Source organism: Brachyistius frenatus, unplaced genomic scaffold, assembly GCF_029030835.1.
Source record: "Brachyistius frenatus isolate BFR_SWC_R1_liver_20210118 unplaced genomic scaffold, ASM2903083v1 Contig_57, whole genome shotgun sequence".
NCBI lineage: Eukaryota > Metazoa > Chordata > Actinopteri > Embiotocidae > Brachyistius > Brachyistius frenatus.
Window position 1 is genome coordinate 457419 of NW_027210656.1, and position 288358 is coordinate 745776.

The following is a 288358-nucleotide window of genomic DNA, read 5'->3' on the forward strand; positions in this document are numbered from 1 at the left end:
AATATGCCAGAAAGTATAATGTTTACCATGTTCACAATCTAAGTTTATCTTCTAAGCAAGCTGACATTTGCTACTTAGCACTAAACACAAAGCGTAACTGAGGCTGATGGAAATCTCCATAGTTTTGCAGGTTATTGGTCATCAACCAAACTTGTAAAATTTTGACCAATGAAGGTAGTAGAAGAAAGGTTAGGGGATCACCAAAGTTTTTAATTTAATGTAATTTTTTTTAATTTGATGGCAATCCATCCAATAGCTGTTGACATATTTGACTCGGATGGTGCTAAAAGAAAACTCAGGATCAGTAAAGTCTTTCGGAGTAATCTTCCAGGCACCTTGAATGTTTGTCTGACTGACCAACAGAGCAACATTAGCATCCATGACTAAAATTTCTTTAAACTGTTGACATTTTTTTTCTGGAGATTAAGTTGTTATTTAATTGACTAACATGATCTTTTATCACATTACAAAAAAGTTTTTGCCGCTTTCTTTATTTCTTCCTCTCTCTTTAAGTTCGCTGGTTGTGTGAGGCATTTTATTGGATGGCTTCAGTTGTGAAAGAAGTTAATGGTCGGAGTAAAGGTTTCTAAGACTGAATCAAAGCCAAACCCTTCTGTTTGACACTTGCTCATCTTGTTTTTTTTTTAATCAGATGACCACCATTCTGTTAAACTGGTTTGGTTGTATTATTCTGTGTTCTGTTTGACAAAGAATCAGGTAAAGGACTGTCCTTACTCTGTGTCTCATTTACACCGGCATGGACGGAAGCACAACCCATTACAAAGCAATTAAAATGCTAATTTCAATTGTTATTATTACCTTATTTCCTGAATGAGGCACCTGCAGGCTTCATCCTAGTGCTGTACATTGTAACTAGTCAGTGATTAACTTCTGCATTAGCCCGCTGATAAAGAGCAACTGAAAAGTCAAGAGCATAAATTGAGCAACAGACTTCCAGCGCCAGTTTCTGAATGAAGTCATTAGGATTCTGATTAATTAGATCTATTCTGACCTTCCAATCTCGTTGCTTCTGCCAGAACCAATAGATGTTCCTCTCTCTGCTTTTGTTCATATGGAAATAAAAATAAAGTCGTGGTCCTAGATGGTAGCTGCGACATTGTAATTTAAGGAGATTATGCTTTGATGTGACACCGGAAAGTGTTATCATTGTAACAGTGAAACAGATAAGAGTTAATTAACTGATAATGGCCCTCTATTCACTGAGATGAAAGTCAGTGAATAGAAATGAAATGGTGGGACTCAAAGAGAAAAATGGTAAGTCTGTAGATCTCAGAAGAGCAGCTGACTTCATTCCTCCTGATGAAGCATCACATTGGTATGGCATGAATGCTGAGTAATCATTATCACAGCTGCCACAACAATGAACTAAACCAAGCAGTATGAATTTCATCACGTCTCTTTCTATATAAACTGCACTATAGGCTTCTTGGAGAAAAAACTACACCTGCCATATAAAAGCCTTTGATCACCTGATGATGACCTCTTTTGTTCCCTCCTACTCTTCTTCCAAAACCCATCCCAAGACATCAGAGCAAATCGATGGTAACATCACCGTGAAACAGAACACTATTTTTGAGGAAAGTAAATGTAACAAGAGGGCAAGAAAAAACACAAATCTGCCTTCCTGTATGCAAGGTCTTTGATCAGTATTCGGCAGGGCAAGTTCGTTTTTTTTTTTTTTTTATCAGCTCTATCCTCCTCCCTCACAGATGAGAAACAATGTGCTTTATTCCATTACACTGTAAATCCAATCTCATGCTTCACGCTCTGTAGAAGAGTAGCAGGAAGAGGGAATGAATGAAATGACATGGGGAAATGTTGACACAAATCCCGCAATCCCTAAGGTGACACTAGTAGGTCACTGGGGTACTGTAGAGGGATTCTGAGCAATTAACCAATCAATTAAGGGGTTGATGCTGCTCCATGTAGCTATTACGGTACACGTGTTGCTGGAGTGAGAAGTGCGCACTGGGCTTGACAAAGCACCAAAGTTGGGCTGTTTATTCATTCCGCTGCCTATTCCAACCAAGAGGTAACACTTGGGAAATCAGTGGCCCTCCAGGGGGAAAGCTTTCAAGTATACAATTAAGAAATAATTAGCATTTTACTGCTTAAAATGCAGACTTGCACACAAATTGTGTTACATTATCACCACTGAGGGTAACAGAACACACTCTGATCTTATAAAAGAGAATGAAAATGTCTGAAAATGATTGGCTTCAGAGTGTACATCTCTAGAAACCCTGCATTACTGCCGTTGACTCTCCCAGACATCTGATGAACGCCTAAATGAATAATAGATCGACAGAAAATAAATAATTAATTCTTTAAATCTGTTGCAAACAGCTTGTAATATTCACTGATCTATCTCCTGCATGATTCATATGGAAATACAATGCCTTTAAAAAGCTCATAAGCTTCAACCGCTCATGAAGACAAGAGAGGCATTCATCTCCTGGCATCAGTTAACAAAATGTCTCATGGAACCACTACTGTTAACCGTTGAACACCGTTGGGTGCTGAGGAAGCTGATGTATGATTCACTGCTGGTGAAGCTGCTGTTGCTACAAAAACTGCTTAAGATGTAATTTTGAATGTTTGCTACATAACATCAGGTGTCTTAACTGTAAGCTGCAAATATGATCATAATCGCGTCAATCATAACGGACGTGACTGGTGCCATTGCACTGCCTCTAGGGTTTCAACTTGTTGGGATTCTTAATAGCGTAGACTGCTGAAATGGTTAATCATATTCTGTGCTATAGCCACCTGGCAATGCCAGCGTTGTGGAGCCAAGGATGGATGTCAGTCTGCTGGTGCTCCAGATTGTTTTGGGCTGATTGTCATGAAATGTTATACGGACATTCCTGACTTTGCCTTTGGCACCACTATGAGGTTGACATTTTTGCTTTTAATTGGATATCTCAAATACAGCTAAGAAATGTGTTGCAGATGTCTATGGTCCCCAGAGGATGTATCCAACTTTGGTCATCACCCAACATTTCCTCCTATGGTTTTAAGTAAAATGTCTCAACAACATTTTTAATTGGTTGAAAGGAAATGTGGTTCAGATATTTTTGTCCCCCTCGGTGGTCCATTCATTTTTCAGCGCTAAGTAGCTAGCATGCTAACTAACTAAACTAAGCTGGGGAACATGGTAAACATTGTGGCCTACCTACTTAGCGACAGCATTTTAGTATTGTTACTTCTAGCATGTTATAATGCTGACAAAAGAATTTAACTCTGAAGAAACCCACCCTCAACCCGGCTGATGTAAACAACTACAGACCCGTCTCTCTTCTTCCCTTTCTTTCCAAAACTCTCGAACGAGCTATCTCCAATCAACTCTCCTCCTATCTGCACCATAGTAACCTTCTTGACCCTCACCAGTCTGATTTCAAGGCAGGCCACTCAACAGAGACGGCCCTCCTTGCTGTCTCTGAGCAGCTTCACACTGCTAGAGCAGCCTCTCTCTCCTCTGTCTTGATCCTTCTTGACCTTTCTGTTGCATTTGACACAGTGAACCACCAGATCCTTATTTCCTCCCTTCAGGACCTCGGTGTCTCAGGCTCTGCTCTCTCCCTGTTCTCATCCTCAACGACCGCACCTACCGGGTAACTTGGAGAAGATCTGTGTCTGAACCTTGTCCTCTCACTACTGATGTCCCTCAAGGCTACGTCCTGGGTCCCCTCCTCTTCTCTCTGTACACCAACTCTCTCGGCTCTGTCATTCACTCGCATGGCTTTTCCTACCACAGCTATGCTGATGACACCCAACTAATCCTCTCTTTTCCCCGATCTGAAACAGAGGTAGCCGCACGAATCTCTGCCTGTCTGACTGACATCTCTCAGTGGATGTCCTCACACCACCTGAAAATCAACCTCGACAAGACCGAACTGCTCTCCCTTCCGGGGAAAGACTCTCCCACCCTCGACCTGACTACTACTATGGACAACTCTGTGTTATCCCTGACTGCTAGGAACCTCAGCGTGACACTCGACAGTCAACTCTCTCTTTCTGCCAACATCGCTGCAATGACGCATTCCTGTAGATACATGCTGCACAACATCAGGAGAATACGTCCTCTTCTCACTCAGAAGGCGGCGCAGGTTCTGGTCCAGGCTCTGGTCCAGGTTATGGTCCAGGCTCTGGTCCAGGCTCCGGTCATCTCACGTCTAGACTACTGTAACTCCCTCCTGGCAGGTCTACCTGTTAGTGCCATCCGACCTCTGCAGCTCATCCAGAATGCCGCAGCTCGACTGGTCTTTAACCTCCCGAAATTCACTCCCACTACTCCGCTCCTCCTCCGCTCCCTTCACTGGTTACCGGTAGCTGCCCGCATCCGTTTCAAAACATTGGTACTTGGCGTACCGTGCTGTGAACAGATCAGGTCCAGTGTACATCCAGGTCATGGTCCAACCCTACATCCCAGCCCGCTCCCTCCGCTCTGCATCTACCAACTGGCTTGTTGCTCCCTCGCTGTGAGCTAAACACTCAAAATCACGACTGTTTGCTGTCCTGGCTCCTAAATGGTGGAATGAGCTCCCCACCGACATCAGGACAGCGGAAACTCTGTACATCTTCCGCCCCAAACTAAAAACACACCTCTTCCGACTTTACCTTGAACAGTAGAACTTTAGTAGCACTTAAAATGGCACTTACTTTTAGCACTTTGTAGTTTGGCTTTCTTGAAGAAATTGTATTTTCTTGATTCCTGTTGTTCTGGGTTTTGTACCCTCATGGTTGAAATGCACTTATTGTAAGTCGCTTTGGATAAAAGCATCAGCTAAATGAAATGTAATGTAATGTAACTCTGCTACCTACATGCAACTGGCTGAGCTTTACAGAATCGATGTGGCTGTTGACTCTAAGTTGAGTTTGTTTTTGAACAAGGTGTTCATCATGATTTTTTGTAACTCTGCAGTCTAACTTAATTCTTACTGTTTATAATTTAATATTGTATCAATTAGTTAAAAAAAAAACTGGTGGTCAAATTTTTAGACAGGATACTTACACTAGCTGATAAATATCCGGTTATGTCTTTGAAGTGTATTACTAATTACCAGGGCTGATTAATTAGGTGATATCATAATGAATGCTGCCCAGTTGCACCCCTCTGCTCACCAGTTTATATTGTTTTTTTAAAAATAATCTTCCAGCACATGGTGATGTTTCTTTTCAATTTAGTGTGAAAATATAGAGTCTGCCCAGAACCACTCAACCATTACAAACTGTCGGGAGTCTCTTTCTTGCTTTTAGAGGCATTTACTTCTCACGAGCTCTCCATATAGTTTATCTAGCGTAACCTCACTGAAGTCCTTAGACATTTACTTTCATCTTGTCCAAAGGCATGCCTCAAAGATGGGAAAAGGTGAAAGTGACTCCGGGGGGTTGGGCATGTTCAAAGCCCAAGCAAAGAGTTTCTTCCTTTTTGCTGCATGGCCCAAATTTTCTTAAAAACAAGCAGGTGCTTCCATCTTATAATGCCATTTTGACGGTTCCAGCTGGACTGTGTGAAGACAGCTTTCCTGAGCTCATTCTCTCCATCAGTAGGCAGAGCAGCTCTTAAGACAACTTCAGAGGGAAGAGTCTCTGAACACACTCACAGGTGAATCATCAGCTCAGTACAGTTGTGTCTTCTTTGATAAATGAAAAAATAAATAATAGACTCTACCCTCTTCCACACAGCCTGTCCCAGCTCTGATGTGTACCCTCCAACTGGAGACTTGCCAGTAATTGAAATTAATTAACTTGTCCAATGTGGGGCAAAAACAATTACCTAACCACCCCTTTGCCTATCAACAAACCTCATTTCTCATGAGAAACATGAGTAGCATGCTACGATCCTTTGCAGCTGGCCCCTACAAGAGCGGTGCAGAGATGATGGATTTCTGTATTTCCAATGGTGCCTCTATTCTAATGAGTTCCTCAGCCATAATGCAGGCTCATTATAAACAAAGAACTGGATCTGTATTACTGAGAATAATAAGAAATGATAATATCCCGGTAATTACTTTGATTATTATCAGTTTTGGTTGCAGCATTGTTGGTTCTTTTATTTTCTTTAATGGGGCAGTTTATGGAAGTCAGTGTTAGCTGAAGAATACCAAAATTAAGTCTGTAATATGCAAAGAAAGTAATGTGCTACATTCACCAAGAACCCATATTTTAATGCAAGTTAAATATTTTTTCCAAAGCTGCTCAGTTTCTTCAGTCTCTGGAAACCTGCTGGACTTGCAAACAGTGGAAAAGCCCCTTTGATTTCTGAGGTTTTTCGTTTCCTTGCAGACCTGATATGCACACATAAATCAAGGTTTCCAAAACTCTGGGGATAAAAATGCACCGTAGCGAGAAGACCAATTTTGGTTCCTTGTGCATGGCTCTCTTACTCTGAGACTGCATCACGGTTCAGGATTATACCATCTCCCTTGATGCTGGTCAGTCTGAGTGGTGTAGGTATTTTTTATGTTTGAAAAAGACAATGGCACAAAGCATATCAGGGACATCTGAAAATGTGTACATGCAGTGTTTATGTATGTAATATTCGAGTGTATGACGGTCGCGCCCTCAGCTGGTGAGGACACCGACTTGGATGAATGTGTGCATTGAGAGAACTGACAGTGTTGTGCACGGAGAGGCCAGTGAAGTCACACTGAAACACAAGATGGTGTTGAAAGAAACAGATTGCTGCTGCTGAGTTAGAAATTGGGGGATTTATTCTAGTTTCCTGAGACAGTTTGGTCAGCGTTGGTGAACAGTTTCTCTGGTCTCCTGTGGCTAGAAGGAGCAGAGTGCAGTTTATTTGTCTGATTAATCTGAGATGCTGCACTCTGGATGTGAACCTCCATTAAGAGTGCAGCGGATACGGTGAGGGAGGGATGATTTTCTGCAGATACAGGTACATTTTAAGCTGACAATATTGCCACGGAAATACAAGATCCACTTTAGAAATGCATTTCTATACTCAGATACATTCACACAAAAGGTGTCATATGATCATTCATACATAGACAGACTATATGAAGTGACTTTACTGCTTCAACCTTTAAAAATGAACCTGAATTCTTTAATTGAGTGGTATTCCCCTTCTCACTCAGAGTCTGCCTTCAGAAGATTACAATGCACAGGAGATGGTGGTAGTTTTCCCCACTGTGACTTTTCTGGATTATATGCACCTTGAGTACTTACATAAGTGGCTTTATTTTTCTATCCATTTAGCCATGGGCAGCTTTTGCCTACTCTATCTCCACTTAAATTGCTTTTGGCTTCTCAAAATTACTGACTGGGAATAAAATATCTTCTTAACACAGAGATGGAAATCAGCAGGCTGCACTCTTTACTGTGAATGGTGGACATCATGCCCAGCAGTCACATACATAATTGTTCTCTACAGCCTCACCCTCTCCATTTTGACATTAATTAATCTAAAGCAATCTCCAAACTGCCCATGGGGCCAAGACCTCACGCCTCCAAACCTTCAATTCCCATGATTGAATTTCACAGAGTTCATCTCTCCTGCCCTTAACTTTGCCATTTCGCTAATGGTGATCGGGGGAAAGAAAAAAAAGACACTAAAAAGTAGAGTAGAAAAAAAAACTTTTACCATCAGCTGTATTCTTTTTGCTATCCATCATGGGCCATAGAGGGGAGGACAAAGACAAATACAGCCAGCCAGAATCTCAGCAGAAAGCAAGAAAGATGAACCCTTGGACTCTGGTGCTGCATTTCATTATTTCACTCAGTCCATTCATTCACCACCTTTGGACATATCTTGCCCCAAAAACAGTCTATCATCCCCCTACACTGCATTGTAACAGACATATGAGGACTGGACAGACCCACAAGGATAAGATAAAGATGGAGTAAACTTTCATAATGATGTTATAAGTAAGAGCAGGGAGTATAAAGTTCAGTCAGTGGAGCGCTCTATTGTACCAGGATCTCAACTGGTTTTAAATCCTAAACAAAGACTATGAGTCCACAGCCATACTATCATCTCGGTGAGGTTGTACTTTGGCACGGCATCGCTTTGTGGGAAATACTAACCTCAGCATGCAAATATGCAAGATGATACAAGTTTATACTGTATGTGTGGCACATTTCAACAAAAGGAAATTCAAAGTGCCTTACAGAGGCCATGAAAGGCTTTAAGACAGGATACAAAAGGCAGCATACGGAGACACATTTAAAAGTAAGATACCCTAAACTAAAATCCTATTGGACAGATTAAAAATTAGTATGAAAATGACAGTGCAGTTGAAGAGATGAATTAATGTCCCAGGTTTTGCTTGATAAATGCAGTGGCAAAAGAATATTCTTAAAGTTCCCATATTTTACACTTTTCTAGTGTTTTATTTGCTGTAGATATTTCTGTGGTTTCAAGTACCAAAAAACTTCTCAATGTACATTTATATCTTCTGTTTTTAGTTTCTCTCTGACGCTCTACCAAGAACACATTGCTCTGTGTCCGTGTCTTTAAGGCGCACTGAGATCAGTGACCTTGTCTTCTGATTGGCTGACTCTTTTTGGACGGATGCATGCCTAGGCCACTGCTTTGTTTTCTTACAGATTAATGGTGGCACAGTGGGCTATGCTAAGGGCAGATATGATCGTGAGTTTATTTATAAAAAAAAAAAAAATGTACTGTGACATCACAATCAGACCAGTTCAAACACCCTGTCCAAATGGCACAGTTACTAAATATAGGTTGTGTGCATTTCTCAATGGACTCGGCATTGACACTTATTTCTTATTTTTTGCACATAAACCTGCTTAAAAGACAAGGAAATCTGAATTTATACGACGTGGGACTTTCAAACCCTAATTGGAAAAAAACCTGCTAGTGGCGATGGCAACATTCAGATTTTTTAGCACGTATAATATTTACAATGTCCACCATCCAACTTTAGCTTGTTAGTAAGTAAGCTAAGTGGCACTAAAGACAAAGGTAAAGCTACCACTACTACTACTGCTACTGCTTTTGTGAGTATTTGGTCTTAAACCAAAGTACTGGACAAAATGAACCTTTGACGTGATGATCGTACAATAGGCAAAGTGAAGCCATCGCCAAGAAGAATCTAAATGTTGCCAAATTTCATGACAATCCATCCAGACCTTGCTGTCACAGAATTCATTATCCGGAACCATGAATGTCTGTACCAAATTTGGGTGATTCTGAGATATTTTCTGGGAAAAGTGACAAGTTTGACCGGCTAAACCGAGTGGTGGGCTTATCGATGGATCAGTATTGGCATTCTAATACAGGCATGATGTTAGCATGAATTATCTCATATCCTCTGCTGATAAATTAGCAACCATTTTGAAACTTAAACCTCTCAGTAGTTTTGCTGAGTCTGACACCTACAGAAGAGCTCTCTCCCGTTGAAAACTGCACTTCCTCAGACACCCTGACAGTTACGGCATCATTGTCCAATCCTTCCTCCGGTGGAGCGTGGCAGGGGAAGTAGACTTTGTGGAGTCCTGGCACTACAAGGCCCTGGATGCTGCTGCTGCAGGGGCACAGTAAGGCTGAGTAAGCCTGAGAAATCACACGGCTTTGGCCCTGCTGCAGCGTGGGATGCCTCATTGAGTCTGCAGGTATGGAGCTCAGAGTGAGGAATGACTGCAGTCTTTCACAGCTGGCCAGCTTCTCTTGCTCTCTCTCTCACCCTTGCTATCTTTTCATAGCTATGTCACCCCTTTTTATTCCCCAGCTCCTCCTCTCCTGGGAAATGACCAAAACACCTTCTTTTTTGGTCTCGTTCACTTTCCTGTGTCACCTCTCCCAGTCCCAACCCGAGTCAGCCAAACGTACAGTCATTCATGTACAATTGTGCATGTGTGCAAGAATGTGTTCGTGTTTCATCCTCATCCTGGGGAAATATTTCAGTCATGTGTCAGGGACTGTGTGGTTTTTTTTGTAGCTGGCTGGCTGTGTTTGCAAGGTGTGAGCTGATCTGGGGAATGGCAGAGAACTTGCATGACAGATGGCCTGTTTGACAGAGGGGATTTTTGGGGTTCAGCTCCGGTTAGCTGAGGTTTGGCACCAAAGCAAGGGCTTGGCCTGCTGTGAGTATCTCCTTCAATCACTGTATACAGACACACAAAATATACAAATAATCCATTACAAATGCTCGTCTTAAAAAAAAAACACAACAAAGAAATAAATACACATGCCAGGGATTATCCTCAAATGACTACTTTGTCCACTGTAGTAAGCTTTTTTTTCATACAGATAAAAGTTGGCTTTCATTCTCTTTAATCATGACATTATTTTGAAATATTGTTTAGTCACTGCACTTAATAAACTAGATCCCTGTTTTTTTTTTCTCCAAAAGCTGCAGGATAAAACAATAGACAAACAAACACAAATTCACCCCAGTGAGATCTTATATGACCCGGTGAAATAGAGGAGGCTCCCTCTGAAACTGAATTTTTTTGTGGTTGCCTGGCAACTTGAGTGCATTTGCCTGACATCAAAACAGGAATGGTGAGCAACAAAGGTGGCCACACACAGTCACATCCACAAACACACTGGAGGAGACCTGAATGCCAGAGTAGCTTTGATTCAATCTGTCTCAGGCCACCTGTCATGGACTAATGTACTCACAATCATCCATCACCGAGTCAGATGGTCCATTCAAAGACACTGCATTGTTTTTAGCAATGGATTTTGCATGCTCTGTGCAGTTTAGACATCTGAAGCTTCACTCTGAAGTTTAGCTGCAGCTGTGCAGGTTACACTTTTGGCTGTGAGGCAGTAAAACATATATTGTACGGAAGAGCAGACCATGCTGAGTTAAAGGAGGTCTGAAATTCCTGAAGCGAGGAGAGAAAGTTTTGGAGGTCACAGCATTTTCAGTGGGTGAAACATTTGATTCTCTAACTAAGATATGATGTAGTGCAAAGTCAGTTTAGTGTCAGAATTAAATTTATTGTTTCTTTTAGTTTCTGCATTCTATTTGTTAAGCATCACCCCTGCCTGTGGCATGTCTTATCTTAATCTGCTTTGATATTTTAAGAAAGCAGATCTGATCCCTTTGCATCTCCCTGTGCATCTATAGAAACGAAAAGGTTACCCACGCATTTCCCACACTTGCACAGAGGCCACTTGAAATGTAAATCTCAACTCTCCTTCCCCCTATCGTGGGTAGCGACATTTTTATGAAAATTACCTGATTTGAATTTAGATGTGGGTACACGGGAGCAGAGGCATTCACGGAGGCACGTACTGGTTTAATGAAGAGGCGTATTAATAGGCTGTTGTTGACTCCGCTATATGTCTGTCAAAAAGACAGACTAGCTTTTTGTCACAGCCCTAAAGCTGTGTGCGACACTTTGGGCTTTCAGTGCTTGATAGAGGCTGCGTTCACACCAGGGGATAAATAGGTAATTGAGCTGGAGATGGTAGTATTAAAATACACAAAGGCACAGAAACACAGCAGTCACTCTGCCTCGTTTTCCTCTTCTCTATCTCTCTCACACACACTCATATCAGACACTGTGTGTGTATTTACTTTAAAAAAAAAAAAAGAAGAAGATATATTTGCTGTTGGATGAATGGAATAATGGCTTTTGTACAGCAGTTACTAAACACTTTATTCATAGCTGGGTCCCAGTGGGTACACATATGCATGACAGGGTTCAAACACCACTTTCAGTAAGCATCCTTTCTGCTGAAGTGTCCTTGAAACTGAATTCTCAACAGTTCTGCCACTGAAAACAGTTTGGGGGATTTATAGATACAAAGAACTGCAATCAGTTAAAAAAAAAATAAAGTATTGGGATCTCTCTATACATGGGTGCTGTCTAAATGAAGCCAAAGACTCCAATAATGACCCAAAAATAAACTTTGCTTCAAGGGTGAATGCTTATCAGAGACTGCAATAACTTCTGACCTCCCTGGAAGAGACAAGCCAAAGGAGTGTTTCGCTGCTGGGATCGATAGAGCACCATCAAGATGTCAAAATAGCTGAAAATGTCTAAATCCCACTCGTCCCACTTGTAGCTCCAGCGTTCAGTGGGCTGTATTCCTCTACTCCACCTGCAGGACAGCTGTGCGCCGCTGCCACGTCTCTCCGCGCTGCTGGAGTGGACGCGCAAAAAGTGGGGGCGCAGTCCTCATGCAATCAAAACCCTGCTCGTGTGCTGCGCAGCTGTGTCTGAGGGCAGAATTGGACACATCACCCTCCTCCACTCCTCTGGCCCTTTCTGCACCAGCACCGGCCGTTTTTAGTTGAAGGAAAGTTTTGTCTTTTTTTCAACGCGCCGCTGCTTTTTCGCACCACCCCACAAGAGCGGAGGCTTATTGTCTGTGGCGCAGCGCGACAGTGCGGTGTCCGATTACAAACCGTGCGCCGAGGAGCCACCACCGGCTCAGAGCGCTTCTCAGTGGGGCAGAAATAGCACACCGGGCTCCGGAGGGACGACGAAGAGCACAGAGGAGTCTCTGCAGAGAGAGGAGTTGTTTTTTTTTTTTTTTTTTTTACCGAGGTCGATTTCGGACAAAGAGACACAGCAGAACTGAGGATATTTCATCTTCAGCTCATCTTCATTTTCTGTGTTTCCTCAGTCTCTTCTCACCGGGACAAGACACGCAGCTTCGTTCCTACTAGATGAACGGGAGTTGGGCACCTCACTTGGTAAGAAGAGACAGATTTTTAGAATGAACTGTGCACCTGCTTTATTATTACTCCGAAATGTCACAGAGTTCTGCAGTCGTTTCTCTTCTTAACGCAACGCATTTGTTTTCTCTTGATCATAAACGGACGAGTTTCACTCACTATCAGATGCTCAATTTTGCGGTGATATCATTCGTGAACATTGATTGAAATATATTGCTGGAATATGTCAGTATCGAACAGTAAACAGACACTAATCCACAAACCCACAATATCGTAAATAATGTTTTAGAAGTTTTGCGTTGTGCTTTGCTGTGCCTGGCCGCTTGGTGGTGCTGGCAGAGTGCAGCCACCACCAGGTACCTCCGAGCTTTCATCAAATCTTTGTATCCAAAGACTTTCACAGCAGTACTCGGCCTTTCTAATGTCTTATTACAGTTGATTAGGGTCTGGCATAATCACCAAAAGCTTCAGTAACTGAAGTCTACAGAATTTAGTGCAACAGTTGCACTCATGTATTTACGGAGAAGCTTGGAAGGTGATCATGATGAAAGAGAATAGAGGAAAGGAAAGACAATAGTGTGGCAAACAGCAGTGCAGCAGCCCTGACAATATAAGTGGTTCCACAGATGGTGTGAAAGTTGGGACATTTTCATAGTAATGGTTTAAAAACATAATCACACTTTAATAATTCATACATTTTGTCCAGTTACGATTATCTAATGTAACTTTTAAGGCACCTGCACCCTGCATTATTGATAGAGTAAAGATGTGTTGGCCATTATCTCACTGGTTTGAATGCAAAAAGGATAGGGAAAAAATGGGTTCCCTTGACGAGACGCTGATTGTGTACAGTATAGTGCAAGTGTTTTATATTTTATCGCAGTAGCTACTGTAGATGTGCCAAGTTTATTTTATTTTGCTCTTCCCTTTGTTGAGGTATTCAGACCTCCCAGCCACACGTCTTAAACTACATGCCTCTCACTGAGTTGCAGAGCCAGAGCTGTCATTGAAGGCTTTCACTTATGGCTTTGTTGAACTATCAAAACGTTATTTCACTTGTAGAATAAAGGCTTCATTTGACTTTTGTCTTACACTTCAAATTCCAATTTACGCAAGCAGTGCCCTTCAACAAAAGCCAACACGTTTGTGTGCTTGTCAGAGTTGGTCAAAAAGACTCAGAAAAAAAAGGATAAGTTGAATGTATAATGGTAAAACATCTCTTGGTACTATAAGAAAAAAAGGTGATTGGTGTTGTGTGCAGTTATGAGGTTCAGGTGCTACACGGCTCTGTTCTGTCAGCAGGTTTAGATGAATGTTTATCTCCAGCTGTGATCATGCTGATGAGTGGTATGATTGAGTGGACATGATTGTTAACGAAATCATTTATTCACCATTGTTTTGTTTAGGTTTTTTTTAAGGCCTAAGGCAAACACCTTTTTAGAAAGCAAGCACATTTTTACTCAGATGCTGTTTCCCGAGTTTAAAGCCTTTAGCATATTCTTCTCTATTCCATTGGTATTCAAAGGGTCGACAGTTGTTTTGGTCGTGTGAGCTTACAGGACATGAAAGTCACATTTCTGATAAACGCAGTCAGCTTCCTCTGATCTGAAGGCCTCAGACACGTGAAGATGCTGTGGCTCGTCTGTCCTGTCACACTGTGCTTACCAGTGGCAATAAGTGACCCTCGTACAGATGGTAGAATTACTTCAGACTCACAGTTTCCAGGCCTGTATTAGACTTTAGATGCTAAAATCTCTCCAGAGGAAGAGGGAAAAAAAGTACAACACAAGAGAGTGACACTGAAGATGCAATAGTGCTGATTCAAGAAATCATGTGACATGATGCTTTTTGGCAGACGTTACCAGTTTTCTAAAGAGATACTGCATCATTAAAGTTGAAGTGATTAGTTCGTCCACAGAGAAGAGAGAAAAACTAAAAGATTACAGGAGCATGTATTTTGATACGTCATTAATTATTTAAGTAACTTTTAAGCCAGATGACTGGTTGTAGCTCCTCAGATGTGAATATTTGTTGGTTTTCTTGGTCTTTTTTAATAGTAAATTTTGGATCTTTGTGGTTTGGACTGTTGGTTGGATAGACAGGAAAACAGAATATATCAACAATAGGCTTTGGGAAATTGTGATGTGCATTTTCAGACTCTTTACAGACTAAAATAATGGTTAACTGAGAAAATAATCATCAGATTGATCAATAGATAATCATTAGTTGTAGCTCAAACAGCATTAACACTTGCACTTCTGCCTCTTTAGAGTCATAACAGTTGAGTAGCAGATTGCTGCAGTAGTATGGAAACCAGCCACACATTCCAGCACTAAGTGTAGAGCTGCATATGATTAGCGTGATTGATATTTGCGTTGTGTTGGGAATTTGCCCAAGCACTGACACAGAACAGCGGCGCACACACACAGCAATTAGTCCCAGCCAAGAGAATCCAGCGATGAAAATGACCCCGGCGGCCTCAGCGAGCTGTGTGGTCGCCATGGAAACCGATTGAATGACAAGCCCATTGTTGTCGACCTTTGTGATTCGATGTTCCCCCCGGGGTCGAGCTCTGTCGGGAGTGAAAGTGAAAGGCATTATCATGCACGTGTAAACTAAACAGTCATTACCCTCTGGCCCCTCGGTGCTCTTTAAGGCCTTTTGGTTACTTATTTATCTGACACCCGCAAGACGGGGCTTCAGGATAGTCTGTGTCTGTGTACATACAGCCTCACAAAAGATCTGGGTTTATTGGCCGACAGTTGCATGGAAGCCCCGATTTCACAAATTCTCCTCAGTGGATGATTTATTGCTCTTATGCGAGTAAACTTGGAGGTTCGCACAATAGTTGGAGTAGCTTGCTGTTCTTCCCTGCTGTGCTTTGTCCTCTCACCACCACAGGCTATTTATACATCAGAACCACTTTGCCATTATCTCATCCCTTCCCTTGTTCCTTCTGCTACTTCTGTTTTCAGGACTGTGGTGGAACCAGAGTTCTGTCACATATTAGGAGACACTAATTCAAAATATCTGTGTTCATTTTTAGTGATCTTTTTTTAAATTTTACAATAACAATGTATTTAGATTAATCTCTGACCTATCCATAATAGAGACAATTTTAAGGTTGTAAGTAAACATTTGTTTTTTTTTCTTTCCATTTTTGTCATTGCCAGTCATTTGGTAAGATGGTGCAAACCTTTGAGTAGCCATAGCAACTTATGGCAACTACAAGGTTTCCTACAGGAGATTTGAGAGGCCGTTGGTGTTTGAAAGTATGTGGGTCACAAAGGGAATGAAAATAAAACTTTATCATCCCTGCCACTTCTGTTCTTTAAAGGGCAAAGCATAACAACTGTTGCCATAGTGATCGTGAAGAAGACATCAAGTGGGATGCACAATGCAACCCTGTGTCGTCTGTTGTTTGTCCTCACAAAATTCTACACGACGGCTACGCTGCCGCTAAACACGTTGAGATCGGTTACCATCAAGGTCAGCAGTAAAAGGTTTGGTGCTTTAGGAAAACAGGCATGGTGCCATTATTTCAAAACACACATCGTGGCTTTATTTTCTATGAGGAATATTATATCATAATGCTTCACAGCTGGAGTAAAGTGAGCCAAAATGAAAACACAGCGCGAACAGAATTAAGATTGATATGTTAAAAGAGCTGGAAATGAAGTGATAAAAAGTGGATGTGCTTGTGTGTAAACAGGCACGCGCACGCACACGCACACGCACACGCACACGCACACACACACACACACACACACACACACACACACACACACACACACACACACACACACACACACACACACACACACACCAGTTCTCTGATGGGACAAATCCTTGTAAAACAGGCAGAGGAAGCTGTGGTAATTTCACACTGCATGCTAAACAGCAGAAACAGCACAAGGGCAGGTGTAGGAAATAATTTGAGTTCAGAATGCGGCAGGGAAGCGCAGGCGAGCGATATGTGATCCTGGATGCGCTATTATTTCTGCTGCTTGAATCCAAGAATGAATGTCTGCAGTTTGAGTAAAACATCCACTTTCATGTCCACACGTCAGAGGGAATTAGCGCTGCTAAACCAGCCTTCACTCGCCAGCACTGTTACACTACATTACCTCTGTCCTTCTCTCCACTACAACCTCAAAACCCCTCTCAAATAGCAGCTGAATCTGTCTTTTAACCATGATGCCAGCACAGGAAGTAGAGGGAGACTCTATTTGGGTCACGATTAAATAATCCCCAAAGCCTCTTTTTCACTATAAGGGATGAAGAAGATGTTTGAAAGGTTAAACAGAGATGGTTCCAAACTTCTGTGACAACAGGAGAAGCGATTATTGTAAAGTTATTTAAGTTTGGAGTTTGTTGTACTTTTCCTGTACTTGTATTGGTATGAGAGAGAGAGAGCAGCTGAGGGGAGAAGAAGACAGGAGTGGGGGAGAGTGTGTGACAAGGTGTAATGAGTCAGGGGAAAAGAGGTGAAAAGAGGATTTTAAAAAGAGAGATCGAGGAAGAAAAAGCGAAGAGGCTTTGCTGCTCTTTGTTTATTGACTGATTGAGTGCCACAGAGCCATTTGAAGGGTGAAATGAGTCATGAGTTGTCATCAAACACACATGCCGACACACACAGAGGGAAACATACTCCTTTTTTTTTTTTCCTCCCCTCTCCGGGCCGTCACCCAGCTGTATTTCTCTGGAAGATGAATGACTTTGAGGCATGAATGAGAGGTTCATTTGATAGCGGCGCTCAGCTCGTATATTTCTCTTTTGTGGGAGCTTCTTCTTTCAGGCTGCAGCTTTTACCTCTGAGGTGAGAGCAAAACTGGACTGCCTCCTGTGAGACTTTGACACTCTTTGCTATGTATAGTCGCAGCTAAATTAGCAGCCACCCATTAAAGCAGGTGCATGGTCGTGTGGCTTTCTGTGTATTTACCTTTGTTTGCTGTATGTTTACCATAGCAGCAGGAGGTGGTAATTTAGCTGGAACCTTTCTCGGATTAGAGGCGTTTTTACGCCTCATGGGACGTGCATGGTTGCGTCTTATCTTTATGGAGCATATCATTATACGATAAGAAGCTCTTTTGATGTGATGTGTTTAGAGCTATCTGAGTTTCATCTATTGCAGCGTCGCAAACAGCCAGAGTAGCTCTAATTTGATCAGTGAGGGGATATAAATAAAGAAAATCCTTTAATCTTCGGCAAATGAAAACATTTATCTCTACTTTGAAATCATTACGAAAGGCTAATCAGAGCAATATCCTAGAAAAAAAAAAAGATATTCAAGTTGCAAGAGGACACTTTTCCTCAGCAGATGAATGAGAAAATGAAATTACAGAGCGTGCTATATTCCTTTTATCCGACCTTATATGAAAGTTTGCGATAACATCTTAAAGATAAAGCAGCCCACTGCTTGTAGTTCGGCCGCGCAGAAAAAATGGGAACAGAAGAGAAATACGGAGGGAGATTGGAGGGGTGATATGAACAGTGAAAGGGAGATTGGACGAGGCTGATAAAGGTGAAAAGATAATTTTCCCAGACAAAGAGGGGAGACGCCTGGTTTGTGAATGGGAAAATAAAGGGTAGAAGAAAAAAACGAAGAGATGGAGATAGAAGGGGGATGATACAATGACTGATGAGCAAAAAGGCAGGACAAGCTGGTTTTGGGGGAAATTGTTAAATGTATAAGGAGGATTTTCCCTCAAGAGGCAGCAGTCTGGTCGGTCCCTGGATGCCTCTGTCTGCTGGATTCAGCTGTCAGTGCTACAGAAGTCCATTGAGAGAGACAGACAGAGAGCCAGCAGGCAGGACAGAATGGGACAAGAGAAAGGAACGCAAAGAGAAGGAAAGATGAGTCAAAGACAGGAGACCGATACAGAGGGAGAACAGTGCTGACAGAAAAAACAAGATAAAGGAAGAGAAAGTGAAGAAAAGGCGAAGGGGACATGTCTTCGTCACTTTTCAAAATCTTCAAAATCCCCTTCACTCTTAAAGTTTTAGTCTGACTTACTTAAAGATATCTCTCCAAACAATGTCCCCTCACTGTGAACCCGCAAACATTCAAATGTTGTCATCAAGTTCCAAAATGTGGTTTTGCTCACCTGAGTCGCTCTCAATTAAAAGCAGATATTTGGGAGACTGTTTTGCCCTGAATTTCACCTCTCAGGCTCGTAGAAAGTGAAATAGATTTCAACTTTGAAATTCAAAATTATTTTATTTGGCCATGTGTGTTGATACACTGGAAATGTTTTTATGATTTCCAGCTGCTCCCAACAGACATCTAAAAAAAAACACACACCATAAAGAACCCTCTTAACAGAAATAGAGTAAGACTGAAGTTACACTGTACAGTGTTAATAAAATGTATAAATAGAATAAACATGTACACACCCATACATTAGTGATATAAATTATGCATTATATATGTATATGAAGACACTGTTATGTTGCGAGTTCCCAATGATGTCCTTTTCATAATGGAGACAGTTTGTGGAGACAGTTTGTGTCTCTACCGGCAGGGAGGAGTTTAAGCAGGTTGTGTGCATGGTGTTCGGGGTCAGTCATGATTTTACCTGCACTCTTCCTGACCCGAGAGGTGTATACCTAAACAAAGTTTTTCATTTTAATACTCACTACTTCTACTCCCATATGTGTCAGCAAAAAAAAAAAAAAAAAAAAAAGACTTTTTACTCTGTCATAATTACTCGACAGCTTGTCAATAACTATTTTTCAAACTGAGATATTATATGAAAAAACATGATTAGCTTAAAAAATATACTGCTGCATGAATGATGAAACCAGAGGTTCCCAACATCTTTGGCTTTTGAAAAAGAAAAGTATCTCATTGAGGCTGTTGGCAGTTCAACTAAAGAGCCATTTACCCTCTAAACGTCTTCCATTAATAATCTCTGATGTCTCTTGTGACCCTCTGAAGGGGCCCGACTCCTTGGTCAGATACCAGGGGACTAAGATACAAAAAGCCTATGAATTAACTACCCAACACCTACAAGCAGTAAAATGCTATGTACACAGTGATGCATTCAATCTAATAATGTCCTATTTAATGATTAGCCACATATACTGTATACCCATGCTTCTGCATTATTTTTGTGCGTGTGTGTGTGTGTGTGTGTGTGTGTGTGTTAAACATGCAAAAACTGAACATAAATCAGAGGTTAGCAAAGGCAGAAAAACAACATTTGTTACCATAAAGTATCAGGTCTCTATCAAGGAAATTAAAAGGGATTTTAAAGTAGAGTCAGCGCATTAATAATGGAGCCATTTGCGTAATATTTTTTGCAGGACCTCTGACTTAATTGAGTATTTAAAATAAAAATCTAGTAAGAAAACATAGTGGTGTGGTAAAGAGCTCCTTCACATGCCACTATTGTTTTTCCAAAACCTTGCAAACACAACACACTCTCCAGACACGAGACTCTCATGAGTCATGCCCTTCACCGGTGTGCATTGAGCACTGATGTGAATGTGTAGTCTACACGATCGTAGACACAATGCTGCCTCAGTTCTGAAGGTGAAACGACACATGGAGGATGTGTGGTCTGATCTAAACCATCAGCAGCGAATAACAAACCACTTATTATTCCTTCTGAATAACATTTCATTCTGGCTCGAATAAACCATCAGGAAGAATGAGCTCTCAGTTAGACACTGCATGGCTGTATGCCAGCAGTCAGTACCTTATTTTGTACGCCGAGCTGACTTAGATTTTTTTTTTTAAGCTGTGTGCATGAGAACAAGTGGTAATTTTGGGTTGAATACTATTGTACGTAAAGTGGGAGTTTAGTTTCAAGAGATATTTTGTTGTGGGACATTAAGTCTCGCCATGGTACTGGGTTTTAGTGATAAGGATATCAGTTTCTGCAAAAGACAATGTAGTAATTCTAGAGGTATTGCTAGGAGTATCCTTTTTGCCATAGACAGTGTTGGTTGGCTAATACAGTGGTCTGATTATGCTGTTCATGAAACAAGAGAATGTTTCTATTCTCCTGCTCCAGCTCTATTGTGTTTCTGTGCTCCCCAGAGAAGTGAGATATGTTCAAGAGTTGTGCTGACTCTCTGCCTGTGCTTCTTCCACCGTGCTGCCCTGTTGGGACTGAAGTGGATTGTTTAAAGATTCTCTGGGAAGAGATGTGTCCCCCCCCCCCGTCCTTGCTCTTGCATAGAAAAGAGAAAACTAAAATACAAAGAAACAACAAAGTGCCTAAAAACCCACATCCCAATGTACACATATTTTAAGGTGTGCACTGTGTGCGTTTGTGTTGTACAGAGGAGATGAGCTTTAAACCCTGCAGCATCATACAATGTAGGCCGAGATTTGACTGCAGGAGAGAAACACAGGCTGTCAGATAGGCAGAAAAGTGAAATAATCAAATAAATCCCCAAGAATAAGCAAACCACATAGAGTCAAGGCAGTAACAACAATATCTGAGTGTACAAATATGATGAATATTAATAGTTCTGCTGTTTATTTCACATACAGCTCATGTGAATGTGTCAGGGCTCAGGAGGTCAGCGGGGTGCAGAGCCACTAAAAGGAAAGGTTCAAGTTACACTTTCTCAGAGATGAGTCTGTTCCTGTTTGTTGACCTCAGCTTGACCAGACCCAACCCTAACCCCGACTCTCCTGCTGCTCCTTCAAATAGATGTACACAGCGGTATGCAAGGAAGGTGCACATATGCATGAAACACACTCTTTTACTGCTAATCATGACAGCAAGGGGACTAAGAGAAGAGAAGAGAAGACTATTACCTGATTTTCCTTAACAAGGATAAGCCGAGAGCAGCTCTGGCAAATCATTTCAAATGGAATGAAACAGGTTTTTGTTGTAGGAAACCTTTGCATTTGTTTTTGACTTAAGCTTCTGCAGAACTCCTCAGACCGGCGCAGTGAGGGAGGGGAACTCCTACGCAGAGGGTACATTTCCTCTGGACTTGCCCTACCACAACACTTTGTTGCTGTGCTCTTGTTTTCATTAAAAATAGACCTCTGCCCTCATGGAGCAAGGGCACTGTAGCATCCTGATCTATTTTGTGCTCCACACTGTTCCCCAAAGGCTTTCTGGGTAGAAAAGTACTCCTTGCACTGCAACAGTTAAGGCCAGAAGGGGATTCTTTCCTGCAGGGTTGACGTCTTTTTTTTTATTGACTTTAGAAAAGCACACAAAAAGGAGTTGTATTGCACAATGTGAAGCGGAAACTATTGCTAGAGACCATCAGGCAGCTGATACTCGGGAGGTAATTGTGCAAGTAAAGGTTGTTTGGGTTTTCTGCTTTTTAATGCCTCTGCTGGTGTTACAGAAAACGAAAATTTGCAGCTGGAGATCAACGAAGCAGACTTTTCTTTTCCTTTTCCTCAACCCCGCTGCTACTCCCACCCTCTACCCCACTGTGCACTGAAAAACCTCATGTTAATACAATAGTATATTCATCCCCAGAGGGGAGCAATCTTTTTAACTCGCCTTCCTCTGATATGGGAAGGTCAGAGTGCAGGATCGGGATGCAGTAACTTACTCAAGGGCACTAACAACCCTCGGTTTCAGTTTTATTGCCAGTGCTGTGTGTTAATAGGCATGAAACAACAGCAGTCGCTGCCTCCTGGAGCCCTTTCTTTCCAGCCACCAACGGTGGCGGTGGCAGGTCTCCCTGCACACAATGAGGTCTATGTAACCTGTCATTGTCATCAGCAGAGCTCCACACACCCACCCTAACTCCCTCTCCACCTCCACCCTCGGGCCCTATATATCATAATTAACACTTTCTCATTCCAAATCTATGTGTCGTCTTGGCCTGTTTAAAAAAAAAAAAAAAACGTGTGTGTTGTTTTAGTACTTGCACATGTGCACAAGTGCACACTCCCAATGTGATTTTCTCACCATCTCAGATACCCAGGGTTCATCAGTTTTAGCTGAATCAATTATAGTAATTGGCAGATTACGGGCACTTTTCTCCATCTTTGATTCTCACTTTTTAGTGCTACTAAGTCGCCTTTTTTCTCTCTGACATTGTGAATCAATGACAGTCTGAGCGCTCACTGAACTCCTGAGCTTTTCGGAAGCTGCACAAGCCAATTAGGTGTTGGCAAATTATTAAAAATACCTTGAGCACAAAATGTTTCAAACATCAATTTCTGCCATATTTAGCCGCAGAGCATGATTACGGGGAAGGAGGTAAAGGATGTTAATTATAGTGTACAGCCACATGATTTACTGCTAATGTTGTAAAGCAGTGATCGCACAACGTACCCAAAGAAACAATTACGCAAATCACAGATTTCATTCTGCTTTAGCGGCTGGACTATAATTTAGCTGAATGTCTGATTTGGTGTCTGGTTCCACAATGTCTGTCACTCAAAATTACCTGCTTCTTTTCTCTCTTAACCCCTCACCCCACACACACACACACACACACACACACACACACACACACACACACACACACACACACACACACACACACACACACACACACACACACACAGAAGAATGTAGCTCAGCGGGATGATTAATGCAGATTATCCAGCTGTATCACTCGCTTGAAAACAAACAGCTTTTGCACTAGATACATATTTTGGCTTGCAACACGATGAACGCTGAGCTTAGTTTTGGGATATGCAGCAATAGTGGTGTAGTCACAGATGGTCAAAGTAAAAGTGGACGTAAACCTTGTGAGTTGAGAGGTTAAGACGTAACAGTGTTGGACTTAAGCACACCTGGAGGCCACATGTGGATCACCCCGCCTGCCTCCACCAGCGTCCCGGGTTGGAAAACTCCATTGTCATCATTATAGCTCAGGGTGGAGGGGATCATTAAGTCATTATTTATGTGCTTTCTGCTGTTTTATCACCTCCAGACAGTCTCACAATGCAGACACCCACACTCAGGGCCCCAGAAGAATAACATAATTGTATGAGGCAGCCAGGGGGTCCCGCCTAATAGAAAAAGTGCAGACATTAACAGTCTGGGCCAGCTGTAGTGACGACTCCCACCCACCCCCTCCTCTACATCCCCACCCCCTTTGTTAGACTCATTTACACCTCGTGTTGTTTATTTTTATTTATATGCTGCTCCCTGAATGAGCCCTCACTTCCAGATTTTGTCCAGATTGAGGGATGAGGGAGCAGAGGGAAAGTTTTTACAGGCAATTTCCCCCTTTTACAATAGTTGTAGTCTGCTGGTTGAGCTCAGTTAAAACTGCATCGCTGCCGGAGCACTTTAAGCTTCCTCTCACTCAATTTCAGCTTCTTGCCTCTCAATATTTTTCTAGCCTGTAAAAGTGGACAGGTTTTTTCAGGTATTTTTGGTTGAACTGCTTAATTTCAAGCTGTGCATCCTGTTTTTTGCCAGGCGGTGAGTTTGATTCACATAATATTATGCCATGATGGATGATTATAGTCATTTGAATGCAGCTTACATAAAACAAAACCTCCCAAAAACCTGAGTATGTTCATGAAAACAGAAACATGTGGGGTGGAAGTGGTCTAAAACATCCACAAGACACGGGACCTGGGTGTTAAACAGACCTGCTCTGTGTTGCACCTGGAGCCGTGGCTCCCGTGAAAGGCCAGCTCTCTGTACACCGCAGTCTCAGATACTCCGAATACCGCTATTTCCCCTGGTGTTTCCTTTCCCTTTAGTTTAAAAGACTGTTGTTTTTCCAGCTGTGCCCGACCACCTCACCTACAGTCTGTCCTGTTGTTTTCGTGCCCTGATTCAATTATCTCTGTGGGACCGCTCTCCTGACACATGACATACACGCAAGTGGACTGCAGAGACGTGAGGGACTACACTTTCATGGCATGTGGTGTGTGTTATTTACGGCGATCCCAGGCACTCCTCATAGTAAAGCCACACTTCAACCCCGACCCTTCTTTCCTTTCTCTGAGGTGCTGCTACACTAGTCTTTCTTTCCATCCACAGCCTCGGTTCGGTTAATCCCCTCCATTCTCCCCCTCACTCGTCGCTCCTTTTGTTCCTGCCTAACCTCTTTCACACCCCTCTCCTCTTAACTCCAACCTCCTCTATCCTCGACCCGTCCCTCAATTCCATCTCATCCGACCTCTACCCGTCATCCTCTCCTGCATCTCCTTACTCCTTCCATCCCTCTTGTTATTACCGGCTTCTCTCCAGTAATCTACCTCAAGTGACCCTAAACGACTTTCTCGCCCCAGCTCCCTCTCCAGTCCTTTGCCCCTTTTCTTGTGAAGAGCAGCGAGACTGAAGGCCATTACTTCATCGAGTTTCAGTCTTTCAGACAGCTGAGCTGCCTGGAGCCTCTAATAAATTACTGTCAGACACAAGGGGACATAAGTACATTCACTCACATGCACGTTCATACGTCCAAATGCAAATGAAGAAAAATAATATAATGCAGCAAATATAGGCAGGCATCCACACAAACCCGCTGGAGTGTTCAGCTGGAGAAAAAAATTGCAGTGGAGTTATAAGACTTTGTTGCGCACTTCACGCTTACATTTGTTCTGACACTGACTGCACACAATTGAACAAAACAAGTTAGTGTAACCTTGTAATTATTCACTTCTGGGTTTCTGTGATGGTGTGAGACACTTTGGTTCACTGACACGAGACTGAAAATCAGAGGAGCAGATGTCTGTTAAAGCTGCAGTGGGGAACTTTAGTCTACTCCTTCTACCAGTTAGATTAATAACAATAACACTGTCCACACATACTAAGGCTTCATCATAGCCTAATCTGTGATGCTGCTGTAAACGGATAAATTGTCTCGAGCGTCAAAACCTCTGCAAAATGTCTCTTTTCACTATCATTTGGTCCAATAATAATTGTAGTCCAAAAGAGCTGCATGACCGCATTATTTTATCTCCATTCAAATTAGCATGTCGCTAAACAGGAAGTCTCTGCTGCATGCTCTACCCGTAGACTTTGCATTTATCCGACCAGCGTGGGAATGTCTCACCATACAACAGATTTTAAAATCTGTGAAATACAGAGATTAACCTGGTGGTGATAATCAGCATTCATTCAGTTATACAGGTCCGCGCAATAGGTTTAAATAGTGCCAAGTTGGTAGTTATCTTCCACCTATGTTGACCTTGTAAGGAGGCGATCCAGATAAATAAATTTAAAAAAAGACCTTATTCATTTTACATAATACGAAAAGGCAGGAATATAACAACTCTGTGAAGTTGTCTGATGTGATCATATTAGCTTGCTATTACTTTGTAGGTCACTATCTTGTAGGATTAACATAACAGAGAAAATTCTGTGGTCAAATGACCCCAAGGCATTAAAAAAAACATCCTCGTACGTGTGATTGAATTATGCATCTGTGAGGATACATGTAAACATATTTGCAAACCTACACAGAGGAGGTGTATTAGTAACCAGAGGTCACAGAAGAGCTAAAATAAACACCTTATTGTGACCTAGACACAAGCATTATGGATAACTGTAGATGCTGCACATGTATTTGCAAGTGACAATCACTTCTGAAACACCTAACCTCTGTGAAACACACTCCTGTGTCTCAAATTAGCTGATTGGTTGATACAACATCCGGTATGGGTGTGTATTTCAGAATATGAATCCCAAGTGATCTTTTAATATAAATTCCTGTTTAAGGCGTTTAATATAATTGCCAGCTTTATCATTTGTCCCATCTTCTAAGTTTTCTCAACATCTTGGATAAATGCGACTCTGCTTCCTCGCATAGACTCCTAATCATTTAAGGTAAAGAAAACACACACACACACACACACACACACACACACACACACACACACACACACACACACACACACACACACACACACACACACACACACACACACACACACACACACACACACACACACACACACACACACGCAGCCAAGAGAAGCGCAATTCTTCATAGATTCATACATCACTCACGCAAGATATAAAAAAGTACTTCATTGGTGTGACTTCAAAAACACTGGAGCTTCAAATGGTTATTTTACATTTTTAAATCTTGTGCTGATTATTTCTCAATTGTTTAAAAAAAAAAAAAAACACTCATTCCCCAGAGACCGAGGAGATCTTGTCAGACTTCTTATTTTATCTGACAATCAGAATCAAACCCAAACATACTCTGATTACAATGATATGTAAAACAGAGAAAAGCAGCAAATCCTCACATTTGAAAAGCAGAAAATCTTTTTTTTTTTTTTTCAGTTGATTAATACATTTACACATTGTCAGATTGTTTCAGCTCTACAAAAGACACAATCTCTTTAAATCAAGATGCACACAAAACCCACATGAACACTTATCATAATGGCCTGTGGTGAAAGAGACATGCAACTGAATCAATAAGGCTTGAAACACTTATATTGGTAAAACTATGCAAGGAAGTACACGTTTAAACTCACAATCACAAATGAACATGCATGTAAACACAAACTGATAGAAGTGGGTCTGATGCACACTGACAAAGAGGCATTTCAGCAGTAATAGATACCGTACATCTGGCTCAGGTAAACATCTGTGAACACATATTTTACACAGGCTTTAAGGTGGGGAAGAAACCACATCACACACACACACACACACACACACACACACACACACACACACACACACACACACACACACACACACACACACACACGCGCGCGCGCACGCTCACACACATGCACACGATCACACACATGCACACATACACACATACACACAGAAACAGGCAGAAACATCTGTTTTTGGCCTACAATCAAGCCCAGATGGACCCCGGGGCTGGTGTCAACAACAGCAGAGACCACATATTAAATACACCCAGTGTTCTTGTGACTGACTCTTGGGGATTTAAAGCTTTGAGGGGGTATGAACTAAGACCACAACCTGTAATTGGTATCATAATGACACAGGAAGGTGTTTTCAAATTAATATGCGCCATAATTTCAGGTAAATTTAGGTCAGTTGACCAAAATCTAAGGAGCTCAGCGTGTTGTTTCACTCTGAGGTGGTGTAACGTGTGTGTGTGTGTGTGTGTGTGTGTGTGTGTGTGTGTGTGTGTGTGTGTGTGTGTGTGTGTGTGTGTGTGTGTGTGTGTCTGTCTGTCTGTCTGTGTGTCTCTGTGTCTGTCTGTCTGTCTGTGTGTCTGTCTGTGTGTGTCCACTGCATGAATATGCATTGTGAGGCCAAGTTAACTTTTTTTTCCTTTCTCCGCAGCAATATGAGGCAGAACCTAAAGTGAATTAATATATTAAGAGTTAAAAGCGATGATATTCAGCTTTGATGTTGAGCCATCAAAGGCGTCATGAAACTCCGCAGTTCAGAGGGGCAGTGTTGCTATGCACTGTATATTTAGCTATGGGACTAAATTAGACCTGTCACAGCTATAGACACACGCCATGCCTGCCTGTATGTCTTCTCATCTGTCAGGAAAGTTGATGTAGCTGTTGCTGCTGATTAGATGGTATTGCCTTTGCTCTCGGGGGACACTTTGGGACGGGACTGTGGTTGCATGTATGTATTAAAGAAAGAAAAAAAAAACAGGTATAAGAGGAAAGATTGCTTGTGTGTGTGTTTGTTTGTCCCCTTTTGCGCTCATGCGAGTGTGTGTGTCAGCTTGTCCTTGCGCGAGCCTTCATTTTAGCTCGGAGAGAGCACAAAGCACCTGGCCTATACCTGCCTAATCAAGTTAGTGGAGGAGCCTGGAGCCATGAAGGCTCACGGAGTTAATACTGGCCCAAATAGAGACTGCTGCTTCTCACTTGTATCCCGGAAACCTTGGAGTTTCCCCCACAAAACTCATTAAACACCAACATGAAGCCTAAAATTTACACACACACACACACACACACACACACACACACACACACACACACACACACACACACACACACACACACACACACACACACACACACACACACACACACACACACACACACACACACACACACACCACCTGCTCTCCTGCGGTTTACCTGCTGATACATGCAGTTTTATAACAATTATAGACCATCCACCCACGCCTGAGTGAGGCAGAGAGGTGAGCTTTTGATAATTCTATCTTTGTAGTTTTACCCAGACGAAAATGTTTTAAAGATATACTGCAACTGTGATACATGGCAATTTGCAGCTTTGATGCGTGATTTGTCATGACAGATAGTGATCACACACTTTTTTGGGGGTTTGTAGACAGACAGACAGGATGCGCATCTTCTCTCTTTGTAGCCTCTAATCCCTGACGCTCTCTCAGTTTTGGGGAGGGAAGTGATGACACAGTATCAAAGTGATTTCTACTCGTTACGTGGCTCATTTGGGTCAATTAGAGGGAACTTGTTAGGTTTTGTCAGTGTTCTGGGGGCACGGTGACACCATACACACCAAAGATGTGCAACTATCTATCTGACTGACGTTCTCAGGTATTCAGTAATGTTTGTCATGAAGAGCTGCAGAAGGCTGAAAAGAGCGTTGTTGTATGTTGTTGTTGTATGTTGCTATTGTACAACTGTGTAAAAACACTTTATAAGTACCAGACCCCAGTATGTAGGTATTGAGTCACATTGTTTAACGTCACCAGCAGGCTATGCTTCATGTGGTGATAAGTTTGTTTGAATTCTGTAAAAAAAAAACATCATTATCATGAATTAACAGCACGTTAGAAGTTCATCAGTAAAAACTAAATTGCTATAACCTTGCTCTAATATTTGTTTTTTAAAGTGAATTTCATAGTTGGCTTGTTGTTCCTAGCAAACAAAGAGATGGGGCATCCTCTGTAATTAATGTTAAGGTGTCCCATGCAGCACTGTTTTCTATTGGGAAACACACAAAAAAAGAAATAGAGTTCATGAAAAATGTGTTACCTACCTTGAATTGTTTTGATGGGAACGGAATATATCTTCAGGTTGGGATGCCGTGTGATACTTAAACTCAGCATATCTGCTGGTACACTGGACCAATAAGCCTTCCTTTAGTTTGCTTCTGTTTTTCCCACAAACCAACACTGACCTGCTGAATTAATGCTGCACATCTTCCCTCCAGTATTTTTTTTTTTATTTATTTACTAAAAGTCAGTCTAGATGTACAGAGTCCATCCTTCCTAATGTAGCTGACTGCAAATTGTACTGTCAGCAGTTTCTGTTTTACAGTAAAGGCCTGCCACTACCTTCACATTAAAATGCATTTATTGTAAAGGACATTCAGGAAGTGTCTTTAGTGTGGATCTGATGACGGTCAATATCGAGGCTGACAGGTGCATCCCCTTTATTTTCAAAGACAACTTCCCAAAGCCGCTTCTTTGTTTGTGTGTCTACACTCATCCCTGTGTGGTCTGCAAACCTGTGATCTGCTTTCCTCTCCTCCCGCCCATCTGCCCATCTAATGTGGCATGTTGATGATTTAGCAGTACACCGGCGGAGTGGATTAACTGTGCAGTTCACGCTTTCCTTCTGAAGTTTCATGGTTTTTAAAGGAGGGCGGAGTGTCACTGATCAGAGAAAGAGACAGTGCGGAAACATTATAGTGAGACCTGATTAGTAAGAGTGTAGCATGACGCGCTGAGGGATCAGCATCATTAATGACACCCAGAGAAAATCTGCTTGAGCCTCAGTTTTCTATTTTCCCTCAGAAGTTTGATGTCACCCTTCCTGTCCTTGTCTACAAAGTGTGGCAGCTTCTCAAATGAACACCCCCCCCCCCCACACACACACACACACACCTCCATACCTCCATGCTACTATGGAGTAGCTGCAAAGTGATATTTCTGCTTTGCAGTTTTAATGGTGCTAGTAGTTCACCTTTAGTGTGGTTGATATGTGCTACCATTTCCCATATCACCACGAGGGCTTCTTTATATGGGGGCAAACTCCTCGTTTAACTGGTGTTTCTTCCTTGGCACTTTGTCAACTTATGCTCCAATTCGCTGCTTCACATGACCTTCTAAGTGGAATTTGCAGAGGAAATCTACCTGCACAAACGGCTTTGTCACAGTGGTTAATGAGCGCATGGTGAAGGACAACCTGGTCATTATGCCTTTGGACCTAAGCATGTAGATAATGACATCTATTGATGTGGGTGAGATAATGTTGTGGTGTGGTCTTAAGCTCTTGTATCTGACAGTAATACAGCTGTGTTGACTTCAGTGCGTGTCAGCGTTCGAGGGAGAATATGGGTTGTTAAAGCCATCAGCTATCAGCTTCAGTACTTTATAAATAGAGTGTGAGTTGTGAATATTCATGCTGCACAGTGGAGGATGGTGTGAAGGTTAAGTTATTTTTAAAAAGGAAATAAATGTGAACGTGGTGAACACATGTAAAACAATAAAACAGAGGTTTAAGGAAACAGGTTTAAAGAACCAAATCTGTGTTTGATTGACATTTTCACCATTTTGTTGGATATCATTTGGGACAGCAGGCTACAGTTACCATCCTCTAGAGAAAAGCGAATTACAGACCATCATGATGCAGTCCCATAATGATGCGCAGCTCCCCCTCTATTAATACCAGCGACTGCTGGCCCCTTCTCCTCCATGCTTTCCCAGTTTTCTTCCCCTCTGAGAGTGTGCTGCGAGATGTGTATGTTGTTGTGCTTCTTTTTTTTATTTATTTTTTAAACAGCCTGGCCTCTCTCATGGGGAAAATACACTCGATCACACAGAAGGAAACGCAATTACTACCTCCCAGCAGAATCCTAATCACTGAGTCCTGATGTTAAAAGTTAGCTTCTTTAATGTGTTGAATTTCAAAGACACAGCACAAATCATTTGATTTACTCACTCCCATCTTCACAGGATGTAAATAAGCTTATTAACTAGCCATTTTTAATATGTGCATCCTATGACCTCAAGAAGTGCTACTGACTTTATTCAAATGGGGTCTCTAAAGACTCAAAAGTGAAATTAATATATTTGCTGTGAGGGAGTTTATTTAACACTTTTTTTAGTGACCTTGAAAAAAAATTGTTGGTGTCGCAAATCTGGATAGCAGGTGTGTGTGTGTGTGTGTGTGTGTGTGTGTGTGTGTGTGTGTGTGTGTGTGTGTGTGTGTGTGTGTGTGTGTGTGTGTGTGTGTATATTCATGGTGCACCTGTACAAACATATAAAATTCCCTCTAACACAGCACTTACCACTAGTTAACGTCAGGTTTACTGTCGACGCAACATATTTTAAAGGTGCAGGCGCTTGCTACATCAGATTATCTATTGCTATGCATAAAGCATGCATCGTACGTATGATATATATCTGCAGCATCAATACTTTTCAACTCCTAATCATACTACAGACTCATAAAGTCTTCTTCTGGATGCCAAGTGGGAATCAAATGCCCAATTAAAGCCTTTACCCGTAGGATCTGCTCCAGTGGAAGTGAACAAAAAGTGGTGATAGAAGAAGAATTACTGAAGAAGTACATCCCATAGTTAGGGTGAAGTTTTTGCTTTCACATAGCCTTAATAGATCCAAAGACACAAGTTGCCCGGGGCTAAGGTTAGCAGGTTGGTTCTCAAAGTGGCTGAAAGTCTCGGGCGTCTCTATTTTTGAGGAGGCTAACTGTCAAAGTGGACTAGTCCGTTCAGCTCCTGGTAAAATGCAATCTCAATCCTTGAAACTCCTCAGTAGCACACAGGGAAAGAAAGAGGCGAGACAGAGGGAGATGGGCCTGAAACTGTTTGCTTCGTCTGGCGGAGACACGATCACATCGGATGCCTGCAGGCGCCGTCTCCGACTCTGCTCCTCTGTTGTGCCAGTTTACCCTTGGGAGACAAGGTTGGGGAGATGGAGGCTCGGGCAGGCACACACATGCACGTGCACAAATTCACAAAGACCACTTCTGTGTTAAAATAGTTCACTAAACCCATCTCTTCTTTTCATTATTCCTATAACTTTGTGCTATTGTGCCTATCTCAGGACAAATTACAAAGGCCAGGCGCTCAACAGACACACACAGATGCACACAAATGCACACATCCGGGTAATTAATTGGTTCCAGTGGAGCCGAGAGCTAATTTACTAACCCTCCCGCCACATTTCTTCAGACACAGAATGACGACTCATCCCGAGGCAGCTTCCTTATGGCTCCCTCCCTATATGTAGGTCCCTTATGTGTGTTGAAGTATATATGTGCATGATTTCTTTTTTTTTCTGTCAAAGAGGTGGTTGTTGTTGTTGTTTTTCAGGCATATAATTACCGGGCAGTAGGAGTTGGCAGCCTTTTAGGCTTGTTATCTTGGATGTGTTGATCGCAAGAAACATGTGGGATGATTGATTATAGTCCACTTCTCCCTGCCCTCCTGCATCCTACTGGGCTGAATGACTGGGAATTTTGGCAATAAAGGACCAGTTTTAAAAGAAAAGAAAATAACTCAATAAAAAGCTAGTCATTTTCTCATGCAGACAGAACATGAAAGCGCTGAAAAAAATCTGGGATGTCATAAAGCTTGACCAACTTTGTCAGATCTGACCCACTCATAAATAAAATAACTAAAGTAGTTTTACTTACTTAAGTTAAATAAAACTATAAATATAAAACCATTTCAGAAAAACTGCTGAAGTATAGATTTTAATGTAACTCATCTCAACAGTGATATAGCACTTTACACACAACATATGATTATGGGGTTAAAGTATTATATAGTGGTTGCAAAGGGCTTTCCAGCACAGAAATACATCAGGTTTCATCTGCGTTAGACTCGTGTACTGACAATAAACTGACAAGACACTTTCTTCACTCAAAACAGACTGAATGAGGACAGATAAGCATGTTTTCCTTCTATATATTTCTAAATATATGCTGATTTTTAAAGCATCACAGCAAGTTATGTAAGATATAGTCTAGGGAAATAAAGATTGCAAAAATTGGCACATAAGAAAAATCTTTTCTGTTAAATTAGCAGGTATAAACTGTACCAATCTATTTAGTTTGTCTTATGGTTCACATGTAAAACCTTAAATTCATCCAATGACAGACTATTGGGCACTTGAGGAAAGAGTGGAAACAGGCTGTACACACACTTTAATGTTGATTTGTCAAACAGTATTTACTAATTGATGTGTATTCACTATATATTATGTTCCTGGCCACCAAGTAAATGTAAACCCTGAATAATGAATTAAAAGACGCTGTTAATCTCCATTGAGCTGAAGTTTGTCACTATGAATGACCCATTATACACAATTTGTGGAGCCACTTTTATTCTAACAAATATTGATTGCAGCAGCTTTATAGTAATGGGTCCATGCAGTAACACAAAATACTGAATTCCAATATTTGTGCATATATTTATGTATGTATGTATCCGAGTACAATATAAGCTCACAATGGACATAAGTATTCCAAATGATGGTGAATTGTAGTACTTGAGTAAATGTACTTCCTTGCTTTCCACCTCTGTTTTATAAGATCCAACAGCACAAATGGTTGAAAGCTTTGTACGAGTACAGCAAATGTAACCAAAGACACTCGACCTCCCCTGCAGTGGAATCTATCTGTAAGAGATTTCATCCATCATCCCCCCCAGTCATATTCTGTCATCGCTAAAGCTGATGATTGATTGCAATATTAGTAATTGGATGATTCGAAAATGCAGTATTTTGTGCAGAACCAAGAAAAAACCCTCTTCAATGACTGATTTTTCAGCTGAATGAGATGAATTTACCCTTGGATGACTGTCATTTTCTTTTCATTTATAGTCTGGTTAACATCAAGGTAGTATTTTGGTGCCCTTTTGGAAGTAGCGATCAATGAGCAGGACCTGTACTTAGTAGTTTCCCTTGATACCGGCAGAGCGGTGAGCGGCCTCACTCCGTTTCTTCACCTCCGAGGTTCAGAAGGAAGGTGTGAGCGTGTGAATGGCAAGTGAGTTTTAGACTTTGCGTCTATGCACAGCTGTAGACAGTGATAGTGTAATTTTGAGCCCAGTGAGACAGTCAGCTACCTGTTAGCCAAGCATGTAATTAAAGCTTTAAAAATGTCATCATTCCTCAGTGGAGGGCTTTATGCCCCTTATCGCTGCACTCCCAGGTGAATGTGCATGTGCCGGTAAGAGTTTAATGTTTGTGTTTTCTGCATGTGTGGTGAGTTCTTTGTCTGGAAGTCTTGGAGTGTTGTGGCCATCTTCGCACCGCTGCCTTGATCAGTCATCAGATGACACAGCTCCTCTCGTGTGGATTGGCCCTGCTAATACACTGCAGAGAGAACAAAGGCTTTGAAGTGCAAGAAATCTTTGATGCCAATGCATTACCCAAACACATAAATGTTAGGAAAATGACAGGAAAATCTTCAAACACCCATAAGGGGATTGTTTTGATCATCTACATGGTGGAAAAAAAGACACAATTGCAAATCAGTCTAGGGTTTTGGAGTTGGTGTTGATCTTCAGCACTTGGTGTTACGACAAAGTCATCGATGACTTTTGGCATTGTAGAAGTACCAAACAAAGTTTGTATAATGGGGCTGGCAGCAGCCTAACACTTGCTCTCTTATCAGAGAAGTGACTTTGTATTACCTTGCTGAGGCTGTTATGGAAATATGAGATGTAGTTTTGGGACCACAGTGACATACTCTGGGTTTTATCTCGGCGATTTAAGCCACTCCAGTGCTGCAAGGTTATTGTGACAACTTGGTGCCAGTGAACAGCACTTTCTTGACACTGAGAGCACCTCAGACAGTAGCCTCAGGGTCTGGGCTATGTGTCAGAGCTGCTGTCTCAACATCCGATCAGTGCCTGGTTCGGCAGCAGGATTTCTTTTTTTTTTTTAAATTTTTTACAAGTTGACAGTGTTATACAGATATCTCTCAGCAGTGGCAGCAGTCTGGTCATAAAGGTTTAGCAGAGTGTGTGCTGTTCATAGATCCTGATAGATGATATTCTTATCCCTCTGTCTGCGATGCATGTAGCTGTGTTAATTTTTTTTGAAGTCCTTCAAGATCACTTTCACCTCGAAAAACTTTAAAGTTAGGGGCAATACTCGATTCACTTTCTTGAAGCGAGCCGGGTAGCTTTGCTTTGACTAGAAATAGAGGGATATAGCTTGGGTCTGTCCAATGGTAACACAATTATACTGACAGCACTTCTGAAATGAAAACACAAAGTATCTTTTGTTTTACACAAACAAATATTGAAGTGTTACAATGACAAATTATCGGGGGTTTTTTGTCTTTTTTTTCTTGCATTTTTACCTGCTTATGATGAGCTACTTGCTCATCTATAACTCAGCAATAAAGCAAATTGTTGCTTTCATTGAAAAAAAAAAAAAAGGTTCTGTGGAGCTTTTCATAAGCAGGCAAGAATATCAGAATCACTCTCGTGTCTATAGGCAAATAGGTAGCGATAGCCAGGTGACGATTAGCACCTCTAAAGCTCACTAGTTCTAACATGATCTCTTATTTGTTTATCTGGACAAAACCTGATCTGTAAATGTGACGGTTAGTGGTTTATTAGTGAGCGTCAACCATCGTCAAAACCAGAGAGGAAACCAACCAACTTACCACAGAAATGATAAATTCACTGCCATTATGAAGTCAGCTGCGTAGGCTTCAAGTCCTCGCTCTGCCTTACCTTGACCTACATTTGAAAGTGAAAAGCTTTTGCTCTGTACTCAAAGGGCTACATCGCCAGACTAATCGCTTCAAGTCACAGGTCATATTGAGCAACCTCCAGCAATCATCAAGGCAGCAACCGCAACACAGACCCGAATCCTGTTGGTAATTGTTGTCAAGTTGCGTGAGAGCCTTTCACGTGGATATGTCTCTCTTTTTCAGGCGTGATGTCACTTTTTCTCCCACATATTGCACGTTGCTTAAGCCTTGCCTCGTCTGAAGTCGTGTTGCGAAGACACTCACATGCAGGCCACATTCAGACACTCGGTAAAGCATCAGCGTGAGTGCTAGAGAGTAAGTGAGCTGAGTAAAAATAACATCAGGCTTTGGAAACCTCTGGGGAGTAAGGGTGGAACTCGGATGAAATTGCCGGGTGTGTTTCTGAGCAAGACAGTCAGTGTGTGTGTGCTTGTGGCTCGATGAGTGTGCGCAAATGTGTGTGAAGTTCGTCCCAGATTTAACTGGACCAAAGCTGTGGTTGTGGTCAAGCAAGTCATCAAGGCTGGTCAGAAAAAAATAAAAAAGGTAGTACAGTGCACGGCCTTTGGTCTGTTAGAGATTCATTGTGTTTTTCAGTAAATATAAAAAATACTAGAGAGGTTGAGCTGTGTACAATCATTACTCAGGAGCAGAAAAGGGTGACATTACCTTGAATTGACCCAAAGACGTTCTTCTGTAAAAGTTTCAGCAGAGGCAAAGAACATGCATCCAAACACAGGAACACCCTGTTGTTGTCAGGTGGAAACCTTGTTGGTCCAAAGGAAAACTTTCTTGGATTCAGCATAGTGACAGAGAAGTGTTTTTTTTAAATGCCAGAACAATATTAAAAATAACAAACATGCAACAAAATGTGATTTATTTATTTTTTTAGGGAATCTTGAATCTATCTTGGAAAAATCATTGCATTCTTAAATATCCTTGTAACCTCACGGACAATTTTGCATCCAAGGATTGTGCCATCATGTGCTTGCTGATGAACAACAATGTAAAAAGATTTGGTGCTTATTTTCAAAAGTCAGAGAACTTCTTTTGAGTAGATGTGGCCTATATTGAAAGTTTCAACAAGACTCAAGTAATCGCCCCCTTTAAAAAAAAAAAAAAAAAAAAAATCAAATTTAAATTTTTTTGTGCTTGAACTTCTTTAATGTCAATCCACCATATGACATACAGACATACAGATGGATCGAAAAACCGTTTCTCACAGTCCCACGGTGTGCAAACAAAAAGACAAAACAAGAAAAACACAAACATTCAACAACAAAAAAAACAATAAAACAGACTGTAGTGCAAATATGGATCCACAGTGCAAAAGTTCAGAGTCCATGGGGCAAGGTGGGGAGAGGGGAGAGAGCACAGCATCCCGACAGCCTTATGGGCGAAGGCCGCGGCACCTACTTGCAGTAGTTGCTGAAACAGGGGAGGAACATTTTGAATACGAATGAAGGCCTCTACCTCTCTATATGTGCTGTTGCATCAGAATTTCAGTCAGAGCAGGAAAATTATATAGCATATAGAACGCTATAATGTGCATGCATAGGTCCCAGTATAACTCTTTCTCCCTTTCTCTCTATCTCTTTCTCACACACACACACACACACACACACACACACACACACACACACACACACACACACACACACACACACACACACACACACACACACACACACACACACACACACACACACACACACACACACACAAACACACAGGATGACTTATTTGATCCAACTGCAGAGAAATATTGGCACAGAATAAGGAAGCTGGAGTGTGACATGTTTTCTGGGGCTGAAGAAAACTGAGAGATGTTTACTCAGCAGTACATATGTGCACGTGTCTGTGAGAGAAAAAAAATGAAAGAGCGAAAAGACACACTGTACATGTGCACATTTGATTTGTGCTTCAAAAGCCACATTGTGCACCGCAGATAAGGGTTTGGAAACAAACAAGCCATCTGATCCAAGTGTGCTTTTCAATCCCACTCTTGGAGAGGCACGAACATTTCTTCGCATGGAATTAATCTGCCCTCTGATCTGAGGGTCGCAGAGCGAAAAAGGACCTTGCTGTGTGACGATGAGCCTATGGCGAATTCATCACTCCGTCATTCTCTCTGTCATCCTCCGGTGATCCTGAGAGACATCCAGCAGACTCAGGTGGACTAAAAGCATAAACAGTGGGGGAAAAGATCAATGAAAGAAGGAGGCAGAGGAGGTGGGGGGAAGATCACAATAAAAGACTGAAAAATCTGAGCGATGGTAATGAAAAGAAAATTGTCATGACAGCCAGAGAAGAAGAAAAGTCAGACATCTGGTCACTCTGTCAATCATGTTGTGTTTTACGCAGCAGTCAGTCACTCAGTCGGGCACTCCATCAGCCTCTCCGTCAGTCAGTCACCTAGTTTGTTACTTTGTCAGATCATTTGTCAGTCAGTCTGCCAGGCTCACAGCCACTTGGTCATCTTGTCTGTCGGTTACTCCAGTCATTCATTTGGCCCATTCAGTTAGCCAGTTGGTAAGTGGTTGCATTTGTTATTTGTTGAGTCAGTTATTGTTTTTATTCCTTTATCAACAAATAAGTTCAATCAAAACCTAATCACTCATTCTGACTTCCAGACAATCAGACAGTCAGCTGTCCTTTTCAGACCGACACAGCAAATTACAACACAAACATCCCCATCATCTCTGTGTGTGCTTTGGTCTAAACACAAGATGCCCAAATGACAGAAATCAATTGGCCGACAGAGACACAGAACAACAAACAAAAACTGGCAATAACCCGCAGGATAGACATAGCGACAAACAGGTAAACACCCAGTCAATTGCAGCCAAAAATACATATGAGCATTCTCCCTCACAAACATACAGCTAAGCTATATAAAGCAGCTCAGTATTGTCTTTGTGTGCCCCGGTCTAAAGTAAAGTCTGGGTGGATTTTACTGGTGTGTGTCCTGTCTGGCCAGTGAGAGACAGAGTGTGGTGGGAGCGAGAGAAGCATCTATCAGCAGTGTGGTGTGACCCTGATCTCACACTCCCCTGACTGTGTTTGGACAGATGGATCATCGCTGCACCACTCACATTTGACAAACGCGTTTGTATGTGAGCCTGTGCGTGTGTGTGTGCGTGTGTGTGTGTGTGTGTGTGTGTGTGTGTGTGTGCGCGCGTGTGTGTGTTTGTGTGCATGTATCTGTCACTGCGACGAATACAAAGCCAGTGTTTATTCGGGAGGCTATTCATTATGTATAGTGCAATTCAACCACCATGAAGTTCCCCCTCAGACAAAATCAATAGTGGTGTTAATATGATCCTCTCCCCACTTGCTACTGCAGGAAGACTTCAATTGATTAGTTAGCTGACACTTCGACTCCTAAAATGCAAACATGCATCTGTATGTGTGTCTGTGTGTGTAGTGCTTTCTACATCCACCAAATACTTCCTTATCTACGTTTACATTTTGCTGCAAGTGGTCTTTGCAGCTGCATAAATATTATTTTTTGGGATGCTGACAAATGACATGCTGTCTCAAACAGTTGGTGTTTGTAGACAGCAGAGCTTCAACACAAGACCATTTAATTAACTGAACCTGATCATGAATTCAATGGATTACATTTGTTATTGAATCCAAACAAGATATGATATTAGATGACGTGCTAATTAGTGAGTTTAAGAGGGCATTTTTACTGCTACTCTCACTCTTTATGCTAAGCTAAGCTAACTGCTATTTCTGTTATGACAAAGCAAACGAGAATGTTTCTCAAAATGTCTGGACAATAAATACAAAGCTAATTCAAACCTGCAGCATGGACTTTTTGTCTCACACCTCTTTTGCCAGTGAGAGTAACAACAAAAATGGTTTTGTTTTTTTCTCAAAGATAATCAATTTTAATTTAAATGTGTTTTGGCTTCAGATTTAAGTCTGGCATCAATAAAAATATGGATTCGATTTTTTTTTTTACCAGGAAAATATCATGCAAGGAATGTAGCGATGCCAGTTTTACCCTGAAGTGATGTCAGCTGTCCTCCTCTCAGGCTGAATGTCAGCCCAAAAACCAACAAAGGTAGTGTCTTGCAAACTAAAACCGGAGATGTAAAAATCCATAACACTGCTCTGAGAGTACAGTAACACTTAAGCACAAGATAAGAAAAATCTGCATTTTTCTCATCTCTTTTTTTTTTCTCATCTACATATGGAGGTAGGGCAATAATAGGATGATATGTATAGAGATTAATGTCAGAAAAACTTAACCGGAAAATGGAAAAGTAAGGAGGACATGTGGAAATTATATCAGTCTAAAAATTTGAAGAAATTACATCGACGCTTCACTATTCGGTTTCCATACTTTATATGACTCTGAACATTTCATATGACAACATCATTTACACCTTGTTTAGTTTTTATGTGGCTTTTGTGTTCCCTCTGCTCTGTGCTCTGAATGTACTGGGGTGTTATCCATCACCAGGTCCCTGGGTGATTTCTGTGTGTGTGCCGTAAAAGAACTGTACTGCACGTGTATTTTTGTGTAGGAGTGGGATGGTGAGTAGGTGGTGGTGGTGGTGGTGGTGGAGGAGGCTTGTACTGATGCCCTGGAGATGATTTAGAGTTAAACCACTGAACAGCACAGAAACCTCTTCCAGTTTTCTCCCACAGGACCAGTTGGTGGCTTGTGGTGAATTAAATTGAAAATAGGATCCACCAGAAATCACTTCAGTGGAGTGAAACAACAGTTCAGATGTTTCAGTTTTAAATCACTGCTGTCTGTGCTCCATTGCGTACATTAGAGGGCATGATGGAGATTTTTGTGTGGGCATAAATCAGGTTATCTGTGGGTCTTTACAGTGGCATATGCATTTTTTAAATTTAAGGCTTGAAATGTTTGCAGTATCATGGATTTAGGAGGTTGTAATTGTTTCACCGTGGAATGAGAGGTTTTCATTAGATCCATAAAAGCCAAATGTTGAAAGTAAGTTGCTATGTTTTATTTTCACTGTTGCTTCAAAAGAAAAAAAAAAAAAGAAAATAATGCATAACCAGAAAGAAAATAATTTATCATTGATCATTCATTCATTTTCATCATCAATATTTTTTCTAAAGATTATGTGGCTAAATTAAAGGTGCCCTGTTGAGTTCCTGACCACCAGTAGCTAGTGCTTTTGAGTAATCTTTTTGTGTGGTTTCTTATTTTGTTTAAATCATGAAGATGGAAACACACACGAACAACGCAACACACATTCCTGCTATTGCACTGGTGGTGGTAATGCACAAAGAACTGCAGCAATACATAATCAAAGACTTAAAAGAAAGCAATAAGATAGCGAACACTGATGTGAACAATACTCGTTTAAAAATGTTCATGTATTTGGCTTTACAAGTTTTTTTTCTGAGCAAAGATATGCATCCAACTTGTACATGCTACATGTTTTCTGATAAACACTGAATGCACACATAATGTTTTTGGTCTATTATAAAACTTCTCAAGGAACTCCTCTGGGCACCTTTAATATTGAATTCGACTACAACTGAAGGAGTGTTCGTTTTTTTTTTTAGCATCACGCGAAATAACATCCCATGTTTTTACAATAAAAGTATAAATTGTACATAAATGAAATGGCTGAACTTTGTTTTCCGAACATGCGTGTGTGTGTGTGTGTGTGTGTGTGTGTGTGTGTGTGTGTGTGTGTGTGTGTGTGTGTGTGTGTGTGTGTGTGTGTGTGTGTGTGTGTGTGTGAGCAGGCATGTTTGAAATGACGGGAGGTTGTGTGCTGGGTTGTTGCAGAGGGAGCAGAGCCAACAAGGGGTGCTGAACCTGCTGGCCTTGGCTTCTGCTCCTGTCAGCTAACCTTGTGAATGTGTGTGTGTGCATTGGGGACCGGCACATCTGCTCCCAGAAATTCACGTGAATACCTGAACCCTTTTAAATCTCTGACTCCACAGACACACACCAGACCTTAAAAACATCCATAATCTCATTTCCTAAATCAGGTTTACCTCTGTGCTGGGCAGATTATGAAATATTTTCTCTAAGTGGATGCAGACATAAAAGTCTTTATGAAAAATGGCCAGAAACATGAAGAATCTCCTAGCTAGCTGACTAGCACCAGATAAAATGTTTTTTTTTTTGGTGGGGAAAACATTGTTAAGCAACTGACATGGAAACTAGCAGACAAAGACAAGTGGCATGTAAAACGACAGGTTGACTAAAGCGAAACTGCGAAAGAGTACAGAGGCTGACGTGTGAACAGTCAAGACGAAAGGGAAAAAGAAAAGAGCGAGGCAACTGGCACTGGCTGTCACTTGCTTTCCCTGCTATAGATGACAGGTGTTTTGCATTACTCTGTGGGCAAACCACACATCTCCACCGCCTGCCCCTTTATACAACGGACTCGGAGTGAATTCCATACAGGCCTCGAGATCGTGGGGCTTATTCATGCACACTAAAGGCAGAGTAAACTTCCCATTCAATGAGAAAATGAAATAAAACCATCACACTCTCTGCATTATGGTTTTCATTTGAAAGCAGGAGTAGAGAGGTGCCTTATGTTCTACCCCAGAGCCACTTCAAGCTTTCCAGCACTAAAGGGGATTCGTACTTCAGAGAGACGTGGAGGCAAGGTTTGTCTGAGGAGAGCAAATGTTCACACCACTTCTTTCTTTCTCAGCTCACATCTTTTTTTTTCTCTCTCTTTTGTGCAACGTGTAGATTTTTCCATATTTTGCTGCCTTACCACAACAAACACGATATTAATAGTTTTTGCTTATTTGCAACCTACATTCACACTCAGTCAACTCACTCTGTCACAGAGGGAGGATTATTCTGCTCTTGCTCTACAAAACACAATTTTTTTCCACTCACTGGACAACAGATGAAAAGCCCATTTCACGTGCAGTAAAGATAATAGGAGTGTTCCACAGGTTCAGCTACAGAAAACATTTTCTCTTCTGAAAACTTGAACCAATGCTTTTCATTGCTGGTACTTTAAGATCTTCAGTTTTCTTTACTCACTCCACTACACATGCTGCTCATAATGCGGTATACAGTCAGGGAGGCTTTCTCCTCTGCTGCGCACAGCATGAATCATTCTTGGTAATAGCATCAAATAAATTATTAAAACGTAATGATGTAGATGATCTTGACTGCTCATCAATTCACCCCCACAAAGAAAGAAATCAGGAACAATTGAGTTGTGCAAACTGCTTTGTTTTTCTTGCTGTGAATGACTTTTCCAAAAAAAAGCATGAACTTGCCGTAGGCATTATATAATAATCGCATGCAGCTATCGGAGGGTTGTGAATCAAAACATATCAGATTTACAGCAGCTATAGGATTTAATTGACCCACAAGGAGTGCTCAAGATGCTCCATACATATATCAGTCACATACACACTCACTAAGAAATAGACTCTTAATAATGAAAAACAAATGAATGCACAATACACAGTGCACGATCAGTTATTTCTGCTCTTCATCATTCCATATAACAAAGCTGCTCTGCTGTGGGAGCAGCGACCTGCACAAAGGACATATAATTTCAGATATTAAAGGACCCACACAAAGACAGACACACATTCGGTGGTCGAGGTAATGCAGACCATGTCTGACTCATGATGTTGGAGGTGAGAGGTGTAAGGTCTCTTGGAGCCTGTGGCGAGAATGTGCGCTGCTGCTTCTCTGCAAAAACTATTTTTTTGTCACACTCTTTCCTCTTCGCACCTCTCACCCTCATTTTCTTTGGGTGAGGATTTATTTTTTGCAGGTTTTCATCTCTTGTGATGAATCCTTGGTGACTGTAGCGACACAGAGGTGTTCTATGTCAAGATTTTTAGCTCTTGGATTGAGTCAGTTGTGAAATAAACCTTTGTTTAAACCCAAATGTGTCTCTTTCTCTTTCTGTCTGTCCAGGTGTGTCTCTCCAATGCTCTTGGCCCCTGAGGAGAAGTGAGCCAAGCCCAGGCCCCCCATGGGACGCCCTGTTACCCAGCATGCACTGCTGCTACTGCAGTGCATGCTGGTCCTGCGGCCTGGAGGCGTAGCCAGTAGAAGAGGGCCCGTGCTGCTGCCTGAATCGCCTTGCCACAAGACAGAGCACCCTCTTGTCCCACACTCAGGTAAATGTTCAGAAAAACACCCATAAACGCCAGGGTGAGCTCATCAATGTGGCTCATTACGTTTTCTACTTGCGTTCATAATTATTCAAACTTTCCTGTTTAGTTATTCATATCCATTTCACCCTCCTTTCATTCCTTCTCTCTGCAGAAGGTTAGATTTGTAGACCGTATAAAGACAGTTTCTGGACCAATTCATCAGAACATTTCACTGTTGCTAAGAGACATAAACAATGGTGCGCACGTCAGCTCTTAGTTACAAGAAAATTGATGACCCAAGATAAAGAAAGTGCCTCTTTTTGGAACAGGTAGTTAGCCATGTTTTTTTTTATATGACATGTCTAAGGTAATTTAAGGTAAATTCCAGTCATTAGAAATGCTTAAACAAAAGGTGAAAATCATTATAAATTTGTGCAACACTATAAAAATATTGTTTAAAATCTGCCAGCAAAGAGCCTAAACATTTGTTTACTGTATAGACAACAGGCAGACATACTCATCTAAAGAAACTCAATGTGAGCTGACTGTTTGCCAAACCCCTACAAAACAGTGAACATTCAATTATATCTTAGCAACTGTAATTAGGCACAGCAGGCCTGTCGGGTTTTGGATTTCACCGCGTTTGAAGTTTGCAGTTGCAAACTGCTAATGTGCTGAGTGAGAAGACAAAGACTCACAGTATACAACACCATGTGTACACAGAAAGGGTTTCAGGTGTATGTTTGAGTCGTCTGTCTCATTCAGGTCTGACAGAACAACAGACCTCCATGTTGATCGATGCAGCTATCTGCACCGCCGGCATAACGGCTCACATGTCATACATGCTATACACGTGAATGTTTTTACCTTCAAGTCGGGTTTTTTTCTCTGTTTTACACACATAAACACAGTCACTATGTTTCGGGCTCTGAGCACTTAAAAATGCCAGTGACCGATACTCTACGTCTAAATGCCTCCTGCACAGACACACAAAGGGAGCTGTGGCTGCTGCTGTTGCTGCTGCTGCTCTGATAAAAAAGATGCTCATGTTACACTTTTTGTGTCGACACAGTGTAATAAAAGTAGAACTTAGCAATTGGTTCATTATGGACTTTTATGGTTACTTCCTTTATTGTAAAACAATCTCTGTAAAGATTTTTCACTGTCTTGTAAAACATCCCTGCCTTTTTTAGCTACCTTGTTTTTGTTGTTGTTGTTTTTTGCTTTGCTTGCCTTTATGGCTCTGCTGTTTTTAGATACAGTATACCCCTCATCAGATTTCATTGCTCTTTATCTGACATTGCTATTGAACAAGTGAACTGTAATGAAATTCTGCGAAACCTAGTTGAGAGAGAGTATCAACAGCGATCAATGCAGTCCTGTCCACCCACTGCGAAGTAGCAAAATGTCATTGAGCTGTTTTCAGTACAGCACAGTCACAGTCAGATAATCACAAAGCATTCTGTCTGGGTGAAATTGACTGGAAGACCAAGGTCACTGCGTGTGAGTCAAATGCATGCAACGAGTCATATTCAGTGTAAAATAAACGGCACAGGCACAAGCGCTCTCCGCTGCAACCCTTTCTCTCTCTTATGCTGTCTTTCCTCCCAGTCTTTGTCACTTCATTGTTAGCCGAGGTGGCACTCTTCCCTCTGCGCCAATTGAGTGCAATGATGATGACTAACTGGCCAGCAAATGTAATACGTTCCCGCCTTGTGCTTTCTGCATGAGGAGTGATCACACAGCAGCCAGTGGGTCAGCTGTGGTCAATGCGTTTGTGTTCTCTAATGTAGAAGATCGGCCCATTAAGCTCCGGTGGTTTAATGCTTTGGTTGAAATATAGGAGCATTAATGAAGAGGGTCGGCATTTCAGTTAGCATTCAGACACGGTTCACTAACACAGAGCCCACTGTACATGAAGAAAAGAAAGGAAAGTCTTTGGTCTGAGTGATGACACAGTGATTTCTTTATTGGATAAATAATATATATATATATATATATATATATATATATATATATATATATATATTATATATTATATACATAGATGTATAGACAATGGATTGCTGGATTGCACTATGCTAAAAAAAAAAAAAAAAAACCTTAATAACATGATTCAAAGGCTTGTTTGGAGCCATAAAGAGCATTTTCCCTCTCTTTATCCAAAGTGACTAAATTCTGACTCCGAGAACGATCAGGATTTTTAAAACAAATTCACCCTTTTGCCTCTACTTTGAAAGGAGAGCTTTAAATCTCCTGTGGCCCCCTGGGGACTTTGAAAAACTCTATCCCAGTGAAATGTGCTTCCACGCATCCTTTTCTCTTGTTCAAGTCTTGTTGTGAAATCGGAAATAAATATGGTGGCACGGTGGTGCAGTGGTTAGCACTGTCACCTCACAGCAAAAAAGGTTCCGGGTTCGAATCCGGTCCTGGGCCTTTCTGTGTGGAGTTTGCATGTTCTCCCTGTGCTTGCGTGGGTTCTCTCCGGGTTCTCCGGCTTCCTCCCATCATCCAAAAACATGCACCTCAGGTCAGGTTACCTGGCGCCGCGCTAGTGGCAACCTGTTGCAGCAGCTCCCCCCTGAGAGCCCCCCTGCTGTAGTGAAGAAATTTCCCCTTGGGGATTAATAAAGTGTATAAAATTAAAATGTAAATGTAGAATCTGGAAGCTGTTGAACACAATGACCGAACGTGTCGGTTTACTATGGAAAACAAAACGAATGTGATTGGTTGTATGTCGGAGGAAGTTGAACATTTCTTTCCCCGTTCATGTCCCTAAGTCACTTCTTTTTTTAGTTGCTCAGTCTAGAGTCGCAGTGATTGGTCCCAGGATGAAACTGTTTAAACTGCAGGAAGTTTCTTTAAATGGAATAGCATTGATGCAGAAAGAAACACAGTGCACACGTCCTTATAAATGGCTTGTGAAGTTGACCATCTGTCTACACATCAGCTTCGTTTTAAAGCTCTAAGGTTATGTAGTCTTCTTCATGTTGGAAGAGAAAGTTTCCCTATAACACTAGTTTTCTTTTTTTCATTATACTTTGTTTACTCCCATAAGCAAGAATCCTTTGCAGAGCAGCTGTTAATTCCCATGGTCTCATGAAGATGTCCATTTATCTTTGACTTCACAGTTATATTTCTGCTCGGCTTTTTAATAACTTTCCTTTCATGGCCTGATGATAGTCTTTGTGCAGTTCAAACACATCTCATTGTTCAGAGCTGTAACGTATACAAAGCTTTTTCACAGACAGCAAAATTATAGCTCTGGCTTCTTTTCTTTTTTTTTTTTGCAATAAAAGCAACAAAAAAAACATGAGTCATTATGAAATATGACAACACATATGAATAGACAGGCATACAAATACGCACAAATTGTGAGCGAGGAAAGAGAAACCTCTCGTTAAACCTATTATCATTCTCTTTTGTGAGTCATTGTGCTCCATGTAATGCAATGTAATTCCTGGTTGTTGAGAATGTGCAGTGTAAGGCTAACATGACTCCTCTTGAGCCAAACTGGGAGGACTACAAACACATTAAATATGCTTCAACCCAACACTGCCACACCACGTAGACAACAATGATACTTTAAGACAGGCCATACATATATATATATACACACACATACACGCAGACACACACACACACACACACACACACACACACATACACGCAGACACACACACACACATACACACACATACACGCACACACACACAACCACACACACAATTAGGTCCAGCAAGCAGCTGCTTAGCTTAGAGAAAAACGTCTGGCCTGGGTCTGCCCAAATATAACACAATTTGCCTATTTGCACCTTATTTTAGATGATAATATTATATAACATTCAGAATTAGGATAATATTACGCCCATGCACAACTAATATGATAAATATAGTGTGTAGTATGTGTGGCTAATTTAACATGCTTTTCTTTTCTTGCAAATTGATTTTTTTTTTTTTTTTTAATTTTTGGACTTTTAGTTGGACAAAACAAGCAACATCACCCTGGACCCTGTGACAATGAGACATATTCACAATTTTCCGACATTTGAGGTTAAATCATTTCTTAAAAGAGTAATTCATGGAAATGATCTTGAACATTTTATTTTAAATAAATGTTTGTTCAGTCAGTTATCGCCAAATGAGGTACCACAATGGTAATGAACATGTGGCCCTCTGATGAAAGGCCTTGTATTTGCAGTATTAAAAACTGAACGTGATGAGTGTCACAAGCGGTGCACAGTTAGTGACGGATTGTTTTATCACCCAGCAGCAAAGTGGCTTGATCTTCAACTTACTTGTGTGTGAAGCAGTGTAACAGCCAACTGAATGACGTCACACAAGGTTTGAATCTCTCTGAAGTGAAGTTGAAAAACACAGCTTCAATTTATTACCACAGGTGCCTTCAAAGGGAATGAAACCGAGTTATTTCAGATTGTTACTTAAGCCAAGGGCAGGTAGATTAATCCATTCTGGTAAAAAAAAAAAAAAGAAGTAATTTTTAGTTCAAGGTTAGGAGTAACAGAAAGCAAAAAGTGAGACCAGTTTACGTGCAAACGTAGCAGTTCAGCTCTCTCAAACACCTCATAGTCCGTGCTTGTTTGGTAAAAAAGGAGTTAAATCAATACAGAGCCCAACAAGTGGTTGTGACCCATCATGAGAAGCCAAGGGTCAAGGTTTGTCTGAGTGGGTTCCAGTGACAGCATTTCTTTCTCTCTGTGTGATTGTGGCCTGACAGTGGAAGGGTGTGCCTCACATGGGCTTGACCCCACTGGGGATGGTGGTTTTCTGACTTGGCACAACACTTGGCTGACAGAAGTGCTACTGTGGTGCGAGGATGCTATAGTCTGAAGACCGCTTTCTGCTTCGTACGGTGGTTTCAAAAATGTAGGGTTTCAGAAAGAAAGTACACTGTACAGCTCAGCAGCAATGCTCCGAATGTTTAGCCAAAACGTACACTCGCTGTGCTTTCACAAAAACACAGCTGAATATAGCTTAAGCAGAGGTTCAGTGTAAATGTGTGCCATTTATAGGATTATTTAAGGAGGGATGTTGAAGGATTATATCCCCTTTTCTGGTGAAAGATATGTTTTTGCAAAAGATTCTGACCAAAGACTCGTGGTGTTATTGTTGCTCGAAGCCCCAGAGATATTAATAAAGTGTTGTATTTAACAAGTGTTCCTGGGTGTAGGCTTGAAGGCTTTTAAAGGTTATAAACTGTGGTGTAAACAATGCCTTCACAGGCCAAGCTGAGGGCCATGTCTCTGAGGAGTGGAACCGGCAGACTTGTTTTACAGCCACCGACCGAGCTCAGCTTTTATCATCCCCGAACAGCTAACACGTCGTTAGAGGGAGGCGAGTGAAAGTAGGAAAATCAACAAATGGCCTTATAGCATTCATAAATGCAACAGGCCACTACTAGTTGATGCTGTAATTGGTCATTTGGAGATGATTCATTTGAATTTAAAGCTCTCAGAGGTCTCTGGAGCTTATTTTCTAAAACATTAACTTCTCTCTATTAATGTCCAAGGTCAGCTATGTTCTAGCCATGTTTTATTTTAATGGATGACAAACTGCCAGTGGAATGAAGAGGGGCCTGTCTATTTTTGGATTTGTGTGTCTTTCATTTGCCCACTGAAATAAAACTCCCACATGTCATTTCCATGCACGTATGTTTTCTTTTTTGTTCCAAGTGGTCTGAAGAGATTTGGGTATCTTGTTAAAGGCGTGGCTCTTCTCCCCAAATCCCTTCAACCAAAGGACACCGCTCCTAAATACACATTCGATTTAAATATTTCATTGCACACTTTGTGGCTTCACAGCAGTTTGTTTTTCATGATTCACTCACTGCCCCGGGGCCACAGCACAGCGCCGGCAATTTGAGATGTAGGACTTTTAGCTGTAGAATGTGCTTGTTTTTTTAGGTCAAAATAACACAAGGAAGACGAGGAACCTTCGAGCACAAAGCCATGCGTGAGAGTCTTAGGCAACCTCATCTGTTGCTTTGGATTTTCTCGAAACCCAGCAGGTGTTCATTTTTTTGACCGCTTGAACCAGTCGTTTCCTCAACATCAGCTTGAACAAATAGTTGCCATTCTTACTGCTGCCCATTACCACAGGGCCAAGTGAATTGGCTCTTCATTTATGTGAGCGCCTGCTGCCACACACTATTTACACCACTCACAGAAAAGCCATTCATGTTTCAGAATTGGTTCCACATGTTGCCATTGTTGCTGGTCTGGCAGGACTGTAGAGCGGCAACTTTGAGCGCTGGCAGACTGGAGACTGGCGTGGCCTCTGATGCTTGGTGTAAATATTTATATATCCTGTCATTTTGTCTTTGTGTCAACCGCTCCGTGTCAAAGCGAGGAATAACAAACGGCATGTGAGTGATGGGGCTGTTCTATTTTGAGGAGGCGAGAGGCAAGGGTTAAGGGGATAAGTTGGGACCGAGAAAAAGGGGAGGGATGCACTTATGTGTGTTCCCTGGTTTCTTGTTGGCTCAGATCCCTGGCCACGCTCTGAATTTTCATCCCAATCCATGTGTGTGAGTCTGCACACGTGTGTTTGTCTCTGTGTGTGATCACGCCTTCAGTCATCTGCTGTACAAGCATAGCCGTGATGTGATTACATTATCACATGCATTTAAAGTGCAGCGGATATGAGCCCATGTAACATGCAAAGTGGAACTGAAATCTTGTAAGATATAGCATAGGATTAGTTGTTTTTTTGGTATACTTGCTAGGTGTGGGCTGTCCTACTGTTTCCTTTTCTGCGGGGTTAACGATAAAGTTGATTTGTTGCCTCTGTAGGGGATCATAAAAAACCTCCCTGGGTGCTCCTGAAATTAGCTGTTACAATATATCCAAAAACAAATGGATATCACCAGTTGGATCAGAGTTCAAATTAGTCTTTATTGTGACGCCAACTCTGTATCCTGCAATGTTGTTTTTCAAAATCTTTCCAAGTGTGCCACACTTTTTCATTCCAGCCATAAAACCAAAGTACAATCCGTTAAACCCCCATGAGTTTGACTTTGGGAAGCTCCGTATATTTAGCTGCACAGCCTTGGGAGGGCCCATCCAAGCTGGTTATGAATGTTTATGAATGGTTCCTTGGCCTCGTCACAAAAGGCCATAAATCCTTTGAGTGCTGCTGTGTTCAATTAGAACCTTTTGCCCTTTTTGCACACTCCAACAAATATCCTCTCTTTCTGTGTCACACAGACACATGCAGACACACACGCACACACTCCATCACCGGGTTAGCGAGCCTCCCCTGGTGAGTCAAGGAGATTTATGGGGAGAAGCTGGATTCGTCAAGCGCCGTCTTTCCCCGGGGGGTGTCACAGCTACATTTGTATGCCAGGGATCCTCTCGATGGTGTAAAAAACAAGCCCAGCAGAGCCAGAGGATTGGCACATTCAAAACTTTGTGTCTCCCTTTACAATAAGCAGAGCAGCAGCCATTAAGCAGAATGAAATCTGCGGTGTGAAGTTGGGAGTGATCTTCCAGATATTTATTTCACCACTGCTAATGAAAATGTATTAGTGCTGAGAAAACTTGGGAGTAAGCCGCTCTGTTTTTTCCTCTCACACTTCTCTTGTACTTATTACTGGAGACTTGAAAGAGAACAAGGGAAAACGTCTTTGCATACAGTGGTGCTGTCTCAGCAGATGATATTGTTTTGTTAGGAGAGCCAGGGTTTGGTCCTTCTACGTGAGTTGGAAGCAGCAGATGTTCCTTGGAAGATCTTGTTTCTTTGCTCTGTTTGTCTTCATTTTGAATCGCTCAGAAATCCCACGTTTGTCACAGAAACTCGGAAGTACTTGCTTTTGATGCAGTCAGGGGAGAGCGTGCTTTCATTTGAAACGCTGTCTGACAGGTGTGCCTGAAGACGCAGATAATGTGTTTCGAAGAGGATATTCAAGCTGTCCTCTCCCTGTGTTCCGGCCTTGATGGAAAGCTCCCCGGTAAATTAAAAAAGTCTCTTTCAAATTTTTAGTCAGGAAATAGCTCGCAAATATAGTGATGAATGATTTTAAATCACTGCAGCAACCACTGCTGAAAATTCTGCCTTGATGGAGTTTTTGCATCTAACTCGTCGATATTCAAATATAATTCCTGGAAATCTGGTAAAAATGTCCTATGTATGATCATGGTTTCTTGAAGTGTAACCCAACCTGTGTATACAATAATACTGGTATAAATTATTATGACTGCACATTAAGTGATGAGTGATGGCGAACACAAGTCAAGGTAATGACAGATTGACCAACCTCGACTAAACCTATCGGGTAACCAGACAGTAGACAGGCCGTCCTCATTCGAATGGTCAGGGGTTAATGGGTTGGGTGCCATGAGAACAGGCATGTTGAGGATAAGATGTCAGTATCTGCCTGGGATATCTCTCTCGCTCTTTATGTTTGTATGTATTCATAGCATGGAGACAAGGTCAGTTTCCATAAGAAGTTCGAATCTCATCCGTCTTCATGGTTTGTGTCGAGTATTTAGATGAAATCACTCAATCAGCAGCAGCTTTTGGTGGTATATTGAATTCAAAGGACTTCCCATTGAGCCATAAGACATCCAAATTTCAGGTTTCACTTCGTTTGGGGTATTGTTAGACAAGGAGCATGAGTACTTTGATACATGGAAAATATTTTTTTTGAATAAGATACCTTATCCACCAAGGACAGCTTGAGAGTAAGATCGTTTATATTTGTATCATGGAAGGTGAGAAATGAACTGACAAATTTGTAAAGAAGTTGTGATAAAAAAACAAAACATGTGAAACTTATAACAAATTGTTGACAACTGATGCAAAAAAAAAAAAAAATGTTTCAAGAAAATCCTTCAAAAGAAATTGTTGTTAAATAAGTCAAGTCAGGTTTAATTATGTCACTCAAAATCCGCCAAAACTGAGAACAGGTTATGGCCTGTACAACATATCAGACTAAAAATGAAGAAGCCGTTTTCTCACGTTAAAAATGATACTGGTCCTCGTGGTGGAAGAGGTATCGGGAACCTTTACGGAAGTAAAATCACCACAATGGCAGTTACTCTATTGCAAGTACAAGTCTTTCATTCAGCATCTTACTTAAACAAAATAACATATTTACAAACTTCAGTTTAATGTACTTAAAATAACAAAAGTAAAAATACTGTTGAAAATACTCTGAATTGACTAGGTTGTTGTTAATGATGGATTAATCTGTAATTTTAGTGTTTAGCTGCAAAGTGGAGCTAATTTTGATACAATCGCTTTTTTAGCGTGTAAAATCTTGAACTGAAAAATAACTAAAGGTATTAAATAAATGTAGTGCATCAAAATGTAAGCTAGGTACCTCTGAAATGTATTGGAACCAAAGTATGAAATAGCATAAAGTGGAACTGCTCAAGTAAAGTACGAATGCTTTAAAATTACACTTTAGTGGACTACATAAGTAAACATACTTAGTAACACAGTGCTGTTGTTCCCAGGGTTCTTCAAATTATTGTCCAGGAGCTCTTTGCTCAGGTGTGATTGTATTTGGAAGGCTGCTGCATCTCAACAGTGGGCTTGTGTTTATTTGTCCCGATGGTGTGCAACAAATTTTTGCAACTATTTCGACCTAATAATGCAGCTTTATTGCAACAAAACGGGAGGTCTTGTAAAATTATTTGTTTTCTGGCCTCCTCTTTAGTTCAAATTGGCACTTTTTGCCATATAAATTTGGGTGATTTGATTTGTAAATCAAGCTGGAACAAATGCACCGTTAGATAAGTTAAGAAAAATCTAAACAAAGGCAGGGACGTTAAGAGTTAAGAGATTTGTTACAAATCTGGACCCTTAGGACTTCACTTTTTTTGGTGTGTTGAGAAAAGTGACTACGACCCTTTCAATTCAGATAAGCAGCTGTCATCTATGGTAAATACTCCTCTGTGATTGTCTCACTGTTGTTGTGTATCATTGGCAGAGATGGAGCCGTGGATCTTCAGGTTCAAAGCAGAGGGAACGGTGGATTACTCACAGCTGACCTTTGACCCTGGCCAGAACGAACTGATCGTCGGTGCCAGGTAAGCCATATCCAACATTGTTTTTCTCTCTTTCTTTTTCTTCCCTCTGTCTCCCCTCTTGTCATTTTCTTTTGTTGCCTGGTCTTTTTTCTTTGCTATCTTTCATTCTTCTTTATCACAGTGTTTGTGTGTGCATTGCATGAGTAATGATCAGTTTCTCTAATAGATGCCTTCCAACCCAAAGAAAAATAGCTTTGGAGATTGTTTCCAAGTCCATTGTCTTTGTCAAGTCCAGCCAAGTGTGTGTGTGTGTGTGTGTGTGTGTGTGTGTGTGTGTGTGTGTGTGTGTGTGTGTGTGTGTGTGTGTGTGTGTGTGTGTGTGTGTGTGTGTGTGTGTGTGTGTGTGTGTGTGTGTGTGTGTGTGTGTGTGTGTGTGTGTGTGTGTGTGAGTGAGCGCATGTTCTTGTATTACTTGTGTTGTGAGGACATACGTTTGTTTACACAGTCACATTGTGGGGACTGGCCTGCCTTCTTGGAGTAAATAGCACTGTGCTAAAACTAACAATGTTATACTTTCTGTATATTTGCATGCATGTACTGTATCCACTAATGGTGTCTGTAACGTTGATGGTGTATACATTGCAGTTGTATAAGTCTCTGGTTGATTCCTGATGTACCGTGCTCTGCACTTCACTTAATGGCTTTAGTTGTCAGCAGTGAAAAAACATTCACCTCGAGGTAAATAGGAGATAACAGAGGAGCTATCAAGAAGGAGAGCAGCAAAACAAAGAGAAACAAAGTGAGCCCAGGGAATTTACTAATGCACCCAGCAACTTAGATTGAATAGGCTAATCAGGAAGAGTGTATGCGTGGATGGATAAAGGTCTTAGAGGTGAGTAAACTTCTATTGAAACAGATCGCAAATTGTATCGCTAAATATAATATAGTATAATATAATACAATATAATATAAGCACACACATTGTGACCATCCTTTTTTTGTTGTTGTTCGATTCAGCCACTTCTCGCAAGAAATTTGCAGCACTCAAAACAAATCAAATAAGAGATTTAGTTCAATTGTCGGTGCCAACTCGACAGCTGTTGAGTGTCTAACTGTGAAAGGCAATGCAGCTGGATGGATGGGCTCCGGTTGGGTTAGAAGTATGAGTGATAATGGAAGGAAAGAGGGATCGATGCAAATATCAATACTGTAAAACAGGGGGCCATGGCCACAGAGACCTGGCTGATAGCCACTCTTTAGGAGATTGATAGATCTTTGCGAAAGCGTTTGTATGTGTGTGTGTGTGTGTGTGTGTGTGTGTGTGTGTGTGTGTGTGTGTGTGTGTGTGTGTGTGTGTGTGTGTGTGTGTGTGTGTGTGTGTGTGTGTGTGTGTGTGCGTGTGCAGGTGTTTGTGCGAACAGGCTTGAAGGTTTTAACTCTGAAATTAGATTTCGACTTGATAGAAAAGCAATGCTCGCTCTTTAAAAATGGTTGCTGATGAAAAAAGAAAGGCACCTGCAAAACAGCTTTTAAGCAAAGCAAGAAAAATCCTCTGAGTCAGATCATCCTTAAAACATGGTATTGCTTTGAAGTTGCACTAAACCTACCAAATTTTCTTTCCATGGCATGGACCAGCAATATTTGTGGATTTTGATTGGCATGTACAACAAAAACATGGATAATGCTGAAGTCTGAAAGAGAAAAAAAAGATATGACAATAAATAATGCTTTTATTCCTGAATGTCAGGTTTCGTGTGATCTCATTCCGGTAATGGTGCATAATGAGTTTTAGTAGACAGCCTGAAACACCGTTAGTCAAAATACAGATTATTCCACTTTTGATGGCATCCATTTGAGTCTAATGTTTCTTGAAAAGTTGGAAATGCCAGCAAAACCGTTTTATTTGTGCCTTGCAGCTTGAAAGAGCTTCAGGTGAGGCAGGATAGGCACTTACTAGACTGAGATTTCACCGCCAGGCTTTGATTGTCCTTCAGTGTCTTTCTCACACTCTCGGTCACTTTTTCTGTTTCTCATACACACAAAAACTCTGAGAAATAGGAGTGTCAAACCTTTTAGCTCTGCTTCGTCTTGTCTTTTCTTGCCGTCGTAATTATGGGTTGGAGAAACCTAGAAGTCCTTCATTTGCTGCTGTGTCTAAATCCGGGCATCTGTTGTATTTAGTCCATTTCAGTGCCCTGGCTACACTCTTACAAGCTCTTATGTCAAGTGTAGGGAAACTTTAGAAGGTTCAGATGCAGCAGTTTTAAAGGGGAGCTCCACCAATTTCACACAACAAACTCTATTTAGACTTATTTTGGAGCGCTATGTGAAAAAGCTTCAGCAAAGTGAGGCGACCTGAAGACCACAAGTTTTTGAAATGATACAAAAATCGCAGGGTGCGGAGAGGCAGACCTCTGTAGCCTGCTGCTCATCTCTGCTTGAGGCTAACGGCTCGAGACTACAGTAGTCGATTTTATCATTGCATACATGCATCTTCAAACTGTCTGATGGCAGTGTCATTAATGTACAGGTAGGATAAGTACACAGTGAAATGAACAGAGTACTCTTAAATGTCAACGTCCTCTCAACAGTTTATGTACGTATGCTCCCATTTTGGAGATGGTGTACCGGTGGCACTGCTGATGAGAGGGGTGAAGATGAAAGCACGAGAGGCAGAACATGAACATGCGGTAGATAAATGGTGCACAGAGCTCTGGCCTTTGAGATAAAAAAAAATTCTGCAACATCCTAGCATGTTTTTCTTCATTTATTTACAGAAAGTGGCTCCATCAACTCAAATATTTCCTTCTTTTCACAGAAATCACCTCTTCAGGCTCAACCTGGAAGACCTGACACTAATCCAGGTGAGTGCTAATTCCCTCTCACTCCGTCTCTCCAAGTCTCTCCCAGTCTCTCCCAGTCTCTCCCAGTCTATCCCAGTTGATTGCACGCAGTTTCCCAGGTGAATATGCATTCACTCTGTCTGCTCGTATGACTCTTACAACGATGCAGCGTGCCGCCTGCCTCAAACAAACACCGATAGTCGTCGCACAGCGCTACCAGCTCACAAGTTAAAGCTGTTACAGCAAAGTGGTTTAGCATTTCACATGTCACAACAACTTCCCAACCATTGGGTTTGGTTGACGACACTGTAGTTCCATACACAGAGGGAGGGAAACAGTGTTGATGTGAAGTCTAGTAAGTGCTAATACCCCTCACATTTAAATCCAATTTGAAACTGTATGTGACATATATTTTGCAGCCATTTATATATTTACTTTTCTTAAGGTAGCAACGTCAAAAAAATCCACAGACAATCAAATGGTCTGAAATGCAGAGCAGAAATAACGTATGCAGGCTTCAGGCCTTTGTCTTCTGCCTATGGTGACAATTTGCATTAAACATGCATAAATCACAAGATGGTGATTATGTTTTTTTTCCCAGTCTGTCTCACATCCCCCTTTTCCCACATGGTGTTTTTTTCATTTATAAAATGAAATCATTTGTATTTCTTTTTTCACACAAGTATGAGCCCACAACCCCACCTGTGGACCTAACCATTCTATGACCGTCTGAGCTGCCATGCAAACATTGGCACATTGAGGGCTTTATTTCTAGGTGGTCACGGCAAGGCTGCTTTGATGCTTAGACGACTCTTGATGTTTGCCATTTACACCCTGGAAAACCAGGAGTGAGGATGAAGAGACAGAGAAAGTGAGAATGTGGCTGGATGGAAGAGAAGACTGGAGGGTGGAGGGAGCGGCCTTGATACAAATCCGACTGGAAGAGGAAAATGAGAAAAGCGGTCTGACGAAATAAGAAGCGAGTCTAAATCTGCTGAAGGAGTGGAGGGCGGCAAACACAAAAGAATCAGGGAGCAGTGAGATAGCATACAGACAGCGGGAAGAAAGCAGAGAAACCCCCCACTGAGAGAGACGAGGATTCACGCAGAGAAGGTCTTTTGTGGCCGCTCACTGAGACACAGATGCTTTTTAAAGATGCTCTGTGCCATGTGCACACCCCAATGATCCCCCCCATCCTTCTTTATTTCATCCTGCGCTTGGTTGGAGTTGCAGAATCAGTGAGGAGATTCCACTGAGCCAATCAACCACTCATCTCCAAGACATTCGAGAGAGAGAGAGAGAGAGAGAGAGAGAGAGAGAGAGAGAGAGAGAGAGAGAGAGAGAGAGAGAGAGAGAGAGAGAAAGAGAGAGAGAGAATAGGATCTGGTAATCCCCACCAAGGCCTGGGGGCAATTCAAGCTGACCTGTGCACTTGTCCCTGCTTTACATTTGACTGGACCTGAGGGCTGCAGAGTCAAAGTTCAACTGCTGAAACTTCAGGGGGACAAGTGGAGTTCTTCCACTTGCCTTGTCTGAAATCTCTATCTTTCCTTTCTTCTTTTTCATTCAAGCATAAAACAGAGGATTAATTGCACAGAGATTTAGTTGCCTCTGTGGCTGGGTTTACATATATTCCGCATTCTCATTGTTGTTGGATATGAAAGCCTTGAATGAATTTCCCCTTTGGCACTATTGTTCCACTCACATTACATGCACAGCTGATTGATCAAATAGATTTACAAGGGAATATGGTATGGTGCTGAGAATCCAGGGGCCAACAAAGAAAGTTTGAGCACAAACAGTTGTTAGTAGTTCAGTGGGTTTTATTTCAGTTGCATCGATATTCAGACGAGTTGCATGAGGTTTTCTTTTCTTTCCTGCTGAGGAAAATCAAGCTAAAAGCTACACCTACGCTTGTCTTTGTGATTTCACCCCATCCCCGTGTATCAGCCCTGTGAGATAATGCCCGATGGCAGTGATTTGTTCTTGCATGGCTGGCAGCGTTAACAGGGAGGCTGTGTATGGTTTGACAGAGCACTAGGCTTAGAGACGCTGTAATACAAACAGCCTACAATAGGCTAAAGAGTTGGATATAATTGCCATGTGATCGATGGCTGTTCTCATCTTGGATGTACATGCGTGAGACGTTTCTGGAAAAAAAAACAGCCTCTAAGGCCTTCTGCTGCATGAAGGCAAAATGAATCCCACCTACTTTTCTTTCCCTCGGTTGTTGCAGTGTGATGAGTTTGTTTTTAAGCACATTTTGAGGCAGAAAATAAACTCTGGTAGCATTACCATTGCATTAAGGGGTGTTCTGACACTTAGGATGGTCAATTGCACGTATGAAGTTGAGACAAGAAGATTGATTGGGCCTGAACCCCAGCAACCGTAATCTCCTCCGTAAATGCCCTCCTCGCTTGCAGGTAATAAAAAAAATAGAAAAATCCAGTGACAACAGAGGTTGGAGAGAAAGAGGACCTTTATGAGAAAAGTTGATGTTAAGCCATCAGATAACTTTTATGCCTTTATTGTGTCTTTTCAGGCCACCGTACAGATTTGGTCTTCAATAAGTCCTGGGAGTAGAGAGGGTTCAACCTCTTAGGAAAGATAAAAAAGGAACTGTTTACAAGACAGAAGGACGCTCAGTGAATCATAAACAGTTCAATATATTCCACATTACATGAACTTTGTAGCAAGTACTCAAACTGAATGGCCGTCGGGGTTGAAGTGTACAGATTCTGGCCTCGAAACAAGAGTCAGCCCTCCCTATTGCCTTGATTGGAGTTAATATCTGGTGCTTAAAGATTTTTTTTCTGTAGCGTTTCAACAGCCTGAAGAGGTCTTCCTCTCCCCGTCAACCTCTATCCTCATCCTCACTGATCTGGAAAACACTGTCAACAAAAGGTGGATACTTTTCTCCTCGCTCCACTTTCACACCTATGGAGCTTTAGTGAAAAAAAAGGAGACAAGAACTAAACGCTGCTGCATGTACAACTAATGAGACATTTAGAATTAGCGATAAAAACTGTATTTTTTTTTTTTTTACTCTACAGGTCCACAGGTGAACTGCACATTATATCTCACATCTGTTCATTATTGTCCCTTTGCCCCTACTATCCCTCATTCAGCTCCCTGAGCTCAGCTGCTGCCAAACTTAGGCAGGTGAATCAAAGCTGGCATTTCCATTTCCCAACTGTGTTGCCAGGTCTGAGGAACGGCCACGCAAGATCGATGTACCTCTCAGCTTTGTGTGTCCGTCTGCCCGTGAGCTCCTCAGATAATGTCCTTTGACATCGTTGAATACCCAAATACAGTGATCCACCCCACTGCCCATTTTTAACCTCAGCTGTATCCTCGCACACTTGCTCCAGTCAAAGGCTACTCTCTGCTCTTGAAAAGCCCTAAATGAAAAGACCCCTTGTCTCTGCTTTGTAGGCACAATTAGAGCTCTTTGATTTCACATTATCTTAAGCAATGCTGCTAATGTAAGGAGAAATTAAATAGAAAAAAAACGAAACCTTTAAGAGTCCAATATTAGGAAGCTGTTTCTGTGCGAAATCGAAACAGGATGGAGACAATGAGGCTGAGTTTCAACTGAAACACTGTGGCACAGCATTAGTCAATAAGCACTGGGATGAGGTGGATCAGTGGCATTGTTCACCATTCAATACAGCAAGAGGAGGAGAAAATAGTGGAAATTCACTCCAGCTTCTCTCTCCTTCCCCTCCTGCACTGGCACATGAAAACACTATCCATAACAGCTCCCTTTGGCAACAGACACTGTATGCTGTTGAGATGTATATTGGTCCTCCATTTTTCTTTGCTTCCCCTTGTATCGTTGTGCCGTTAAGAGGAAAGGGTACTCCGAAGAAAACAATGGGCTCTTTCCACTCTTGCGCGTTGTATTTCGTGGGCCTGTCCCTTGCAATTACACTTTGTCAGCCAGACAATTAGCCCTGCTAATCAGTAGCTAACAGAAACTGTCCGCCAAAGCTCTGGTAGCATCGCTAATTCAATTACTAGAACACTAACTTGGCCATTTAAATGCATAGAATAAAAAGCCTCATTGTAATCGCAGATACAGATCCCAGCATGTTGTGTGATATCGTTGTAGATGATGGCATGTTTAAGTAAGAGGGCTGTGAGTCTCAGTAGTAAGAGGCACAGCAGGGGGTCACTTCTACACTGACTTATCTTTTTAAGGTGCTGTGATGATATGCATAGTGACTCAGACCTACACACTTGCTGAGACATGACATCAAGACCAATTTCATGTGTGAATCTTTCAGCAGCTTACATCAGTAGACATCAGTCTGAATAGTAAATATTGCGCTAGCACATCAAAAGGTGATATCAGCTATTCATAACACAGATTAGATTTCCCCCGCAGAATTTGTCCAGCTCTTACTCTAAACCCGCCGTCCCCTTGTAATGAGACACACAGCCAGTCATTTCACACAGCTAGACAGCTGTCAGCAGCGAGTGTTTTCTCCAGACCCTCTTTATGCAAAATATATTCAATATCATGTCTGGAAACTGCTGTTTTAGAATTCAGCTCCTCACTCCCTCCTCCATCTCACCGGCTACTTCACTCTGCCCACACAGTCTCCCTTGTTCTGGCTGACTCCTAAGTTGGACTCTGTTCTCTCTTTGTTTTGTTTTTTTGTTTTTTCCGATGTGTTTGTCCCTTATTTTTCTTTTTCTGCCCTTTCCTCTGTCTCCCTCCCGGCCCACTCTCCCTTTTTGTATCACTCCTGCACCCACCACATGGTGACAATAGCCCCTCAGTGTGAGTACTGAAGAGAGGCTCGGGGACAATGGTTCATCTTTGAAGATTGCACCCATTACAGAGGTCAGGGCAGTAGAGGGAGCGGGCAGACGGAACATAACATATCAGGATTTTTTTTTTTTTTTTTTTCATCTTCCCTGAAGCAACAAATTACCATGCCAAATTCTCTCAGTAGCACTCTGAATTTCTATATTTTAATCACACTTTATGATTTTTTTTTTTTGAGTCTATTATTACTTAGATGTTGCTAGTATTCCGTTTGGTAATAATAAGACTATTCACCAAGTACCCGCTGAAATTTGGAAAGGCAGCAGTATTGCTTAAAAGAAGTCCTGTGTGGCAACAAACAGGAGCAGTCAGACAGCCATTCAGGCTTAAAACAAATTCATCAGCTCGCCAAACACATTTGGAAGAGAAGACAGGTGAGCGGTAGAATTATTTTCCAATTATTAACCAATCATGTCTTTGGCAACTATGAATGTATTAAGAAAATGGGATCTTTCTTTCCAAGGAAGTGCCACATTCACACCTAAGAAAAATGCTAATTTCTTAACAATCTTTTCAGTTTTCTATGGTTTGAACCCACAGAAAGTAAGCATAAGATTCCTGAGGAAGTCTTTAATTCTCTCAAATGTCTCAGCTGGACATTTGGGTTCCAGCTGAGACATTTGAGAGAATTAAAGACTTCCTCTGCCCTGCTAACTTCCTGTTGTCTCTGAGAGGATCAAATTCTGAATGCACATGAAGTCATGTAGGGATGTTTGTGATGGTCAGCAAAATGTAATTACTGATTTACACCTGCAGCTTTTCCAATGATTACATATGAATCTATGCCTTTTAAGGCTTATGTTGTGTTAGGGATTCAATACTCAATGTGGCCACTACATCCAAAGTGCTTCATAGATATAGACTGTGTATGAAAATGCAAGTAGCCAGCAGGTCTGAAAAGAGAAACCCAATGCAGAAGTGCCTTAAAGTACAATACCACGGAGGGACACTAGGGTCTGGCTCTGAAAAACTCCCATTCAAAAAGCGTCAAATTCTCTTATAAATAGAAATCAGTACATTTTCCCTCAAGTCATTATGTTGTCATCTAAATATGGTCACTTCTGGTTTAAAAAAAAAAAAAAAACACGATGGTGACGGGCAAAATACCTGACTCAAGGCTTCAAAAGTGCAGCTCACAAACAAATGGGTGACCCCATGGTGGGTTGCTACTTGCTCACAGCCTTCTGTAGCAATGAGAGGTTATTGGGTTATTACCAACACGTCAGGTGTACTCACCTTCAGTTCTACTTCCAAATGAAATGGCTTACAATTATATTAAACCCAGTGACAATAATGATAACACCTATGAAAATATAAAGGTATATTCAAAACCATAATTATCCTTTAACTAGATATCTTGCCCTTCTCCACAAACTCCATTGATTTTGTACATCATTACAGTGCCATGATGGATATCTGCTCAGTAAATGTGTTATCCTTGCCCTCGCTTTCTGTCTCATCTTCTTTGTTACCCCTCTAAGTCTTTATCCCAGTTCCCTCTAGGTGACAAAGGCACAGAAAAAGGCTGGCTGATAAAGCCAAGAAATATTATTATTTAATGGCAGCACATTCCAAGCCATATTTCAGTTCAAGACAGATTCATTTTAGGAGCACAGGGCCTGAACAATAGCATGTTAATGATCTTTTAATGTATCTTAATGACGCCGGCGCTTGCCTTAGCTTGGCTGTGGTTCTGTTCTTTACTCTGGACCATTTGAGGCCGGGCAGTCAGATTGGGTGGCTTTAGTGCCCAATGATGCCAACATATCCTCTGTTTACAGGCGTACGGACATGACATACTTCAGTAACCATAACGTGGATGTCTTAAAGAGGGTTTGTAGTATTCAAAAAATATCCAGAATGATGATGAATCACATAATCACATAATAATGATAAAAGCAACCACTTTGCTCGTATTAATGTGATCTCAAGTTGTAATTTTGCATTGTGCTATGATTGATTTTTACACTAAGCATGAGTGAGTAAGGGGCCCCCTCTGTGATTAGCAAAAACTCTTTCAGCACCCACATTGGATTCAGCTGGGGCCAGCTGCATTGCTGTGTGTGCAGGCTGTGCTGTTCGTGCTGATGTGTGTGGTTTGTGTCTGCGGTGGATGCACGGCCCCGGAATAGCCCGCTTTGGCCTGCAATGTGAACTGACACATGCAAAAGAAAGAGAGAGAGAAGCCAGCTCCCATTAATGCTCCATATCTTATCCTCTCTGAATAGTACCACACACCCTGAGCTCTTTTCCTCCCTCTGAGCTCCCCCTGCTACTGTCTGTGTGTGTATTTATGTGTGAGTGTGTACATACGGGTGTTTCTGTGTCTCCCAAAGGCTATCGAGGCAGAAAGCAAAGGCCTAGTAAACTTCCACAGCCTTTCTCAAAGAGGAAATGAAAGAAGTTCTCTGAAGTGCTGAGGGGGGGTTCAGCTTTCTTTTCCGCTTTTGTCCTGGCATGAAACAGCCCTGGTACCAAGGTGAAATCTAATATTCTCTGTCAGTTTGCAATAGTTACTATATTCCCACAGAGAGTCAAGTCCTGTGCCTCTGGACACTTGCCAGGCTATTACTGCGGGAAAGTCGTATCTCCGTGGCCAAAAAAGAAGTTGAATAGTTTTAGTTTTTGAGACTTTTCATGACTTGGCGTTGAGCGTATTCTTGCGCTTGCCAATTTGTCTGTTAAGTATTCCTCTCTTTGCCAGTCATAAGGAGCTGGTGGCAGTTGCTTCTGCCTGTCACAAGTGTATGTCATCGTGGCCCGGTGCTCTCCTAAGGCCACCACTCATTTCATGAATAAAGAATTTTTATCAATGAAGAAGCCCCGCTCCCTAGAGGTCGCGATGAAATTAAACGGTAGAAACTGCAGCACCCGCGGAGGAGACAAGGTTTTATCCTCTTATTCTTCTCCCCGTTGTAGTGAAACGTAAAAGGCGCCCCTCTGTTTCTTTCTTACATGTAAATCACATTGACATCCGACTCTAGGGACTCGCCTGTTATGTCTTAAGATCCCTCCTTTTCCCTCACACATAAATCAAATTGACATTTGAGTCTGCATGCTCTTGCCTCTCGTTTCTTGAGGTCTCTGCTTGGAATGCACCTTAATTGGATTCTGTGTCTGTATTTAACATGGCTTATAAACTTGTGTTGTGCGTGCTGTAAGTGTTTGTGTGCGAGTGTGGACCCGTGGAATTGAGAGTACAGTGTAGTTGTGATGTCAAAATCGTTTACCGTTCACTTATTTTTTTAATCCATTCCTCACACCCAAATCAATCGCTGTATGGTTTTCCATTATATTTTCTAACTGTGTTTTCTTGTCAATGTGTCATTTGTCTCGCCACGCTCGTCACCAGACATCAAATTGCCTTCAAAAAGGTGGGAATTTGGCTCCAGTTGAAGGCCAGGCATTGTTTTGTTTGGGTTCACCGAGTGCTTTTGAAAGTGCTTCATGGTGACATGGCACCCAATGTTTGGTTCTTCTTGAAGGTTTATTGGGAGCCTTACACTGCTTTTCTTTCTCTCTGCAGGAGGCTGAGTGGCACTGTGATGAGTTCACCAAGGGAGCCTGCTTTAGCCGTGGAAAATCTGAGGTGAGTTTAAGTGATCCCCGGACACAGTTATATCGCTTTATCAGAGTCTTGTCACGATGCTGAGAAAAACAAGTTTAAGTATTGGTATTGTAAAAGAAACATCTTGGCCTGTGTAAAAGTTGTTCTTCAGGAACTTAGCACGGTTTCTACTTTGCACCTAACTGAACTTATTGATTGTAATGAAGTTACTTCAACTTTGAGTATGTGTAAAAGACAAAAAAATTGATTCTGCACTTCCCATGATGTAACTTCATAACATCTCATCTTTACACTTTGCCTTGTATGCCCACATATTTCCAACTATACATCCCGTTTTAGTAAAACAAACCTTTCAGTCTGTTACCGTGCCAGCAGCTCTGTGTGGCTAAATCTTTACATCAGCATGCTTAACATGTCTGCAATGACAATGCAGGTATATTTTTATTTACCATTTATTGATAGCATGCTATCATTTGCTAACTAGCACTGCAAACAAGTCTGTTGAAGATTTGAATGTCATTTGTTTTGCAGCAGTTTTCATAAACAAAATAAATAAATAAAATGAATAAAGTACTGGACAAATTAAAATTTTCGAAGGAGTCAGGGGAATTAGTCAACGTCATGTCAAAGTTTAACCCAAGACAATCTTGATGACATCACAAGGGTTGTTTTCTCAGATTTGACAAAACACTCACCAGATCACCTGAAGATGAGAATAACAACAATATAATGAATTACAAACTCGAACACTGTTGCAGAAGGAAATTTCAAAGCCAGAGCCTGAATGATTATTCAACACTTTCGTGTGGGTTTGGTTATCAACAAAAATAACACAAGTGAATGCTGTTTACAAGTGGAACTGAAGGCTCCAGATGTCGGACTTTCCCGCCAGCACAACTGTGCTCATAATGGTTTTGGTTTGAAAATTTAAAAAAACTTCTTCAGCCGGAAATCACAAATCTCCCTTTATTTTTACAGACACAGATGATCAATTTTAAAGACCATATCACAACCAAATAGCAGACTAAAATTTAAAGCAAATGTCCAGTGATGATGTAACATGTTGAGGCATGAAATCAACATGGGGCTTTTTATTCAGCCTTAATACAGTACAAACCCTGGGAATCCCTGCCTTGTGTGTGGGTTTGACCTCAAAGAGGGTTTAAATCAACTTATTGTGAAGTAAGAAGCTTTCCAACCACACCTTAACTTTTATTTATAGACAGCAGTAGTACAAAGGGAGTTCCTATTGTTTTCGTCATTTTCTTCTGTGCACAAGTGTGTTTTTCTATGTGGTTAACTGGCATACTCTCTTCGACAAAACATATGGTTTAGGGCTGAACTTGACTTGTAGGTGAACTGCCCAGCCCTGATCCCTGTGTGTGTGTGTGTGTGTGTGTGTGTGTGTGTGTGTGTGTGTGTGTGTGTGTGTGTGTGTGTGTGTGTGTGTGTGTGTGTGTGTGTGTGTGTGTGTGTGTGTGTGTGTGTGTGTGTGTGTGTGCGCACCGCTGTGTATTTATCCTCCTGCGAAAGGTGGTTAGGGACCCATAATAGGCATGCACTGGCTGGCCAGCACAAGATAGCTGGTGTGAATTACAGACCAAAGCCACCTCAGTCCTTGAGAGTCACTGCTGTCTGGCGGAGTCAAATTGTTTTGCTCACTGTTGCCTTCTGGGGATCAGCTGCTGTGATATACACTAAGAATAGCATTAAAGACTTCATTCTCCAGCAGTTGACAGGGCTTTCGATGGTTTATTACCTAGCTCAATGCGCAGCAATATGCCATCGCTTAAGCTATTACACAGATACCGTCCCTGTGCTTTGAGTGAATTTACAAGTGATTGTATTTTTTTTTTCCTAATGCACGCATCCACTCTTCTCCTGTGTATTTGATTTATTCCAACTGGGGAGAAGAAAGGAGAGTTAAATTGATTTGACAGGACTTGATTGCTGCCTCTGTTTTGTTTTATAATGTGAGATCCAAGCACAGCAGCCTTTGTATTACAGTACAGACATGGAACATTTGTCAGGAAGTTTCCATAAACAAGTCAAGACTGTGAAGCTGGGTAAATATTAAATATGCCGTTATTTACCGCAGAAACAAACTGCAGAGAAGAATTGAATTATGCAGACCCCTTTCACAACCCACCCCCGTCCCTACACCCACACATACACACACTAACAAGTGTACAGTGCTTAACGAGCTGCACAAACAGTGCAGATATATAGGCATGCATCACAAGTGTGACTACTCATGCACACATCTTCTGTTTGGAAGGCGCACATATAAACCCATACACACATACTTAGGCTGTGCTTTGCACCAGGAAACGAGTTGTTTTACGAGTCAACCTTCATCTTAATGGGGGGGAATAAAACCCCTTACCCTCCTTCCTTCCAGCTCTGCTACGATGCCCTCCACTCCTAAATCAGACCCTTGAGAGGGGGAGGAGGGGGATACAGGGGTTGCCCAGGGCACCTTAAGTGGCTCAGACAATAGCAGATTCACGAGGTTTTAAATTTCTACGAGGGGCCCTCACCACCCCTGCTGGTCCCTTTCAGATGGAGAGGACCCTATGAGTTTATTACCTCGTCCTAGGACAAAAACAAAGGCCGCTCTCAACATGAATACTGACTACTGTTGCTACCTTTGCTACAGAATGACTTTTGCTGATGGAAATCACCAGAAAACCTCCACGAGAGCCTGACCGTTATGTAGAGAGTTCATGACGTTCAGCGGCAATCAATCATTTAGTCAATCACTCTGTCAGTTCCGCTTTATTTGTCGAGCGCTTTTAACCAAAAGCTGAGTGGTTTTGCTAGAAGCCTAGGCCAAAACCTCCGAGCAGTAGCAAGCCAAGAAATGAGTGGTGAGCATGTACTTTCCCATAATTTAGAGAAAAGTGGTTTGAATTGATTAATGTAGAGAGCAGACTGAAAAGAAACACGAGTGAATAAAGTATGGGAGAGGCTACACTTTCATTTCACTTTCTGACCAATCAACAAAGCCAAAGCAATTTTCTAAACTAATCCTGAGTGGTCCTCTCCCACGCCTGTTGCATTTATGTTTCCCACCTTACGTAGAACCCTCTCCAAAACAGGTCCCCGTTGAATAAAGATGTGACATAGCTAAGCCATGTGGGCATTAGCCTTGATTTGACTCTGTCTGGCTTGGCCACGTTTTAGAGCAGCCCCTCTGTGCTTACAGGTGTTTTTCTCATTTATTGCCATAAAGAGTAATTTTGTCCAGCTGCCTAATGCTGCTTGTCAGCGGATAGATAATGGCACTGCTGCTAACTGCTGACGGTGAGGTGTGTGTCTGCGGGTGTGTTTTCCACAGGAGGAGTGCCAGAACTACATCAGGGTGCTGCTGGTGAATGGGAACAGGCTGTTTACCTGTGGAACCAATGCCTTCACCCCCATCTGCACCAACCGAACGGTAAGAACAACAGCAGAACTTTTGGCTTCTACCTTTATTTGATTATCTTCCCACAAAGACTAATTATTATCAATTGAGGCCACTTAAATGGTGATACTTAAATCACCATTGCAAATTTGATGCCTAATTGTTTTCATCCAAGTAAAGTCAGCAAGTCATCGACTGCTACAACCTGCAAGATCATTTTTGAGCTACTCTTGCAAGCAACCTGTAATCTTCCAGCATGTTTACTTCCAGTAATTTTCATTATTTCAGTATTGTGACTGTGGATGGTATGATCGTTGTTGCATTTATTTTTATGCTCCAATGGCTATATTTTGGATTCGTGTATATTTCAGTGTTTTGTTTTACAGCATGTCTAGCATTGGGTTTAAGATTACACTTATTCTTCCTTTACAAATCAAAAGTTGAACATGTGCAATAAAATTCTATCTGGCACTACCAGATGCAAATTCACAGCATGAATCTATATAAACCTACTAACTTTAACATGAACAGGGATTCCAGACTATAATAACAGACAAGTTTGAAATTGTGAGCAATTGGTGTGCGGAACCAGGCTAATAAATTGCAGCCTTTCCCTAATTTTTCAGAGATGTTAATCAAATCTTCACAGTTTAATATCTTTCATCGCACCTTAGCAAAGCTTCTGACAACAAGAACGTAATCGAATTCTGCAGACTGTCTTTCTGAGTGCTGTAAACCTGGCCCTGCGGGTCGTAGCAGTCCCTCATGTTGTATGGATGTTGACTACAGCCATATATTGACCATTTACCCCAAGAACACAACTTAATAAGTCACTATTCTTGAATAGTCGTGATATGTCAAGCTTGTAAACACTGCAAATATAAAGAGTGAAATGTTATTGAATGAACTGACAGAAGGACACGTGAAGGTTGATCAACATATTTAATCAGTATGTGATTGAGTTGCGATCTTTATCACATGAGTCACTGTATAAGCTCTCGTGGCTTCTCTTTCCTCCTGCTGTGCAGTCAGGGATGTAGACTAATTATAAAAAGAATCTTATTAAGCTCTCCTCTTGTGGAAGTTGTGTTACCTCAAACTTGTTAAGTGCTGTAATCAAAATATTGCCTTAAGCTCATTACTCCTGATAATCATGGCCTCCAAGTAAACACGCTCCTTGTCTTATCTGTGCTGCTTTGCCCTCTGTCATGAGTCATAGCAATTATTTAGCTTCTTTTCTTTGTACCACATCACATTGTCTTTTGTCATTTCAGTCTAGTGCGACGCAAGGTTTCCATTTCTCTCTCTCCTGCTCCTTCAACTCCCCTGTAGCTCTTAATCGCAGCCTTTAAAGGGATGTTTAGTCAGACTTTTCAGTTTGAATTGCTATTGTGTTTCAACAGGTAGACGCGGTGAAGGCAACCATAGATTTTTGTTGTGTATTAACCACAAGCTTTTAACTTGCCACAGCCGTCTCATTTTTATTGTAAAAGCGCACTGTGCTAATAACCATCTTTCTTGGTAACCCAAGTGTCAGCTAAGAAACTTGTATTTATTGACTATTCTTGGTGGTAAATGCCCACTGAAGTCAAGTACAGAGAAACATTTCAAATGTCAGAATATTGTTCTTACCTTCAAACAATGATAGGGCCAAATCAAATATCTGGCTCCCCTTCTGTGGAATTATTTTTAGAGGAGGAGGAGGAGGCGGCAGGAGTTTACTATTATGATGACATTTGTTTTTGTCCAAAAGCACTGCATCCAAAGGTCACAGGCTCATAATGACTGTTTACTGCTGTGAAAATACATATAGTTGAAATGTCATGGCATTATTATAGCAGTATTTCATCAGGCGCTGTCATATTTACCCACTGAACGTCCGTTAATGTGAAACACGGTTTGGGAACGGCAACAGCGATGGAATCACACTCGGACAGATTTACTATCAGCTGTGATGATGAATAGAGAATGAGCAGAATATTAATATTTTAATTAGTGCTTGGAGGTTATAGATTAAACAGCTGTTAACCATTTGAGGTTTTACTGCCTTTAATTACATCATTTTGTGCTGTCCTCTTCTTCTGCAATGATTGAAATGCAACCGAGTGAAAAACTGTTCATCCACAACAGTAGATGATGGAAACATGGATTAATATGCATTTTCTTATATTTCAAGTCTGACTTTTGTCTCTACTAGTATTCTAATAGTGCTGATAGTTGGCAAAGGTTCTACTTTAGAAAATATTTTAACATACTGTATTAGTGTTGTCACTGGCGGTCTGTGGTAGACTCCAGATGAAGAAGTTCTGTATGACACTCTGTTCACACTCACTTGACAGAAAGCTACTAGGATGTGTCCACCCACAGTGGCATATCATTGACAACCCTGTCCACTAACACGTCTAAGATCACCCGCAGGGCTGTTGGCAAGATTTCCTGTCACAGTGGGGAGTTAAAAAAAATTATCTCAATAGCCCCACACATAGCACCCAACTGTCTCTCACAGCAGTCTGTCTATACTGTGAGCTGTCTCTTCCTAAAAAGTCTCTATCAGAGGCAGTTAAAGTCACTTCAGTGTCCGACTCACGCAGCTGCTGGGTCCACTACAGAGGCGACTTTCACCTCACTTCCTTCACATGAAACGGATGCACCGCAGTTTATCTGTTCATCACTCCTCCTGTTGTTTCTAAATGACCCAGTTGACCTAAAAATGGCTGTTCCGGGCAGAAGAACGAGTCAATACCGGGCTTTCATCTCGGCCCGGCAGAGCCCAGACAGGGCAGCTCTGTTTTGCTGCGGTTTGGGTTGAACAGAGATGGCAGGAGTTAACAGAACCCTTGATCCAAATCGACCGGCTCCAGGAAATTGGCTGAAGAAGTCGCCTGGTTCCCCCACAATTCACTGCCCTGAAGAGAGGGAGCCTCCTTTGTGGGATGAGGGAAGGAATCCACAGATTATTCAGTCAGTGAAAATGTGTGCAGAGAGAGGACAGATTGAGCTCTGAATCACGCGAGACATACACTGTCACTGGAGGTCCTCTGCAATCAGCTTCAAAACTGTGAACCGCGGCTGATTGATAGAAAAATAATTGCAAATAGAATAATTTTAATTATCATTTGTGCATTTCTAAACCTGAGATTAGTTCAATCTTTTTGCGTCATGCATTTGCCCCTAGAACTTGGATGAACTTGGATGGAAGCACAAACCATGAGCTAATCCCTGCATACTGTGTTTACTTTTGCACCATAAAATATAATTACATCTCGGATTTAAAAATTGCATTACTCCTTTTTGATATTCAGGGCTGAGTCACTGAGCTATGGCCTGTACCGCTTCTTTTTTTCTTTTTTTTAAAGAGTAGGAACCAGTGCACTGTGTCAGGGCTAAGCCAGGGTCATGCTGTAAAGTATTTTTAAAAAGCAGGGAGTTGGATTTGGCTTCATATTCAAAGGCAGTATGCGACAGAGGACTGCATCTCGCATCAAGCCTCTTTTGAGCTCAGAAGAGCTTCTCAAATATGTGGTATGATAATGTTATAGCCAGAAAAACCAGCTGGGTGTCCTGTAGAGACATCAGCGACCAAACCAGCGACAACACTGCAGCCGGGAGTGACTTGATTTAAGAAGGCTGTTTTAGGAATTTTATTGGTTTCTAAACAGGTGGTTTCTTAACATTAGACTTGAAGCAGCTGCTCTGTTTGTGTGTTTTATGTTACTAATGATTCTAAATGTGTTCTCTGATTATGTTTCCTGTTCCTGAAGGTCTACCTCATATATATTTTTGTGTGTGTGTGTGTGTGTGTGTGTGTGCCGCAGTAGATGTAAACCAAACAAAGCATAATGAGATGAAATGTATTTTTTTTTTACGCTGTACTATTTGCATATTGGCAGGAACAAACAAAACATTACCAGACTCCTCCGGTTTGCATATTAATGCTGCCCTTTGATACTCTGTTCTATAGATTTATGCGGAGTACAATAATCTATTATTAAGAAATAAGAAGGAAAATGCATCTCATTCCCATGGATATTGCATCGTATAGTTTTAGTTTGTTAATTTATGGGACACTTTTGTTTTAAGCAATCAGAGTCATTTTCTTTTAGTAATATTTGCTTGCAGTCAATCTCATTTTTCTCTCATCTTGTGATCAACCTTCGTGCTTCCTGCCTTATATATCTTCATTTCCCTACGTTGCAGTTGACTAATCTGACAGAGATCCACGATCAGATTAGCGGCATGGCTCGGTGTCCCTACAACCCCCTGCACAACTCCACCGCCCTCATCACCTCCAGCGGGGAGCTCTACGCTGCCACTGCCATGGACTTCTCCGGGCGAGACCCCGCCATCTACCGCAGCCTGGGCGGCCTGCCACCGCTGCGTACTGCCCAGTACAACTCCAAGTGGCTCAACGGTAGGCAGCTGCCAAAGTTTGGTCATTCAGATAAATGTTGCAGTTTATTGAAATCTATGTAAACGTTGGTGCATAAATATAAATGGACATTTTAGAATCGAGAGAAACACAATAAAGGGGGGTTTCTTTCGTTTTTGCGCTCTCCCTTTAGCACTCATGAACGCCAGCACTGCAGCTGGTGGGGATTTAGTGTTTTGCTGAGGGATGCTTGAGTATAGCAGATGCTTATCCAGCATGGGAGTTGGACTCGCTCTCTTGAAGGATTGTGTTTCTCCCTAAGTCACCACTTTTCTGAGCAATGTAGTGTAGCAAATGTCAAAAGAAGAAGACCCTCTCTTTATAAGTGTTCTGTTGCCTTTTATCAGCAAAAACAATTATTTATAAAGTTCCTAAGCAACTAGAAAATCACTATATTTACCTCAACAATGCTTTTAGGAGGAGCATATAATTGGGAATTCTTCACAAATCAATATATTTTTCCTTGAAAGCTCAGACACACTTCAAACAGGAACCTCCTCAAGGCAGACTGGGGAACTTCACACACCTTAAGGTGTCCAGACAACAGAGGAGGAGCAGGTCAATCAGTAGCTTGTCAGCAAGTGACTTTTATCTGATTCACATTTAAGCTAAATTGAAAAAATAAATTAAAAACGACCACATACATTTCTTGGCAACAACCTTCTGGGAGAAGGTTTAATAACAAATCTTATGGCAAATTGATTTTTTTTTTCTCCCTCTGTCTCCCCCCTGCACTGCCCTCCAAAGGTGCAGAGCAGAAAAAAGGGTTGAAATGAGGAAGGGGGCGCGGGGGGGAACACTTTCATTTAAAGCTGAATTAAATCACTGTCAGTGAGAATAAAGTGTGCGGTTTAGATCCAATAATGTCATACATAAAGATGAACGTGTCGTGGAGGTCGCATGTTCCAGATAGGGTGAGAGCTATTACGTTACACCTGTTTTGGTCATTTCTCATCCTCACCTTTAGGTTTGGGGAGTGAAAAATGAGTTTTCTTATAACAACACAACGTCATTAATAACATGGCCTGTAGTTATTAATCGTGATCACCTGCTGTTGTGTGGGCTTGACACTCACACACACACTGCGAGTCAATCAGTCATACCACATACCCATTTGCTCTCCTATTCCTTCTTACTCCCACAACCTTAAATATTTTCTTTTCTGTACTTCTCATCATCTCTCTGCACTTCATCTTTTTCTTGACTGCCTTCAATTTTTCTCTCTGTCTTCTTTCTCTTTCTGACGTTCATTTTCCTCCTCTTTTTTTTTTTTTAACCTTTCTTCCAACAGAACCGAATTTCGTCTCCTCCTATGACATCGGCAACTTTACGTACTTCTTCTTCCGGGAAAATGCAGTGGAGCATGACTGTGGCCGGACGGTGTTTTCCCGCGCCGGACGCGTCTGTAAAAATGACATCGGCGGTCGCTTCCTCCTGGAGGACACGTGGACCACCTTCATGAAGTCCCGGCTGAACTGCTCCCGACCAGGAGAAATCCCCTTCAATTACAACGAGTTGCAGGGCACTTTCTACTTGCCTGAGCTGGAGCTGCTCTACGGCATTTTTACTACCAACGTGTGAGTGTCATGATACTTTACTAGTTGTAACAATATATGTCCCAGAAATGTAATTTACAGCTGAACATTAGCTAAACACAGACCCTTTTAGTTACTGCTGCTGCACCTCAACCTTTCTCACATGGTATAAAGTTTGCAATAATGAATGTGGCAAAGTTACCACTCCAAATTTTTAGTGGTGTAAGCTGGTTCTTTCTTTTTGACAAAAGTAGAAAAAAGTTGGCTTTTCATTTCGAACAACTGGTCGATTTTTATCAGCAATAACCACCAAGCAAGTAAAGCTAATGTTAGAGCTCCATGAGTTGGTTGAAAACAGCGTTTCTGGCTTGCTTTTCCAATGACTTGTTCAAAAATCTAAAATTTTAAATGTGCACATAATGGCTAGATTTGTCATTATAGATTCAACAAATATTAAAACCCTTAATTTAGCATTTTCAAAATTGCCCTGGTTACCAATTCCTTTTCTTTCCAGCCATGATGTGGCATCTTTGCAAGTTACTCACTAATTATTCTGTTTCCCCTGCTTTGAAAGACATTTCCAGTCTTTGTAAATAATCAGGTTAAATTAAATATCACTGGAAATCAGATTTCGAAAGTTCAAGTGTTTTAAAGTAATTTTCATCATCATCCTCGTTTCATGGCTCCATTTGATTTTTGAAAGCCAAAACACCAACAAATATCATCAATTATGTGTGTGTGCGTGTGTGCGTGCATGTGTGTGTGCGCGTGGCTCAACTGCATCAGCTTAAGCATGAAATATGAATTCGTTCTCATATTTGATGCAGTAAGTTTCTGAAATTGAGTGATGTATGAACATTTTGTTGACATGGCCGACCGGAAATTCTCTCCCATGTCCCCCAAACCATCTGGGTTACTTAGTCCTGCTGCCATATCAAATAAATCCCATGAAAGAAGCTTAACATGAGTATCCCTGTAATACAAATTATTAGTTTCTCTTTTCATAAGCATCATAGCACTTTCCTCTTTTGTTTTACCATCTTTTTTTTTTGTTCTTTTTTTTTTCACTTTCTCACAATTTTCTCGTGTGTGCACAACCTCCGCATACACATACAAGCACGGGCAGACCATTATTAAAAGCTGAGTAATCAATTCTTTATGGTCAATGCCTTCACATTGCTGAAAAAGAAGTCTTTTGAAGGATATTGGAAACATTTCCCCCTACAGGCACAGAGTTTAATGAACAGCTGGGCTGGATTATAATTCACATCGCCCAAGTCTCAGTTTGAGAGTTAATACTCTCATTCTTTACTTTCTCCTCTGAAGGAGGAGAGCGGTACTTGTTGAAACTGACAGCTTAAAAAGTCAAAGCTGTATTTCAGACCTGAAATCTGTACAGTTAATCAGAGAAGCCGAGCAGCTTAATTGTGTCCTATTGCTGGATTTATAATCCAATAATGATGATCACTCACACCAACATCTGCGTCTGTCTGTTCAGTGTTTGATTTGTGTTGTTGCTGGAGAGTAATACAAACGTACAGAGATCAGCTTTACAAACAGCAGCACATCCTGAACAGTTTCCTGCTTTGACTGTGATCTATTTTTCCCAATTAGACTCTTTTAATGCTTATCTCTGTTTTTCCCTCTTTTATCTATCATCCCCTCCATCCTCTCAACCCCCTTTATTGGATCTGTCTTTGCTTCTTTTTTTTTTTCTGTCCCTGACATTCAGAAACAGCATTGCTGCATCTGCAGTGTGTGCCTTCAATCTCAGTGCCATATCCCAGGTTTTCAACGGGCCCTTCAAGTACCAGGAGAACTCAAGGGCCGCCTGGCTGCCCTACCCCAACCCCAACCCAGACTTTCAGGTAATGAAACTCTACTGAAGCCCCCGGGGCTGTTTTGTTCACATTTAAATCAAGCTGTCTCTCTACAGACAGCAACCATGCTAGCAGCTCTGCAAGACTGTGCAGTGTTTTGAGCTAAATGCTAATCAACTTTGTAACATGCTGAAAATGGCAACACGCTGATGTTAATCAGGTACAATGTTAATCATGTTCGATATATTAGTTTACATTTTCAAACCAGTGCAGAACACAAAGCACAGCTGAGGCTGATGGAAATGTCCAACCAAGCTGAAGTTTTGATATGTCAATAGACGTAAAATTAGTCAGCAAAGTTGTTCCAATTCATCTTGAGGGAGGCACAAATATCTTTTCAATAGTTGTCGTCACGTTTAAATTTCATCAAAAAACAAGTGTGAACTTCCCGTATGTGCTCGATGTCAGTCAGATTCATCCTCTGGGCAATATTAATGTAAATAAATTTGATGGCAGAAATGTTTGCCTGGACCAAAATGTTGGACCAACAGACCAACGTTGCCATCCCAAGAGCCATGCTGCCAGCATGGGTAAAATTAATAAATGTGTGTTTTGCCCTGATCGGCCTCCCCTAAGAGTCCCAGGAAACTCTTCATTCTGATTAATTTTTTCTCTCCTTCAATCACCGCTCTCCCTGCTCACGAACTCACACATTACGATCGCTCGTTATAAGATCCAGTGATTTTTACAATGGCACAATCATTGCTTGGAGATGTCTCGTATCCTCGCTTTGCGAACTATAGTCCTTCCTAATAAACTGCCCTTGTTTTGCACAAGTGGCACTTCATGTTTATACTCCATCCTAAAACCCTGAGGAGCAAACCGAGCACCTTATTCTGATTTGAAGCGCTGCTCCGTACTGATGACACAGAGGGAATGTTTTATTAGCAGCGGTGGCTTTCGGTTGTTGCAAGCTTAACAGATAGTGAGGCAGCTAATCCACGCAGCTCTCCGTGAGGGATTGAATTCCCTCTGTGGTCTGACTGTCAGTGGGTGACACACTCCTCACTTCCACACGTGTTTCCCATCACGGATCCTTCCATAATGTTTCCGTCAGGCCAGCAGATGCATGAGCACTGCCTGCTATCCACAACTTACACACACACACACACACATTATTTATAATGGCATGCTCATGCAGAAAAACTGGATGAAACGCACGCAGGGGAAAAGTACCAACTGTGACAGTTTTCTAAACACACACATGCGCACACCTTTCAATCTGTAATACAGAATGTGTCTCACTGTCGTCATGCATTCGCATATCTACATGTCAGAAGCTTGTTGAGTAAAATTCACTTACCTTTCTAAAAACAAATTTTCCCCATCTGGTCATTGCTGACCACAGATATATCCTGGGGAGTATATGGTAGTCACACTACAGAGAGGTTTCTATGTATCATAGGCTTTAATATGGCTGTGTTCTTCAAGGATAAACCAGGATCAGTTATTCCTCTCCTTCCCCGTCTATCCACTTAAGCTCAGGCACAATAGCTGCTCCTCACCGCTGGACCGATGCACACTTTATCTCGGTTTCAGTGACATCTTCATCAAGCATTTGTCAATGTTGGAGGATTAGATTTACGAGCACAGGATTTATAGCCTGTCTTTTTTTTTTTTTTTTTTTTTTTTTTTTTTTGCAGCCCTTTCTGCTCACACACCTACACACATGTTCACGCACAAGCAAACACCCACAGGAAACCTGCAGCCAAAAGCCACTGGCCCTGTTACATATCTGGACAGAAACACGCCCCCCAAAAATAAGGGTTGTTTTGCTGCCAAATAGGGATAATTGTGACTGTGAATTCATCACTCAATACACGCACACCCTGGTCATTGATTGAGAGCTTAATTCCCTGTCTGTCTGGAGAGAAAATCCCCCCATTTATTTGAACGACACAGATTGATCCTGCCGGGTTTATTCAGGCTATGATTCATGTTCGTTGTGCATTAGGAGCTAATACCGTCTCTGTTATATAGGTTTTCTGTCACTTTGTAATTGCTTACTGTAAAAATGCATTCATTGTTAAGCTCCATATGAAGGAAATGTTTTAAGTTCAACTCTGAGCTGCTGATGGAGAATTGTTGTTGTCTTAGATATTTAGAGTGCAGCAAAATAGAGGTGCGAGTTTCCTCTGCTTTCCTTTCAATATTGTATGTATTTATAAAATTGACAACATATTATAATCACATGGTACCTGCATTTTCAAAATGTTCAAAAACCTGGAAGGCAAAGGGATGACATGCCACCTGGCAGGCATTTTTAAACAGGAATCCATTTTGTAAAAACATGCTGTAAAACAACCTTATTTCTGTGTGGCACTTATCATCCTGGCAAAGAGCAATGCGTGGTGATGAGCAGGACACCTGAGTGTTGGATGGGCCCTCATCCAAATGATGGTTGTGTCCCTCACCTTGACTGTTCTGAGGAAATCACAACATCCATCTCTCTGCTGCAAATTCACAGACGTTATTAGACCCTGTGTGGCCAGCAGCGCCTGACTTTGTCCCAGTGTGGCAGAAATATGGCCATGCAGACAGTCGGGGATTCACACACATGCACGCAATGCAAGGACAAACCACAAAAGGAAACCTTTGACATGTGTTTCAATCCAGCCCACACGCAATACATTTTTGGCATAAGCAAGAAGCTCATTTGAGGCACATATACACACAGTGTTGCATTTCCTCGTCCTTCAGGGCTTTGATTTCCCATCTCCTGATGTGGCGAGGGCACTGATCCGTTCACCATCCTGGGGAAGCCCTCCATGATTCTCATCTGTCAGCCCAGGGAAGGCCGGGGATTGATCGGTATAACGTGTCTGTGCTATTGCCACTGTAGCCAGTCAGCAGGAACTAATCGCCACCCAAGGTCCGGTCTCAGCTAAGTAGGAAGGGGCTGTGTATATGGTTAGCTTTGTGCGAATACAATACAAAAACAGATACCAGTCATTTGGGTTGGTGTAATTGCCGAGCATAGCTTATTTTAGTTTTCTCCACTCTGTGTCTTAGTGGAGCCCATTCTTTGTGGATTGGGCCACAATCCACAGCCCTGACTCCAGCCTGGGACCTGTTACTGAAAAGGACATGCATGGTTAGGTTTATTCATCCAGCTCTCCCTCAGGTGGACTGGCTGTGTGCCTCACCTTGTCTTGTTCAGCTCGGTGGAGAAGAGGGTGTATATTTCCATTTGAAAAAGCATGAATATCATCTTGTCCTGTGAATACCAAGTGTCTCTGAAACGTCAACGTTTGACGAGCAAAGAATAACAGCCTCTTTACACCTTTCAGGTTGTCCAAAGGGACTTTTAAATTGATTATTTAAGAAACACATATCGATAGGGTACATGAAGCACAGACTTCACAGTTTATTGAAAACAATTCACATCACCAGAGCTGGAGAGATGTGGTTTTCACTGGACAACATGCTCCAAAAAGATACACTGTATGTTCGTGGCTTGTTAGTTTTTAAATATGCTAATAATGCTAAAGTGGGTTCTGATAATATAGCCTGCTGCTGATAACAGTGTACAGTTTCCTATTTAATGCTGGTTGGATCCATTTGCAACTCGAAAAAACAGGATTTAAAAATGTCAAAGAACATTTTTTTTAATTTTTGAGAACAACATGCAGTTACAATAATGCCATTTAAACCAATTAGATGAATAGATTTCAATACATTTCAAAACTTTTATAATGTCCAATATCAAAAGAAATACCAAGCATGTTTTTGAACCCTTAATATTTCTTTTTTAAACTCCCAGTTGGTCGGGCCTCATTTTATTGAACTGTTTTTAATAAATCAACCCTGGGAAATATCTTATACATCACATATTTCATATTATAACCCAGCTCAGTGGAACTCACTCTGCTTCAGTCGCAAAACTCTTCTGGGAGTTAGAATGCGACCTCAGAGTCAACAACGCCTGATGAAACTAAATGAATCTGTGACGATGAAATCAAACTATTTATGTGAGATATTTTGTTACTACAGTTTCCTGCAGCCTTAGAATCCTGAGTGCGAGCCATTTTGACACTTTATTTTTTGAGGGGATTTCTTTGTTTGAATGATGTTGCTGAACTTAGAGAGAGCATTGTATTCAGTAATATTTTAAACAGCAATCATTCTAAGATATTATTTTGTGGAAAAGAATGGCACAATCAAGAGACATTATTATTGGGGTTCCAACAAAACTCACCACCAATATATATGCATATGTGGAACAAATCTAATAAAAGAGATAAGTACTTGCTCAGTCAAACATTCATTCAGTCTTCTTCCATCAGCCTCGAGGTATTGAGTACAAAAGCCTCGAGGTTGTGAAGATAGCAAACCACTGCAACAAGGCAGCAATTGACTTTAAAGCCTTGTTCACTTAATCATCCAATCCCCCTCTTTTCCATCTGTGGTGGTTCTTCTGGACAAAAATCTTAAGCTTTTCACTTCCCATTCCAAAGAACATTTATTTTATTAATGTACTCAGTCAATCCCTTTTTCTCTGCAACTTCTCCGCCTCCACAGTGCGGCACCATCGACTCTGGCTCCTATGTGAACCTGACTCAAAGAAACCTGCAGGACGCTCAGAAGTTTCTGCTGATGCATGAGGTGGTCCAACCCGTGGTACCCGTTCCCTACTTCATGGAGGACAATGTCCGCTTCACTCATGTGGCGGTGGATGTGGTGCAGGGGAAGGACATGCTGTTCCACATCATTTATATGGCCACTGGTATGTTCTTTGTGACACTTTTTCTCTGCCAGACTGCATGTTTTGTAAAATCTGCTTTCAGTGTCTGTCTGTCCACACTACACATATTACTATCTCAAGTTTTATCATTTGCATATTATCTGAATGTTCTAATGTCATTTTGTGACATGTTCCAATCAGCCTCTTAATATGAGCACTGCGGTATTTTCTGTCAAGTCAGTTTTGATTATGTCACATGAAATATTTATGCAGCATTGCATCTTATTTTCTGCACTAACTGGGTTGAAGTGGGCAGAATTTGGTTAAATCAATCAGAATCTGACAGCTGAGGTTTTAGTTTTATATTCTTATTGAATTATAGCTAAGGATGTTTTTATTTTTTTCAAATGTAAGCATTAGTTGTTACTTATACAGTCATAACTATTGATTGTTTCAGAGAAATAATCAAGTTTTCAGGGGCTTGAAGCCCCTGAAGTGCACTCTGCACAGGAAAAGAAATAGGCCTCCAAGGAAGAACAATGAAACCAGTCGATCTGTATTATCGTCATGGAGACATCAAAGCATTGTCTTTGACATGAGTTTGATCACTCTTTACGTCCATATGTCCTCCATATGCACCGACTGAACTCACACAAACACTAAACTGAAAGCATGCAGGCACACACAGACAACGCGCCATATGTCAGTCTCATGCAATTCCTCACAAAGAGATCATAAACACCTCGACACAGCCAACAGTCATGTGTCGAAAGAAAACAGATGGGTAATTAATAACACACACATACAGTTCTTATAAGTTTACCCTGTCTGACGTGCCTGCTTATCAGTCGACTATTTGATCGTACTGGAGTGACAATATGTGTTGTCAAACTTGGCACGGTGTGGAAAACAGTATCAGCAAGACACGAGCTAGACAGCAGCGTTTCAGTGTCTGTATTATAACACACATTTATGGATTATGAACAGGTGTACTGAACAGAATTTGAACTTCACTGCGCTAATGTACCATAAGCCCTCTGGGAAATGTCAACATGATCTTCCTGTTGTAGCGTCAATGTTATTTTAGGTTATCTCACACACACACACACACACACACACACACAGACACAGACACACACACACACACACACACACACAACCTGTTCCAGTTCACTGCCTCTGCGCTTGGCATCTCCCTCAAAAACTCCCCTCTCATTGTTTTCATGGTGCTGTGATAAATGTAGCATTGGACCAGAGTTGCCCACATTGCAAGTTCCCCAGACACTAACCAGACGCTAATGAAAACATCTGAAACACTGCCAAGGCCATTGGCTAGCGCACATACTGTACCTAATCACACGCTATTATTAACGGCTAAACGCACCCTGCTGATTGGGGCCATGCCGGAAAGCCTGATAGCTCCAACTGAGGGTTTCCCAGATGTCAAGGTGTGTTTTGTTTTTTTTCATTCAAATGTACAGCCTGCAGTATAATTCACCTAATTCTAATTCAGCCCCTGTGAGCAATTTCTGCCTTGTAGCAGTATTTTTCTGTCTTGCAGTTAACGTGAAGAGAATTTAGTTGAATGCAAAAGATTTTAAAATTCTTGGTTCAACAAAGTACGAAAGTACACCAAAGGTGCATTTCTTTAATAAAAATGACATCACTTACTCGTGACATACTATCACTCATTATAACAGTAATTTACTAATTACTCAACAGAAACAGTCATTAGATAGATTACATGCTACTTTACTTTTGTTACTCAGCTCAGCTCTGTCAATTTTGCCTTTAAACAACTCCAAAATGTTCCTACAACCCCAACTACACACACACACACACACACACACACACACACACACACACACACACACACACACACACACACACACACACACACACACACACACACACACACACACACACACCTCTCTCTCTCTCTCTCTCTCTCTCTCTCTCTCTCTCTCTCTCTCTCTCTCTCTCTCTCTCTCTCTCTCTCTCTCTCTCTCTCTCTCTCTCTCTTCATATCACATCTTCGGTATTGTAACACGTTATAGTAGAAAAGGAGACATTAGAAGATAAGATGAGCTTTTATCGAGTTGAAGGGGGGAAATTTGGTTGTTGCAGCAGCACAAAGACCAAAACGTAGAGTCAAATACATTAATAAAATAAAGAAGTACAATACAAAAATAATTATTTGAAAAATAAAATAAAAAACATAAAATAGTAATTTAGTCTAAATCACAACGCAAGCAACATGCATACAGTAACTACAACCAGTTTGGCAGGAACAGTGCACCACCACCGTCGAAGCAGTAAGACAGCTGCTTACACATAAAGTGTAACACAAAAACATGACAAATAAAGCTACTACTAAATACAACAATTATCTATAATAACCTACTGCATATACTTATTGGTAAGCTAAGAGTATACGAATGATAACTATTACTATTACTAATGACTGACCATTAGCATTAGCAACAGTTAGCAGACAGTTCTCCAGAAGTCCAGTTCTCACATTAAAACTTCAATGTTCACATACTCTAAACACAACCCACTGAGCCCCAAACGTGTCAAAGTAATGGAGCCTCACTGGGATGGTGAAGACATTTCTGCATTTCAAGTCGTGGTCCTTTACACTACTTGTAACTCGATATAGTAATGCATTGTTGCCCGTGCTGCTTAGGGCAAAGCTTTACTGTTACATTCCCTGCCTTAAAGTTAGCTATTAGCAATTCACCCTTCTGCCAATGGCGTCTCTGTGCACCTAATTACTTTTTCTTCACCCAGGGGATTGCATGTATAATAGATGATGTTTGTTTTTGCTCTCCCAAGAGAAAATTTGCCCCAACTCCATCTCACGGGCCCTGCCTTACACAAAACAGAGGTCAGGACGAATTCACAATGACATGGATTTCCACGCTCTTCTCTCTATGAAGTACAAAGTGCTTTTATCCTCTAGAATATCCCCTTAAAGAAAAGTAGGCCAGGAATCATGTATTCAGGTGCCATATTAATTCCCTGGAAGCATCCACAGGGCTGCATGTTGATGACATAACCAAGCTTGGCACACCAGCCACTACTCTTTTTGACAGTCTTATTTCAGAGCCTCTCTGTTAGGGGTAGATTGTTGTGTGGTTCATTCTGAGTTCTCTTTGGCTTGTTTGCAGTTTTTCTCAGTCAGTATATATACAGTGGTGTGAAAAAGTGTTTGCCCCCTTCCTGATTTCTTATTTTTTTGCATGTTTGTCACACTTAAATGTTTCAGATCATCAAACAAATTTAAATATTAGTCAAAGATAACACAAGTAAACACAAAATGCAGTTTTTAAAGGAAGTTTTTTATTATTAAGGGAGAAAAAAAATCCAAACCCACATGGTCCTGTGTGAAAAAGTGTTTTCCCCCTCCTGTTAAAACATAACTTAACTGGTTTATCACACCTGAGTTCAATTTCTCTAGCCACACCCAGGCCTGATTACTGCCACACCTGTTCTCAATCAAGAAATCACTTAAATAGGACCTGCCTGACAAAGTGAAGTCGACCAAAAGATCCTCGAAAGCTAGACATCATGCCGAGATCCAAAGAAATTCAGGAACAAATGAGAAAGAAGGTAATTGAGATCTATTAGTCTGGAAAAGGTTCTAAAGACATTTCTAAAGCTTTGGGACTCCAGCGAACCACAGTGAGAGCCATTATCCACAAATGGAGAAAACATGGAACAGTGGTGAACCTTCCCAGGAGTGGCCGGCCGACCAAAATTACCCCAAGAGCGCAGCGATGACTCATCCGAGAGGTCACAAAAGACCCCACAACAACATCCAAAGAACTGCAGGCCTCACTTGCCTCAGTTAAGGTCAGTGTTCATGACTCCACCATAAGAAAGAGACGGGGCAAAAATGGCTGCATGGCAGAGTTCCAAGACGAAAACCACTGCTGAGCAAAAAGAACATTAAGGCTCGTCTCATTTTTACCAGAAAACATCTTGATGATCCCCAAGACTTTTGGGAAAATACTCTGTGGACTGACGAGACAAAAGTTGAACTTTTTGGAAGGTGTGTGTCCCGTTACATCTGGCGTAAAAGTAACACCGCATTTCAGAAAAAGAACATCATACCAACAGTAAAATATGGTGGTGGTGTGATGGTCTGGGGCTGTTTTGCTGCTTCAGGACCTGGAAGACTTGCTGTGATAAATGGAACCATGAATTCTACTGTCTACCAAAACATCCTGAAGGAGAATGTCCGGCCATCTGTTCGTGACCTCAAGCTGAAGCCAACTTGGGTTCTGCAGCAGGACAATGATCCAAAACACACCAGCAAGTCCACCTCTGAATGGCTAAAGAAAAACAAAATGAAGACTTTGGAGTGGCCTAGTCAAAGTCCTGACCTGAATCCTATTGAGATGCTGTGGCATGACCTTAAAAAGGCGGTTCGTGCTGGAAAACCCTCCAATGTGGCTGAATTACAACAACTCTGCAAAGATGAGTGGGCCAAAATTCCTCCACAGCGCTGTAAAAGACTCATTGCAAGTTATCGCAAACGCTTGATTGCAGTTGTTGCTGCTAAAGGTGGCCCAACCAGTTATTAGGTTTAGGGGGCAAACACTTTTTCACACAGGGCCATGTGGGTTTGGATTTGTTTTTCTCCCTTAATAATAAAAAAACTTCCTTTAAAAACTGCATTTTGTGTTATCTTTGACTAATATTTAAATTTGTTTGATGATCTGAAACATTTAAGTGTGACAGACATGCAAAAAAATAAATCGGGAAGGGGGCAAACACTTTTTCACACCACTGTATTTTGTATTTTTCCCTTTTCAAACTGTCTGCTATTCTTACCCTGAGTCCTCTTTGCTCAGTACTTTACCTTTCCTTGTGCAGATAATCACCCTTCTTCCTCTTTGTGACCAAATCCTCTCATCCACTCTTCTCTATTCCAGATTACGGTACTATCAGGAAAGTGCTTTCCCCTCTCAACCAGTCCACAGGGAGCTGCCTATTGGAGGAGATCGAGCTGTTCCCGCCCAGGAAGAGGCAGCCGATCCGAAGCCTGCTGATCCTGCACAGCCGCAGCGAGCTTTATGTGGGTGTGAGAGACCAGGTCATCAAGATCCCACTCAAGAGATGCAGCTACCACAAGAGCAGAGAGTGAGTACATGCACAGACAAACAAACACCATTAATCTCAGTGGAAACTGTCAAAAGCAAATGTGCTCACAACAAACTTTCAAAGCCCCCTCTTTCATAAGATGCTCTTTATCGGAGAGGGCCAGGCCTTTGTGTTGGTCAGGGCGCTGAGGTTTAAAACCCTCTAAATCAGCTTTGACTGAGCCACTGGAGGTGCCCAGGGCTGCCCTCTGTCTGTCTCGCTCACTGTCTCGATGTCTCTCGTTGTCATTGACCCACACACAAAACCGTGGCCTCTCTGCCTCGTGCACAGTCCTGTGGTGGCCGTGTGTGTTTATCAGATATATTGAGTTTCCGTCTGTCTGGGAGAAGCTCCATCAAGGTATAAATATTGGCAAAGAAAATCCGAGACAGGCACCAGGGTGTGAAAAACTCACCACAAGATTGGGATCCCATCCATCATCGCACGCAGTAAAGGAATCACACCTGCATTCCTTATCTCGCACAATGAGCTGTTATTGGAATGCACAAAAGAGTTTAGGCTTCGTATTACAGCTGTGGCTCTGTGATATATGCTGCAGCCATTATGACACTGCATCACATCTTTTGTGGTTTTTTTTTTTTTTTTGAGAGTGCTCGAAAGTGAGAAAAGACAAAACAGAGAAAGGAAATAAAACCATGGACACAGACTGGCAGCTACAGGGAGAATTACGAGATTCGTCACTGACATTTCTTTGAGGTCTACCTGTTTGAAATATTAGAAGGCTGTCTTTGGCTGTGTGGCTCAGTGATGGGTGGCGTACAATCTGCAAAGCCCTTAAGGCCCCCTGAAAGGCAGGTACTGGCTTGTTCCTTCTCCCTTTCATTTTGCACTGCTGTCGTCGGCCCTGATATCTTCGTCCGAACAGTGCATAACTCTCTCTCTCTGCTTTTTATTCATCGCCCAGACAGTATGTCATCAACTTTGTGTGTGCAGGCAAGCACGAGTATTGCCTTTCTGCAATGTCATATGGACAGATAGTATCAGATCATGTGTTCCTTGCACTTGTTTTTGCCTGCACGCAGTTCATTGTTATGAAACCCACGAACAACATTGTTACATTTCACCAGGGGCATGTCAGGCAGTGTTGTCGCCTGCAGCTCAGAGATATGTCATTGTGCTGTCACCGCGGACTTGTATTTATAGGAAAAGAGTAACATCAGGCTTTTTATTGCACTCAATAAACTATCTGAAGCAGATACGGCAAAGACAGATCCAGCTATCTTTACTACAGCATCCTCACAATGAGTATTTGCAGGGCTGATAATCTATTTGAGTCAGAAATATATTATTGTGAAGGCAAAACTGTAATCCGAGTGCTTGTTTGAAGATTACCTGAAAAATCACTCAGCAAATTTGGTTACGGCATAATTTTATGATGCTGATGCAGTCTAATGCATGTCAGTGCTCTACATTCATAAACAAAATTAAAAAATTTCTCCTGCCTTTCTTATCTCGCTCCTTTGTTCTGCCACTTGAGAAGCCTGTCTCCTCCAACTCCTTTCTGTTAATTTTCTCTCCACTCTCCTCTTTGTCCTCTCCATAAACTCTATCTACACCTGTGTCTTGCCTTTTCACACTCTCTTATTTTCCTTATTCCCTCTGCCCTCTCTATTCTGACCCTTTCTCCCATACCCTCTGCTACCATCTTATCTCTCCCACTTCCTCTATTTCCATCCATCATTTCTCTCGCCCCTTTGTCGTTCACCTGCATTTGATTTCATGTTGATGCAGAACCGTCTGAATGCATACATGACCGCTTAATAAAAGCCCATAAAAAGTGAACTTTGTTCTCTCCTTCTAGAGCCTGTGTAGGAGCCAGGGACCCATACTGTGGCTGGGATCTGTTGCTGAAGAAATGCACCACCCTGGAGGAAAGTGTCAGAATGAGCCAGTGGGAGCAGAGCATCACAAAATGCCCTGTGAGTATCACGGAGCTGCTATCTGATCAGTAGCCTGCGTGCTTTATTGGAGTTCACTTGCTCTTCACGCGATTCCTTTTCTGTCTCTACTTTGAAACTTTAAAGTCGGTAGAAAACACAATTACCTTGACTCGGCCCCCGTGGTCGCCTTCCTCTCCACATAAATTGAATACTCGCATTCATCTCTGCTCCTCTTCTCTACCCTGCTCTCCAGTTACTCACAACTAACAAACAACACCCTCTAAAACTAACCTCAGAAACATCTTTGCCAAACAAAGGCATCTTGGGACTGAACAACTTGACTTTGAGGGAGCTGGAACGATCGAGAAAGCTGCCTCAATCACTTACCTCTGACTGCTGCTTCATTAGCAAAACAGCGCTTCCATTTATTTTAACGTGCACCAAAATTGGGAGCAGTATTAAGGGGTGGTAAGTCTATCAATTTCAGCATGGCGCTGCCGTTTTTGCAGTGTCTCAGACATAATTTTCAAACCAGTCACAGCCGAGAGTGCTGCTGTACCCTTTTATGTGGCTTCGTGTTTTTGGCACTCAAGCCTATGAGCACCCAGTGGCATCTGTCAGCAGAGCTGTGGCAGAAAGTTGGCCAACACCGCATCCACATATGCATTCAGGCACATGCTTGGACACAAACAATAACACATATTACACATACACGTTATGCATATATAGTGTAGGCATAAATAGTTGCTGTTGGCTGCAAGTGTTAGCTGGAGGCAAAAGCTACTTTAAGTTTAAAACAGATAGGCCCTGCATTGTTTAATGTATTGCATCACAAGTGCTCACCATAGCAACAATAGGAAGCTACAGTGTTTCTGTAGTTATTACTTTATCAAAAATAGTCATACTGTATCATAAAGGTCGCAAGGAAGATTGATACCATTCTCTCGTTTTGTCTTTTAAATATGAAGCTGTGGCCAGGAGCCTGGTTAGCTTAGCTTAGCATGAAGAGTGAAAACAGTGGTAAACAATGATGCTAGGTTGTTAAAGTTGTATGTTTTGTTTATATAATTCATAAAGAAAGCAAAATGTCAAAACTAATGGTTGTGTGTTTCCAAAAAAAACACCATTTCCTTTTTTATGTTTCAGTCTTTGCACAGCTTAAACAAACAAGACATAATATGTTATCAACCATTTCCTCAGCTCTTTCCCAATCAATATGATAAGCTAAGATGACTGTCTCCTGGCTACAGCATCATAATAAATGAACAAAAATAAGATTGGTGTTGATCTTCTCATCTAACTCATGGCAGAGAAGCAAAATAAGTACATTTTCAAAAAATGTCAAACTATTGCTTTAAAATTCAGGATTCAGAATAAAGATAATACCCCTGTTCCCAGCGAGACTAACACTTGAATTTTGATGTATTTTTGGTTTCCACTTACCACTGATGGACTAGTTATTAACACACTTAACCTCAGTCTAACCAGGTCCAGTCCATTTAGAGGAAGCATTAATCTTATTTTAATAAGTATGCTGACAGCCAGCAATAGGGAGTTCAGAGCTGGTCCAGAACAGGAAACGTCCATGTTTACTTCTTGTTTGTCAGTTGTTACATCTTGGCATTGAATTGTTGCAGTCTTTTATCACAGTTACAGTTTCACTCCCTATGAGTCCGTTAACAGTCTGCGGAAAGCTAAACTGGCTGAAAGCCTGCTCTTCTGCATTTTCCTGCAAAGTGGAAGTATGGAGTTGGAGGCCAGTCAAGAGTTTGCACAGTCGTGTTGTGTAGGCAGAGACGAGGAGATATGCTTTACCAACCTGTTCACAAACGCCATCTGGCATCACAGTCTCACGTCTATATGGAAACAAGTGAAAGATTGTTTCACTGTTTTTTTGGAAGATAAAAGTCCTGGTCACGGTCCTGCATGTTTTTCAATTAAAATGGAAATTGTTACTCAGTATTTTTTTAAGGAACCCACTGTACCATTTCCCCCATAACCTCCAATGTTACAGTATTATTTAGATTAAAAATAACACATCTGTTGTGCTTTTAGTCTGTGACAGAAATTACTTATAATCCACAAAAAAAAACATGAATGCTTTGCATCATGCTTCAGATCTTTTATCCTCTTTCTGGTGTCTTTTCTGGTTTATTTTGGCATTTTAATGAAAGAAATTACATATTTCTCATCAGTAAATGTATTTTATTTTGATGTTTATTTTTTCACGAGAGATATGCAGCATGAAATATTCATTTACATCTGCCAAATAATTTTTAGTCTCATCTGTAAATTATATTATGATATTGCTGTATTGGCGGTCTCTGTATAGTTGTTTGCTTTCTAGGCAGCCCAATGATGCAGATGTTGTCTGTCTCAGCCAAGCGTCCCCCATTTAGGCGCACGGCAGAGTTCAATTACCAATAAGAGCGGAGGGCAGATGTTATTCTGCTTCTGCCAAGGCAGCTGATGATCACGCTCTCTCTTCACCTCCGGTGAAAGTGTTCTTTGCATTTTTAAATCACCCTGAAATGTAGTAGCGACATGCCTCATATCATCTGCAGCCCTGAATCTTACACCAGTGCCGTTTTTGTATTTAGCTCATATGCCCAGGACATCAGTCATAATTCATAGCTCCTGCAATATCAGACCTTTCCTGTTTGATTCTGTTGCACCTCAGATATTCATTTATGAGGCCACTATTATTTCCTCATATTTCTGTCCTTTGAATGTGTCCAATAACAGCTTTCATCTGCCTTTGAATCTCTCTTTTTCTGTTTTGAAATCTCATCGTATCCTAAGAGAGTTTTCGTATATCTTCCTCCTGTTTAGAAAATAAAGGTACAATTTTAGATGTAATATAGATTATGTAATGCAGCTATTTTTTTTTGCATCTATTTGAGGTAAATTGATTTCTGTTTGCATTCACCCATACTCGTGTGCTGGATTTCCCACAGCAACACATTCCTGAGAGCATCACTCTAATGCAATGACCAGTTTCTGAGAAAAGCTATTACTTTCAAATGTTTTATTTTTGGCCCTTTTTGTTGCCGACAGGTCCGTAATGTTACGGTCGATGGGGGCTTTGGTTCCTGGTCTGGCTGGTCCACTTGCAGTCATAATGATGGAGGCAGCGCAGGGTCCTGCCTGTGTCGGACACGAGCCTGTGATAACCCCGCCCCTCAGTGTGGCGGCGAGCAGTGCCATGGGATCAGTGTTGAGGTCGCCAACTGCTCCAGGTAAATTTATTGGTGATACACCAGCACATAGAAGCTGATTTTTCTCTTATCTTTATTAATGACCTATGCATATTTCTGTTCATATCTATCTGACTATATCACTGAGACAAGGGATAGATATTACAAAATATATATATATATTAATATTTCCCTGCATCCTCGCACCTACTCATTAAGGATCCACACACAGTTAATTGTTCCGTGTTGAATATTCACTGTCAGCAGTTTTGGACAAACAAGTGTTGATTGAGTGTTGCTTTTTTGCACTCTTTCAGCTGACATATTACTGCAATTATAATACTCTGGGTAAAGTTTTCTGAGATCCTGATGCATCAGTCCTGTGTATACTTAACAAGGCACATGAACTATCCTTTCAGTCAAGTTTTTAACAATGTATCTGTTCATGTAATATACTGTATGTCTAACGTAAATATATATGCTTATCATAAGTTACCTGTTATTAAATTTACAATAAAAACAGACTGGAAAAAGCCATTCTGTGCTGTATTTAATTAAAATTGTCACTGATTGCATTTTCTAATGGTAAGTGCCACAAAGATTAGTCTCAACCGATCTGCCTGTTCAACCTAGAACAACTTACATGAAAGTGCTTTAAACAATGCAGGTTAATGTATTCTGCATACACACCTCAATGAACTTAGACCAAGAGTAGTCTTTATAAATACTAGTTTAGCCATTTATGTGTTGATTTCAGTAGTTGTCCTCATACTGTCTAAATTGGTGTTTCCCACAGCTCATCATTTGACAACCAAGACACCGAGTTGCATTTTAGTGAAATATACTGTAGAGGTCTTGCCCTTGTTCTGTGAAACCAATAATGAAGAATGCATTCTCAGCCTAAGACTACTATGTCTTCTGCACCAATACGCAATCTGTCAGAAGAAACAAAGGCATCGTCTGTGACTGTAGAAGATTCCCAGTTGTTCTTAAGAGTTTAGTCTGAATTTTGTTAATTAGATTCATTTATATTCTCAAATCAGGAAAAGCATATGACAGGCCTCAGCCTCAATAAACAAAACAAAACTGTTATGTAAAACTTTATACAAAGGAACAAAGCTCAAATGGTGTTAGCAAAAAACTTGGACTGACGTTGTTCTGTGTGTCTCCATAGAAACGGAGCATGGACTCCCTGGACTTTCTGGTCCCCCTGCAGCACCAGTTGCGGCATCGGCTTCCAGGTGCGTCAGCGCTCCTGCAGCAACCCGACCCCTCGCCACGGTGGACGAGTGTGCGTGGGCCAGAACCGTGAGGAGAGGTAAATAAAACAAACGCACACCCACACTTGTACAGCATGGATTTACTTTAATCAGTCCGTGTCAATGAATGTATATGTGTGTTCAGAGCTGTGCACATTAAAGAGGGGGGAAAAAGCTACTTTTTTCCATAGTTTGCAACCTGCAGTTAAGAAGTATGACTTTGGCTGCGACATTTTGTTTTCCTGTTTTTCCTTACTTCTGTCCAACTGTGTGACAGCCAATTAAGGAGAGAGTGGGATAGGCCTGTGCTTGGGTAATTATCTGGCTTTCACGCACAGACCGAGTCTACGTTTTGAAGCTTTGGAGGCTTTGGCGTAGAATAATCGCCTTTCTAAAGATGTTTGTATGGTTTCTAAGCAACCTTCAAGGCCAGAAAAAAAAGTTTTTAAAGAGAAAGCATGTGAAGTACAAAAAGCCATACAAAGAAACGGGTAGAAAAGGTCAAGTTGTTGTTTTTTTATTTAAATTTTTTTTTTCTGTTTGTTTTGTTTTGTCAAGTGATTGCCAAATCAAAGAAGGTCTGTGTAAAGCTTTTAGAGCTTGCACTGTGTGTAAAAATCATACAAGACTATTATGCTATTTTATTTCCATTCCAGTAAAGACCGCCGGGTTTTAATGAACCAAAGCATTACTTCTTTGTGTCCGTAGAATCCACGTTAAGCCACCAGATATCGTTCTGATGTTTTTCATCCAGCCCCAGCTTTAAACCAAAGGAGAAGGCAGAAAAAGTGCAAAGTAAATACAGTTCAGAGGGTACAGGAAAGGAAAAAAGGAGAAATAAATTGTTAGCACTTGTGACCATGGCAACAGAAACAGTATGTGATAGACGAGTAATTGCATATGGCCTTCAAGGATGAACCTGATATTACTCCTTTTTTTTTCAAAATTCTGTCCTCTGCACTTTTTCATTTTATCACTCCCTCCTCTAAACCTTTTCTTACTCATTGCTGCTCCTGGTGGAGCAGTCCACGAGAAACGGACTGCTCCACCAGGAGCCCTAAGGAAAATATACGTAGTGACCAACACAGCCCAGTTTAAAAAATAAAAAATTTAAAAGTGCCTGCGCGGGCAAACACTAAAGACCGCAGGGGGCCAGAAGCAGATTTTGCCACCCCCTCTATGTCTTTCTCTGAGCTTTAATCTCATTTGTTTCATCTCCCCTTCTTGCTCTCTACACGCTCTGTTCAGCTATTTAAAACACCTTAGGCCAGTCAGGGGCCAGCTGTGAGGGCTGGAATCGGATCTTTGTAAGGTAGGAGTGAGAGGAGAGGCGTCTTTGTGCGCGTGTATGTGTTCACGTGAAAGAGAGTTGGGCAGATGAACAGTGAAGCACAGAGAAAGAGAGAAAATGTGTGAACAGATGAATTATGCTGTCAGTTTCAGTCTGCCGGAGGGAGAAAAATAAGGGGATGCTAGAAAATATGTGCGTGTCTTCAATATGAGCATATCCAGGTGTATCGGGAATGTTTATCGTCATTTAAGAGGAAAAAAATGGATGAAACATGGGGGAAAAAAAACTGGGTTTTTATACAACTCTGTACTCTGTGATGGTGTCCAAAAAAACTTCCACCACATCTGCCGTTTGTAGTTATCCATGTGTGTGAAACAATCTTCTGAATAAGCTTTCATCTGCATGGCACGAGAGGGGCTGGAACTTTGTCAGCTTTAGCGCACTGAATGATTCTTTTACTGCTGTGAAAGGCTTTTCTTTTATGGGGCACACAGCTCCTTTCAGAGGTGTTAGGCATCTGCAGCGAGCCTCACTACACACTTTGTTCGTCCACTGTTGCCTCAAGTACCCCATTCAAAGGCCTTATGTTCAAACATGCATGCATATGACATGACTTCATAGATACACACATATACAACATCAACAACAAAAAACAGATTTTAAAGGCAAAATAAACCTCTTTTCCTCGTCTTTTTTCCACGTCTGTTAGCCAAGAGGCCTGTGATAAGTTCGGCCTCGATTGTTCGCAGCAGGCACAGCTTTTAAAGATAAAGCAAATGCCATGAAAGAAAGCGTACACAGCAGCGCTACGGGCTTAAATCTGGCTGCTTAATGCCTGCATTTATGAACCTTCTGTTGGTATTTCCCTTAGCACACTGACAGCGTCCACACTGCTTACTCAGCCTATAGCAGCTAATTAGCCTCGTTTTAGTCTGATCAGCTCCGTGTGTTTTAGAGAGAGGAGAAAAGGATAAGATAACAAAGCCACTCACTTGTCTGAAATGATTAAAGCGGCTATGATGATGATTTTGAAGCTCTAAATATACTCTACTGTATTGACGTTTGTTTTTTTTGTTTTTTTGTGTGTTGTGGTGCATTAGGGATATTTTGTGTGCATACAAGCCTGTTTGCATGAATGTCTTTGTGAGTGTGTGTTTGGGTGCATCTTTCTCCCTCTCTCCAGCATGTGCAAGATTGTAATCCACACTTGTCCTCACTTTTAAACACTCTTCCTCCCCACTGTGCTATCCCACTACAAGCATGCAGATTAGGAAACGTGGAAAGAAACACACTGCTCTGAGGATTTTATTTTACAACCAGAGTATACAGAGTCTAGCTTTTGATTAGATATGAAAAATATAGAGTATTTGGGAATCGTACAATGGAAATACACAGCCTAAGCCTTTGGAGAAAGGATATAAATTTAAAGCTATATTAGCGCAAGAAGTCTCAGTTGTCTTCAAAAGGCCAACACACAACAAAATGGCAATAAAAGCAATTTTATGGTATGCGTAAAAGTTATAAAATATATTATATGGTTCTAATAAGCCCGGCAATCGTCTGTCGTTAATGTATAATGAGAATTGAGTGATTAAAGTATTTAAACATCGCAGTAATCCTGTCTTGTAAAACGATGTAATTAGAGATGATCCATGCATCTTTGTGGCTTTTTTAATAGGCTCTGTCAATGAATTATGCAAACTGCATATGCACGTTCATTAAGATTTGAGATGTAAGTTTCTTGGCTGTACTTAGCTGTGTTAACGCACACTCGCTGGCACACCATGCACAGATATATGCCTTTGACCTGTCTCTGGCTACATGATTCATTCATTCATTCATTCATTCATTCATGACATGTTCAGGCTCACAGTGTTCGCAGCGCTCTCTGCACTCCAGGCCACATCAAAGAGATCTGTGGGGTTTGTAAAAGTTTGTTTCAAGGGAAGTTTACACGCCTTTTCAGACATCCCTGTCTTGTGGTCTTGAGCTCTTTGTAGCTATTCCAGTTCAGTGGCAAGGTTTCCAAAGTGCGGTGACGTCTTCAGTGCCCTTCACATATAATTTTAGTGGTCTGACAGATAATGTAGCTATTCAATTTTCCACAGACAATCCAAAAGAGTGTGACACATGATTCAAGTTAACCTCTGCTGTCAAAGCCTGTAGAGCTAACTCATGTCTCTTCTATCCCTCAAATTGTGTAATTATAATACACAATAATTAGGTAAAGTTGCATTTATCTTTTTCATGACAATGGATTGAATTAGTATAAGTAATATTAAAATGACAAACCTGCAGGAAATTATCACCTGACCCTACAGTTTATTCCATATATATGGAGCGTTTTTAGTATCTTTCAGCTCCTTCAAAATTGTTGCAAATCTACGAGCAGCAGGCAGCTGTTTGGGAAAAAAGATCTCAGATAAAGTCACTGAGCCCTACCTACCCAGCACCGAACAGAGACACAGCTAGCTGGCAAAAATATTAGAGCATGTAGTTACATATTTCTCTCAGGAGTTGGTGGAGACCAAAACAGCAAAAAATCCTGTTATTGGACACTGGAGTAACATATTGCAGAGTAATATTGGACTTTAAAGTCATTAGACTTGCTCGCATGTTGCAGATGGGACCTTAAATTGACTGGATGTACGCACTCATCTTGATCAGACTGGTTTCAGGTAGAACTCACCTTTGAATAAAACAATTCTCAAGCTAGTTTCTTTCACTCCCTTTGGAGATTGTAGAGCGTTATGCTTGATGACTTTAATAATTACTGTAACTGTTTTTGTCAATTGTGTTCCTAGATTGTTGGCTGCCAGACTTTATCATCAACTGCATATATTGAAATGGACATAACCTCCCTGGTGTCATCGATAGGTTTCATGAAAAGCAGTTTTGAAGCTCAGTTCCGGTTAGCTTTCAATAACTGCTGTCTCTGCAGTGTCTGCCTCAGCCTTTCTCCCAGTTAATACGCAAATGGGAAAAGAGGTGGTTAGCGTAGTTGCTGAAACCTGCTGTAGCTCGTCATTTGTAACATGACATTGTAACATGTCAGTCTAAGTAGCCCTGCCCTTAATTATGCACATAGGCTTTATATAAAAGTGGGTGTTGCTTCCGGGTCTGAAAAATGAGGCTAGTGTGAAAGTGTCTTGAACGGCAATACCCTCGAGGGCCACTAGGGGTTGGCTCCATAAAGGGTCCGCCTCCAATAGACTCTAATTCAACTTTCCTTATGGAAAAAAAATTACTGACTGTGTATTTCCTAAGTTATAAGAATGTCATTCACTAAAGTCACTCCTTCTTATTAGTTTTCTGTTGGTTCTTTGGTGGAACTGCAATCCTTTTTCAGCCAAAGATGTTGCCGCTTGTTTCTTGTGCTGATTGCATTTTTCTTCTTTCTTTTTTTTTTTTTAAATCACCACCCTCATTCTCTGCCGTCTTTCCCCTTCCTTCACAGGTACTGTAACGAACACCTGCCCTGCCCACCGCACGTCTACTGGTCAGCCTGGTCGGCATGGGAACGCTGCACCGTGCCTTGTGGCGGAGGTATCCAGTCGCGACGCAGAACCTGTGAGAACGGCAACGACTGTCCCGGGTGTGGTCAGGTATGTCATCCAGAACAATAGCTCTCACATGCACCTCCTTCTATATGTCTTTCGCTCATTCCGTTCATTGTTTAGGAGCTCAGCTTAAGCCATTTGATGCGAGGAACAGTCAGTGGTGATGAAATTGGAACATCCAACACGACCAAATCCCCTGGCTATATTTGTACAGTGGCAGCAGCCATCAGATTTATTACCAAGACCTATTTAATACCACACACACGCACGCACACACACAGAGTAATCGCACCACATATGAATAGACTTATTTTCTGCCACAGAGCTTTCTCCGAAGCGCAGCTGATGCAAGGAAGTGTTGAAATACGAGCGTTTTCCTTCATGACAGAATAATGTGACGCTTTTGTTATTTCTGGTGCTATTTTCATACGTACACACATCTACTGTAAATAAGAGGGAACAATCATGATAGCTGTAGCTTCTCGTGTCCCTCTTGGAAATGGATTAAAGAATGTGGGTCAGGGCCTTGTGGATGCATGGGATCCTTGAAATGTGTTTTCATTTGTTTGTTGGTTTTCTTTTACATTTTTGGGAGAGATTTTTATTTTTGTGATCATTTTAACTTTCTTTTAACGACTGGTTTAGATTTACCGTTTAGGATTAAGGTTTTAATCATGCGTGTTTACACACAATCTGCGTGTATGTGGAATAAATGATTAGAGACAGGCACTTACTCAAATGGGCAATAGTTTGTTTTCATAGAAATGCAGTCAAATGCTGAAAAAGCATTCATCTACCCAAATCACATTTAGCTAAAGAAAAAACACATCCCACAGGTCGTGTAATGGGCTGTTATAAAGCTAAATAATACACTGCCAACATTATGAAACATCCCACACAAGGCCTTGCACCTCAAGAGCATATATAGTATCTGATAATTGCCCATAACACATTAGTAGCTGCAGAACACCCAAATAAAACAACTGACCTCTCATTAAATAGTAATTTAGCAGTCACACCATATCATCCACTGCTGCGTTCACCTACTCTCTCTCCCACACACAAACACAGACACACATTCACATAATGGCAGCTGTCTTATTTGTTGTCACAGCACAGCAGCCATCATCCTCACTGAATCACCCTGGGATGCAGCGGCATTCCTTCAGGAACGCAGATCAGAAAAGGAAAGTGACGGCAAGCACGAGGGAATCTCGGCTCTTCGACACTGCCGGTTCCAAAAGGGAAAGCCTGCCTTTAAGTGTCGGCATTTGTTGCGTTATTTCTGACGCATCCTCAGTGTCGAGACGTGTTCGGGCTCAGCGAGCAGGAGATGTTAGAGATAGTTTTTATTGGTGTCAAAGGAGGGAACAGTCTCATATTGCTAACAGTCGAGGAAGTGACATACTGTTCTACAGAGAGCTGAGCCAAGTCACTTGGAAGCTTCGACTTGTACAAACTTTCTGTCTGTTTAACGACGTGGTTCTGCTTCTTCCTGCTTCTTTTTGCTTTTGGACTTTCACTTGTTGTCCTTTTGTTTTGTTTTCTCATCGACTCCTTGTCCTCTAACATTGTGATATGGACTTAATTGGGGCTGTCTCGGCCGCAGGAGTTGTAATTACATGCAGCCTTCACAGACAAGGCTTGGCCACAGAGGACTTTATTTAGACAGCTTGGGTAACTTGTATTATAGCAGCATATTCACTCTGATCAAAGAAGCATTTGCTGCCTTTCATTTAAAACTCTGATAAGATGCTAAATGGCACAGCTGTTAATGGATAACAATTGCCTCAGTGCACTTAAAGCCCCTAAACAGGTACAGGTTCAGTGTTTAAGAGACAGGAAGCTTAAGTATACTCACCATAGTGTTTTTTGTAGTATTAAAACCTTAACTATTCCCAAGGATGATGATGATGATGTTCATAATGACGGGAACATGTTCTTTTAATTTGATCAAGAATCCAAAAAGTGTGATAGACATAATTTTTACGTGCCATCTGTCTGTGTTTCTTCCCCTGGACACATGCATGTTTAATTAAACAGAAGGAGACCACCACACACACACACACACACGTTGCTGCCTCTGTCACCACAGCCACTTTTTTCAGATCAGGCATACTTCTGAGACTTGAAGAGAAAACCACAGTGTATGTAATTGACAGAGCTTGTATGTTCTTTTGTGCTTCATTTACTTGTAAGGATTGATATGCTCCCAGCCACCTGTGGTTCAGTTCCAGGTGTTTACCATATATTAATCGACAGCAATGGGAAAGCATCTGCTTGTTGTCAGGCAGAGAATTCACAAGAAAATACTAACTGTTGGAACTTTTTTGAAAGCCGCTCTTAAAGTTGGAGATACAAATTCTGTTGCAACATAGCAGACTCCTCCGAACACGCTGTAAACCTATTCAGTTTACTTTTTCATTGTCTATTGATTTATAATGCAAAAGTTTATTTACTTGCGCCCCCTACACAGGGAGCTCACTCCATAGTCACACACAAAGAAAAAGTGAAGCTCGTAGGGATTCAGGTCAAGGACCCTTCAAATTTAACCAAAGTGTCTCTACTCACTATGCAACCCTGCTACCCTTTTAAAACAAAATGCTGCCACAAGTTTGATTAAAGAAACTCTCTCGGTGCTTCATTTTCATCAAACCTGCCCTAATGTTGCTCCATGTGTCATCGCCATCAGCCTCAGCTGTGGTCTTACTTTAATGGAACTATTTATTCCTGAGGTATTCAGTGCCTCATTTTGCTAATGCAAAAGGCCACATGACTGCAGCTTCATCAGTCTGAGCCCCGGTCCGTGCGGCGCTGCTCCATCTCTCTGCTTTCACTGTATCCGCACTACAGGTTTGAATCCCCCAGAGAAACTGGCAAAATCTGGGCTGGAAATAAACAAGTTAGGCTCCAGTGGCCCAGCACGGATGCACTGCACCGAGAGTACTGTACTTAACCCCATCTTCTCTAGTGTGATGACTCATAAACTCAACTACAAAAGAAGTGCTTCATTAACCTTGGATAAATTGGAAACAAAACTATATTTTCTGTCCCAATATTCAAGCAGTGAGTCCTTTTAAAGATTATGTATTCTGGAAAATATCTTGTGAAATTAAAAACCATTGTAGAGTTGCTGAAAGAAAATAATTATTAAATGAAATCTTTTGATGCAGTTCAAACAGTGCTGTTGAAAGGGTGTTCATCAAAGCTGACTCAAGAGATTATATGCCAAGTCAATCAGGAAGGTCATTGTTGCTCATGAGTATGAAAAAAAAAAAAAAACAATATAGAAAAATAAAAATGTCAGGAGGAGGTTTAAATGTGCTCTTCACCCGTACATCTGATCGTCAGTCACCCCACACTGAAGAAACCAATGATATTTAATAACAGACGACTCCAGGTAATAGTTGATTGTGATCTATGAAACTTTTCAACAACATTTTGTGTAACAAGCAGATACGTGTCTTTTCTGTGTTGTTAGCAATTCCTCCAATAACAAAATTCAACTTTAAAGAATGTAACGTAGGCCCCTGCTTCATGAAGTCAACTTTACTTTCCAAAATTAGCAACAAAAGACACACCTAAAAACTGCATGTTCTACTTACTCTAGGTCAGTGGTGAGTGTCACCATCTCACTGATCTCTTGCTGGTTTGACGTGATGTTTGCCAGTCAAAATTACACGTTTAGAGCTGTGTGTGTGTGTGTGTGTGTGTGTGTGTGTGTGTGTGCGTGTGTGTGTGTGTGTTTGTTCTCCTTGTCCCTGCATGGGTTTTCTCCAGGTGCTTTGGCTTTCTCCCACAGTCCAATGGTGTGCGTGAGGTTAATTGGTGTACCGTCGGTGTGAATGATTGTCTGTGTATCTCTGTTGGCCCTGTGATTGACTGGTGACCTGTCATAGGTCTACCCCACTTTCACCCAAAGTCAGCTGGGATAGACTTCAGCCTTCCCCCGTTCAGGATAAAGTAGGTGCAGATAATGGATGGATACATTTCTTCTCTAAATTCAAACTCAGTTTGATCTGAGTTCTATTTAAATCATAAGGGTAGCAAGTGTCTTCTCTACATTTTCTGTATGCTGCGTTTCCTCATCAAACAATTTCAGACACGTACTTGTGAAATTCAGTCTCACGTGTCCGCCTAATGTTTTGCACATTTGAAAATGTATTTATTTTAAATTATAAAATGCAAGACAATTACAGTTTATGTTGTAAAAATGCATTATATAAGAGAGCATTTTATACTAGATTCTGCGAAGAGTTACAACTTCAATGTAAATGGCTTGCTGATATTCTCTTTAATTCCTGGTAATAGATGAAAGACGACTTGCTTCAGAGTTGTGCGGTCTTCAAGAGTATATCATTCACTGTGGTATATCCTACTTTGTACAGTAAAGTACATCAAATATCTCTCATATCCAAGGATCAAAAAGAGTCATTCTTCTCTGCTGAATCTGCCTCTCAGAGTTAAATAAGTGAAATGTGGGCCATGCAGAACTGACGAAGCACAGAGCTGCTTAATGAAACTGAGAGCTGCTCTATTTACCTGCGAGGAGTTCAGCTGTGCAGGCGGGCTGCGAAATGAAAGTTAAGTACCCAGAGCTGCTTCTGTCGGCAGACTGACGTGTGAACACGCTTGTGTGTTTTTGTATTGTTCTGTGTTAGCCACTGTGTGCACTGGTGTGTAGCCAGCTCCCAGCTGACAGTGGGCTTCATTATGGAGTCAGATGGGTGGAGAGACAGACAGAGAGAGAGAGAGCGAGACAGAGAGAGACAGAGAGAGAGACCGAGAAGTCAGTGTTTGACAAAGTGTGTTTTGGTTGGCGCTGCTAATTGAAATGATGTGTCATGGAGACTTGAAGAACATTAGGCCTCCTTCTCTGAGGACTCAACCACAATAGATAAAGATGTAGACACCTGATACGATTAGTCCCTCTCACATATGGACCATACACTCAAACATCAGGGTACTAGTGTGTAAATGTAGACGTCCCTACATATTCGGTCACTCGCACACACATGCACAGCTCTCCCAGTCCAATAGGAAGTGTAATGATGGCAGGAGGCTGGAGAGGCACGACTCCTTATTATTCACCTCCCACAGCTGGTCAGACACAACAGAGGCCCTTTTGTACTTACACACACACACACACACACACACACACACACACACACACACACACACACAATACACATGCAGTGTATTTCACCCTCCAAATTCACACATTCTTCAATAAAAATAAGGGAAGAGGCTGAGGGCTTATACTTCCCCAGCACTCGGACACTGTGCTGACACACACACAGGCTTCCTTTCCCTTTTTTGCCCTGCTTTTCTCTCAACTTTGTATCCCTTCAGTCTATAACACCAAAAAAAAAATAGGCACAAAGCTCTGTGGATGGAGACAGAATGAGATAGGAGCTGCCTGAATCCATAAAGCAGCCATGCATAAACGTATAAACATGCACACGCTTCACACACACACACACACACACACACACACACACACACGCGCAAATCAGTTCCAGCCTGAAGTAAAAAGTTTCACTCAACCGTCAAGTTGTCAGTCTTGCGCGTGCGCACACACACACACACACACACACAGAAACACAAGCAGCCACGGCTGACCAACCAGGCGGCTTGTTTGTGTGAGGCAGTAAAGATGCTATCAAGCGTCCTCCCGCCCAGCCGTCCTGAGCTGCAGCCAGGAACCCATTACAGAGCTGCCGTCTCTGAGCAGCTGCCTGTTAAAGGTGTTTCACAGCACAAAATCGCTGCTCTCCATTTGCCAGTAATGCACGTTGCCGCTCTCGCCAGGGGGAGCATGGGTACGAGTCAAAATCAGCGGACTAATTGAATCCAATTTTGTGTTCCACATGCCACTTGTCACATTCGACTGCTCACCACCATGTTTTCACTTTCGGTTAATTTCTCTGAAATTGAGACGTGAGTGTGGCTGAGTGAAGAGAGCTGGAAATGTTTCCTGGATATTTTTTTTATTTTATTTTATTTTTTTATTACTTTGTTTCATTAGTTTACCATATAAACTAGAAAGAAGTAGATACATAATTTAAATAGCTCAGTTAAATGTTTCAGAGAATCAAAGTTTGATTGAAACAGGGCTCTTTGTTTTTGTTCAGACGAGCACGTTTACTATGGGCAACATGTAATGTATGCCTAAGATGACCTATTCACTGCTTTAGCACAGCGAATGTCATTTGGATGGGGTTATTTTATTTCCTTGTGTGTGTGTTGGGGTTATGGGTTTGGACTGATGTTTATTTTTGCGTTCACGGGTCCTTCTTTTTTCATTTTTAATGCATTATTCAAATCGCCATATAAAATTTCTACTCCAAAAGCAGAAGGAACTGTTTTTGTTTTTTATTACGATGCTATTGTGTATTCACACACATAGCCACTATACCAGGGCTGTTTTTATTGCAGTAAAAAACAATAAACTGTCCACCCTCTGTCAAAATTTAGACCTGAATTTAATATTGTCAACAGCAGGAGTCTATAAGTTTTTCATAATATAGACCTCAAGGTGGTGCAGTGCTGATAATAGGAACCACCACCATGAGTTCCTTTTTTACAGGCAATGATTAACTTGACTACCAACAAAATTATTATTGATATCAAACTATTTTTGTGAAATTTTAAAATAATACAAAAAAACATTCTAGTACAAATGTACACAGCATCTATTTTATATCAGTCTGCCTGGGATGAGGGTTCCCTTCTCTGCTGACGTTTTTCCCCCTTTTCTTCTGTTAAATGGTCTTTTGGGGATTTTTTTTTTTTTTTCTTACCCAGAGGACCTTAGGATAAACAGTAGAATGTGCTGAGCTGATTGTGAAACCCCGTCAAGCAAAAGTGTGATTTGTGATTTTGGGTTGTATGAAGAAACCCGCTTAACTTAACTATTTTCCTCAAATATTCAACTCTCAAAAACTGCCTGTTACACTTTAATATCTGCAAATCTGTTAGCTAAAATCACATCCCTTGAGCCCATGAAACAGAAACAGCAGGATATCATAGACATCTCCTCCTAAATCTGCTCCTAAGGTCATCTGTACTTATTCTCCCCAAAGTACTAAATACTTTTTATTTATTATTGTCCAAACAAGCTGCCATCTTTGCATTAAAAAATGTCCTTAATTGACCCAAAATTTCACACAACTCAAAAGGGTGACTGTTGCCAAACTTTTTGACTTATGACCCCTTAAAATGACATCATGTTTAGTTGTCACTCCACGTCATTACAGTTAATAGCCTCAGTGTGAATATTAGTTCATTTTAAAGGCATTTTTGTTATCTTCCTCTTTCTAATTTGATTGGTTACGTCATCGCCTTGTGATTGATCAGATTTATCTTGGGTCCTCATGGGGAGACCTGGACCCCAAGTTTGAATCAACTGCTTGTAAGTGGTTTTTTATATGGTACCATTTATCTGAAGAGTTTGGGTCGACAGTAAAAGAACTATTTCGGGTGGAATTGCATTCAGGGCGTTTGGCCTCAGATCAGTCAGTGAGATATCTATTACACACCGTATATACTGACCACCTTGCTTTAAGCTGCATGTACTTTAGCTGTAGTTGATGTGGATTCCTTCAGAGACCTTGAATGAGGTTTAGCTTTAAACCCAGTAATTATCTCCTTCGCCCTCTGCATTGACACTAATCTACAGCGAGTAAAGAGAAACGCTTACCAGACAAGCCTCATTAAATATTTACTGTGTTTGGCCACCATCAACAACTCACACAACAAACACCCACATATTGTTTGCCTTTTTTCCCCTCATTCATGCCATGTGTTGCTTCTACGTCACTGTGGGCATCAGTGAGACGCTGAGGTGGCCGTTTTTTCCCTCTTCCATTTTGTTATTGTGATAATCACAGATTGTGGCCAGCCTGTGATGCGTGACAATGTTAAATATTAATGTCTGGAGATGATTACTGGGCTAGATGGAGAGAGGCAGGAAGTGCGTTGGAGGTGACACCCTCATTCATCACGGGCCTCTAACAGAATCTAAATCCTCCCTGTGTTTTTAACCTTGGCACCCCAGTGAGGAGAGGCAGAGGGAGTGATTGAGGGAGAGGAGGAGAGCAGGATAGGGAGAGAGATGAAACAGAGATACGGAGGGAAAAAGAAATGAGGAGCGAGAGAAAGAGATCTGACACAGCGTGCATTATGAACACTGTGTGAAAAACAGGCTGAAAGAAATATAAAGATGGATAGATGGATGCAAAGGGAGACCACGTGCAAGGATATAAAAAAAAAAAAAAGCAAGGGAGACGGTGAAGAATAGGTCTACTATATAATGTATAGACCTCTTCTCCTTAGCTGACCTGTCAGCCGATCCCATGCGACAGGCTGATGGATGTGCAGAAAGGAACTCTTATCTTATTTTGTCAAGGTCTGGCAGTCACTCAAGTCCTATTCAGCATAAATAAACAAGTGGTGAGGAAAATGGCAGCCGTTTCACCTTCTCCTCTACGATGTCATTTACTTCAGATGTATCACTTCCCTTCTCCTCCTTATTTCTTTAGCCGCGCACAAAAGGAGGCCGGACCAACTATTACCCACCTATTATCGTCTACAATCATATCATCATATGCAGCACCACAGAGGAAGCAGTGTATTATTCGACCAGTAGTCTAAAATAAAGGCTGAGTGAATTGGAGGAAATATATACTCATGGCTCTCCTGAATAAGTCTCACGTATCAAATGCTTCAGTGCTGTGTTTTTCATTTTTACTGCCCAGCTCTCAAAGCCAGATGCAGATAGGAGGGAGATATGCCATTAGTGCCACCCTTTTTTTCTTTCAACTTCTTCAGATCCGTGGCATCACCGCTCCTCCTCTCTTCTTCTCCTTCTCTCCATCCTTTTCCCTTGGATATAGATTAAACTTGATCAATGACCTTTTCTGCTTCGCGTGTTTGCCTCTCGCCATCTTCAGCAAGTGGCCTAATGGGAATCTTTCCTTAATCAGTACATGCAGGCAGAACGGCAGGCTATGTTGCGGCCAGGCAAACTTGGTTGGAGAGAGGTATTTTGGATGGATGAGTGCCGACGATGAAATGCTGTTTATTCCCTTAAAATAAGCGGTTTAATTTCAAATGAGTCAGTCGAGAATTTTGAAAGCCATTGTCCTGTCCATTGCTATGCCTGGTACATACACCAGAAAATTCTGTCTGAGCTTGTAATGCTTAATTATTGCTGTAATGATTTGTGATTATCTCTATTACTTCTCTGGACGTTTTAGGTTCACCTGCCTGCAAACATGCTCGCCATTAATTAAATCTCAAGGTTAAATGCAGTGAAACGTGTTCCTGTCTCTCGTGCCTGCAGGAGTACCAGTCATGCAACACCCTGCCGTGTCCCGACCTGAAGAAGACCACACCCTGGACTCCATGGACGCCCGTCAACATCTCTGACAACGGCGGCCACTACGAGCAACGCTTCCGCTACACTTGCAAAGCTCGCATCCCAGACCCGAGCCTGCTGGAAGTGGGCAGACAGAGGATCGAGATGCGCTACTGCTCCAGCGACGGATCCACTGGCTGCTCCACTGACGGTGAGTGCAGAGTGCAGGAGACAGATGGTCTCTTTCCATCTATATCAGCCTCTGGATGTTTCTGTTATCTCACTCCAACTGGCTTTCTTCCTCTCCGCAGGCTAGTTATTGCCCTCCTCGCCTCAAGCCATTCCTTCTTTCTGTGTCGCTGTTATTCATTAGCTCTTTCTTTCTCGTCTTCGAAAACTTTTCCTCTCTGTCTGTCCTGAGAAAGTTATAGGAGCCCTATCTCTGTCAGCTCATGTGTTTACGGTCCCATCCTCTTTGACTTTATCAGTGGATCAAAGCCTCAGACATGTTAATGAACTTTCAATCCACAAAGCCGATCAGCAGTTTACAACTAATTTTAGCTCCCGCTTGCTATCTTTCGCACTCATACGCACAAAGACAAACAGACACACAAATGCGTGCGCAAAGTTCAATTAGAGCCTTGCAAAGAAACACAAACATCAGCTCTTTATCCGTCATCCCAGCTATTCCCTTTTGCCCGAGTCGGTGCGCCACAGTCTCAGCAAGCCACACCCCTGGTGAATTAAACGCTGTAAATGTTTGTACAAACAGCCTGCTAATTGACAAGTTGTTTATGTTGTCAAGTGGAAGTATCCATATTAGAGAGGAGACAGGCGGGATGGCACCACACCACAGCAAAGAGGGCTCAGATACAGATGCAGCAGTTAAAGTTTGTTTATGATGTTGCTCCATGCCTCAGAGGGGAAAGCTGTTTTTTAGGGCTTTGGAGTTAGCGCCTGATTAAACTGCAGTGGCCTCCCATCTCTTTGATTTCATCTCTGGGTGGTCTGTCGCTTTACCACTCACATGCCACATGCTGCAGCGATCACTGATCTCTCTCCTCTCTCTTATTTCTGATTATTAATATCAGTCTTTTCTTCTGCGCTGTCGCAGGGACAGGTTGTTCTCTTCGAACTTTGAAGCTTAAATGTTCCTGAAGGGCTTAAATGAGCTCTGACAACCACAGAGAAAAAACTGACTGCAGACTCACAGCTTTAAGAGGAGTGACAGACACACATCTAAGACATTAGAGAACAAAGGCTCGAGCTTTAAATGGGTCTGCCTTGTTTCTGATTAGTGGGAGGAAGTGAGAGACACAACATGTTTCATTAGAGGTTGTCACCAGAAGCCTGACATCAGATTAGCTTCAGTGTTAATTACACCAATTGAAAAGTGAAGGCAGATAGCTCTGTGTCACTTTTGGACACATGCTAAGTCTGTGTTGTAGGATGTAAGCAGACTATAGGCTCCGACAAGCAGATGGTAATGTACTGCATGAGCTGCATACTACAAGCTTCAAATCCCTTCAACCAATGTCTATTTTTTTTTTCTGCCAAATCTGCCACCAGTAAAAATAGAAAACAGTGTAAACTCAGCTTGGTAATTTATGTCCAAAGAGTGCTGTAGGTTTAGACCTATTTAGACCCTTATTTTGGAGGGAAAGGATTGTGGGGCTTGATTGTGTTCATAGAGACAGACGTCATTATATGCCAAAGATTATCAGAAGCAATGATCACTGCAGGCAACATTTCTTGTCTGCATCTCAAAGTATAGCCTTGTGAATAAAACAGAGTGGTTTTGTTTCAAATGTATTTCTCCATTTGCTTCCTGCAAATGTTCAGTAAAACATTTTTTTTCAACATCAACACTGGTTTACCCCAAAGATGTGTTTTTTCTTCATCCTCAAAACCTTGTCCCGCTCAGTTGTAGTGTACCGTCTGGGTGAAAACAAGACCCACTGATGTGTGTGTGTGTGTGGCCTCTGTGTGCTAGTCTGACGTGCCCCATGTTGATTGTTCATCTCCAGACTTCAATATGATTCACTTCTTGGAGGAGTTTTAAGTCATAACTGTCAAAAAAGAGGACAGACACCAGTGATCCACTTCTTCATTTCAACCATTATCAAACTTGCCATCCATCTGGAGAGCACCGGTGTGTGTATTTGTGGGTGAGTGGGTGCGCATGCTGATATGTGTGGTTGCCAGTTTTCCTGCTGTGTGCACCTGTCTGCGTGTGTAGGTGTGTGTGAGAATTTTTTTTTTTTTTTTTTTCAATCTGCCCTCCGCCCACTCTCCGTCTCTCATAGATGTGTGGGGGGTGCCTGAAACTTTAAGAGCCTATCTTATGATTGGCTGTTAAAGCTTATCATAAGATAATTACGCCACAGTGGAGGAGTGTATTTATGTCCACCACTGGGGCAAAGGACACTGAGATCCCTCTGATATGATGAGCAGCTGAAAGGGAATCACTCAATAGAAATGATTTGCATCAGGTGGCCAACAATTCATGAGAGCTCTCCGCACATTGTGGCATTTACCTGCAAGAGCCACGATAGTAAAGGTTGCTGTTTGAAGGGTGTTGGGAAAGTCTTTGAAAATTTAATCAATAATTCAGTATGTGACACAGTTAAAAACTATTTACATTGATTTGCTAATTACTGAACAGCAAAGGTAAATGGTTGCATTACGCCCTAAGTTTTGTTACTTCACCCAGAGCTATTATAAGCTATTTTTATTGAATGTCCTGTCTACAACTGTCTGTATTGGGGGAAGATAGACGCGCCAAGCCTAATCTTTGGGGTGCTCCCAAGTCATCTGCTTTTAACCGCACGGACAACACACAAAAATAACAAACAGCCCTGTAAACAACAACCAGCAATTTTTCCTATAATTGCTTCTACCACCTAACTGGGGGATACAATTAATGCTCCTGCTCGACAGCAAAAAACTGGCCCAGCTACAATCGTCCCCAGAGCGATGCTGCGCACAACCCATTTTCACCATTTCTATTGCATGCACACTTTAAAATGCAACTTAAAATCCAAGTAACCTGTACCATCTCCATCTTATCTCACTCAAATATGCGAAAAATTGTCTCAGCGGGTGTCCTAACACAATTTTACTGCTTCAAAATTTTGATATTTTCATGTTTACATTGGACGAGCCCCTACTTGTTATCCAGCTGAGTTAGGGGATAACAAACAAGGGAGATCCAAACAATAACAATTTTATGAAACCAACAATTTCTTAACTCAAAAGAAGCCAAACAGAAACCAAACAAATGCTGACCGAGAACTACAAGCAAAGTCTAAATTCCCAACAATCAAACCAAATAAAATTAATCAATCTGGGTGCCTGGAAGGCAACTACCTTCCAGGTGGAGAGGGAGAAATCTTATTATAAAACCATATTATTTAGACTCTTCTGCAAGTGAAAACAATTCCTCAATGAGGAAGTAGGAGCCACGTTTTCAGATCTGAAGAAGGAAGCAGAAAACGGGCCAAACAACCACAGCTCTGATTTAGCCCTGGGCCATCACAGTAGATAAAAGAAAACAAATCATTGTACAGTGTTTTAACAAGCAGACAGCTAAGGGCTTGGGGATGTTTACTGACTATGACCAGCTCGTAGCCTCAGTCCTCAACTAAAAGCTGAGTGTGGGCAAAGCTAACAGTGGCTCACGAGAAGCTACAAACACCTGACAATTACAAAAACACAGTCTAACAGAGAAGTATTAAATTCTTGGTAAACAAGTCAAACCCCAAACTGAAGCATTATTTTAACAGTCTGCTGCTGCCTGAAACTGGATATTAATATGTTGGTATGCATGTGTTCATTTTCATGTCTCCACAAATTACTGAGGTAAAATATGTGAAGAGACAAAAAAAAAAAAAAAATCAGATCACTCTAGTGCTGCTTTCAAGTGAACATCCACCCTTCTTACACCACAGCTGACTCCTTTTTGTTTGCTCATTTGAGGTCGATGCATCAACTTTGAAAGACTATTTTCTCGCACTTGCCGTCTCACTGTCACACTGATGTCGCTTCCCTGCTACTCAATAAAAAGCCCTCGCTGCTATGTTGCCTGAGATCTTCCCCGTCTCTCCCCCCTTTGCTCTGCAAATAATCCAAATCGTCAAATGTCAGCTATATCAGATGGCAGCGATGCTAAAATCTACAAACATGGTGACATTCTGCCAGAGACGTGGCAGATATTATTGACACACACCTGGAAGTCTCATCTGTACCGTGCAGATAAGGAGAATTAATCCCCTGTCAATACAGACTATAAAGTGATGCTTGCGGTATGTTTCCCATTTTTGCAGCTTTCTTTGTGTTGCATTGTCTCTTATATTAAGATCTCTGTATGCCATGATTATGAGGGATAAATCATGAATATATGATTAAACCAAGCATTTACAATAAGCTTTTATATAACATACTGACTTGTTTCATATCAGTGATCATGGCTTAATGATAGCGATGAGTTAATTACTTCAGATCTGCAGTGATTTAAATATCACTTGTCATTACAACCAGTGATTAGTCTTGTAGCTGGTGTAGCCATTTTTTACCTCTTATCACATTTCCAATGCTTGAATGAAAAGCCAAACATTTGATCATTTGCATAATTTTCTGTATAGACATGTAGTTTTTAAATGTCCTTTAAATAAAATAGGCAATTTATAAAACATTATTTTTCTGCCCATCATGTGGTTAGTCCCTTCATTCAGTAATACAATTTGTCTTTATGTAGTATTTATGCTTTAATAAAGACTTTGGTGGTTTACATAAAGTAAATGGTTTTTGCATATTCTCCATCCTGTATGCTACCCTCTTCATATCTGTTTCTCTATTGATGGTAGCTTTGAGTGGAGCAGTGCATCCCAGTGCCTTAATAACTTCCTCAAACTCAGTAGCATTGATCGTGCCATCGATAAAAAAAAAAAAAAAATTAAAAAAACACCGCAAACCCGCAAAGTGTTGCTATATATGGCATGCATTCAATTCTCAAATGGCATCTACTGTTTACAATAATAATAGTGGCAGATTACTGCGCAAAACTGTTATGCTATTTTTTTAAACGTGTGTTCCTTTATTTTTTCAGACTGTCATGACCTCAGTTTTCTTTTCTTTTGTCTTTTAACTTAGTATGATTTTGGATTTCCATCTCCTCCTCTTTTGCTCTTTCAGCCCCTCCACTCTTCCTTTCTCCTGTTTGCCATTCCCACCTCACCTGCTCCCAGTTCCCCAATCTGCTCACCTGCAGCCACTCAGCCTAACAGACTGATTGACAGAGGGTTGACCCTGTTTATTTACCGTGAACTCGTCCTCACCCTGCTCTTTCGGTTTCATTTGCCTACCTGGATTTTGTCTCTGGCTGACGTTTGTGTTTTCTTTACTGATTTTTGTGAGTAAAGTTAAAAACAATTTTTCTTAGTTTACAAACTGCCTCCTGTAATGTGCCTCCAATTGAAAGTGTGCCAGACATGAATTTTGTCTGTGGAAATGACAAGTGTTAGAAGATTTTTTTTTTTCAGTTGTAATTACCTGGCAAATTAAAGCAACATCAGCTCCTTCAATCAGTTTCTGGACGATATTTTTTTTTAATGTCTCAAGCTCAAGCTGAAATAAAAACACCTTTTAAGCAACAATATTATCTCCTAACATATTTGTGTGCTTTCCCACACTTTACTTCACATTTTCAAATCAGTATGTTTAAGTCGATCATTGCAAAAGAACAATCACTCAGGATGTGGACTAAATAAATGTCTTTGGGGAGCATAATGCCATTTCAGTGTAGTTGTCGGTGTGTAAACTTCCCCACATCCAATACTCGGATCCAGAAAACATGCCCTTTTGTGCCTGATGTAGGTTTCCCATAATGGAGACTCCTATGGGCAAAACCCCACATTGGTCAAAAAGGGACCCACATGAGATTAGAGTGGATTTACCCTGACAAACTAACTAATGTAGTTAGTTTATGTGCTAACTCTGCAGCTAGGTGTTGGTGTTGAGCTCAGAGTAATAATTGCATTTCATACTGGAGCTGATTAACAATTTTTTAATCCATTCCAGAATTTGTTTTTCTAATTTTGGAAGGACTCTTTAAATGCCAAGTATTACTCTCATTACTGCCCAATGCATGCCGATTCAGCATGTTGACAAATCCAAAGCTTGCCCGTGCATACTTCCAGTGGCTGTTTTACTGGACACTTTGTTCAGGGGTGGCCTTTTGTCTTTAGTCAATCAAGCAATCAGCTGTAATCAGTACACCGCTGCAATTTACCCTCCCTCTGTTGCCAGGATAGAAAATATCTAACCGTCCATCTGTCATTAGTCAGCTTTCAACTAAAAGGCTTCTCGGTTATTAGTCACTCTCTGTGCTGCCATTGGCCAGTCCACCACACCAACAGACAATTTAAATTATTTCTGCCAAGACGTGTGTCTCTGAAACACATATTCCTGCCTGATTTAATCAATATCTGCACATAATGCGGATAATAAGTTAAAAGTTCGGTGTCGCCTGTTTTATGATGCAGCGGTAGTAACGTCAGGCTTCGAATAGGCTTTGGCATCTATCCCAATGTTTTATCATTTGCATCTCATACGAACAGAGGCAGACACAGAGGGAAAAGAAAGCACTGTAGAGATGAAAGACATTTCTGTGGAAGGTTGTGAGTTTGTAATTTTGCTGGCTTGTTTCAGTGAATGATGGCTTCATTTTTTTTTCGGGGAGAAACGCCAGCGTGTCAGCAGCCTGATGTGTTTCACTTCAGCTGATCTGGTATCAAGGCCAGGGCCCTCTCGTGGACGACAGATTAGTGTCTCCTGCACAGACGTCATGAGCAGACACGGAGTAGACACAGGACAGTGCTAGATAGATAGATAGATACTTCATTAATCCCACAAGGGGAAAAATGTTTTCGCTACAGCAGCATGATAGGTACAGGAAAGCAATAAAACAACAATAAAATGTTAAATATAAAAATGCACAGTATATACAATAAAATAGAATAATTAAATTAAAACTAACTAAACAATAGTGCAAGATTTAAACAAACGAGAAAACAGACAACCAACGGTGTTATTGTTGTGTGATGGATTTTGCCAGAGGTGAGTTATTGTACAGTCTTATTGCAGTGAGCAGGAATGATGTCCTGTATCGGTCCTTGTGACAGCGGAGCTGGAGGAGTCTTTTGGAGAAAGTGCTCCGCTGTCCCTGCAGCAGGTGGTGGAGAGGGTGGTCAGGATTATCCAATATGGATAATAGTTTCCTCAGCGTCCTCTTCTCCACCACCTTTTCTAGGCTGTCCAGTTTGCAGCCAATGATGGAGCCGGCCTTTGTTAAGTCTGTTGGTGTCGCCGGCTCCAATGCTGCTCCCCCAGCAGACTACGGCGAAGTACAATGCACTGGCCACAACAGACTGGTAGAACATCTCCAACATCTCGCTGCACACATTGAAGGATCGAAGTTTCCTCAAGAAAAAGAGTCGACTCATCCCCTTCTTGTAGACAGCGCCGATGTTGGTCTTCCATTTCAGTCTGTTGTCGATGGAGACACCAGGTACTTGTACTCCTCCACCATGTCCACATCCTCTCCCAGAACTCTCATCGGTTGTGGAGCCGTCGTCTTCCTCTTGAAGTCGACCACCATCTCTCTGGTTCTGGCCACGTTGAGAAGGAGGTGATTTCTGTCCTCCACTACTACCCTGTACTCATCCTCCCGTCCATCCCTTATACACCCGACCACTGCAGAGTCATCAGAGAACTTCTGCAGATGGCAGGACTCTGAGTTGTACTGGAAGTCAGTGATGTATAAGGTGAACAGGAAGGGAGACAGAACAGTTCCCTGTTGAGCTCCAGTACCACTGACCACCATATCAGACAGCACGCTGCCCAGACGGAAAAACTGTGGTCTGTCTGTCAGGTAGTCAGTGATCAGGAGACGGTGGACGCGTCCACCCCCACCACCCGCAGCTTCTCACTCAGCAGCAGTGGTTGGATGGTGTTGAATGCATTGGAGAAATCAAAGAAAGTGATTCTCACAGAGTCACCGGTTCCGTCCAGGTGAGACTGAGCTCGTTGCAGCAGGTAGATGATGGCGTCGTCCACTCCCACATGAGGCTGGTACGCAAATTGCATAGGGTCCAGTGAAGATTTCACCAGCGGTCTGAGGTGGGCCAAGACCAGCCTCTCCAGCACCTTCATCACGAGATGTGAGGGCAACCGGTCGGTAGTCGTTGAGGCCGGGTGGAGTCGTCTTCTTAGGGACTGGAACCAGGCAGGAGGTCTTCCGCAGCACCGGGACTTCCTCCTGCTTCAGGCTCAGGTTGAAGAGGTGTTGTAGGACCTCAGCCAGCTGGACGGCACAGATCTTCAGGACCCCGGGGCTGATGCCGTCAGGTCCGGCAGCCTTGCGCTGGTGGAGTCTCTCCAGCTGTCTCCTAACCTGGCCAGTCGTCACGGGGGGGATCATGGCGTCGATGGTGGAAGAGCCCTTTGGAGTTGAGGACTCTGTGTCCATGCAGCTCACCAGGGGGGACAAAGGGGAGAGGGGGGGAGGCAGCAGAGGTGTTTGGGAGGTGTGGTGTGTGGAGGAGACAGATGAGGGCGGTGAACTAAACCTGTTGAAGAAACAGTTTAGCTCATTGTTCCTCTCCAGGGAGCCCCCTGGTTGTCTCTCTCTCCCTTTGAAGCCAGTAATTTCCTCCCTCACGTTGTTCTGCTGGAGTTTGGCCTCCAGCTTCCTCCTGTAGGAGTCCTTGCACTCCCTGAGCTTCTCCTTCAGGTCGTGCTGAACTCTCCTGAGCTCGTCCCTGTCCCCAGACCTGAAGGCTGCTTTCTTCTTATTAAGAACAACTTTCAGGTCAAGGGGCGACTCTGATGGATGACAACCATTGCAGCATCCTTATTGTCTTTCTGTTATTCTGCCTCACTCCCCATCCCCATAGACAGCACTCCCTTCATTTTCTGTGGCCGTCTCACTGCTTATCAAGTAAAAAAAGACGAACTAATTGTAGTTATACAACACCAACGGTACACCTGGTCCCTGAGGTGTCTGCTTCTATAGGAAATTGCTACAAAGTAATAAATACACACACAGATAGTGTTGGGCGTTATTTGCATAGTTTCATTGAGATTCACTTATTTCTTATTTTGGTAAATCAAAGTAATGTCATTAAGGGCAGATGAGGACGTGGCTGTATTTTTAAAAATAATATACAAAGGAACCATTACAATAAATTAAGTATAATAGAAAAAAAAATTCCCCTTCTGTCTTTTTGGCATTGAATTGCTTAGATTGTGATATTGCTGCATCTTTTATAGGAAAGTAGCTCTTACAAAGTTGTTAATGACAACATCCCTCCCCTATGTCCGCTGCTATGCCTCAGTTAAGCACATAAGCCACGCCCTGCTCCAGATTGCTGTCAACTGGGGTTCACAACCTAATTGCAATTACCTTGACACCAAATTTGCTGGGTGAGATTGTAATGCCAGTGACACACTGGTTCTTTCACCTTCATCCCCAGCACAGCACTCACAGAGTGGCATAAATTTTGGCGACAGATAACAAATTAGCAAACCAGCATATGCAGTGAGAAAAAACGACAAAATTGGTTGTCAGAAAAAAGATCCACTTTGTTGGCACAAAGCCACTCCTTGCTCAACATCTCTGCATGAAATTATGGCTCTGAGCTCTTAAAAACATCATAGCAGAAGGTTTTGACAGTGACTTCTAATTAGGTTTCAACAATAAAGATTAACACCCAGGAGGGGTTTCTGGACGCACACTTTCTGACTCAGTGATGAGCTTTTCTTCACCTATCTGCTCTGACATTGGTTCACTTTCCGCTTTTTGACAAGACTAAATGCTACTTCAGAGTGTGGAGCAGTGGTACTTTAAATTACCAGGGAAAAACAATGTTTATTTGATGGAAGCAAGTTTCCTTAGGAACAAAACAAAACAAAATAAAATAAACTCCTTTGTAGTGTTTGTTGGCAATTTTAGGTTGGCTCATTTTTCAGAAAGCACGCACTTGAAGTCCACCAGTACAGCCAGCGGAACCAGCTGGTATTTTATGTTGCCTGTGATTTTATTGGTAAAAGAGATAAATGGAGAGAATTTGGTCTTAAATTTCCGCTGCTCAAATTTGTTCACTTAAAGAAAAAGCTCATGAGAAGTTATGCGTAAGCATACCAAGGTTGTGTTTATTAATACGAAATATGCACAGAGAGAAAGTACCTGAACAAGTCAAAAAGTATATTTATATTTGCTTTAATACATTACTTCAAGCACCAGTGCTTTGCAGATTTAAAACCCATTAATGTAAAACGGCAAGTAATTTATACTGTTGCCACATTTTTTTAAGAATACCTTAAAGTTTTAGGCTGTTTTTTACATTCCAACCAAGTGCTGGTTACAATTAATTTCTGCAATATATAAAAAGTCAGCTTTTGTGGAAAGTAATTTATCAAAATAAACACTTAGCTGTCTTAACTTTCTTGTCAAAGTTGTGTCATTGCTGCACTTTAGAAAGCCGAGGTCTATTCCAACTCTCCTATATGGTGCATTCAAGGGCATATTGACAGTGAGAAGCCAGAAATCTTATCATGCAGGGTTGAGCTCTCGTCAGAAAATTTAAGCCGACACAAAAAAACATAAGTATGGTCGTTTGTTGCATTAAAATGTTCATGTTTGGCAACTGCCTTATATTTCAGATTTCCGATCATAGCAGTGATAAAAAAAAAAAAACATATTTGATTTGAAGTTAGCGGTGTAGAAATGCAAGCAAAAACTAGAGTTTATCCTGGAAATCCCTTTTAACATTAAACCCTGCAAACACCGCAGAGTACATAAATATGTCTCATACTGGCAGTAGGTCTACTGCTGTGCTTTTAGACCCTGTATCCTTGTAAGCCCAAATATTCCAGACAGATAGTGAATAAAACCTCTTCAGTCCAATAAATCTCTCTGTAATCAAACCTATAAGTGGGAATGACAGTGTTTCAGCAGAGCACAGCGCACTGAAGGTTGGGCCTATAATCCTCCTTATAAAAACGTGACAAACTATCTGGATTCAGTTGAAGTGGATTCCAGAAACATCCCATCACAGCACGTTCAGTAACTCCCTGTACTGCTTTCAGGTTAGCATATCCTTCTTCTCGGCTATTTGTGTGGCTGTGGTTCTGTTCATGTGTGCTGATCTCTCATGCTCCTCGGGGTTGGGTTTTTAATTGCGCTCTTACAAACCTTTAATTGGCTCTTCCAGGAGAATATCCCTCTGGAGGGTTTCTGGGTCAACCATCGCTTGGCAGACCTTAGGACAGAGCGGGGAATACTGTCATATTGTTCCACTCTAACCAAGCAGAGCCCCTGATTTTATGGTTTCATAAGGCGTAACGTATGAACAAACAGCCATACATTTCTGAGTATGTACAAGCACACACACGTTGGAAGAAAATGGTCCCTCCACAGGGAGATATTGCCTATCTGATAAGGAAAGTAGAGGAGGAGGAGGAGGCGCGGGGGCGAGTAATGGGGAGTAAATGTGCACTTCAGAATCTAGGACAGGCTGGAAGATGCACTTCTCCACTTGTTTTCTCTGTGTGGTCCACTGTTACTCTGCTGTTGATGAAATTTGACAGTTCGCTTGTCTTCTCTGCTCAAAGTTAGGGTTTTTTTTTTCACCTCTCTGGCTCTCACATCTGTCTGTCTTAAAGAAGAGTTGTCTGTCTGGTTTGCAGATGTCATCTCAGTCTGTCTCTGTCTTCATTCCTCCACCTTTACAGTTGCCTGTACAGTACATTAGATTGCACAACATTGTGTGTCTGCATGACCTCACAGAATCTCCTCTCTTACACACATACAAGTCCATGAGTTTGTTTACAGTCTGAGCGTTTGAGGGAAGAACTTGTTTTTCTTGTCCTAGTCTCTATACGTTGGGGACCATCGGATGTTGCACTGTGTCCTTCTTAGTTTTGGCTCGGCCAAGCTCGCCAGGAGAGTGAGTATTAATTCTCTCCGGCTGTGTGTGATTCTTGTATGGATCAATAGATCCAGTCGCGACCTATTTGAGAGGGAGGGCACCACGCTGTTTGTTTTGGCGACGGGAGGGCAGCCCCTGAGAAGCGGCATTGATAGAAGAGTAATGCGTTAATGTTAAATGGCATTGACAATATGCATGGCATATCAGAGCAGTCTATGGCTAAAGCTCAAGCAAGCAAAGCACAGTGTGTGTATTGTGTGCAATAAGCGTGTGTCCAGATGACTACAAGGCTCTTGTAATGTGTGTGTGTGTACACGTCTGCACGTATGAGAAGCACGAGTATGAAGTGCTGCAGTGCCTTTTGAACACTGGTCCAGTCTCTTGAGCTACACAGGGCTTGATAAAGAGTAGGGGTCACAGTGGCAGGCGGGATTGTCCGTGCCACTGTCTGCTCAGAATCGATAAAGAGCGGAGGCCCTTGAGTCTCTCATGGGCCTGTCAACGCTCACGCCAGCTTGATGCTGGGGTGAGTCAGCCTGTGCACCACCAAGGTCGGCCGTAGTTATGAAGAGGTCGAGGATTTGCGCTAGGTAAACACACTGTCTCCTCCCTGAGAATACAAAGCAGGCGCGCTGTGATAACTGTCAGTGAAAAGAGCATGCTGACAAAACAGCGAGGTTGGAGGACAGAGAGAGAGAGAGGGAACAAGACAAACAGCAAGAGAAGGTTAATGGCAAAGATAGGCAGAGAGGAAGAGAAGGATAAAGAGAAGCAGGGAACAAAATATAAGATAGTGATGATAACTTTAAGAAAAACACTAAAGGGAGAATCAAACAAAAGCAGAAGGTTGCTGTGGCAGGAGGGATGGCAACGACCCAGGATCCAGATGTGGTTTTGCTGTCTGTTTGAACAGCACTAAAATGGTCTCTCATTCAAAAGCCAAGAGGCTGAAAGAGCAAGAGAGGGCAGAAGCAGCACAGGCACATGAAGATTTGAATTGTCATTGTAAAAAAGTACTACAAAAATGATAACAGTTTGTTTGAAGAGTGAATCATCAGAGAAGTGCTCAGACAGTGACTGTAATTTCATAGGTGATTATCATTCACTCAAACAGAGGAGTTCACTCTTTTCATTCTGAATGGCCAGAAGCTTTCCCTTTTTGCTCATTCTTTTCTCTGTCTCTCAGCACAAGGCACATTTCCACGGCGCTGATTAATGCATGCAGTAATTACCGTTTAATAGAAAATTATGGTTTCAGATTTCATTAGGAATCCTCTATTTGACTCATTCCAGATGAGAGTACACAGATTAGTCAACTAATGTTGTTTGATGAGCGAGTGTGTTCGCATGTTGACAGGACACACTCAGTTCTCACTGAATCCATCATTAAAAAATTATAAGAGGGAGCTTGGATGAGTTAAATAATGGGTTACATCTGTGCAGCTGATTTCTGACACCAGATTAAGTTAGAGATTTTTTAAAGGAGGAAGACTAAGAATCTCCACCTGTACTTTGCATCGAGTTAAATGCTAATGGTAGCATACTTACATGTGCACAGTGACAATACTAAGATGCTCATGTTCAGTAGGTATAATGTGTATCATCTCAGTTCAGCAAAGTAATATTTGCTAAATTGATTTACACATCATTAAAACGAGTATTCTGTGACTCGGTTCTGAGTAGATGGTTCGAACTATATGCAGACTTTCCCTTACATTACTTACTTGGGTGGGCCGCCCAGGTATATTTGTCAACAGCAGTTTTTTATTCATTTATTTTTTTAACCTGTCCGAGAGAACGATGCTATTAACACGATCAGTTAACCATTGGACAATATCCCCTCGATCTCCTTCACGTCTGCCCAGCACCGTGTCAGTGTAGCAAAGGCTGAGCTCTGACCATCATGAAACACAGAGATCAGAAGACTTTAACATGACCTGCAAAAAGCAGCAGAGACTCTGAAACTGAGCTGAAAAGAAACAGGTGCTCATAAATTTGGTAAATAACAAATACAATATTTTTGGCTGGACCGCGACAGCGGAGCCAGAGCTATAAAGTGAGTGTCTGTCACAAAGAGTGAGAGATAAAAGTAACTCCACAAATAAGTTGAACGCTGTGATTTTTTTAAATGAAAAGCCCTCCAGTTGGAGAGTATGAATTAGTTATTGTTTACATGAAAGAAGCGTATTCAGCTGGTTTGGGGGGAGCTCAGCTATGTGAATACATGTTACTAAATACTAGCTCTCAGACACTTTTATTTAGTCAAAGTAGCTCTCAGAGGAGAAAAAGGTTGGAGACCACTGCCTGAACATAATGTACAGCTTGGGCTGAAGAAAATTAGATTGGTTTGTGATCAAAAAGCAGACCCGTAAAAGTATAATATTCTCAGGGGAGCAAACTTCATAGCATTGTGGTTAGAGTTAGGGTGGTTGACACATTGCCTTCAAAACTACATATGTCAACCTCATGGAAACTCTAGTGGAAAAGTCATTAGAACCTATCCTTCAGGTAAATAAAATGATAATCTGTTTAAACTGAGGTGGTGGACAAACCAACAGATGAAGAAAGCTTCTGGCATGGCAAATAAACTTGAATGAATCAGTCGTTGTGTTCGTATTTGTTTCAGATCAATGCAATTTCAAATATACTGGAAGTCAGTGCACAGACTAAATCTAAGGTTAACAGCCTCCAAAAGCTTCCATCTGAAATCTGTCAAGTTGCTTTACAGCTCAAACTGTAGTTAAAAAACATCACATGCCAAGAGATGGGCCCCAATCTTTCAGCACAAATCGAGCTAAAGCTTTTAGAGTATCTCCTAGTTGAAAGAGTAAATGCACATTCATTGTTATCAAAAGCTCTTATTGACTCAGTGCCCTGTTGTTGCTTTTCAAAACAAATGCTCAGTGATGCCAGGAAGGGAGGGCAACTATTATCTGCCTTCTTTGAGAAAACAGCAGGGTTTGTAGGAAATGTGCTTTTAATGCTGAGAAACAGCAATGAGATCCCAAACAAGTGTTGTGACAAGAGTCTCATTATCAATCTTCTCCCTTCTCTCTGCACCTAACAGGCGAAGTGCTTCGTCTGGGGAGAATCTCAGGCCACACGGTGAACGGTGGCTGGTCGACCTGGAGTTCCTGGTCTCAGTGCAGCCGAGACTGCAGCCGCGGAATCCGGAGCCGAAAGAGGACCTGCAGTAACCCAGAGCCCCGGTACGGCGGGCAGATCTGCCCGGGCCCTGCACAGGAATATCAGGAGTGTAACATCACCCCTTGTCCAGGTAACAAATACACACACACTACTATTTCACTTATAGTAAAGGCACAACATTGGCACAATAAGCGGAGGAGACACAGATAAGAACATTTACAAGACCAGGAGTCAATAACATGGCCAGCTCTCTTTTTCCACTCAGATAAATACACACTAGTCCATACTTAAGTTGTGTGTTTTGTTTCTCCCTTGATTAATGGATAGAGAATTACAGGGACAAAATGACTCACCAAAAACATCAAGGAACCACAAAAGAAATCAGTTGCAGATAAGAGGTGTGACGAAGACCCCAATTTACACCAAGAATCAAAGAGACAATCCCTGTGGCGCTCCAGTATGTAATTACATTGCTGGGTAATTATGCTGCCAGCTATGGGAGGCCTTATTCCGTTATGAAAAGCCCTGAGACAATGCATTCTCAACACTGCTCTGGCAGAAGACAGCAAGAAGAAGCTTTCTAATTAAATGAATACTCTGTCTGACAAGGGGAGTAAGCTGTCCAAATGGAAATCCAGTGCTTAGTTTGGCATAAAGTACACCTGGTATCCAGCACAGACGGCAAGCAGACAAGCAGGACGTTGTCTCAGATGATTATTAATCAAGCCACCCTTCCCTCTGCAGAAAGACTTCGGTATCTCGCTAAAAGCCGGGATCTGTGCGTCGTCTCCGGCACCCGTGATCCGTCTTCATAACTGCTGCCAGGCTGTAAGCAAGCGAATGAGACGAGAGTGAACGGCCATCGATACTATTTTTACAGCCTGTTAATTCATTCAGTGAAAGTGCACGCCATTCAGCTCCCCAGCAGCTCTAGCCTCGTCACTAATAGGGTGTGCCATTATCAGCTGGGAGCTCAGATTTAGACTTTGGATGGATCTAAGAGCATCAGATTTGCTTTATCCAGGATGGTTGCCTCAAGTGTTTCCCTTGAGTAAAATGTCCAAGTGAACACGCTTTGATTTTTCTGCACCGCATCACTATGCTAATACATGTAGTACACCTATTCTGGGATGTTGACTGTAATAACACCACAGCTACAGTATGTTGATGAACAAATGCACACGCCTGTCCCCCAAAGGAACTGATTTAACCCAGTCTGAGTAGCAATGAATACTAATGCATTCTCAATTAGCACCCTGAAAGTGAGATATTATTTTGAGGCAAGCGGCCCATGGTGGTAGACCGACTGTAATCTTCCTCTGGTTGATCCAGTGCTTTTTAAATGTGTTAGTTCACTGTGAAGGAGAAGAACAAAAAAGGTGTTATGCCTCCCATCCATCTGGTTTCGAAACAAATGAATCCGGGTGTTTCTTGCGTCTGCACTCGAGATGAGACGATCCGTCATCGCGGGCCATGGATCGACTTATGTGTCACTACGTGATAGAGAAATTACACCGAGATGACAAAACGCATCGGCAACTTCAATTACCTGCATAGCGCTACCAGTCATCTTCAGGTCTTTAAAAGCAATCGAAAAGGGAATTTCTCTGCCACAATGAAGTGAGGTTTTATCCAGATGACTGACAAAGGATTTTACCTTTGTTGGAATTCATGTGCAAACATTTCTACTCCTCTTTTTATTTCTCCTTCATCGTCTTCTCTCAATCTATTCATCTATTTATACAGTATATCTTCTTTGTGTGCTGGTAGTGTGATGAATATTCATGTCTTTTAAACGTCTGTTGTTTGCCACTTGGCACCACATGAAGGGAGGAACAACAACGCGGATTGCGATGCTTCATTTACCTTTATTAATCACAGGAGAGACTGAGTTCAAGAATTGTGGGGGGGCAGGAATTTGCTGTAACAGCTGGATGGAGCACTCTGTCACTTCAAAACACTCTCTCACACATAAGTGCCTAATACAGGATTTCTCTGTCATGCATAGCTGTTCAAAATGGTTTGTAATGACTTTCAGTAACTTGGTGTTTCAAGGAAATTCTCTGTTTAAATGACCTGGAACCTAAATCATAGAAAATAAACTGTTCTCTTAAAACACAAGAAACTAAAATCGAGTAACCATTTCATGCCATCTTACATCAATTACAGACAGAAAACCGTTTATACATACATAATGAGGATGTTTTTTTTAGCAGTAACAGTTTGACACTGATATCCCTGGTGTAGTGGACGGCAGCTGGTCGTGCTGGTCTTCATGGTCCAAGTGCTCAGTGACATGTGGAGGGGGGCACTACATGAGGACGCGAACCTGTAGCAACCCCCCGCCAGCTTACGGAGGGGACATCTGCCTGGGTCTGCACACCGAGGAGGCACTGTGCAACACACAGCCCTGTCCAGGTACACACACACACACACACACACACACACACACACACACACACACACACTTCAGTGATAAGCAGCTTAGTGCCTCGACCCGGCCACCAATCCATCACAGGTTCATTGTTTATTTCCTTTAGTTTCTCTCAACCCCTCAGAGTGCACTCATGCATCACTAAGGTACACAAACCCATCCAGGATAGTGTGCATATATACACACACACACACGCGCACACAGACTTGATAGGCTGTGAGATATGCTGTCATTACCATTTCCAGAGAGCTGGTCCAGCTGGTCTGAGTGGTCACACTGTGACTCCAGCGGCGCCCAGCTGCGTGTGCGTCACTGCGATGTCCTTTTTCCGACTGGAAACCAGTGCTCAGGAAACAACAGCGAGACCAGGCCATGCTCTCCTGACTCCAACTTTATACCAGGTAATTACTTACACACACACACACACTCTTGCACAGTATGTGAGCACACACACAAGCTTCCAATTCAGTAATGTCTTGGGCACTCAGGCTAGACTTATCACACAAGTTTAAGCGCGCACGCACATTCTGCACCACCCACCACCATATGCCCACAGCAGTAATTCAGTTCATTTCCAAGATTCCTGTGATAATGAAATTCATTATTGATCCCTCTAAGGGACCTGTCTCATGTCAGAGGTCAGGTTCAGCAGCAGGGCAGCACTTTTGGGGATGGGTGGGATTAGTAGCGACTTGCTGAAGGACTCCTGAGTGCGGGAGGTGATTACATGGGGGCGTGAGCTCGGGTGCTACACTTAAGGGAAGTCTCCCTTCTCATTCCAGCAATCCTGCTCCTGTATCAGTTTCATTTTGAGCCTAGGAGTCTTGTCAAGCCATGCAAAAAACACTTACACCAGCAGTTTTACTTTTCTCAAATGGAAGAAATGGCTCCTGTGTGGTTTTTTTCCCTCTGTACCTGATCAAAGAGGCACTTTTATTTTTTTCTCCACTCCTCTCTGACATGTGTTTAATTATTACCTCTAATGCTAAAATCTATTTCCTAATGCCATTCATTGTGTGGGAGTGTTTCTGTTATTAGTTAACAAAGTAAGGTCAACAACTACTTAAATGTCAGTTCAATATAATTAACGACTTGTAATGTACAATGGTAAAATGAGATAAGATAAATGTTATTGATTTAACACAGAGAACTGACTGCTCACCGGGGCTGCCAACTCACAGAAACACCCACTCTCAGGCTTTATCTGACACTGTCAAGCTGCCTGAACAAATCTCACCTGAAATACAACACACTCCATTTAAAAAAAAAAAAAAAAAAAGGTAAAATTTAAAAAGGTTAAATATACTTTCGCTGCATTGAAGAGTCTGAACATCAAGCTTTTTCCACATTTTAGCACCAGTATCAGTCTATAAACATTACAGAGCATAAAAAGACTTCTCCACAGTCAGAAAACACTTTACATAGGTTGAGTTTTGCCTTATTCAGTTTTACATTTACTTGAAATGTCCATAAAAATGAATTGTTAGTGTAGGCAGTGTCTGTAGCAGGATAGTCACTCATGCTGTGTTTCAAATAACATATTTCCCTTCGTACACTAACAAATAGTGCTCAAACATGTCAGGACTCTTATTCGTGTAGTGTAGGAATTTTAACAGTTTTCTTTAATTTATTTGTTATCTTTTCGCCTTTTTTACAGCACTCTAAATGTCTGGGAACTGAGTAGACCAGTTGCTGGAGTTTTTGAAGTTAAATGTCGTCCCATTCTTGCCTGAAGTAGGATTTCAGCTGCTCAACAGTTCAGGGTCTCCCTTGTTGTATTTTTAATTTCATGATGCACCAACATTTTTTAAATGGGAGACGGGTATGGACCGCAGGCAGGCCAGTTTAGCACCCGGACTCCCCTACTAGAGAGCCATGCAGCCTCGAATTACGTACCGACCATGGTTTGGTATTGTTTTGCAGAAATAAGCAAGGCCTTCCCTAAGATGTTGTATGGGAGGCAGCATATGTCGCTCCAAAACCTGTATATAGTCGCTCACCATTAATGGTTCCTTTCCAGATGTGCCAGCTACCCATGGCATGTGTACGAATGCATCCCTGTACCATCATGCATGTTTGCATTTTAACTGAGCACTGTTAATAAGCTGGATGTTTTCAAAAAATAATCTAAAATTTTGATTTGTCAGACAACAGGACAGTTTTCCACTTCGCTTCAGTCCATCTTAAATGAGCTCGGGCCCAGAGAAAGCAGCGGTGCTTCTGGATCATTATTCGTTATTTATGGTTTCTTCTTTGGATGGTAGAGTTTTAACCAGCATTTGTGGATGCAGTTATGAACTGTGTTTACAGATGGTGGTTTTCAGGAGTATTTTTTAGCCCAGACAATGATTTCCACTCCAGCTTTGTTTCCGTTTTTAATGCATTGCCGCCTGATGGCCCCAAGATCATGATAATCCAATAATGGTTTTCTTCCTTGTTTCTTGCATAAAGATATTTCTCTGGATTCTCTGAATCTTTTAATGATTTTATTTACCCTACTGTAGATAATGAAATCCCCTAATTCTTTACAATTTTATGTTGAGGAACATTATTCTTACATTGTTGCACTATTTTCCCCACACAGTCTTTCACAGAGTAGTGAACCCTTCCCCATCTTCACTGCTAAGAGACTCTGCCTCTCTGAAATGCACTTTTTATACCCAATCATGTAACTGATCTGCTGTAAATTAACCTAATTAGTTGTGAGATGTTCCACCAGGTTTTTTTTGGCTTTACACACACACACACACACACACACACACACACACACACACACACACACACACACACACACACACACACACACACACACACCTTTCCAGTCTTTTGTTGCCCATGTCCCAACTTTTTGGAGACATGTTGGTGCCCCGCCCTTTCCTCTACGTAGCCAAGATAGCAACCATTTAGGGTGAAACGTGTTCATCAATTTACGCTCCTTTTGAGTGCCTCATCCGGGTAGTTGTTGTACACAGCATGTTTCTGTACTTGACAGTGTGAACGCACTTCTGCACTCAAAACAGTGAGTGTTTGTACACAAGTTCGCCATTTGGAGCACAGCAACAGTCTCCTCCTGCCACTGTATGTAATCTGAGTTTTGATGAAATATATACAGGAACCAAGGTTTTGTGTGTTGCCTGCAGCTGTGCGGAGGAGTCTTTCCCCTGGGTTTATTATGTATTTGTTGCATTATACAGCAACAATCAGTGAGGACATGAGAGTTGCTCTGCACATTATGCAATTGGCACAACAGCAGAAGATTTAATTATTACTTCATCCCCCAAACACAGAATTGGTCAGACTCTAAATGCATATCATGTCAGCTGTTACAATTTTAAAGGCTACAGTCAGTCAATTTGTTGCATAGCAACCATCATTGGGTTCAGTCCTGGGCTCCAGCTGTTCTTAACCTGGAAACTCAAAATTAAGTCCCCCAGGAAGATTTCAGTTTTTCTGATTTTGTGGTACCAGCATTATTATGCACACGTAGTCATTCCAATATACAGGGCACAACCTCTGGGATCATTAAATTAAAATATATGGCATGTTGTTAAAGTCGGGTGTAGCAATGAAGACACATTTTATTACCATGAGTTGTAGTTTTATAAATCATTACACTTTGATAGAATTGCAGTGGTTAGCACGGTCGCCTCACAGCAAAGAGGTTCCGGGTTCGAATCTGGGTCTGGGCCTTTCTGTGCAGAGTTTGCATGTTCTCCCTGTGCCTGCATGGGTTCTCTACGGGTACTCCAGCTTCCTCCCACCATCTAAAAAAAAACAAAAAAACATGCGTCTCGGGTTAATTGGGGGTTCTCGAAATTGCCCTTAGGTGTGAATGGTCTTTGTTTCCGTCCGTCTCTATGTGGCCCTGTGATGGACTGGCGATCTGTCCAGGGTGTACCCTGCCTTCGCCCTAAGTGAGCTGGGATAGGCTCCAGCCCCCCGTGATCCTGATCAGGATAAAGCGGGTATAGATAATGGATGGATGGAATTCAATTTCAAAGATTTTGTCAGCAGCAGCCTATTGGAGGTGCTGTACGTTAGTTCTATTGTATTGTCGGACATGTTTCAAGGAGACGTAGGCCCATGTTTTTTCCTCTCAAATACATCTCTCCTCTCCAGCAATTTCAATGCCTGTATACCCAAATTACTGCTAGTACTACAGATTTCTCAGCAACCTTGCGGTGTGAATCCATTCAGAGGCTTTGGGCTTTTTGCCCAAGTTCACAGCATTTTATTTTTAAATTCAAGATTTCTTCCCAGAGTCTTTTCCCAATACTGAATAGATAAAAATAACCAACTGTGTCCAATTCTAATGGGGAGATTTTCTACTTCAGAAACAGTTTGCGTAAAAGGTGTTCACACAGAGGTGAACATTTACATCTCCATTGTATTAGGGAGAAATCAGTGAGATCCCACCCCTCAAAAAAACAAAACAAAACTTTACTCCAGCTCATAGTTGAAAGCAACCCTGCTGTTCACTGACCCTTGTCTCCTTTATTTTCCATACACCGGTCAAGCTTTCTGTTTTCACGCAGCACATTTAGTGATAATAGTAGTAGATTTGCCATTTGAAGTTGTAGTAATCATAGGTAGCCCTTAATGGCCTCAGGCATGATAGATCGAGCTGTTCTGTATTAGACTCATAAGGCCACTTTTATTGGCTGTAGTAAATAAAAAAATCAGGACAAGGCTGAGCTCTGATAGCCTCCATGATCAGCCTCCACACAGCACCCACTCTTATAATGACAAGTGATTATCAGTTGCTTAGATGATCACTCTTACTACAGGGCTGGTGCTGGATTGGATCAGTGGGAGGGACCCAGTTCCTGTGATTGGTTGTTATGTTGTGGGAGGTTTGAGGTTATGGTAAGGATTGCAGGTAGGGTTAGGGTCAGGGTTGGGGTTAGGATTTGAGGCACAGTTAGGGCTCAGTTAATTGACAGTGAAACAATCCATCGTAACATTTGGCGTCTCTTTAGTTTTTTTCAATTTCACACCAAACTCACTACAGCCCAATGCTATCCATTTTATCATCGGATGTGTAGTTACAGATGGTGAGCTCTATTGGACCATCACATTTTTTTGGGGGGGGGGGGGGGGGGAGTTTAGCAACCAGTCATTTGAACAGTTTAAACATACTCTATTTGCAAATCTGAAAATTGGGAATTTCTCTTCCTTTTAAAACCTAAATGGACTTCCCATAACCCATTTGTTGTTCTTGAAGATGGTGAGTAACATGAGTGGGGATTTTAATCAATAATCATAAATAAATTGGTCAGACCAGCCACAAAAATAAAATAAAAAACAAAGCACCCAGAATCCTTCCCTCTTCCAATTTTCCAGTATAATAAAACAAAACAAACAGTCTGCTGTCTGGTAAAACCTTTTGTTCCCAGTCACTAGTTGTGGCCAATCAGGGAAAGTCTCTCTAATTAGAGCCATTTTGAAACAAGGTGCAATCAATCTCTTCTCATTTAGAGCTGCATGGTACTCAGTTGTACTTGTAGAAATGTTAATCAAGTTAACCCTCTAAATGGGCATAATCAAAACATATATTGTCCAGCGAAGTTACCAAACAAATAAACATCACTTTCTTTGAAACTGACTTACATTATAGCAGAAAGCAAAACAAAACATCCCCCACAGAGATTTTAAAGGGTACGGCAGGTCAAGGAATCAAAGTCCTCCTACAGAACACCTGTGTGAGCAGAAGGACTAAACACACGCAAACAAACGTTTCACAAACATCACAAAAATCGTCTCACACTGATCAGAGGCGCAAGAGGAATATCAATATTCCTCTCACCATACATTGAGTGAAGGAAATTCCATATTGGGAATGGAGAAAGTACGCTTCATGACAATACTGCGCACACACACACGCCATAAGTATTGATGTTTGCTTAGACAGGCATCTCTTTATTGACTGTCAGTAATGCGAGACACAGACGAGCATTGATCTCTGTTACACAGAGATCATTAAAACTCCCGACTTTAACAAAGAATGTGTTTTTTTTATTCATACTGGGAACACTGCACATCCTGTCAAATGATTTATATATATATTATAAAGTTATTCATTCATGAGTAAAGTTGTAGAGTCTTTAAACTTCAAGGGTCATTAATTATGAGACAGAATAAACATTTGATTGAAATGTACATTTGTAACCTTTCTGTATTAATTAGCAAGGGATATAATACCCGTGAAAACCTTCACAGCTCTTTACAGAATTACCCATTTGCCTTTATACCTTATCATCCATCCCCTTTTATGGGAAAGATTGTCCATTAAGGTTCATTAGCAACGTCTTGTACTTCATTTCCTTTTAATGGGAGCTGATACTTTTCATAAGCCACTCCAGGTGCCACAGCCATGATTAGCTCGTGGTGGTTTTACGATAATCTGTTTCGTATTGAGCAGAGCTTTCGTCTCCACGCTCACCTTCAAGGGTGCAGTTTGTCACGCTAACAGGAAGGTGTATGTGAACGGTGTTTATCCCTAATGCCGTTCTCATTTTGCTGTTTCTTCCCCTTTGACAGAGGTCTCGATTGCACGCTCCAGTCAAGAGGAGAGGCGATGTGGAGGTAATTAACACGTGTGTGTGTGTGTGTGTGTGTGTGTGTGTGTGTGTGTGTGTGTGTGTGTGTGTGTGTGTGTGTGTGTGTGTGTGTGTGTGTGTGTGTGTGTGTGAAAGAGGGGTGAAGCATCGAACATCACATTTAGAGCGTCATGATCAAGAAGAGAGCTCAACGTTCAACTCCCATTACTATGAAAGAATTCTAAGTAAGGTTTTAATCATGACTCAATTTAGCTGTTTTAGCAAGTGCTAACTGCTTGACATAGAGGTATAAAATACTGCAAATGACATTCAGTTTAAAAAAGGATGTGTTAAGTGCATTTTTGTGACTACTGGTTTGTGCATTTCACCATCAACCTGAAACGAGAGCAAACATTACATTTTGTGTCCAATTTTTTTGGAATAAGAAAATAAGTTGCAGGGAGCCAAACCCAGCAAAGGAGGTGGGAATGTCCTCCTGACTTCCTGATTGGGCTATCTTTCCCTTCATGGAAGGAAAGCAGGTGGTGCATCACTGATTATGAGTTTCACCTGTGTGTGCTGCTCCTCAACTATTTAAGGTGCTGGAGTCCGTCATTTTGTCCCTTTCTCCCTGGGCCTGTGGTTGCTGTTGGGTTTCCTTTGTGTTTTTTTGTTCACGTCACTGTACACGCACTCAAATATGCAAAACACTACTGAGATTTGTGAATTACATAATTCATGTTGACATTGTTTAACATGGATTTTGTTCAATAAACCTTTAGTTTAAAGTCATGTGTTGTCCTCCTCTTTGTCCTTCCTCTAATCTGGACTGTGACAGCACACGCACGTCAGTGGTCGCAAAAATGCACGTACAGTAACACGGGTGCTGATATTGATCAAGTGATCTAACTTGAAATACTTATAAAACGTATTGCTTTCCGCTGTGCTTCATTTGTGCAGCAGGAAGAGTCTCTGAACTTTTTGACCATGCCTCATGTTTTCCTCAGCAGACCAGAAGGGTTGTCTTTTTTTTTTTTTTTGTGGAAAGCTCCATTTGTTACCATATGAATTGCTGCTTCGATCACCAGTTTCCCTGTGTGAATTGACAGAATTACCTCCATTCTCACCCCCACCCCTCTCTCTCTCTCTCTGTGTCTTATCCCAGACTTCAACCTCTTCCACATGATCGCCGTGGGTCTCAGCAGCTCCATCCTCGGTTGCCTGGTTACCCTGCTGGTCTACTCGTATTGCCAGCGCTACCAGCAGCAGTCGCACGACGCCACCGTCATCCATCCCATTTCGGCCGCGCCGCTCAACACCAGCATCACCAACCACATCAACAAACTGGACAAATACGACTCTGTGGAAGCCATCAAGGTCTGTAGACAGATCTGCTCTGGGGTCACGCCTAACGGACTGTCTGGATATGTAGAGGCCAAACAGCAGTTTGCAACATTTCCTTACTGTTCAACTTAATCAATTGATGTCACACTCCCACTCTGAGTCAGTGCCTCTTCCTCCAATGTCAGTTGTGATTAAATACACTTCCTATTGCATGACTCTCACTGTCGCACCTCCTCCTGTCGTGCACCGACGCTCTCCAGTCGGGTAACAGATAGGCGTTTCTTCTTCTCTCTGCTCTGTGTGTCTCGGTGTGTGACTTTGTTCTGTGTCAGTGGTGATGCGCTGCTTTCTCATAACACACTAACGTAATTAGTTATCATCGCACGGGTAGGTAGTCGGCGATGAGGCGCTGCATCTGCACATTTCCCTGCCGAGCCCACTTCTTTGTGTCGTCATTGCAGACAGTTGGATGTAACAGCCAGGGAAGGAGCCCCAGCTACACTCGATACAAACAGCCTCTTATCCACCGACATATCAGGCCTTTAGTGCCAGACTGGGATGGTGATTAACGCTTGTCCACAGACACTCCACGCTGCAGCTGGGCTTCCTTCAAGGATTCCCTGTGCTCTCAATGAAAGGAGTTTCAACCACTTAAGCAGCCGTCTACACTATATATATATATATATATATATATATATATATTTTTTTTAGCCAGAAATAAGGGGGCTTTAACCCTCGTGTTGTCCTTGGATCAAAATGACCCTCAGCTGTGTTCAATCAAGTTCTCTTTTATTTTCATATTTTTTTGGGATCATTGGTGACGAGGAGGCTGTGAGGGTTTCTTTAAAGAATGACGACCAATGATCCCAAAAAATATAGAAATAAAATAGAACCTGGTTGAACACAGCTGCGGGTCATTTTGACCCAAGGACAACACGAGGGTTAATGGCAGTACTGTGATTTTATACCAAAAGCAAAGTTTGCTTAAACGTTTTTTCTAAAAGTAACATTTGTAAAATAGTCTTTTTACCTTTTAGATCTCCCTATTTGTATGCAGCTATTGAAACTGAAAGGCTACTGGCAAAAATCATTTTCTTAGCGGCGCATAACTGACTGCTTACTAAGCCCTGCCTTAGTTTGTGCCATCTTTAAGAGCTGTTCCTTTATTTACACGTCTTTTGGGGATGCTGATTCTTAACGTGGGATCTGTAGCTTTAGCCTAATTATTTTAGGATGAAATCATTTACTTGGCAATCATGTGCATACAGGGCTCTATTTAAAAAAAAACGTGAAACCTTAAAAAGTCAGCAGGAGACTCCATTTTAGCATTAACTTTGACTTGCTGGCAAATTACTGCCACGCCTCAAGCGTTTTTTTTCTCGCACTGCTGTCGGATAACAGCAACATGGACGGCATCTAGGAGCCACAGAGGCTAACAGTTTCTGACAGACAAAGTTTCTGGAGGTACTTGAAACTAGCATCCAGGACTGACGTACCGACAGAAGAGAAATGCATTACAGTGGATAATCTAGTGGGGGTTTTTCCCCCCTCAAATATGAAACCTATAACCCTATAAACTGATGTATTTAGTCAATGATGTGCTCATGCTTGGCTTTGGAAGTTGCAGCTATAGATGATGCAAAATTGCAGTTTAAGTTACTCCATTCATTGCACATCACCCTCCAGACTTAAAAAAAAAAAAAAAAAAAGGAAGGATATCTTACTAGAGCACCATCCACACTGCTTCACAACGTCGACAGACCTACTGCGATTAGTTACAGTTGCCAAGGCTATGATTGAACAATTGCTATTTTGGGGGGAGGAAGGTAAACTATTATTTCAAAATAAACTTGTTAAGTTTTACATTTAAACCCGCACTCATCTTGATATTATGGCCAACTTTTTTTCTTCTGTAATTCAAATAAATCAGCAATTTTTAGGCAGCTTTGCTTTTTGCTTTCACAGAGCTTGATGCTGTGTATAACAGGAAGCCTTCTCTATCGGACTATATATTATAAACGAAGTGCATACCTGGATCTCTGTTTGCATAACTACTTCACAGATATGAAAATATTTTGTAAAGCTATCACAGAGTGTGAACAGACCCTTTGGCTCAGGGGAAACTTCTCTGAATGTAATTTCATCGTGGAATGAAGGTGTGAGCGGCGTTCATCTGTCATGCAATTAGAGTCAGGAGCGTTGAGCATAATTCAGTTAGGATAGTGGCGGATATGAATATAGACAGTCTGTGTGAAAGGACAAAAGCAGCTGCATGACAAATGAACAATGTCTAATTTTGCAAAAGCACATCCTGCCTCCAATCCTCACTCACTCAGCCTGAACAGTTCGGATGTTGCAGTGAATTTTCAACCATTCAGTGTAAAAAATATTCCTTTAAGTGTTTATAGGAAGAAATGATGAACAATGATGCCATTTTTTTTTTTTTTTTTTAAGTATTTGGCCCAAATCCCAATGTTGATGACACATTAGTCATTATTATGATGCACAATGTTCCGTAGACGCCCTGCATGCAGTTTTCTTGGCCAGCTGGAATATTTCCAGTTTAGTTAATGATCACAGACCTAAGTCACCATTTAGCTGCAGTTTCATGTTCAGTTCATCATATTTCCAGGCTCCCTGTTAGGCAGAATATGGCCTGAGGGTTTCTTTGAGGATGACTCTGCCCATTCCTCTCCTCCTTGCAGCCAGATGTGTCGGTACTCTTGCCCCTGGACGACCCCGCCTTGCACCAGCCTCTCTCTGCTAACATGGGGGTGTCTATGCGTGGACTGGAGATTTTCTACTAACCACTGACCTCTACAACATCCCGCCTCTTGACCCCCCCTCTCAACAACTCTTTGAACCCCAACCACTACTACTTCCTCTTCCCCAACGTGCCCCGCCCTTCCACTCCCTGTGGCACTTCCTGTGTGTGGCAGGTTGGCGTACAGTACTCTAGTTTCTCTTTCTCTGCTCAGAACCCTTCATCCCTCCATCACGACTCACTCCCTTCTCCCTCCCAGCTTGTGAGAAGGCAGTGTATCCCTCCCTTTTTTTCCAACAAGTGCCTGCATTTGCATGTTTCTCTTTTTTTCATGTTTGTCTTGTTTTGATCTGTTTTTACTTAATGGTTTAATTTGATGGGTTGAGACAGACAATTCATTGTGATGTTGTTTTTAGTAAACTCCTCTGTTACCTCTCTATCACTAATGCCACTTTATAGTTAAAGCAAATTTTGTTTACAGCACAAAAAAACCTGAAATATAATCATTCTTAAGCCAATTAAATGCATTAAAGACAGGAAGACCGAGTAGACGATGCTAACAAGCTTCGCAGCACAGCTGTTTAAACGCAGCCATGGGGCCACCTGCAGAGACACAAGTAACCGTCTCCGGAGCTGCAGGAGTGTTGATTACATTCCCTCTCTGTGCCAATCACGTAATGGGAACCAAGCAAAATTTATGAATTTTTTTGTCCAGCACACTTGTTTCCTATCAGTGTCAGTCGGAAACATCCATCAGCTGCAAATGCAGCATCATCAAGTGTTCAATTACATCGCCCTAAGGGACTCCCAGCACTCTCTCTACTACAACAGACTGGATATGAAGGCATCTATATGCCAAATTGCTGATGTTGAATTGAGCACCACATCAGAAGCTCATTCCATGCTTCCCATGTCATGCAGGGACAGAGAAGCTGCCCCCATGGCTCTTCCTTATTGTTTAACAGAAAAGTGACTCCCTTGTGATCGATTTTTATGGCCTAGATTGTCCTGGAGGACCAACAATCTGAGGGCCATAAAAACTGCTGATGCTGGGTATTAGAGATGACAGAGGTGGACATATGGACGCCCATCAAAATAATTTAGCCCTATGGTGGCTTATCATTTTTCCAGCCCGTTTGCAAATGCTTTGACCTTGCTCTGTGAAATGTATGTTTCATTCACTGAGCGGCCTCCCATTGATTTGTGTTGCTCTTTTTTGTTACTTTTGGGGAGGGGGGGCTGGATGGATTTGCTTTTACTTTGCCATCTGGGCTGAATAATCACTTGATCCATGTGTCGCAAACAAATCCATACTGACTCTCTCCTCTCCTATTTTTTTTTTTATTTATTCGCAGGCCTTCAACAAAAACAATCTGATTCTGGAGGAAAGAAATAAGTACTTCAACCCACAGCTTGCCGGGAAGACCTACACCAATGCATACTTCACCGACCTCAACACCTATGATGACTATTAACCCTTGACTCCATGCCGTAGTGGGGACACCTACCTTATCATCCATTTCGACTGTGTTCTTTTATTTGTGCTTTGAGATTCGTGACACCACGCGTGGCACAGTCCCACTCTGAGACTCCATGGCAGCTTGTATGTAATGAAAACAGACACGCGGTGTTGCCAACAGAGGGAAATGCCCACTCTCTCTCAGGTGCCTTGGGGTACACTTGGAAAGCTTCATGTTTGGGGGCAAATCTTGCCTTGAAACTCACTGAGAAACGGACAACTGTATTTCTCAATGTGGACAATAAGGGAAAAAAAAAAAAAAAAGAAAAGAAGAACTCATCTCAAAGAAACTGTGGGAAATGTGATCCCTTTTAACTTTCCTGTGACGCCTCTAAAACAGACCTGTATTTGTAATGATGGGAAATAACCACAAATCGCTTTGCATGACTTCATCTGACGTGTTTTCTCTGCCGTTCTGTTTCGTTTTGCATGACTGATCGCATTCCAGGGTTTGGGGACTTGCAAGCAGCCTTTTTTGCTGGTCTAAGGTTCGGGACTGGTTTCGGAAGTCATAGAAATAAAATGCTGTGGTGTTGCTTTTACCTTTTACTGCTGCGGTGATCTCCCAGATGGCTCACGCCCAGTCCGAGAATCCGGATGTAGATATTTGAAGTCTGTGGTCAAGTTGGTCCATGTTTTTGTTTTTATTTTTTCTAGCAGCTAAAAGTGTTGAACAATCAATACAAAATTGCTTTCCCTTTTTTTTTTTGTTTCTCTCTTTTAAAAAGTACATATGTTTTTTGTACAGGAATTAGGTTTAAAGCTTATGTCTGTAGATTTTCTAAATACATTTCTTCAATGTCTCAAGTGTTTAAAGAGCATTTTCGTTTGGGGGAAGAAAAAAAAAAGGTTTATGTGCATTCTGGCGAGTAATTGAGAGTATTCATATCAACCTGCATCAAGTTTAGTCTGTCATCGTACTTTTTATATATTTTTTGTAAAAAAAAAAAAATAATAATAAGATAATGTTTTTCGAATTTTGATAGTATTCAGTTTTCCTTTGGCTTTTCAGTTAAATATGTATTTGTGAGAGCAGGATGTTAACAGCATTTAATGTACAGATGGAGCGTAGCAGAGACTATTCTCCTGAACCCCGACTGGAGTGCTACCTGTATACTGTAAGATGAAAGTCATTCATCAACTTCAGATATTTCTGTTCAGAGTGTATAACCAAATATTAGGTTATTCAATGGTTCAGTTGCAACTAACTCTTTTTACATGTTTGCTTGTGTTACTGTGCATAAATTAAAACTGCTTCGTACACAAAATACCTGTCAGACTTTGAGTTATGCCGATTCAATTTTCTACGCTCTGCCTTCTAAAGCTTTAAAGACTTTGATGCCATAAATGTTCAGTTTTTTTCACCGGTTCTGATGAATGACCTAAAGATGACTTCAATGTAAGTGAAAACAGACAGTGATGTAAAGCGCTCCCTTTCAAGTGCGAGACACTTCTGTCCAGTGTGGTTTTGCTCTGACAACTTCTGAGACGTTGATATTCCTCAAACAAAACACTGTAAAGCCCCAGCACCAGAAGCACACACTAGCACGTCATAAATCACCCCAAAACCAGAGGAAAAGACTCTCTCCACCTGTTCTTTAAAGGAGTCTTCAGCAGAGCCCTGCAGTGACAAATGGCATTGGCAGCAGTGGAAGGATACCTGAAGGATACAAATCGCGAGAGGCAGCGGGGTAAAGGTGGAGGGGGCGCTGTCTCAAGTCCAAACTTTAATCTGTATGATGGTGTGTAACACCACACACCGTGCTGTTCTCCATCAACCTTCAACCTGACGTCCCATCTGTGTGCAGAGGGTAATGGAGGAGGTGTTATTAATCACCCCGCTGTTTGGTTGGTTGAGGGTCTGACTTCGGAGAATTAATCTCCCTTTACCTTGACTTCATTCTCACTACCTGAGAATGAAGCAATGCAGCGACAGACACACAGATGAGTGTGTACAGTCGGGGCCAGAGGACAGTGGATGTCATGTAAGTGTGTGTGTGTTAAAGGTTGGAAACATATTTTTCCCTCGGAAAGCATTTTCTAACCATGTGCATGTTGCGTGAAGCAGACATTTGCTCCACAATGATCTCACCAAACCTTGATTGATGAATCATTACAGGATGCACACATAATGTACATATATTTCCTGCACACACACATCTGCAGCCAGTAGAGTAGCACTGAAGTGTTCCTCAGCGCTTTCATCATCCCATGAATGTGCCAGCAACATGAGCTATGCAGCCCCTAGTCAGTCAGACACTTGTGACATTCCACTTTGACAGCAGGGCTGAGGACGATAAATTACTTTCCAAAAGTGGCATTTGGGGACTGCTAAAGGTCACAGCTAAAGGTCACGCGAGCAGGGCTTTTGCAACAGAAGTGCTTGCATCTGTATAAAGGAGTCAAAGTGTCATGCAATGTGACTCGCAGGATGAGATGGACCACAATCTGCATTTTGGGTGTGAAAGACTTTATGGGAGTTGGAGTGTCAGTCTCTTGGTCCTGACAGAAGTACTCCACCAACAACTGAGCCCTAATGACTTTGGTGATTACCCAACTCCTACTCTGTCACCATGAGAATAATCATTTCTTTTTTTCTTTTCTTAAACATCTCAACAACTATTAGGTGGATATTGTGAGGAAATTTGGCACATTTGTGTGTGCCCCCCCCCCCTCCCACGATAACTTTAAGAACTTTGGTGATCCCCTGACTTTTTATCTAGAGACACCATCAGGTTTCCAAAACATGTGAGCATTTTACAAAAAACAATTTAACTGACAATACAGTAATATCTATATTAATATCCTGTGTTTTTTCAAGTGCTTTACTTGAAAGAGTTAAAAAGTCAACATTATTATTTGAATATGACCTGAGATACCAATTTTATAACATTTATTTAATTTATATCCTTATGATGTGATTAAAATATGGAATATTTTTCAAATATGAGCCAGGCTTCTCTGTGTTTAAAGCCGTTTTGCTCATGAAGTATTTAGGAGCTCTGTTAATTAGCAGCATGTATTTAGAGGCCTCTGAGTGGCAAACAAGGTGAGTGAGTGAGTGAGTGAGTGAGATTGTTCCTGTCAGGCAGGTAACAGAGCGTGAACATCCCATTAAACACTTGTTTTTCCTCTCGAGACCCCATTTTCTCTCATTCCCATGGATCACTGTGCTTTAGACTGGCCTTTCAGCACCTCCCTGAGCAGATCCGCCACCCAGATAGCACTGAAATACCAGCGGGACTAAGTATACAAATGCACCAAAATGAAGTCCCCAGACAACACGTGGCTGCTGCAGCTGCAGCTGTTCCTCAGCATCGGTAGTTAGTCCAGGCAAAACTGTGAATTCAACTGGTTCTGTTGAGAAAATCAGAAGTTAGAGCGAAGTCTGGGACGAGACCCCAGCAGTATAGTCTGAAAAGTGCTTTCAGGGAGAAAAACCCAGTGATTGATGTATGCTGATGCTTTATGTTTCTATGGGCTCGGCGAAGTGATGGAAGTAGATGTTGACTAAACAACCCCAGGGAAGACTGAAGACTGCTGAACAATTTATGAGCTGCCATGAAATGTTGCGTTTTTTGCAGTGGGGAAAATAACAGTGATTACTGACGCCTGTCATGCAGTGGAATCCTTGAGTGGGGAGGAGGGGGTTACAGTTAGTGCAGTATACGTTTTACAGCAAAACACCACTGAAGTCTACATTACCTCACACTCACTCTGTATCTTTCTCCACCGGAAGCTAAGGTGAAGCCCTGTGGATTCACGACTTATTTGTTGTTACTTTGAGGCTGCAAATAGTCCGACTCAGAAAGAAGATGTTTTAACTATCCCCTAGTGTATTAGAGCATCCCCCTTAAGTCAAATTTGTCTCTGTGCTTGTATGTTTTGAAGCAAACATTCCCTAATGCAGCTTCAGTCCGGATTAACATTACTACGTATTCAAAGAAAACAGATGAGAGAGATTTTTCAAAGCAGCTCTAAGCTCCATAACACCCTTGCCGCCATGCTTAAAGAGAAATATTTTTTTCATTTCAGTGACATCTTCGAGGAAATTTGTTTTTGCCACTAATACTCCGTATTCTTTGCTCATTACATTAGCATTTGTGTAATTTTCGTTTCCAGATAGCACAGCAGTCCAGTTTTCTGTATTTCCTGCTCTCTGCTTTTGCTTCACTTCAGATAGAGGAGGCCCACCTTCCAGCAGCGCTCGCTCAGACAGATATGTGTGGGTAGATAGGAAGCTGGCACGCCGCTGCCGGTTCCGTCGTGCCAGACTGAAGGATGAATGTCACTGTAGTCACAAATGCCAGTTGAGAGATGCCACCATAGATTCCTCCCCAAGACATCTGGAATCCCAGGTGCTCCGTCCTGCCGATCCAGGTCTCGGTTGCAGGAAGCCAAGAGGCCTTGTGGATGCCAAAAGCCTTGCAACACCAGCCAAGCCACACTGAAGCTTATCAGCTCCACCACAACCCTTTATGGGCCTATTCACCTCAATCAAAGCTGTTATTTAGGTAACGAGCCAAGATGGCGGATATCGCTGCGCTCCAATTACCCACTATGTCTTCTCCATCGTTTCCTGCCAGCTTCCCCACAAGCTATGATTCTCCTCAGCGCTCCCAGCTGCTCTGGCGCTGCTCTGCTTCCTCGGTATCTGTGCAGAGGGAGGCCTTTCAGAACAGAAGGGCTCTGTCAGGACTAGACTCTTTCACAAGGGCTATTGATAACTGCCATGGTGTTTAGAAGGTCTTATCAACAGTGCAAAGGTGTCTCTCAAAAGGCAAACACTGATGTCCAATGAAGCACCTCAGAGCTGTAGCCAGACTCCTTTGTAGCGTAATTACGCTTAAAACCGAGCTTGATAATACATTCCAAATTCCATTATTGTCATTTGCAATGAGAATGAGAAATAATAGAATTGTGTTTGTTGCAATCACGTCTGATTTTCTGCTGAAAACCCAAAAGGAGATGTTTTATTTATTTATTTATGTTTATTTAAAAAGAAAGGTCCCACTGGGATACAATGTATGTTGATGAAAAAGGAGTCATATAAAAATACAAACTGCATGAATAATACCACAAACAACACACTAAAACACAACAAATAGACACAAAACATGCATGGACTGCTATGAATAATGGCACATACTGTATTAAAACTAATGATGTTCTGTGAATATTGTGAAAATTAACTTTAAGACATGTCAAGAGAGGATAAAGATTCTAAGTTAAGTATGCCTGGCAGCTCATTCCAAACATGCGGTGCATGAAGGGTAGAGTCAGTTTTCACCAGCTCTGTTCAGGTGGTTTGGGCCTCGAGGAGAATTTTCTCTTATCTTGTGTTATAACCACTGGAGCAATGTGTCAGGAAACTAGATATGCACTGCAGTAATTTACCCACTAAAGCTTTTGCAATAAAAAAAAAAATTTAAAAAAAAAAAAAATTTACATGTAGGTTTTGCTACTTGGACACATTGAAGTCTATTGAATCATTTCATATAAGTTTCAATGATGTGTGCAGACACTTGCACCAGTTACAAATAGCAAAGCAGCACGATAGACTGCAACCCGGCTTTTCTGTTTTTTTGTTTTTTTAAAAGATAAAAACATAAAGATGCATGAACATAAATTTCAGCACTATGAAGGTAAAACAGAGGTATTTGGGGGGGGGGAAATGTACTGGCAGAAAAAGGAAAATATTTTTTGAATTGATTACTATGGACACTAAAGTTCAACTTATCAACCCAGATGTTGAAGTATTTGTAAGAAGTATCTTCACATGAGTGTCATTGAGTGTTACGGCCATAAAGTATGTGGACGATCAATGGGAACGTGGTATTTTTAAAGTTTAAAATCAATCTTAATTCAACAAGAGACATCTGTTATTGGTTAAAAGCTGTGTATGAAAAATCCATTGCCAATTTTAATCATGGTTTCATAGTATAAACAATATGCACCAAAGTGTACCTTTGCTGGCTTTAATCCTACACTAAAAGCATGTATATGATTAGAAAATAAACTTGGTCCCCAAATAGAACCTTTACTGTTAGGAGGAATTATCATTATCAATGGACAATATGGGATGAATAAGAATATACAGTAAAACCTCTTTAAAGAGATCCAAAGTCATTTATCAGTGATACCTCAAGTCTCTGGAGCTGCTCTATGTCATTATGTTGAAGCTGTAGTTCAGACGTGCTGTTCAGGTCTCAGTCTTCACCTTCATCTTCTGCTCTTCAGCATCTTTTTCAGTGGCTGTCCTTCTCAAATCCACAACATCTAATCTGGACTCAGTATACAGACAGAAAAGCAAGGAAATCTTCTGGTATTAAACAGTGGAAGTAGCTGTAAAGTTTATCAAATCCAGCCAATTACTCACTGTACTGAATTCCATTAATGGAATGAGGTTAATAGGTTTTGTTAAATACTTGAATTTTCTCTCAATATGACTTTGAATTGTTTGTGTTTGAGCTTTAATCTATGTAAAGTGAAGTTTAGAGTTACTGATCAGTCGGCTAAAATACGGTAAATTAATTTGGAAAATGTACCTCCCTTTGATCCCGCTAATTTCCACAAATTAAACACTATGAGTGATTATGTTTTCTGATGATATTGTATAATAGTTTAATCTGTAACACAAAGCTTCACCCAACATTCAGACACTGGTTTGTTTGAGTTCCGTTAAAAATGAGATAATTCTTGGTATCACCCTTGTTTTGGATTTCTCCAGATTGTCTGCAATTATCCTCTGGAGTTGCACCTGAGTCTTGGAGGTACTCTACACTCCTCTGAGGGTGGTCACTTCTTTGCTCTGATTGTCCAGGTCTTGCTCACTAGCTGCCACTCTCTTTCCAACACCTGACAGTCATGCTTATAGCACAATTGTAAGGCAGGAGCTGCTATTTCACATTCAACAGAGCCATTTTACAAACCAGAAAAAGTCCAATCTATTGTAAATAATATCATAACAAATGAAAATACTCAAAGCTATGGCATTCCAGAAACATAATAATAAATCAATGTTTCAAATATTTTATTTGTGAAATGCCTCAAGGGCACATTGATGGAAATCGGAAAAATGGGCACCTGTAAACCAAAGTTTAAACAAACCAAAAAAAATGGCTTTGTGGAAAGTATTTGAGCTGACTATCCAAATGGCTTTAATTTCTAACTTGTTTGCACATTATTTTAAGATCTATATATAATACAGAAAAACACACGCATAGTCAGATATAATATAAATCCCTGCCTTTATGGTTGTTGGAACCCACTCTCTATCTCTTTGATTCTGTAGAAGTGAAACCAATATATTTATAAAACCATACCATAAACATATCTATCTACAGCAGGGTATGTGGCATCTCTAGTTGTGTGTCTTTTATTCAATAAATGATGAAAAAAAGGGTATGAGTATGGGTATTGAGACATCTGCTCTTCTAGTCTTTCAGCTGTAAGTGTTCCTTTCAAAGGTCTGAAAAAAATCCACTATGTGGAGTAGCGTATGCATATTCTAGTTGCATTTACTTTTCTCCAGCTCTCTCATCTTAATCTTGGCGACCACGTAGCTGCGCTCTCGGCTCGTCCACCTTCTTTGACATAAGAAGCACTTTCCTGTCTTCCCCTGTCACTTTGCTCTCCACGCTTCTCAACTCTCCCCTCTGCTCCACTATGGTCCACAGTTCGTGCACCATGTCTCTCTGAAATTTTAGCTCAGTCCAGATGGCTGTCATGGGTTGATCGGAAGAACAGCAAAAGTACCTGAGCCACTGAACCCCTTATTCCTGAGGAGCAAAACTGAGAAAGAATTATAATGTTATCAGAGCAGCCCGGGCAGCTCAGTTACTTGATATACAGGTGTCCAGCAGAAAATAAAAGTTTCAGGCCAACAAAATCACAAATAAAAGTATCAGCTGTATTATTGGGTATTATTCGATGGCCCTTTCATATACAGAAGCTACTGCCAGTCGCCATTTAGCTTAGCTTAGTACTGGCAACAAGGATAACGGCTAGCCCACCAGTGCCTCTAAGCTCACCAACTGACATGATAGGTCTGTATCTCATCTCATTTGTTTCTGTACAAAAATGTTTTTGCAAAAGGATGCACATTTTGTTGACAGAGCCACAAAACCTGTGCCCCCATGGTTTCAGGCGTTATGCTAAATTAAGCTAATCAGCAGCTGGCTTCATGCTGTATCATGAGAATGGTGTTGATTTTGCACAACATACGATTAAGACTCTTTTCTTCCAAAGGTTGTTTCTGTTTCAGGTCCTGGGCCTAAAAATTACATCCAGTTCAGCCTGTAAATTCAAGCCCTGTGTCAAGGTCTGGGAATATGTGGTGTGGTCCAGCCAGCTCTTGTCTAAACACAGCTTACAGGATACTTAACAGCGCTCGACTGTAACTAAATCCAGCTTATTGCCGGTGGTAAAGAATAGCTGATTATATACTTCATACCCTTTGTTTATTTGAGCGTGCAAATGTGATGTCATTTGATGTTTCCAGGACTCAATTTACCTGAACCAACTCCACCCTTAATACCATGTATTTTACCACCATTTCACTTGAGCTTTTAAAATAAAGTCTGCTATTTCCATAGAGCAGGTCAGTCTATATTCGTAAAGAACCAACACACTGGGCAATGATAACACACTGTAGACGGTTTTCAGCAGGTCAGCGGTCATGAGTTATTGCGCAAATCTGATAAACCTCATTCTTAAAAAATTAAAACAACTGTCTTGAATAATTCTTAAACACGTAGCACATTCTTAAGAGAAAGTTGATACATTTTGTCAGGACATAAACGAGTGTTTCTGGAACCAATTATATATATTAAAAAAAATGGTAAGGATAACAATAACCCAACAATTATACTTTGAGGTTTTCTGTCTTAAAAAATATGTATTTTTTTTTATAAAAGTATATATATATATATAAATTTTTTTTTTTTTTGTTATTTTTTTTTTAATAACATTGAGTGTTTTTTCCTGAACATGATCTCTTTACATTTATAAAGCTGGAGCTATCTACAAATATATTATCTTCAGTGCTGTTCACAGCGTGTTCATATACTCATGTATACAAGTTTTCTTTTGATTTATAAAATGGCATCATATCCTATGCTTTGTAAAATATCAGTCTGAAAACCCTTAAAACCTTAAAAGATATGTAGTGCAGTAAAAGAACAATATTTCCCTTCGAAATGCAAAGCGATAGATCTACACAGAAAGTGCCTCAAATTTGAACAGTACCTGAGCAAATGTATTCAGTAACTTTCCATCACTGCATATATGACAGACAAATGTGTTTTCATGACATCATTCCACTTCACATAAGACTTGATTTCAGCCCTAGAGGTGTAAATTATGATTCAAGGTTGGATTTCATCTGACCTTTTCCCAGTACCCCCGATCACTGACCTACTTTTTTTTTTCATAGGGCATATTTGCATAATTTAAAAGGGCTTTTCACATGTTTGGTAATAAAGGGGTACAAATATGCACCTCTAGTCCTTATTGATCTGTTTTAAAGTTCAATTTAAAGGTACACCAACGACGAATGTCCCAACACATAGAAATAAAAGATGTTGATTTTTGTTTTGTTTTTATTTCCCCAAGGTGAATATTCATTTTTCATTCCATTACGACATCTGGTGTCCTGCTGGTTTGCTTTTGGCTGTGACTGGTCAAGCACAGAGCGAATGACTGCAACTGCAGTGTAAACACTGACAGTGGCAGGTTAACAAAGGATTTTAACAAAAGTCGTGATGGTGTTATGGCAAAGACATCTGGCTGTGAAGGCTCCTGAGGTGAGATATAAAAGTTTTTCGACTTGCAGACGCATATTGCCAGACACTGATGGCAGGGGACAGGGACAGAAGTAGTAGGTGTGAGCTGCAGGTGTTGGAGTGATGACGCATATAGTAGGATGGAGCTGTTACTTCAACTTCTATAATAGTTTTAGTGTGACTGCATCCAACTTGAATGAAGCAGTATTTGCATAATGACTTCTAAATGTTATTTTCGGGCTTTGTTTTTTTACCTGTTTGTCTCACCAGATGGTTGGAGTTTACAGCATCATTCACGTAGTTTCAAATTAGTTGTCAATCACAGACACTAATTATCTTTTATATTCCTTATTCTCTGAGGGATTGCCTGAAATGTTCAGTGTTCTTTTCAGTCTCCCATGTGGAAAATGTATCACATCTGGTGTCTAGAAGGTTTAAACAAACTCAAAGACTGTTTTCAAATATTATTTGACCCAGGTCTCCGTCTTGGTTGTGGGAGCATGAAGCAGCATAGCTGATAGCTCATTATGGACAAAGTAGAGGTCAGGGTGAAAAACACTGCGCTCATCACCTGCGGGATGACAAATGAAGCCCTTCATGAGCCGCGGGAAGGGAGGGGACGAGAGAGAGAAAAGAAAGTCAGAGAAAGAGAGGGCACACAGGCAGACGAGAGGCGAGGGCCGAGATGGATACAAGCAAGAGGAACTAAAGACAGGAGTTTCTCTTATTATTGCCTTTTTCATCTTTCCTTTTTACACATTATGAAGTTTTTTGTTTTTGTTTTCAAAAAATGTACAAAGGAGTACCGAGTATCCCCCTGAGGTATGGTTTGTCTGTTTGATTAATGGAAGCATTCAACACAGGCAGTGAAACACTTAAAGGATCCGTGCTCATCAGAAAATTGATTATCTTTAACTAGAAAACAATGGAGAAAGAGGAACTGTAGTGCACCTGTTTTACTTCACAATCATTACCGGGTCCAGGAAAGCAATCACCCTGTTTTGTAAAACTCTGCTATTAATGGCTCTTATGAGTAAGAGTAAAACATCATTAAAAAGAAACACTCATTTCCTCCCTCAGAAGACTGATTACTGGCATCATACAACACAATAAAGCGTTAATATCGCAGAGCGATGGGTTGGGTTTTCTTTTTCTTTCGAACTTTGAAAGTTTGTGGTGACATTGAAAATAAGGCATCTAAAATTGTCAATCACTGTAAACTGTTTAGGGGATTAATTAGGTTGTTAGTTTGTAGCATATTTCAAAAATATCCAGTAGCCCATCCTTCTGTACTTCTTTACAGCTAACAATTAGAATCAGACTGCACTGTACTAGATTAAACCAACTCTTCATCTCACCACCTCATTAGATTCATCCTCTCTGTTAATGGGCCATATGATGAGCTATTGATCTACAGCAAGGTGTCTCGGGGAGTAAGAGAGAGGACGACGGACAAAACACTAAGAAAGGAAAACGAACTCCAAAATAGTGCAGGATATTGTTCCGTAACCCTATTTATTAAAAGATGTTTGCATTCAATACTCATAATTGAACATTCGTTAAGCTTCCAGTTACTTTTCACACACCTGTCCGGCTTTCTGTTCTCAGTTTGCACAAACATTTTGCTGCTAGAATTAGCATTTTGAAAACAAAAGGTTTTTGAATTCACCCTGGATCCTCTTCCCATTTAGGTTGCATAAAAAAATAATATTATACAAAGTATTCAACACTAACCTGGCTGTGTGAAAGTAAAGGTGAACAAATGTGAACAATTTATTTTAAATGAATCAATCATTAACCCTTCTAACATGAATGCTAGTTTGTCAACATGCCCTTTTCCTTTTGGCAAACAAATGGCGATTCATTTAACCTCCGACCACCTGAAGAAAAAGAAATACAATCAGATATCAGTTTGAAAACTGTCTCACTTGGTGAAACTCGTCTTCAGCTGTGAGATAATGGCTATTAGTGATGAGGTTTTTCATTTCCGGGAGAGAATCAGATAAATTAAGGGGCAGAATGAGTGATGACGGTAATTAGCAGGGAGTTGTCCTCTCTCAACCTCTGCTCTTCAACCTTCCTCCGACCTTTAAGGACTTTCTTCTCTGTCAGAGGCCAGTTCTGAATAAAAAATTAAAGGTTGTGGTTATTAATAGTAATTCAGACTTGTGTGATCTGTCAATCCTGGAGATGTTTTTTTTTTACCAGATTAATCAACCATGCAGTGATGTTTACATGTATCTTTCATCTACAAAGAGATGGGAACATGATAAGAAACTGTATTATGTGCAGCCTGTAATTATCACTGAATCTCATTGATTCCCTTCACATCCAGGTTGGCTGGACTCCCCGCAGATAGTTTATTGATAGAGATATCCAGACACCGATTTGATTCTAGTGGTTCAAACACAGCTCTGTTATATTTCCTACAGTTCTCCAGTTATTCACTGTGTACTTTGCCTGCTGCTCGGTAAGATTTGCAAGGCAGTAGAATTTGATCCCTCCCAGAACAAATTGAGATGTACTGTACTTGCAGCACTCAGCAGATGGGCTATCCACCAGCTCAGAGAAGCCATGTTGTGCTGACTAGACTTGAGAGCTCACCTCACCGCACACACCTACACAGTGGACCTTTAGTACTATGCGCTGCAGAGAAAAGCTGAAAAAGTGTGTGCCTTTTCGAGTGTGCTTTGTGTGTCTGCTGCTATGCTTTTGAGTTTAAAGGGGGCATACAAATTCACTGGATGGAAGTGTGGCTCTGCATTACCTTTATAAGGTATATGTGGGTACTAAATGCAAAAATCAGGATGCCCATATTTCAGAGGAGAAGTTTAAGAGATGACTGAGAAAAATGTAGGCACATAAACATCTCTGTGAGCCAGCCCGGGGCCTCAGAGTTCATCGGAAAGCCCTATCCCCCCTCACTCTGTCTAATACACAGATGCACACATATACACAGAAGGGCTCTTTACCAGTCTCCCTCCTTCTCCTTCTTTCTCCTACCTTCCCCACTCACCTTCTCCTGATTAGATTGACTAGCTGTGTTTTGGGCCCAGCAGCTCCAGGCTAGGGAGCCACTATGAAGGGGAATTGCCTTTAACCGAGATGAGGTTCGTCTCAGCTTGCTGTCGGCCCTAGTTTTATGCCACAGGGTATTCAGCGTGTATTGCAGCTCACCGCCTGTTTGTGTTATCCCTGGCCCCTGGCCAGGCGAGGCAGATCAGTTCTCTCAGGTTGACTCTATTCACCTTTTATTTGTATTGCGTGGCCCTTTTCAAATCCAGTGCAGAAACATCAGTCAGTGCCACAGAGTTTGGAGAGGGGACTGAGCCAAAATTAAATTGCTACAATCTACACTGATGGAAAATTTGAAATCAAAGCATCTGATGCAGGTTTGACATTGGGTTGTCCTAGAAGTCCTACTTGTGTGACCGTTATGGGCATCATGTTGAGGAATGGACGCACTTACAGAGCGAACACCACGGCAGTATATCAGTGGATTTATGCTTACAGTTGTCTCGCAAGCAGGCACCACTTCCTTTTTTTTTTTTCTTCACCCCCTGGCTTCTTTCCTTGGGATTCATATCAATTTGTCCTCATTTTGCTTCATCCTGTGTTAGTGGTGTGGAACGTGAGATGCAGACAAGGGACAAAAATATATGTGTGTGTGTGTGTGTGTGTGTGTGTGTGTGTGTGTGTGTGTGTGTGTGTGTGTGTGTGTGTGTGTGTGTGTGTGTGTGTGTGTGTGTGTGTGTGTGTGTCAGACAAAGTGGGAAGGAGAGGAGGGACTAAGGAGAAAGAAAGGGAAGAGAGAAATAGTGGCAGAGAAGGCAGGTGGAAGGAGGGGGGTAGTCTGGGTTTCTTTCCATGTCACAGGAAGAGTGTCTGGCCTGTAACGAAATGCCAACCAAATGAGGACGGATCAGGGGGCTGAGCGCGAGCCACTCCGAGCCCCCATTTCCGATCCCAAAAGACGGATGGGACTGCTCTTCTTGAGAAAATAAAGAAACACAGAAGCATGGATACACGCCTTCACATATACACAGGCCTCAAGGACAATGTTATATACTGCGTGCTACATACAAAGGCACGGAAATGGGAGAAAATAGATGGAGGCATGTCGATAAATTACCACAATCTTCAGAGAGTATACTTTATGTTCTCTGCGTTCAGAATTAAACTCTCCTATGAGAACATAAATACAGAGTCATTAGGCAGGAAATAAAAGCTCAGATGCTGATTCACTGGTGAAAACACACATATTGAAAACCACAAATGCCTCACTACTAACAGAAGATTGCCATGCTAATTTGCAATTGGCAAATCATCAACAATGCAGCCAGTTACCAGTACTTGTACCTAATAATTTTGCATGATGAAAGGTTATACATTTGTAACCGGAAATTTAATTTCAAATATTCGTTTGGCATCTCTGCACATTCAAAATGCCTCTTTGTTTGCTTGTCTTCTGAACAATTCACATCAAAAACACGACAAATTATTTCCTCCCAGTGTTATTTAACGACTGCGAGGAGTAACTTTATGGGCCGTGACTAAAACTCCTCTTATTATTAATGTTTCTGGTCAACGGTTTCCATCAAAAGGAGAACAGAGGAGCGGAGGAACAGAAGCAGTTGAACAAACGAGATTTATGAAGCCACCCCAGCGGTAGCAGGCCCATATCAAACGGCACGACAGCAATCAACCCCTTTATAATGGCTGAGCATCAGGCAGTTCTCTCAGTGTAATACAATACTAATATCACCCCTGCTGAGGGGAAAAGAGGTCCAAGAGGTTTCAACTCATTCAGTGACTATTCAAGAGCACTTATACCAACTGCTGTTTATATCAAGTTTTAATGGACCCACACAAAGACTCACATCGGCTTAAATCAGTGAAGTGTTCTTTACAAAACTGTTACATACACTTTCTTTTGTATTTCATGCAAATTGGTGTATGTAATGATTATGTCATTTGATTTTTGAGCTCCAAATTATTATAACTACAGCTCCGCCAACTATATGTTAACATATAATTTCATTAATGTCATGGGAGTTCAGGATAGGACCCAATAGCAGACCACAAGACAGTAATCAGGTATAGAACAGACTTTATTTTAGATGGCGGATTAGTCCGAGGCAGGCTGGTGGAACAGCCGTGCGATAGGCGTGGAGGACCCAGAGGCAGAACTCTGGCAGGAGCAGGCTAGTCCGAACCGCACTGGTGGAACAGCCACGGGACAGATGTGGAGGAAGAGGGATCAGGACAGGGATCCTGACAGTTAATGCATCTTCCATCATGAAAATTAACCCCTTTCTGAATTTGCTTTTCAACCTGATTTTACAGTCTTTAATGTGTAATAACATCTCATGTAAGCATCTCAGAAAGATGGTTCATGCCTCAAACCAAAGAAGTACCATCAAATTTGAAAAGCTTAAAAAAAATTATTCATCTCTGTGGACATGTGGGAAGTTTAATATTCGATCATCTTCAAAACCCCTTTACGTTTTTTATTGAAATGTGTTTTAAATTTCATGGTTTTATGTAAATGTACCAAGTTTGATACACATGGTGCCCTCAGTTGTAATAAAAAAGAAAGGGTGGTTGGAAGATAAGTTTTATAACTATAAAACCACAATGTCAATTTAAACTGTGACTTTCACATATTTGTAGCTTATGAGTTGCTGTTACCTTGCGACATGTCCAGGGTCTACGCCGCCTTCGCCCAAAGTCAGCTGGGATCGGTTCCAGCACCAGCAGAAATGGAGGGACAACCAACCTATTTTTAAACTGTGGCGGCTGACTACAAATACAAGTTGTACACATTAACAACAAAAGTGTTTATTTTTGATTTTGATTTTGATTAAAAAGCACAATGTTGTTGTTGTATAGAAGCTATCAATAAGTTTATTGTGTGTGTGAAACAGGGAGCACAATTTTTTTTTTTTATATTTGAGAATTTATTTTACAAAAAAGCTTGCGGGTATGTTTATGGGCAATGCATTTACATGCTACGGTCTCTGTCAAAATTCACACACCAAGCACTACTAACAGCTTGCTAGAAATGAGAAACCTGCTTTTGTGTGCCACTGAAATCAAGGACCCCATGTTTACACAACATTATTAGCAGCAATTCTGTCATTCTGACGTGCCTTATGTGACTCCGTCACGCACAACAGAAAGCTTACTGTCGTAGCAGCAGCAGTGACTAAGGCGGGCGAGCCTTACAATGGTCAATTAATTCAATTATGTCTAAAAATAACTCTTATTTTCTGCTGCAACTGTAAGGCGGCTGACAAAAAATTCAAAACATATCATCTTTGTTCTGAAGCAAAGATGACCTAAGGCACCATTATTCCTGTTAAGGTGAGGCATCTCGTATGAAACAAAGAGATAGACAAACAGCACCAAAGTTGGCCAAACGGTGCGTATTTCAAGCATGTCAGCAGCATCCTTTATTAGCCCAAGCAATTAGTATAAATGCATGCAAGTTGCTTTGTGTGCATGCAAGTTGTTTTGTTCTTCCACTTTTGATGAGAGCGTCTGAGGTGGTTGGGTAGGCAAACCAAAGATAGCAATAACAGTGAAGAGTACATGTAAAGCTTTGTAGCCCTTGTTATTTCCACTCTCCTCCCAGGAGGCTCAGTTCCTGTTTCAATTAATCCCTAATCAAACTGGGAGCAGCAAACATGATCTGATTTGGCCTCTTCACATTGGGATGCTCTAATCAGTTTTCCTGTCCAAATAGAATTTGGAGGGAGGCCAAAGGACTAGCTCGTCCTCTTTTGTTGAAGCTGTCCTTTGAGATATCATCACACACTGTAACATGTCCTGCTAAGCGACACCCAGTGTGCCTTGCAGAGGACAGTGTCACCATGCATAGTTAGGCGACTATAAACTTGAATGCAAGGTGACACAGAACACTGGAAGTATTCTGGCAGTGTTACTTGTCCTCAGGCAGGTTGGTGGCTCTTGAGTTTGTACAACACCAGATAGTGGAGGACTGGTGCCGACTGCATAATGTCTGAGAAGAGAGGCGCCTGTAAACAAAATCTGATATATTATTCACACCTTGGCAAAAAGTTATCCACCGGTGCCTGATGCTGTGATACGCGGTGACACCTCACATCTGCTGGCTAATGAGTCTGACTGCAGCAGGGCCATCTCATCAAGGGTATCAGTCGTTGGCCCACCGCGGGCCAAGAGAAGAAACTGCATCGCCTTAAGGCCGAGCTTCTGCTGCAATAAAGTACAACAAGCAGCTGCAAAGCACCGGGAGAGCACTTAGACCAATCCATTAAGAGGCTGAGATGCCGCACGGGTGAGGAAATAAACGGTGTACAGAGAAAAGTGGAGTACAAGGTGTACAAGAAGGAATTAAAAGTAAACTGAGAGGGACACACTGGAGGGGAGGAGGAAGCAATGCAAAATATAAGCCTACAAAGCAAAACAGAAGAGTCGAAGAGAGAACTAAAACAGGAAGTGGCCAAAAATCACTGGCATGTTAGTTGACCGACTCACTATTTTCAAAGCAAGCATATTTTAAACTAATATTTTCTCAGTATACAAGGACACAGTGGTGAGGACAGAGGAGGCACGTCTGTTGCAGGACTTATACTTGAAAATATAAAATAATGCAACCTTGGTGAGCAGTGTACTGAAATGACAAGAGAGTACCTGCTGGAGTCTGTGAACACGGTCTCATAAATTACGTTGACCCAAGGTTAATTTGGTAGTTCAGTGCCCCCTAGAGGTTACTACCATATTTCAGCGGTTTAATAGCCCAGGCTTTGCAACCACTTATCTAAAATATTAATTACGTAGCTCAATTATTGAAAGTTATATTTTAACATGGAAGTGTGACAACAATGTCAGCTATTCATTGCCAGTATTTTACACCATAACAAGCCAAGAAAGAAACCCTGTGTAAAACTTGGATATGTCAGAACCATTGCATATTCATGACTAAATGTGCACCAATCAAAGTTAAGGTTTACAGAAAAGACATTGTCGGGTGTTATTTACCACTCAAAACATCAGAAAATTTGCATCATTAGTAATGTGAAGGGGTGGTCAGATCAGATGTGATTCATGGTTCTAGCAGTTTAACACCTGTCATTGCATCGCTAATTGTTGATGGGTGAAAGAATGGCACTTTATATTTTCCCATTCTCACCCAATTCTATCCAATTTACACAGATAACTGCAATTATCACCTCCGGGCTGTACGCCTTTGGCCAACCAGTCAATTCAGTTTACATTCATCGTTTGTGTAATAGGGATATATAAATATAATTTATTTGACTTGACATTATTGAGCTTTGTTGCTCTTATTCTGCAGTAGGCCTACTGTGTCAATGTGTAAAAAAAACTAGCCAAATTTCTTGTGTGTTCACATGCTTATCCAGTAAAGATGATTCTGATAGGACACAAAGTTGTTGAAAGTAAACAATTCTTCAAACATGGATGTTGCTGCAAAAAAGCTACAAATTCTAAAACGGGGATGCTTCAAGCTCATATTCAACCCGACATCACAGAAGATGTATCAATTGATCATAGTTTCAAGGTGGATACCGAAGGTTAGTGTCACCAATTTAATATCTCCCCTTTTATTCCTGGGTCACGGTATTCTTGCTGAACACTATGATGTTTGACCTTTGACCTTTTGAATATAAAGTGTTGTCACATAATTTCATCCAATTCGATATTTTAGTGAAATTTTGTCATTATTAGCCGATGGATTCTTGAGTTATATCCCTAAATGTGTTTTGCGAGGTCACAGTGACCTTTCACCTCTAACCACCAGAATCGAATCAGTTCATCCTTGAGCCCAAGTGAACATTTGTGCTACATTTAAAGAAATTCTGTCAAGGTTTTCGAGATATTTTGCATTTATGAGAATGGATGGATGGACGTTTGCACGAGCAGATAGACTGAATCCTGCAGTCATCAAAAATATTCAAACTTAAAAATTGGCTGAAACATGGCTGAAAATTGTGTTCATGGAGGAACCCACTCCTCACAATAAACAGTTGGTTGAGAAAATGGGTTGTCAAGGTTGTCAAGAGTTGTTTCCTACATTTCTCAGTATACAACACAATAAATTCCAGAAATGAAGCATGAAAGTGAGTTCAATGTGCAGATCCTCTGAACCCAAAAAGAAAAAAATCTGAGACTTGGGCCAAGTTGAAACTGTTTTATATTCTGTTCCACTCAGGCTTACGGTTTGGTGGTAAAACTTGTATCTTTTCCTTTTTTTGTGAAGGACTCATCTTTCTTTGATTGCTGAATGTGAGTGCAAAATGTTGAGCCTCAAAAATGCTCCTGATATTTACCACTGATGGTTTATATAACATGGAAATATTCTGCAATCGAACGTAGAGGGAAAATAATATCCCAGCTTGATTATATTATAGTTTACAGCTTACCTTATAGACTCAGAAATGCAAAGGCAATTTCAAGCAGCCTTAAGTGTGGATTACTTTATGGTGTATTTTCCTTTAAATACAGAGTGCACACATCCACCAGAAAACAAGTATATTCTTCTTGTGGTTCTTATGAGTGGTCGTGTGCATTAAAGCGTCTTCACCTTTCACAAAGTGCTATGGAAAACAAACGCCCACTTCACTCAACTCTCAAAACATGAAGCATGGAGGGAGTGCAAGTAACGTGAGCACCTCATTTATCAAACCCCAGTTGGCCACCGGTGGGTGGGCATCACTGTCAAAAGGCCAATTAACAAGAAGCCCACTGTGAGCAGCACAGAGCGGTACAGAAGAGACTAACCATTAGCAGAGATTCATCATTAGGAAATAATGGAACCAGAACAGGAACACGTCCTCATCGTCAAATACTGTCGGATATGAGAGCTACTTCCAGCTGCACATAAGGTGTGAGGATGGTGTGTCAGTCATACACTCCTTTAGCAAATTTCTAAATCCTTCTGATGATTTTATTTTTGCTTCACAGACTTTTATAAATTCAGTTTTGTAACTGTATTTGCAGCCATTGCCTACAAAAACATCTCAATTACAAGAACACGGTTGAGAAATCAGCCAGAGCAGCTGCTCCATCTCAGCATGGAGCTGGAGTTCAGGCATGTCCAGCATTGATACTTGTCTTCAACTAAACATATCAATCGTGAAGAAAGATCTCCAAGCTCACAAATGAATAAAGAAGCAGGAAGTATTCCTGCAGCGAGCGATCAATACGACTCAGCAAGTATCTGAAGAGAGCAGAGATGGGCTCTGGTGTTCAGAAGCAAACAGGGATATTTGTGGTCTTTTGGGAGACGGATTGTTTCGCACGGTGTATGTTTGATTCTTTTGTTCAGTGAAGACAATAAAGACTCCTCCTTCTCCTTACACAGTGGTCTGGGTCATTTGTGTGCACAGTCCAATGCATTGCTGCATTATTAAACGTATGCTCTGATAAAGCTATCTGTGAGAAAAGTTTGAGAACTTGTTTTAAGAATTTCTGAAACTCCCATTTTGACCACTGTTGCGCACAGAAAAATATAAACAGTTGGTAGAACACTGAAAGGTGAACTAGAAACATTAAAAGACAAGTAGAAAAAAAAAAAAAAAAACTAAAGGCATAACAAGGGAACTAGAAATATTTAAAAAAAACGTTGGTTTTTTTTTCAAATTAAACACTGAAAGGGAACCAAAAATGAAAAAAAGAAACGCGAAATATAAGAAAGACACCTGGAAAAAAAAAAAAAGAAAATGTGTCGAGTAGCATAAAAAGGAACTAGAAACATTAAAACATAACCATAAAAGGGAACTAGAAACAAGGAACTAAAAAAGAGAAAACTGGAAATATGAAGAGAATAAGGGGCATTACAAAGGGAACCAAAAAACTTTACCAGAAACTATAAAAAGGAGCTAGAGAAAGGAAAAGGCAACTACAAAAACTAAAATGGAGCTATTTACATTAAAAAAAAAAAAACATAAAAAAACAAGTAGAAATATAAAAAGAGACTTAGAAACGTAAAAATCAGGGTACTGACTAAAATGTTTACTGCAAAAATTCACATAAATATCAGATTTTCAAATTAGAATATTAATTATGAGCTTCATAAATCAAGGAATTTGAGGATAAAGCATGATGCCAATCTCCTTAGAAACCAGAGTTCAAGCCTCTCCAGCTGTGTGTCCAGCTTGTGGTGGGAAGTGGGGGTTCTGGATACTGCCGTGGGGACTGGCACTTGCTGATCAGCACATCTGTACAGAGTGTAGTATGATCTGTGTTCAAAGTGAAAGTCAGCAGCAGCAGCATGAGCAATTACAATGTAGATGAAAAGGAGAGTAAAATGAACCTTGTTGATGAGTTCTGAGCTGCGTGTTATGAAACTGCTCACCATATTTATTCCAAAACCTCTTAAGTCATCCAAGTGAAATCTTGTAAATGTCAACCACCTGGCTCCACAGCCAAGGAGGACAGGAGGGCAAAAAGCATCGTCCTTCCCAACTTTCTGTTCTCTCAGCTCTCACCTTGATTCAACTCACCAGTTTTTTTTTTTCTGAAAACAGGCTTTTCATTGAGTGTGTGGGTGCATGCGTGTCCACGTGTGTGTCTTGCTCTGATGGCGATTTGATGGCGCTCCAGGTCGAGGTTGCATGTTTTGTCCCCTGGAGACACAGGCTGATTAAGAGGCTTTGTAGCGAGCGCTTAATGGCTCTGTGGGCCAGCAGTTCTGCAATCTTCAAGCAGAGACCACAGACACCCCGCTCTCCTCTGTGGAAACCCACTCATGAACCAGCAGCCGACTGTACGCACTCTGCACCAACTTTAAATTCGCCACACGCACGCACGCACACACACACACACACACACACACACACACACACACACACACACACACACACACACACACACACACACACACACACACCAGGGAGTGCAGTCTTTGCGATACACATACACTCCTCTCTGTCTCGCTTTTTATCGCAGCCTCTGTTCTTGTGTTCTTGTTTTTTCTGTCTCTCTCTTCCTGTGTCTCTGTCGGTCTCTATTGCTGCATGCTCCTTGTTTCTCATGTCTTCTCTCTCTTCCCGTGTCTCTCTCTGTAACAGACACACAGACTGTTTTCCCTCTCTTTCAGCTTTTGTCAGAAATATGACCTGCCAAGGTCATTCCCAGTGATCAGCTGTCAGTCAACCTGGCATGAGCAGGGCGGCATGCATGCAGTGATTCGAAAGGGCGATGAAGTGTGTGAATAAATGTGTTTATAGGTGTGTGAGCGTGGGGTCTACCAGTGTGAGTCCTGAAAAGACAAATAAAGGTGGCGGTTCTGGTAGGGGTGACCTTGCTACACAGCAGCAACATCTGAGTGGCTCTGAACTCAAATGCAACACGACACAAAAAGTGAGAAGAGAAGTTCGGGACGGGTGTAACAAAATAAAAAATCTGTTTGGGGAAAGTTTGACTTTTCAGGCATAACTCCTGTGTGTAACTGTAAAAACACTCGTCCAATGCCAACACAAAAACACACTCCTGTCGTGTGTCCTGTCATCCCTGTCAAACTTTCATTGCACTTCTACCACCTTAAAACTAACAGCTCAGTAAACTCTAAAAGTTTGTTTTCTAAAAAGTTTAACTTTTGAAGATTGCATTTCTGTACATAAACCTGGGAATAAAATAAAATAGGACCTCCAAACCTCAATTACTGGGCTGGTTTGCATTGGTGCTTATTGTTTTGCCCATACTCTCTTTTAATTGAAAGGAAGTTCATAGCTTTTCATGGTATGTAGTTCCGATGCAGTGGAGTTTAAAATGAAGTCAAAGAGTATTCAGAGGTGCAAATTAGCTTCTCTCTCTCTCTCTCTCTCTCTCACACACACACACACACACACACACACACACACACACATCTACTGTGTCACCTCATTACTGTTTGTTTGTCTTTACTGCAGTCAAGCCTCTATGGGATATATACACCATGTTGGACAGGAGAGGAAGAAACCTCTTTATCTCCTACTCTCGCTCTCTTTTACGCACACGCACATAAACACACACAGACGCACACAAAGAGAAATCAGTTGTCAAGGGGCGTTACAGTGGATATCAGTGTTAACACAAGTAATTGCCTTCCTGCTCGGGAGCTTGTGAGTGTTAATCCAGCTTGACAAAGTTTGTTCCTCGGTGCGTGACTCAGAGCATGGTGTTTTATCTGCACTTTTTGGGTTTTGCTTCTGCCGGCGCCACATCAACGGCGCGCTCTGCGTTTTGTCTTCACAGCTCATTGGAATACAGAGTGCAACTCACTTTAAAAAATGAAGCGAATATATCATCTTTGGGGCTTCAGAAAGATGAATCCCTGAAAATGCTGATATTGAGACAAATTCTCTTTCTAGTGTGTGAGATAACTAGTATAGTGAACCGTTTTAAAACCCAAATCTCATCAAATAAATACATTATCACATTTCCCTGTTGGAACCAGACAATGGTGGAATTACTATGCCTACAGCAGCTGCAGGGTTTCTTATCTTTTATCCTCGTGATAAGATAAAACGTTTTCTCATTTCCTTTGTTTTACATTTCACACATTGGAGACAAGGTGATCTCTCCTGGCGGTGTGAGTGCCCATGTTAAGTAGCCTGTTACTGACAGGAAAGATGTCATTCATTATGAAAAATGCTTAATGAGATCTTTCCTGATACCAACTTGTGATTTGAAACTAGACTACCCAACCTCTGAATTTTTAATGACATTATTAAATATTTAAGATATGAATAAAGATTGAGTTGACAAAGCAATTAGATATTGACTGACCTTTTCAGTGTATTTAGTATTCTGTATCACTCGCTCAAGACTCATTTTTACAGACATACTGAACGGCAGGAGAGGAAGCAGAGGTAAAAGTGCTGCAAATCTATTCCAATCAATCAGCGCCTGAGGAGTCTGGGGGCCAGTCTCAAAGTTTTCATGTGTCAGCCAAAGCTTATGCAACAAGCAATATGAGACGGAACCCTGCTACGTATATGGAAAGTAATGGGAGGATAATTTCTGCACTGCTGAAGTGGAAATGGTGGCAGGTAATTTTGATCAAGAATGCTCTCAACATAAATTTCAAAGTACCTCAGTGTGACAGGCTGGAGAGAAAAAGCTCATTATAACATGTCTTCATCAGGTCATAATCTCTAAAACAATCACGTTGGTGTGAATGTCATCAAGTTCTAGTTTACTGAAAAGCTTGCAATACCAGGAAAGTAAATCTTATGGCTTTTTACTAAAATACTGGAGTAAAATAGGCAAATTTACCTGATGTATATTGTCTGCCATAAAGAACAATTAACACTGATTTACTGCAGAAAGCATTTGTCATTTTCCTCTTAGTTCATGGTTTAACAGCATTATTTTTAATTACAAACAATGTAAACGACAAACCTTGTCGTCAAATAAAGGTGAGCCACAGTCATTCTTGCCAATCCTACTGAGAGCCTTTCCAAACGTTGACTGATGGGCATGCAGACATGGAAGGCAATTAGATTGGCAGCTCTCCAATTTTCTGTTCTATAGCAATTACAGTAAAGTCTCATCGCCTCCTCCGCCCTCTAGATAAGGAGCTGAGGGGGAAAAAATAGCAAAGCCCCAGTGATGTCTGAAGGTCTTTGCACAATCGCTTGCTTCCTTCTCCTGTAGCCAAGGTCCACTGCAATTTTTTAACCTGGGCTCGAGATGGAAGCAGGGAGACCATGGTCTGTCTTTGGCATGAGGTGGACACTGTCAGGCCTGTGTAAGTGCCTGTGTATCAAGCTGACACCAGACTTGTCGTGTCCCACATTGAATGGATTAACTGTGACCCACCACCAGCATTTAGGCTCTGCAAAATGCTTTCATATTGCTATGCTTTTATGCTGTTGTATTCATTTCTCTCCAGGTGGAGAATAAGCAAAATGATAACGGTCCATGCTGGGCCTGAAAGAGCTTCAAACACCTCTCGTATACATCTGCTTCTGTCTCACCCAAGCATGCATTTTGGGTGATGAACCAAGACAGCACAAAGGTTGCTGCTCTGCCTCTTGGCGAGCAGCATAGCGCTGCCTTCATGGACAGCAGCTCGGGGAGGATACGGTCGACGGTTTTGAAAGGCTCCCCAGAGAAAGGCTCAAGGGCCACAAGTGGCTTCTACTGACGAGCGGCTGCATGTGTCACTGATCCTAAACGCCTGAACCCTGACAGGACGAGCCTCAGAAGGGGAAGACTGAAGACTATCTGCTCCCTGAAGCCTTTGAGAAAAGAGAAGATATCTGAAGATTTAAAGCTCGGTTTCATTTTCTTTTTGCAACACCTTTTCTTTTTGCCATGACAAATAAGCGTCACTTATCTCTGCACTGGCACTGAATTCTCTGCGGACGAGCCACGGTCACAACATTTTCTGGCTGTGCTATTGCTGTGACAGTGCATACATGTAAATGACATAGATGCGGGCACTGGGGGCAAGCAGGCTCCCTGGTAAAGCAATGACTGCATGTATAATAGAAAGCCTGCTTTTTTGTTGACATGAAACTTTAGTGAGAAATTAACTTTCTTGATGTGCTTTAACTGACAAAACTTTGCAAAAATAAAGTCATGTTGTAGAGTCACACGTGTTGACTTTAAACTTAAAATAAAGACTAATTTTTAAAAGGTACACTGTGTCAACATAAACGGGTGAATTTAGCAATAAACGAAATGCTCTTATCAACCATGAAGACTTATTGTAAACATGCTGTGAGCCTGAGGAAGTTGTTATAAAGCTGTAATCTGCATTATTATATGCTATTTACAAATGCAATCTCATGGAATATTATATGAGGCTATTTCTTCTCTAAATTGAAGGTATAAATTCACACCTCCTGAAATGACATTAGCAAGACTCTGTCTCTTTCTCATCTCACACACACATGCACACTCCCACACATGCTATAGCAAAGTGAAAGTAGAAAGGCCAGTGACACTGGTGGCTAATTAGTGACTTGCCTCATTAGTTGCCTAGTCTCCATCTCTGGCCCCAGTTATTATCTCTCTCAGGACCACACCAAGGTTGAGTCTCCCCGAGTTCATTTCTCTCACATACCCCACTAACTCTCTTTGTGTCTCCGTTGAACAGTGTGTTAAAAGAGGTTGGATGTCAACAGGCTGATATTTTTTACTTTATTTTTTTGATGTCTTTGATCGTTTTCTTTTTCTGAATAGTCAATAGGCCACTAATGGCCACTTAGGGCCTGCCCCCCCTAAAAAAAAATCTGGTTCCAATAGACTCCCATTCAAAAAGCGTAAACTTTTCTCATGAAATACAAAGTCTGTATATTTTCGTGGCATTGAATTCACTCCCTCTTATCAGTGTTCTGGTGGTCCATCTAAAAACATTTGATAATATTAGGTCTCAAAAAGAGATATGTTTTGGGGGTGTGCCTAGTTTGATTGACATGCACAGGGGGCTGTCAGGTTTTTCTAGTAAAAGGTGGGTGGGCTAGGTGTCCTCAGTTCTCACATCCGCCTTTTATTCCTCCCTATCTCGTCCAAAAATGGTCACTTCTGGCTTAAAAAACTAAACAAAATGCCAGACAGGAGGCTCTAGAACGTCATTTCACAAACTCACAATTCCCAAACTGGGTTCACTCAGCAGGATCTCATTATTAATGGAGATATATGTATTCATTCATTGTTGCTGCTTGCACTTTATCATCCACACTAATCCAGCCCCTCCCATCTTCCTTGCAGCATTGGTACTAGATTGGATCAACAGGAGGGACACTCTGGCAGTGATTGGTTGATATGTTGTGGTTAGGGTTAAGGTTAAGGACCAGTTGACTGACAGTGAAACAAGCACTCAGAACAGCATACACTTTACAACAAATCACAGCAGTGTAGAGTTTAGGGCATGCACGCCTCTGGTTGATCCAATCTGGCACTAACCCCTGCAGTTAACACCAGCCCATTCCTCCTCTCCTGATCACCTGATTGCACACACCCGGCTGTTCCCCATTCCCTCGTTATCTCCACAGTATATGAGGTCCACTTCAACTTGCCTTCTGCTTGACTGTTGTGTCATCTCAGCTCTGCCTTGTTGTTTCCCCGGTTTGGTTGTGGCCCTCAACATGTTTAGGACTCCTTTCCAGCCCCATTTTCCCTGGTGTTTTTTGCTTGTCGACTTTGCTCCTCAGCTAATCCCTTACCTTTGCTTGCTTGTATTGCCTTTAATAAAAGGTGAGATGTTTGAACTTTTAATCGCCCTCTCTGAGACATGCTGTTGAGTCCTGTGTTTTCCTGAGCCATTACGTATGAATCTGTATCTGCAGGACAGAATATACGTCACATTGTTTCAGAAGCACAAAGGGCTATTTTGGATTGTCTTTCCCTTTCAATGCGTGTAGTACCCTGTACATTTTAATAGCCCTAAATTGTGCTACAATAACCAAATTCACTCACATATTTTGGGTTATCTGCCCCAGAGGCTTTTATGCTGCATAGCTTTGTGCAGTGTGGAAAAACAGAATAAAGTGCCATTAACAAACTGTAATAACATTTTGAAGCCGGTGACCAGGATCCTGCGGGGTAAAGGCATCAAGCTCAATTAACCCGAGAGTGACCCTTACTAATTGTTGGTATAAGCCAAAACTGTCTTTGTGCTGCAGCCTGGTCTGGGCACTCGAGCCTTTTTGCATGTAGATATTACTGCTATAACACATCTGCCCCTTCTCAGGAAGCAAGTATTTCCAATCACAGCAATACTTGCATGAAGTAGCCCTTAAATCTGACATCTCTTAAGATTGGATTTTGGAAACATGTCTGTGCATTTTTTTTTTTTTTTTCTGTAAATGACAGAAATTTGTATTCATATGATTCAGATTTAACCTTCAGATTTAGCCGGACATAACATGTTGACGTGGCTCAGTATAGGGTTACTTAAACTCGGCTGCTAGAAGTGTTTGGTTATGTTTTCCTTTGGTACAGATAAAATATACTGGAGCACTGCCAAAATATTATTCCACATTATACAAGAGGGCACAAACGATCATTAGACCTAATTGCAAACATGAAACCCTCTGTATTATTTCATTCCCTCTCCAGTGGGTCTTGAATCTTTGATAATTCATTAAAACTCACAGTCTAATTTGCACCCACATTTGTCAGTGTTGGCCTCATTTTTCCCCCCATGACCAACGTAAGGCTGAAATTTAAACTAGAACACTGAATAGACCGCAGGGGTGATCTAAGGTTCAGGTATTTTAGTGAGTGGCATTTTATTTGGATATCGCTGCATATCTTCCCTCCCATCTCATCTTCTTCACCACCCGAGGGTATACATAATTAACTGCCTCCGCTCTGCATGATTGGGAGAAACTCATGCGGGGTTAGATTAGGTGTATCTGTTCAGGCCAGGTCCAAGCCCAAGGTAACTGCTAATACCACAGAGCTGCCCCTCAGAGCTAAACACTGAGCAGTAAAAGCAATGAAATATTCTTCCCAATTTCTCCTTCCTGAAACGTATTCACTTATCCTTTTTAAGTTGGAACTTAAATGGTTGCAGCAAATTTACCCAGTTCCTTCTCGAGTTGTACTTTGTCAGCTTGCAACTTTACTTTTACTTTTCAAGCTCAAATTATTCCTCTGTATAGATACTATAGTTCACTGTGTTGTTCTTCCTGCCTGTGCAAAGAAAAACATTTACGAAAGAGGGGTGTCTGTCAGCAGCAGGAAAGCAGAAGACAAATCAAACCTCCAGCTGAATATGAGTCAAATCAAGAAACGAAGCTGCTGGCTCGTGACATGCAGAGTCAGGTGGAGCAATTTTCCTCGCTGCCCTGTCGCTCCATAGTTGTAACGGGTAATTTCACAAGCTGTTTGCTCTGCCAAATAATCTTGGATCAAAATTGTATTCTTTGAATCAAACTTAAGAGGTGAAAAACTTTAGGGCTCAAATGGCTCTTATCTAAAGTATGACTTCTGAAGTGATTCATGAGTGCCTGGACTTTTTAGGATCTTTCTACAAGCTGCTGCTGCTCCTTTAAGAAACATGGCAGCTAGATTTGGCACAAAATTCTTGGATGCATGCGATACAAGGACCACGAACTGATTCTGTTTAAATGGGGCCGTATTTACCGGGAAGAGTTTACGAGAAGAACGGCCCCAAAGTTGTGACGGGTTGGCTGACGTTTTCTGAAACGGCAGCGACCATGGGACTTAGTTTTTAGTTGGATGTTAAGCTAACATATTTGTAATTTTAGTCGCATGGAGTTTCTCTTCATGACTTGGATAATACCCTACGTCTGAGGAAAATGTTGATTTTCCCAACCGCCTCATCTTTTCCCTCGGTGCCTTTGCATTTCCTGCATAACGTTACTCGCCTGTTACTTAGCTAAGTTGTTAGCCTCTGTGGCTTCTGGACGCTGTCCATGTTGCCAAGCAACAGTGTTTTCACGAGTTCCATTTTAACGCAGCATTAGACATCAGCAAATCTCAATTTTGCCTGCGACAACTGATTTCAGCTTTGAGATTTCTCAGGAGGAAAGAACCGTGACTTTTTTTCTTGTACTGCATGCAACAGGCTCCTCTCTGCAGGGAGCACTATGAGGACAAGAAGTTGAATGTAGCTACTCTCCAATTAAAAGCAGAACAAAAATATCCAAGACCTTCATAAAGGTTACTTTCTATTTTTGTTTTGTACTATTTTAAAGTGCAGTGCTTTGTATTTTCATACAATAGCTGTTAGAAGGTGGTATGTTTCATAAATCTCCCAAATTATCATGCCAATATTTGCAAAATGATACCCCTGTTATAGGCTATTGGCAGCACTTCATACTGTAAACCAGATTGTTCAAGAGCAAATGCTTCCTTCCCACAATTTTTTATTCAATATTGTTGGTAGATATGATGCATTTGTTTTCTAACCCCCGACTCTACCCTCTCACAAGAAAATTCACTAGACGATCCACGTCTTACTCAACTTTTTGACTCCAGCCTTGTCCAGCCTCCTGTGAGGTTTGCAGAAAATATTCTCAGCACTTAAATGTTTCATTCAGTCTCCACTCTCTCAGAGCGGGGATCATGAGCTTGCATGAAACCCAGAGATATCTGTCAGAGACGTGATTTATCGCAGAACCACTGCCACTGCAGATAAACAGCAAAATTTAGGCTTCAGCTGTTGTCAAAAGGTGTGTGTGCGTGTACATGGCATACAAACATGCATACATAAGCATGTGGTTTAGCTCTCAAGGGAAATATATTGCAGACTATTATAGTCGATGAGTTTTTCATTATTCTGATGAGGTATTTTTTTAAGGATGGTACGAAACCAAGCCTTTTCAATTTATTAGTTTTAATAGCAGACAGTACCGAGAAGAGAAACAAGAGCTTGCTGGAGCAGTAACCTTGGATCCTGGTCCTCACTGCCCACAGCTGTTTATTATTCAAGCTACCTAATCAGGGACTGAGTTACACCTTGAAACCCAGGTGATCACCGTTAACTGCAATTAACTCGCTGTTGGAAGTGCAAATGAGCAGTCGTGCAAGCGAACAACCAGAATTTAAAGCCACTGGATTGAACAGAACAAGCAGGAACTGCAATAAACGAGTGAGCAGCATGTCATGATAGTATATTGCTGAGGTTAAAACACAGTACATGAACCCGACATGAGCAAGTGGACTGAGAGTAAAGCCACACCACAAGTGATATATTTGTGTGGCGTCATTGCGGCTGCTAAAAATTGGTAGCTTCTGGGCATGTTTACTGGAGAAATCAATCACCCTGATAGGATGGATATTGTTGCTTGCATGTGATTGCATTCAAGTTGAATCCAAATACATCATCACTTACTACACTGCTTGTTCTGTTATGGCTGTTATTATTCTTATTGGCACTTAAGCAGTCGACCTCTTCCATTGGAGGGTCTTGCTTGTCACAGCAAGCAAATCACAGACACAATTAATAGAATTAGGATTTAATGGTGTACTAAAATATCGTAAAATTACATTTTTATACAACTAAATGAATCAGATAATACATTTTAAAGAAGAACTCATTTCAGCAATGTTGTGTTTTCAACGTTAGGAAATGTTGGCAAGTCGCAAATACCGACTGTATCAGTAACCTACTGAAAATGTATTGTTAATGCCAAAATATGCAATCTTGTCGTAAGATATCTACTTGTAGTGACCACAGTGTTATTCAGCTGTCTTAGCTCTCAGCTGTTGGTTAAAGGGTATTTCATTGCTGATAAAATGGTCATTTCATATGATGCGTTCAAATGGGGTCGTTTTCTCCGTGTACACGAGAGAAGAGTCCATATGAACAGACCCATCTTGTAGTATTCACAACGTCGAAACTAAAACATGTCTATAAGCCTCGAGTTGTGACATGTTTGCTGATGTTTATGGAAATGGCAGAGGCCATTGAAGTTAATTTTTAGTTGGATGTTAAACTAGTAATTTGTAATTTTAATCATGCAGAGTTTGTCTTCATAACTTGCACACGACTTCCCATGTCTTAACCACAGAAACATTACTGTGCTGTCTAAAATGACTTCATAACAAAAGACTGTTTTAAAGTCTTAAATTCTTGAAAACAATCTCAGCAGTATTAATTCTGATTTCTAATTCGAAACACAACAGCCATAATCCAGACCAATTTTAGTGCAGAGAAAGAGAGTGATTATATGTGGCTGCAGATCGAATACATTAATGTGTCACCTGTCACCAGTTATTGATAACCTCATTTCCCAGAAAAAAATAAAAAAAAGATTGCACAAGGCAACCAAAACATGACCTTCTTTGCCAGATTAAAAGAAAGATATCACCGATAGAAGCATTTGATTACTCTAAATAACACTTCAGCTTCAAATGCATTAAAAGGTGTCCCTTATGAAAGCACTATCAAGATTTTTCTTTTTCCTTTTTGATGGCTTTTTTTTCAGGAATGATTTTACATTTCACAGTGACGAAGGGCACAGAAAAAAAAAAAAATCACGTCTGGGTTCCTTTCAACACTTTCTGTCTCAGATTTCTTGTATTGTGCACTACGTTTTCCTGGAGAAGCATCAATGAGAAGTCAGAATGTCTGCTATGAAAAAGGCTCATAAGAAGTAGAAAATGATGAACAGAAGTTTATAACTTCAATTTAATTCTCCTTAAATATACTGTAGGTGTACATTTCTTATAGCCGCAGCACGATGAAGTCTTCAAAAGCAAGTTTGGTGCAACAACAATTTTTTAAAGCTTTATTTTTATTTATTTTTAATGAACAGTAGCTTAATCATCAATGCCGATGTTTGAAATGCATGAACAACGGGGTGTTAATGAATGAATTATTCAGGACTTTGTGTTGCAAGTTTCATCTTTACACTTTGTTGAACTAATGCACATTGACCTTTCGTTATATTTTCATCACAGTGGCTTTTATCAATTAAAACTTGTGTAATGTGCAGTGCAATTAAAATTCAATGAATTATAGGCAAATAATGTTTCAATGCGTCACAAAAGGAGAAAGAATCAGTTTATTTTGTACACTGTGTTTGTTTTGGGAGCTGTTCTGCATTTGCAGCCATTTGAAAACTCAAATCAGCAGATGATTACAGCGAGTGGAGGAGCAGGGCCTCTGTAATTCCTTACTGAGAATGTCCCATAGTTTACCTATTTGTTTATACCCTATGATGAAAACTAAACACCAGAGCTGCAAGTGGAACTTAATGTGGAGCGCTTGTTGTGAAGGACTGTCCCATTTTCTTTCATCATTACTGTCAGCAAAACGACATCGCACTTGAGAGTTGTGTTGTTGCCACTACTTTCAAACTGAGATGTGATGACTGCAAATAATGAAGCCCTCTATAATATTAGCGCAGTGATGAAAAGATCAGTTGCTGTACCAGTTACTTAGCAACAGCCGTGGCAGAGTATTGTGGCATCATCACAGCTCCCAAAGAAAAGTGCCATGTTTAAGCTGTTTTTAATCACTGGCTATGGATCAAACCCCAGTTTAAAGTTTTTTTGTTTTTTTTGGTTGGTTGGTTGTTGTTGTTGTTTTTTGTTTTTTTAAAGTTTTACTGAATGTCTGAGCATGCAAGTGTTTGGTCTTTTGATGAAATGTATTCTGGAATATAGTTTTCCAATGGTAATGGTCTCAAGAAGGTGATGACTTGAGAGCAGTGTGAAGAAGAGTGAGTTTTTGTTTTAACCCCCTCAGATATCAAGTAGCGATTGGATGAAGATTATATTAAAGATACACAAATTTATTGTATTAACAGTGGCTCAAATGACTGTGTGCATAAATTCCTTCCATCTTTTGGCTTTACGTCCTGCATTTGATTCTCTGTGTTCTTGTCCACCTTTTTGAGACATTGAAAGTAACTGTTTCCAGTGAAAAGAGCTTAAACATAACCGCTGTATACTACCTTCCCTGCTCCAAATGGCAGTCAGACTAATTTAGCACCTAACTAGTGATAAACTAAATAGTGGAACATTTAGCAGTGAACGCTCCAGATATTTCCCTTTAGGAGTTGCTGAAAGTGTCTGGTGTCAGTGCTTCAATAATGTATTAAAGTGACATTAAAAATTACAACTTTTGTTTGACGTTTTGGGAATTTGGTGAATGATAAATGAGAAGATTGACACACTCGGACCTGTACAGTAAATAAAGCTATTGCCAGGAGACCAACCCAATATCAATACAAACTGGGTAATACACCCGTCAGTCCACTGAAACATACCATGTCAATTTCACTTTCTGCTGCGCCTAAACATGAAAAGTCAGGTGCCTCAGGTTTGGAATTTGGTAAGGTTTAGGCACCAAAACCAATTTGTTAGGAAAACATTGTCATTACCTTTAAGATGCATCATCAAAGACTAGAAGCCAACGTTACAGACCATTACTTACTGTTAGTACATCACACCATGTATGCAACTTACAAGAGATCTAGTTTACCTTTTGCTTTCTCACGGACTTAAACACCGGTCATCCAGGTGAAAGTTATGTGTTTATTCCAGCCAACCAACCCCGACCACTCATTTGGCACTTCATCATTCTATGTACTTTGTCACATGGCTCCCTATTTTGACACTGGTCATATGATTGTATGTTTCACATCTAGAGGAGGCCAAACATGACACTGACACGTTATCCTTTAGTGGATTGATGGGTGTATTACAGGCTCAGGTCGCGATACCAGGCGGAGGAGACTGTGAGCTTGAAAGCAGGGAGAAAAAGCAAAACCCATCTACTGCCCAGCTTTAAAAGTTATCTGTCTATATCTTGTTTGCTTGACCCAAACTTTCCTGTTGTCCTCGGGTCTTTCGTGACCCAAAATAGTTTTGAAAATGGATCACGAAAGAACTGAGGACAACAGGAAGGTTAAAGGACAAAGTTATGTGTATTGTTTCTTGACCCAGGAGCAGTGGAGTCTTGATGTCACAGTGCAGTTGGCACTCAGCCTGCACAGTCTTGAGTAAACTGTATTTTTGGGTCTTAATACTTCAGGTGGACTAAAAGTCTGTTTTTGAGAAGTCCTTTTTGTTTTCGCAGTTTTTAATCTCCACTTTTAATGTGTGTGTATATCTCTGCATATCAAATTCATTTAAAGCCCAATCTCTCAAATGAGCAAAAAAAACACTATTTTTGCACTGATGCATGATTTGCCTTGAACGCTGATATACTGCAGTACAAACAGTTTATGTTGTAGCCTTTGTAATTGCTCTTCGTACACATAGATTTTTCAATAAAACAGTAATTACTGAGCAAAATCCCAGCTGTCCCATTACATGCACACTGGCTGTCACTTTGTGGGACGATGATTAATCACACAAACAGTTGCTCCTTTTTAAATACATCCTTAATGCATTCTTTTGCCTCAGGGGCTGTATATCACTTCTTTTCCACGTTACAAGTTTGATGAAGGTATAAAAAAAATTTACGTGACTCTTGGACCCTTGATATGACGACAGCCAGTTTGCGGTGTATTTTTTTTCATTGATGTGCCAAAAGTGTGCGTGGGCGTTATAGGATGACTCCGAGCCCATCTCTACAGGAAACAAATCTGCAAAAGGGTCGGTGATGTTGTAAGTCACCCCGCTTCACCTCCCACTGCTCTGAAAGCAAAGTAATAAATTCAGGGTTGAGGTACTTCTGTCACATTTTCCCATTGCACATCTACCTGTTGTCATTTGCCATTTTTATCCGTTCATCCCTCTCCCCTCAGAGGAAAATTGTTTTCGTGTGACTCTTTCGATCCCTGCTCTTTCTCCACATTTCACCCAATTTGCAGGCTTTAACAGTCACTCTTTCCCTCTTTACAATGTCATTCTACTTTTCTGCCTCTGTTCATCCCTTTCACAGCGTGATGCAGGGAGTACAGCTGGACATTAATCTGTTACTGATGAACCCCCTCACCAGACAGCTCATGGCTGCTTATCAGGGGTTGGGTGAGATTAGGAGAGTCACTGGTGGAAGCTTCAGCAAGAGGACAAGGGAAAGACTTAGGATAAAAAAAAACATTGTTATTACCTTTAAGATGCATCAAAAAGCTAATTCACACAGCAAACAAAAACTTAAATGGCAATATTTCAATCTCATTACTATGATACCTGTGATAAAGAGAAGCATCGATGCAGTGATGCTCTAAACCCTCAGGCTGTCTACTTTCTCAGAATTGTATTATTATCTTTTTGTTATTTTATTGACTCTACGTGCAGAAATATCACCGTGAGATCAAACTAAACATAAGGTGAGAGTTCACGCCCACATTCTTTTTATATTCATCTCCACACCACGCACTGTGATAGACAAACTGTGTGGGGAATCTGTTTCATCTTCAAATTAATTTCATCATGCATTTTAGATATTTTCAGATTATTGATCGAGCGACATGGTAACAGCTCACCATGTCCCACTCACCAAACAGAGACAAATGTCAGGTGCTCACAGTTTATCCTTCCATCTGCCTTTTCTTCCACCTCCCATCCATCCTCAATGCTCGCTGCATCTCTGTTTTTTCTGCTGAACAGCCTCATCTTGGCACTTAACCTCCAATTTGCATAAGTCATTATGGCTGTCAGGACTGAGGAGGCTATAAATTCTGCTAAGTGTTCATCTGTCGTTGCAGGTTTAAAAATTCCCAACCAATTTTTACATTTCTTTGACAAATGGAGACAGAAAGCGCATCCATCGCTGAAACATCGTTAATATATTTGATGAGCCAAGCAGTTTCTACTTAATTCATTTGGACATACACTACCTGACTAGTATGGAAAAATCTTTCTTCCACAGATCACATGTAAAATATGAAAACTTTTTTTTGTGTGTGTGTGCTTTCTTTGGTCAGTTAAACATAGAAATATATTTCTTTAACCCCACGAGGAGAACAATACTTCCTTATTGAATACTCTCGCCTCCCGCCAGCATCAATTACAGCAAACGTTTGTTCTGCCAAATCGGATGCGGGTGTATCTTTCCTGCTGCATCAATAAACAGAGACCAGAACAACACTGGTGTCTCACAGTGAAAACGGGAAACTCAATAGAGGCGCTGCAGCCTTTATAGAAAAACATAGATTTTCCTCCAGCACTCCTGACAGATGCTAAAGTTAAAGTGTTTGTGCACAGCTGGGACGCTGGAAAGCAGACTGACTGTGGCTCTCAGTGTGTATCTGTGTGCATGTATTAGTGAGTGAGTGTGTGTGTGTGTGTGTGTGTGTGTGTGTGTGTGTGTGTGTGTGTGTGTGTGTGTGTGTGTGTGTGTGTGTGTGTGTGTGTGTGTGTGTGTGTGTGTGTGTGTGTGTGTGTGTGTGTGTGTGTGTGTGCGTGCTTACATGGCTGTCATTGCTACCACATCATCAAAGAGCTGAGTTGACATTACAGTGTCATTGATGGCAGACTGAGAACAGCTGAGGCGGAGAGCAAGTGTCCTTTTTTTAATGACACAACAAAACTGAAACAAAGAAGCTGGAAGAACTCAAAGAAGATGAAGATTTACTCCATGTGCACAGAGGCAAGAAGACTGGAGTTAAAATTCTTGACAGCTTTGAAACAGAAATTACAGTGTTGGGGATTTCAGCTACAGGAACTGAGCAAAAATGAGGAAAATATAGAGAAATTAAGTCGTCATGCTTTGCTAGAAATCTGTTCAAAATTTCAAAACTGAGCCTAGCAAATTGCATGTTGTAGTGTACCTGAAAGAAATCTTTATCACTAAGTCCCATACCTCATCAGCATGCACACAAACACAGGTACATATCTCTGCCTGCTCCCCCAAATCCCCCAAAGTTTTGTCATAAGGGACAAAACTTGGTTTCCACTAACTGTTTACTCTTCTAACTAGTGCTGTTGTCTAAACTGCACTCACATTATCCACAGACCTGAGTCAAATGATTTGGACATCCTGCCACTTGCCTAATTAAGGCACCATCCTTGTAGAGCTCAAGGAGGGGGAGAGTGGAGGAGGTTCTAGTTACTCTCCTCATCATTGTATTTTCTGCACCGAGGAACCCAATGTTAAGCAGGTCTTTTCAAAAATCTCTTGAGCTCATTGACATAAAGTGCATCTCCCCACTTGGCTCACTCAACACTTCCATAATAACAGTCATTATCTTCAGCACACATCTTTCTGCTTCATTTAAGCCATTCCTAACAAGGGGCATCTATCATGGAGGTGCTACTGTTCTGCGGTCGCACTGACCTCCAGTGCTCTGATTTATTCCTGACCATCTCCTCAGCTCGGTCTTTCACTCTTGCTGCAGGACAAAAAAGAGCCACTGTGAAGCTTTTTAATTATGAAGACATAATTTAAAACTTCATCAGTCCTAGGTGGTCGCTGGACAGGGTGGCATAAGCAGCCGGCGGGCTCTCTGTCTACACTGGGGTCATTTTTTAAGTGGGGACGAGGGCATTTTCATAAGGTAGGTAAATAAGGGCAGTGCAGCTCAAAGTGTACTTTAATGATCAGTCACTTTAATTAAACTTATTACAACATGTTCGCCAGTTTGTGTCTCCAACAACAAATTGGTGTCTTGCATTAAATGAAGGCTATCATGTGTGCTCATGGGAGTGTGGGATGATATTGGTGATGCTGTTGGGCGAACACAGCATCATTATTTTGATTTTGTCCTCTTCTGCTCTTGTGACTTGGCGAAGCAGCAGGACACAGAGACGATGGTGAGGAGGAGCAGCCAAGCTGCGCCTGGACAAACACAAGGACAGCTCTACCTTCAGCAACACTGTATTAAACTAATTATTCACAATGAGGGATTGTTTTTCTGCGACAATGAATGTTCTGTTTACTCGGCTCAAAAAACACAGCGAGTGCGGTGTCACAGACGCCCGGGCGGCAGAGATTGTAAACATGTTTTTCTCTCCCCTCCCTACAAGAGGATAAATAAAAAGACTGCTGTTAGAAGATTTAATTCTGAGAAGCCTCTCTCTGGGGCTCTGGGCTGCACTAAGAGGCCCATTGCGAAAAGCCTTCAATTAGCAGAGTACACCTTCATCTTCTGACCAAAGTCACCTTGAACAATCAAATTATCTTCAAATTTAAATAAAACAATCACCCCCAATCAATCAGAGTCCATTAGTTCTCAAATAATTCCCATTGCCTCTCAAAGATGCAGAGAAAGCTTCCAGTCGTCCCACGCCCACACACTTCAAACGCGTGTGTGTGTGTGTGTGTGTGTGTGTAAGGTCATCCACAAACACACATGTCTGTGCACAAGAAAGGAAAACACAAGACAACAGTTTACTGTGAAATATCTTTTTATTCCTGATCACACATAGCACAGATGTGTTTGTTTTATCCACAGTTTGGGAGATTTTAGTTGGTTTTTCAGGACTTAGAAAAGTTGGAGTTCATTGTCTCTTGCAGTCTCTGACTGGCAGTCTGCTGGGTATGTGGGGGCAGATTGACAAACAAAGTCAGTCAGATAAATTGCTTTGGTCAGGGTTGCACATTATCATTGAAATGCACCTCTCTTCGCTTGATCCTGAGCACACTGTGATGATAAATCATCCCCATGACCTAAATTATGCAACTGGTAACCGTTTTTTAGGATCACATTCTCTGTTATTCTTGAATTTGGACTGATTATGTCTTCAGAGGTAAACTGTGGCACATTCCAAAAACAAATAACTCTTGAAAAAAAAAAATTTCTTCCTTCCCTGAATGACAATAAACAAGTTTTGTGTGTGTTATTTGAGAGCTGGGTATTACTCCAATCTAGATGGAAACGGCATGGAGTTCTTAGTCTCATCTAAATCACTCCATCACAGCCGACGGAAGTAAATGCATTTTCCCCAGGAAGGACGAAGAGGAGGAGGCTCGTCTGCACTAAAAGCCTTTTCAGACTGCAGGACCAATCTCCAGCACCAATGCCCTGACCAAGGTCATTTCTGTTCAGAGAAGAGGAAAAGCCTAAGATGATGTAGTAAACTGATATCCCCAGGTCCGCAAGGTAAATTCCATCTTGGTAGCGTTGTGTGGTGTAAACTTCCTCCGGGCTTCAGCATACACAATTTTATGGTTCTGGCGGTTACAGCTGAGTATGCTGAATATTTTTATTTTTTTATTTGAAGGTGTAAGAAAGCTGAGCGGATACTGCAATATGCCCTTATCTCAACTTCCACTGTCAGCCCCAGATGTCCTGTAAGTAGCGTTTCTCCTCTCTGAGCCCTGCCAGTCTCTTCATGGCCTCCAGTTGGTCCAACTGCAGCTCCGTTTTAATCATCTCCATCAGGGTCTCATTCACGTCTTTAGCCATGTTCTTAGCATCCCTGGAGAAGGAAAGTAACAGGTAGATTAGAAAAAACGAGCCAGGCAATCAATAGATGTTTTTTCCCCTGTGTGTGTGTGTGTGTGTGTGTGTGTGTGTGTGTGTGTGTGTGTGTGTGTGTGTGTGTGTGTGTGTGTGTGTGTGTGTGTGTGTGTGTGTGTGTGTGTGTGTGTGTGTGTGTGTGTGTGTGTGTGTGTGTGTGTGTGTCTTATAACACCAGAATGTGCAGCCAGTCCTGGACAGTATCCTGGAAGAAAATGGCTGAAATCTCTGTCTTGCTGTTGTAGCATACTGGGGGAGATTTATCATCCAACAGGGATATTTTTTTGACGGGGAAGAATTCACACAGCTCTGATGTTTCAAAAGTAATTTACTCCAAGGTAAAGAGAGCAGCCTGGCAGTGAGAAACACAAGAGAAAGGATATGATGTGGAGCTATACAATGCTGACATGATTTGGCATGATATATGTCTATGTGTGTTTTGCTTTTGTCTTTGTACTGCCAGAAACAATGTGTTGTGAAATACAGTAGACGGGTGTGTATACACTATAAATGATATAAATGGAGCACGATGTTGCATCACAGCGAATGCTACAGTAACGAAGGAATCAGAGAAGTGATGTTGTGAGAAGAACGCTTCCTGTGATATTAAAAAAAAATGTGATATCTTGCTTGTAAGCAAAGCTCTTCAGCGCCTATTGTTTAGTGAGTTAAGGGCCAGAAAAAAAACTGAAATCCTTTTTATATCATAGATTCATCTCCTAAATTATTGTACACTCTTGTAGGATACTTTATTTGTTCCATCAGGAAGCCCATTACAACGAGCTCAAGCATACGGACGAAGTCATAGAGAATTATCTTCAGCCACGAGAACAACAGGTCCTACAGCAGATGGTGTGTCCCCCACAGAGCCCTGATCTCAACATCATCAAGTGAGTCTGGTATTACATGGAGAGACAGAAGCAGCTGAGACAGCCTGAATTCACACAAGAACTGTGGCAAGCTCTCTGCCAGGTTTTCAATAACCTACCTGCCAATTACCTTGAAAAACTTACCGAAAGTGTTCACTCTTTGAAAAGGTCGCATCTAACACGAGATTATACTTTTTTTTGTTTTTAAAAAGCGTCATCACATTATGTTCAGTGGGAGATTCATGTGCTTTACCAGCTTTAAAGCCGCTCTTTGTAAACTTTGTAACCACACCAGATCAAACTGGATCATCTGCAGTGATTCAAAAGTCTGTTGCGAACCTGGCAAAAATGATGCAAAGCCTGCAAGCAGGTTCAGACATCGTGACTTGATTCTGCTGTTTCTTGTTCCACATTTCTAAACTGACAGTGACGGTCAGAGCCGGACAACAAACAAAAAGCTGTACTAATTAAAACCCGACTAATACCGGATTTTTGGGCCCAATGCCAGTGTCATTATTAGGAGTTTTAAAAATCAATGAAACGACTGAGTGATTACCACACATTTGTCATATAAATATGTAATAGAGGCAGAATGCTTTACAGTTTAAGGATAAACTTTATTGTCCAAACAATGAACTTTACTGAAATTGTAATAATTATAAACGACTATAAATAAAAAGAACCACACAATTTCTAAATTAGCCCAAACATCTTTTTCTGTATTATGTTCTGTAAAAAAAAGTTTCCATATTGGACAACATATACACTGATAAGGACATCTGTGTTAATATCACCAAGTAAGTTTGGCCAACCAACAAATCGGAGGGTCTCAAGTGCGTATTTAACATTTCAGTAAAAATCAATTCCACATTTTTTTTCTACACACCATCAGATTATATAATAATAATCTAATATGTATATCATAATAATAATTGTAATAATAATCTGATGAACTTCTTTTGGACACACTGCCTTTCCATCAGATTTACACATCCTCCTCCTGTATATATTTAATAGAGAATATAACTGTAAACAGTCAAGCTTTTTTCCTTTTCTTGTTTTACATCCTATGTTAGTAGGCTGTAAGCTGCATGCAAGTCATTTTTTAAGTGATTCTGTGTTTACTTATGTACATAGCCATTTTGTTCTCTCCTGTAAAAGACACTTCCTGGTTCCTGCATGATAAAATAAAGATTGTCTGTCATTTGTGAACAAAGAAAGGGATCTGTATTGATTTAGAAGTCAATTCGAGGCTTTGTAAACACAAGGCGATCTGACCAAAGTGAACCGTGCCAACACAGAGAGCCTGATGGCAAATGATGCTCTGCAGTCCTTTCACACTCACAGCGGACTCTTGACACGCTGGAAAGAGCAGCCAGAACATGTACAGGTATGAAATGTAAAACCGAAAAGAGCAAGTATCACTCAGGATGAATGAAAATTAAAATAAGGGTCAGTCTTACCCGCAGACATAGAGACAGCCGTTCTGTTTGAGCAGGATGTCGGTGACATGTTGGCTGTTGAGCAGCAGATTGTGTTGGACGTATCTCGGCTGCGAGGTGGTGGCCTCCTCATCGTCCCTGGAGAAACAGACCTTGAGGTGGCTCAGGGTACCGCTGGACACAAAGCCCTCCAGTTCCCTTCTGGGATGAGAAAAATGTACGTGGAGGTTAGGAAGGTTATTCTCGAGATCTCGGACAGGTTGTACCAAACTTGCAAACATGGGTCTTTTCGATGCTAGAATCAGGAGGGCGACATTTCAGGTGCTGCTGTAGAGAGAACATTATGTCAAAGTGAATGAGAGACTAACTTTGTGAAACAGTGCCTGTCCGTGGTTTTATGAAAAAAAAAAAAAAAAAAAAAAAAATCAAAATCGTAAGCGAGAAACTAAATGTAGAAAGTGCCAAGGATTCAACACAGTTTACATACCAACTGTTTTCACATCGAACAATCCCTTAGGATATTTAGCAATAGCTTCAACCACCTAAAAAAGACATGCAACCCCCCCCAAATATTTTCTGTGAACAAAAGAACCCTGTCGAGCTTGATAAAACGGAACGCTGATGGGCAAAAGGTCTGAACAAAACTATGCCAGACAACCAATTTATCTTGTTTAACAAAAGAAAAGCAAAAAAAAATATGGATTTCATAAGCAAGGTCGAGTCACCGTTATAAGCATCTTTTTACAATCAATCCTCCCAGCCTTGCAGTTGGGTGTAACCTTGCTCCCTCTCAGTATTTTGCTTGCCAACTGCTCCCTTCTTCTGCCCGAGTGTTTTTACAGAGCCTGGGGTGCTACAGGAATGGAAGGAAAGAGGAAGGTAGTGCGGGAGTAAGGTTTACTCTGGCTCAGAGCATCTTGTTTAAAGTTAAGCAGTCGGAATGAGCAGAAACATACACAAACACAACTCCACACACACACACGCTCATAACAAGCAGTGGCTCTGAGATCATGGGTGAAGGTCTTCGCCTCAGGGGTCTGTGTTTCGCAGTAACCCCTAGACTAAAATAAGGCTTTTTTTTTTTGATAACACAGATGCTGCAACAGGAATACAAAGGAGAGAGATGGGCATTCTTGTCTTTGTTCTATCTGAAAAGTCCAGAATTGTTGCGAATTGTTCAGCCTCTGAATCCTGCGATGTTTACGATCTAACCTTTGATCGGAGGCGGTCATTAAGAGAAATCTCATTCTTTTCATCAATATGTTTGATCTTGAATGCAAGACCAACAACGTGAAGAACAAGGAGAAGGATCGCCGAGTCTTGTTTGTTTGACATCTGAATATTAAATCAGCGCAGAGTGATAACCGTGTGAGCAGAAACTGGCAGATGACAAAAGGCAGCCGACGTCTTTGAAAAACACAAGACAGACGGGGTGGGAGTTTGGGGGGGGTTATGAGAGCCATAACCTGCCAGACTCCTTGGTGTGTTTATACACATAACAGCCTCTGGCAATATCCCGGACCCTGACGTGATCCCAGCAGGCCTTCCAGTCATGTTTCTCCTGCAGCGTGAAATCACATGCCATGAAGAGGCTGAGAAATCAGAGGGAGGTGGGGAAAGGATAAGTGCAGCAGAGGGGAGAGAGGGAGGACAAGTTGGATGTGACGAGCGGGCAACCTGGCATCAATCTCACATAGAGATGTTAAGTGCTGCGGCTGATTGAGGCGCATCGCAAGCCTTTTCGCAATCCAAACACGAACTGAGACTTCGTCACATTCTTTCTTGACATTTTGTAATATTAATAAGAATAAAAAGCAGTTTATGTTTTATTTATGCAAGTTCAAATTTCAACCCCTACTTACAACTCCAGCTAAGCTTTTATTTAAAAATCTGGGGCATTGAAAAATACCACAAACTTTACTAAGCAGGTTTCTGCATTCCAAGGCAATGCCAGACTTCAAATTGCACTTACTTTAAGGGAAATCCAACTGAGATGAATGCAGGCAGCCAGTTCAACTGCGGCCATGTTGTTCTCATTCTGCAAACCTATTTAAATTGAGTACAACTCTTCATGGGAGGCTCATAAAACACAGACTAATCATTTTGGTCAACACTGTGGGGGTATTCATCAGAGAAGCCCACACTGAGAACAAACACTGCCTACTACCTGGCTGTGAGGTAGTATTTAACTAAAGGATAGAGGAAACAAAGGGGAACAAACAGCATCCTCTGTGATCTATTCTTGTGTGATTAAGGAAGCTAATCCATTCACACGGTTTAATCCTGGAAAGGAACTCGATCAGTGCACCGACGTTGAGCACACGCTCGCTGCTGATACAAGGAAGAGCTGATCAATTAGCATGTAGTCAGGAGAGAGTAAAGCCAAAGCAAACTAATCAGAGCGGGGGATCTCCTGACAGGCGGATGTCAGTTTACTGTGCTTTAACCATCCAAGAGAGTTGGTATGATATTCACTACTATTGAGCTGGAACAAACTTGTTTGGTTTTTTTTTACAATGAAAAAAATAGACCCCTGAAACTTTGCGCAGGTAAGAAGATTATTATTTACAAAATCTATGTCACTGGCCAATATTAACTTTCATGTACACTTTTCCTGGATATACTGTATACTCACAACACAACACTGCCACCTTCAGATCTACAATACAGCCTTGTGTCGGTGTTGAGAACCAAACCATAAACTTTTGTGTTAATAAACAGCATGCTTGTAATTCAGTAGAACTTTGTTGAATGTGAATCCATTAGCAAACCTTAAATCTATTTAGGATTGGCTTTTAACATAGTAGCAATGCCAGGGGTAACCAATGTTGAAATTTCCAGTTGTATTATAGAACAGTTGTTTTGTTACACATCTAGCAGATGTGAAACAACATTCAAAATATTACTCTTTTTGAGTCAAAAAAGAGTTGATGAAATATTTGTCAGCTTGTTAACTCTAGATGTTTAAGCAACTAGGAAAAATACTGACAAGAGAAATGGCGAAAATAAACCAAGCCTAAAATATAAAGTCACAGAAACTCAATGCCCCACCTTGAGTCAGAATTACATGCCAACCTTGCAAGATGCTGTTATTGTTGTCCGGTGTTACTCAGGGAAAAAAAACATGAGACCTTGGCTAAAACAGCTTGACATGTCCACTTTCTTCCCATACATCTTACAATATATCCTTGAGCCAAGTGCTTTATATACAGTACAATGCCCACAATGCTCAATGGAATTGAAGGGAGAACACCCACCTCTTGCATACGATTGCAATGTTCATTATGCAGGGCACTGATTTCAATAAATGGAAAGTGCGGTGGCAAGGTAAAGGATGTGGTTGTTGAGAGCGGTATATCTGACTCACAAAAGGTTGAGCAGAGACTGTATATACTGGAATGAATGTATGGAGTCTGAATAACCACTGAACTGAACAGACCTGAACAGGTAGTCTCCGTCTCTGTGGCGGCAACCGAAGAACAGCCAGGTCTCGCCAAAAACAACCTCCGGGTTCTTCTGCCTGTCCTCCTCTCTGAAAGTCAAACAACAGATGTTAGCGGTCAATCAATACAAACAGACACGCAGGCCAGATGGAGGAGAGGGAGTCCTTCCTCGCAGCAGAGGTTAAATGAGAGGAGTGACATTATTAAGCACTGTCTGCAGTGAAAGTACACTGAGTGACACAATTGCCAATTGTATGAAAACGACCGTGCGTGGAGAAGCAAGGGCATTATATGTATTATTAAATTTCACCCAAACAGAAGGACAGATCTCATCATTATAAACAGTTACTGGAAATTATAACAGGGCTGAAAGTGTGCGTGTGTGTGTGTGAATGTGTTACTCATACACTTATGTGTGTCCAACTGTTACCCCGTGCACAAAAACTGCTCTTGAAAAAAAGTGATTCCTCTTGTGGCTTCGGAGTTTGGCAAATCTCCCGGAATCCTTTGCAGGCAACTGCAACGCAGCAGCACAAAGCGGCTCTCAGGACGCCGTTATCTGAGTCACACACCTGCTGCAAAGGTGACAGCTCTCTCCCAGATAACAACAGTTGACCCCCAACCTTTCACGATGCCATCAGTCAGTTGACTGTCCAAAGAGCCCGGCATTATCCGTTACCCCTGTTGTTTGTGTGTGTGTGTGTGTGTGTGTGTGTGTGTGTGTGTGTGTGTGTGTGTGTGTGTGTGTGTGTGTGTGTGTGTGTGTGTGTGTGTGTGTGTGTGTGTGTGTGTGTGTGTGTGTGTGTGTGTGTGTGTGTGTGTGTGTGTGAAAAGGAGGGGTGGTTCAAGTGACCAACCACAACGATGGGCCTAAAGAACACCAGAGAGGCACTGAGACTGGGCCCTTTGTGCTGCGCCGCTGCACTCGGAGGATAAGGTGCCGCTTTCCCTAAACCGCATCCTCTGCCGTACACAAACAGGCTGAATCCAACAAGACAGATTCCACGAACAAGTTGAATATGTAAATGTGATTTATTTTATTAAAACTGCTGGACACGAGATGGCTCCTACTTCAACAAAAAGGTCTGTTGTCAGTGTCCGTGCACTGGAAGCTATAAGTTCGGCTTCGAATCCTCTCATGTCCACGTCTGAAACTTCATTTTGAGGTGTGCACAGAGACACTTTACTCCTTCAGGAGATGAATGTGAAAACTGTCTTCTGGTGTCAAACTCTGGACATACATCATTCTGCACAGCGAGGCTCAGACATCTCATAAGAACAACACATTTTTGAACGGTCGGGGTTTTCCAAATTTGGGCCCCCTCAAGGGGCACAAGCAGTCCAGCGTAGACCAAAAGAAAAGTGGAGTGATATTAAGCTAAATGGATGTGTTTCAGATTTTTTTCATACAAGTACGGCTATTAAGATTGAAGAAAGCACGACTTCGCTCAGGCGGTACAATGAAATGCACATGGGCAAGATAGAAACATCTTTGACAAGAAAAAAAGGGAAAACAGATGACATCCATCAAACAAAGGCAACCTTAATCAGTCAGGATTAAAGCAAATGAAGCAGCAGAACTATTCGTCTTACTTTGATCATTAAAATGTTGCTCATTTTGTTGCTAATTTCTCCGATATTGCTACAAGTTGATACAACTTTAAATAGGTTTACAGGGGAATTGGGGACAGGATAGTTTTTTTTTCCCTGCTTTCAAAGTGAGTTGAGGTGGAAAAAGTTTGCAAACCACTGGTTTGAGTAACTTGTCAAGCAAATATTTCAAATAACTGCTGGTTTCAGTTTCTCAAAGATAAGCATTTGTTGTTGTTTTCCGTTTCATGTCGTAAAATCAAATATCTACAGGTTATGGATTGTTGGTTGGACAAAACAAGTAATGCAATCGGTTCACCTTGGGCTGTGGACATTTTTTTTTTCCTGTTTTCTGACATTTTATAGACTAAAGGATTAGCAGATTTATTGCACTTTTTAAAATAATGAACAGATTAATCAATTGTTAGTGGCACCTCTACAAAAATTAGCTTCAGGGAAAAAACAAATCAATGTGATTGCGAATGCTAAAAGAAAGCTGTGCTCTCGTTAATTAATTGCAAAGTTGAGCGGTTAATAAAAATGCTTTAGAGAAGAAGTTTGTTTGAACTTTCTGTCTGTGAATGAGACCCGATAACAGAGCTGTCTGGCTGACTTCATCCGAGCGCTCAGATCCCATCCATTAGCATCCTGGACGAGATTCTTCTGATCTGCAAACAGCCTCAAGTAAACTCATTTTAGTGTGCTCGTCTCTCTCCTCTCGCCGCCTGCCCTAAAGGGATCAATACCAATATGAAAAAGCTGGATTCCATTCTGAGTAGACCACACCGGCGCCTTTCCCTGAATACAAATCACATCACATCCCATCCCCACGCTATAACAGCCTGCAATACAATCCCAGGGGGAAGGCAGCATCCACAGAGCACTCCATTTGGGGTCGAAATCAGAAGCGGTTGCCTTTCAGTGCCATTCAGATGATCAGCAGGAAGGGAAAACTGCAAGGGAAGCTGAGGTTAAGACTTGGTAAACATCACAAATATCCCTTATCTTTCATTTTCATCTTTGCAGTTCAGTGCGAGTAGCGCTGAGCGGCTTTCTGCATTTCAAAATACAACGAGAGCAAATAAAAGCTTGAAAACAACAACAGCTCAGGGCTTAATCACTGAAATTACATTGCAGAATTACACCCATATACATTCAACGTTCTGAATTCAAAATGTTTTCATAAGCAAGATGCTGTAGCCTAACTGTAGTCAGCTGTCTGGTTAGACTGATAAATAGAAACTAAATATTTGTTCACACAAACTTTAATACAAATTGTCATATTGAAGTGCCAAGTATGCCTTCTGGCATAACTAAATATTAAACTGAGCAAACTGATTTTTTTTTTCCAAAAGGAAAGCTTGTTAGAGCTGCTAAGAAGATTAAGGCAAACCACTCAGTTAACGTACAATATTTGTCTAACTGTCACTGCTCCCAGCTAAACAAAGACACTGAAAAGCAGCTTCATCTCCATAAAATCCCTCTACGCAAAACCACAGCAATCAATAACAGACTACTGGAGGGCCTTATTCAAATCTCCTGGTACCACCAAGTGAGCCTCTGACCTTTTAAAGACTCTTCTTCCACTTGTTACCAGCACTACAAACTTGACAAAGTACTTTTGAAAACAGCCATCGATTAACAGTAGGTGTGAAAGAGGGGGAGAGGTTGGAGGATCGAAGTGTCCCCATGTTGTTTTGTTGCTAACAGGACTTTCTCGGGCTTTGGAGCAAGATACAGCGTCCCGTTGACAAACTAGTGATTGTTATCTCCTATCAGAGTACATCGTCAGCCACCGAGGCTTTGTTTGGAATCTCAAGTTAAGATTCTGCACAATGCAGCGTGCCATGACAGGTTCTTACAATCCTCCGGCACAATACAGAGCTGGCGGGGGAGGTGATGAGAAACACAGAGAGGGAGAGGGGACTGCGGAGACGGTTGAGCTGATGAATCGTTTATATTGTAACACTTAAAAGCTTCTTAAAATGAAAAGAAAATAATTCAATAAGAGAAATGAAAAAAACGAAAAATCAAATACTGAACTTCCAAGGATGCATTTCATGAGGGGCGGTGGGTGTTTTATCATGAAAGAAAGTCTTGCATAATCAATCAAGGTCTAGGTGTTCTGCTTTAATAAAGCACCTGAATTGTTGTATTTGTCTTAGAATTTAGAGAGCAATATTTGAGCTCTGCTGTGAGGACCGACATGTTGCATATCACTGCGTTACAACAGAGCACTGTCCCTCTGGCTGAACCTTGATCATTAAGACGAGGAGTCTTCAAGTAGTGTGACCAGTTCAGTCCAAAAACATGTGCTATCGTCAGTGCTCCTCTGTCCCGAAGGCGTACACAAAACCTCCCCTCAGATGACCACCTGTCCTTCCAACAAATCTGCCTCAGACAATCCAGCGCTGCCATCACTTCAGCCGCTCCTGTGTCACCTCTCAGAGCAATCACCCGCGGAGGCCGCCCGCCACAACAGAGCAGACATCCAGGGGGATTTAGAGACAATTGGAGTTGACTGGGGCACAACCTCATTTATACAAAGCCACCCAAGAGTTAGACATGTCAGTCTGACTAAAAAGGCTTACTCGGCTTTCTGACAAGTCATGGTGGCTGCGGGCCTGCTTCAACACACGGGCATGAGCCTGGATAGAGAAGCTCCAGTCACATTAAATCCTTCTGACAGGTCATCTCCTTGCAATCTTGATTTAGCCAGCAATTCAGGACCTGCGAAAATTAAACAAAATGTTTAATTTTCTTCTGAATGAATGGAGCTCTTCAAGCAAAGACATAAAGTCATGGTTTAACTAGCAGGAGAGAACTTGAACCTACTTAGCGAAGAGTCAATATCCTCACGCCAACGCATCGGCAATTACAAGCAATGATTTACGCCAACAAAATGGCCACCCCCTACTGGACTTTTTACTTTCAAATCCATAACACCCCGTGTGCCGCTTTGACTCATGGCTTTTTATTACAGAAGTCATAAGTGTGCTCATTGGAGAAGCTCTAATTTATTCCTGTCGAAATGGGGGAAGAGTCTGAAATAATCCCTTTCGTGATCGCAGCCCTCACCCCTAGATTTATTATGCTTTACGTGACGTGGAGTTTTATCGGCTTTGAGCGGGGTCTCATTTAATTGTCTCTGCAGATTACTCGAAAATAGGCATAGATGATGTGCACTTAACATCACTCCAGCATTGTGAATATTCATTAAAGGGAGCGCAATTTTTGCTGGAATAATCTGTGTTGCACTTCGCATCAGTGAGCACATAACTTGACACTTGACGTGAACGTTTCACCGACCTACTTCAGCTGCAAATCTTGGAACACGTAACATTGGCATAGGATCAAGAGCATTATTACAGGCACTTGATTCCTTTTGACAGGTACATTTGCAAAGTGAGGGGTCTCAGCATATACCATGTGTCTCCTACTTGATAAAAACGTCACTTATGTTGGAAGACAATATCAAAATGAGCAAACCTTTGCTGGAGAAAGCCGATGAATGGGGCGACTCCAGTGCCTGGGCCGACCATGATGAAGGGCACCGACGGGTCCGAGGGAGGCCGAAAGGAGAAGTTGGATCTCACACTCACATGGATCTGGGGTCAGAGACCATTAGTGAGCATTCAAAATAATGAGAGTAATTACAACGATGCTGAGAAGCATTGGGCCTGCCAATCTATAAATTGATCTACTTAATATGCTAAGACGTACTAATGAGAAAACCCGTGAGCTTCAGCTGGAATCCACAGAGTTGGCGAAAGGATTTGCTTGCTGTGACCTAAATTAATTTTTTAATTAACCACACACAACAGGCCCAAAGCTTGTTCTTTTTTTTCTGCCACACTAAAGCTGAGTTTTCAGAGGAGCATAAACATGAAGTAGAAACACTTTGACTCCCTAACACCAGACACAATGTTATGACACTGTGCTCCATATTTGCCTCCTGTTTTCCTTGGGAACCTCTTGAACTGTGATATCTGAAGGAGGATGGGCCCTCGACGTCTCGTGTCATTTCATTGTAAAAATCAAAACAAAGACAGAGTAAGGAAGGCACAGACAAGTGTGGCACAGTTTTATATTTTCCCTCCCTGTGAGTGTTGGGTTACAACTACTCTGGCGAACGGAACACTTCAACTCTCAAATATTAGCACTTAGAAATGTATCAGCCAGGACCAAAAATGTGCACAGTCTACTTAAAGTTTCGTTTTTGTCCTGTCTTTTCATTACCTTTGGCGGAGCCGGGCTGCCGTAGGATTCATCCTTCCCCGGGAAAACAGGGCCAGGATTGATGAGGTCAACCAGCCAACCGGTACACAAGCCTCGCCTCCCAGCAGGCCGCCGAGAGCACGCTGGGAACTCGACCACATTGAAGACAAAATGCAGCTTTCCTGGGTGCCTCAGACGGGAGCTACAGAGATGGGACCACAGAGAGTGGGAGATGGAAAAGGCCAAAGGAGGAAACATCAGAGTGGGAGAGAGAGAGTGTGTGTGTGTGTGTGTGTGTGTGTGTGTGTGTGTGTGTGTGTGTGTGTGTGTGTGTGTGTGTGTGTGTGTGTGTGTGTGTGTGTGTGTGTGTGTGTGTGTGTGTGTGTGTGTGTGTGTGTGTGCGTGCAAGGCATACAGACAGACAGTGACAACCAGGGAAATGCACAGAGATGAAGTGGAAAATGGAGCGAAGCACAGAGAGGCAGAGGCAGAGCAGAAAGGTACACAAAGATCAATCCTGAAGAACAGGCAACAATGCTGCTTCAAAAATTCCCACAACATCATAAGAAAATTCTCGTTGAACAACAGCAACATCAGAGAAACAAGGGCACATCTGATGCAGTGCCAAATACAAACTTGGACACGGCGCTGAAGTGTCCCAAATTATGATTTATCCCTGTTACAAGAGCTTAAGTACCTCTTCATCAACGCCACCTGTTGTCTTTTAAAAAGGTGCTTTTGAATAGATTTTAAACAGGATGTTATTCAGCATTATTCATTACTGTTTCTCAATACATATTAAGCTTGCTTCCACTTGTAGTGGCAGAAACAGGACATATTAACCATTTCAATTAGCTTGTAACTTTTATAGTTTGAATTATTAAATAATTTTAGCTACTTATCTATTTCAACTGTTTGCCCATTACTTTTAGCTAACTATTTAAAAAAATCAAACAACTTTTATCACTATTTATTTATGAGAATAAGCTAATAATTTCAACCATTTAGTCAATACTTTTCAACAATTGTTTATCTAACTATTTCAACTTTATAGTCCATCATTTTAAAGTAATGAGTTCAACCATTTCTTCATTACTTAGTTCGCCATTTCAGCTGTTTATCCATTTGTTTAAGATAAGTATTTCAACAGTTTTGTCATACTTTTAGCAAACTGTGTTAGCCATTCTTTAGCTAACTATTTTAGCTGTTTATTCATAATTTTAAACTAAATAATTTCAACCATTTACTCATTATTTTAAGCGAACTATTTTAACTGTTTCATGGACTCTCAATACCAATAAGTGCCAAAGTGCTAAGTGGCAACAGGTTGGTGGGAGTACTGTTAAATCTTCAGCTATTTAAGATGGTTATATAACCCATAGTGAGGATAAACATCATACCAATTTGCCATCCTCCATGTGTGTTTATTTTCCACCTTAACACAAATACGTGGATATATATATTTTGGGGAATTAGTTGAACTACTCCACAATCTTTCCACGTAACACCGGGCAAACCACAAAAGTAACCCCAAAGGATGAAAGTTTCTGTCTGTCGTGCTTTAATAAAACTGCCCCCCCCCCATCCCTCTGTTCCAGTCTTCAGTGTCGGCTGAAGCACTCTCATGCTCTCTCTCATCCTTCACTCTCCAGTTCCTGCGGGCCACTGGAGACCTCTATTGACCACGGCATCAATAATGCAGGTCTCTAATGTCTCTGCACCATCTGATAAACTACAGCCGTGCGCTCTCTTGTCCGTTCCCCATCTCTTAGCCCAAACACACACACACACACACACACACACACACACACACACACACACACACACACACACACACACACACACACACACACACACACACACACACACACCACACACACACCACACCACACCACAACACAAGCAGCTAAGTGAGGGACTAATGAGAGGAGTGGAGAAGTTTTGACATTGTATTAGATGTTGCTGTTCCACATGAGCTTTAAAGCAAACCTAATGGGCACAAGCTTAAAAGGAAGAGCAAATCAATGACAAGCTAAGTGAGAAGAAAGAGGAACACTTGGCCTATATAAACTAATAACAACTAACTAAAGGCTATACAATATTTAGTCCTTTCATTTGTGCAGTTTCCTCCTGTCACTGAGCTTAATAGGAAATTGCATCTACAAACACACAACAGTACAATATACCGGATCTGACAAGGGTAATAACAAACTTATGGTAGACACACACATACGGAACAATCACTTCCGTACAAGTTTGTATATGTTTTATTTAATTTTTCAAGTTGTTTCTAAAAACCTCAGACTTTATTAACTTAACAGCACTTTTCCCTGATGTTCTTTAGTCTCTTTAATTCTCTTAAATGTCAGATCATTTGGAAGCTCAATCTGCCCCTGTGGAGGTGTTGGCAAAATAGCAGCTCTCCAGTGAACGGCAGTGCACCGCATGTCTGCCAAGAGAGCAAGATCAATATATATTTTATCATGCAAACTCCTACTCTCTTGTCTAGTAGTGCCTAATAAACAAACTCGAGGAAGTGATGCATCATGATTCATGCACGAGAACAAAACATCAACACATTCCCAAAACGATGTTAGAAGGTTATGAGGCCAAAAAACACTAGAGATCATATTTCCAGTCGTGTGAATCATACCATGATTTAAATACATGTTTTAGAAATCAATGGAGAGAAAGACTATTTCCATTTCCCAACACTGATTAAAATCATGGATTCTTTAAATCCAAAATAAGGAAACATATCCAAGAATTGAATTCTTCTCCATGAGTTATTACCGTTTTAAACCATCTCTTAATTTTCTCATATTCTGCAGCTAAAATAAACCAGTAGGAATTAAGAAGATGTAAGCCTCCATGCTCATTTAGAATAAAACAGACACACATACTTGTTATTCCAGACAAATTATACTGTCAGAGCACAACTGTGCACAGTTTTATCCAGAACAAAATGTAAGCTTCATTCTTATTTTTCTGACACCTTACCTGGCTGCTGAATAAGGCCTCGGCTGCAGTTTCGGCAAATGCTCTGAAAGGCAAGCACAACTGTCAATCACTTTGCTGTCTTGCTGAGATTTGGTTACGCAGACACTCATGACAGCGAGGAGACAAAATATGTGAAAGTCATCTTGGCCCACTGAGACGTCCTACCTTCCAATCTATCCTCTATAACCCCCACCCAGGTTACAGTCTTGTTTCTAGGACACACTTCTATATTTATGAAATTACAAACTCAGGGTTATGGAATCCCAAGTGTCCAGATGTGGAGCCAGTAGGAAACAGATTGCTTATGCAGACCTTATTTCAATGCCAGCCATGAAGGTGCCCTCTTTTGGGAAATATGTCGTGCACGTTGTATGCGTGAGGAGGTGTCAGTGAAATCAGGAAGGCTTATAAGAGTTAGAGATAACATGTCCCCATGCAGTAGCAACAGGACTATCTATGCAGTACCCAGCAGCAGTTATTGAACGTGGGCAAAGAGAGTGATGGAGAGTGGTGCGACGTGCTTGCTGTGTACTCCCTTACGTTTTATTTGGATTTCGGTGATAGATGAAGCTGGAAAGCCAAAGCTGCGCCATATGTACCAGCTGAGGCCTCACAATAACACATTTTTCTGCTAAATTGCTCAGAAAGACAAACAGCTGGACTAAATCTGCTCTCTCCTCTCTGTCTGGATTTCTCTGACATCTAAACAGCTCAGGGTGTTAGAGAGGCAGCTCCACACTTGGACGTTTTTCTTTTTTTTCCACAAAAAAATGGTGATGTAGGAAGCACTTAAAAGTATGTTTGAAAGATTTTTAAGCAAAAACAGAGGCCTTGCTGAAACAGCAGTCTTCTGCTAAAAACGAATCCCTGTTCCCTCAGATACTAAACAATAAAAAATTTTTTTTAAAAAGAACAAAACAAACAAAAAACAACAGGGACGAGGGCTGACACATCAACTTTAGAGAGTTTAAAGAACAGTGGGCTGATAACATAAGGACTAAACAAAAACAAGGTCCAATGGAATGATAAGATATTAAAGAATTTGATTACTCAATGCTAAAGCTGGAGAATGTGTCAGTATGGAAGAAGAAAAAGTAGGTTTTTCAACATGCGATCGCAGTGATATAGAAAAGGAATTTCATTCATTCACCCTTTATCGGGGTATTTCCATCTTCTCTTGGACGTATAACTTAACTCAAGTGAAGTTTTGTACATAAACAATATTTGAAAGACTATACTGTATAAATATATTCAATAGGATGCCTTATTATATTTCAGAGGTTTCATAAACAACGGTGTCTTTTGATCCCTCTTCAGAAAAAACACATGAATTATCCATGTGCAAAAACACATGTAATCCCAAGTGACCACCGACACATATGCGCCTGAAATATGTATTTTGCCCATTGGAAACGTGTTTTTGGAACACTTTCGTGGTGTAATGTGTGAAGCTCATGTTGATTCCCATGTGAAAAATGTTCCACATATTTTCCCCACATTATCATATGTTGCAACATGTGGTAAACATTTGTTATACGTGTGTTCACAAGTGTCCCGTGAAAACATGGGAAATATGAGCCAAATATTCAGCATGACATGGAAATGAATAGTGAACTTTAGTGAAGGGGGCTTTTATCTTGAAAAAGAAGTCCAACTGTTTAGACTCGGAGGCTCAAAATGTATTAACGACTTACAAGGTGAGGCAAGATTACAGGCTGGCCTTGCTTTGTTATAATCAATATGCTTGTACTGAAGATGTGACTCAGTGAATCATTAGTAAATAAATCTTCAGTGATAATCAGGGCCAAGCTGCAACAGGAAGGATAAAAAAAAACAAAAAAAACATCCTTTATGTTTTAAAACAAGAGCAGATTATGCGCATTTGGCAGTCACTCACTCACGCAAAATCTTCTTATACATACAAAATACAGTACAGTATCTGGTGATACTTTCCATCAGTGAAAGCACACACGTCTCCATCAGAACGTGTATCATGTAAGTAAACACAATCCACTGCAGCTACACGGCGCTCGAGTTGCTACCTTTCTCTCAGAGTGGCAACACATGTCTGAAGCAGACAACAATCAATCCATCATCTCACATCACTGCACCATGATGATACTGCTGGTAGATACAAAGGATATATCACTTTTAAAACCTTTTGAGTGCAAAGCTTTTTTTTTATTTTTTTTATTTATTTTTTTTTCCAGTGAGTGGCTTTAGGATACATTTTTAAAATATGTATTTCAGAAAAAGATGTCTGTTCCAAAAAAATGCAGTCCAGGATTCCCGCTACGTTTTTAGAAATGATCATTTTCGAGGGTATCATCGATCATACTGCACAACAATATAATCTATTCCATCTCAAAAGTCTCTCTGTGCTGCAATTTATATGCAGAGGTACCATTTTAGAGGTAGAAAAAATGAGATAGCAATGTGGTTGGACATAAAAGTATATACTTCGCAAGATTTATGGATAGTTTCTTTGGCTGCACACAAAATTGTGGAGGTTTTTAGCATTAAAGCATTATGAAGAATACTCCTTGGTAGGGTTTTTACACTTTTTAATAGCCCTCAAATGCTAATTTCAAGCTACTTCTGAGAAAAGGACCTGCTAGCCCATGGTTTTCCAAAACCATTTAAACACTTTCCATGGCATTTTATTAGAGCTTAAATTAATAGTGGGAATATGTGTGATATGCAGTGCGTTCTCTGTGACCAGGAAAAATTCATTTCAGATTTCATGCTTTTCCTTCAGACAGGAGGAGTTCTGCTGAACTCTGTACTTTACTTTGATTTACTTTGCTCCACATGTCACAATCAAGCTAAAAAAAGAATAAAACTGCACCCTGGTACAATTTCATTTGAGCCATGCGGTAAAGTAAATTGAAAAAGATGCTCATGGACAGCATCCAGTTCCCTGGGGCTATGACCCCAAAGTTTTTATCCGACACTCTATATGAAACAATGGACCATATAACAAGAGACCCGACTCCGAGGAGCAGGTATCTTTCTCAATTCATACCAAGCGTTTACTTTTATATACAGCCTGAACTTGGCCAAAGGCATGCGGGTCAAGACACATTTCTCCTCATTATTTACAGTTACTGTAAAACAGCCTAAACTCTCATCACCAAACACCTTCCCCTTAGCTGGGGTAATGAACCAAGAACAGTGCAAAAATGCAGCTGTGTACTTTAACAGTGACACACTGAGTCAGAGCTGACCATTAACCGACGATCCAAACTGACCCCGGCACATTCATGTCCTTGCAAAGCTCAGTGGCTCAACAGTAAACCGAAGAACAGCTGTTGCCCTTAAGGGCCTCCAACACCACATTTTTCACAATCGTCCCAAATGCCAATTTCTGCATTGGTTCACCACTGGAAAAGGTGCTGCGGTTGGCAAAGTTGGCCTAAAATAGCTGACACGGGGGTAGGCAAAGAGCTGTGACACAGCTGTTTTAGAGGACAACTCCGCTTGTATGTAAAGCTGTAGCCAACTAATTTCACTGTCTGGTAAGTTTCAGTCAAAGCTTATTAGATCTGAATGACTGAATGACCAGCCAGCTATCTTAATGAGTGGAGAGAAAATGTTAGTTCTCTACCAACAGTTGGTGCCAGGGGGTCAAAGGAGGGAGGATGGGGACAGCAAACAGCCCCAAAAAAGTATCAAATATTATTAGCAAGGTGGGAGATAATGAATAAACGTTGAAAATATATCTTGGAGCTACAGTAGTGCCATTCTATTTCCAGAAACTGGGACACAAAAACCATGCTGGGGCTGCGTGGACTCAAAAATGAGATGAGGAAATGAGTGTTGACCCTTCAGATACACACTGTCTGACCATTCTGTATAATTAAACGCTCTGACAAAAATCAACGATGTGACTACCTACAGCTCGCTTTACTGAGGGTACAGTGACCCCTACTGGTTGAAAGTCATCCAGGCAGACAAATCACCTGAATTACAAAGCACAAGACAGACTTAATATAACCTGAAGTCTTTTAGAAAAGAAAAATAAACACTTCTAAAGTAAATTATTCTGTTGATATTTTGAGCAGGTGCATTCAAAATCCCACTCTCACATCAATAACTATAATTCCAATTTGCTTCCCACGTGAAAACCTGTTTTTAATTAAACAGGCATCTGTTATTGCTACACATTTAAAAACAAAACAAAATGAAAACCATCTTTAAAATATGCCAGAATATTCGTTTTCCTTTTTCTTCTGTGCTGTGGATCAATGTTAAGCTTAAAATGCAGCCATTTGCTACGTGACATGAAGATTAAATCAAACAAAAATTATGCATATAAATGTGATTTTGATCAGATTTTGCCCATCAGGGTGGTTTTCACGTAGCCTGTTGCATAACACATCTGGCAAGGATCGTTTTCACCCTTGACTATTAAACACTCCCGAGAAATTAGAAACCTTAAAAGTGACTGAGTGAGTGAGCTAACAGCAGGGAGTCTGACCTATGAGGAGGCTGAGAGGAGGTGAGCAGGAAGGGAAGGCTGTGAGAAGCTCCAAAACGCTGAGGCTCGGGTCTCTCACAAACAGGTTGTAGTCTGCGGCACCTTGTTTGCTGCAGAGCTCCTGCAGTCTCCTCCTCTGCACATCGTCCCCGGTATGCTCCACCAGCGCTCGCAGAAACGCCTGACAGGGACACAGTAATCAGATGTACTGTCACTTGAAGCCGCTCTGCTCCTCCATCAGCAACAGCGGTGATGGCTTTTGCAGTATTTCATACTCGCTCTCTATTTTATTCACAACTATAAAAAGAAGAGCCAGCTACACTTCCTGACTCCGCAGTGGGGCAAACTTCAATGCCACATAGTACACAGGTCAAAAAATGTAAGTCTTTGTGCGTTTTCTCTGGAAATTAAAACTGTAGCGGGAGACCTTGACACCAGCCCAGTTATGTAATACAGCTATTTTAATATGCACATTAACAATGCACTTTCTGCCACAGTAAGAGAAGTCACTTAGTTTTTAAATGCCTAAAGGCTCCTCTGAAATTAGCGAAGCCAAAGAGGCAACCTTTTGATTATCAAACATTCATCAAGATCTATTTATGCCACAAATTAATGTTACATTTTCAGAGGACATGCTGCGGTTTAACTGGCATTTCATTAATAATTGCTTGTTATTTTTTTTGCAGGCAGAGATTTAAATGAGGAGATTAAAAGGGATCATGAAGAAATATTAAAATGCCTAACTCTAAGAATGATTTGACTTTACTCTGCAACCATGAGTCATTCTCTAAACCTCTAAATATTTGTCATGCCTAAGTGTTCTGTGTAATCACAGCAGTTCATAACAGTTTTTGCGTGTGTATGCAGAGATTAGTGGCGTGGGGGATAAAATATTATTTGTACAGCATAGTATCGTGGTATTTTGTGTGCCAATATTGTATCGATATGCAGACCAAGTATCAATATTTTACACATTAAAGTTTTGTTATAGGCCTTTTGGTGATTCCCATCCCTTCCCGTCTATCTTCTATAGCCAGCTCTTTTTAAATATTGTGAAAACAAACAGTGCCGCTGTCTGTGACAGTCTCTGGATTGAGTAATATATTAAAACCATTGCGTCTCAGTAGAAAAAGATGTACATGTTTGTCAACCTGCATTTGATGCTGTTAAACATCCTGCTGGGAATAGTACTTGTTAAGAGATAGAAGTCTTTATGTTTCCCTGTCTTAAAAACCGTGGGGCTTAGAAATTATAGCCATTATAATCGCTTTAGTAAAACAGTTTTTAACCGCTTGGATTACACGGAAAGGTGTTATAAAATAAAACTTTTATCGCCCTGCGAGTCTGCAGACAAGTTTGGCCTGAAACAATCCATTTCTGTGCAGAAATTTAAAAGAGAGATTTGTGCACAACTCATTTATACAGACTTTTCAGGGTGCTGAACTGACGGTAGCTGTTAAAATTTAAATGTTCTGACACATTATCAATTTTATCTGGCAGTTGAGAAGCTTTACTAATAAAATCATGGCAGCTTTCAGGAATAATGATTCCCTAATGTCTATTAATTCATCATACTGGCTAAGCAGTATCTTAATTATTTACTTTTAGACATGTTTGTTTTAAAACTAAAATGTAACGTGTTTAAAAATTGTAGCATGCAGAGTGGCATTATCGTGAAACAGAAATCGTGTTGGAATTGTGTAATTTGGGATTTTAATGCCGAACAATTCTTAAAATGACATTTTTATTAGAGCTGTTGGATTGCTGCCATATTGTCTTCCTTTTTGTCATTCAGTGTGCAGTGTACAATTAACAGTAAACTACTGATGCAGCTCATGCCAGATGGGAATTAATGGTTTTCAACTTTGTTAGAACATAATGTTTTTTTTTTAATTAAATAATAAATTAAACTTTCGTTGTAAAAAGCGGGATGCTGTGAAAAAAAATTAATTGATGGGAATTGTGAACAGGACAAGGAGTACAGGAAGGTGCTCAGTGATTCACAATATAACCACTGTTTGGGAACAGTATTAGTATTTTAAAGTCCGTGTAAAGTAGTAACAAATAATATTTTCACATTACAGAGAAATGTTATTTACCACCTAATTAAATTAGGTTTCACAACTGTGAACAAATAATGTTGCAAAATTTAGAGGATCGAGAGACACTTGTGCAGGCAAAGCTGAAGACTGCAGCGATTTGACATTTTCATGCACCAAATGTGACTTTAATTCTCCACTGCCACAGAGGACAAGGCAATTTTACTGATTATTTCAGCCTTGGACCCACACTCTGTGAATCAAGTCTTACCTCGGCTTATTAAACCAAACCATGAACCTCTGCAAATCTCCTGGATCCAGGGTCAGTACAGAAATAAATGCATTGTGAAATAGACCAAATATAATTGCCCCTCTACATGAAAAACAATACCCTTTTCTCTGAACTTTGACAAAACAAATAAAAGTTATGTGCTCTAGCAGGAAGGGGGGAAATGACACATCCCTCTCATTATGCTGATGGACTTAAACAACCAGCAGGATGTAGCATTAAAAAAGTGGCTTGTAAATTAATTGGTGGCAGAGCAATGTTTGGACATACAGTACCTTCTTAGGAACACTTCGGATCTCTAGACACCATGTGAACACAAACAACAGAGGGAAGTTCGGGGGGATGTAGGACGGCACCCGAGCACCTTTAACAGGGGAAGAAAGAACATTACAGGATGAGCGTAACAGGGCAGATATGAAGTTCACAAATACAAAGAATGTAGTCAGCCATTATCCTGTAGATATTATGTTGTCAGTGTTTTTTTGCCAATCCAACACTGCAGTATGTCACGATGTTTTCTTTTGAGTACAGAAACAACAAGTTCAAATTATTTGACAGCAGCAGAATTGCCTTTTTTCTTGGTGTCCTTTCTTAGAGAAACATTGACATGATGGTTTCTTTGGTTCTGAAGACCCAATCTGAGGAGCATGTTGTCCACCTCTGCGGCCCTGTTTGGACAAAACACGTCAAAAGAATCCCCCGGCTGATAGGCCATAGTCGGGTAAGCCTGAGGATGAAAAAGAAAAGTATACAGTTTACATTGCAACATGACTCTGTGCTGGAGATTTCTTTTAGATAAACATAATTATATCATGCTTACAGAAATGTCCAGTTCTAGGAGAAGGGCCGTCTTCACTGAATCTCCGCTAGTCAGCTGAACTGCCCTGGATATGGGCACCTGATGGAGAGTCTCTTTGTTCACTGGTCCAACAATCTGAAAGCAAACATTCATGACATGAAGGGTAAAGTACGGCACAATTACTGGTTTTATCAGCAGCAACATTCATCACCTGTTCCGTAGTGTCCACCTCCTGGAGAGAAACATCCAAATAAGATGGAGGCAGAGCAGGAACATTAAGCGAGGACTCAGACAGCGGCGGCGGGGAACGTGTCAGAGAGACTGCCAGTGCAACATGGGGAACTCCAGCGTCCCCCGTGTGTGTTTTTGGTGCTGATGTAGAAACACTGGCAGTAACACCAGGCAGGGATGCCAACCCAGTGCTCCCTGCAGGAGAAGCTGGCCTGAGATCAGAAGTGGCAGAAGCTGAAGATGAAGCAACAGATGCAAATTTGGAGTCCGTGTCTACAGATGCTCTGACTGAATCACAGTTCTGGTGGTCAGTGATGCTTAAGAGGTTTAGCTGGACATCTGGAATGGATGAATCAGGAGCTTCTTTGGCTGAATCCTCCGCATTCCCTTTCAAGGGACCAGTCCCATCAGAAGCCATTTTTGATAAGGCTCCTTTGATGGCTTTCCACAGTCCTTCAATCCAGGAGTCCACAACCACCTCCAGCCTGTACAGAACAAAGTCCACAAGATGATAAAATTACAGCTTTGTAAACAAGAGAAAGAGGGTAAATGCCAAATGCTGCATGCAGGATGTGTATACTTTCTTACTCTGCAGAACTTACCCTACACCATCATCTGCATATCCCGTTGCATAGAATTGTTTGGCTCCAAGTTCCTGTAGACGACGCTCAATTGTCTTCCCACAGTTGCAGAAATTTGCATAATTTGTGTCTCCTAAAGCTGGAGCAGACAGAAGAAAACAGATAAAGACTCTCCAGCAACTGTTCAGAAAGTAAACAATGTGCAGTGCTCTGCATTTTAATGATTTACAGAAATAATGTTTTGCAAATGAAGTCCCCATATTGACAGATGACCAAAAAAACAGCTAATGTACCCTTTTCTGTTGCAAAAATTACTCAAAGAGGCTTGGTTCAAAATCAAACATATCGGACATTTATTCTTACAAGAAGGAGCAACTACATGTGCACTCAAAGAGAGGTGTCCGGCGCTGCTCCCAGATCTCCTCTGTAGGGCAGCTTTTATACAGTGTGACAGTCGACAGTCACCCCCATTCCCTTTGTATCTGCTTTCGTATGGGAATACTGAGTTGGTTAAGATAAGGGCACAGGGGAGTCATCAATTAGATGCGGAAAGTAAAACAAAACAAAAAAGGAATCACTTGCAAATAAGAGAGAAAAACAAGAGACTTTCCGGAGCCACAATGCAAACAAGAGGAAGAGACAAATCTTTTTTTCCTATCACCTTCCTAAAAGAATTTACCTAAAAGTGCAAAGCAAAGATGTTTATAGTGGTCAGTGGAAAGGGTCTTCTTCTTGATGCGCCTTACAAATTGTAGAGCATTGTCTGGCGGTTCCCCATCTCCAGTAGTAGACACGATAAACACCACGGGGGCATTCTCCTTCTCCAAATTGTACTGGAATCAGTTATATGATTAATAGTGTTTCGGTGCATTAATATCCACAAAATCATCAGGCAATGTAATGTTTACTAAAATTATTAATGGGTCATTGTGTGTAAAAAGCCATTCAGTGGAATATGGGGCTCCAAGGACAGCTCTGTTCCGAGTAAAATATTTGTCATGTACCTTCTCATTCTGACTCAAGCAGCTGAGATCAGCAACAAGTCCGTGCCCCTCGGCCTCCTCAGCAATCCCTTCTGCTATGGACTGGGCTTGGCCCTTTCTGCGACCCGTACAGGACCACAAACCGCGGCTTGACTTCACAGGGCATGCTAAAAAAAATAGTTTGTAGATTAATATGTTCCTCAGTAACATTTCTTATCAGACCTTTTTTCACAAAAGACTTTAGGACTTTTCAAAATAGGGGAAAGCAGAAGTGTTACTTATAGCATTAACATTGTCGACATGGTTGGACTTATATTAAGTTGGGGAAATGTAGTCGTGACAGCAGCATAGAAACACAAAAAAGGTGCACACAATATAAAAAAAATTACAAATACGTATACATAAAATAAGATAGATATATATTATAGAATATTTGTATTAAAAAAAATATTCAAGTCCCCCAGTAAAGCATGTGTGCACACAACTATACTCGTTATAAGCATATCATTACTCATATCCTTCTCAAGAAACATTGCCTGGCCACGTTACCACAGTTATATTTAAGACATTGAGGTAGTATTTGCTGTCCCCTTTCAACTGTATAGCCAACTTATTAATTTGGTTTTATCACACAAATTTCCACACGTATTAGTCCCCAGAAAACCTGCAGGTTTCCATCTCTATTCACAAGACACACCAGCAGCCCTGAATACATACAGCACCCGGACGTTACGTCAAGATTTTGTCGTTAACAGCAATTACTATAATATTACACGCGGATATGAGTGTGTTGTTTGTCTCTTCAAAAAAAAAAAAAAAAATCCAAACCAGCCGCTTTACAGATCATTTTAGCTGAAAGTCAGCAATAACCGGCAGCTTATAACTAACTAACGCACTCCAGACAAAACAATGTTTGATCCCCAGATGGAGACTTTTTGCGCTGAACATATCCAGTTAAAACTACGAACACTCATTTAAATGTCATTAAAGTTGAATGGATGCTGTACAAAGTTCTCAGATTTGTTTTTACCTTCGCAAAAATGCTCTGGAAATTCACCGTCCGCTCCTTCTCGTGGCATTTTAACATCACTGAATTCACGCGAGAGCACATCTCAGACTGACCGTGATCGGAAGGAACCACATTACAAAAAAAAAAAAAAAAAAAAATCTTTCCAATTCTATTCTAAAACTATTCTACATGAAAAGCTTGAAATAGTTTTTTTTCTCAATAATTTTTTTAAATTCCATTAGTTAATTAAGTGCTATTATACTGAATACAAGCGAGTACAAGTGTGTTATAAGACGCGGGGAACAGGACTTGGTTCCGCCCTCCGCGCCCGTCGAGTCTTCCAGAAGTCGCCGGCAAACCCGTGCGGTCTGCAACACAGCGACACTCCGCATTTCCTTCATTTAATCTCGGTTTCCTATCCGTTGAACTCCGACTAACTGTCCTAACCCGACGGTCAACATGTCCTCTATGGGGACACTGGCTTTTGATGAGTATGGGAGGCCGTTCCTCATCATTAAAGACCAGGATACGAAGACACGGCTAACGGGCATTAACGCCTTGAAGGTACAATGGGCTCGCTGGCGAAACACAACTGTGGCACGTTGTTTAAGCAAGTTGTTAATGTGCAGTTAATTGCACGAGTCCGGTATGTAAAGCCGAAGTAATAGTTAGTGATACAACGGGCTGTGTTTTTTGTTTTTTTTAAAGCACATACTAAACGGGTAAACTACGCTGTTTGTGCTGTAGCATCGGTACAGCACGAGCTAAAATATTAGCTCGTCATGCTAACACTGAGGCCCATGTGCTTTCTGTAATGCGTGTGCAGACCACGGGTGTTGCTACGCAGCATTTTCCCAAAATGGTCTGTGTAAAAGCACATCATTTACATTTTCGAGTTTCAACCTTTTCTTTTTTTCTTTTTTTTTTTAGCAGATTACAGTTGTTGAGGTTGGATCGTATTTAAATCGTGAGCTGACTTGGAAATATTTGTGTTTTGCAGTCTCATATTATGGCAGGGAAGGCAATCGCGTCAACGCTTAGGACATCTTTGGGACCAAATGGTAAGTGTTAACCAATGCACTGCGGTCATGTTAGACTTCCTTATAAATTTAACAAGCCGCAGCGAATCATTTGAGTTGGATAAAGTGCAGTAACCTAGTTGTTGTTTTGTTTTTTGGTCAATACTTAAATTAGGAATCTGTCTCGTACAGAAAATGGAATAGTTATTTTAACACTCGCCACCTCTCTGAACCATTTTTCCATCCAGGTCTCGACAAGATGATGGTTGACAGGGATGGAGAGGTGACCGTCACCAATGATGGAGCCACTATTCTCAGCATGATGGATGTGGATCACCAGATTGCCAAGCTTATGGTGGAGCTGGCCAAGTCTCAGGATGATGAGATTGGTGATGGAACGACTGGAGTTGTTGGTACGAGAAAGAGAGATGTTTAAGACAGACATAACTATGCCAGGGCTCGTATTGAAATTAATTTCTGTTGGATCTCTAAATAAAAAAAATAAAAAACCTGTCCAAATGGTGCTGAATAGGTGAAAATTACTTCTTTATTTTGTATGAATGCATTTTACGTTATCTTCACTAAACAATAGCGACGCGTTTACAGAAGATCTGCCAATCTCCGAACATATTCCAGCGATAGTTGGTGATCGTTTTGGTTTTCTTTTGCCTCCTTAGTGCTTGCTGGCGCTCTGCTTGAGCAGGCTGAGCAGCTGCTGGACCGCGGAATCCACCCCATCAGGATCTCTGACGGTTACGACCAGGCCGCACGCTCCGCCATCGAGCTGCTGGACAACATTGCGGAAACCTTCCCCTACGATCCCAACAACACAGAACCACTCATTCAGACTGCCATGACAACGCTGGGATCCAAAGTGTAAGTCTTTTTGTTGTTTATTATGTTGCTGCAATACCATTAATTAGAAGTTATGTTTGATTGCATTCCACTACTTGTCTATATTTTCATGTGCTCTTTTAACTTGGCTGGTACTACAGGAAAACTATTGATTTCTCAACTTCTCCATGTAAATTGTTGTGTTTTTTCCCCACTAGCTACAATTCCTAAATTTAGATTTTAGGCACGGGACAGTACAGTATTCTTCCAATGGGACATGTGTTCAGTTCTGCTAAAATACTTTAATGTTAAAAATTGTGTTGTCTTTCAGTATCAACCGGTGCCACAGACAGATGGCAGAGATTGCAGTGAACGCCATCCTCACTGTGGCCGACCTGGAGAGGAAGGATGTTGACTTTGAGCTCATCAAGATGGAGGGCAAGGTTGGAGGAAAGCTGGAGGACACGCAGCTTGTCAAGGGAGTTATCGTTGACAAGGAGTTCAGCCACCCTCAAATGCCCAAGGTATGATCAAAGGGAAATACACAGACAATGTCTTTGATCACATCGTCTGTGTATTTCAACTGTTTCTAGTCAGCTATATGGAATCATATAGTTGACTGTTGATGAGGGGACATTCATCTGTAACTATGATTAAAAAAAAAAAAAAATCCTAGTAATTCAAGTCTGCTAAAATGTAACTTAAATGTGAATCTTACTACGGGCATGTAATGCATAGTAATTGAGGGTAACGAAATATGGACAAGTTAAGTGTTTGCGTTGTAGCTCAGACAAGACTAGAGACACTTTTTGCTTGCTTTTTTTTTTTAGTGATAACTGTGTGTGTGATAACTGTACAATAATTGGACTTCCAACTTTTCATTGTTATTTCAGGTTCTGAAAGATGTTAAAATTGCTATCCTCACCTGCCCATTTGAGCCCCCTAAGCCCAAGACCAAGCATAAGTTGGATGTGACCTCTGTGGAGGACTACAAAGCTCTCCAGAAATATGAAAAAGACAAGTTTGAGGAGATGATCCAACAGGTTAGTAGCCCCTGAATCTGTTCGCTACGGATGGTTAATTTTGAACTATTATCTGGTAATTTTTAAAAATGGCAGCAATAATGAACCGACTGGCAAATGAGGTTTAAAAACACATTTTCATATTTTTATTTTAAGGTCAAAAGCAATGGTGCTAACCTGGCCATCTGCCAGTGGGGCTTTGATGATGAAGCCAACCACCTTCTGCTGCAAAATGAGCTGCCTGCTGTGCGCTGGGTCGGAGGGCCTGAGATTGAGGTGAGACATGTTTGTCACGTCATCGAGCATCATGTAAATGTACTCTTCCAACAAAATATTTTTGCGTCCTTTATTGCTTTGATTAATTATTGCCACTTGGTGCTCATGAGCAGAAAGTATTCATTAGAATTGTTGTATTCTCTGCAGTTGATAGCGATAGCCACAGGAGGCCGCATCGTGCCGAGGTTCTGTGAGCTGACTCCAGAGAAGCTCGGCTCAGCTGGTGTGGTGAAGGAGATCACCTTTGGTACCACTAAGGATCGCATGCTGGTTATTCAGGAGTGCAAAAACACCAGAGCTGTGACCATTTTCATCCGTGGAGGAAACAAGATGGTGAGCACAAAACTGACGCCAACTCTCTTAAATCATGCATTCATGTTGATGTATGCCCGCTTGGTTCACATCTTTAATATTTATTTCTTGATAGATCATCGAGGAGGCCAAGCGTGCTCTTCATGATGCTCTCTGTGTAATTCGCAATTTGGTCCGAGACAACCGCGTTGTGTATGGAGGTGGAGCTTCAGAGATTGCATGTGCCCTGGCCGTCAACCAGGCGGCAGACAAGGTGACACATTAAAAACACATAATTCAGTCAACCATATCATTTTTTTACTTTAAGCATTAGAATAAACATAATGATGTCCCTCTTTACTGCTTGGATTTTTATTAATCTCTGCCCCTTTCCTTTTCAGTGCCCATCATTGGAACAGTATGCCATGAGGGCATTTGCCGATGCTCTGGAGGTAATCCCAATGGCACTGGCTGAGAACAGCGGGCTGAACCCGATCCAGACCATGACAGAGGTCAGAGCCAAACAAGTCAAAGACAACAACCCCTTCCTTGGCATTGACTGTTGTAACAACAACACCAATGGTAAGCTTCACTGAGCATGTCACGATGCAATGGTCTTTGATGTATCAACATGATGTCTTTCAAACAGAAGGTGGACTACCACACTTGAAGACAATTGCAGCTTGGCACCTGGGTGTCAAAACTGAGATATTTTAAGTTTTTTTTGTTTTGTTTGCTCCTGTACAGACATGAAGCAGCAACATGTGATCGAGACCCTGCTTGGCAAGAAGCAGCAGATCTTGCTGGCTACTCAGGTGGTCAAGATGATCCTCAAGATTGACGACATCCGTTGCCCAGGAGAGATCGAGGAATAAAGCCTTCCTGAGTACAGGAAGTGTCAGGTGTGCTGAACGCTTATAAAAGGTCTGAGCTGTCCTTGAGGTCTTCAGCACTTCCCCATGCACCGCGCCACACTGCATACTGCTATTTATCATTTGATAGAAAATGTTCAAGCTGTTGTTGTATCAAAGTCACGATTAAAATGTTGGTCTGTTGAAATTTCCAGACTCTTGACCTCGTATTTTATGTGCTCAAAGTAGAACGTGAAAATGCTTTTTTTGTGTTTTCCATCTCAGGCGTACCGAACATATCTTTACATAACTTGATCAAGTGTTTGCAAGCATGATGCATTGGTGTACTCTTTATGCATTCTGTTATTATTTAATCTTTATACTCTTAGACTGACAAGACAAGATCGTGTACTGCATTTAGATAGTTTGCACAATGCAAACGTGCTGAACATTTTTGGCTCAACAATTTAAATTCACATTTAATTTACATTAAAATCACAAAGATACAAACATCAATATCCAGACTTATGATGCCAAATGAAAAACGTTTTAAATGGAATGTCAAGAAAAACTTGAGCATAACAATCACCTTGACCTAAATAGCGCCTCTTCATTTTTTATTTGGCCTCTGGTTTGGATGAACATTTATTTATTTCGGGCACCATATAACTGACTTCTCATTTACATGTACTTGTTGAGCCAGTTGAGCATGTCTGTTCTGGCCTCCTGGATGCTGGGTTTGTCCGTGGGGTCGATGTCCTCTCTCTTACGGTGGACAAATCCGTGAGTCTGACCAGGAAATATCTTCACCTGGTAGTCTGCTGTGCATTTCTCCTTCAGCTTTGCTTCAAGCACGCTCACCTGAATGAGCAAAAAAGAAGTCAGCGCAGGTTGCTGGTGGTTATACGGCAGAAATTTCACTTGTTACTGGTGCATATTGACATAGAGGCTTACCAAAGTAGCTATTGAGTGCTAAATTACCACTGCAGAGCACATCTTTACTAACCTGTTCCAGAGGGATAACATCATCCTTTTCTCCAAAAATGAACAGTGTAGGGCTCTTCAGCTCATACCTGTCCTCCATGTCGCGAATTATTCCTGCACAGCATCACATAAGACCCACAATAAAAAAATAAAAAAACACACCGCGTGTTCTGCTCCCTCGACACACCACAAGATAACCAGGAGAGGCATACCATAAACCGAGACTCCAGCTTTGACCTCGGGATAGTTTAAGGCCAGGTAATGTGTGGCAACCCCTCCCCAGCAAAAGCCCACCGCTCCAATGTGTTTGGCCCCGCACTGCTCCTTCAGGAACCTCAGCACTGCATCCACCTCTCTGGGAAGGAAATGCTCGTCAATACTCGAATGCACAAAGGGAATAAAATATTACAAACCTGAGGTCAGCGAGCCAATCGGATATCCCCAAATCACAGGTGAAAAATAGCCCTGCGTGTATGACACCATCTGCACTCGGATATTCATCAGCAGCTTAAACAAGTGAAACTGACTCTTTAGTTACTTGTTTATGTTCGTTGGCTTTCTGTCTTCAAGCCATTCCTGAAATGTGGACCAATCGCGTGATGGATTCCATGGCTCCTTTCCAACATAGAAGTCAGGACACACAGCGCTGTTAACAGTAAAACAATGCAAGAAAAAAAAAATCACTGTTATAGACCAAGTTTAGCGTCACGTTTATTTTTACTGAACATGTGGTCTGTAAATAAGTGACGTCATTTGGCAGAAGTAATGTCAGAAAGCCTACAATTGCTACACTAAGTAATAATCTGAATCCACTTTATCCATGTTTCTGTTTACAGTGTTGAATTTAACACACGTGTATCCATTGGTAGCCAGCATGTCAGCCATGAATCTAGTATTGGGAAGCTGCCACCCAAAGATGTCTTGAATGACAATGACGGCCTTGTCAGACGCTGCGGATGGTTTCACCACATAAGCTTTGGTGTGCTCTATCTGGACCTCCTGGCCGAGCCCTCCATACTCCATCCGATCCCCGATATCACAGGGGCACGGCCTGGCTTCATTAGCCATCTGGAGACAGACAGGGAGACAGAACATCAGCAGGGAAAAGAGGAAGTAGGGTGAACTTAAAAAGCTCACGTCTCTGTCCTGCATAGACAAGGTGGAAAGTACATTTGCTCGAGTATTGCACGGCAATCTGAGCCAAGTACTGGGGAAGCTGTGGCTCCGATGGTTGAGGAGGTTGCCCACTAATCATAAGGTTGGCAGCACAACCCCCGGTTTCTCCCTTCCACATGTTAAAGTGTCCCAAGTTGATCGTGATGGCAGGCGAGCAAGTTGCATGGCTGCCACTGATGTGTGTGAATAAATGGATTCATGGGAGGCAAAATTTGGAAAGCGCTTTGTAAACTGAGGTTTAAAAGTGCTACAGGGGCAGACCATTTGGCCTACTTGGGTGCAAACTCCCAGGACCCCTCCAGGTCTGATCAGACCAGTACTTTGAGTATTTCCATTTTCTCCAACTTTATACTTCCACTCAACCTTATTTCAAAAGGAAATATTGACTCTGATGTCCATATATATATATATGTAATAATATTGATGTACTTAGTAGGATTTTTAATACAGGATGTTAAACTTGTGTTATTTCTACATTGCTGTATTGGTCTTTTATTGAAGTAAAAGACCTTAATACTTCCCCCCCAGTGGAGTCACTTAATCCTATTTATAAAATGCGCAACACAATGACAAAGCACTTTGCACAAATAGTCCTAATTCAGCCTCAAACCAGAGCACGTCGACGTCACATGTGCACTTGTAAAACAGCAGAGATCAAAGACATACCGTACTGTTTTCAGATTTTCCGTGGAGCGATCCGATGTCTAGAAAGACTCTAGAAGTTTCTGGCCAGAGCGATTGTAAAGTTAACGTGGCCAACGTCAGGTGGTTTAGACAAAAGATTATTTTTTTGCTATGACCTTCAAAATAAAAGCAAGTTTCACCTTTCTATTAGTGTAAATTGTCATTGCGATTTTTAGCAAATACCCTGTCCCTGCTCATAATAACAGCGAAAGACTGTTTTTAACTTTTTATTTATTGTAATTTGTATTGTAATTTATTGTCACTGGCATTGATACGGAGGAAGTCACTGAATCTCATTTGTACAATGACACACAAAAAAAAATCTATTCTATTCTTTTTTTTCTATTCTACTCTATTGAGTGCAGTGCTTTTTTTTTTAAGACCTTTTCTTTTGTGTAAAACTTGACTGATGTTGCTAGTTCGTCAAATTAATGAGAACTTTATTGAACTAACAGATTTTGGATTCCTGAAAATGTCGTCAAATAATTGGTCAGCTGTGGGGAAGGAACTACTCAGACATTTCATAGGTTTCGCTTTTATGTTAAACAACAGCATCATAGAATTTAATCAAGTTTCTAATTTAGGTAGCCTACGAATTTTTCGTATATGTCTCTATATGAAATTACAGTAATTCATTCCTGGTACTTTCGTCAATAAGGATCTTGATTCATTAATAAATTGCGTTGCTCATTGGGAAATGGCTCGCGGTGTCGAGGGCATTAATCTACTCTCAAAAGGCACCGCTGGGATTCGAACCCAGGATCTCCTGTTTACTAGACAGGCGCTTTAACCATCTAAGCCACGGCGCCAGTGAAGAAGTGAAGTTGTAGGATCAGTCCAAACCATATCCGGTCACATGTTCTGTTAAGTGATTACGTCATATGTTGCGTGGTTGATTTACCTTGATTTAGTTTTCTGATTATTACTTACACCAATTCTCTTACCATAGCCCTTTGGCCGACTCATCATACCAAATAATAAGTCAATGTAGGCTTAGGAGACGATGGTTAAATATTTTAGAGAAGTGTGTAACTTTTAATGAAAAATGAACAAAAATGTCAAAAAAAAAAAAAAAAAAAAAGGGAGCCATTAAGGACAAAATAAAGTTTAATAGTGAGAAAAAAAAAGAAAGAAAGAAACAATCACAATTTGGGCCCCATTATACAACTTCGTGGTCCAACTCTACTGTGGTCTCGGTAAAAGTCAAGTTACATAAATAGGTGTTGTTTCTAGTAGCATCCTGTAGATGTCGCTGTTACAATAGGTTTGTATTTGATGCCTGGTTTCTAGGAACATCATGGAGGCGAAGCGGAGAAAATACCAGTACTTTCTCCAGTGCGGATATGTCCATTTTAATTGTGCCTCAGAAACCGAGCATCTGGTGTTTTGGGGTTATATACGGTCTGTGGTTTTGACCAAAGTAAAAAAAAACAACAACAACACTAAAGCATGCCATTCGGAGACGGTTGCTATGGACGTGTCCCTGACGTAAAGCCGAAACCTCTGCGGTAAAGTAAGACTGTTGTGACAGGAGCTCGCAGTGAAGTTCGGCGCATGCGCTCAGCGGGTTTCAGCGAGCCATTTGTCTCCCAGGTTTTAACTGTCGTTTCACCAACACAGAGGATGTAACGTTTCTGCGGCGTGTTGTTGTTGTTGTTGTTGTTGTTTTTTGGTGCATTAATAATACACCGTAAAATATAATCTTTTTTTTTTTTTTTTTCTTCTTCTTCTTCTTTTTTTTTCTTTCATCGGCGAACACGAGAGCGGGAGCGAGAGGACGGCGAAGCAAAAGGTGCTTCGGTGTTTTGTCTGCGGGGAAACCATTTTATGTTTGCCAATGCATCCGGAGCCGTAAGGACACGGTCGTCTCGCTGGCTTAACTGAAGCTGGCCAAACGATATTACGCGTGTCGTGGATGGGTTCACCGTACAAAGTACTCCCGGAAGAAACGGTGACCGGTGCCTAGCGAACAACATGGACACCGCCGAAGAAGGTACAGAAAGAAAAAAAATCATTTTAATACGTGTCTCGTTGTCTTTGCCGTCGGTGGGTTAAACTAGCGTTAGCTCCGTGAACGCATCACCTGGCCCGCTTTGGTTGGTTCACTCGGCTTGAACGGCGTGGCTTTTAATACGGACTGCCACCGGCGTGTGAGTTCAGGAAGGCCGATTGTTAAACGTCGTTTCGACGCCAGGGCATGTTGTAGTAAGAAGCGTTATAATAGGAACCGTCGAGAGGACCAGAAGTTACTGGTGATGTCATCATCAGTCTCGTGTTGTGTGCCCGCTTTAGATAACCGAAGTTTCTCGTTTTGACTCTCTTAAATTTGACTGTGTTGATTATCTTGAGTGTTTAACACGACCGACTTCATCACATGGCTCCATCCTGAATATGTCCCATCACCACCACCAGGAACCGCACATGTGGTAGAATATAAAGTGAAAACCATGTATTTACAAATTTGTGGTTTTTGAATTAGAACTTTTCTGATATACTGGAGGATCAAATGTTCCCTAAAGGTGCTACAGATATTCTCTTAATCTTTAAACTAAATAAACTATTTTAAAACCATTTGGGTTTTCTGGAAAAATGCATTGCTTCTCTGAGTTTGTTGTCTTTTTTTTTTTTTTAGATATACATGATTCTTACTAATATGGATTCAACTAACTAAGAGTACATGTAATAGTTAAAAAATAATCACAACCTTAAATAACTACAGCACTAAAATACACATTAATGCAACAGTAATGTCAATCCCACAAACATCATACATAATAGTAAAACACTGCAAGGGAGCATTTACTGCATAGTGAGTACTTTTATTTTTATGTACATTTTGCTGATAGTACTTGCATACTTTTACCTAAGTAAAGTTGTACAAGCAGGACTTTAACTTTATTTTTACAGTGTGGTATTAGTACCCAAGTAAAGGACTTGAATACTTCTGCCATCCCTGTCTTTTGCTTAGCTTTGGTGATATTACATGCATATGCTCACCTGTAACCTGTTTCTTTGTTTGTGTGTGCAGCGGATATTTGTCGTGTGTGCCGCTCTGAGGGGACCCCAGACAAACCACTGTATCACCCATGTGTCTGCACTGGCAGCATCAAGTTTATCCACCAGGAATGGTGAGTGTGTTTGGCTGTCTCCTTCCCCTTTGACTGCTGTCATAATTGTCACCTTGTAAACTCACATTTCTCCTCATACCAAAACTTTCCCCTTTTATTTAACATTGACATGTGTACAAAAAGGTTAATGGCCCTGATGTGAGTAACTACGCTCAGGACACCACCTCAATCCTAGTTTGCAGTGACCCTCCTCATCCCTTCTCCAAAAATGAACCTGATGTCTTTATTTCGTGTTGTTGTGCACAGTTGTTGTGCACAGACCTCAACCATCAGTCCACAACCAAAAGGTATTCAACTTAATACCTTTGAGGACTAAAGGGAGCAGAACATACATTCAAGAGGCTGGAAACACAGGATTTTAGCTTTTTTGTTTTGTTTTTTTTATTTATTTTTTTATTAGAAAATGACTCAAAACAATTAGTTGATTGTAAACATTTCTGGCAACTCTTTTTCTGTTATTTATTAATCACTAATCACTGCAGCTCTAATTCCTATCCTGGTTCTAGACACGTGACCATAACATTTTAAAGAACCCCAGCCAAGAGAAGAATGGGTTTCTTTAAAAAAAAAAAGCAAAAATAAAGGGGTGTTAATGAAGTTATTTTTAATCTCATATTCTAAAAATAGAATCACAGATTTTTGTTTCCATGGGTGTTCTGATAATTACATTGCTGATCTAAAGATGTTATAATGAGATTGTTACAGTATCGTGCTAACACCCTCACTTAATTAGAAAATCCAAGGGAATCTGGAAACCGGGATTTCCTTTCTGAAAGAGACTAGGTTTTGTTAGTTTGAGGTGTTTGCTAAGAATCAGATAAGTTGGAGCACAGGTTGTGTGCTGTGATAATGCCGACAGTAGTGTCTTCACATCGAATGTAACAGAAGAACCATGAAAAGGATGCAGAACAGGCTTGTCCTCGATCAAATCCGAGGAGCATAGTGTCCATATTACAGGATTTAGGTGTGTTATTTACATCGTGAAAACGACACTATTCCCTGCAGCTATTTTGGAGATTGTGTTGTGCTCTCATCTGTCCCGTGTGGGAGTATCGCTGGGTCCAAGAGTGTCAGGTGTATGGAAATCCCAAGGCAGAAGTAAAGGCCAGGCCAGGATTCTTCTGTGGTAATTGACATGGATACAGTTCTGTCTGGATAGTATAGTTGTGCAGAGCATATACATATTGCAGCTAACCTTATGAGGGAAAAAAAAAAACAACAACAACTTGAAACTCGATTCTACATTGAGGCCACAGTTGAAACTGTGAATTATGTAAGCTGAACTGAAACTTAAAAGCGTGGTGTGTGTGTGTGTGTGTGTGTGTGTGTGTGTGTGTGTGTGTGTGTGTGTGTGTGTGTGTGTGTGTGTGTGTGTGTACAGCTAATGACGACAATGTCATATTGTTGACTCCCTGACATAATTTAGTTGTAAATCCCACAGTTTACTCCATGTCATAACCGCTGGGATTTTGTTACGAGGGGCAACTTGCATACAAGAACAAGTAAGCTCAGAAATAGCTGCTAATGTCCTTATTTCTTTGTTTATCAGAGAATGTGTCTTTTTCCAGGACTGAGACTTGATAAGTGCTCACAGTTAGTGTCTGCTGGGTCCAGAGGTCCCGGAGAGGTCACCACAGCTGAGCCTACTTATACATTATGTCATGTCATTGTACAGCCATGGCAGAGGAATCCATGAAAAGGTTATGCTGGGTCACCACTTCCAACTTTTGTCTCACAAAGTCTGCATCCCAGACTATGTTTTGAATCTGCAACACAAGAGGTTTTTTTCTTTGCTAATTTGTACTTTGGTTTAATCCAGTTAGTTAATCCAAAATCCATAAACTGGCCAAATTAAGGATTGATCAAATCTTTAGAAATTTGTTTTCAAACTTCAACATTCAGAATATGACACCAGACACCCAGATACCATTTATACTGTATGTATAGTTTTGGGTTTTAAGGTGGATAATTCAAATTAACTATTGTCTGCAGTAGCTGCCCATTGCTAATGATGAGAATTGTCATGTTTTTCAACACTTTAAAATTTTGTTTGATGAGTCTGTTTGAGAAGTTGGACTTCAACTTGAGTAGTATTTATGTGACAAAAAGTATTGTAGTATTACTATTATCAATTTTCACCTTTCAAATGTCGCTCTACAGTTTGGTCCAATGGCTGAAGCACAGCAGGAAGGAGTACTGTGAATTATGCAAGCACAGATTTGCTTTCACACCAAGTAAGTCATCGTGGCATTGATGGATTGTCCCCTTAAATATATTATACAGCCTGAAATTTCTCAAATTATCCTTAGAGATGGAGCCGTGCGATTCATCTTATGTCGGTCTTTTTTTTTTTATGCATGTGATTCTACATTTATTGAAAGAATATTCTTTTGTTGATACATATTTTTGAATAATGTAGTTAGCTTCCATAACTTTAAACAGAAAATTACCACACACAAGTTTATATAAAGGTCTGTGGTTCAACTCTCTCCACCTGTCCCTGTCAGTTTACTCCCCAGATATGCCCTCACGCCTGCCCATCCAGGACATCTGTGCTGGCCTGCTGACTAGTGTGGGCACAGCCATCCGCTACTGGTTCCATTACACGCTGGTGGCCTTCGCGTGGCTCGGTGTGGTTCCTCTCACTGCATGTAAGTGGGATCCACAAACATAAAATCGGCAATAAATTGTGTTCAGACCCAAAATGATGACCCCCCACTACACCACTTGCACGACTTGTATCAGTTGTTTATCCGTTTTAACTGATTAATCAAATGAAGATGGGATAAGCTATATTATTTTAGTTTCGCTGACCAGCCCATTTGATAGATTTGCGAGCAAATGTTCATCACATGCTGAGGCTCTGTTTCTCCTCATCTACTTTCCCGTCCCAGTATGGGTGGAATATTTTTGCACACATATAGAAACTTAAATACACATTTCCTCCTTCTAGAGGAGGAAATGTGAATGACATAAGAAATGACAATGACAATGAATCATTTGTTTGGTAACATGATCAAAAGAAGTACAGCTTTAGTACCAATACATAACAAGCAGCGCAGTGTTTTTCAAAATATCTAAATCCTTCTCGGTACTTAATGTAAAAAATGTCGGCTTGATCTGTTCAATTCTCGCATATTATGTAAGTTGTCACATTAAAGTGCTTTTGAAATGTTTATTCATGCAGTTTATACAAGATGTGTACAATGACACCAATGTATTTACCTCATCTCTGTGTCTTAGGTCGCATCTACAAGTGTCTTTTTACCGGCTCTGTGAGCTCTCTTTTGACACTGCCATTGGACATGCTCTCTACGTAAGTGCTAACGGCTTCGGCACTTCAAGCAATACCATGCGATAGGTTAAACTTGATGAAAGCTAACATGTTTTTGTGATTTATTTTCCTCATTTACCCATAGACTAGTTACAAAAGACTATGTCAGGGTTTTTTATACATTTGGATATGTGTTTGTTTGTGTTCCTGCAGGGAGAACCTGCTTGCAGATTGTCTACAGGGTTGCTTTGTGGTCACCTGCACCCTGTGCGCATTTATCAGTCTGGTGTGGCTCAGAGAACAGATAGTCCATGGTGGCGCCCCCCAGTGGTTAGAACAGCATCAACCACAACCACCCAATGCAGCCGGACAAGCCAATGAGGTACACTGCTTGACCAATTGGACACCGTTTTGCTTCCATGTGGTGCAATAATTAGAATATTTATGGTGCACACAGAGAGTACTGTTTGTCTTTTATCCCAATGGGCATTATTTATATACCATATCTGACCATGACACAGAAATCTACTGTTCAGTAGCCTCCTTCTGTTGTTACCTTTATTAAAGAGATGCTTCTTGTTCCCACTCCTTCAGCCACCAGCTGCAGGTCAAGGAGCAGCCGATGAACCTCCTGCAGCCCAACCGGCTCCTGTTGACCCTCCGGCGCAGAATGAGGCCGAGCCGGAGCCCCCTGATGCCCCTCCAGACCAGGGTGATGACCCAGAGCTCGAAGAAGAGGAGGGAGCAGCTGCTGAAGATGCAGACCCTAACAACGGAGCACAAGGTTGGAGTTTGATTAAAGATTTATTTCTATTTTTTCCAATTTATTTTAAATTTAACTGCATTTTATTTAGATTAGTATTAATGTAAAGAAACCAAAATATCATGTTTTATCCTGGCAGGTAATGCTGTGCAAGTTGCATAAAATATTAACATCACAATGTTCAATGTCATCCATTCCATGTGTGTACCATAAGAAAACAAAATAATTATCTTGAAGATATCACACTCCACATTAATTAAAAAAAAAAAAAAAGGAATTCTTTTAATTTTTAAAACAACCAGTGGCTTTTCTGAAGTTTTGCAATGGTAAGCCAAAGGGTTTATAGAAATATCTTAATTTTGAGATACCCAAGAACAAATTACAGCATACAGATAGTTTCCACAATTGCCTCCTTTGTTTGACAATTTTCCAAATCATCAAATTTAATTTGAGAATGATATAACGACGTGCCAAAATGCTACCCGTAGCATTCAAATCACATTTACTTGCTTGGTATTATCATGGTTGGACTGATTTTGCAGCGGGCAAAACAAAAAGGTATGATAATACACTGTGATTGTATTATACATTATTCTAGCACTACGGTGTCACCACAACTAAATGAATGCAACCGAAAAGCCTCTGAGAAGCACATTGTGCACCTCGGAGCTGACACATTTTCCTAAAACAACATTAATAATGCAACATGAACTGCCTGCTTCAACAAGGCAGAGAGTTATAACTTCGCCGAAGATTATTCCAACTCTGAAACATTTGACCGGGCAAGCACATGATGGTGTGTCCTATCTTTATATTCTACATTGCGGTGCTGTGGCCATATCTGATAAACAGAAAACTACAGCTTAAATTTATTTTGACAGTGATGCCAAAATTGTTGGGTCTTCATGAAGTTTGATACTTTCCGAGTTGCTGACTGTTGTGAATGGGGTGTTTCACGGTGATATCTGTCTGTGTAGATGACATGAACTGGAATGCTTTGGAGTGGGACAGAGCAGCAGAGGAGCTCACCTGGGAAAGGGTAACTGCATGTCCTTTCTTATCTCTAAACACCCCTATACACTCTTTAGGCTTCTGGGTTATACATCTGTGCGCATTAAAACATAAAGGATTTCCATTTCCCATTCAGATGCTTGGCCTGGATGGTTCGCTGGTGTTTTTGGTAAGTCTTATATTTGATGTCTTATGTGTCCTAAAATATTTATATGAAGAGTATGTAAAAAGTCGTACTCCTTGATGACTTGCGTAAAAGCTTGTGTCTTTGTCTCCTAGGAGCACGTGTTTTGGGTAGTGTCTCTCAACACACTCTTCATCCTGGTCTTTGGTGAGTACACTGAAACAAAAATGTATCATAAGCATCAAGATACAGTAGACCGGACACTCGTATGATGTTTTTGTCACACCAAAAATGCACCCTTAAAACTCTGTTACGTAAATAAAACGATGGTATTTATGCTGCAGTCAGAGAAACATCTTCTCTTGTCTTCTTTCTTTCAGCATTCTGCCCCTACCACATCGGGCACTTCTCTGTTGTTGGTCTTGGCTTCGAGGAATATGTAAGAAACTGCTTTAATGACTTCAGCGTACGAATTCAATGATGTATTCCTCAACTTATATTTTTTCATTTATCGACTACTATTTTTTTTTTTTTTTTAGGTCCAAGCCTCCCATTTTGAGGGGTTAATCACAACGATCGTGGGCTACATACTGCTGGCCATGACGCTCATCCTGTGTCACGTATCCTTCCACCTAACAACGTGCCTCACACGCCCCTGAAAAGCAGAGCTTTCATCCAAACTAAATCGAATAGAGTTTGGTTCATGCAGGCTGTAGTTTTGTTACAATATAAGGAGAGACGTGTTAAATGAACTATTGTCGGCTGTGTGTGTGTGTGTGCACTGTTGATCCTTAACAGCTGTTTTAGGGACTGGCTGCTTTGGTCAGGTTCCAGCGCTCCCGGCGTCTCCTCGGAGTCTGCTACATTGTTGTCAAGGTAACGTCTCTAAGTGCAGTTACTCATGTAGGACACTGGCCTTGGTGTAAATACACACAGAAGTGTTCGCTCCTTCACTACATGAACATGACAACGAGTTCGATTTTATTTGCAGTCATACACGGAAGGAAATTAATTTAAAAACAATCATTGAACACAGTGTGACACAAGCACATCAGGCGTGAGATGGCTTTGTTTATTTAATTGAACCCTGCATGAAGGGAACACCCACAAGGGTACACAGTTAAACGTTTACAGTTACACTAATTTCTCAAAAAAAAAAGTGTTGCATGTTTGTATTTCACACCCTTATATAAATATTGTAAGTTTGAAATGTATTTACATGTAACGTGAACTATTGCTGAAAGAAGCCTCTACTTCCATTGCAGGTGTCTCTGCTGGTTGTTGTGGAGATTGGTGTTTTTCCGCTGATCTGCGGCTGGTGGCTTGACATCTGCTCTTTAGTAAGATCCTCTTCCTCTTCTTCATGCTCTGACTTCAGCGTTTCTGTATTACACTGTTCAGTAATCTAAACCTTCTCATTTTAAGACCCAGCTCCTCACCCTTGTTTGCCTTTTGATTAAAGTGGTTGAGTAGTTTGGTTTAGGAGACAAACTTTAAGGAAGGTTAATGCATTTTTTTTTCTCTCCTTGGTTGATAAAAATGTGTTGATACAGTCCAATATTATAACAAATATTTTTGTTATGTTCTTATGATTCTAAAGGGTTCTTTCAGTGAGTAAATTTGCAGCCGTCGCCCTATGAAAATGTCAGTGAATACTTGTTATGCATGGTGCTTTCATACAATTTGCACAGCCTCTTTACAACACCTGTGAAGTGGCTTTTAGTAGGGCTCTCCAGCACCGTGACAAAAGCAAATGCTACTGCTCACACAGTTCATACATTTATCAACACACAGAAAAACAGAGGACCGACTGGTCTGGAGGACTGGGGAGTGAGAGAGCCCCCATATGCCTCTGTGGTGTGTGATTGTTATTCTCCCGTGTGTCTGTGTTGATGCTTTCTAGCACAGTTGCAAGGAACTGAGTCTCTGTCAGCCACAACATGAGCTTGTACAGTTATTCAGATCAGCGCAAGACAGACCATTTATGTAGTTCCTGAGCCAGAGCCGAGCCACTCAGCCTTCCTCGGAACAGATGGAGAAGTCCTTACAACAGACGGGTCACGGGGACCATGTTTCTCCTGCTCTGCAGCTGACCACCTGTGAAAGTAATCTGATCGGTCAGGAAGTAGATGGTGTGGAATAAGCGGTCTTCATCATATCACGGTTCAGCCTCACAATTAGGTGCCACTTTTGAAAGACACAAGCTGGTGTGGTCTTTACTACAATGTTGTTTTGAGGGCCCGAGCACCGATGGTGCGAAAGCCCTATTGTTATCCAAGGAATTATTTTTCTTTTCGGTCCTTGTTCTTACAAATGAATTGCCTTTTTTTTTTGAGGCTTTATCATATTCAAAAACTCATGAAAGTTAATACACACATCTCTCCCGGAAAAATTTCGTATTCTAGTGGAGTCGGGAGTGGGCATGGCCAAATGTCTCCCCAGCGCCCCCTAAAGAGATGCTCCGGCGGCTACATTTACCTACATGCACGAATTTCAGTGGACATGTGTATCACACCTGGACGTACAAAAAAGTTACATTGCAACTCGACAGGAAGTCTGCCATTTTTAATTTAGTCGCCAGACTATACATCTGATGTGTGTTTTGCAAGTGGGCGTGACCAAAAGGCTCGCTAGCGCCCCATAAACTGCAGCCTCGGCACCTAGTTTCACCTACATGCACCAAATTCGTTGGACGTGTATCACACAGAGATGTACAAAAAAGTCTCTTGGCATCATTAATTTGTTTTCGTCGATCGGTGTGCACGTGGCGTGGGGGCCATTTTGAGCGTCTCGTCATGAAACTACAAGTGACTGTAACCTTTATGTACATATTCCGATTTTCCTCAAGCATTACATCTTTGATAACAGTCCCGACCCGCCGGCTCCCCAATGTGCTCCGTGCGAGGGCCCGCATATCACTGCTTGCAGTTTTAATTTGAAGTTGTAATTCATATGTAAAGCTACAGCATCTTTTCCATTTAAAGGTAAAACATAGAGCCAGACTTTAAATAGCAGAGGAATCCTTGAAGGCATTTCCTTTCCGAAAATTTTGTTTACTCTGATCTGAATCTGTCATATGTTTAATATGACGTGCAAATGTTATTCAAAGCACATTTTATCATCAAGTTGCAGTTATTGACCAAAGAGAACTAATGAGAAATCATCATCTTAGACTCGACACTGAATTTGAACCCATTCCATTTTGATTTTTAAAATGGAATTCTCTTGGTCCTGCAGGAGATGTTTGACGCCTCATTGAAAGACAGAGAATTGAGTTTCAAATCAGCACCTGGCACAACTATGTTCCTGCACTGGCTTGTGGGAATGGTCTACGTCTTCTACTTCGCTTCTTTCATCCTACTACTGAGAGAGGTAAGTTGACGTTCTCATGCAAAGCCTGTGGTTGTGTATCTCAGGCTAATTTTGCTTGTGGGGAAAAAAAAAGACAAAAATCTGCTGTCCACAAAGTCATTATACCTTCTTTGTCCATCAGGTGCTGAGACCCGGCGTGCTGTGGTTTCTGAGAAACCTCAACGACCCTGATTTTAACCCGGTGCAGGAGATGATTCACTTGCCCATCTATAGACACCTGCGGCGGTTCATCCTGTCTGTGGTTGTCTTCGGCTCGATTGTGTTGCTCATGCTGTGGCTGCCCATCAGGCTGATAAAACTACTGCTGCCCACCTTCCTTCCGTACAATGTCATGCTCTACAGGTAACCAGCAGACATAACAGAATTATTAATAAACCACGTGACTGCTGCTGAGCTTTCTCTCTGAAGTGGCCTGAGAATCCACTTCCTTTTCAGGCCAAACACCCACAACGTCTTGATATAGAACAGCTTAAACAAGAGGAAATGTGAACGACTGATCAAAAGTAATAATTGAGTGACTAACCAATTTGAGAGTGTGCTATGAGAAACGTTGGAGAAAACAAGTCCAATTTTGTGAACTATATGGAGAACAGAAATCTGAAGGAACTGTTCTGTGCAACCATGTGGTACTTGCACTGCCACATGCAGTTGTTTTCTGACCCTCTCCACCTCTTTCCTCCTCAGTGACGCCCCGGTCAGTGAGCTGTCTTTGGAGCTGTTGTTACTTCAGGTTGTGCTGCCAGCTCTACTGGAGCAGGGACACACTCGCCAGTGGCTCAAAGGCCTGGTCAGAGCCTGGACAGTCAGTGCTGGATATCTACTGTAAGTTTGAATACACGTTTACATTAATAGATACATTTTTTTTTTTTTAAATTGTAAAGTCTCTGTGCCCACCACACATGTTCTTCCTCGCCGAAGGATTTTTCCATATTGTCTTTTCGCAACTGACTGACTCTTTTATCTCCAGAGACCTCCACTCTTACCTCCTTGGCGAGCAGGAGGACAATGATGCCAACCAGCCTGTGAACAACAACAATAATAACAACCCGCCCCATGGTCACCATAACAACAATAACAACCCTGCCCCAGCTGTTGGCGAGGGTCTGCACGCAGCCCATCAGGCCATCCTGCAGCAGGGGGGACCAGTGGGTTTCCAGCCCTACCACCGACCCCTGCGCTTCCCGTTTAGGGTGAGAAAGTCACATGGTTTGGTTTATGTATAACTGTAGTTTCAGGAGCAGGCTGTGTGGAATCCAAATTACACATACTGTAGATGTATTTCAGAGAACTGGATAGTGTATTTACGGACGGTGTGCCATTCTTTTCTATGAAAGTTTCTCACTGAGCTCACGTGTTAAAAAAGTCTCATGTTTTGATGGCTTCCTCGTGATTCTGCATTTGTTTTGGAAGCATAGAGCATGTGCACTTTAGGCCTTCTCAACTGGAACTACCTGAGAGCAGGTGTTTCCTTGACTTCCGATGGCTGAGAGACTCACTTCTTGATTTCTGTCAGCACACATGAATGGAATCAAACAATTGAATGATTAAAGAATTTCCAGGGATTTTGTGGGTGTGTGTGAGGCAGAAAAAAAATGTTTTCAGCCACTCTTTTTTTTCTGCTGTTTGTGCATAGGGAAAAATACATTTGTGGCCACAGTCCATCAGTGTGTCTGCTACACCAAAAGTGACTCGGCTGCATACCTGGGGATGTGCAATTATGTATTTTCACTGTTTTCTGAAATTATAAGTGCGATAAATGTCACTGTAGCCCACAGTCAGCTCAAGCAAGACAGTGAAAAAGCTACAGCCGGCACACTCAGCTTTCTGTCGTAAATTTGATCAAGCCGGCTAGAAAAAGGCACCGTTAATTTATAGATATCTTAAGCTTTATAGAAAGATTGGTTGCAGGAATGCAAAGAGTTTCAGAGACAAAAAGTACTCTTGATAATGTACAGAAGTAGTTTCTGTCTATCTTAATATCAAATCATTATACTAGATTAAAAGACAAATGTTATGTATAAAAATACTCTTAAAAAAAAAAGAAAAAGACTTGAAGGCTATTTTTATACTTAACACAAGTCTTTAAAGAAAAACTATTATTTGTGGTTTCAGAGTCAAATATAGAAATGTGCCAACGCCCTGCGCACCACTGACTGTATAGCTTAGCCCATATGACTCTGTTATTACAGTCCTCCCCCTTCATGGTAAAGACCTTCATCTCCATGTGTCTATTATAACAGTCTTCCACACAGCAACAGGAGTATATAGAATACAATTTTGACCAGTTTGTGTTGTTTAGCGTAAAATATTAAATGTTTGGTTATGCAATATGTCCCATTTGGAGGCTGTTATTTTATAATGTGTCCTCTTGTCCCCAGATTGTGCTGCTGATAGCCTTCATGTGCATCACTCTGCTCGTGGCCAGTCTGGTGTGCTTAACCCTTCCAGGTGAGACGCGATGGCATACAACAAAACCAACAGATCATTTTCCCCTCGGTAGACCAGCCCCATACCCAGAACCATAACTAAAGGGTGTATCTATATGTCTTTGCTGCTCTATTTTAAGTTGAAATAGTAATTTACCTCCTCCGCAACCACTACAAAGTTGGAAATCATTGGACCATTTGTTTTGTCACGTGCGTTTCAGTATTCACCGGCCGCTGGTTGATGTCCTTCTGGACAGGAAGTTCTAAAATCCACGAGCTGTACACAGCAGCGTGCGGTCTGTATGTCTGCTGGCTGTCTATCCGCGGAATCACCGTTCTGCTGGCCTGGATGCCGCAGGGGCGCACTGTTATTGTCCACAAGGTCCAAGAGTGGACGCTCATGGTAAGTATCAGTAAGCGGCCTCAGTTGTCGGCAAACGGCTAAACCTGGCAGCCGCGCTTTGGGCTAATTGGTTGCTCTGTTTCCAGCCATTCGACTGTCTAGACATGAACCTGAACAGTGTTTTTGTTAAGTGGTTAGTTGCCTATTCCAAGCTCATTAGCTGATATCCTAAATTTGCCAGCATCTGCCTGGAAGTAATATTGCAGTGTTGTTGCTGTTATCGACTCTGCCAGTGCTGCCGCTTTTTGTACCGATCAAGGAGACGGTACCATCAGAAGAGAATAAAACTTAACTACCATACTTGTTCTCTTCACCTGAAGTGTCACGACTGATCATGTATATCCACACCTGTTTGAGTAGATCCTGAAGACCCTTGTTGTGGCTCTGCTGGTTGCTGGAGTCATCCCGCTGCTACTGGGCCTGCTGTTTGAACTGGTCATTGTGGCTCCACTCAGGGTGCCCCTGGAACAAACCCCCCTCTTTTATCCCTGGCAGGTAGGACTGTGTTCTTGAGTTTTCTGTCATTCAGTCAGTTGTTTGGAAGATCTTGGAAGTTACTGCGAGTCATTTAAGGAGTTCTTCTTCCATTTATGCTCATCTTTTGATGTTATCTGCAGGATTGGGCTCTTGGAGTGCTTCATGCCAAAATTATTGCTGCCATCACTCTCATGGGTCCTCAGTGGTGGCTGAAGACGGTTATTGAGCAGGTGGGATTTAGATGGATATTAGACACGTCCTTTTTTTTTTTTTTTTTTTTTTTTGATGCTGTGTATTTCACTGTTTGACCAACATTAAAGACTCACTTAGATTCTCAGACTCTTGGCTAAATATGAATCTCTTAAACTGCTATGAATGGGTTAGACCCTTGACCTCTATACAATTTATATACTGTAAAATATAAAAGACAGCAGGGCAGTTGAGTGGTTAGTTTGTGCCCCTGTTAGAGAATCTAGATTCAAGCTCCCACGTCATGAAGAGTTCACTTTGCTCATGTGCCTTTACAGTAGATCCTTGCCCTGTCTAGTTGCCATTTTTCTTTCTTTTTGCTTAAACGGTGAATCAGTCACGCTGGAGTTTGCGCTACAGTATAATTACCTGTGACCTCTCTTTAGGTTTATGCCAACGGAATCCGCAACATTGATCTCCAATTCATCATCCGTAAACTGGCAGCTCCTGTCATCTCAGTCCTGCTATTGTCCCTGTGTGTGCCGTACGTGATCGCTGCTGGGGTGGTGCCTGCTGTCGGTGAGTACATTCAGACAAAAATAGGAGCGTCAAACTTCCAATATAATGTAATCTCAGTGGCAAAAGTGTGCAATTACATTACATTTAGCTGACGCTTTTATCCAAAGCGACTTGCAACATTGCAACACCATCGGGAGCAATTTTTAGGGTTCAGTGTCTTGCTCAGGGACACTTAGGCATGTGGACAGGAGGAGCTGGGGATCAAACCACCAACCTTCCGATTAGTCTACCAACTGAGCTACAGCCTCCCTATGCAATAAAGCAGCTGCATCATCCTAAACAATCCACTTAAAGCACCAGCAGATGTTTAGATTTCTACTGTCAATATGCTTCTTTTAGTCAAGTTATCAGCTGACTGCACATAACAGCAGTGTCTCCAAGATATGTTTTTTTTGTTTTGTTTTTTTGCCTTAATGTTTTTTATTTTCACAGTGTTGCAGTTACTGGGCCTTAAACTGAAATATTTAATGAATTGCTTTTGCAGGAGTTACCCCAGAGATGGAGATTTTAATGCAGAGGAGAATCTACCCGTTCCTCCTGATGGTGGTGTCGCTTATCGGCATCCTTTCCTTCCAGATCCGACAGTTTAAACGCCTTTATGAACACATCAAGAACGACAAGTAAGAATATTTGAGCATTGAGCCATCTGTAGAAAGCAGCATGTATTTTGCAGTTCGTGATGAAGAGTTTTTAGTTTGTTCAGTCGTGACGGGTGGGCTTTTTGAGGTGTGTGTAACATTCAGGGTGATTTTTAAAGGCACTTTCTGATGTAAATATTGCAGGATAAACACATCTGCTTCAAACTCTTTCTATGCTAGTTGGATAGATTTGGTTTAAAAAAAAAAAAAACTAAAGCATCCCCTTCTAAAAAAGTAATTTAGACTTTTATTGGTGTAATTTATGTTTCAATGTACATAATTGTGATCTTTAAAGTATAATTTTTTTTTTTAGTTCAGAACAGGAAAGTCTAAAAACATTAAGATTAAAATATTGTAATCCTTGCAGGTACCTGGTTGGTCAGAGGCTTGTCAACTATGAACGGAAAGCTGGCAGAGGAAGCTCAGTCCCACCTCCCAACCCTGTCGCAGAGTAAATTTTTGTGTCACACTTTGCCACATTTTTGCACCTGCTACCATGCGTGCACCCTGTCTCACCCCATCCTTTTTGATTTTCAACTGAGTCCTCGGACTGTGATCCTTTTGAATCTCCTGTGGATCTTGGTGGATTTGATGGATGTTGTTCAATTTCCCGTCAACGATGGGACGGGAAAATGTATTATAATCACGGGACAGCTGAGTAGTCCCCTCAAACAAACAGAGGAGGCAGGAATGTTTAAGGTTTGATTTGAAGCTCAACATCTGTATTGTCATTCATGCCTGATAATTGTACATGTGTAAATACTTTGAATGCTGACTTTGTCTTAAAAAAAAAGAAAAAAAAAGAAGAGGAAAGATGTGGATTAATGCAATGACCATTGTACATCTTAAAAGTGTATGTATAATTTATTAAATCAAAATGACAATTTATCTTTTTTGATGACTGCATTCTTGTGTGTGTGCGCCTGCGTGGGGATTTGGGTGTGGCAGTGTAGTACAAAGATCAGGATCATACAACCTACTAATCCAACAATCGTAAATAGAGTTTCACTCAGACTTAAATGATAAGAATCAATTTAAAATTATTTTGTATGAATCAGAGACTCTGAAGTCCTCTTAAAGACATTATAATCAATTGTTTTTACATAACTGTGCTGTGCAGTAATAAGAGATACAAAGATATCTCATGGAGGTGAGATCAATATTTAACTGGGGGCGGTGTGAGCGCCTCATCCTTTGGTATAAACGGAGATTTAAGTACAATTCCAAATTTCTCTGCTAGAATACCGGGAATCTCCTCGTCCTTCAGGTCCCTGGTGGTGGTTTCTGACACCCCCCCCTGTTGCTTCTGTAGGAAATGTGACGGCGATCAGCCTGCGGCCGATGTAGGTGAGCCTCCCGCTTGGTGTGCGTCCAACGCAGAGAGACTTGCAGGAGAAGATGGAAAACGGAGAGCTTTGTGTGGTACTGGCACATCTCAGCGAAGTCCTCCAGACACCGGGGTTCAAGGGTGAACTTGTAGATCTCTGTCCAGTCTCCATCCTCACCTTTGTTTTCCTCCTTTTGCCACTCCACAAAGTACATCCCCGCCTTCCTCCTAATGCGGTGGCCCTGCTCCTGGAGGCCACTAGTCTCTAGTGAAAGGGGAACACCGAAACCCGGAACCCCGCCCGTCGCCCAACAACCCTCACCATCAGGATCAAGTGGTCAAAAGGTGTCCCGCAGCAACCCGTGCCCAGACCCCTCACCTGACCCGAGAGCAGAGCGACCTCGACGCCCAGGTTGGTCAGCAGCCAGGCGAAAAGAGAGTTATTCTCATAGCAGAAGCCTCATCGGCGCTGGTTCACAATCTTGTCGTACACTAGCGGAGGGTCAAGCTGGACTCGTCCGCCGCTGTGCACCGTCAAGGTTTTCAAACGGCACCGACATCAGGCGGCAAGTGTGAACCGAGCGCAGCAGCTCCAGGGTGGGCTCGGTGGAGCCCGCAAACCCAGTGCGAGATAAATATGTCTCCACGTCCATCTTCACCGAAGTCACTTTCGCTGCTTGCTACGGATAGGCGACGATACTTTTTCCTCCACTTCGGGCACCTGTTCCAGTGTTTCCTTGATCATTTCTTACCTGCTGACTCCTATTGTGGAAGGTGCAGAGATCACCTGTCAAGTCAACTGAACTATCAAAACAAAAGTAAGGAAAGTATCATCAAATCATATTTGCAGATATGATCAAGTGAAAAGAACAAGTAGAGGAGTGGCTACCCATAAATATAGTCTATACATGTTACACTATGGGCTGTTAATGTGCAGAGTTTGGCTATATCAAGTTGTATAATAGCCTCGTGGGTATTATTTTAGGGCAAAACGGTATCTGTGCTATAGCTTGTGTTTATAAAATAGATTTTGCAGTAGAAATAGAGATGACTGTGGTTTATTGTTATTTTACAACAAATAGCCTGAAACAAACATTTTGGTAGGTTATGGGGGTTATATATATTTTTGTTGTTGTTGTTGTTGTTGTATGATCTAAAGGTGCAATATGTTAGATTTATGTTTTGTAATAGCCTACCACTTTGTACATTAGTAGGCGATAGTAAGTCACTGTAGTGTCCAGTTTGTCCTCAGTCCCAGAATATCAGCAGTTTGGTCGAATTTTGTGTAATTTAACCTTTCGTGAGTTCATTATTGGCTCTTTTTTTAATGGTAGCATTGAGGTGCAAAACACAACAACAAAAATGAGTAGCCCTAAAGTGCTAAACGCAAATACAAAAATAATTTTTTTAAAAACACAACAACATTAAGGAGCAGTCCTGAAGTACAAATCACAAAAAAGAAAAAAAAAAAAAACACAGAGACATTATGGAGCAGTCCTGAAGTGGAAATCACAAACACAAAAAGAAAAACAAAACAAAACTACAACAGGCTGGTGAGCCTATAACAGCTGGTTAACATGCCTTATCTTTTTCAAAACAACACATACATATCTTTGAAATAGCATCAAACCCTTTATTTCTTCCCATTCTCTGGATAATTTTAGTTACTTGTGGAATTATTGAAACTAAAAAACAAAAAAACAAATCGTACATATTGCACCTTTAAAATATTGCTCCGACCGCCTCCTGTCTCCTTTTTTTTATTTTTTTTTATTTTTTTTGCTCAAGTGACGTCACCCGACGACACTCCCTTTTTCCCCCAGCACAGGGAGAAAGATGGCGCCCACACACGTACTGAGATGCTGTCAACGGGGTTTAGCATGGATACCTGTGATTTTTATCGCCCTCGTCGTCTGCTGGTCGTATTACGCTTACGTGGTGGAGCTTTGTATATGTAAGTAGACCTCCCGCCGCCGCCTGTCCCCTCTTTAGAGCCTTTAAACGCTGATGTGGGGTTTTTTTTTCCAGCGTGCTGTCCACACAAACACACAGCTGCTGCTGCTGCTGCTGCTGGCCAGCAGGAAGTAAATGGACTCCCAGCTTAACAAAAGGTGTTGTTGCAAGCCTTTCCAAAAACATCGCGGTACAGCGCAATTATCTGCGCGCTGCCATCGCTCGGGGTTGCCTTATTTCAAGGGGGAACGTGTTTTGGTGAAAGAAAAACTTTCACCGTCCCTACAGCTGCCGTGTCGTCTCTGTGGAGGTTTTTTTTTTTTTTTTTATTTATTTATTTATTTATTATTTTTTTTTTTGGTGTGTATCGAGCTGAATAGTCTGAATGGAGATTTAAAACGCCAACTGAACTGGGATTTTGGCTGGTATGATGAACACTTTTTTTTTTTTTTTTTTTTTTTGCTTAAAAATGAGAGATAGTGCTGTAACATTGGAGATAAATGGAGGAACTTAAAGGACTTCCTGAGCTTGAATTGCGGATGATGGAGGGTATGTGTAATTTTTTTTTTTTTGTAATTACAAAACTTTTTCTGTGTTAAAATCACAGATAATCCACGCAGGATTTGAGGTCACGGCCTGTTGCTATTTCTTATAATGGGTAAAATAATAATAATACCAAAAAAAAAAAGTGCATTTAAATAGAGATACGAAAAGGTTTCAGAAAACCCTATTCGAGAGGAAATATCTGACTGTGAACATCACCCGACAAGATATGTGGCTTTGTCATCTGCAGGACTCTTAGATGCTTGAAGAGATGAAAGTATCCGGTGGGGCTTTTCTTCAAGGAAAAAAAGCTCAAATATGAGAAAAGTTGTGATTCAAAGTGCATTTTTTTCCCTCAGCAGATAGACTTCGGAGATGTCAAGTTCATTTTTCGCAGGATTTTTGATCCAAATTTGTAATTTGAAAGTCCATTATTGACCTTGGAAGCATCATCTGACAATACAGTCGGATCCCAAGCCGGAAAAGAAAGCTTTGAAGTTCTTAAAAAAAATATATAAATTTGAGTGGGCACCCTCTGTCTGCCGAGTATAACTGTTTTGTGATAGATTCAAAAGCTCTCGAACAGCTGAATGGGCAATACCATGTGGTTTTTGTCCTTTTTAAAGAAAAGGTGAAAGATATAAGTATGATTTTCTGAAACAGAAATATGTATAACATATATGTACTTATCCCCGGCTGTATAAATCACATGATGCTCAGTTTCCTCTGCTAATCCCTTTGTCGGTTCTGTAATCGCTTCTTTAAATGCCCCTGTGATTGGCACTGTTTTGCTGAGATTCTAACATGTTTATTGTGTCTGTTTGATCTCTTTCAGTCACCATCCCCAGTATAGGAGAGCAGAGTAAGTGTCCCGGGGGATCAAAACAAGGTTTATTTAATGCATTGTGAATGGATGCTGTATTGAACTGGGCCATTCTTCCACTTACTGGGATAATCTTTCTGAGGTCTGTTGAAATGTGTTCTGTAGACTCGGCTAAAAACAGGCTGGCACAGAAAAACATGCTTTCTCTCAAAGCGCTGAGGCTGGCCTGCTTGAAGCCCGGCAGCTCCTCCTCATTCAGCATTCAGCTCTCTTCTTTCATTCCCTAACTATGTAGATGTATGGATTTTTTTTTTTAGCCCATATACCCAGTAACATCGGCATTTCCTTATATCAGCTGGTTAATGTGCACGCGTCCGCTGTCAATGCACACACGAGACTGTCAAACCTGGTGATTCTGATGCTCGGTTTTCCTCCTCCAGTTGTCTACCTGATCTGCTTCAACCTCTCTTTCATCATGTTTGTATGGTCCTACTGGAAGACCATCTTCACCAAGCCTGCCAACCCCTCCAAAGAGGTATTCAAAGCCATTTTTTCCCCCCCCCCAAAAAAAACGACACACATCTGTAATCCCCCGCTGCAATAATATCAATTTCGCAAGTGCTTTTAAAGATAATGTATGCTGCTCTCGTCACCCCCCAGTTTTGCCTGCCCAAGGCTGAGAAGGAGCGCTATGAGAAGGAAGAGAGGCCAGAGTCCCAGCAGGAGATCCTGTGGAGAGCTGCCACCAGCCTGCCTCTGTACACCCGCACAGGCGCTGGAGGTATGTCTGTGGCACCGCGTGCGACTGAGAGGAAATTTGTGAAGTCCGGTTTGCTTTGGACCTGTGCAATAATTACACACTGTTGTGTTACCACCATGCAGCAATCCGCTACTGTGACCGCTGTCAAGTCATCAAGCCAGACCGATGTCACCACTGCTCCGCTTGTGACATGTCAGAGAACCGTATTACTAAATAATCACTGTTTTCAGCCATGTTATTTTCTCTTCCACTTGTTTCTCGATTTTTTTAATTTTTATTTTTTTAATTGTTCTGATGTTTTTTTTCTGAATCTTTTCATCCTCTTTGGCTGCATGTGACAGGTGTGTGCTGAAGATGGACCACCACTGTCCCTGGTATGTAAGGTTCACTTCCCTTTTTTTCTTTTTTCTTCTTCTCTTTTCTTTTTTACATCTCAGATGATTCACACTTCATGCGAAGCATATTTAGCATTAGATCCATCAAGCTGTCGAATGTTTACACCAAATTACAAAGATATGGATACGATCAGCTGCTTCTTCATACTTGAAAGCCGACAGCAAACGGAAATCTGGACCGGTGCTCGTTTGACTGTATTCGTTTGTTCTTAACTGAGTTGAAAACTTAAAAATTGAAGTTTAAAAATGCTGAAATGGACTTTGTTTGAACTGCACTTTGTTGGCGACATATCAAGAGCACAACACGATGCCAAAACCCCAAAAAACATCAATCGAGCACATGGATCTTGATCTAAAGTACCAAATTGTTTGATATTTTTGCATGGATGTTAAAAACCATTAGAGCTTTTGATGAAAATGTCACCTCGTGAGCGAAAACCAGTTGTTGCCTTGCCAGTGCCAGGGAGCCTCCAGCTTGCGATCGGCTCTCTACTCGGAGGAAATGATGTCAGATGTGACCTTTTGTGTGTCTGCAGGGTGAACAACTGTGTAGGATTCTCCAACTACAAGTTTTTCATCCTCTTCCTGGCCTACTCGCTGGTGTACTGCTTGTTCATTGCGGCCACGGTTCTGCAATATTTCATAAAGTTCTGGACAGTAAGTAGTGGCGCACACCCGCGGCGCGCTGCCGGTGCGAATGTGTGTCCGCGTGATGCGGATGCAGATCTGGGTTGCACGTCAAAGCCGGGATGCGCGTCCTGTGAGCGGGTTGTGCATGGTGCTGACCTCCCCTGTGCTGCGCTGTGCCTCTCCTCCTTGTTTTCCCCTGTCCTCTCTCACCCTCCGCCCTCTGACCCCTCTCTGTTTCCCGTCCGTCCGTTATCCCCACTTCTCTCACACTGGCTCATTGTTCTCTCATCCCTCTTTTTTTTTCTTTTTTTTCCCCCCCTCTCCCCTCCTCTCTCCTTCTTCTTCAAATTCTCCCTCGCCACTATCGGAACCATCAGTCACGCCACTCATTGCGGGTCGCAGACACCTCCTTTCTTTCCAGCGTTTTTCTCTCTCCCTCGCCGGCTGCTCCACTTCGATTTCCTCTTTCATCCCTTTGTTCTCTCCATTCTGGGCACAGTTTGCTCATTCACCCACTCTCTTTCTTTCATCCCCCCCCACCCCCCACCCCCTCCAACCCCTCTTTTCACCCGGCTTGGCCTTGACTTGTGTTTGCCTCCTGATTTCTAAGTGCTCTACCCTCCCCTTCCCTCCCGCCTGTTCTCTCCTGGTGTTGCTAACCAGTCTCGTTTCTGTTTGTACTAAAGCTTTGCCGGAGGAAATCGGCAGAGAACTGCCCAAAGGTAACTCAGCCATCCTCCGAAACCTTTCAGCGTTACGGTGCCTCACCGTCATTGCCATGGTTCACGTCGTGATGTGCATGCAGTAATGTGCTCCACGAGACTCTTCTGATTTTTCAGTTATTCCCCCTCCTCCCCACACTTTCTCCGTCTTATCGCTCTTCCTTTCCATAAATATCCACACTGTGTATTTTGTTATTGATTCCTGTCTCGCTCTCCTCTTCTCCCGTCTCTTCCCCAGAATGAGCTGCCAGACACTCACGCCAAATTCCATGTCTTGTTTCTTTTTTTTGTGGCGGCCATGTTCTGCATCAGTATTTTGTCCCTCTTCAGCTACCACCTGTGGCTTGTAGGGAAGAACAGGTCCACCATAGGTAACAAACACACATTGATTCAGCAGGAGTTTATCTTTTATTTAAGCAGCTCAAAAATGCCAACATGTTTCTCTATATACATTTAAATGTGTGTGTGGAGGTGATTATACATCTGCCAACACAATTTGTCAGAAGTTCTTTTATCTAAAATGGTTCAGAAGATATTTAGTGATGACCTTTTCTCATTGTCACAGTCCTAGATTTTCATCAGGTGGAGGTTGCATGTTGTTCAAATGTTGTAGAGGTGGTTAAAATGCCTTTTTTTTTTTTTTTTTTTTTTTTTTCTGTCCACGTCCCTCCCTTCCTGCAGAGGCGTTCAGATCACCGGTCTTTAGGACAGGCTCTGACAAGAACGGCTTCTCTCTGGGTTTCCGGAAGAATATCGCTCAGGTCTTCGGGGACCAGAAGAAGTACTGGCTGCTGCCCGTCTTCACCAGGTAAAAGGTTTGACTTGCAACTGATGCTGAAAACTGTGGATGTCCTCTCTGTATAGATCAGGTCGCTTTTGTTGCGGGCCCCGTGGAAGTCGAGCCCGGTTATAGTACGTTTCCTTGCGGGTTGACGGCACTTAATCTTTAGCTTCCTCTTTGTTTACTCCAGTCAGGGAGACGGTCTGACGTTCCCCACTCGGCTGGTCAACGCTGACGCAGAGCAGGCCACGGTGACCCTGCAACCAGAGCCCAATAAAAGGTGATAAATCTCAGTGTAATAAAAGAGACTTGGTGTTTCGCACGAGACCCCGAAGACGTTTTTTTTTTTTTTTTTTTGCTCGGCAAACGGACCTAATGGCAGTTTATTTTCCAGTGCTGCCGACGTCCCCGCCAGCCCGCTCGGCGAGTCCCAGAATCGCCTCCTGAGCACCGAGCAGCATGCCAACAACATCGGAGACCATCTGCCTAATAACGCCCTGAAATCAGGTGAGCTCCGGCAGGAGAGATAATATTTCACAGCCAGAATTAACATTAACAGCTCCCCTCATCACATATTCTGTTTGGTTTCACAGCTGAAAGTGAAACCATTACCATCTCCATGGAGAGCGAGTCCTAACCAGGTAATCAGTCGGTCTGTAGGTTCGAGTGCAGCTCTGACTTAATAGTCCGTGTCGGGCCTGCAACGGTCACATTTATTGTGTGCAGATATGTCACACAGAAGTACATAATTGTACAATTAATGCACATTTTGAATGTAAACAATGGTGATTTATGCAATTATCTTTGTTTTGTTTGTTCTCTGCCACAGGAGAAGCGCCTCAGTCATCTAATATGATGCCTTAAGCAACACAGCAGTGTAGTTCATCACTATGGCAACAGTCCCCACCCCCTGGTGCAACCGCATCCCCACGGATCCATTCAGAGTAACTATGGAAATGCAGTCTATTTGCCCATCACAGCACAGTACTGCATTTATGGCGTTTTCATAAGCAGTGTCATGAGCCCATTTCACACCAACCCTCATCAGACATGTGATGCAAGCTTGTTCCCAGTCACACCAACGCACACACACACACACACACACACACACACACACACACACACACACACACACACACACACACACACACACACACACGCACGCATATTTCCTTGTGCCGTTTTTTTTTTTTTTTTTTTTTTTTCACACACTTGGAGCATTTATTCAAGAAGAATATCTGAAAATCTTGGCGGGAATCGTTTGGTGTTTTAATGAGACAACTTTTTGTGCCAAAAGCTTTCTGGGTGCACCGAGACTTTATTTTACTGACACAAAGTGGCAGTGAAGACAAGCTGGAGCTGAGCAGTATGTTTGTTTTGAACATTTTTCTCTCTTGTTGTCAGAAAGGCAGTTCAAGCAGTGGAGAGGGATCAGCTTATCTGTGACACATGTTTTTTTTTTTCTTTTTGTCTTGTTTTTAACTAATAATGTTGGAACGTGCGGTGAATGAGGGCCGCACCTTTTTTGAGATGGATGTTTTCCACCAAAACCTGGACTATCTTACAGAGGACTGTACTGCATGGCTCAGTGGAATGCACCGAGTGCACAACAGGGAAGAATGGGTGGCACTTTGGATATCAGAGCACAAGATGGAACATTTGCACTTTGTAGATTATCAATTTCCATCAAAAAAACGTGCTGCTTTTTTCATTTTAATTTTAATTTAATTTTTTTAATCATCTCCAAAAAGCATCCTGGTATGATGGCTGTTGCTAGTAGCGTGTATGCGTGTGTGCGTGTGTGTATGTGCGCGTGCGTGTGCGAGAGGAGAATGTATGTAACACTCGAAGTCTAGTCATATTTCCTCTTTTTTTTTTTTTTTTTTTTAACAACTAATGAGACTAAAAGAATCAGCTTTATGTGTTTTTGTGGCCAACTTGTGTTCAAACATGCTATTTGTAACCGGACAGTTTAACCTGGGAGATGTTTCTCTCAGTGCAATGTGCAGCGTACTTCACTTCCTGTTCTTTTAGAGTCTAATCAGTGATTGTTAGCCTGTGATCTCTACAGCCTGTTTTTCTACAGCTCAACGCTTCAACCTTTTACTAAAGACACCAACACTCATTGCCAAAATAAGGGCTGGCTTATCAGGAGCTCTGACCTCAGAACCTGAAGTGTTTACAGCATTCTAGCTTTATCTTAACCTCACTGGCCAATGTCATCTTAACCAAATTTCATATACAAGTAGTCGTTGCAAATTTTTTTATACAACATTTATCTGTCCTCTCCCACCTGCTGTGGGATTATGATGTCCTTGCAATACCAGTGCTGGCCAGCAGGTGACGACAGGACTCCGGTACTCTGCCCTGTTCAGCTGGAGAATCTTCTGTGCATCGTCCCGACTCGGGGCTCAGCACACTTTCAGGCTAATTTCAAGGTGGAGCTTTCTTCAGAATAAGATGTTTTCTGAATATCCAATTAATATGCAGCAAGAAGTCATCCGGCTTTAGTTCGAAAGTGAGCCGGAGCCCTCTGATCGACTGTAAAACAGACGCGTCGGCCGCAGCTTCCGTTCTGCTCGTCACTGTAGTCGTGTGTAGTTTAGTGTTGTGACCTTGAACTGTTAAAAACGTAACGGTGAATTGTATCGGTGCTGAACATCTGGTCTGTGATTCACAGGGGCCTGCCAAAATCTCTAAAGAAAGACTTTTTAAAGAACAAAAGAAATAATCAGACTTCACGCATATCACACGCCATGTCAGTATAACCAAATAATAACTGTTCAGGAAGGAGTTTCACCTCGTTGTGATTGACGACACTCCTGACATTACAAGCACGCATGATCACACCCTTGACTTGCTGGACGAGCCTCCTACATACGCATCCCACCACTCTGGTGATGTACAAGATTACAGCCGTGTCTGTTGTGTGGAGTTAGTTAGTCGTGTCGTAAGGGGGGGGCAGGGGGGGGGGGGGTTCTTGGTAATGTGCTGAGGATACCACAGACAGATAAGGTGAGGGTATTAGATGGAATCAGGGCGCGTTTAAAAAAAAAAAGAAGAAAAAAGAATATCAAACAGCCTGCTCTTTGGACTTTATGTTTACGTTTCTATCCTTCCGATCACGTTAGACCTTTTGAGCCCGAGTGTATTTATAATTAGTCTTTACAAAGCCGTGATTGGGGGGTATTTGTTACTGTATAATTACACTGTGGTTGGATCTCAAAGTAGAGGACTGTTGGAGGTCACGATCCAAGCCAAGGTTGTGCTCTGATCTTTTCTAAACCTCACACTCAAACGTTTAGTTCATTAAAAAAAAAAATTAAAAAAAAGGACATTTTGTATCACGTCTAAGGAGGTGGGTTCGTGCCACTCGTCACTTCCAGCCACTGATTCTGAAACGTCAAACCTGCCCTCTTGTTGTTTGTCACATTGCCTACAGTGCATCTGGAAAGTATTCACAGCGCTTCACTTTTTCCACATTTTGTTATGTTACAGCCTTATTCCAAAATGGATTAAATTCATTTTTTCCCTCAAAATCCTACACGCAATATCCCATAATGACAAAGTGAAAATAGTTTGTTTAAAAGTTTTGCAAATCTATTAGAAATAAAGAATGAAAATATAACGCGTACATAAGTATTCACAGTCTTTGCTCAATACTTTGTTGAAGCACCTTTCACAGAAATTACAGCCTCAAGTCTTTTTGAGTATGATGCTATAAGCTTGGCAAACCTATTCTTGGGCAGTTTCTCCCATTCTTCTTTGCAGGACCTCTCAAGCTCCATCAGGTTGGATGGGGAGTGTCGGTGCACAGACATTTTCAGATCTCTCTAGAGATGTTCAATCGGGTTCAAGTCTGGGCTCTGGCTGGGCCTCTCAAGGACATTCACAGAGTTGTCCCGAAGCCCCTCCTTTGTTATCTTGACTGTGTGCTTCGGGTCATTGTCCTGTTGGAAGATGAACCTTCGTCCCAGTCTGAGGTCCAGAGCTCTCTGGAGAAGATTTTCATCAAGGATGTCTCTGTACATTACTGCATTCATCTTTCCCTCGATCCTGACTAGTCTCCCAGTTCCTGCCACTGAAAAACATCCCCACAGCATGATGCTGCCACCACCATGCTTCACCGTAGAGATGGTATTGGCCAGGTGATGAGCGGTGCCTGGTTTCCTCCAAACATGACGCTTGGCATTCAGGCCAAAGAGTTCAATCTTTGTTTCATCAGACCAGAGAATTTAGTTTCTCATGGTCTGAGAGTCCTTCAGGTGCCTTTTGGTAAACTCCAGGCGGGCTGTCATGTGCCTTTTACTGAGGAGTGTCTTCCGTCTGGCCACTCTACCATACAGGCCTGCTTGGTAGAGTGCTGCAGAGATGGTTGTCCTTCTGGAAGGTTCTCCTCTCTTCACAGAGCAACGCTGGAGCTCTGTCAGAGTGACCATCGGGTTCTTGGTCACCTCCCTGACTAAGGCCCTTCTCCCCCGATCGCTCAGTTTGGCCGGGCGGCCAACTCTATGAAGAGTCCTGGTGGTTCTAAACTTCTTCCATTCACAGATGATGGAGGTCACTGTGCTCATTGGGACCTTCAATGCTGCGGACATTTGTCTGTACCCTTTCCCAGATCTGTGCCTCGATACAATCCTGTCTCGGAGGTCTACAGACAATTCTTTGGACTTCATGGCTTGGTTTGTGCTCTGACATGCACTGTCAACTGTGGGACCTTATATAGACGGTGTGTGTCTTTCCAAATCATGTCCAATCAACTGAATTTACCACCGGTGGACTCCAATCAAGTTGTAGAAACATCTCAAGGATGATCAGTGGAAACAGGATGCACCTGAGCTTAATTTTGAGTGTCATGGCAAAGGCTGTGAATACTTATGTACATGTGATTTTATTTTTTCATTTTTGATTTTTAATAGATTTGCAAAAATTTCCCCCAAAAAATTATTTCACGTCATTATGGGGTATTGTGTGTAGAATTTTGAGGGAAAAAAAATAATTTAATCCATTTTGGAATAAGGCTGTAATATAACAAAATGTGGAAAAAGTGAAGCGCTGTGAATACTCTCCGGATGCACTGTATATTCTCTCTCTCTCGGCTGTTTGGCCTCGAGACTAAAGTGCGCGCGTGTATTTTGTAACGCTTAAGTGAGTGTTCTTTTGTAATATTGTCGTCTTGGGAGAAATGCTTCTGTGCAGCCATGAGATTTTTATATGTCTGTGAACATCCATAACTGTCCGACTAATGCTCAAAAGCATGGCGCCTAACTTCTGTAACGTGTTTTACCATAAAAACGGGGATTGTGGTGTTATAACGGACTTTTCTTTTTGTCTTTTTTTTTTCCAACTATAGCTAGGTGCGTCATGTTTGAAATTAGCTTTACTCTGGTCTGTCTCAACTTTATAAATGAAGCCATAAAATTCTTGCGGAAGAAGGATCTGAAAATTTCAGTCTTAATTTTTTTTTTTTTTTTTTAGACTGACAACGGGCTCCATCTGCATTCACAGTGCAGATGTAGCCCACCATAACTTGCTTATTGCTACATCCTTTTTGTTACAATGTCCTATTTTACAATGTGTGTGTGTGTGTGTATATATATATATATTGATAATGTAAGAAAAAGACAACATATATATTTTTCTTGTCTAATTAATTTTACTGTTCCTATTTTGTGAATGAAGTACATGCCTCTACACAGTTAACGTGAAAATAACAATAAATGTTTTTTTTAAACCTCCAGTCAAATTTTGAGTGCTCTGTCGATTTAGCATTGCACTTTTTTATTTTTATTTTTTATAACTGTTTCACCAGGGACCGGGGATATCAGCCTGCCCACCTACTTTACCCACAATGCAGTGCTCACACAGGGTACAAGCATCGCTGTCCAACCCAAGGACAGAACACCCAGGCGCAGGCAGATCCCTGAAAGGTTTGCAGTGTAATGCAGTGAGGAAACAGACTTGTACATTTGGGAAAACAAAGCAACTGCTTCACAAGAGCGTGGCACAAAACAGGAGAGCCAGTTCTTCAGAACAGGACTCCATATTCAACTGAAAGACGAGGGACACTCATTCGAGAACAGTGATTTACACATTAAGGCGTGGAAAGACCGATGGTTTAAAAAAAAAAAAAAAAAAGGGCTATTCTACCTCAAAGTGGAACAGAGGAAACGGTCTACGACACCACTTATCAGCCACTTAAAATGCAGTCCTGAAATCCCCACCCAGCAAGATTATAAACCAGTCAAACCGTAACTATTGTGACCCTGACGACTCGCATATAATGGCCAGGTGGGTCAACAACCCAAAACCTATTCACACCACAACTACTGTCATACATTGCGAGCTTGTTGACGCCATCGACTCCCAAGGTACTTATAAACTCACTAAAGATTAAAGCCTGCCCCCCCCCCCCTCCCACCCAGTCAACTAGAACAAAATAGGGGAACCGTCTTTGAGGCCGTTTCAATTTGGCTACTTCAATCCGGACCTGTGTATGACCTGGCCGTCATCGGACCGTAAGCGGCCGGCAAAAGTACAGGTGGAAACTCAAATCGGGAAGCATTGAGCTCCGATCTGTTCAGGCTACCTCCGAATGTGGCCTGAACAGATCAGAAATCGATGCTTCCCGAGTGCGTTTCCGATCACGGCCTCTTAAACTCCTGTGCCTTCAGCTTACGCTTTGATTGAACATTACCTGTATGATTGAATCGTCACAGAAAATGCCCAATCATGTTAGTAAATGTGGGTAATCTGGTAAACTCTGAGAGTTCTGGGAGAGGAGGTGGACATGGTGGAGGAGTACAAGTACCTGGGTGTGTCCATCGACAACAGACTGAAATGGAAGACCAACATCAATGCTGTCTACAAGGAGGTGATGAGTCGACTCTTTTTTCTGAGGAAACTTCGATCCTTCAATGTGTGCAGCGAGATGCTGGAGATGTTCTACCAGTCTGTTGTGGCCAGTGCATTGTACTTCGCTGGGGTCTGCTGGGGGAGCAGCATTGGAGCCGGCGACACCAACAGACTTAACAAACTGGTTAAGAAGGCCGGCTCCATCATCGGCTACAAACTGGACAGCCTGGAAAAGGTGGTGGAGAGGAGGACGCTGAACAAACTATTATCCATCTTGGATAATCCTGTCCACCCTCTCAACCACCTGCTGCAGGGACAGCGGAGCACTTTCTCTAAAAGGTTCCTCCAGCTCCGCTGTCACAAGGACAGATACAGGAGATCATTCCTGCCCACTGCCATAAGACTTTACAATAACTCACCTCTGGCAAAATCCATCACAGTACAATAACACTGTTGACTGTGTTTCTTGGTTGCTTGTATATTCTATGTATATTATATATATAGATATATACTGTACTGTATGTATATATATATATATGTCTGTTGACTGTGTTTATTGGTTTGTTGTATATAATATATATAGATATTTAATGTACTGTATATATACTGTATGTACTGTACATTTTATATTTTATATTTTTTATTTTATTGCTTTTCTATTATATTATTCTATTCTATTATTATTTTTATTCTATTGTTTCTATTATTTCTCCTGTATGTATGCTGCTGTGGCGAAAAAATGTCCCCTCGGGGATTAATAAAGTATATACCTACCCTACCTACCTACCTACCTAAACTCGCCCACCTCCATGATTTGTTTCATTGTCAAACTTTGAAGTCTTCACCCCCAACCAAAGGGGCCTCTAGTGACATAATTTGCAGGAACTGATTGGATTTGTTGAAGCTCCCTCTGAAAACACAAGAACTGTTTTTCAGCTTTGATGTGGAAAATATGTTGCGTACACCTTTTAATCATTTAAAGGTTGGAGGATTTAGGGGGATTTTTTTTTGTCATAAATGCAATATTTTCACTAGTGTATAAACATCTGAAACTAAGAATCATTGTGTGTTTGCTACCTTAGAATGAGGCCTTCATATCGACACAGGGAGCAGGTCTTTTTCCACACACGTGTTTCTACAGCAGCCCAGGATGGACAAACCAAAGACCGGCACTGGAGAGGGTCTTTTGTGAGTTTTTATTTATTTATCTTTTGGTAAACGTGTCTTTTTTTTTCTTCTTTTTATCAAACAGACTATATATATTATATATATATATATATATATATATAATATATATAATATAATATATATATATATATTACAGGTATAAGCTGTGTCTGAGGAGAATCGAGGCACAGTGTGCACAGTGTTCGTTTGTATGTGAAAGCTGTTCAAGGGCTCGTTTCATGAAGTTTACGACATTAAAGCTGCTGCTTGTAACATGAGATCAGATTATTTGATCACATTAAACTTGACTGTCATTGCACAGTACAAGTACTGAAAGTTAGATATTTAACAGAAAATACATAACGGCAAAATAATGCAATGTTACAACCAAAATGTACAAATACATGAAAATTAACAATGAATGAATAATAGATACTGCAATTCAGGCAGATAAATACACTAAAATATATTTAGTATATTCTAAATATGCAAAATCATCTCGTCTTTGTAGTTTTGGACACTTAAAGGGACGGTCATTTGTGAAAATTGACGCTGGCACCATTTACGATATGCGTGTACGTCATGCTTCAAATCGTGTTTGTGAATCGGGCCCACTGTCGGTATCAGATGTAATAACTGTTCAGCCTTGTGCTGTCAGTGGTTAGGAACAGCAAACACTGCTTTGACTCGCACTCACTTAAGTGCTTTTTGACACAAAAGCTATGAGGCATTTTGCATCATGCCCGCTGTATTTTAAGAGGGTGAACTCGTTGTGGACTCAGATTCTGGAACCCCGTTGAACATTGACCTTTGCTATCTGTCCGACACCCAGGTCCTTGACTTCTGCTGCAGAGATAGCAGAAGCTCATCCCCTCCGGTCCCTCGAGAGTCACTTGAATTTTTGCTACAGAACTGCCTGATTCACAGATCCGCGTGGTGCAGGCAGATGGCGACAAAACAGTCTGTATCACATCTGTCCTGCAGATCTTTAGCCCACTGGCCAAGTTGATAACAGCAGGACTTGGCATAAACACCTCGGTGTAGACACCAACTGCAGCAAAACTGCAGTGTTGGATACAATGGAATCAAAAACGTCACCTCAGAGAAAGAAAGCATGTAAAGGTTTTCATTGAGTCGAAGAACAAGAACCCCCCCCACAAATGGGAACATTTTTTTTTTTTATTATTGTTGGTTTTGCACACGTGTGTGTTTATCCACTTAATCTCCCAAGGTAATGACCGCTGGGTTACTTTTCAGGGAGAGTAAATACTGATTTGTAAAAAAAAAAAAAAATAGTTTCCTCAAAGTAAAGTAAAGCTGAGCAGCCACAGTTTTACTGAGGATCATTGGTTTATCCATTAGAAGGACAGCCTGATTGAAATCAGGCTCAGCAAACATACACAACTTTGGGGAGGAAATCCAAAGCTTTTTCTCTGCAGTTTTTGAAGTTGTGCAACTGACTGTGAAGTTGAAACCAAATGAACTTTAATCTGGCTTCCAGATGTAAATCAGTAAATGTTGACGTCCCAGCAATATCAGCACAGCTGTTTTCATTGCATGCGTTCCCCCTAATTACTGTCTGTTAACAATCTATCTCAACAGTCACTCCAGTATAGAACAAGAGACTTGCTCAGGTTTACAAATTAAATCTGGTTTCAGGTTGCACTTCAGATTATTACAACTGTTCTATCAATTTCCTAAACTCAGGCCAGTCTGGACAAATCATTTCTGATGAGTCTGCATATAGTGAAATACAAACGTAGGTGCGCCTTGACGCAGAATCGACAGGAAAGCTGCTCAGACTTGATTAAAAATGATTCAGTGTTCCTGTATGGTGTATTTTGTAACAGAGGGGAACATGTATAGGGGAATTCAGCTTTACAGACACGTTAATAATGAGTGAGTTCTTCTCATCCCACCTGTATGCAACGCTCTGTAGATGATGCGTAGTGGCTTCCTTTATTTGAGTGTGTATCACTGTTTTTTTTATGACCGTCAGTCATCTCTATTAGTCACTCCTTCGATGAGTCTGTACATGAACCTCAAGGATCAAAATATTTTATCTCGGAGCAAACCAAAATAAAGTTATTTGAACCTCTCGGAGCCAAAGTTCACCTGAACAAACAGGCAGATTTGAAACTTGGACATTGATGTATGATGATAAGGTGTTGAGACACACGATAAGAAAAAACAGTCTGTTCTCTCTCATCAGAACATGCTCAGACTTTGAGAAAACATCTAGTACCCAGAACATATCTCATGCATCACTGTAATGCTGCCTTTCATTCGGTGATGTTTTGAATCGCTACTCGGGCCTGTGAGTGTTGTGGAACATTATTCAAATGAAGCCAAGGGTGCAAAAAGATTTGCAGCAAATGCCTCACATGACGACACCCCTGTACATGTTGTTATGGGAACTGGTGGGGGTGGGGGGGCATGTGATGTGAGCGCAGTGTGTTGACCACAGGCTCCAGTGCTAAGAAATGCCTCCTCCCATACCACACCACACACACACACACCTACTCAAAGCTGCTAAACTGCCCCTCCTCCGTTCTTAACTCTATTTCAAATCATGCTGGAGTTTCCCAGTAACTTGCGGTGATCAGACAAAACAAGATATTTGGATTAGTCTGCACCATAATGCAACCAGCTCGTTGGGTATCATTACCAGCCGTAAAAGTACTGTGTTTGCGTTCAACGAGGGACGAAATGCATAATTTCTTGTGAAATTACAAGGGAGGAAAGACAGTTCTTCAGAATGAAATACAGGCTTCAGAGAACAATTTTAACTGAAGTTAATTGTGTCTTGGTTTGACCGAATGAATCATAAAAAGTGGGCTTGAAATACCATAGCCACACTAAAGCATCAGAAAGTCACAACACAGGCCACAGATTGCTATAACACAAGCTGCCAAAACAGATTGCCACATATCAAAGGTGGCGCAAAAACAAAAAAATTTCTCAAGTTTCTGCCATAATGAAATATTGTTGCATCTGGTAATTTCCCATCGGCTTATGGCTGCATCAAAATGTAGGAAAACCAATAAAAAGCAAAGTCAAAGACGGCAAAATGAGTGCAAAACTCCAATAATAGTTATCTCTATTAAACAAATGGCATGACTACCTCGTGACGACACGACCCCGTCAGTTACTCTGAACGCATTGGTCGCGGGTGACTCACCGTCCCATCACAGCGGGAAGGGGGCGGACCCGCTGATTGCAACAAATGTTTTGGGGTGCCAGGGAGACATATATCTCTGAGAGAAAAGTTTGAGGACGCTCTTTGGATCTCTGGAAGGGAGACACCACGCGGCTGCCGACTTTTACGCACCGAGCGTCTGTGGACGTAAAGCCGGGCTGAAACACTGAAGTGGAAGTCACGTTTGGGAATAATCAGCAGAAAACATGAATAATGGATCCAACCGAACTACAGACCCGAGCTGCACGGATAGACCTCCCGTCGCCATCGACGTCATCCTCCGTGAGTAGAGAAGGTCTCATCGGGCTGTCCCTAACTGTCCCCAAGTTTCCGAGGGAGCTGCACCTGATGCGCTTTCAGTGTGGAGGGAGTGGACTATGTGCACCAGCGGATCTCATCCGCAGGAATTTTAATTAGTTGGGATTTTTATGTACACCGAGGTGAAAAGTCGTGGAAACGGTGGAGAAGACGAACTTAATTCAGACTTCATAGATTCCCGGAGGTCCCTGTGAGAGGCTTTGTCTCCCTTAGACTGCATGCAGCGGTCAACTTGATTCTTTCTTTCTGAGCTTTAAAGTGCTAAAAGAAGGAGGTTATTGCCATGGCAGATACAAAAAGACGTTTACCTTCCTGTAGATAAAGTAAAAGTGAATATCAGATATGTGTTTGTTTGCCGAGGACCTCCAGGACATCTCAGTCGCTCTGCGGGCTCCACCGACTCCCGTCCTTTAAGACACTGATATGAGTAAATACTGGGCTTTAATATCAAGGCAAATAGACAATCAAAGGTACGTGTTCAGACTGAACTCCGTTCTTATTGCCAGCTAATCCATTAATCCATTTTAGGGTGGCGACTTTAGTGTTGTAAGTTCCTGTTTGGGGCTCTGACTCCTGTTGAATTTATCTTTTTGGGAATTTCTGGTAATACTCAAAAAAATGTTGCATCTTGACACCTATAGACAAAATCCACTTAAACAGATATTATGTTTAGGCTGCTGAATCTAAATCACTGTTTATAGCACAATAAATGTATATGAAAGTACAGTGCAAAACACATTGAGCCTTATTGCATGTGGGATTCCAATGGATTTGGACAAAGTAGCCTTCTTTTATTTTAATCTTGCAGAAACAAAATAAAATAAAAATCGTTCTATGTCTTCGTTATTGCAAGATAAAATTTTGTTTCGCCATTTTATGATTTTGCTTTTGTGCATTTCCCCGCTTTATTTTTCTGTCGTTCAGGACAAAATATAATTTTGTACCTTCTGAAACCCACAAAGTGAAAATTAAAGATAATCTGCTTATTTTAAAACTCTGATCATGTGTAAAAAGTGCACGTTTTTAAGGATAATTAATTTTATTAAAGAAAAAAAAATCTAGTTTTACCAGTTTCTAATTTACAGATGATGTTCTGCAACTAAGATACATCATCTGATATAGAAAATATACAATATAAGAGAAAATATTTGTGTATTAGCAGTGTGTGTGCACCAATAAATAATAAGACATTGCTGCACAGAAAGATAAGTCTAACGTCATTTTAGAAATAATATCACTGACAGGGATTTAACAAGTTGCACCTTCAAATGTCCTTCTCGGTATAGAGATTGTCGACCAATTTGCTAAAAATGTTCCTTAATATTGTGTAAAAAAAAAAAAAAAGAGAACCAGACAATGTGTTTTATTATATTTTTCATCCTCTAAAATGTCAGTATCAGCCTCAAAACTTCTGAATTGGTTGAGCTAAGCATGAAAAGGTCAAAGTTTTACCATCTGGTTCAGTTTCGTTGCTGCATGCAGCTGAATATGCTCTCCACATGCGTGACTGCACCAGGTGACTGAGAGTTGAACAAACAGAGCAAAGAAGGACATTTCCGTTTATGAAGGAAAAATTCAAAGCGTCTACTCTCTCAAATATCAATATAAATTCCAATTTTCAATCTGGACAAGCACAACACGACGCAGGGGCCACTTGCAGAGAAAAATCATTGAAATTGAAAGGGAGTCAGTTTGTGTTTGTTGTTGTGGACCAATTACTGCTAATGACTGGATACCAGGGAATAAATGATGCACAGTTCAACAATACTCAGACAACATGCGGAAATCATTTAGTCAGCCTTTCCTCCCGTTCTTTATTTTACGGATGATAAGATCTTGGTCATCATGATACACTATCTATTTGTGCAATTCACTTGAAACCATGATTGTTTACCGTTAACAGGTCTGATGTGATTTGCGGGAATTGCACTCTGCCGGCAACTTTCTTGCACCCTGAATAATCCTACCGAGATGCAACGAGATTCCTCTTTCGGAATCCTTCGCAATTTCTTTAAATTCAGCACAAATGTTCGCTTAAGATCCTTCATCCCCCTCTACGATATATCAGGACATATTTGAGGGAATTTCTTAAAATATGGCACGGCTTTAAAGAGAATATGAAGTTTCCGTTTCCGGGACAATGTCCACTGTGACCAGAGTCCCGGTTCAAATTAGAAGGCAACTAATTTGGTGTCATTTCCCGTCTGTGCTTCCAGAGTTAGACATCTTTGGCATCATCTTATACTCCCTCCTCACCTTCATGGCAGCGATGTCCATGCTGGTCTACATAGAGGAATGTATCTACATCTACAGAAAAGTGGCCTCCAATAAGAAGAGCGTAATCATCTGGGTGAACGGGGCAGCACCGGTGAGTAAGGGCAGGGGACAGATGACGTTGATATTCTTCACCAAGTCCAGGACAAAATTCACAGGTTGTGGTCAAATGTCTTCACATTGGTGTTTCCTTCTTTCTCCTCTTTTTTTAAATTATTATTATTATTTTTTTTTTTTTTAGGTGATTGGCACCATGTCGTGTATGGGGATGTGGATTCCCAGAGCAACCATGTTTACTGATATGGTCTCTGCCTGGTGGGTGCGCTCTTTCTTCCCTTCTCTCTTACTCACCTTCCATCTCTCACTGTGCTGTAATGTTGTCGTTTTTACACACAGAGCCCCAATCACAGTAAAACTTGAACTTAATAACCAACAGAGAGTTGAATAGAAAACTGCAACGCTATTATGCAACGTGTGGTTTCATTTTCTTTCTTTCTTTCTTTACTTTTCGTGTTAACGCAGCCTCTCAAATCTCCACCTCAAAGACGCGGAGACCTTTTTTCCAGTTACCCATCCCTCGTCCTCTTATGTATCCACAGCTACTTTGCCATTGTGGTGTTCAAGTTCCTGATCCTGATGCTGGAGGAGGTGGGTGGTGACGAGGCCTTCCTGCAGCGGGCAGGGAAGCACAAACTGAAGATCAGCACGGGGCCTTGTTGCTGCTGCTGCCTCTGCCTGCCGCACGTGGCCATCACACGGTAAACTCCCCACAGACATGCAGCGTGTGCAACAACTTCCTTCATTTCGACCGCCGGGGTAGCTGAAAGGAACACGTATTTTTCTAACAACACGCTGGCTGTAAACAAATATATCTTTAGTTTTGATGACTTTTGTTGGCCAGCTTCCAATGCAGCACGTGGAGATTTGGATCTTTGCTGCCATTATTCTCGGGAGAAGAGTGATTTCTTTTTGTTTCTCTCCTGCGTCAGATTGGATAAAAATCTCTAATCTCTCAAAGGGTCCCTCCAGGCAGTAAAATTCCAGGGAAAAGATGTTTTGATGACATTTTCCTGAATATGAAGCTGCATATGAAGTGACTTTGGGTCGTGTTTGTACAGTAGTTGTTATTTGTTAACCGTCTTGATTTAAAAAGCTGCAGTGAAGGGAGGTAATTTTCCAAGGATTTAAAAAGACACACATATAAACATGTTTGGTACACTGAAGCTGTAACATTGGGCAATCCCTGGATTGTGACTAAAACATCCCACAATGTTAATGAAGAACAGATCCTGTGCAGCTCCTATGATTGTTACGACCACGTCGGGTGGCTTTTATGTAGTTTTTAGGCCTTTTCGAACATTAAGTAAACTCGTGGAGCCTCTGCACACACAGTATTGGACTATTCTCCGAACACGGGTTGAGCACACCCCTGGTCGTTCAACCCTGTCAGGGCAACATGTGCTCAGCAATCCCAACATGCCCCTTTGCTGGCTGAGTAAAGACCGGCTGCGATTTCAATACGTGTCACAGTTGATTGATCTAACTATAGTCGGCTGTCATACACTTTTTGTTGTGTACATCAATCCTCTTATCCATCCACAGCTGCGGTGTTGTTGCTGTTTAAGCCCCGCAATCTGCATGTTAATGTCAGGTTACAATGAACATTAGGTGCTTTAATCCTCATAAAACCCTCATGTCTGCACACAATACTGATGATGATCATCAAGCCAATACATGCCCAGCTACTGCCAGTATGTTCTGTTTATAAAAAAAAATAAAATAAAAAAATCACAAAGCACCGCAGGGGCACTCTTAATGTTGTTACGGTTGCACAACAACGTTCAAATCTCGACATGCCTAAAGCTGATAAAGAGGAGCCCAAGGCCACTCCGAATTGTTCAAAACTTCCTGCAGAAGTGGTGCAGAATAGGCTCAGGGCATTCTACAACGGACTTGTGATTGTTTTTAAATGCATTTGGGGGCTAAACCATTTTGTATTACCAGGAGCAACCATGCAATACGTTTCCTCTGTTCCAACTCCAGACGCTCTCTCTTCCTGCTCAAACTTGGCTCCTTCCAGTTCGCTCTCCTGAAGCTCGTCTTCACCATCCTCTCCATCATCCTGTGGACCAATGGGAATTTTAACCTGAGCGACGTGAGTTGTAAATATGTACCCTCCGTGTATTTGCACTCCGAATTTGTTTTTGTTTCATTTTCATAGCTCTCATTCATCCATTATCTATAACCGGTTTATCCTGAACAGGTCACGGGGCGGGCGGGGGGGCTGGCTGGTACCTATCCCAGCTTACTTTGGGTGAAGGCAGGGTTCACCCTGGACAGATCGCCAGTCCATCACAGGGCCAACACTTATAGACGGAAAGAAACAAAGACCATTCACGCACTCATTCACCACTACGGGGAATTTGTAGAATCACCATTTAACCTGACATGCATGTGTTTGGACGGTGGGAGGAAGGCCGAGCACCTGGAGAGAACCCACCCGGGCACACAGAGAACATACTAACTAAACTAACTGAAGGATGCTTGAAACCTTATGAAACGTGGGGCATACATCCGGCATAGAGAGACGATACATCTGATATGTGCTTTGCGAGTGGGCGTGGCCAAACGGCTCGCTGGCGCCCCCTAAACTGCAGCCCCCCCCCCCCCCCCCCCGGCACCTAGTTTCACATACATGCACCAAATTCGTTGGACACGTGTATCGCGCCGAGATGTACAAAAAAATTCTCTTGGCATCATGGATTTGTTTTCATCGATCGGTGTGTCCGTGCCGTGGCGGCCATTTTGAGCATCTCCTCATGAAACTACAAGTGACTGTAATTTTTATGGACATATTCGGATCTTCCTCAAACATTACATCTTTGATAACAGTCCCGCCCTGAAGACACCTGACTGGTAATATTCGCTCATAGTCGTAGCGCCCCCTGCTGAAGACACAAAAGGAGAACAAAATTTAAACTTTAAGCGGGGATATGTGGTCCCACGTCGGCTGATGTGCACCGTGCGAGGGCCTTTATGTCACTGGTTGCAATTTTAATTTGTACTTCTAATTTTGGTTATCTTAAAGTTAATAGGTACTTTTTTTTTATATTAGTTCAAGAAAACAACAGTTGTAATCTTCATTAATGTGTGACTTGCGTTTAATGAATTAATTTTACATCATGAATTGACGTTCACTATCAAGAAATGAAGGTTGTTATTGATTGGCAGTGCAGACACCTCAGCTGTACTTTACTATATACACACACAGTATATGGCTAAATACGGCTATAGATATAGTCTTGTTGTTAAACTGGTAGTAAGATGCAAACATTCACATGCTGCTGCATGACACGACTTTAATACCCGTTTTTCTTTTATTCTTGTTTTACTGCTGTGGAAACTGTTTGCTAAAATCTGTCAGTTCTCTTCTAACTTGCTTTGCCGATGGGGGGGAAAAAAAACACCTTATGTATTGTGATATTTCATTCATATAATGTTTTGTCAGCAGTGTCTCTTAAGTTCCCTGTTGTTGTGTTGCCTGACTTCCCGACTCTACTGTGTGACTCTGTTTCAGTTGAGCATTACAGGAACTGCAATATGGATCAACCCATTTGTGGGCATCTTGACAATCACAGCTCTGTGGCCAGTATCGATCACGTTCATGCACCTGAGGAACACGCTGCGAACGCTCAAGATCATCCCCAAGTACGCCTTGTACCAGGTACGACACTAAAGAAGCACACAAAGGGCTGTTCACAAACCTCCTCGTAGACACTAACCAGCACCACTCGGCTACATATGGTTGGTTACAAGTGAACACGCATTTCTAATGACAAGTCAGATTACCGGGCTGCCATGAGATTGTGCCATGATTTTCCAGCATTGGGTTTGTCAGTTTTAGCAGAGTGTGTGTATGTGTGTCTGTGTGTTGGTAGCTGGTGTTGATCCTGAGCCAGCTGCAGACAGCCATCATCAACATCCTGGCCTTGAATGGCACCATTGCCTGCACTCCACCTTTCTCCGCTGCAGCCAGAGGATACAGTGAGTCAACATCCATCTATAAAAAACCTATTATGCCTTCATTGGTTCCCCAGGAGTGACTCCTTACAGTCGACTTTGATTTCCTGTCCTCCTCGTTCGACAGCTGACCTTCCCTCCCACTTGCTTCACTTTCTGCCCCTCTTCCTGTGTCCACAGTGATGAGCCAGCAGCTGCTGATCCTGGAGATGTTCATCATCACGCTGGTAACACGGCTGCTTTATCGGCGACAGTACGACCCTTTACCCAAAGAAGAACAAGGAAATGAAAACACCAAGATGATTCAAATACCAGAGTCTGCATGAGAACTGAATGAATGTGTGTGTATGTGTGCGTGCGTGTGCGAGAGAGAGATTTGTATTTTCCTGTAAGTATTTGATTAAGAGAGGACGTTAATATGAATGAATTTGAAGATGAATTTATGTAAATGACCCTTGTTATTTCTCATCAGAGTGAACAGATTTCACACCGATCCGAGCTGTTTGATTGACAGGGCATTCAGATCACACTCAGTCGCATGGAAATCAAATCGACATCACATGGAAATCGTTCACTTTTTCAACATGTTTGAACAAAACCAAATATTTGATGCTCTTTGGTACAGCGACTACAGATAGACAATAAAGTAGTTGTTTACTTAACAACAAAAAAAAGGATGTAATCTTCTTCTGTGCAAAGAGTAAATACAACGCCGGCATCAGAAGCCAGTTTTGCCCCCTTTGGATAATTTTAGCAGAACTGTCCACCAATTTTTGCCCACTCTTCCATGCAAAATTCCTTCATTCGCAAAATGTGTTTTCTGGCATTTACTGCCCTTTTCAAATCCCTGTGCATGCAACATTTCAACAAGGTTTTCCCCCCAAACCTCAGTTTCTTGTGTGCTGTTGAAAAGTCCAATTCGGGTTCATTTCATCATCAAGCACCTGTTGAGATTATGAAGAAGTCTTTGTTAAATCAATGACTGCAAACTGCCCCGTCCCTGATGCAGCGAAGCATCCCCAAACCTCCTGAAGGAAATTCTAATAATTGGGGCCTAATCTGGATCCTCTAATTATAATTTGATGGATTGGAAATTGTGATGAATGAAGAAGTGTGCTTACTTACTTATTTTTCAATGTGATTAATTTGTTTTGCTCATTTATTTAAATGATAAAATGTGAGACAAATTCAATTTTGTGTGTCATTTATTTTAGAATGCCAACTTTAATAATCGCCAATGTTTCAAAGCGGAACCGGTGCTTGCTTGTTCAATTCTGTTGAAAAAGTCAACAATTTCCATTGGATATACTTATTTTTAACATAACTGGATACTTTAATCTAGTGGAATCAGGGATTCATTATTTTTAGTTTTACCAAAAAAAAAAAAAAATAGAGACCGGATTTTTTTTCCAGAAATGCTCCAGCAAGAAAGTATGTAATTCCACACTAAGAGTATTTTTATTTTTTATTTTATTTGACTTCGACAGGAAGTCCTATTGAGATGAAAAAAACTGGTTTACAAAGGAGTCCTGTGTCATGACAAATGAAATAAAACAAGGAAACAAAGAATTCACAGCTCCTGTTGTCTGTCTTGCTCTTGACACATAATCATACATCCTCCCTCCGAGAGTAAACATGACTTCATTTATTAATTTTCCATATATGTTGATTTTTATGTTTGGTGGTAACGATGATTATTTGAATGAACTCATTGGACCAGTTCAGTGGTCTCAGTTGAAGTTTAATTATCATGGAGTTATACGGCTTTTTCCAGGAACTTTTTTTTTAATGAATGAATCTATTACCTCTATTAAGGAAGCTATGGGAACCCCCCCCCCACGCCCCCTCCCCCCTCCCCAAAAAAATAAAGCTTTATCACTTATTTATAGGTATAGCTGATGCATTATTACATGCAGAACTGTTTTGTATTTGCACTCCTTTTTGTCCATATGTACAACAGGCATTTTAAATGACTCCGTGGTGTTATTTGTGTATTATTTTCAGTCAGTGTTTTTAAAACATTGCCGCGCTAGATGGCAGTAGAAACCAGAACCTGGCAGAACCGTATCACGACTTGCCTGTTGATAATAGCGCAGGCTAAAAGGTCGTTTGGACTAGTCCACATACAACATTTCACACATTTAACCTTCAAGAGATGCACTCCAAACGTTAATGTTTGTACTTTGTCCTTTACACGTCTGACTGCATCAACAGATAAATTGGTAACGCACATAATGTTGACTGACAATCCTGCAAACCAATTAAGTTGTTGCACTTCGTCGCTTCCCGGTTTTAAGCCAATCACAGCATATCATCAACAAGGCTCCGCCAAGTGCGGTTGAGTCGAAATTGTCAATTGTACGCGCGGTTCCCAAACGTCAAAATGGGCCGGATGTTAGGAGATTGAACCTTCAAGATAAAAGATTATGAAGCGGTGCAACTTTAGTATCCTGGTTCCACCAGACTAATGCTTACAGATCCCATTTTCTTCACTGTCATAATAATACTATATATATTCACGCTGTGAATTTGAGTCTGGTAACATCAGGCAACAGGAATAGATGTCATTAAAGGAATAATAAATGTAAATCTCACATGCAGAAAGGTTGTTAGGGTGTTAATTATTCAAACTTAGTACAGAGAAGCACCAAATAGGGGACTTGGATCCAAACGATTTACATTTATTTGTTTGGTATTTGGCCAATACAATTAGCCTATATTTACAAGATAAAACGTAGCTGCTTATTTGGGGGGAAATTACAGAATTCAAACAGCCAAATGTCATGATACGCAGAGAAATACTCACATGTTTAATCTAAAGTCTAAAAACATCTCGCCAAAAATGTTCTCGCGTAAGAACAGATTAAATGACTGAAGCAATGTTTCAGATTGTAGGATATCCTAAAAGAAAAAAGTAAGGTAACTTGTATGTATAATATGACACTTCTTTGATCTGCTGCTGCCATTTCGTTGCTTTTACAAAAGACTTATTATTGCCAAAAATGACTTAATCACGAATGCATGTGAATCATAATTCTAATATATTTATTTTCAATTCAGTGTTTTGATTATTTTTAATTTTTTTTTTTTTATTGCCCGTTACTTTGCAAATACAGTTTATACTGCATTATTTTGAAAAACCACAACAGGAAGTTGACATTTTATTTCGCAGCTTTGCAGTGCTTGAACCGACCTGAACGTCCAGAAATGTAGATCCAGGAAGCGGTATTGAGCGCATATTGTTTTATAACCTTATGGACATTTGTTTGTGGCGTCGTGTGGCGTCCACTGTGGCCGGGCGGTGTGGAAATGCGGATGCCGACGACAGAGAAGGACTGTACGTGTGTCTGTCTACGCTGCTGGGGATGAAATGGTCGTATTATTTCTGACTCTCGCTATCACGTCAGCTCCAGGTGTCATTATTCAACTTTCAAAATGAGGATCCTCACGTCCCTGCTGAAAAACACGAACCCCAAAATCGAGTATTACTCCAGATTTTCACCGTCTCCGCTCTCCATCAAGCAGTTTTTGGATTTTGGTGAGTAGTGCGGCGCCGTCATCTTCAATGAACCACGGGCCTTTGATTTGCCGTGTGTTTTTGTCACTTTTATCAACTGGAACCGGGGATTTCAGGTGTCCCGTGCCAGCCCCGACTTGTTATTAATAGAAATAAATCCACTACAAGCTGCCATGAAACATGACGCTGTCAGGCATTGGGATTTGCTTTTCGTAACCCTGCACCAATAACTGCCCGAGCAGCAGCATGCAAACTGGTGCCCCTGCATGTTGCCGACTTGTTTATCGTGGGAACATGTGGTATTGTTGTGCATGTGGTAATGCATGAAGGTACTTTCACTCAGACAGGGGCAGCAGCACGTACGCAGTGGAGGGTGAACACACTCGCTCATCTTGCCCGGCTGCTCCACAAGGTTCACTCATCTTTTCAGGTGTATGTCAGAGTGAGTCGTTGTATTTTCAAAATGATAGTTAAATTGAGTATTTTTAAGGTAAAAAAAAAAAAAAAAAAAAAAAGTCCCATTTCAAAATAATAAAGCACAACAAGCATAAACTTGAGCCAATGACTGAGCCAGACTCTGACATGAGACTTGAAGTACAGTTTATTAATTGTGTGTCAAAGCTGCGCTCCGGGCTTTTCTTAATCCATCTCTGATTAAACAGACATTACGTAATTTATTCTCATAGCTGTGGATTGGATGTGAAGCACAGGAAGAAGGTGCCACTTGTTTGATCTGGAGAAACTGCCATCAGTAATTGTTCGTGTCGAGGGAGCGGCAGGTCAAAAGACATCAGCGCGTTTCACAAGATAACAAAAGAGGTCATCCAAGGATTGTCTGCACACGTCGTTTGTGCTGACTCAGCACGGGGTCATCCCAGGATTCCCGTTTGGTGGTTTCATTCCCTCCATTTTGCAATTTACCACTTTGTCCTTAAAATTGATGAATCAGGGTAAGCCTTTCCTTTGAGCTGAGATGGTGTGACTCTCTGTTTCTTGCCAAGTCATGTAAGTTTTCACCTGGAATAACATTAGATCACACTGTCCCCTCTCTGTTGGAGTCTTGAGGTCAGTCACAGGGCAACACAATAGCTGCACAGTTGTGTTCCTGTGACTGCGGCAGACACTTTGTGTTGTTTGATTGAACGGTTTCACTATTCACTGGTTTTCACTCTTCCTCTGAAAGTTGATGGTTTTCACGTGTGAGTGGTCACGTGGAGACACGAGGAGCTGAGCTAACTGTGTAACGTCGGGTTACACATTAAAGACATTTCACTGCAGTAGACATTTTTCTCTTTTAATCCCCTCTGTGACTTCCCCTCTCAACTGGCTAATAAGATTGATTATTTCCTTGTGTAGTTTTGCATGAATGGTTCAGGCTAATGTTGGCAGACAGAAGATACAGCTGCTGCAAGAAAACAAAGTTTAAGGTACCATAAGAAAAAAAAGTTGGATTTTGAAACCAACTGCATCTTGCAGCTGTGGTAAATGTTTGTTGAGGCTGGTTTAAAATGTCAGAAAATGTTGAAAAATGCTGACCAATGTTTCTCAAAGCTGAAGGTGCAGCCTGAAATGTCTTGTTTCATCCCAACAAACAGTCCACAACCAAAAGACGTTCAGGAGTTTCATTCGAAAATGACGCCCAACGATTAATCGATTATCAAAATAGTTGGCAATTGATTTTCTGCCGACCAGTCGGTTAATCGACAAATAGTTGCGGCTCTGTGTGGGTAAAGAATTAAACGGGTTGTTATATTTAAATTGGGAAAAGGACTTCACAGGCCTAAGAGGACTTGCGCTTTCTTGGTGCGATGCAAATAAACACACATTTTTTTTAAAAGGTGAATTTTGTAATCTTTGTCATAGTGGCTCAAGACAAGAAAAACCCCCAAACAAAATCCTGAATATATTACTTAATTAAAAGTACAGATCAACAGGGTTGTAACAGCCTCAGAAAGTCTGTATTTTATATTTCTAGCCCCACCAGACTATCACTCACAGCTTCAGTCTTTGTTGTGATTATAGTCTGGAAACCCCGTTCTCACGAAGGTTCGCTCAGCCACTCTGAAGGGCGGACCAATCGGGGACCAGCAGGAGTGCGATGATGTTTGTTTCAAAATTCCAACAACGGTGGCGGCGGCAGAGCGAGATGAAGCGACATGAATAGTTGTAGCAACACTAACAAATATCAAGGAATGGAAGAAAAATGCCGAAAATGAAGTCAGTTACCAACACAGTGTTTGAAGGAAACGTTCATTCCCACAGGTGAAAACTGGACAAGAAGCTCCAGATACTTTAGTCAGTCTCAGGGATGAAGCTTCGACAAAGAACAATCATTTTTCTCTCAGGCAGGGACAATGCGTGCGAGAAAACATCCTACATGTTCCTGCGTAAGGAGCTGCCTGTGCGGCTGGCCAACACCATGCGAGAGGTCAACCTGCTGCCAGACAACCTGCTGAGCCAGCCCTCCGTCAGACTGGTCCAGAAATGGTGAGACGCTCCCTCCAGAGGTTTTCTTTGTCTGTCTGCCAGTTGATAAGTTTTATAGTTGAAGTATTGTCAAAAGGCTTGTGTAAACGGGAGGGGGGCCTTTTGACCTCTGTTTGTTTTATTAGGTACATGCAGAGCTTTGTGGAGCTGCTGGACTACGAGAACAGAAAGCCAGAAGACTCTCGAGCTCTGAACGAGTGAGTGAAAAGTGACTTCAGAATAAAAGTTCATGAAAGTACAGTATTTACACTAACAATGCCCGTCTGATAAACAGCCACGCGTGACTCAGACACACGGGCAGGAATTTGTTTAGGGAACACACAGTTCGCTGGTAATGAAAGAACGGGGACATCAAGACTTTGCATTTTTTGTGACTCCAAAATAGTAAAGAAATAATGGATGGATTTCTTTATGTGTATGCATGAGGTTTACTGAGGAACAACTTCATCGAAACATCCACAAATTATTTTATCTGTAGTTTCCTGGAGCTCTTGATTGAGATCCGTAACCGCCACAACGACGTGGTTCCCACCATGGCTCAGGGCGTCATCGAGTACAAGGAGAAGTTCGGCTTTGACCCCTTCATCAGCAGCAACATCCAGTATTTCCTCGATCGCTTTTACACCAACCGCATCTCTTTCCGCATGCTCATCAACCAGCACAGTGAGTCTCAGAAACAAACAACGTCTGTTTCAGCTTCTTTCTTTTTTTTTTTTTTTTAAACATGTCGCCGCGGCTAAGTTTCATTTCCACATGTTTGTGTTCAGCTCTCCTATTTGGGAACGATACCAACCCGGCCCACCCCAAACACATAGGCAGCATCGATCCCACCTGCAGCGTGGCCGAAGTCGTCAGCGGTGAGTTCGAGAGTTATCAGTGTGGCGGAGTAACTGGTTTACGTGTAATTGAATTATGGTTACTATTTAAAATGTTGTTCATTACATTTAATTATGTTCTTTTAGGTAAATAGCTTATATGTTTGAATATAATATTCATTCTGCTGTTTTGCATATCTTTGCCGTCAGTCTACGTCTCGATAGGCTCCATTCGTTTGACATTATGCACTCAAATTTTTGACCTCGTTTGTGATCGATTCTCTTCTGGGAACATATTTCATTCCCTGCAAGTCAGCTGTGATCAACATACTTGTGATTTGTTTTGGTGGCTGTGCTTTAAAATCAAAACATTTGAATCTTAATTGAAGTTGCATCGAAGAACGTTTAATTAAAGTTCGACTGTAATTGGTGTTGAGTTCTGTTGTGAGCTTTACACTGACTAGTTTCCTTGTATTTGTCGGACTTTTCAGCTTCCTTTCTCAGTTTAAAACATTTTAGAAAAGTATTTAAATGTAGGTTACATTACTTTGGTAAAATAACTAAATTAGTTCCAGGGTTAGCAGGAGAACTAGGAATCTGTCATTTGAAAACTGACCTTCCCAACACTGAGTTATTATTTTTTATTAGACGTGTGCAAACATACATACATGCAGTGTATTTATGTAGAAATGGAGCTCTTTCTTGTGCTTAAATTCTATATAATGTCAGAACCATGAAGTCAGAGTTTGAGCATCAGCAGCGAGTGGTATACGTATTCTCTATGTGAGAATATTTTTGTTGTCTATTGTTTAACTTTTTTTCTACTCTATAAATATTTGCATATTTCTTTTGGGAAATGGAGTTATCACAGCTGTCACTTTCAGCAGTGACACAACTCAAACAAAACCGGGTAGCTACATCTTTGCTCAGTGGCATATTTACACAGTGATAGTTTTAACGGAATTCCAGCAGCGTGGATTCAGAGCTGCACTCTCGCTGACCCGACACGGGACAGAAGTTACATTAGCGACCTGTAACAGGAATCCACAAATAAACAATGGACACGCTCAGCTTGCTCGGCTCTCATTCACCTTGTTTTTTTTCCCTCTTCCATCAGATGCCTACGACACTGCCAAGATGCTGTGCGAGAAGTACTACTTGGATGCTCCCGCGCTCAAGATCGAAGAGTTCAACAGTAAGAGAGTTTTGTGCAATAATGCTTTCATCTATGCCTCCATTTCCCCCTGTAATCTGTCACAGATGTAAAACTGTTTAGTGTGGAGCTTGTGGATTCAGTTTGGACGTCCAAATTTAGTTCTGGAACAATTACAGTGTTCAACATCTCATTAACTTAAAGAAAACCAGCTTTGTCTGTGTGTGTGTGTGTGTGTGTGTGTGTGTGTGTGTGTGTGTGTGTGTGTGTGTGTGTGTGTGTGTGTGTGTGTGTGTGTGTGTGTGTGTGTGTGTGTGTGTGTGTGCGTGTTTTATCTTCTCACTGTCCTGGCATTCTTGTCTTCCAGTGAAGGCTCCTAAAAAGCCCATCCAGGCCGTGTACGTGCCCTCTCATCTCTTCCACATGTTGTTTGAGCTCTTCAAGGTAAGCCAGGCAGCATCAGCGCCGTCAACTTAACTACCGCAGCGCTCTTTAAATGTAATGGATCCGTAATGTGACTATAATTCTATAAGGACTCCTACTGAGCTCAGCTAATGAACTCTGTGGGTGTCTGCAGAACTCAATGAGAGCAACAGTTGAGCTTCATGAAAACAGCAAAGAGGGATTACCACCAGTCAAGGCCAAAGTCACTCTGGGTAAAGAGGATCTCTCAATAAAGGTAATGTTGACACAAGAAAGCACATGCATACGCTTCATTCTAGAAATATCTTGTGGCGTTTGAGCTTTTTGTCTGTCTGCTTCATTCGCCTCAACTCTCCGACTCTCTGTCTTTAGATCAGCGACAGTGGAGGAGGAGTTCCTCTGAGGAAGATAGATCGTCTCTTTAACTACATGTACTCCACTGCCCCGACACCAAGCCTGGAGCCAGGAGCTGTCCCACTGGTAAACAACACACACACAAAGCTCAATCAGTACTGACTCTGGTGGCCAAAAAAAACAACCTTTTTTTTTTTCTTCTATTTTTTTAGGTCATACATTCTTATAGGCGACACATCTGGGAAATGTAACTTTATTTCTTTCCCTTTCTTATGCAGGCTGGTTTTGGTTACGGTTTACCCATTTCCAGACTCTATGCACGGTACTTCCAGGGGGACCTGAAACTCTACTCCATGGAGGGAGTGGGGACAGACGCTGTCATCTATCTGAAGGTAAAGTGAGCAAGCCAAATGTCGAACGGGTTGTAATGACCTCTCTCTAAAGGTTAAAGATCTTTCTGCGTACAGTTACATTTAGGTACACGGGGCACAACTACGTGCTGCTGTGGTGAAATGCAACGCAATTGCTATTTAAACATACCCACTCTCAGATTTTTGAGATGTAAACTTAAGATACTATTAAACCAGCTGCCTGGGTTCAATAACATTGTAATAACGGCAAGTAGCTGCAGCACAGCTGCTAGCAGATTAATTTACCAGCAGTGGTCCACCACCTCGGAAATAGTTCTAATCCGTACCGCCCCGTCAAATTAAAACTTGCTGTTTTTACAGATTTTGTTTTTGTCCTGATATAACAAATAAAACGTTAATAAGCAGGTGATGGTAAGCAGATCTTGTGAACTCTGGAGCGTCTCAGGCTAGCTGATTCTGGCTATATGCTAAGCTGAGCTAACTGTCTCGTGGCAGCGCCGTCTTTCAACAGACCGAGAGCGGTATCGATCCGCTATTCTGCCAGCTCACGAGCGAAGTGAGTGTTTTTTCTGAAAATGTCTGAAAGTATGATGATGAAGCAAAGTGATGATTAGTCCTGTTTCTTCATTTAAAGGCTCTGTCCAGTGAGTCCTTTGAACGCCTGCCCGTCTTCAACAAGTCAGCGTGGCGGCATTACAAGACCAGCCCCGAGGCCGACGACTGGAGCAACCCCAGCAGGGAGCCACGTGATGCCAGCAAGTCCAACTACAAAGCAAACAGATAACTCTGTAGCAAGCCCTCTGCTGGGAGCTGAAATGCCCGCAGTCTGCGCAGAGCATGCTCGATGAAATGCTGCCCTCGGGTTAACGCTTGGTTTTGGACCGGACTTGCTTTTACATTCCAGTGGTCGGAGGTTTGAAACAGACAGATGACCTTGACTTTATTCTCCACCCAGTGGCAATGACCTTCATCACTGTAGCTTTCATTGTTGTGGCATAACCACTGCAGTTTAAAACGAACCTCCTCCAAATTTTAGAGCCCTCAGCATTTAACCCCGTTTATAAATTACAGGTTATTTTGGTGAATCTTTACAAATGCAGGCTTCGTTTCTTCGAGCTAAATTCACTGCATTTGTGCTGTCTCCCTGTCTCATGCAGTTTTGGCCTGCCTCATCTTTGCTGACGAGGCCGCTGCTCCCTGTGGCTGAATAAGCCATGCACTGCTGATTGAGTGTCTTTCTCTCCATCAGAAAAGGCTTATATTCTGCTTCTGCTTCTCAAAACACAAGCAGTGAGAGAGGGTTTCAGTGCAAATGGGAAAGAGGAGGAGGTTTCGTTTCTTTCCACTGGAACGCACAATTACGCCAATGTGTCATTGGCATAGTAAGGACTTGTTTTGGTTGAACTCTGTTTTAGCCTGGGAAAATGAAAGAGAAGTTTATTTATAGGTGAGAAAATAATAGCTATTTTTGAAAAAAAAAAAAAACAACATAGGGGAAGTAGTCCATTCAGAGTACACTTTATTTCGTTGGATTTTTATTTTATATCAAAGGGAGAAAGCCTTACTTCTGGAAACGTACGGCATATTTGATGCTTAAAAAGAAATCTGCCGTGAAGGCTCTGCTGGAACATGAAGAACATTTATAAAGGTAGTCTGTTAGAAAATGAAAGCTAAGTATTTTTTTTCATCATTTACTTTTATTTCGCTTTACTCTTAGAAGTCAACAAGCAGACCACCAACGAGCGGTGCTGACCCTCATCAGATGTTTCTGTGTGCAATCCAGCTCCGTGTCCTGATGTAACAGCTACTGAATGACCAAAGGGGCGTCTTTTTCAGATGCTTATGTAATGCCACCATGGCAGCGTTGTCGGCTAGTAGCTTCAACCACACCAGCATGACGTATTGTACAATTCCCCACAGAAATGAGTGGACCTGTTGCATCTAAAGAGGCCTAAAAAACAAAAACAAAGGGCCGCATCCTTACTTTTACTACATTTCTTCTTGCAAACATGTTCGACCTGCCATGGTGGATAAACAACGCGCTCACAGCTCGGACCTGTTTGTTCTAACAATGCTTCTTCCAGGCAGCCTCGTGTCTCACTTGTAGTGTTACTAACCTTTACAGTCTTCTGGATGAGTTTGAACAAAGCTTGTGTATTTAAAACGATGTGCTCGTGTTTTATTATCTTGAGTGATAATTACAGAGGATGCAGCTAAAAATGTAAAAAGAGATGATACTTGACAGGTGTTAGATAATTTTATACAGGAGCAAAAACACAGTTAATAACAGCTTTTTCGGGATTGTGCACTATTTTCCTTCATTCTTCATCTCTGACATGGGCCCAGGGTTACTTCTGATAATTTTGTAATTATTATTTGTAGTTTTGTCGACTGTTTTCTTAATTTATCTTTATTTGTACAATCGCAAGTCATGTTGAGTGTTTAGAAAAGAGCCTCCAACTACTAAAACATCTCTGGGCACTGAAATATTGCATCAAACCATTAATATTTAGTCATTCGGATCATAGTTAGGGCCTTTTTAGCGCACTTTACGAACCCTATATTTTTTACTGAAAATAGCTTTCATAAAGTCCTTTCACATCAAAATCTATTTCTGATCAGGTCATCGTTTAATAGTAGCGACATCATTTTAAAACTACTAAAAAAAAAAATGCCTAACTTTACTAAAACGTGGCCCGGACCTGCAGAGGAAGGAGAATTTGATTAATCTGAACTGACTTCCTTTTCTCGTCTCCTTTAGCTCCACCTGATGCGAACACAAAGAAGAGTTCAGAGCTTCCTCACCCCGTAGGTTCTCCTCCTTTTTTAGCCTCACTGTAAGATTTCATCACTGCCAATGCCTTTTGTAAACTGCTAGTCTCACTGTGTGAAACTCGATGACGAACCTGCTGTAAAGGAATTGCTGTGTTGTAGGTTAGCGGTCGATGTGGTAGATTAAAGTGCGGTCTCCTTGTAGACCAGTGAGAATCCCTTCAAAATTCACATCTCTGGATCAAAGTTTCAATCCCAGTTTCCACGATTTAGAGGCCTGAGGATCTTCCACCTTCCGTTGTTTTTAACCTTTGCTGTTAAAAGACTGTCACTGTACTTTGCTTATTGTAGAGAAAAATACATACATAGCTCTATATAACCTGTATGCTGTATATGCAGCCAGTGTGGAGTGATTGCTGTGATTTCCATCCTCCTGCACATCCAGCTCAAATGATGTATTTCTATGCATGAACTCCTCATTGTGGAGGGAGTCGTGCAGAGATATGCAAGCAACAGCAACATACACCAAAAAAAAAATAGAGCAATCTTCTAATGTGATTCAGCATGAGATCAACTTATAATACGCACTGTCAAACCTGACAATAAAAACAACTGCTGTCGTGTGTCATCCCCATCAAAGTTTTTCTGCATGTTATGGTCTGTTTGTTTGTTTTTTAAAGGTGAAATGCCCTTTAAATCATATTCTGTTATACATTTTTGTTTTATTTACATATCAAGCCATTTGAACATTAAAATAACAAAAAAATAGAAAAAAGAAAAAAAAGACACACATTCCCAAAGTTTGTACATATAGTGCAGATTAACATGTAGTGCGTACAGGACATTAAGGTCTCTACATTGCATTAGGGTGTTTATTGTGTTAGAGTGGAAGAGAGGTCTGCTCTGGCTTAGTATGAAAGAGCAGACCTGAGTGAAAGACTTGTTCCATACATTTCCAATAAGCATTTGAGCTTTTTTATATTTATATATATATTTCAAGTATCATCAGAGTTTGTCGGGTTTTTATTGACAGCTGACATCATAATCCAGAGAGCCAAAAAATGTCTGCTAAACACTTATTGATAAAATGTCCAACAAAAAAAAAATGCATGGCTTTCTATGGTGTAAATCCACATTAGTAGGTGAGAGATGTAACATTTGAAGCCTACTGAGCAGCTGTGGAGCTGAAGGATTTGTGTGTTTGTATGGCGTGTGACTACAAGTGAGTGATTACATTTACTCTCAAAAAGACTCAGAAAGGTTTACATTCAAGAAGTTAATATATAAAGGCTGTTTTTTTCTGTCTCATCACGGTTGAGTATTTGGGGACTATCTAACAGGCATTTAACATATTAGGTGCAGTGTAAGCTTCAGGGGCTCATTTCAGTTTCCATTTAGTGAGGCTGCAGATTCCAATCAACTGAATTCACCTCGCCTCACCCTCTCGAAAAGCGTGTAATGCCAAACTCAGGCTTCACAAATTCAGCTTGTTTTTAACATGATTTCCGACATATTTCCAGTGGGCTTTGTAGTGTGACGTAACTGAAGAACAGCAATGTGGCGTCTGGGACACCTCACGACCCCCCGACAACATTTCTTTTGTTTTTACCTGCCTAGTTTGATAAGTCCTGCAATGTGTCCGTTGATGTCGACCCATAAGATGAAGGAGTGCTCTCTGGCATGCATTTGTGGACATGGCAAAATGACTGTTAGGACCACACATATTGCTTCTGTAGCCATGGTTGACAACTGCTTGACCCTCCTCCCCGACGACACAGAAACTCACGCACAAATATTAACCATAATTGGTCCGGGTCATTCTTGTAGTGTTGCCGTACAAGACGGCAAGAATTTACAGCACTTTGATTTTCTTATCTGACACAGTTACCATCGTGAAAGACAAATATATATCGTCTAGTCTGAACCTGGCCTAAGAGGATCTGTGAAAAATGTGAAAGAACCTGTTTAAAGCCAGTGTTTGGTTTGTCCCTTTTCGGCTACTGTTGAAACATGGCTGTGCAACACATTCGTGTTTTCATTTCTGCCAATCGATCCCCCTAAATCCTACACACTGGACCTTTAAGAAGTATTTTATTACTACTGCATGGGAACAAGTGATGAGTGAATTTCACGTCTCTTGACGTTCGTTCATGCTAAAATGGTGTCAACTAGCACAGACTGTGTGTTTTGAGTGCAAAGAGGTTGTCCACAGTGTCACCTCTGCTATTCTCTGGGGTGCAGTGTCTCTTCTTTAATTCCTAACTGCCATTTCAACAAGCACAACATTACACACAGTGATTAATGAAACCAGTTTACATGACCTGTAGGACTGAATTTCAGATGCAGACTTTCTGTAACTCTGTCTAGTGGTCACAGTAGTTACTAGAAAATGTTGCATCTTAAAAAGAAAATGATTAACATCATAAGACAGAAACAAAAAAACAAAGTGATATTAGAAGCAGGCTGTTCGACAGTCTCTATCAGTGCTGGACAATCGAAAGCATATCCTCTGGGAAGATATTGCACAGGATTCTTGTCCTTGTTCTGCATGAGTCGCCATCCTCTCCTCCTTTCTGTTCTTGCCCAGATGACAGAGACATTGATGGCTTCTTAGCTCTGCAGCTCAGAACTTCATTTCCCATGAATCCCCGTCTGGATTGCATATTTGCAACATCCTTGAAGATGACAGTTTCAGTATCCAGCCAGTGTTTATAGGAGTTTATTTGTTTGTGTGTGAGCAGTTCCCAGGCAGTGTAATGTGAGTGTGGAGTGTGTGCGTTAAGTGTGTGTTCAATGGTCTGTCTACTTCTCATCTTCATCACCTTCACTCATGCTGCTTATAGAGGCGGAGGCTCCTTTGGGGGAACTAGGGGGCGAGGGCCGTGCGCTGTGCCAGCGGGCGGGGGGAGACGGAGGAGAGGGAGAGCGTAGTGGGGACAGTTCACGGGGGGGACTATTGCAGGGCGACTCTCTGGGAGACAGAGCGTAGGACAGCATTCGACCACTGCGCTCCTGAAATACTTGTTTCTGGATAGAGACGGAGAAAGAGAGGGTGGACATTTGTATAAAACAGCACAAAAGTCCATATGTCTGGAAGTTAGATAACAGTTTAAGAAATTGAAGCACTTAGCATCACATATCATGTGAAATATGACATTAAACATCCAGTTTTGTGAGTGTATTGCCAGTAAAAGTGATCTAAAGGGTGTAAAAATGAAATATAATGGTCATTTTTTACCCTTTTTTGATATCAAATTTGATCTGACACAGTATAGCACAGTAGTAAAGCAATACAGCAATTACAATGATGTGTCAGTGTTTGCCTGATTCAAGAGTTACTTACCCATGTCCCATCAGGTCCAAAAAGTTCTAGGAAGTTGCCAATAAATTCTCTGGATTTCTCTTCCCACTTCTGAATGAGGTCGTGACTCTTCTCCTCCACGCGGTAAACAAAGTGTTTGCTCTTTTCTTCAACCGTGCGAACTTTCTCCTTCATGCGATCCACTTGGTTCTGGAGCCGGTACTTCTTCTCCTGAGGGGATCAAATGTTGTGGAAAAGGCATTTCAACAAAAAAAAAAAAAAAAAGTGTTTCACATGAAAAACTCTTCAGGGAACCAGAACCTCAATCAGAATTCAATAAAAGACGTAGGGGCATTGTCCTGAGCTATGATGGGGACCTTTCCTTTCATTAGTGTAAAAGGGAAACTGTTTACTAGCATGCAAACACTGTATTTTCATATATTAATTATGATAATACGATGTTAATCCGGTGAATTTATATATATCTGCAGTAAGCAGTTGCGTAATTTGCCTTTTGAGCCATAACCAGTCTTTTTTCTCATCAGGGTTAATTGGTCATGCCCTTACGTTGATGTAGCTCACGTTAAGTTCCTTGGCTGTGTAACCACGTTGAAGGTTGCGTCGGGCGTAGACATCATAGTCTCTGACGATTCTGGTGATTAAGTCAGAGGTTGAGATTCCCTCTGTCCGTTGCGTGGGCACAAACATCCCTAATATACACACGGGATGACGCAGAATTTAAACATCACCTCAGGTAAGGTATATTTTGAGACGAAATGGAATCAAGCACCAACCTGCCTCCTTGATGTGTTTATAAACGTCCTCACTTCCTGCTGAGGAGTATGGGATATCATCATGAGCCACAAAATCGATCTGAGAAACAGTCAAAGGACACATACTGTATGGCAGAAAACACGGCACTGGTGGACAAACATGAGGCAACAAAAAGTCAGGTGAGCATACACAGTAAGTCTTTCAAGTTAGACTTCTGTAAACTATACATGCTTAAAATAGGACATGACAAGGGCTTGGTCATAATGACAAATTATTCCATACACAAGTATCAAAAAGCTTTGGGGCCATATCCACAAAGTGTCTTATCTCATCATTCAAAGTCCTCTTCAGTGGTAATAAAAGTCTCCTCCTAAGACTTAATCAAAACCTTTTGACCCTGTTACTATGGATGACATGATGTTTTGGAATGAATTTACTCTTTATCTCTGTGCCTACGTGACTGGTGATTGTCAACAAATGTGAACTAGAAAATACGATACACAGGAGGGTGAAAAGGAACTAGATTGGATTAGATCAGTTTAAATTAGATTACATTAAAAAATATATATTTAAAAAAAAATATGAAATGCTGAAATGAAATTGAATTACATAAAATTATATTAAGGATGAAATTATAATCCTATTTTTTCTAAATTACAAAATAATCAAACAAAACAATTAAGCTAGTCAAATAGAATACAATTATATATAATTAAACATAAATCAATTCAATTCAATTCTCTTACTCTACACTGGAAAAAGACTGAGGGACTGACATGGTCCTTAGTTTTGTGAGTTTCTCGTATCTCAGGCAGTTGGTAGCCCCATTTGGCCCTTGGATGATTTTGTGAACAAGGCTCCTGCATGTTTCATGCAGCACAGTTTAACACTGATGTTGTAAACAACCTCACACACACACCTTGTGTTTCTCAAGGAACTCAGGTGTGAGAGTCCAGGGTGCGTCTCTCAGAACCTCATCGACGTAGCGGCAATGTCTCAGAGCCTCGTAGCGTTCCTGCTCTGTCATGACTGTGAAACCCTTGTACTTGTGGGTCAACTCATCACTGCACACTGTTTCAGGAAAATGAGAAGGAGACCCCATGTAAATAGAGCACATCAGTTAGACGAATCTGTATGAGTGTGTGTGGTCGATCTTACCTCCTACTATAAGGTAGGTGTTGGGAAAGAGGTTCTTAGCCTGCATAAGAGCACGAGCGTGTCCAGAGTGAAATAAGTCAAAGATGCCATCTGCGTAGACTCTGACTGGCCGGTCCACTGAAAATAGAAGCAGTATACAGTCACAAACATGTACAGCCGGCAGAGACCTGTTATAAAAGTCGATGAGGAGCACAAGGCCCCACATTTGCTGTGTGGTCAATTTATTTAACATTTATTTAGAAAATATGAAAGCACAAAGCAGAAACAGTGGACTTCTTCAAACTAAATTTGAGCTCACCAAGACTGGACTTTGACTTCCTGATTGACCTTTTTTCCTAGAAGACTGTTTGACTTGTCAGAGCAGCAAAAGCACAAGGGAAGCAAATTTTGTTAATGGTGGTTCAGTTCCATAAAGTGTCCCAGTCAGCTAAGATAACGAGTGAGCATGACAAGGAAAACAAGGACCTCCTCTAATTGCGATGCAGACGATTAATACACCTGTGCTTTTCATGTTAGAGCAAGTCAAAAGGTTGTGTCAACTGTCAATTGTGTCATTGTGTCAAGTGAATTAACCACGGGTCCAATGGCAAGTAATTATTATTAGTTGTGACATTAATAGAACTGGTTGGGACCAAAATATACTGATCCAAATATGTTGTAACTTAAACCACACATTGACAAATTACTACCATTTAGGATTGCTGCACTAGTGTAAGTTGGATTGGTAATACTACTAATAACTCAACCTGATATCATGCCAAAGTGTGTAATACATCTCTCAGTTCATTACGCGATACCGTGTCAGTGTTGTGTTTTGCCTTGCCTAGGCCTGAAAAGTGAGGTGCCACGTGATTAGGTTCAGGGAAAAAAAAAAAAACTTGGTTAGGGTAAGACACAAAAACTAGTAGGTTAGAAAAATATGTCTTTAAAGAAATCCATGTCGCTTTCTAAAAACTTGAAACACTGGTCTCCTTGATGATAGTCCTTGGTTTGATCCATACATCCATCCATCCATGACCTCTGACACTTGACCATCTTCTTTGACCCTGGTACTTTTCACACAGAGGCAAGGCAAAACGTGACACTGAAACAGTATCCTCTAGTGGACTGATGGGTATATTACATGCTTTGGTGTGAGACCAAGCTAAATAATTAAGTGTAGCAGTGCCAATACAGGAGCACATTGGAATACAGACCGAAAACATATTGGCAGAAGTATTAAAATAAGAGGTAGTGGTAACAGCTGATTGTAGATTGTAGTAGTAGCAGTGGTAGCCTTAGCATCAGGAGTATACGATATAGTTCATGGTGATACTGAAGAGGTAGCAACACTAAAAGTAGTAATAGTGGCAGCAGAAGTAGCTCCAGAGGTAGTAATAGGAGCAGTAGCAGCTTCAGTAGATCTTGTAGCATATCAATTGCATAAATCATACCAGAAGCAGTAATGGTAATAGTATAGCACAGTAGCAAATGGAGTTAGAAAACACTGATGATAAAAGATAAGCATTAATGCTGAGGAGGCCATGTGGGAGGAAATGGAGGAGAGAAGGAAAGCGAGCAGGGGGAGGTGTACCTGGGGTGCCTCTGCGGGCCTGCGCGATGGTGAGTTTCTCATGAGGTGCGCGACAGTCACAGCTGGTCTCAGTGGCAAAGATGGCAGGCTCTGTGAGAGTCTGAGACACAAAATGACCGGGTTATAGTAGGAATGAAGGAGGTAGGCTGATCACAGTCTTTACAGCATCCAAAACACACCTCTAAACAAAAGGCACCATTTATCCCTTTAGTGGTACACAGTATGCCTCCTTTTCCACACCCATCCCAGTTACAGGAACCGCCATTAGGTTATTGAATAACCAACAGCCAATGACGACTCCATATTGGAACAACAGAGTGAGCTTCACTCAGTATTATTGATCAGTGTGTGTGAACAGACATTTACTTCTCTGTAGGTTATGTGTGTACTAACATGGGACAGAAATTAAGGACAGCGCTATCGATCTGTTGTCGAAGGCCTCTCAGGCGTCAGTTATGAAGGTAGCCTGTGTGGAGTATTGGATGGGGTAGACACAATCATCAGTGGTACATGGAAACAAAGACAGACAGAGCGAGAGAGAACAATGGCGATAAGAGATGATCCTTGTTAGTATGTGTCAAAGCTGCATCAAGGTTAAAGTGTTGCAGTGTGATCCCGCCTGAAATTTTGTGTTTGTGCCATCTGTTGACTGCAGGGAATATTCACTGAGTCTCATTCACTCTAAAAGATGCCCAGAGTCAGGTGAGAGCAGAAAGCTGTGGGAGTGTGAGAGGAGGACGAAAACATGGAAACAGAATCAGTCTCTGCGGACAAAACAAGCACCTGACGTCAACATATCCTCAAGGAATGGCAGCGTTAGCAGAGTCTGACGTGAGAACATGTTCAATGAACACAGATAGGGACAAACCAGTAGAAAAGAAAGGAGACCAGTGATCTTCACAGTCAAATATCAAATCAGTGGTTTTGGCAGAGAATCTCTAAAACAGAAATAAAAGACAGATTTAAATAAATCAAGGAGTATCTCATCATGCAAATGGTTTTGATGTTATTTGCACATGTTTCTCCACTTCAATACAACACAACGCAATAAACAGGGGACTTTATGTATTCGAGAACAGGCCAGTGTTCATTTTGCTCTAATAAACAAACATGTAGGTACTTTGTTCATGTTGCGGCAATTTAGCAGCGTGTTTGACCTCTCTTTAGTCACACTGACCCCAAATATAAAGTATTGTTACTATGTAGCATAACATATACTGCACATTGGTTTTTGCCAAACAAAAGGAGTATATATTAATAAAGCATAACCCATATTACATCCTTATTTGCCTAATAACCCTGCTTTATGGTCACGCTTGTTTTATGTCACCTTCATAACATGATCAAGCATAGTTAAGGCAAAGTGAAGGAGACAGTTGCCAATTGCACTACACATCATATTTTGATAAAGTCAAAACAAAAAGAAAAAAACATAATCAAAGGTAAAATACTGGTTGATTTTATAATAATTATAATCATTCTTACACATGCAGAAATGGGTCAGTGGGACCCTGAAGAATTGGGAAAGACAGCCAATGTCAACAAAACACAGAGGTTAAAAGAATCCACAGATGTCATTGAACATTTTGGCACAATAGAAATCCAACAACCCAGAAACATTTCATTACTTTTGTTGACAATGCCTTACATTACCCTTTGAGACAATACTGCAGCCAGGAAGAGCCATTTAGAGTTTGTAAGATCTTCAGTGTGAAAGACAAAATACTGTAAGAGATACTGCAAGGGTGCCCTGGACACTTATATGTGCTTGAGATACAGATGTAGTTACGTCACAACGTACTCCTAAGTTATCTGTCATAGATGAATTGCCATTTCATTATAAGACTGAAAAAAAAAAAAATCACAGAAGGGAGCAGCAGCTTAGATGTCTGGAAACAGGCTGTTTTAGTAGTGGACAAGTCAAAAGTAGCAATGTATATTGCAGCAGAAAAAACAGAAGCAGGTTACAGATCCAAGAGAAAGAGGGCATTAATAATTAACATTGCTTTATGTGAGACTCCTTTAATGGTGTCTGTCTCATATTTACGTGCACATGCCTCCCCTGTTTTGTAAATGTACCTTGACATTTCCACCTCTCACAAATTGTCCTGCATTTAAAGCTTGGAGGCATCAGAATTAGCCGACAATGTGCCGAAGGAGCGACCTCATCACCCATGGCTCCTTGGACAAGGTGGTAGAAGAGGAGCTTACAAACATTTAGCACAGAGCAGATGGTAAAGCTTAAACTAGTGTCCAGGAGCACGAGGGCCTATCAGGACGGGTGGCATGAGCGCGCTCGGTAAAGCTTACTCTGGCACAAGCTAAGAACATCTGGCATAAGAAGGATTAAAGCTGGGGGAAAAAAAGAGAAATACAGGACACGGGGCATGAGATAACCACAACAGTAAAGACGAGTGTGCCTCACAAAAATAGAGGGAAGCTAGAGTGAAGCCAGAGGCGAGGAAAAGGCAAAATGGAGAGTTTGGAGAGACGTAAATGCCAGGATGAAGACCAAAGAAGATAAGAGAGATAAGAGGGTAAACACAGGAGGCTGTACTGCGGCAACATTCCCCCTCAGCAGGACATTTGTGCTATGTTGTCTGCTGTGCAAAAAAACCCTTTCCCCTTTAGCAGCACACTCAAACACACAAACTGTCCACTCAGATCTCTGAGCATCTCCCACAGCCAAATGCTACAGGGGATCTGTTTCATAACAGGGGAGAAAGCAGGTCCCTTTGTCTTCCTCCTCGCCCATGTCACACACTCCCTTCACACACTGCAAGACAAGAAAACACACGAGCACGGATGCCCTACCGTCCGGGGATAAGGGCAGGTATGTTCAAGCTCCTCCATTATTCCCAAAGACTCATGGGATGCAGTTGTGGTCCCTCTGTTATGTGACTCAGCATCAGTGAGACGATGCCTCTCTCCTCACCACTCTGTTTCTTTCGCCTTCCTCTGTTCCCCCCGCCCACTCTCTGCTCTGCCTCTCTGTCTGTCCCTCCTCCTCCTCCTCCTCCTCCTCCTCCTCCTCCTCCTCCTCCCTGATCCCCTGCTGCAGAGAGGAGGAGACACGGAAGAGGTCTCACTCTTTGACTATTTCTTCACATCACAAAAGGGATGAACTCTTCTTACAATGTCATGTTGTCATTGCTTACAAGGCTTAATGTGCCACCTAAACAAGATATACATAAACTTTCTAATAGTTTTTTGTGATAGCTTTTGAATTATTGTATAAGAAAACCTATTAGGCAATACACCTGATTCTGATGTGCTATGATCTAATACGCTTGTGTCTATTGACATTTTAACACTGGCTCAACCTATAGGGGCTTTATACTATCACCATTCTCCAGTCACACCGGGCATGAATGTTCCAGATGTTCACCGGACAACTGATGGTGCTAAAACAAGGGAACAGACCTTCATTATGTGAATTTTGTGTATATTATGAGTGCAAATGACCAAGAAAATACAGTTAATTTAGAGTTACGTGTTCATCTGTCGTCACTTCTCCATGAAAACAGTGCAGAGATGACGTAACAATTATTATAGTATTTGCATGCATAAGATAATCCTGTGAGCTGTGAGTGAGCCTGTGTCGGTAAACGATCTTTGCGTGTTCACAGACTCTCTCGGCAGAGCTGAGAAGCTCTCTCCATGGCGACGGAAAAGAGGAGAGAGCCCTAAGAAAGAACCAATCAAAGAACAGCTCGGGCAGTTCAGCAGTATAAACGGCGAGGATTGGTGGAGTGGTCCATAGCACCATCGGTGGCACTATTCTGTCAACTGACCGGCCAAATACTTGATTTAAGTCGATCACGAGCAAAAAGAGTTTTCTAGTAAATAAGATCATATTTCCTTGCATTAGTTTATTAGATTTGCAGTCATCAAACAGGCCAAATTGTTAAAAAAAAAAAAAAAAAAAAATATTGAGACAAATTGCAGCGTCCCGCAGAAATGATTTAAAACTTTACTAGTAATCTTTGTTACACTTTCAGAGTAGGTGAATGCACATGTTAGGCTATTTCTGTCTTTGAAGAATATTAACTGTCTTTTTCGGCTCGGCCTAATTGTCACATTCACATTCTAGTCAGACTACTAAACAGATGCACCGATGGAAAGTCCAGAGTAAATTGGATCTCCATGCGTTAAATGAACCATTTTTTTCTAATTTCCCCTCCTCGTGCTTCTGTCAAACTTCTTTAGAGTCGTTGAAACAAAACCGATAGCAACTGGACTGTAAATTGGGAATAAAGAAATCATACTTGTAATGTTTGCTTACCTTCAGAGAACCTCTTCTGCAACAAAGAGGCGCAACTGCTGCGCAACAGGAATGCGCTCTGACGCGTCGCTGTTTCACCATGGTGCCCCAAACCAAATAGCCTATGGGTATTGATTTTTTTGTCCACCTCTTGCTTTTCTGTCTAATTTGGTCTAAGTCAGGATGCTGTCTGTTTTTCCTCCAGCGCAGCGGGAAAGTGCACTGGATCAACTGCAGCCCCGTCTGTGCAATCTGTCCAAAGGACACATCAACTGCTCACCGCTGATGAGCTGCGACAACTGTGGGCCACAGGCCATATAGCAGACCTTACAGTAGGCCATACGGTTATTAGGGTAAACATTCATGAACCCTCTTCCTATTGTAGCCTCCTTCCGAGGACCTAACTCATGAAATCTGCAACTTGTAACCCAGTTTAGAAAAGTGAATAGGCCAAATGCGTCTCTTAAAAAAATGACAAGAACACTGTACTTAAGAAGGGCAATTAACTAACAGCTAGTTTATACTGCAGCCTTTATAAACAACTGTTTAGCCTGTTGAGGACATAGCCTATTCAGTGTACTTTGGCTATAATCACCAGTATGTTCAATATATAAATGTGGTGCTATGCCCACAGGCTGAATTAACACAGTGATTTAGGGTAGGCCTATAGAAAGCCATAAAATGCAGTAGGAATGAAGGACAAAACATGCTTTGTGTTTTCATTATTGGACTCATTGTAGTCTCTCCGTGGCCCCAATCTGGGACAGGAATCTATTGTGTCCTCTATAGACCCGCCTGGTTGCCAAGGAAACGAACTTCATCAGGGTACACAGGCATAGACCCTGACTTTTTATTTATTTTTTTTTTTAAAAGAAGGAGAATAATGGCCTATAATGCTGAAATCTGGTCATTTATAAAAAAAATTACATGAGGATAGTGTTATAGTGATAATTTCAATCCCCTGGAAAATAATAAAATATATGCACCATGAACTCATTCTTTGAACCCTATAAAATAGCAACTTTTATTTTATTTGCCACATCTTAAACTACAGCTATGTAGTATAAGTATTTAAAAGACATAAACATGTTTGGTTATAGCGTGTAGCCTACACGTCAAGTCTACAAGTTTTTTTTTTATTACTATAGTTTTTTTTTTCATTTCAAATGGATTTGTTCTTATATTTTTAATATTTTTTTTTATCAGATTATTGTACCATGTGTTTTGCAAATCACATCTGAGGACGCAGAGTAACTTCGTTCCTGTCAGATACATGTACTGAAGTACAAAAATACTTCCGAGTACACTGCGTGGTTGACGCGAATTTTACATTGTACAACACTGCCACCTGGCGGACAGATCGGACACGATGCGCAATCTCATTGGCTCGCAGTGCCGTGACGTCACTTCCGACATATGACTTTCCCCGGGAAGGCGATTTGGCGCCGACTGCTCTGTTATTGTGTTGACTCGCCGTATTAGCTGTCAGTGAGCGAACGATAAAGACGCAACCTTGACGCCATGGCTCCAGTTTCTAACCCAGACAAGGACGCGGACGCTCAGGACGGCGGTGAGTTTTCGCCTCGTGTTGCTTTTGTTTGCTTGTTTTGCGCAGCAAAAGCGGAGCTAGCCGACTAGCAAGTTAGCTCGCTCCGCGCTGTCAAGAAATGTCTCCCCCAGGCTTTAACAGCGTTCACACGTCCAGCAACAGAAACAACGCAGCTGGCGCGCTGCAGGTGTGTCTTTCGCAAAGCTAAACTGTCGCGGCCGTGTCGGTGTGTCCCCCGTCCTCAGACGATGGAGGTGATGCCTGCGGCCTCGCCAAGTCTCGCTCCAGACGGGAGAAGAGGGAGAAAGTGGGGAGGAGATCCGCGCTGGAGCAGCTCAAGAAAGCCAAGATGGGAGAGAAAATCAAATACGAGGTATGGCAGGCCACATGTCCCCGTGGTGCGTGTTTATATTCTTCTCTCTGTGCTATTGTGTTATACAGTGTAGGTTTAATTCAACTCAGTTTAGTGTTGCCTCATCTTTACAATCTCTACCAGATTTGGAGTATTTTCTTTTTTGGGGCTTTTGCATTCAGCAAGCAGCCTCTTTTTTTTTACTCTATGTCTTTGTGACCATGTTTACTGAATTAAACAACGAATCATTTCCAGTAGGTTTGAAACCTTTCCACATACAGGTTTGTTTTGTTTGTTTGTTTTCCATTAAGAAAAGTCTGTTCTATACTTTGGTTCAAATTCAAGTCGATGAATCATTAATTAACATATTCGGGATTGTTCAGTTGTCATTTGTGAACCCCAATCTTAGCTGATCATGTCTCTTTATGTGTGTTTATATCTGTTGGTCTGGTTTTGATCACCATCTTCACTTTTTCTGACACTCCCAAATTATTTGTGCTGCTCTTCAACCACATGTATATGTGCCTGTTGGTATTTGTGCAGCCGTGCTTGTGCTAAAGGTGACGGCTGACCAGTGTTCATGTTTTGTAGGTCGAGGAGTTTGCCAGTGTGTATGAGGAGGTGGATGAGGAGCAGTACTCAAAGATGGTGCGAGAGAGGCAGGAGGATGACTGGATTATTGATGATGGTAAGTTGCTGGCTGCTGAATCCTCAGCAGGAAGACGCGTAGTGGTTTATGGAAATCCTAAATCCGGATTGTTCGTCTCTTCTGTCAGATGGAACAGGATATGTGGAGGATGGACGAGAAATCTTTGATGATGATTTGAATGATGACGTAGTAGAAAACAAAAAAGGTAAACGGCAGGAGTAGATCACACTTTTTGAGAGTGAGAAGACACAAATAGTTCAGGTGTGTGAGTATGTTGTGTTTGTTTTAGCAGGAAAAGGAGGAGCCAAAGGAGCAGACTCAAAGAAAAATGTGAAGAAATCTGCTGTATCCAAACCCAACACCATCAAGAGCCTCTTCATGAACAGTAACGTCAAGAGGCCTGCTGAGGTGTGCTTTTGTCAGCATTACTGATTTGCTTGTGTGTTTGCTTTTATTACAAACAACATCATCATCATCATCATCATTTCTACCTTCCCCGTGCCTCATCACCTGCCGGTTGTTTCTGACATATCAGTGGGGCGAAAAGCACCAACATGCAGCTGTTGTTCTTGCTTTTGCTCCTTTTTGCATTTGTCAGTAGTTTTGTTATCTCGTGTCTCTGCAGAAAGACGTTGACCTGTCCAAAGACGACCTATTAGGAGACATCTTACAGGACCTGCACTCTGAGGTTTGTGGTACTCCATTTCGGAAATGCTGAGCGTCAACAGGATTCATAGAAATCATAGAAATTCATAGAAATTTGAAGCCTTTAGGTTCAAACCTGCAACATTTAATTGTGTTACAGTCTTGTTTATAACGGTTTTGGCTCTTTTCTTGCTGAGTCATGGTGACACATTGTCTTCTTTTATCTTAATGGTCAACTTCTCTGCCGCTTGGTGTCTTTTATCGTGTCTAATATTTTATACTAATTACCCCTGAAATGTGCCTCGTTTTATCTTTCCAGAAACGGACTCTTCTGACTCCTCCGCCAGTGGTCACTCTAAAGAAAAAGAGGTCACTGGGATCACCCATTAATCCCTTCTCCATCAAACCTCAGATGACAAAGGTTTCCCCCTACTCATCATGACTTTCCACCACATTGATTAGCTGATTAGTTAAACATAGATTTTTCGAAATATTTGGATCTACTTTTAAACTGCCCAGTTTAAAAGTAAAAATTGAATAATCATGAAACACTGTCTGTAACCACTATGATAACAGGAGTCGCCCTCGGCTACGAGGTTAAAGGCCAAAGTGATCCGACCGCCGCCATCAGACCCTGCACCCAGGCCATCAGGCCGACATTCGCCCTCCACATCTGCTCCTCCCCAGGAAAAGACGAGGGCGAAAGTGGAGGAGCTGAATGAAGAGGAAGATGAAGAAGGTTCTTAGCTCTCTTGCTTTTTTCTGTTTTCTCCTACCTAACTAGAACACGCACTTACCTTTTATGATGATATGTTTCTCAGTAAATGATTCTGCAGCATTCGACGAGGTGGACTTTGATGAACCGATGGAGGTTGGCCTCGAGGAAGAGAAGCCTGTAGCTAAAGAAGATGCTGAGCCTGAAGCTAAAGCAGCAGCTGCAGTTGAAGCTGAGCCCAAAGCTGAGCCTCTGGACCCAGTCCTCTTGTGAGTTGTTCATCTGCATAATTCTCTTCATCATGATATGTATGTTTTTCTGGTTCAGTCTTAAAATGCTGGTCATGGGAGTAGGATGGAAAGAATAATTCTGGATTATTTCAGCCTGGCGTACTTCCCATAAATATGAACCATGGTAACTCTAACCCTCTGTTCTAGAGATTCAGGGAAACAAGGAAAAGGAAAAGCCATGGCAGTCCAAGAAAACATGATTTTTACTGGAGTTGTTTGAAAATCTTTTCCTGCATCACACAAAAAAAAAACACACCTTTAAAGAGTCAATTTGTTTCCACACATGCAATGAAATATATCAAGTGAACTGTGTACATTGCAAAAACATTGCACGGCTTTACAAATGTTTTAACCTCGTTGTTCCTCCGTCCCTCTCCAGGTCCAGCAGAATTGGAAGCTCTTGGGGACAAGAGGAGGAGGGCGAAGGAAGTGGAGCTCCAGCAGAGGTGCAGGTCGACTCCAGCCGACTCCCGCTGGTGGAGGGGACAGATGGGGAGCAGCTCTTCCGCTTCTATTGGTTGGATGCCTTTGAGGAGCCATACAGCCAACCAGGTGAGACATCTTAAAAAGTTAATGAAGATACAGCACGTGTTATTCCATATTCTAAAAGTCCTGTTCAGGTTTGTTGAGCGCATCCTGATATCTGAATTCATCTGTTGCTCAGGTGTGGTGTACCTGTTTGGAAAAGTGTGGATCGAGTCAGCACAGTTCCATGTCAGCTGCTGTGTTACCGTCAGGAACATTGAGCGGACCATGTACCTCCTGCCTCGCGAATACGTAAGTTTCGTGTTCTGTCCAAAGACGTGGCATTTTATTGCAAAACAAAACAAAAATGCACACCTACGTTTGATTTATATGGTGGAGAAGGATCTATTAGTAAAACCGTTCTCTCACATTTGAGATAAATGAATCTGTTAAAGTACAAAATGTTAGATTGTGTTTTCTATCACTAAATCTCACTGAAGAGGTCCAGAAGCTGAAGATGTTAACGTTTCCATTCATATTTCATGACAAATATCTTCACTGTATGAATTTCTATTAGCAGGAAGATTCATGTTAATTAAAGCCCATGCTTTTACAGCAGAAGATAGAGTAAGCAGCACGTTCCCAAAACATCATGTCCAAAAATCTATTGATACAATGCAAAATTATGAAGGGTTTGTGATCTAATCAAATCAACAGAAAGCAAACCCCAAGACGGGTGAGGTGTCCGACACTCCTGTGGGGATGATGGATGTCTACCAGGAGTTCAGCGAGCTCTCTGAGAAGTTCAAGATCATGAAGTTCAAGTCGAGGGTCAGTGCTGACCGCAGTTAGAGACTGTATAGTGTGTATGTAGTGGCACGTCATGTTTTAACTGCTGTTTGATTCCTGTGTTTCTTCCTCGCCACAGAAAGTAGAGAAGAACTATGCTTTTGAAATTCCTGACGTGCCCAGTCAGTGCGAGTACCTGGAAGTCAGATACTCTGTGAGCAGACACGCATATACACCTTTCGCACCTTGTCCAGGCCTGTAGCTGTTTTTGTTGACGGCACGTTGATCTCTTTGGTAAACACCGTTTCTGCAGGCTGAGTTCCCTTCGCTGCCGTCTGACCTCAAGGGAGCAACCTTTTCCCACATTTTTGGAACAAACACGTCCAGTCTGGAGCACTTCCTCCTCAGCAGGAAGATTAAAGGCCCTTGCTGGTTGGATATAAAGACACCACGTAAGGAGGGCATCTGAACTTCGTGTTTCTAATACCACGTATTCAGCTTAACTTTCCTCAGAATAATTCTGCATGTATATATTTCAGGATGCCATACTGAGCATTATGCCTTTAAAACCTAACCTCTGAGATGTTGGAGAAAGGGATATGCATAGATTCTTTCTGAACCCTGCACACCATTTGGAAAACTGATAAATAATTTCCTTTGTGTTGACATTAGAGCTGATCAGCCAGCCGGTCAGCTGGTGTAAAGTGGAGGCTCTTGCTCTGAGGAGCAACTTGGTCTCTGTCATCAAAGACCTGCCACCTCCTCCCGTCACCGTCATGTCCATCAGCCTGAAGACCATCCAGAACCCCAAGACGCACCAGAACGAGGTCAGACACCATCAGCTGCACACGCGGTCAAATATTCTGTTCAGCAGGAATCTTTTTGGACAATGATACATTGATATCTTTTATGTTATGGCGGGCCCAGACGGACTGAAATACAGAGGGAGCGTGGACTTAATGCAGTTATTTCTCTCTGCAGATTGTGTCCCTAGCTGCACTTGTCCACTATGAGTTCCATATGGATAAAGCTCCACCTCAGCCTCCTTACCAAACTCATTTCTGTGGTGAGTTATTTATATTTCTGCTTTTATTTCCAGGTTTTTTGCATAAATGAAACATAAATAAAATTTGTGGGAATATAATCCTTTCACACACATAAATATGTTGTTTTAGTAATAACGCAGCTGGATATCATGTTGTTTGGCCTCGATGGACATATCGAACAATAGCTAGGCCCCGAGCACCGAATGGTGCAAAAGCCCTATTGTATTTCAAGGAATTATTATTTAAAAATGACAATTTAGTTAAGAAAAAAAAGAAAATCTACAAAACTGATGTTTTTTGTGTGGTCAGTGATCAGCAAACCAGCCGACTGCATCTTTCCTTACGACTTCAAAGAGGCTGTGAGGAAGAAGGTGAGTGTCCGTGTGGTTTCAGACCTGCTTTGTTTTTTGTGCCAAAACAAGAAAACCTTCGTCTTGACAGTGTCGCAAAGATTAGTGTTTCACTTTTTAATATTTCCAATGATAGAAAGGTAAATGGAAAACAACTTTAGAAATGACAAACTTGAACAGAAGCTGGGTTTTTTTCAGTACATTACAGAACAGTTCATTATGATAACTACATCCATGCATTTTGGATTGATGCGGAGTATACGGCAGTAGCAGGATGCTTTATTTCCTTGTATATGAAGACACTGACGGTGTGACTCGCTCCCTCCGTTAGAACGGGAAGGTGGAGATTGCTTCCACGGAACGGACTCTGCTCGGCTTCTTCCTGGCTAAAATGCACAAGATCGACCCGGATGTGCTGGTGGTGAGTAGACGACATTGAAGAACAACTTGTGACAAATTTCGATGAAGCTGGTATCGATATATTTCCTCCATTAGTGGTGCTTTATTATTTACATGTATTAGTTGCCTATCTCTTGGCTACTCAAACTTTCGTGTCACAAATAATATCGGCTGTTTGTCAAAGCTGAAGGTGCAATGTTCTTCAAGGATAAAAATCCCACTTTTATCCTTGTTTGTTTTCTGTAGGGTCATGACATCTTTGGTTTTGACTTGGAAGTTCTTCTGCAGCGGATAAATACCTGCAAGGTTCCATACTGGTCTAAAATTGGACGTCTCAAGAGGGCCAATATGCCCAAATTAGGGGTAAGAAAAACAAAGAGACATGGGAATAGAAATGGTTTGTAACAAACTGCACATCACTGAATATTTTATATGATTGTTTTTTTTTGTTTTGTTTGTTTGCTTATCCTTTTGGCTTGTGTTTGCAGGGTCGCGGTTCTTTTGCAGAGAAGAGCGCCACCTGTGGCCGTCTGGTGTGCGACGTGGAGATCTCAGCCAAGGAGTTGATTCGCTGTAAAAGTTATCATCTGACTGAACTCACTGCACAGGTCCTCAAGATGGAGAGGATCACAATCCCCCAGGAAGACACAAAGAATCTCTACAAGTGAATACATTTAAAGGGACAGTTCACCAAAATCCTCAAACACTGTAGAATAGATTACATAACACACATGTACTACCAGTAGGTCTTGTTGTTAAAGGTGAATGTGCGTGTCTGTGTTTCAGCGACTCTCCTCACCTCCTCTACTTGTTGGAGTTGACGTGGACAGATGCCAAGCTGATCCTCCAGATCATGTGTGAGCTCAACGTGCTGCCACTCGCCATGCAGATCACCAACATCGCTGGCAATGTCATGGTAACCCACAGCAACGTTGCTGTATCCTTTAACTTCATTTAACAGCCATGCTATTCTTCTTCTTGTTCAACCAGAAAACTCAACTTGGAAAGGCAGTCCCGGCACAAATTGCACAAATTGTTGAATGTCATGGAACTAACATTCAAATTACTGACATGCTTAAAATGCAACTGCCTCTGATTCGGGAAAATCTCTCAAAATCAAAACCGTCTGCTTCAACATTATTTAAATAAATAATAATAAAAAAAAAATCCCATTTCAAACCCACGCAACAAAAACTATCAGCGGCGCTCTCACTTATTGTTCAATTTGAACACCAGTTCTAAAAAGTGATGTCAGAAACAAAATGTTTTGCAAGCAAAAGTAAAATTTGAAGTTTAGAATCTTAAAAACCTTTTACAAGGCTCGGAGCCGGTGTATTGTGTGCAACCAGTGTGTTTCAGGGACCCAAGTCAATGCAGTGGATCTCCCTGAGTAGTAGTTGTAGTAAAAAAAAAAATCTAGGAATAAATTTTAGACTGGTTGGAGTAAAAAAAAAAAAAAAAAAGAAAAGAAAAGAAAAGATTTGTCACCCTCGAGTCTTGTTTCAGGTCAAGACAAGCGCAGGCTCGGACTCATGACTTGTATTTCTTTGATAAAGTGATTTCTCTTCTCGTTCCGTCACCTGATTTCTTTCTGCCTTTTCCCTGCAGTCTCGGACTCTGATGGGCGGCCGCTCGGAGAGGAACGAGTTCCTGCTGCTTCATGCTTTCCACGACAAAAACTACATTGTCCCCGACAAACCCTCGTTCAAAAAGGCCCAACAGGAGACGGTAAAGATGCACACGTGGCCTCCTCCTTTTTTATGATCATGGATTCGACAAAAAGTTCCTGCTTTGTTTGTCTTTGCTCCAGGTTGAGGGAGAACAGGATGTGGATGTAGGGAAAGGCAAGAGGAAGAAGAAGGCAGCCTATGCTGGAGGTCTGGTGCTGGATCCTAAAGTTGGTAAGTACTGTATATTTATTGTATCTTTATTTGCCTTGTGCCACACCTGTTTATATATATATATATTTTTTTTTTCTACATTTTGTAACCTTCCTCCCTCTCTTTGTTTAGGTTTCTACGATAAGTTTGTGCTGCTGCTTGACTTCAACAGTCTGTATCCCTCAATCATTCAAGAGTTCAACATCTGCTTCACCACAGTGCAGAGGGAGGCTTACAACTCAAAGAAGAAGAACGAGGTGTGTGTGCCATTCATAAACGACTCATCATTTTATAAGTTCAGCCCAATGCCCAGGTACAAAGATATAAAGTGACTCAATGCCCAGATCGCCACAGAAAAGTTTCAGCACTTTTTAAGTCTTGTTTCCATGGTAACAGGAGGATGAGCCTGAGGAGATTCCCGAAATTCCAGATTCCAACCTGGAAATGGGAATCCTGCCCAAAGAAATCAGGAAGCTGGTGGAACGGCGTAAGCAGGTCAAACAGCTCATGAAACAGCAAGACATCAACCCGGATCTCTACCTGCAGGTACAAACACATTCACACGCTGTTGGCTGTAGATATTTTCTTGCTGAACAAACTGACCATGTCTCAAGATAGTTCACAGCCACACAAATGCACATCAACCAAAGTTGTTTAAAATATGGACGCCTTGCTCGGGGTTTGTACTGTGAGGATGTTATTCCCTCCCTTCTTTCTCTTCTTTGCCATTAACTGCCAACAACTGAAATAATAGCGGGTCTATTAATGTTGAGACCCCTTAAAGTGCTACTTCACCAACTATAATTTCAGCATCAGACACTGCTCTCTTCAAGCCAAAGGTGGATTTTGATGATTTGGTGCTAAAATTACTAGAATTAACCAAAAAATAAATTGGAACAGCATTGCAATTGAATTTTGACTGTTAATTAAAAAAAATTCAAATATTTTAAAAGCTAAAGCTTGAACCTCTCAAATGTCAGGATTGACTAAATGTCTCTGTTTTTATTTTGTAAGCTGACATTTAAGACGGAAAACAGAAACCTTTGCTCGTTTTAATAAGTGCTAATAACACTATTTTCATTTAGCGCATTAAATCTGTGCAAAGGCTTTTGTGAATTATTTTAAAATACTTTTAGAACTTGTGCCAATGCTTTTCATCCGCTTGGCGTGACGCGGATGTTTTTGTCTCTCAGTATGACATCCGTCAGAAGGCTCTGAAGCTGACTGCCAACAGCATGTACGGCTGCCTGGGATTCAGCTTCAGCCGCTTCTACGCCAAACCACTCGCTGCCCTGGTCACGCTCAAGGGGAGAGAGGTGAGTCAAGCATTCACACCGTCCATAAACATAAAAAACAAAACTCCAAGTTTGTCCCTCTGTCCCTTTCCGTGTCACCTGAGTGACAAAACCAGACTACCATAGAGAATGAAGTCCTCCCATTTTCCTCCACAAGAGGGCACTGCTGCATTATTTTCCACATTAAGCTCCTTCCTCTTTCCTATTTTCCTCCTGACTTTTACTCTTTGATATCTTTTGTCTTTATTTTAGCTTTATCCGGTCTCATATATATATATTTTTTTATTCATTCTCTTCAAATTTCCCACTTCTTTGTTCTAAATATAATGAATCCCTCAAGTTAATTTGTCAGGATAAGAGAGCTTTTTTTTTTTTTTCCTCTCTTCTTCTCACCATAGTATCAATATCACTATTGAAGTATTTTCCAATAACAATATGCCACAAGCACACACATGAAACTCCCACTCTCTCCAGGTAAAGTGGGATTGTGTAATGACATGACATGACATGACATGCTCAAAGAGTTGATGCAAAGCAGCATGTGTGCTGCATGACATAAACAGCTAAAGCCGGTATTGTAACTGAACACCACACACACACACACACGCACACACACACACACACACACGCGCACACACACACACACACACACGCACACACACACACACACACACACACACACACACACACACACACACACACACACACACACACACACACACACACACACACACACACACACAATGTCAGTGATAGTACTCATGTTCATTTAATGAGCTCTAACAGTACAAGTCCTCAACAGAGGCATCAGGCGTTGCCTCAGGGGAGTCCTTCATTAAGATCCCCTTACACACTCATTGTGTTCCCTAATGGAGGGCAGGGCAGTAACTCACTGTGCTTGTTTGTTATTTTGTCAGTCCGTTTGTGCCTCCAGTCACGCTCGTTGTTCAGCCAACGGAGCTACATTGTTAAAGTTGTGTATTTGATTCACTGGTGCAGGTGGGAGTTTCTGTCCTTCCACACTTGCTGCTCATATGTTGTAGCTTCAATCTGTCACCAGCCAGAGGTGGATGGGTTAATTACATTTTACCTCCTGCTTGCTTTGTATTTAATCCAGGGAAGCATCCCCGGACTAATACAAGAACTGCACTATAGTTTCATTATTGGAAATGGTAACATTTTGCAGGACATGTTTGTGGTTGTAAATAATTGTATTTGTAGATTATTCAAGTGTGTGTTCATAGTTTAAGGAGTCTTTATTTAATCAACTGCTAATGCAATATAGTAGAGCTGCAACTAACAATTGTTTTGATACTCACGAGGGGTGGGAGAAAAAAAATCCACTCACTTGAGCAATTTTCATGATTTTCTTAATTGATACACTGGTCAATATTTTATTTAATATGTATTTTATTGTTTCATTAAACCTAGCAACTTTTCCCACGAGCTAGCTGGTTAATCTGTTAGTATCAACGCATTAACAAAGTAATTCGGAGAGCTGTGGTTCATTTAAACGTGTCTTTCCGCAGCCAGATTTACCCTCACACAGAATAAATCCTCACGTTAAACGGTGCTGCTGACCGGTAACAGTTCAGCTTTCCGCTGACTGTTGTTGTCCGACTGTGTGTTGACCAAAAGCTTCCAAGTTTACAACAACTCTACATCAACGCTAACGGCCCAAAACTAATTTAGATTTATTTCGCAATAGCTGTATTTTATTTAACTTAATTACAACGGTACTTCATTTAACTAAAAGGTAGAAGACTTCTCGGTTGGCTTCCTGACCTCTTAAGTGGTATTCCTCATGACGGAGTTTTTCCTGAGCACGGCTTCAAGACAGAACCGATGGCTTTAAAGCGATGATGCTGAATTTACTCAGATAGACTGATATGTGGTGTGTATTGTTTTTGGAAATATAACTATCTCTAAAAGTATATGATTGAACGTTTTCCCTCCGTCTAGTGTAAAAAAAAAAATAATTAAAAAAATCAAATAAAAAATGTAATATATTGTTATATCGATACTTTCGCAATACTTTGCATGTGCTTTACTTTTAGGTCGTGGTGTTAGGCATTTCATCTCCTGTATCATTAAAAGGGTACATGTGCTACATTCAAAATACAGTGATGACACTTTAAAATGTGATCTCGCATATCAAATTGAAGTGAACTGCACGAACAAAGTTATTAATGAACCTGTGAACATTGCAGCTTTTTCACTTTCGGCTTGGGTTATATCTGATGTAACATGGTTCCCACATGGTACGGAAACGCCCGAACAATTAAGAAACCAGATTGTGAGATTTAATAAAGAAGTCATCAGTGGGCTTCAGAGCATTATCCTACCTCTCCCTGTACCTTATAACCATGTCTGAGGCCGTGCTCAAGAGCCACAGGAACAGCCACTCTACCAATAATAGAACGGTGAGTGTCCGATTTCCTATTTATACAGCTTTGCATTGAAAAACAATGGGAGGGTGCTTCTGACTTGGCGCAAGGATTATATCTGTAAACTGGTATTTCGGTGACGGCTCAGACTCTGAAAGACGTTGCATGAAGTGGACCTCTCCGGACGGTGTCCAAGTAGGAAACTACTGCTCACAAAATGGCACAAAACAACAGGATAAAATGAGCTAAAGAACATGTCATGAAGCCTGATGCTTTCACCCCCATTTAATTTTTTTTTTTTTTTATGAGTTGAGGTAAAAGATCAAAGACTTTATATTCACCCAAAACGTTTATTTCTCTTAAAGCTGTTGCATGTGAATGTTCATTTCACCATCATAAGACATCTCTGACATAATTTCCAGGAACTTAGTAGCACATCCAACTGGCTGAGGAACTTTTACACAAACTGTCTGAAACCGTCTCATCTAAGGCCTTGTTGTCCTCTCTTGAGGTCTTGATCTCAGTTTGTCGTCATAACCGACTTCAGAGGGCAAATGAAAATGCCGAAGATGTCCCAAGGCCGATTGTTGTGCCATTCGTGCGCCACCATTCCTCATGTTGCAGCGTGATAATACATGGTCTAATGTTCGCAAGGATCTGTACAGATTTCTTGGAAGTTGAAAACGTCCTAGTTGTTGCGTGGCCTGCATGCTCTCCAGACATGTCACCCATTGAGCATGGTTGAGATTCTCCATATTGGGGTATATGACTGCTTGTTACAATTCCTGCCGATATCCTTGCACCGCCATTGAACAGGAGTGAACCAGCCAATCAGCAACCTGATCAACTATATGCAGAGATGTGCCATGTATGTGTCCAATATGAGACAAATGGTAGATGCATGTGAAATTGTGCCTGACAATGTAAAAAAAACAAAAACAAGTTTTCCCAAGATAAAACTGCCTATTTTGGAGTGGCCTTATATTGTGACCAGTCCACGGGACATCTGTGCTGTAATCCTGCTGTTTAATCAGCATCTGGATGTGCCACACCTGTCAGGTGGATGAGTTTCCTTGGCAAAGGTGATCGATTTTAACACCTTTTGGTGTACATAAAAGACATCGTAGGTCTGTAGCATTACATTGCGTTTATATTTTTGAGTGTAGAGGGAATTTGTTTGGATCTAATGGGGTCCAGGCTGTTTCCTGTGGACCTGGCCAGGACCACGGCGCTGACTGCATGGTACCGGCTGTGAAACATTGGAGGCGGGAGTGTACTCATATCGGGCTGCAGGTGGCATTTTGAAAGTAAGATTGTTTCCCCATATACTTAATGAATTTATGACTCCCAGTCTCAAGAAACTTGGCAAAAGAAGAATTTTTCATTACGACAATGATGTCAAACACACTGCAACAATCACACAAGAGTTTCTAAAAAAAAAAAAGAAAAAGAAAACCGTTATAACTATAACCCGGCCAAGTAAAGTTGAATCCAACAGAACATCTGAAAAGAAGAAGCTGAAAAGAATCACCTGTAAAGAATAGCAGAACATCCACAATCATAAGTGCACAGGAAGATCAATACTGTCGTCAAAGATAAAGGACGACGTGCAAAATACATATATTATGTTGGAGGCTGCAGATTGTGGCACTGTTACACTATGCCGCATCATGCAAAGTAGTGTTTACTTTTATTTAGCCTGCCCTTCATTGACAGAGATGGGATGAACAAATTAATAGCAACACCTGTCACTATAATGTCGTGCATTTCAGCAGCACCACAAACTGCAGCCTCCAAAATGTCCAAACAGTTTCATCAACACTTCTGAGACGGTTCAAACAAATACGAA

At 41.4% G+C, this 288358-nt stretch overlaps 10 protein-coding genes, 1 non-coding gene and 1 pseudogene across 19 annotated transcripts in view; 7 read left to right on the top strand and 5 right to left on the bottom strand.

Annotated features, from left to right (window-relative positions):
• Positions 1-12135: 12135 nt before the first annotated feature.
• On the top strand, positions 12136-137185 carry sema5a (sema domain, seven thrombospondin repeats (type 1 and type 1-like), transmembrane domain (TM) and short cytoplasmic domain, (semaphorin) 5A). Of its 2 annotated transcripts, XR_011311195.1 has the most exons (23): positions 12136-12662; positions 44099-44304; positions 54238-54337; positions 57096-57141; positions 65484-65546; positions 68866-68964; positions 73129-73342; positions 74652-74937; positions 76628-76763; positions 81297-81501; positions 86403-86610; positions 88433-88550; positions 91569-91750; positions 92883-93026; positions 97716-97863; positions 107165-107390; positions 122237-122446; positions 124564-124734; positions 124996-125151; positions 131291-131335; positions 132455-132666; positions 135339-135572; positions 136753-136837. XR_011311195.1 is itself a non-coding variant. In XM_069705510.1 (22 exons), exons 2-22 carry the CDS (start codon positions 44157-44159, stop codon positions 136870-136872), a joined length of 3237 nt encoding a protein of 1078 aa, XP_069561611.1. In that variant the 5' UTR covers positions 12138-12662; positions 44099-44156; the 3' UTR covers positions 136873-137185. The 2 variants fall into 2 exon arrangements, 1 of the variants encoding a protein (XP_069561611.1); XM_069705510.1 differs by lacking the exon at positions 135339-135572 and having other exon boundaries at positions 12138-12662; positions 136753-137185.
• A 38217-nt stretch (positions 137186-175402) lies between these two features.
• On the bottom strand, positions 175403-200605 carry mtrr (5-methyltetrahydrofolate-homocysteine methyltransferase reductase). The gene is given in 15 exon segments (XM_069705492.1): positions 175403-176434; positions 178808-178987; positions 182226-182318; positions 187309-187427; positions 188059-188239; positions 191038-191080; positions 195518-195698; positions 198121-198209; positions 198416-198572; positions 198666-198779; positions 198856-199360; positions 199478-199595; positions 200136-200289; positions 200461-200556; positions 200558-200605. Coding segments are annotated over 15 exon segments (2223 nt in total). The 3' UTR covers positions 175403-176289.
• A 1175-nt stretch (positions 200606-201780) lies between these two features.
• Positions 201781-205949, top strand: cct5 (chaperonin containing TCP1, subunit 5 (epsilon)). Its single transcript, XM_069705493.1, has 11 exons — positions 201781-202012; positions 202449-202509; positions 202716-202880; positions 203145-203343; positions 203633-203825; positions 204195-204344; positions 204480-204599; positions 204747-204932; positions 205027-205164; positions 205292-205472; positions 205638-205949. The coding sequence occupies exons 1-11, from the start codon at positions 201908-201910 to the stop codon at positions 205763-205765; spliced, it is 1626 nt and encodes a 541-aa protein (XP_069561594.1). The 5' UTR covers positions 201781-201907; the 3' UTR covers positions 205766-205949.
• A 471-nt stretch (positions 205950-206420) lies between these two features.
• On the bottom strand, positions 206421-208650 carry cmbl (carboxymethylenebutenolidase homolog (Pseudomonas)). 2 transcript variants are annotated; one of them, XM_069705495.1, is made up of 6 exons: positions 208573-208650; positions 207579-207793; positions 207264-207371; positions 206938-207080; positions 206748-206839; positions 206421-206602 (listed from the first exon to the last, which is right to left on the bottom strand). In XM_069705495.1, exons 2-6 carry the CDS (start codon positions 207791-207793, stop codon positions 206423-206425), a joined length of 738 nt encoding a protein of 245 aa, XP_069561596.1. In that variant the 5' UTR covers positions 208573-208650; the 3' UTR covers positions 206421-206422. The 2 variants fall into 2 exon arrangements, with proteins under 2 accessions (XP_069561596.1, XP_069561595.1); XM_069705494.1 differs by having other exon boundaries at positions 208568-208650.
• Positions 208651-209320: 670 nt separating this feature from the next.
• On the bottom strand, positions 209321-209394 carry trnat-agu (transfer RNA threonine (anticodon AGU)). The gene has a single exon. It is a non-coding gene; the product is annotated as a tRNA-Thr (tRNA).
• Positions 209395-209945: 551 nt separating this feature from the next.
• On the top strand, positions 209946-225862 carry LOC138624919 (E3 ubiquitin-protein ligase MARCHF6). 2 transcript variants are annotated; one of them, XM_069705497.1, is made up of 25 exons: positions 209946-210578; positions 211614-211713; positions 213874-213947; positions 214221-214364; positions 214957-215029; positions 215201-215369; positions 215582-215771; positions 216728-216789; positions 216898-216930; positions 217041-217092; positions 217266-217324; positions 217425-217505; positions 217693-217761; positions 218151-218225; positions 220123-220257; positions 220379-220599; positions 220942-221079; positions 221225-221447; positions 222636-222705; positions 222905-223086; positions 223447-223581; positions 223704-223793; positions 224199-224331; positions 224816-224951; positions 225337-225862. In XM_069705497.1, the coding sequence occupies exons 1-25, from the start codon at positions 210560-210562 to the stop codon at positions 225422-225424; spliced, it is 2751 nt and encodes a 916-aa protein (XP_069561598.1). In that variant the 5' UTR covers positions 209946-210559; the 3' UTR covers positions 225425-225862. The 2 variants fall into 2 exon arrangements, with proteins under 2 accessions (XP_069561598.1, XP_069561599.1); XM_069705498.1 differs by lacking the exons at positions 209946-210578; positions 213874-213947 and having other exon boundaries at positions 211630-211713.
• Positions 225863-226091: 229 nt separating this feature from the next.
• Positions 226092-226949, bottom strand: LOC138624920 (arylamine N-acetyltransferase, pineal gland isozyme NAT-10-like; annotated as a pseudogene).
• Positions 226950-228127: 1178 nt separating this feature from the next.
• On the top strand, positions 228128-239335 carry zdhhc20b (zinc finger DHHC-type palmitoyltransferase 20b). Of its 3 annotated transcripts, XR_011311194.1 has the most exons (15): positions 228128-228250; positions 229628-229654; positions 230056-230150; positions 230276-230396; positions 230498-230567; positions 230717-230749; positions 231307-231427; positions 232087-232122; positions 232361-232493; positions 232804-232930; positions 233094-233183; positions 233298-233410; positions 233497-233544; positions 233733-233847; positions 238716-239335. XR_011311194.1 is itself a non-coding variant. In XM_069705500.1 (14 exons), the coding sequence occupies exons 1-13, from the start codon at positions 228133-228135 to the stop codon at positions 233538-233540; spliced, it is 1128 nt and encodes a 375-aa protein (XP_069561601.1). In that variant the 5' UTR covers positions 228128-228132; the 3' UTR covers positions 233541-233544; positions 233733-234057. The 3 variants fall into 3 exon arrangements, 2 of the variants coding, with proteins under 2 accessions (XP_069561601.1, XP_069561602.1); XM_069705500.1 differs by lacking the exon at positions 238716-239335 and having other exon boundaries at positions 233733-234057; XM_069705501.1 differs by lacking the exons at positions 232087-232122; positions 238716-239335 and having other exon boundaries at positions 233733-234057.
• Positions 239336-243768: 4433 nt separating this feature from the next.
• On the top strand, positions 243769-252305 carry slc51a (solute carrier family 51 member A). 2 transcript variants are annotated; one of them, XM_069705502.1, is made up of 8 exons: positions 243769-244406; positions 246659-246810; positions 246958-247031; positions 247316-247474; positions 248760-248871; positions 250294-250440; positions 250655-250760; positions 250917-252305. In XM_069705502.1, the coding sequence occupies exons 1-8, from the start codon at positions 244331-244333 to the stop codon at positions 251060-251062; spliced, it is 972 nt and encodes a 323-aa protein (XP_069561603.1). In that variant the 5' UTR covers positions 243769-244330; the 3' UTR covers positions 251063-252305. The 2 variants fall into 2 exon arrangements, with proteins under 2 accessions (XP_069561603.1, XP_069561604.1); XM_069705503.1 differs by lacking the exon at positions 243769-244406 and adding an exon at positions 244457-244912.
• A 1602-nt stretch (positions 252306-253907) lies between these two features.
• Positions 253908-263256, top strand: pdk3a (pyruvate dehydrogenase kinase, isozyme 3a). 2 transcript variants are annotated; one of them, XM_069705506.1, is made up of 12 exons: positions 253908-254274; positions 256599-256740; positions 256866-256937; positions 257219-257403; positions 257508-257597; positions 258673-258750; positions 259076-259152; positions 259286-259387; positions 259504-259611; positions 259764-259877; positions 260491-260611; positions 262618-263256. In XM_069705506.1, the coding sequence occupies exons 1-12, from the start codon at positions 254172-254174 to the stop codon at positions 262695-262697; spliced, it is 1272 nt and encodes a 423-aa protein (XP_069561607.1). In that variant the 5' UTR covers positions 253908-254171; the 3' UTR covers positions 262698-263256. The 2 variants fall into 2 exon arrangements, with proteins under 2 accessions (XP_069561607.1, XP_069561606.1); XM_069705505.1 differs by lacking the exon at positions 262618-263256 and having other exon boundaries at positions 260491-262023.
• Positions 263257-263330: 74 nt separating this feature from the next.
• Positions 263331-272425, bottom strand: pcyt1ba (phosphate cytidylyltransferase 1B, choline a). Of its 2 annotated transcripts, none has more exons than XM_069705508.1 (8): positions 272249-272425; positions 269435-269534; positions 267862-267978; positions 267623-267774; positions 266724-266802; positions 266512-266639; positions 265972-266160; positions 263331-265655 (listed from the first exon to the last, which is right to left on the bottom strand). In XM_069705508.1, exons 1-8 carry the CDS (start codon positions 272285-272287, stop codon positions 265431-265433), a joined length of 1029 nt encoding a protein of 342 aa, XP_069561609.1. In that variant the 5' UTR covers positions 272288-272425; the 3' UTR covers positions 263331-265430. The 2 variants fall into 2 exon arrangements, with proteins under 2 accessions (XP_069561609.1, XP_069561608.1); XM_069705507.1 differs by having other exon boundaries at positions 266497-266639; positions 272249-272424.
• A 2753-nt stretch (positions 272426-275178) lies between these two features.
• pola1 (polymerase (DNA directed), alpha 1) overlaps positions 275179-288358 on the top strand; it is a 54589-nt gene continuing 41409 nt past the window's right edge. Inside the window, exons 1-26 of the mRNA XM_069705509.1 lie at positions 275179-275268; positions 275493-275620; positions 276191-276287; positions 276376-276453; positions 276538-276656; positions 276874-276936; positions 277213-277314; positions 277470-277632; positions 277715-277877; positions 278278-278450; positions 278563-278675; positions 279081-279194; positions 279292-279366; positions 279466-279604; positions 279825-279979; positions 280134-280218; positions 280508-280569; positions 280880-280969; positions 281194-281310; positions 281436-281611; positions 281734-281863; positions 282556-282675; positions 282758-282848; positions 282960-283084; positions 283224-283373; positions 284021-284143. Coding sequence (XP_069561610.1) covers positions 275220-275268; positions 275493-275620; positions 276191-276287; positions 276376-276453; positions 276538-276656; positions 276874-276936; positions 277213-277314; positions 277470-277632; positions 277715-277877; positions 278278-278450; positions 278563-278675; positions 279081-279194; positions 279292-279366; positions 279466-279604; positions 279825-279979; positions 280134-280218; positions 280508-280569; positions 280880-280969; positions 281194-281310; positions 281436-281611; positions 281734-281863; positions 282556-282675; positions 282758-282848; positions 282960-283084; positions 283224-283373; positions 284021-284143 — 3000 coding nt within the window. The 5' untranslated portion in view covers positions 275179-275219. The remainder of the gene's footprint in view (positions 275269-275492; positions 275621-276190; positions 276288-276375; positions 276454-276537; positions 276657-276873; positions 276937-277212; positions 277315-277469; positions 277633-277714; positions 277878-278277; positions 278451-278562; positions 278676-279080; positions 279195-279291; positions 279367-279465; positions 279605-279824; positions 279980-280133; positions 280219-280507; positions 280570-280879; positions 280970-281193; positions 281311-281435; positions 281612-281733; positions 281864-282555; positions 282676-282757; positions 282849-282959; positions 283085-283223; positions 283374-284020; positions 284144-288358) is intronic.

Excerpts from the sequence above, each read along its gene's own strand:
- slc51a (XM_069705502.1), top strand. The coding sequence starts at position 244,331 with ATGAATAATGGATCCAACCGAACTACAGACCCGAGCTGCACGGATAGA. Across the intron at positions 247,475-248,759 it reads CCGCACGTGGCCATCACACG|ACGCTCTCTCTTCCTGCTCA; the intron begins GTAAACTCCCCA and ends TTCCAACTCCAG. Across the intron at positions 248,872-250,293 it reads GGAATTTTAACCTGAGCGAC|TTGAGCATTACAGGAACTGC; the intron begins GTGAGTTGTAAA and ends ACTCTGTTTCAG.
- pcyt1ba (XM_069705507.1), bottom strand. The coding sequence starts at position 272,287 with ATGGAGGAGCTTGAACATACCTGCCCTTATCCCCGGACG. Across the intron at positions 267,775-267,861 it reads CACCTACCTTATAGTAGGAG|TGTGCAGTGATGAGTTGACC; the intron begins GTAAGATCGACC and ends TTCCTGAAACAG. Across the intron at positions 266,803-267,622 it reads AGTTCCTTGAGAAACACAAG|ATCGATTTTGTGGCTCATGA; the intron begins GTGTGTGTGTGA and ends ACTGTTTCTCAG.
- pdk3a (XM_069705506.1), top strand. The coding sequence starts at position 254,172 with ATGAGGATCCTCACGTCCCTGCTGAAAAACACGAACCCCAAAATCGAG. Across the intron at positions 258,751-259,075 it reads CAAGATCGAAGAGTTCAACA|TGAAGGCTCCTAAAAAGCCC; the intron begins GTAAGAGAGTTT and ends CTTGTCTTCCAG. Across the intron at positions 259,388-259,503 it reads AAGAGGATCTCTCAATAAAG|ATCAGCGACAGTGGAGGAGG; the intron begins GTAATGTTGACA and ends CTCTGTCTTTAG.
- cct5 (XM_069705493.1), top strand. The coding sequence starts at position 201,908 with ATGTCCTCTATGGGGACACTGGCTTTTGATGAGTATGGGAGGCCGTTC. Across the intron at positions 202,510-202,715 it reads GACATCTTTGGGACCAAATG|GTCTCGACAAGATGATGGTT; the intron begins GTAAGTGTTAAC and ends TTTTCCATCCAG. Across the intron at positions 204,933-205,026 it reads TCCGTGGAGGAAACAAGATG|ATCATCGAGGAGGCCAAGCG; the intron begins GTGAGCACAAAA and ends ATTTCTTGATAG.
- zdhhc20b (XM_069705500.1), top strand. The coding sequence starts at position 228,133 with ATGGCGCCCACACACGTACTGAGATGCTGTCAACGGGGTTTAGCATGG. Across the intron at positions 232,123-232,360 it reads CGGCAGAGAACTGCCCAAAG|AATGAGCTGCCAGACACTCA; the intron begins GTAACTCAGCCA and ends TCTCTTCCCCAG. Across the intron at positions 232,931-233,093 it reads CTGCTGCCCGTCTTCACCAG|TCAGGGAGACGGTCTGACGT; the intron begins GTAAAAGGTTTG and ends TGTTTACTCCAG.
- LOC138624919 (XM_069705497.1), top strand. Across the intron at positions 217,506-217,692 it reads TGACGCTCATCCTGTGTCAC|GGACTGGCTGCTTTGGTCAG; the intron begins GTATCCTTCCAC and ends CAGCTGTTTTAG. Across the intron at positions 221,448-222,635 it reads CCCTGCGCTTCCCGTTTAGG|ATTGTGCTGCTGATAGCCTT; the intron begins GTGAGAAAGTCA and ends TCTTGTCCCCAG.
- sema5a (XM_069705510.1), top strand. The coding sequence starts at position 44,157 with ATGGGACGCCCTGTTACCCAGCATGCACTGCTGCTACTGCAGTGCATG. Across the intron at positions 122,447-124,563 it reads TAACATCACCCCTTGTCCAG|TGGACGGCAGCTGGTCGTGC; the intron begins GTAACAAATACA and ends TCCCTGGTGTAG. Across the intron at positions 125,152-131,290 it reads TGACTCCAACTTTATACCAG|AGGTCTCGATTGCACGCTCC; the intron begins GTAATTACTTAC and ends CCCCTTTGACAG.
- cmbl (XM_069705495.1), bottom strand. The coding sequence starts at position 207,793 with ATGGCTAATGAAGCCAGGCCGTGCCCCTGTGATATCGGGGATCGGATG. Across the intron at positions 207,081-207,263 it reads AAGCCAACGAACATAAACAA|AGAGGTGGATGCAGTGCTGA; the intron begins GTAACTAAAGAG and ends TTTCCTTCCCAG. Across the intron at positions 206,840-206,937 it reads AGCTGGAGTCTCGGTTTATG|GAATAATTCGCGACATGGAG; the intron begins GTATGCCTCTCC and ends GATGCTGTGCAG.